The 288,358-nt window shown below is 42.2% G+C and overlaps 3 protein-coding genes across 7 annotated transcripts; 2 read left to right on the top strand and 1 right to left on the bottom strand.

Moving 5' to 3' along the window:
* Positions 1 to 141,857: 141,857 nt before the first annotated feature.
* Positions 141,858 to 155,398, bottom strand: LOC134357294 (uncharacterized). Its single transcript, XM_063068669.1, has 2 exons — positions 154,993 to 155,398; positions 141,858 to 142,564 (listed from the first exon to the last, which is right to left on the bottom strand). The coding sequence occupies exons 1-2, from the start codon at positions 155,396 to 155,398 to the stop codon at positions 141,879 to 141,881; spliced, it is 1,092 nt and encodes a 363-aa protein (XP_062924739.1). The 3' UTR covers positions 141,858 to 141,878.
* Positions 155,399 to 155,469: 71 nt separating this feature from the next.
* Positions 155,470 to 174,834, top strand: LOC134357293 (coiled-coil domain-containing protein 112-like). 5 transcript variants are annotated; one of them, XM_063068664.1, is made up of 10 exons: positions 155,470 to 155,585; positions 156,185 to 156,303; positions 162,728 to 162,846; positions 164,548 to 164,637; positions 166,379 to 166,454; positions 169,450 to 169,822; positions 170,092 to 170,508; positions 171,345 to 171,440; positions 173,706 to 173,824; positions 173,926 to 174,834. In XM_063068664.1, exons 2-10 carry the CDS (start codon positions 156,284 to 156,286, stop codon positions 173,954 to 173,956), a joined length of 1,341 nt encoding a protein of 446 aa, XP_062924734.1. In that variant the 5' UTR covers positions 155,470 to 155,585; positions 156,185 to 156,283; the 3' UTR covers positions 173,957 to 174,834. The 5 variants fall into 5 exon arrangements, with proteins under 5 accessions (XP_062924734.1, XP_062924733.1, XP_062924738.1 ...); XM_063068663.1 differs by lacking the exon at positions 155,470 to 155,585 and adding an exon at positions 155,755 to 155,871; XM_063068665.1 differs by lacking the exon at positions 155,470 to 155,585 and adding an exon at positions 159,740 to 159,835 and having other exon boundaries at positions 156,212 to 156,303.
* A 2,363-nt stretch (positions 174,835 to 177,197) lies between these two features.
* On the top strand, positions 177,198 to 256,130 carry pggt1b (protein geranylgeranyltransferase type I, beta subunit). Its single transcript, XM_063069167.1, has 9 exons — positions 177,198 to 177,337; positions 198,781 to 198,899; positions 219,380 to 219,447; positions 220,267 to 220,418; positions 223,211 to 223,343; positions 245,605 to 245,650; positions 249,902 to 250,086; positions 254,864 to 254,972; positions 255,230 to 256,130. The coding sequence occupies exons 1-9, from the start codon at positions 177,219 to 177,221 to the stop codon at positions 255,409 to 255,411; spliced, it is 1,113 nt and encodes a 370-aa protein (XP_062925237.1). The 5' UTR covers positions 177,198 to 177,218; the 3' UTR covers positions 255,412 to 256,130.
* The last annotated feature ends 32,228 nt before the right edge of the window (positions 256,131 to 288,358 follow it).

Genomic DNA, 288,358 nt, shown 5'->3' with positions numbered 1-288,358 from the left:
TCCCCGATCCTTCCATGCCCTGACCAATCAAAAATCTATCAAACTCAGCCTTAAGTAAACATAAAGACTTGGTCACCCTGGCTGCCTGTGGCCGTTAACTCCGCAGATTCACTACTCTCTGGCTAAAGAAATTCCTCCTCATATCTGTTCCAGAAGGATGCTGCTCTGTTCTGAGGATATGCCCTCCAGTGCTAGATTCGTGCACATGGGAAGATCACATAAACTTTCTTATGGAGGATGGCGGAATTGAAGTCTGAACTCCGATGCCCAGAGCTGTGATAGTCCTGCTAGCCACTATGCTACTTGGATATGCTACTTAGCAGTTGTAATGTGTGATTTAAATATTTTAATCTTAAATTTGCTCCTTGTACATGGCATCATAGAGCTATACAGCATAGAAACAGATCCATCCACATGACTTGTCCCTGCCAGCTAAAATGTTTTTCTCAGCTTGTCTGTTTTGCCATCTTATGGCCCATTTTTCTCTAAACCTTTCCTAACCATGTACCTGTTATAAACATTGCAATTGGACCTGCCTCTATCACTCCTCTAGCAGCAGGAGGGATAGACATGAAGGAAGGGGAGGTGGGGTGGCGTTGCTGGTTAAAGGAGAGATTAACGCAATAGAAGGGAAGGACATAAGCCGGGAAGATGTGGAATCGATATGGGTAGAGCTGCGTAACACTAAGGGGCAGAAGACGCTGGTGGGAGTTGTGTACAGGCCACCTAACAGTAGTAGTGAGGTCGGAGATGGTATTAAACAGGAAATTAGAAATGTGTGCAATAAAGGAACAGCAGTTATAATGGGTGACTTCAATCTACATGTAGATTGGGTGAACCAAATTGATAAAGGTGCTGAGGAAGAGGATTTCTTGGAATGTATGCGAGATGGTTTTTTGAACCAACATGTCGAGGAACCAACGAGAGAGCAGGCTATTCTGGACTGGGTTTTGAGCAATGAGGAAGGGTTAATTAGAAATCTTGTCGTGAGAGGCCCCTTGGGTAAGAGTGACCATAATATGGTGGAATTCTTCATTAAGATGGAGAGTGACATAGTTAATTCAGAAACAAAGGTTCTGAACTTAAAGAGGGGTAACTTTGAAGGTATGAGACGTGAATTAGCTAAAATAGACTGGCAAATGACACTTAAAGGATTGACGGTAGATATGCAATGGCAAGCATTTAAAGGTTGCATGGATGAACTACAACAATTGTTCATCCCAGTTTGGCAAAAGAATAAATCAAGGAAGGTAGTGCACCCGTGGCTGACAAGAGAAATTAGGGATAGTATCAATTCCAAAGAAGAAGCATACAAATTAGCCAGAGAAAGTGGCTCACCTGAGGACTGGGAGAAATTCAGAGTTCAGCAGAGGAGGACAAAGGGCTTAATTAGGAAGGGGAAAAAAGATTATGAGAGAAAACTGGCAGGGAACATAAAAACGGACTGTAAAAGCTTATATAGATATGTAAAAAGGAAAAGACTGGTAAAGACAAATGTAGGTCCCCTGCAGACAGAAACAGGTGAATTGATTATGGGGAGCAAGGACATGGCAGACCAATTGAATAGTTACTTTGGTTCTGTCTTCACTAAGGAGGACATAAATAATCTTCCAGAAATAGTAGGGAACAGAGGGTCCAGTGAGATGGAGGAACTGAGCGAAATACATGTTAGTAGGGAAGTGGTGTTAGGTAAATTGAAGGGATTGAAGGCAGATAAATCCCCAGGGCCAGATGGTCTGCATCCTAGAGTGCTTAAGGAAGTAGCCCAAGAAATAGTGGATGCACTAGTGATAATTTTTCAAAACTCGTTAGATTCTGGACTAGTTCCTGAGGATTGGAGGGTGGCTAATGTAACTCCACTTTTTAAAAAAGGAGGGAGAGAGAAACCGAGGAATTATAGACCGGTTAGCCTAACGTCGGTGGTGGGGAAACTGCTGGAGTCAGTTATCAAGGATGTGATAACAGTACATTTGGAAAGCGATGAAATGATCGGACAAAGTCAGCATGGATTTGTGAAAGGAAAATCATGTCTGACGAATCTCATAGAATTTTTTGAGGATGTAACTAGTAGAGTGGATAGGGGAGAACCAGTGGATGTGGTATATTTGGATTTTCAAAAGGCTTTTGACAAGGACCCACACAGGAGATTAGTGTGCAAACTTAAGGCACACGGTATTGGGGGTAAGGTATTGGTGTGGGTGGAGAATTGGTTAGCAGACAGGAAGCAAAGAGTGGGAATAAACGGGACCTCTTCAGAATGGCAGGCGGTGACGAGTGGGGTACCGCAAGGCTCAGTGCTGGGATCCCAGTTGTTTACAATATATATTAATGACTTGGATGAGGGAATTAAATGCAGCATCTCCAAGTTTGCGGATGACACGAAGCTGGGTGGCAGTGTTAGCTGTGAGGAGGATGCTAAGAGGATGCAGGGTGACTTGGATAGGTTGGGTGAGTGGGCAAATTCATGGCAGATGCAATTTAATGTGGATAAATGTGAAGTTATCCACTTTGGTGGCAAAAATAGGAAAACAGATTATTATCTAAATGGTGGCCGATTAGGAAAAGGGGAGGTGCAACGAGACCTGGGTGTCATTGTACACCAGTCATTGAAAGTGGGCATGCAGGTACAGCAGGTGGTGAAAAAGGCGAATGGTATGCTGGCATCCATAGCAAGAAGATTCGAGTACAGGAGCAGGAAGGTACTACTGCAGTTGTACAAGGCCTTGGTGAGACCACACCTGGAGTATTGTGTGCAGTTTTGGTCCCCTAATCTGAGGAAAGACATCCTTGCCATAGAGGGAGTACAAAGAAGGTTCACCAGATTGATTCCTGGGATGGCAGGAGTTTCATATGAAGAAAGACTGGATGAACTGGGCTTGTACTCGTTGGAATTTAGAAGATTGAGCGGGGATCTGATTGAAACATATAAGATCCTAAAGGGATTGGACAGGCTAGATGCAGGAAGGTTGTTCCCGATGTTGGGGAAGTCCAGAATGAGGGGCCACAGTTTGAGGATAGAGGGGAAGCCTTTTAGGACCGAGATTAGGAAAAATTTCTTCACACAGAGAGTGGTGAATCTGGGGAATTCTCTGCCACAGGAAGCAGTTGAGGCCAGTTCATTAGCTATATTTAAGAGTGAGTTAGATATGTCCCTTGTGGCTATGGGGGTCAGGGGGTATGGAGGGAAGGCTGGTGCAGGGTTCTGAGTTGGATGATCAGCCATGATCCTAATAAATGGCGGTGCAGGCTCGAAGGGCCGAATGGCCTACTCCTGCACCTATTTTCTATGTTTCTATGATCCATATGTCCATTGCCCTCAGATGGAAAAACTTGCCTGTCTGATCTCCTTTGAATCTTTCTCCTCTCACATTAAACCTATGCCCTCTGTTTTAGAGACCCCTACACTGGGAAAAAGCCTGTGATCATGAGCATTATAGGGGATGTATAATCCTGAAGAAGAGTCTTGGCCTGAAATGTCGACTGTTAATTTATTTCCATAAATGCTGCCTGACTTACTCAGTTCTTCCAACAATTTGTGTGTGTTGCCACATAATATAATTCTTAAATCCCCCACATAGATGAAAATTCAGTCACCCCTTCACTCCAGTCTCTCGTTTAACTCAAGCTCTCGTGAATTATTTCTGCAGCCTCACTAGGTTAATCAACCCTTTCCATTAGCCTGATGGCAGAACAGAACACCATACACTCGGTGTGGTCTCACCAATGTAATATCACCCAGTTCTGGTACTCATTGCTCCATCTGATGAAGGTTAACATGCCATAAACCTTCTTCACCACCTAGCTTACCTGTGTCACCGCTTTCAGGGAACTATGTACTTGTACACCTACAACACTCTCCAGTACCCTGTCAGTTACTGTGTAAGTACTCCTTTGGTTTAACTTCCCAAAACACTTTTCAGAGTTAAATTTCACCTGTCATCTTTGTGCCCACTTTCCCAGTGTTTCCCGTCACAGCCTTAGATACTCTTCTTCATTGTCAACGACACCACCAATTTTGTTATCATCTGCAAATTCACCAACTCATCAAAATAATCAACTTATTAATCAAGCAAATTCCAAAACATTAATATATATGACAAATAGCACAACGCAGCGGTGCTCACAGTAACAAGTCTGAACAGCAACCCTCCACTACCACTGTCTGACTCTTTTTACCAAGAATTTGGATCCAGTTGGATAGATTACTCTGATATAACCTTCCAGAATAGCCTACCATGCAGGACCTTGTCAAAAGCTTTGCTGAAGTCTATGTAGACAACATTTACCACCCTGCCCTCATCAGTCCTCCTGGTCACCTCTTCAAATGAACTCAATTCAATTTGCAAGGCGTGATTTCCCAGGCACAAATCCATGCTGACTATCGCCAATCAATCCTTGCCTTTCCAAATGCAGTGAGAAACAGTACTGTGCAAAAGTCTAAGGCACTCATATATAGCTGGAGTGCTTAAGACTTTTGCACAGTATTGTAGTAATCTTATGTATTGCACTGCACTGCTGCCGCAACAAAAAAAGCAAATTCCATGACATATGTGAGTGACGATACACCTGATTCTGATATGGGTCTCTATTGTGGACTGAGAGTGGGAAGGGGGCAGGGAGAGGGGAATCGTGGTTGGGGAAAAGGGGAAGGGAGAGGGGAGGGAGCAGGAAGCACCAGAGAGAAATTCTGCAATGATCAATAAACCAATTGTTTGGAATCAAATGACCTTGCCTGGTATCTCAGGGCTGGGTGTGTCTGCTTCCGCAACACTCTGCACCGCTGGCACGCCTTCTCCGCCACCTGTCCCACACCTCTCCCATGGCACTTCACCCTCACCATTCCCAACATCCCCTACTCCCACTCGATTAGGCACATATGTATAGCTAGGGTGCCTTAGACTTTTGCACAATACCCAGGTTTCCCCCGCCATCCGAAGGTAGAGCGTTCCCATGAAACGGTTCGTAAGCCGAAATGTCGTAAAGCGAAGAAGCAATTATCATTTATTTATATGGGAAAATTTTGTGAGCATTCGCAGACCCAAAAATAACCTACCAAATCATGCCAAATAACACATAAAACATAAAATAACAGTAACATATAGTAAAAGCAGGAATGATATGATAAATACACAGCCTATATAAAATAGAAATACTTTTCCACAATCATTACTGAACTGTTCTCCGGAGCGAAAATCTCATGCAAGCGCTGTTGGCAAGAACACTCTCTCCAGTAACCTTTAAGCTATGAAGCTGCCAAATCATACCAAATAACATGTAAAAATACACAGCCGATATAAAGTAGAAATAATGTATGTACAGTGTAGTATCACTTACCGGAATTGGGAAGACAGCTTGCTGAACACACTGATGATGGTGTGTTATTCTGAGCCGGAGTTTGGGTGGTGCAGTGGCCCCCACCCTCCAGGCCGCTGAGCGATACATTGCCCCGAAGAACGCAGGGGTCCAGCGGTAGCCGGGAGGCATACTGCACATCTTTAAGAAAAAAGCCGAAATAAACAAGCTAACTAATTAGGTGACACCCGACACATAATTGTCAGCCCAGATCAGTGCCGATTTCCGATTGCGTCGTCTCTGATCTGGGCTGACAATTATGTGTCGGCGGCACCTAATTAATTAGCATGTTTATTTCGGCTTTTTTCTTAAAGGTGTGCTGTGTGTGTCCCGGCTACCGCTGCATTCTCCGCGAATCGGTATCTGTCCGCGGCCTGGGGGTTGGGGTGGTGGGATACTGGGGTGTCATCTCATCGTCTCTTTCCATTAGAGCAGGCAGCTTATTATCTTCTATCTCTGCCCACCTCGATATCGAAGGTCGAGGTTCGTCGTCTGCTGTGGCTGATGTGGAAGGCTTGCTTGACTGCTGAGCCTCGCACATTTTTCTATCACACAGTTCTTTAATAAGGACTCAAACCGTCCTGTAAATATCTCCTAAACCGACGTACCCTTTCAAAATTGAAGTCGTACTTTATCATTACTCATTCGGTTTCGATTGTTATCCTTTTTTCTTCCAATTGCATCAGCTCTTCATCTGTCAGTTCTTGGTGATGGGATGCCAAAACCTCTTCAACATCATCTTCGTCAGCTTCCACAAGCCAAACTCACGTTGTCCTTACTTCGTTCACCACGATCGAAACGTTTAATTATGTCTAGTTTTACCGTAAGTGTAACACCCTTACGAGCTCTTTCAGGCTTTTCCGATACGTTAGAACTCATCTTGCAAACGGCTGCTCACAGGCACGTGTTTCAGCAATGCCGGTGGGAATGCCGTTCCAAATCTGGGGGAGAGTGGCTGCTTGGGGTGCGCTCTGCCTTTTATCGCGCGCTGATTTTTTTTTGTAACAGTGAAAACACCTTCTGAAAGCGAAAACAGGGTACTAATGTAGGACTTTCGTAACAGTGAGGTTTCGTAAGGCGAACGTTCGAAAAGTGGGGGACACCTGTACTGTATGTCTCTCAGAATCCCTTCCAGTAACTTCCCCACACTTCTTTGTAATTCCGGGATTTGTATGTTCTTTATTGAAATAGTAGCTTTTGAATGTGGCCTGAAACTTGCAAATGATCTGCTGTAAAAACTGACTAAGCCATTGTAATATAGGGATTTGTGATATATTGTCTGTAATGCGCAGCTTATCTGCTGTAGTGAGGGATTGGCAACATAATATTGTAGAGAATGTGTAAAAATTTTCTATTTCATTTTCAAAACATAGCACGTAAAACATGCTGGATACCCCCTGCACACTCCTGTCCTCTGTTAAGTACATACAGTAGTCCACCATGGTGTTGGCTCTGGGGTATTTGAGGGGAAATTCTCATGGCATATTCTCAGAGTGACGTGAGCTTTCTTCATGGATGTTTGAAACATTCCCACGGACACTTTGTGTGTTGAATGGTGCCACAAGCCACAGGAAGAGGCCTTTCATGCAGATATTTATAAATTCTGAAAGAAGATGTTAACCTGATATGGAGATTTCTGTCATTTACAAATCTGTCTTGTGCAACCAGGGAACAAACAGGTTGATTGCTGAATACATGATTATCTAAAGACACTAGCCAAAGCTTTCCAGCCTTTACAGAGCCTTTTGGGACTCAAATCATTTGGTGAGCAGGCTGGTAAATTCTGACAGGTATTCTGAACCTTCCGAAGAGGAAGCGAGCCAGAACAAAGGTCAGTACATGCTACGGTTGCGTGCTTTAAAGGCCAGAAGGTCAAATGATAAAGAGTCAAGTGCTGGGTTGAAAATGGGTATCAACAAAGAATATGGTTTTTGAGTCAGAAAGGGAGTATCAACTTGGCAGCAGGGTAGCATAATGCTTTACAGCACCATCAATCAGCGATTGGGGTTTATTTACCGCTGCTTGTGTAAAGAACTTGCATGTTTTCTCCGTGTCCGAATGGGTTTCCTTCAGGTCCTCCGGTTTTTCCCTTATTCTGAAGACATACGGTTAGGTTCAGTAAATCGTGGGCATGCTATGTGGGTGCCAGGAGCAATGCCCTGCTTGCAAGCTGTCCCTAACACACATGCTGACCGAGTTAGTCGTCGACGCATTTCACCGTGTGTTTTGATGTTCATGCAACAAATAAAGCTAACCTTTAATCTGTAGCTCATTGAAGCCCACAGATTTATAGTGTTGGCCTTTATTTGTTCACAGGTTTTCTACGTCACTAACAAGGACAAGATGTCTTGCACGCCTGAGTTCAGCAGACAGCTGAGGATCATTAGTGGCTCTTGACTGTTCAGGTACCTGCCAGAGAAAGGGTTGCTCATGTTTACTTTGCTGGAGGGCAGCAGGCATTAGAGAGGGTGGAAGATCCCTTGCGCAAGAGTCCCTGGAGGCCACTGCACGGCTACAAGCAGGCCTTTGGAGAGAAGTAACAAGCAGGCTAGAGAAGCAAATCAGGATGAGATTTCACAGTCTACGGGAAAAAAAAACAAGCATTCACCCAGAGAGGGATGGATCTTTGTGATACTCTTGCAATGGGGTTTGCGAAGGCCCGGTCACTGAGTTCGTTCAAGGCAAAGATCAATAAAGTTCAACATATTTAAGGAGGTCAATGGATATGAGGTTAGTGAAGGGAAGTGGAGCTGAAATCAGAGAGCAGCATGAGCCCCTTGATATTGGACATAGAACAGTACTACACACAAACAATCCTTTCAGGCCACGGTGTCTGTGCCAACCATACGTAGGAGTAGGTACAAAAGACTGACTGGCCCGGTCCTGCTATTTTGAGTCATAGAATCCTGGAGCACTGCAGCTCAGAAACAGGCCCTTCATCCCATCTAGTCCATACTGGACTATTATTCTACCTAGTCCCATCAACCTGCACCTAGACCATTGCGCCCCATACCTCTTCCATCCATGTACTTATCCAAACTTCTCTCAAATGTTGAAACTGAACCCACGTCCACCACCTCCACTCGCAGCTCATTCCCAACAGGGCAAAGAAGTTCTGGCTCAAGTTCCCCTTAAATATTTCACTTTTCACCCTTAATTCTTATTAAACTTTAACATAATCCTTGTGTTCTTTTGTCCTGGAGTGGTGAACGTGCCTTACGTGAGCGTTCCAATTTGAATCACAGGTAGGGATGGATGCTACGAGTCTTTGTTTCCCAGAGAAACGGGAATACATATTGTTCTTAGCAGCAAGGAGCTTGAAGGAGGAGTCTCTGGTTTATTTGGACAACAGGAGTTTCTCTGAGGTGTTGGATGCATCAGGACTAGGACTGCTAGACTGAGTAACAGCTTCTACCCTCTGCCGGTGGGACTAATGAATACCCTGCCACCACTGAATTCTTGTCACTAGGACAGCGAGCTATTTACTGTTCACTGTTCACTACAAGCATTTGGAATTATATTATATTAACTTATTTGTGGTAAATAGTGTTTTATGTGCTGTGTGTGACTTATGCTTTGTGGGTGCACTATGGTCCGACGAAACATTGTTTCACTTGGTTGCATATATATGTACATTCAGATGACAATAAACTTGAACGTGGCTTGACTAAAGTGGAAGACGAGAAGGTTGGAAAAGAGTAAGTGGTAAAGCCATTTTCATCCACTGCACAAGTTGCACAAGTTTTGAGAATGTGTGTCGTTGATAAAAATTATATTGTTTGCAGTGTTGCTCAAAGTTCTAAGTTCAAGGTAAGTTCATTGTCAAAGTACATATAAGTTACTATATACCACCGTGATATTTGCTTTCTGGCAGGCATTCATGGTAGAACAAAGAAGTACAACAAGATGTGGGGGTTTTGATGAAGGTTGTTGCTTTCTTGTGGCAGCACTTTTGTAGATGTGCTCAGTGGTAGGCAGCGCTTTGCCTGTGATGGACTGGGCTGTATCCAGCACCCTTTTGTAGGCTTCTCCATTCTGAATGAAGCTCAGAAGCAACCAGGTGCTTCGTGGAAGGATAGTGTTATGACGTGGAGGAGATTCACAGAATAACGAAGATGCCATGTCCCCTAACCCTAACCCCAGGATAACTGATGTCAGATCAATGAAGCATGGGCTAACGTGTGTGAGGAGAGGCTGAATACAGTTCTGACCAAAGGACCTACAATGGAAATACACCAGTGAGGAAAAGTCATAGATGATGAAAAGCCAAAATCTGCAGATGCAGGGTATCTGAAATAAAAACAATGCTGGACTTAATTGGGAGAGCAGTAAAGATCAGTGGAGAGAGAAACAGTTAATATTACAGTTCAATACTCTTTCTACAAGATTCAGAGGCACTGGCCTACTAACTCAAGAAGGATGGTAGAGAAACAAAAATGATGCAGGGTCTACGGGAAGCCCAAGTGAAAGTAAGTGTGTGAGTCAGGGAGAGCACAGAGGTTGGAAGGCATTTGAAGGAATTAAATTAGGATTATTATTATTCAACTATAATAATTAGGAAGATACTGAAAACAGTATATAACTATTGCAATGATTGCATAATGCATAGTGTTACAGCTGTTTGTTGGAAAGTATGTTAGACAATCTGATGATTTTCTGCGGACAAGGTAACAATTACTGTACAGGATAACGCAAACATGAGGAAATCTGCAGATGCTGGAAATTCAAGCAACACACATCAACGTTGCTGGTGAACGCAGCAGGCCAGGCAGCAAGACTTCCTTCAGTTAGTCCTGACGAAGGGTCTCGGCCCGAAATGTTGACTGTACCTCTTCCTAGAGATGCTGCCTGGCTTGCTGTGTCCACCAGCAACTTTGATTGTACAGGATGTATGGTTTTCCATGAATGAATCTTGGAAAAGTGTTTCTTTGGTATTATCAGAACTAGCAACGAATACTCTGGAGATGTTAAGTATAGATATGAGGTAAATGTTGCAGTCAGGAGGATGAAACACTGAGTAAATTTATGACTGTATGTATATTTATGTGCATTTGTAAATAATTTGATTGTATAAATCACAAGTATGTAAATACTTAATTGCTGGAATAACATCATATATGCGGATGGCTGCTGGTTTGCATGGGCTTGTTTTTATATGGAACCAGTGTGGTGCAAATGAATGTGTGAGTACCCTACAGAGCTGTGTGTACCATGTGGTATGGGTTTTTGATATGATACTGCTGAGTGCTGATTGCCTTCCATAAAGAATGCTTTGTTGGTAGATCTTTCTTTGCTACTTGCCTCAATGGATAACAACACAAAAGACACGACGGCTATTATCAAAATCAAAAGCAAGTCTAGCACACGACAATCGGCTTGTTCTGGATTTGCCTGAGAGCGCTGTTCTGATGATTGACTCCACCAGTTCTCTTCTTGAAGAACCTCCAGGATGAGGCCTGCTTGTGAGGAATATTAGTGCAGTGGACAAAAGATCTCATGAACCATATATTTATTTAAAATGCCATTTCTTCACCACAGAGCAAGCAAAGTGTTAACTAGCCAAAGCTAACTGCATACAGAAACTTACAACAAACAATGATAATGACCACATCATCTACTCTATATTAGAAATGCAGGTGGCATTTCATTGCAATATTAGTTGGAGAATTCTCTCCCTTGAGCATTGTGATGAAATCTTATAAAGACAAAGATAAACATTAGCTTTATTTTGTCACATATACTCTAAGATATTGAAACATACAGTGAAATGTGCCACTTGTGTCAACGACTAACACAATCCAAGTCACTAAGATTCCAGTGCCAACATAATAATAATAATAATAATGATAATAATAAAAACTTTATTGATTTTGAGTGGGAAATTCTTTTGTTACAGCAGAAATATTTAAAAACACACTTAGCAGTGTGCAGACCCAACTGATGGAAAAAGTACAGAATAATAATGTACAAAATAATAAACAGAGACTGTTGTCCTATGATGTGTGTTCTCCTGTTGTTCAGAGATGAACTGTTGTATATTCATATTGCATTTTCTGTGATGATCTTGGTGACAGCAGAGCTGAATGAGCCTGTTTGAAAGGTTGCTTCAGTCAGTTATGGAGAGGATGTGCCAGATTGTCCATAATGGATAACAGCTTGTTTAGTATCCTCATCTCCACCACTAACTCAAGAGAGTCTGGGTTGTAGCCAAGGATAGATCCAGGCTTTTTGATGAGCTAACTTAGTCCTTTTGCATCACTAGTTCCAAAGCTGCTTCCCCAACATAAAGCCACAAAGAAGACTGCAGTCACTACAACAGACTGGTAGAAGATCTCCAGCATCCTTCTGCACACATTGAAGGATCTCAGCTTCCTTAGAAAATAGAGTCTGTTCATTCCCTTCTCGTAAGCAGCCTTGGTATTGGTTTTCCAGTCAAGCCTGTTGTCGAGGTGAACACTCCTCTATCACTGCAACTTCTTCTCCCAGAATATAGCATGCCCACAACTTATGAACCCCGACTGAACTGCACATCTTTAGAATGTGGAGCAAACTGGAGCATCTAGAGGAGATCCACGCCATCACAGGAGACACCACACGTCACTCCTGAAAAATGGATTACCAGTGACAAAAGTTCTGAGATAACCAATTGAGTCAGTATAATGGGAAGTAAATTCAGTCTTTATTTTTACTTGTTATTCTAGTAAGTAAATTATTGGTGTATGAAAAGCCAACAAAAGCATATTCCTGTTGAATTCAAGAGCTCATTTTGAGCAAGGATTTGCCATACTCTGTGAAGGAAATTCCAGTTTTACTAGTTCATTCCACAAGCAGGGGCAGTGAAAATTCACCTCAAGCTTTCTAGAAATGCTACCAGTTCAAATGTTGATTCTTTTATGTTTTTCTTCATCATTTGGGCCGGTCAAATCCGGATGCCGGGTGCACACTGACAACACAATCGAATGTAACTAAGGCAGAAACGAGAAAGGGAATGCATGTGATGCCATGTCTGCACCTCCTGATTTACATTTACATTTTATTCAGTCACAACAGGCTCTTCCAGCTCAACAAGTCCTCACCACCCAATTACACCCATGTGGCCAATTAACCTGGATAACCCGTACGTCTTTGGAATGTAGGAGAAAACTGGAACGGCCAGAGAAAACCAATGTAGTCACAGGGAAATGTACAATCTCCTGACAGGCAGCTGTGGGAATTGAACCTGGGTCGCTGGTACTGTAAAGCACCACCCACTAAGCTCCCATGCTGTCTGATTGCTTAGGAATTTAGCTCTTCCATGGCCCTGGAAATGGTATCAGAAAGTTAAGTGGAACAGAAGCTCCTTCCAATTATCTGTGGATTATTTCCTGATTTCCTCTCCTGCCGCGGTTTTCTTAAATGACAGCAGGATTTTTTTTCCCTTTGCGGTATCGCGTCTGAATTGAGCAGAGTGTAATTCAGGCAGGTATCTGTAATTTAAAGACAAGAAAATCTGCAGATGCTGGAAATCCAAATGTAACACACACAAAATGCTGGAGGAAATCAGCAGGCCAGCCCGCAACCCTGGAAAAGAGTAAACAGTCGCCATTTTGGACCGAGACCCTTCATCGGGACTGGGGGAGAAAAGATGAGAAGTCAGAGTAAGAAGGTGGAGGGAGGGGAGGAAGAAAGGTGATAGGTGAAACCGGGGGAAGGGTGAAGTAAAGAGCTTGAAAGTTGATTGGTGAAAGAGGTAAAGGGCTGGAGAAGGAGGAATCTGATAGAAGAGTGTAGAAGGCCTTGGCAGAAAGGGAGAGCGGGAGGAGCACCAGAGGGAGGTGATGGGCAGGTAAGGAGGTAAGGTGAGAGAGGGAAATGGGAATGGGGGAATGGAGATGTGGGGGGGCGTGGGCAGTTACCTGAAGTTCGAGAAGTCGATGTTCATGCTATCAAGTCGGTGGCTACCCAGTTGGAATATAAGGTGTTGCTTCTTCCAACCTGAGTGTGGCCTCATCACGGCAGTAGAGGAGGCCACGGACTGACATGTTGGAATGGGAATGGGAAGTAGAATTGAACTGGAAGACCACTGGGAGATCCGACTTTATCTGGCAGATGGAGTGTAGGTGCTCAGCGAAGTGGTCTTCCAATCTGCATTAGGTGTCAACGATATACAGGAGGCCACACCGGGAACACCGAACACAGTAGATGACCCCAAAAGGCTCACAGGTGAAGTGTCACCTCACCTGGAAAGACGTTTTGGGGCTCTGAATGGTAGTGAGGGAGGAGGTGTAGGGGCAGGTGTAGCACTTGTTCTGCTTGCATGGATAAGTACCAGGAGGGAGATCAGTGGGGAGGGACGAATGGACAAGGGGAAAGCAGAAAGCAGGAAGAGGGTATCTGTAATTGCAGACTTTCTGCCTTGTGCCATGAAGCAGCTCAATTTTTAAACTGAGAAACATCCAAAAACTTCTACTTTTTCACATTTCTCTTACTACAATCCGAAGTTTTTGTCACTACTGATACATATTGGTTCTTTCAGTCAGAAAAAAATGGTCATTCCTAAATATACCTTGTACTAACTCAATAACTAATGCATTTGTTTGGCAGCTTTAATGTAGGAGAATGTCCTCTTGTTTTATATATCAATCTGCGTAATTTACCCTAACAGTTTCTGTATTTCAAAGTAATATTCCAGATTTATTTTCTATTTCTGAATGTACTTTGCACACAACTGAGAATTTGGGTTAATTGTAAGTGCCTTGTAACTCAGTGGCAATATTAGAATGTGGCTGGACTCAAAATGGCTCAAAGTCTGCTTAATGATAGGATAGATCTTAGTTCAAAAACTTCATTGATTCCTCTTTGCCAATGAACAGAGGGAGATTATATAGAAAATTGTGAGAAATGTGTGCTGATATTTTTTTGAAACAGGAAGCTAGGAAATCTGAAAAATATTTTACTGAGGCAAAGAGGTTAGAACAGTTGGAAGCTGTCCTGTTTATATCAAGTAAGATAACTCATGGATGTGGGCTTGAATGGAATGTTTTTCATTGTTGGTTATTGTCAAAAGGAAAGTTAATGAATTGGATGATTGTTTGTGGGTCTCCTCATGATGCTTGTTCTTAGGTTCACCTTTGTGTGAACCAAAGCTGTTTAATGAGTCATTCATCTCACCATATCTTTGTCTTCAACAAGACTGAAGGACAGGCAAAAATAGCATTCATCCCGATTCTCTGTAACACAAGTTTTCATTGTAACTGTGGTTCCCAATGCTTATTTGACAAAACAAGAATGAAATCTTATGAATAAATGACAAGTGTTTAATCATTACCCATCAGTGCTTCCATTTGAACAAACGCGGTTACTTCAAAAAAGAAGGAATAAGAATTGATTCAAGTGTATCAGAAAGCTGCACTATACCATAATCAGGGAATGTTCAAATGACATCTTAAAGCAAACTTCCTGAGGTCGTCTATTGTATCCGGTGCTCCCAATGTGGCCATTTCTACTTTGGAGAGACCAGACATAAATCGTGGGACTGCTTTGTCGAGAGCCTCCACTCCATCCGCCAAAAGCAGAGTTTCCCTGAGGCCAACCTTTTTAATTCCTGTCCCCGTTCCCATTCTGACATGTCAGTCCATGGTCTCCTCTTTTGCCATGATGTGGTTACGCTCAGGGTGGAGGGACAACACCTTATATTTCACCTAGGTAGCCTCCAACTTGCTAGCATGAACATTGATTTCTTCTTCTGGTAATTTATTCCCTTCCCTCTTTTTGTTCCCCATTCTAGCCTCTTAACTTTTCTCTTCATCTGCCTATCATCTCCCTCCTTCTTTCCTTTCTCCCATGATCTACTCTCCTCTCCAATCAAGATTCCTTCTTCTCCAGCCCTTTACCTTTTCCTGGCTTCACCTACCTTCTTCTAACTGTCCTCCTTCCCCTCCCCACACCTTTTTATTCTGGCATCTTCCGACTTCCTTTCCAGTCCTGAAGAAAGGCCTTGGCCTGAAACTTTGACTGCTTATTCATTTCCATAGATGCTGCCTGACCTGCTGCATTCCTCCAGCATTTTGTGTGCAAAGCTTCTCTCATGGCAGAGCTCGGGATACAATATCTGTTCTGGGAGTCTGATCCTGGGCAAGTGAACAAATTAACCTCCCCAGTGGATCAGGCCATGTGTAATTATGGCTTCAGGGTTGGGGATGAAGGCTTGGTGAGGAATAATGTTGATTTACTTATCCTTCCCATTGATTTCTCACCATTTGCACTACTTTGTTAATTTAATTATCTATAGTTTGTCTTTATCTATTGTACTGTACTGCGGTCACAAAAGAACAAATTTCATAACATCTGTTGGTGATATTAAACCTAATTCTGATTCTGATTCTAGAGGATTTTTGCAGGGACGATGTGGTGATATTTTTCCATTGCCTTGAGGTATCAGCTTAGGTCTTAGAAACCTTTATCACCTGGTAGACTTTGAAGTTTGAGTCTGTGTGGTTGAGGTTGTGCCTTTTTTCAGCACTGAGCAGGAATTGTGTTGCTTAATTGAAAACGAAAGCAAGATTCCTCATCAATGTCTGCCTTTGCTGTGAGGTGGCTCCCAAGGTAGGTTGTGTGGTCCATTTTCCCAGGGTTGAGCTTTCAACCCCTTTTGTTATACTGCAGGGGCAGGTTGGTAAAGGACCTGTTCTTACACACGTCAAGAGTAAGGCCCACCTCCTCACGCACTTCACTGAATGTCTGGGTGATGACTCGGATCTCGGCCAACTGCACTCCGCAGCTTGAAGATTGAAGTCCAGTGACTTCAGTCAGAGATTGTAGTCATTGTAGGATGGAGAGTTCCCCCTTTCATTCCGAAGATCATCCCCGCTCCCAGAGGAATTTTTTTTTCCAGAAGTGCGATGTAGCCCTGAGGCATCACAATCCTGTTTGAGGTCAGTCTTCATTCTCATTGGCTCTGAAGCTACAGCATATAAGGTATTGGTCAGAGCAAACTTGGAGTGTTGTGAGCAGTTTTGTGCCTGTTATCTAAGAAAGGATGTGCTGTCATTGGAGAAGGTTCATGAGATGATCCCGGGATTTAAGGGTTAACATATGATGAGCACTTGCTGCCGCTGGGCCTGGACTCACTGTAGTTTAGAAGAATGAAGGGGAATTTAATTGAAACCCATTGAATATTGAAAGGCCTAGATAGAGTAGAATGTGGAGAGGATGTTTCCTATAGTGAGGGAGTCAAGGGCCAGAGGGCACAGCCTCAAAATAGAAGGATGTCCCTTTAGAGAAGAGATGAGCAGGAATTTCTTTAGCCAGAGAGTGGTAAATCTGTGGAGGTCATTTGCACAGATGATTGTGGAGACCAAGTCAGTGGGTATATTATTCAGATTATTTAGATTATGAAGACACACAGTCCTCTTTTATTGTCATTTAGTAATGCATGCATTAAGAAATGATACAATATTTCCTCCGGTGTGATATCACAAAACACAGGACAGACCAAGCCTGAAAAAAATTAACAAAACCACATAATTATAACATATAGTTACAACAGTGCAACAATACCATAACTTGATGAAGTCCATGAGCACAGTAAAAAGTTCAAAGTCTCTCAAACGTCCCACATCTCACGCAGATGGGAGAGGGAAGAAAAACTCTCCCTGCCATATCCGACCACGGTCCGACTCTAAGTCATCCGAAAACTTCGAGCTCTGATCAGCTCTCCGACGCCAAGTACTGAGCGCCATCTCTATCCGAACGATTTGACCTCCATCTGAGTCGCCAACAGCAGGCAAAGCCTGGGATTTTGAGGCCTTACCTCCGAAAGATTCCCAACCGCGCAGTAACGACAGCAGCGAACGAGCGTTTCAGAAATTTTCCCGGATGTTCCTCTGTGCTTTCATGTCCGTCTCCATCAAATCAGAATTGTCTATGGCCCCTATTTAACGGATACGATATCATTTTTCACCAGAGGGCTGCGCACGCGGGGCGCACTGCTCTCTCTCCTCCCGCCGCTTTTACACTTTATTTAAGGTGGAGGTTGATAGTTCCTTGATTAGTCAAGGTGTTAAGCGTTAGGGGGAGAAGGCAGGAGAAAGGGGTTGAGAGGGTAATAAATCAGTCATGATGGAATGGCGGGGCAGACACAAGAGGCTGAATGGCTTAATTCTGCTCCCGTGCCTTATGGTCTTATGGTCTGAGTTCTATGCACCACAGAGCACACGTCACCAGCAATGAAGTCACTTAAAGCGATGCAATTACAGTAAGGTTGTATTTACAAAAAATACAGAGCCTTACAGCACAAAGAATTAGTGATCATCTCTGCCAGATATTGTTACAAAACTTTGCCTGTCCCACAGATATGGCCATAAATACATCTTACTTGGCTGTAAACTACGTCTCCAAATCGGCTTTCTATATTTAACTGTGAGGAATGTTACAGCTTCTTGCAGCTGCCTCTGTTCTATGTGGCATGTTGATCCTATACAATTAGAGTACGTTCAATATTAAAAAAAAACAAAGTTGCTCAGAGCATAGTGGCTTATTTACAGCACAAGATGCAAACACAAGAATGTAATCCTGTGTTTGGTTACTATGTTCACTGTAATGGATCCTGATTCTAAACCTATTGATTGCACCAGATATAGAACAGAATTATTGATGGATATGTTATTTGGTTGGCTTGAGGCACAGGGCTGTAAAATTTCTTTCTATCCCATCTGTTGGAACAAATGAATCTTTCATTTTCCACCGGGCTATTTTGTGCAAAGGACTCTTCTCAATAACAATACTGTGCTGTAAAAGGGAGCTCAGAAGTGGAATCTGAAGAGAAAATTGAAAATCTTGAAAGAAAGTCAAATTTTGTAGAAAATAGATTTGAATGGAACTTCTGTCAGATAAATTCTTTGCAGATAATTGGAACATACGTATAAAGGACAATGTAGGGGCACAACGTCACAATCAATAAAAGCCTTGGATATCAGTGACTTGATGGCCAATATGTTGAGTTTCTGTGAAGCAGCAATCGGCAATGAAAGTAAAATGGCGAACTGCACAGCACAACTCGAAGTCACGATAAAATAGTACAGTGCTGTAATCAGGTCACGCCTGAGTACTGAGATTATATTTTTGTGTGACCGGGGCACAGGGGAGATATTCCACTTCTGGGGAAGAGACACTCCTGTTAGATTACCTTGGATTATAACATAAAACTGAAGCAATCTGGGATATCCAAACCCGATAGAAGCACCTGCATGGTGCTCTTGCTGGAGAATATTGGACAGTAAATGGTGAAGGTAAAGTTTAAGCCTTAAGAAAGTATTGCAGGTCTAGTGCCCTGAAAACTGAGCAGCAATGATGCCTTCAGATCTTCTGGGACCTGCCTAATGATTTACTTCATATGAATTTGAAGCCATTGGGATCTTGCTCTCTCAGTTTGAGGCCGGAAAATTAGGTGCAGCTTTGGCTTTATAAAGCAGTTCGATTTGTCATTAAGATGAAGTTCACTTTTATGACATTAGACTGATAATGAGCAGCAGGACAATTAAAGAACCCTTGTCTATTCTGTCAGCTGAATGTAAACAATATTGGAAGAGGAGCAGAACGTTCTCCCCAGTGAGCCGACAAACAATGACGGTACTGTGCAGAAGCCTTAGGCATGTATATATAGCTGGGGTGCCTAAGACTTTTGCACAGTACTGTGGTAATTGTATGCATTGTACTGTACTACTGCTGCAAGAAAAAACAAATTTCATGACATATGTGAGTGATGACTGATACGGGTCTCTACTATGGAATGAGAGTGGGAAGGGGGCAGGGAGAGGGGAATCATGGTTGGGAAAGGGGGAAGGGAAAGGAGAGGGAGCTGAAAGCACCAGAGAGACATTCTATAATGATCAATAAGCCAATTGTTTGGAATCAAATGACCTTGCCTGGTGTTCAGGCTGGGTGTGTCTGCACTTGTGCCAGTCTCTGCCCTGGCACTCCTCTGCCACCTGTCCCATATCCCTCCCACGGCACTCCACATTAACAAATACAGTACTGTGTCAAAGTCTTAGGCACACTAGCTATATATGTGTGCTCAAGATTTTTGCATAGTACTGTATATCTTAACCGACTACATCGTAAGATACCTCATATACCAACATTGGTGGGCAAGTTATATGACAGTAATCTCAATGTGACTTAGTTTGCCTATTGCTTTTCCTTATAACAGTTAGTAAATTTTAAAAAAGGCTGGAAAATCATTTGCAATAGCTCGAGCTTTGAAAAGATAATGTAAATACATTCCAGATTATTACAATTTCCTGACTTTGCATTCAGTCATTCAGTTTACAGTACAACCCTGATTTATTTATAAATGCACTGTACAATTAAGTATGAACAAGAATCAATTTGTACTATTTCATTTGTGGTTTAATGCCATATTAACTTCAAGCTTTCTTGCAAATAATTGCACGTAGCTGTGTCTAAACTGAATTTTTACTGCCATTTTGAAGATTTATTTGAAGATGACGGTATTCATCTCCAACCCTATTTCATTGACATCACTGTCATGACAAATACGCCCCGAATCGCGAGTGCTGTGTAACACTGAACTGTAACTGCTCTGATTTAATCAATAGTGCTGAATAATTTATTTGCTGCTTAGCTACGAAGGGAATATTCAAAGGCCAAAGATAATTGATTTCCATTTCTTTCGTCGATTGTAAAATGATCCTACAAATTGATAGAGTAGATGGAAACAAGTTATTTCCTTGAAGGAAGAGTCCTTTACAAGGGAGAATAATCTAAAGTTTTATAGCCATTTCTAGGTGATGCTCGGAAAGCAAATGAACACACAAAGAAAGCCAGTAATTCTTTCCTCCAAATGCACTTGAGATTGTTAATTGGGCATTACTAATCTGAAATTAGTTTACTTTTAAGGATTCTGAAATTAATGAGAATAGATGAAAGTGAATGCTGGAATGGGCTTGACGAGCTGATTGGTCAGTCCCTCCCCCTATGTCATTATTCAGAGGCAGCTTGGAAAGATAGATCCGGAAAAGGTTAAAGATCGGCTTTATTTGTGATGTGTACATCGAAACATCAAAGCGTACTGTGAACTCTAAGGCTGTGCTGGGGTCAGCCCGCAAGTGTTGCCATGCTTCCTGCACCAACATAGCATGCCCATAAGCAGAGTGGCTTTACTTGTCACATGTGCAGTGAAACATTAAAACATACGGTGAATTACATTATTTGACGCAAATAAAATCAGCAAGTATTGTGTTGGAGGCAGCTCTCCATGCTTCTAACGCTAACCTACCAACTCTGATTATACTATAGCTGTGCTAAAAATACTGAAGTCTCTCAATCTTGCCCTGACTCAACTGCAGTTAGGACAAACAATATATTTTAAACTAATACTTTTATGCTTAACAGGACTAATCTTTTGATTGTGAGTGATTATTGAAAGCAAAATCCTACCAGTTTTCACGCTATATTACTGTTTTTAGTCCAAAAGTAAAGCTCTGAGGGTTTTTCTCATGCAAGGAGCCAGGAAATGAGAGTAAGAACGACTGATGTCGTAACAAAGTTCAGAAACGGTGGGGGTGGGGAGGGGGAAAGACAAAGCAGGTCATTGTAGATTAAATTATTGCAACTGAAAGAATATACAATGCCAGGGTCTCATGGAGACAGGACAACAGAGACTGTGCAGCCTCTGGCAGTCTGACCAAGCTTTGCCATTAATCCAGCGGATAAATGTCAGAGTCTGTTCCAGGGCATTCCGGCTCTCTGTACCGGTCATGAGGGAAAGATGTATAGGGGCCAACATATCACATTGTTCTTACATGAGGTTGGAAGCAGGGCTCGCTCTGCCAATAAGTCCTGATGCCAGTATTAGTAAGATCAGTAGCACTTGTGTCCACCCATCGCACTTTAGTCACCAAATTTGACTCCCACTGACAGCAATATGTTGCATTGAATCAGGAGCAGGTGCGAAGTTATACCACACATCCTCACCGCTATCCGTATGTTCTTATCCTTTATACTTCTGCTCTCGTTGTTAAATGTCAGCAGTAATTTCAGGTTTTCAGCTAAGCATAAATGAGATGTTAAAAAACATGTAAAAATATAGAAGTTTCTTTGTTCTTTTCCCCTGGGGGTACAATATCAGTTTGTCTGAATATGAAAAAACATACATAGCAACAGAAAGGAAACCATGGCCTCCTCTTGTGACATTTTAATTCCCATTCCCATTCCCAATCCGACATGTCCATCCATGTCCTCCTCTTCTGCCAAGATGAGGCCACCCTCAGGGTGGAGGGGTAACACCTTATATTCCATCTGGGGGTAGCCTCCAACCTGATGACATGAATATTGATTTCTCCTTCCGGTTAACAAAAAAATTCCCTCCCCTCTTGTACTATTCCCCACTCCAGCCTCTTACCTTTTATCACCTTCTCCAGGTCTCCTCCTTCCCGTTCTCCTATGGTCCACTCTCCTCTCCTTTCAGATACCTTCCTCTGCAGCTCGCACCCACCTGGCTTCACCTATCACCTTCTAGCTGTCCTCTTTCCCCTCCCCCACCCCGCCTTTTCATTCTGTCATCTTCCCCCTTCATTTCCAGTTCCGAAGAAAGGTCTTGGCCCAAAACATCGACAGTTTATTCATTTTCACAGATGTTGCCTGACCTGCTGAGTTCCTCCAGCATTTTGCGTGTGTTGCATTAGAAAAGAAAGATTATTCCTGCATTTGTATAACATTCAAAATTCTGATGACATGCTGTAGAATCAGACAAGTCCATTGGCTTGTACTTTTCCAAGTGCAATGGCCTTTTAAATTCCCATTTGAATCATGGCCTTTTTGACAGAAAATTAAAGCAAGCACAGAAACACTTCTGAAACTGCATTAGAATCAAAGGGCTAGGGATTGCCTCTCATTAACACTCAGCCTTCCTATGTGTCCAAAAATTCATGTATGGGCAAAGGCCACATTACAGGAATGAACACCCATGTACTAAAATTTAGTTTTAGTTTTATTAATGAAAGAACTTCACTTGAAAGAACTTCCTGAGAAACAGGGCAGCATATCAACTGTGTGCTAATTTCAAGGAATTAGGCAGATTTCCAGAAACTTCTGCACTAAATATTATTGCTGCATACAGTGGGGGAGCAGTTAGACTCATGAAGCAATCCTCAAAGCGGTGCAAATCAATATTGTGAATAGCAAGTATGTCACAGCCCTTTTTAACGCCGCAAAACAAAACGGGAGACCAAACATCGAGAACGATTCCCTGGTCTCTGTGTTACTCTGGTGTAAAGTCCCCTAGATGCCTGTGTCGTAGATAGTTCCTCCCCAATTGTCCATTCTCTGGGCGTTGTGAAGAGGTAGAGTTCCACGTCTACAACGTCAGTGTCGCATCCCCTCATATCTCCACAGCTGCATACATCAAGTAGCCTCCAGAGTGATCTCCCTGAGACAGCATCTGTCTCTTCCATTTAGGAACACCAGTTAGGAAGAGGTTTTAGGTTTTATGAACCCATGAACAGAACCTCACTATTTTGTTCTTTTTTATACTAATTGTTTATTTTTATACGCTTAGTGGCCACTTTATTGGAGGAGGTAACCTCCTGCATCTACTAAAGTAGCCACAGAGTGTATTTTCATGGTCTTCTGCTGTTGAAGCCCATGCACTTCAAGGTTTGACATGTGCGTTCAGTAGAACTCTTTTCACACCACTGCTGTAATGTGTGGTTAGTTGAATTACTGTCACCTTCCTGTCAGCTAGAAACAGTCAGGCCATTCTCCTCTGATCTCTCTCGTTAAAAGTTGGGTTCCCCCACAGAACTGCCTCTCGCTGAATGTTTTTTTGTTTCACACACCATTCTCTATAAACTCCAGAAATTGTTGTGCATGAAAATCCCAGGAGATCAGCAGTTTCTGAGATACTCAGACCACCCCATCCAGCACCAGCAATCACTCCATGGTCAAAGTCACTTGAATCACATTTCTTCCTCATTCTGATGTTTGCTTTGGACAACAATTGAACCTCTTGACCATGTCTGCATGCTTTTATGTATTGAGTTGCTGCCACATAATTGGCTGATTCGACGTTTGCAGTAATGACCATGTGTACAGATGTACCTAATAAAGTGGCAACTGAGTGAATATTCATATTGTAATTTATAGTAATTTTTATGTATTCCATTGTAACTTCACAGTCCTGATTGAGAAGTTGCAGAACCTGGGCCTCTGTACCTCCCTCTGCAATTGGATCCTCAACTTCCTAACCGGAAGACCACAATCTGTGCGGATTGGTGATAACATCTCCTCCTCACTGACGATCAACACTAGTGCACCTCAGGGGTGTGTGCTTAGCCCACTGCTCAACTCTCTATGTACACATGACTGTGTGGCTAGGCATAGCTCAAATACCATCTATAAATTTGCTGACGATACAACCGTTGTGGTAGAATCTCAGGTGGTGACGAGAGGGCGTACAGGAGTGAGATATGCCAATAGTGGAGTGGTGCCCCAGCAACAACCTGGCACTCAACGTCAGTAAGATAAAAGAACTGATTGAGGACTTCAGGAAAGATAAGATGAAGGAACACATACCAATCCTCATAGAGGGATCCGAAGTGGAGAGAGTGAGTAGTTTCAAGTTTCTGGGTGTCAAAATCTCTGCGGATCTAACCTGGTCCCAACATATTGATGCATTTATAAAGAAGGCAAGACAGCGGCTATATTTTATTTGGAGTTTGAAGTCATTTGGCATGTCAACAAATATACTCTAAAACTTCTATAGTTGTACCGTGGAGAGCATTCTGACAGGCTGCATCACTGTCTGGTATGTGGGGAGGGGGCTACTGCACAGGACCGAAAGAAGCTGCAGAAGGTTGTAAATCTAGTCAGCTCCATCTTGGGTACTTAGCCTATAGAGTACCCAGGATATCTTCAGGGAGCGGAGTCTCAGAAAGGCAGCGTCCATTATTAAGGACCTCCAGCACCCAGGGCATGCCCTTTTCTCACTGTTACCCTCGGGTAGGAGTTACAGAAGCCCAAAGGCACACACTCAGCAATTCAGGAACAGCTTCTTCCCCTCTGCCATCCGATTCCTAAATGGACATTGAATCATTGGACACCACCCCACTATTTTATTTAATATACAGTATTTCTGTTTTTGCATGTTTTTAAAAATCTATTCAATATATGTAATTGATTTACTTGTTTATTGATTATTAATATTATTTTTTCTCTCTGCTGGAACTGCTGCTGCTAAATTAACAAATTTCATGTCACATGCTGGTGATAATAAACCTGATTCTGTATTGTGCTGCAAAATAAAAACTTCGCCGCTGTAATACATTGAAGGCCCTCATTGCCGTAATGTCCTGTCTGGTGTGTTTTTACTATCCTCACAATGAAGTCCAAATCCATGGCACTTCAGTTGTAGCAAAGTGCCTGCCTTCGAAGGGCCTTCTGCACTCCTATTCCTGCACCTTGCCCTGCAGATCGAGTCTCCTTTCTGTTATTAGTGTAGACCTCGGTGAATCTACCCATGTCACAGCAAAGGGCAGTTCAACAGCGCTCGGACTGGGTATTGTGTAAGGCTAAGATGCTCAAGGAGGGGTAAGGCAGTGTCGACTTAACTGTTGTCGGCAGTAACATGAGTAATATGGCCCCCATCTGCCTTCCGATTAGGAAGATGAGGTGATGTTGTCCTTTGAGAACCTCAACAAAGTTGTCTTCTGTGAACTTGGACTTATCGTGATGCTCATCTCCTTGGGAATGTCATATCCATCAACAGGTCCTGTGTGCTTCTGAGAGTCTGTCAGTTAGCAGATGTTTTCAAAGAAGTCTGACTCATGGACATTTGGAAACTATCAACTGCCGTCAGATGTATTTCCCCAATCTGGCCCAAAATCACCCAGTGTCTGAATGGGATTTGATGAATCCCAGTAGTTCCCTTAGTAGGCTCCTGTCTAAAGATATTCAGGTCGTGATTTGTATTGGTTGATTAGTATTATTAATATTAGTTTATTATTTTATTTTTATTTCAAGATCATCATCATCATCATCAGGTGCCATGCCCAGTTTGAGCTTTAACTGCCATGGCCCACACCCTCCTGTTTCAGGTCAAGTGGATCAATTCATTGGTATTTATTTCCAGTTCTCTGGCTGCTGTCTCCATCATCATTTGCCTTTGTCTTCCTCTTGCTTTCTTCCCTTCAATCTTTCCCATAATTACCGTGCATTCTAACTCCTCTTTCCTAATCACATGTCCAATGAAGTCACGTTGCCTTTTCAGGATCTCATACATTATTTCTCTTTTTGTGTTTGTTCTGTTCATGACATCTTCATTAGATATTCATTTCGTCCATGATATTCTTTGCATTCTCCTTAAAAACCACATCTCTGCTGCTTCAATTCATTTCCTCATGTTACTAGATATTGTCCAGCATTCTGAGCCATATAACATAACTGGGTAAACGTAACATTTCAGTACTCTGAGGCAGGTAGTCATGCCTAGTTTAGTATTGGTCAGTATTTTGAGATACAGCACGCATTCCACGGGGAAGACAGAAAAACTCCTTCCATCGGGATTGAACTCTGAACTCCAATGCCCTCAGCTGTAATAGCTTTGCACTATCTGCTACACTACCATGGTGCCCTTACTGTTGCCCTGTCGTTGCCACATTCGCCAAGATTCAGGGAAAAGCTCATCTTTCATACTGTTTATGAAGGTCAAGTCATTACACAGAGCACCGAGGTAGAAAAGGGTGAAACAATAACTATGCAGAATAAAGTGTAAAAGCTACAACGGAAGTAGAGTGCAGGCAGATAATAAAATGCAACATCTTCTGAGGTCAAGAGTCCATCTTATTGTACAAGAGATCCAGGGGGGAGGTGAAGAAGAGAGAACGTCCGGGGAGGGTGGGGTCTTTGACTATGCTGGCTGTTTTCATGAGGCAGTAAGGAGTTTAGGCAGAGTCCACAGAGAGGAAGCGACTAGTTTCCATGATGTGCTGAGCTGTGTCCACAAACGGGGTCTGAACTCCTCAACCAGCCCTCACTTCTTTCAGAGTGCAGGCAAACCTTTACTCCCAGATGTGACAAGTGAAGGCATTTTATGATGCCTTTCCTGAGCAGCTTAGAAACAATTACCTTTTTGTCTTTAAGCAGAAGGCCGCCTACACGGAGATACACTCTGTGTGCTGAGCCATTCTCAATCCCATCTGACTTATTTGCTTTAAGCACTGCATCACATCATCTGTCTGGTAGCTTCCTCGTCTTTCTAGGTCAGAGACAGAGAATTTCACAATCAGCTTTGCATCATTTGTATTTCTTATGCTCTTGAGACAGGCTTAGTTAAGTGTGTCAGTCATCTCCATGCATACCTCTGCCTGCGGAGTGGCGAATCTTTATGCTGTATGCCTGCATCCTCATCAACTCAAAATCGAATGCATCGACACGTGCACAAGTACGTGGATGCGGAGCTGCAAGGAGAAACTTACTTGCAGCACTATCGCAGTCACATTGCATTAGATGCACGTTAACAAGAACAGCAAAAATTATACATAGATGATACAAAATTACACAAGAAGCCAGTTTCCTAAAGACAAAGATTAGCTTTATTTGTCACATGTACTGCGAAACATTGAAACATACAGTGAAATATTGTATGCCATTTGTGCCAATGACCAGCACAGTCCGGATACGTGCTGGCGGCAGCCCACAAGTGTCGCTGTGCTTCTGGCATCAGCACAGCATTCCAATGACTTACAAACCCTGTGTGTATTTAGAACATGGGAGGAAATCAAAGCGCCAGGAGGAAACCTACGCGGTCACGGGGAGAACGTACAAACTCCTTACGAGCAGTGGTGGGAATTGGACCCCGATTACTTCACACTAACCACTATGCTACCATGTCTCTTGGTCCTCTGTGGAGGTGCTTAGCTACAACGATTTCAAGTGGTCTGTGATTTCTGAGCCCACATGTATTTCTCCCACTCAGTCCTAATATCATGGCCAGTAATACGTCTCAGAGTTCTGCCCGTGTACGCTGCTGGCTCACTCTCCTGCAGGATCACATCTGAAAAACTCTTCCCCAAGAAGAGTGCATCAGCTGCTTCTTATCATCAAAGTGACACAACACAGGCTTGGCTGCGATTCTGCCCTTGGTTCATTCGATTATTTGTTCACACGTGTTCAAACAACAGCATGCCACATCGTTCTTGGCCTGCTGTCTGAGCAGTTTGCGTGACCCAGTCAAGAACTCACTCAGAAGGTGATGATCCACCAGAAGTGTTCAGTTCCAGCCACATCCTCTGGGCTTGGCACCTTGACGATGGCTGGCTCAGGCACAAAGAACTGCCTCGACTCCAGGTTACGTGTGAGAACTGGCAATACTCAATTACCATCATCAGCCACTTTATTAGGTACACCTGTACACCTGCTCATTAATGCCAATATCTAATCAGCCAATCATGCGTCAGCAACTCAATGCATAAAAGCATGCAGACATGGTCAAGAGGTTCAGTTTGTTGTTCAGACTGAACATCAGAATGGGGAAGAAATGTGATTTAATGACTTTGTCTGTGGATTGATTTGTTGGTGCCAGATAGGGTGGTTTGAGTATCTCAGAAGCTACTGATCTCCTGGGATTTTCACATACAACAGACTGTAAAGTTTACAGGTGAAAAGCAAAAGAAAAAAACAATCCGGTGAGTGGCAGTTCTATGGTCAAAAATAACTTGTTAATGAGTGTGGTTGGAGGAGGATGGCCAGACTGGTTCAAGCCGACAGGAACTCAAACAACCACACAGTATATCAGTGGTGTGCAGAAGAACATCTCTGAATGCACAACACGTAGAACCTTGAAATGGATGGGCTACAGCAGCAGAAGACCACGGACATACACTGGAGGCCACTTTATGAAGTATAGGAGGTACCGAATAAAGTAAGCACTGAACGCTTTCCATTTCTAGATGCTGCAATGTACTTTGGCATTGAGTTCACTTGAGACTTCAGACGAGCTGCAGTTCACTGCCTTTCTGAACACATGGCGCTCCTCGTCGACAGGTCAGCAGTGCAAAGGAAAGAGCGAGCAGCTTCAAGTTCCTTCAGCATCTCAGAAGGCCTATCCAGGGCCAACATATTGATGCAATTACAAAGAAGACATTTCAGCAGCAATATTTTATTCGGGGGTGGGGGGTATGTCAAATCTCTGGCAGATTCTGGCAAATTTCTACAGATAGTGGAGAGCATTCTAACTGGCTGGATCAGAATCAGGTTTAATATCACCAGCATATGTGGTGAAATTTGTTGTTTTGCAGCAGCAGTACAATGCAATACAGAATAAAAACCTATAAATTAGAATAAGAAGTATATGCTGTATTAAAACATTAAATAATTAGTGCAAAAATAGAGGGAAAACTACTGACGAAGTATTCATGGATTCATTGTCTATTTGGAAATCTGATAGCAGAGGGGAGGCAGCTCTTACTTGAAATGTTGAGTGTATGTCTTTGGGCTCCAGTACCTCCTCTTTGATGCTAGAAATGAGGAGAGGGCAAGTCCTGGGTGATGAGGGTCCTTAATGATGGATGCTGTCATTTTGAGGCATCACCTTTTGCTGGGGATGCTGGAGCCCTTGACGGAGCTGGCTGAGTTCACAACTTTTAGCAGATTTTCCTAATGCTGTGCAGTGGTCCCTCCACACCAGACAGTGATCCAACCAGTTAGGATGCTCTCCACGGCGTATCTGTGGAAATTTGCGAGTTTCTGTGGTAACACACCAATTGACTCAAACTCCTAATGAAGTATAGCTGCTGTCGTGCCTTCTTTGTAATTGCGACAACACATTGGGCACAGGAGACCGTAGATCCTCAAGATGTTGATACTCAGGAGCTTGAAGCTGCTCTTCCTTTCCAGTTCTGACCCCTTGATGAGGACTGGTGTGTGTTCCCTCGATTTACTCTTCCTGAAGTCCACAACCAATTCCATGGCCTTACTGACGTGCGGTTGCTATACCACTCATCCAGCTGATCTATCTCACTCCTATACGCCTCCTCATTGCCATCTGAAATTCTGCCAACGATAGTTATATCGTTGACAAATTTATAGATGGCTTTTGAGCTGTGCCTCACTACACCATTGGGGGTATAGAGAGAGTAGAGCAATGGGCTAAACATGAATCCTTGAGGTGCACCAGTGGTGATTGTCAGCGAGGAGGAGATATCATCGCTGATCTGCACAGACTATGAAGAATTCAAGGTTTCGGTTGCAGAGGGAGGTACAGAGGCCCAGGCTTTGGAGCTTTTAGATTAGAATGAGGGATTGATTGTGCTGAACACTGAGCTGTAGTCAATAAACAGCAGCCTGACGTAAATACTACTATTGTCCAGGAGATCCACGGCTGAGTGGACAGTCAGTGAGACTGTGTGACCTATAGACCTATTGTGGCTAGAGGCAAATTACGATGGGTCCAGGTCCTTGCTTAGGCAGGAGTTGATTCTGGCCATGACCACCTTCTCAAAGAACTTCATCACAGTAGATGTGAGTGCCAAGGGGTGATAATCATTGAGGCTCTTCTTGTGTATTGGTATGATTATTGCCCTTTTGAAGCAGGTGGAGACCTTTGTCAGCAGCAGTGAGAGACTGAAGATGTCCTTGAACACTCCCGACAGTTGGTTGGCACAGGTTTTCAATGTCCTTCTAGGTATACAGTCAGTACCTGATGCCTCATGAGGGTTCACCCTCTTGAAAGATGTTCCGACCTCAGCCTCTGAGACAGAGATCACAGGGTCACCAGATGGTGCATGGATTCACACAGCTATAGTTTTATTCTCCCTTTCAAAGTGAGCATGAAAGGCGTTGAGAGCACCTGGGAGGGAGGTATCGCTGCCATTCATGGTGTTAGGTCTCAGTTTGTAGGACGTAATTGCCTGCAGACCCTGCCAGAGCTGACGTGCATCCAATTCAGTCTCTAACCTCAATTAGAATTGTTTTTTCACTCTCAGGATAGTCTTCTGTAAGTTGTACCTGGACTTCATGTGTGGTTCTGGTCCACTGGTATTGAACGCCACAGATCTAGCCATCAGCAGACTCACAGATTTCTTTGTTCATCCATGGCTTTTGGTTTGGGTATGTGTGGCGTGTTCTCAAAGGCCCACACTCATCCACACAGGTTTTGATGAAGTCAGTCACAACTGTGGCGTATTCATTCAGACTCGAAGATGAATTCCTGAATATTGTCCAGCCCACCAACTGAAAGCAGTCCTGTAAACGCTCCTCCACCTCCCTTGACCATACTCTCTTGGTCCTCACCACTGGTGCTGGGATCTAGTCCCTGCCGATATGCTGGAAGTAGAACTGCAGCTAGGTATCAGATTCTGCAAAGCGTGGCTGTGGGAAGGAATGGTCAGAGTTCTTGATGGTGGTATAGCAGTGGTCAAATGTGTTGGTTCCTTTGGTTCCACAGGTGATATGTTGTTCAGAGACTTCTTCAAACTGGCCTGGTTGAAATCTCCCGCGAAGATAGGTAGCGCTGTTCCGTTCCTCCTGATTATGATGCTCAGCTCCTCCAGTGCCTGCCTGATGTTGGCCTGAGGTGGAATGTACACCGCTACCAGGGAGATGGTGGACTCTGGTGCCTAAATGTTCCAGCTCAGGTGAGCAGGACTGAGACAGGACCGCCCCGCTTGTCCACCACGATGAGTTAATCATAAGACTACAAGACCATAAGGTCATAAGTCACAGGAGCAGAATTAGCCCCATCAAGTCTGCTCTGCCATTCAATCATGGCTGATCCCTTCTCCCCCTGCTCAGCCACACTCCCCATAACCTTTGATGCCATGTCCAATTAAGAACTGGTCAAACTCTGCCTTAAAAACACCCAACGACCTGGTCTCCACTGCTGCCTGTGGTAATAAATTCCATAAATTCAACCACCCCTGGCTAAAGAAATTTCTCCGCTCTCTTGCCCATTCTCCTAAAGCATACGTCACCTCCTCTGCCTGTAACAGACTGAGCTGCCCAGTCTTTGTGGAAAATGGTGGAGCACTGCATCTGAAATGGTGGCTGTGAGCCATGTTTACATCAGCATCTGGTACGAAGGTTCTAGTGCACAGGATCAGAAAACGCTGCAGGGGGCTGTAGTCTCAGCAGCCCCATCATGGGCACCAGTTTCCGCACAGTTGAGGACACTTTCAAAAGGTGATGGCTCAAGAAGGCATCGAGAAGGACCATCACCATCCAGGACCTGCCCTCTTCTCATTGCTAGCATCGGGGAGGAGGTACAGGAGTTTGAAGGTTTGCACTCAATGTTTTAGGGACAGCTCTGCCAATCAGTTTTCTGAACCGACTGTGAACCCATAAACACTGCCTTATTATTTTGCTCTCTTCTTGCCCCATTTACTTATTTTTTGTACATTCTTGTTGTAACTTATAATATTTTTGTTACTTATTGCACTCTTGCTGCTGCAAAACAACAAATGTCAGTGATAACAAACCTAATTCTGATTCTGGTTGCCAGCTGGCAGCCCAAGAGCCATTTTCTGTGTCGAGCACCTCTGTGATTCTGTGACAGTATGAGCTGCCCTCACATGGCTCCAGTCCCACAAGACCACTTCCCCTCTTCTTCCCTGTTCCTATCTGAGACTTGGCCACAAGGAATTCTCTCGATGACTAACTTACTGGATGAAAACCTGAAGATCCATTCTGGCAAGTTTCCCAATAAGATAAATTAACATGAAGCTGTAGTTGAAAACCAGCAGTATATTCGATCATCCACTTTCATCAGGTAAACCTTGAGAGGTAGATTGAAATTGATTCAGTACAGGTGTCAATAAATAGTTCACGTCAAAGGCTTCTGAACAGGTTGAGAACCCATAAACACTGCCCTATTATTTTGATCTCTTTTTGCCCCATTTACATGGTTTTAACTGTCACTCAACGGACATAGTCAAAAGTCGGAGCCCCTAATGGTCTCAGCCCAAAACGTCGACTGCGCTCTTTTCCATAGATGCTGCCTGGCCTGCTGTGTATTGCTTAAGTTTCCAAAACACTGTCAGGAAGTGAAAAATTGCACAGATTGTGTGAATAATTAACAATTACAAGTCTAGTCCAAATCTGAAATCTGCCTTTTTTGAAGAACCACCCTTGCGAGTGAAAATAAGAAGGCCTCAGTTTTGTTTGAGTCTGTGCCAGTTGTCAAGTGCAGACAGAAGTGTTAAGGGCTTTTGAAAAGGTCAGCGCAAATCAACAGATTAGAAGCACTACAAACACAAAGCAAAAACCACTTCAATCCACATAGAAATTACTTTCTGGTATTAAACTAAAGTATGAGTGGATTAGCAATATTTTATTAAAAGCAACCTGCCACATATGGGTAATGTTGACATTTAGCGAGAGTGTGAGGTACCTGATATTGTCTCAGCTGCTTATTAAACATCACTACTGATTTCTGTTTCCACTGTGCAAATCCGTATGGCGTTGTACAAATGCTGAGAGATTGTTAGGCTTAGAAATTTAAGTTTAAAACCCAACGGGCAAGGACTTTATATCTTTAATTATGTAAATAATGTCTGTCATCTGACAATTACATGTTTCCCTTTCTGCAATGTCATCCTCTGAACTGCTACAGGAGGTAGAGAATCATAGTAAGATAAACTAACAAGAAGCTGTATCTGAAAAACAGCAGTAATTTTGATCTTCAACTTTCATCAGGTAAGCATTGAGAGGTAGATCTAATCTGATTCAGTACAGGTGTCAATAAATAGTTCACGACAAAGGCCTCACCTTCAATCACATGGTTTTAACTGTCAGTCAACACGCATGGTTCAAATTAGGAACCCCCTAATCATTCAGTATTGCTAAATGCCTGGTGAACTAAACTAGTGGTTACCATGTTTTCAAAATGCCCATTCTGGATTTTTTTTTAGAAAAAGTATCTTGTACATGGATTATATTTTTCAGGCCAAAGTTCTGGATGTATAATTAAATCTGCCAATTGCTTTAATTTTGCTATTTGATACTTCGGAATGTCTCCTGCTTGCAAGTTTGCCTAACTGTTTCAGTTTTCCAGAAAGTACAAAGTATTCTAATGAGAAACATTGGTATGAAATTCACCATCATCTTTAATGTACCATGACAACCTGTGGTCAAAAGTGGAAAATAGCGCTCCAAGATCAAGATCTATCCTCGGCCCAACGTATTGATACAGGTTCAAAGAAGACACCGCAGTGGCTATACTTCATGGGGAGTTTGAGGAAATTTGGTATGCTACCACAGATTCTAGCAAACTTCTACAGACGCATCTTGGAGAGAATTCTAGCTGGGAGGAAGGGAGGAAGGAACGGGGCTTGCTTGGTTGGTGTTGCTTTATATGTTCTGTGTTGTGCTGAACACGGTGGACATGCTGTGTTGGTGCTGGAATATCTGGCAGCACTTGTACATCCTTCGGTTGTGTTGGCTGTTAATGCAAACGACACATTTCACTCTATGTTTTGAAGTACATGTGATGAATAAATCTAAATCTGTACCCGAGTCTGAACCTGTACCATATCACATGCAACAGTGCAAGGAAAGCATCCTGCGCTGCATCAGGCACCATGACGTGAAAGACACGATGAACAAATTATATTATTTATTCAGATCGTTACTTTCTGGAAGGAGTTAAGTAACTTCTGTGCAACTGAACTAAAAGAAGTTTGCAGGAAGATTGATGTTAAATGTCTGGTGGTGAAGATAGGTGACATTAACAACATTGAAATATATATATATAAATATATATATATATGTGTGCTGGATTCATGCATAATTTATTTATTAATTATTTGCTTGTTATCTTCATGGAGAGTGATAGAAATATTACATTGTTATATCCTTCAGTGTTCTAGTGTTCTATCTAATATTAATGTCAATATAAATGATGTATTGAGCACTCTAGCGACAGAGAAGAATGGGTATTTTCTTTGTATGACCGCATCATTTTTTCATTGAATTAAACTCCAGGTTTCATGTATGACAACTTTTGCCTTTTGAGTGGGGAAAAAGAATGCCAGGCAAAGGTGATTGGGACTGTCTTGAATACAATTAAAAATATTTATAAACATTTATATTTAAAGCTATGGTAACATTGTTGTCTGGATCGAAATGCTGAAATCCATGGGAATAGAGCAGGAAACATTAATCTCAATCTTATGGGACTGAATACCCCAGATCCCGCTGAAAATAAAGCTCACGATGTCAAAATAAAGTTGCACTTTAGTATACTTCTGCAATTTTTCCCTTTTGCATTTGTGATTGAATGCTGGTGATTTACTGTAGCTAACACCATGTGTTTTTCTGAACACTAAAGCTAAAAGTAGCAGAATACTGTTTCTATAGGAAAACTAACATTCAAAGGAATCCCGTAACCCAAGGTGATAAAGTGGAATACAAAAGGTCACCAACCATGACAAAGTAGACTTGGCCACAGATTTCATTTTACAAGTATTTTTCAGTTTTATATTGTTTGTTGAATTGCATTGTACTGCTGCCGCAAAACAACAAATTTCATGACATATGCCAGTGATATTAAACCTGATTCCCGATTGCTACTTTTTTCAGTAGCGTTGTATTTGTTTTGGAATTGTCAGTAATATTGAGTTTTATACACTGGAATTCAGAAGAATGAGGGGTGACCTCGTTGAAACTTATCGAGTGGTGAAAGGCCTCAACAGAGTGGATGAGGAGAGGATGTTTCCTGTGGTGGGGGAGTCCAAGACCGGGGGTGGGGGGGGGAAGCACAGCCTCAAAATAGAGGGACGTCCATTTAGAATGGAGATGAGAAAGAATTTCTTTAGTCAGAGTGTGGTGAATCTGAGGAATCTGTTGCCACAGTCATTCGGTATATTTAAGGCAGAGGTTAATAGATTCTTGGTTAGTCAGGGCATGAAGGGACGCAGGGAGACTGGGACTGAGAGGAAAGGTATCAGCCATGGTGAAATGGTGGGAAGACTCGATGGGCCAAATGGCCTAATTCTGCTCCTGTATCTTATGGTCTCATGGTCTGCGATCACTCAGACAGTTCAGTTCTGAAGTAACATATGCTCAGATTAAGTGTTTGCTGAGAGGGTATGTTCATATTGAACTGAGCCCATATCCACCGTTCCATTAGTGAAATATGCTCACTCCAAGTGACCATTAATTTTATTTGAGAGCAGGTCACTGAGGTCCTGTGTGATAATGGTCAATACCTTTGGCTGTTGTATTCTCTTTTCTATGGGTCTTTTTTTTCCAATGTGGCACATGGACATTCAGCCAGAAACAGACTCTGATCCACCAAGTCTGTCATGAACACTTAATCCTACACTAGTCCTATCTTAGCCTCCCCACACACACAGCAACGATACCCTCCTCCCACCCCCCCCCACACACACACACACACACACACAGTTTCGACCATTTACCAAAACGAAAGGGGCAATTTACAGTGACAATTAATCTACTAACCCGCACATTTTTGGGATGTGTGAGGAAAGCTCCTGGAGGATGCCCATTCACTTGGTCATGGGAAGATCATGCAAACTCCACATAGGCAGCGACAGAGGCCAGGACTGTGCCATTGTCTTCCATGACCTTCCATGAAGCACTTTAGCTTTCAATCCAACCTTTCTGGGTCTCTGTCGCAGATCTTGTGGGTCGGGATGGACAATAGCGAATCCATCAGATCCACCCTCATCTGTCACTTTGTGGGTTACAGCCAGCCTTCGGAGGCAAATCCCTTTCCTCATGTATCGCTGGCAACTCCTTTATCCACTTGTGCACAAGGTGGACAGCCTGGCCCCTGTTCAAATGCCTTCTCATTGGGGAAAAAACTACAAGTGAGAATTACTGCAGTTTTCTGTGAAAGCCAGCTATCAGCACCCAGGAGCATGTACCGAGCAATAGATTCATTAAAGGGAATTTTCACTCGCTGGGCAGGAAAGGGTCTAATATCAGAATCAGAATCAAGTTTATTTTCACTGTCTTATGACATAAAATTTGCCATTTTGTGGCAGCATTAAAGTAAGCCATTGTGGAAGCTGCCATAAAGCAAAGGTTAAGGTAATGCCCAGACAAGGATAGCTTACAGAACAACACACACAAAATGCTGGAGGAGCTCAGCAGGCCAGGCAGCATCTAGGTAAAGAGTACAGTCAATGTCTCGGGCTGAAATCCTTCTTCAGGACTGGATAGCTAACACAAAATAAACTGCAGATGCCGGGATCAAAGCAATACTGGATCTGTCCTGACAAAGGGTTCCGGCTCGAAACGTCGACTCATCGTTTCCACTGATGCTGCCTGACCTGCTGATTTCCTCCAGCGTACTGTAAGGACTGGATAGTTTACAAGTAGTTTGCTGCCAACCCAGTCACCCCTTTAAAGAGAGAGTCTTTGAAGAGCTTAGCCTTCCTTTGCAGAGCGGGGGACAAGAGTCATTAGGCTTACCAAGACAAGATAAGGATGTAAATGAAGAAACTAGGGCGGCATTTACTACTGGTAAGTTACTTCAATAATTCTGAAGTAATAGAAATGCTAATATAATTATTATTAACATATAGATTCTATAGGCTGTATTAACTTAGTGTGATTGCTGATTGATTATGCAAATAAGGAACTTAAGCATACACAAGGTTACCGATTGGTCAATGTCTCTATTCAGCTAGTATACTTATCTGTATAAAAATGCCATTTCTTTGTTCAAACTTTAGAACAGTTTGCTGTTCCTGTGCACAAGTGAATAAAGTGGGATTGAGGGATGGGTGCAAGTTTTCAGAGTCTCCAGTAAACTGATGGTGACACCACCACTGGGTAATAAAAGCTGTGCTGAAACCAGTAAAAATGTCGAACTTGATCTCAGTACACTGTGGAGACACCTTCTTCCACTATAACTACAACGAAATTCAGGCAGCGTCCACACCGTCTCCTCATTCCTCATCAGGGAGGAGGTGCAGGAGCCGGAAGAGACACACTCAACATTTTAAGAACAGCTTCTTTCCCTCCGCCATCAGATTCCCAAATATCCATGAACACATGAACACTAACTCATTATTCCCCTTTTGCACTATTTAGTTAAATTTTATTGTAACTTATAACAATTCTTATGTCTTGGTCTGTAGTGCTGCCACAAAATAATACAGTTCAGGACATACACTCAGTGGCCATTTTATTAGGTACCTCCTGTGTGTGTGTATGTCTATATATACACATAGACACACATGATGATAATAATAATAATAATGGCTTGTTCTTTGCTTGCAAAGATCAGTCATCTGCATAAAGTAGCTTTGGTTCGGGGAGAAGGTGGCAGAGGTTGAAGATATTTCCATCAGTGTGTAACCAAATATGGTCTCTTTCACTTCCCGTAGCATCATGCTTAAAAAGTTGGCAAGGAGTGTTGGTGTCAGAACACAGGCTTGTTTCACGCTGGTACTGATGGGGAAAGGGTCAGACAGGTCACCGTTGTGTTTAACCTGGTCACTTTGGCCTCATGGAGCTTCTGCTGGAAGGTGAGGAACTTTGGGGGACAGCTGAGGCTCGACAAAATCTTCCAGAGACCATTATTGGCCTTGGTCAGGTCAATGAACACCATGTACAGTCCCAAGTTCTGTTCACAACACATCTCCTGTATCTGGTGCGGGACGGAGATCATGTCAGATGTTCCCCTGTTCACTCTGAATCCACCCCGACTCCCTAAGGTTGCCTTCGGCAATGGTAGGGATGATTCTGTCCAAGAGAATTCTGGTAAGAATCTTCCTGGTGGTGGACAGCAGGGTAATGCCTCTGTCGTTTGAGCAATCCGATTTCTCTCCTGTGTTCTTGTACAGGGAGACAATTACAGCGTCGTGTTGGTGATTTGGGACTGAACCCTTCTCCCAATGGAGTGTGAACAGGTTTGGGAGTTTGCTCAGGAGGATGTCTCCCCCATTTTGTACACTTCTGCCGGGATCCTTTCAATGCCTGGGGCTTCATGTCATTTCAGTTTAGAAATTGCAGCTTTGACCTCATCCAGGGTTGGTGGCTTAAGCCAACGTACACACACACACACACACACACACACACACACGCACGCACACACACACACACACACACACACACACACACACGCACACGCGCGCACACACACACACACACACACACACACACACACACACACACACACACACAGAACTTTCCGGTTAATTGGGCCATTGCTTCATTGCTCAGTCACTTACTTGGGACAGCTATGAAAGAACAATTTCTGACTAGTGTCAGTCATGTGCACTTCTGTGGTCACTAGACACTATGGAGCAAACAGTTTTTAAATGGCGTCGGTAGTGTGTGCTTGTATTATGTTATCCATTTGGGTCAACGGACCGATTTAAAAAGCTGTGCTTTTCGATCATTTTGCTTTTTATTTTGGAAGGCAATGAAGGCAGTCCATTATCTGCACTCGGTGTCTGCACTGATTTTGTTCATTTACAGTCAATCAAAATAATAGGCAATCCTACATCGGATCAATTAATCACTCGATAGCTATTCAGAACTAACACACAGTTTTATAATAGTTTGGTAGCATTTGTCATGTTCTGATTTAAATTTTTTATATTTTAAAACTTTTTTTAACTCGCTGCTGCCATCAGGTAGAAGATACAGGCACCCTATCACTCCCACCACCAGGTTCAAGAACAGTTACTACCCATCAACCATCAGGCTCTTGAACAAAAGGGGAAAACTACGCTCATTCTATTTCTGGTGTTCCCACAACTGATCGTCTCACTTTAAGGACTCTTTATCTTGTTATTTATTGCTGTTTATTTATATTTGCGTTTGCACAGTTTGTTGTTCCATGATGCTGTTTACAGTCACTGTTCTATAGATTTGCTAAGTATGCCCACAGGTTGTATGTACTCTGATATTAAACTTTACTTTGAACTTTCCAGGTCTAAGTCTGCTTTCCTACACAGATTGATCTGATATGATGCCATAACTTTCATTGCTGGGGACACAGGTTTGCGTAGAGAAGTGCTTTGGAATTGAAAATACAAGTAATAGATAGATACTTTATTCACCCCAAGGGAAATTACAGTGTCACAGTAATATTACAACTGCACAGATATACAAATATTAGAAGAGAAGTTAGAAAGAATAAAAAATAAGTTACCTCAAGCAGTCTAACAGGAGGGGGTCAACACTTCTGCAACTATAGGTTGACTCATTATAGAGCCTAATGGCCGAGAGTAAGAATCTAGCTCTCTTTGGAGCAGTACAGTTGTCTTAGCCTATGACTAAAAGTGCTCTTCTGTTCAGCCAATGTGGCATGCAGAGGGCGAGAAACATTGTCCAGAATGGCCAGGATTTTCCGTAGGGTCCTTTGTTCTACCACAGCCTCCAGTGTGTCTAGTTTGACTCCTATAACAGAGCCAGCCTTTCTGATCAATTTATTAAGCCTGTTGGCATCACCCGTGTTGATGCCATTGCTCCAACAGACCACTGCATAGAAGATTGTTTTGGCAACAACAGACTGGTAGGACATGTGAAGGAGAGGCCTGCAACTCCAAAGGACCTCGGTCTCCTCAGGAAGTAGAGGCAACTCTGACCCTTCTTGTACACAGTCTCTGTGTTGGTGCTCTACTCAAGTCTGTTGTCCAGGTGCACCCCCATGTACTTCACCACATCCATGTCCTCACCACATCAACAGTAACAGGGAGCAGTGCATCACCAGCTCCTTTGTCTTACCAATGTTGAGCTGCAGATGATTCAGCTTGCACTAAGTCCTCCACCAGGGCCCTGTATTCATCTTCCCATCATGCATCCAACTATTGCTGAGTCAGGGAACTTCTGCAAATGACATGACTCTGTGTTATATCTAAAGTCTGAGGTGTACAGGGTAAACAGGACAGGAGCCAATACAGTCCCCTGTCGGGCCCCAGTGCTGCTAATAGCCATGTCTGACACACAGCTCTGAAGCCGGACAAACTGTAGTCTGCCAGTCAGGTAGTCCATTAACCAGGATACAATGGAGGTGCCAACCTGCATTGAACAGAGCTTTTCCCCAGTAATGAGGGCTGTATGCTATAGGTGGCACTTGAGAAATCAAAAAACCTGATCCTCACAGTGCTGTCCTGCTTATCCAAATGGGAGTAGGCTCTGTTCAGCAGGTAGATGACAGCAACATCGACTCTAACGTGCCCCTGGTAGGCAAACTGCAGGGGATCGAGGGCTGATCTGACCAAGGGTCAGAGGTGAACCAGGACCAGCCTCGCTAGGGTCTTCATGATGTGTGCATTTCCATAGATGCTGCCTGACCTGCTGAGTTCCTCCAGCGTTTTGTGTGTCACTCTGGATTTCCAGCATCTGCAGAACCTCTTGTGTTAGTAATATTGCATTAGCAAGCTGTCAAACAATCAGTCCAGATTTTCTTCACTCTGCTCTAACTAACAAAAAGAAGATGAATTTTACCTCAAATATGCTTTGTTTACTCACTCAAACTTTTAGGAATTTCCAAATATAAATTAGCTGATCTAGTCTAAATTTTCTGGTCACCATATTTGTAATTATTTTCTTTCTGTACTTCTCTAGCAGTTGAGTTGACAAGTGACCAGTAAATATGCAACTATTTTATTTACCAGTGTGTAGAATGGGCAAAGTTGACTTGCAATGGCTTGGTGAAGATGGTGAGAAAAGTGAGGAGAACCATTCACAAAATCTTCACCAATCTATTACAATTCAGTTCTGCAACAGGTACATAAATGGTTGTATTATACTAGACAGTGACACCAAATACCACTTATTCAGTTTGGTGTCATATCCACTTGGAAACCTTGGCAATAAATTCACAGGCTGTATGATGTTGTGCTCCCAATTCTTCTCATTTGTAACTACCTTGTGAGTACAATGAATAATAATATGATTATTTCTGTGTGCTGCAAGTCATGTTTAATACGTCTTCATAAAAATTCTAGGCAAACTGCCAACAGACAGAACTGGCTCCTAAGCAAGAGAGAGTGACAATTTTATATCTGTTCGTAATGAACAGATTTTGTTGTCTAATGAACAGCAATTGACTGTAAATCCAGCTATGTGATAGTTGTGTCCTGGTACCATTGCAGTGCACAGAAGCTGCACTGAAACACCAGAAAGACTGAAAGGCCCAGCTGAATGTCAGATGTAAGAAGATTGAGCGGGATCTCATTGAAACCTACCAAGTACTGAAAGGTCCAGAGGCCGTGGATGTGGAGAGGATGTTTCAAATCAGGGGAGAGTTTAGCACCAGAGGGCAGAGCCTCAGACTAGTAGAACACATTATAAGAACATACACATACCATACCAGGAGCAGAATTATAGCACTCGGCTCCGCCATTCAATCATGGCTGATTTATTATCCCTCTCAACACCATTCTCCTGCCTTCTCCCAGTAACTTTTGACACCCTTACTCAGACATCCTGCCCTGCAAAAACTCATTTCAGGGAGGTAGCATCCCCGCCCCCTGCAACCCCATATCCCCCGCCCCCCGGTTGATCTCCAAGGGTGTATGTAATACTTTGTTTAGTGATTTTGTCTAATCTGTAAACCAAGTTGGATATATGCAGAAAATGTGGCAATTTAAATATGTACATATATTATCATGTTTATTCTATTACAACTTTAAGCATGTCTACAGGGAGTTTGATGTCATTACGGAGAACATCAATAGAGTAGCTCCTTAGCAGCTAGCCAGCCAGTTTAAATAACGTTAGCTACGCTAATGAACGAATGACACCTGTTAAACTCACCTCAACATGTCTTTTACAGTCTTAACCCATCATGGGCAATAGCAAAGTCACTGTTGCAAACAGTGCAGCGAGCAACACTGTCATTATTGTTGAGGTCGACTGTAAAGTCCGCCCACAGAGAAAACTGATAGGTCTACTTAGCACAAAGAGAGACCAATCAGGATGCTCGCTCTCGCTCTCCCTCCCCCTCTCAAAAAATCAATTTGTGGGATATTGTATATAATTTCCGGGCATCAGGGAGCCACTATCAATATGCGGGAGACTCCCAGAACTTCCGGAAGAGGTGGGATGTCTGCTTACTAATGAAGAGCCTATCAATCTTCGCTTTAAATATACCCAGTAACTTGGTCTCCACAGCTGTCTGTGGCAATGAATTCCACAGAATCACCACCCTCTGGCTAAAGAAATTCCTCCTCATCTCTGTTCTAAAGGAATCTCCTTCTATTCTAAGGCTGTACCTTCTGGTCCTAGGCTCCTTGACTATAGGAAACATCGTCCCCACATCCAGTCTATCCAGACCTTTCAATATTCAATAGATTCCATGAGATTTCCTCTCATTCTTCTAAATTCCTATGAGTACAGACCCAGAGTCATCAAACACCCCTCAAATGTTAGCCCTTTCATTTCCAGTATCATTCTCATGAACGTCCCCTGGACCCTCTCCAACTCCAGCATAACCTTTCTGAGAAAACTGTTCACAATACTCCAAACAACAGGAATTCTGCAGATACTGGAAATTCAAGCAACACACATAAAAGTTGCTGGTGAACGCAGCAGGCCAGGCAGCATCTCTAGGAAGAGGTGCAGTCGACGTTTCAGGCCGAGATCCTTCATCAGTCCTGACGAAGGGTCTCGGCCTGAAACGTCAACTGCACCTCTTCCTAGAGATGCTGCCTGGCCTGCTGCGTTCACCAGCAACTTTTATGTGTGTTGCCACAATACTCCAAGTGTGGTCTGACCAATGCCTAATGAAACCACAGCATTACATCCTTCCATTTACGTTGTGGTTCCAGAAGATCATTAGTCGGGATTGTGTTCTATACCCTTGTGAGTAGGAGAGTTTATAAGTTCATGCACAGTTCATGTACCTGCACAGTTTCTCTTCTTTTGCACACTGATTGTCCGTCTTTGTGTGTAATTTTTCATTGATTCCATGTGTGTTTCTTTGTATCTACTGTGAATGCCCACAAGAAAACGAACCTCAGGATAGTATATGGTGACTTATCTGTTCGTTGATAATAAACTCACTTTGAAGTTTAAACTTTGAACTTTGAACTAAACCTCTGAAAAACTATGAAGCAGGCGGTTTTAGTTTTTCAAAGGTGTTCTGCATCTGAACTGTAACGAAAGACTTCCCTGTCGCTGTCACTATCACCGTTCACCATGAGCCACATAGAGATCTTGGAGTGTGGTGAGGGGGCAGGTCACTGGGATATTTCTCAGCTTTGTGGTGATGACGTGATATGGGGCACTTTGCGTAGGGCCTGATTATCACAAAGAACAATGGGCCGTTATGATGAGATAGTGGATAGAGGTGATGCCGGTAATGCTGTAAATGTGGTGTACAGGACTTCGGTAACCCCAAGATATTGATCGTGGAGACTTCAGTGATGGTGATGCCATGGAATATCAGGGGCCGATCGCCAGATTCTCTCCTGTTCCATATCGTCATTGCCCAATACGTGTGGCATGTGGTGTGAATGTTACTTGCCATCCATAAGTCCCAGCCTGGATATTGTCCAGGTCTTACCATAGAAACCATAGAAACCATAGAAACTACAGCACAGAAACAGGCCTTTTGGCCCTTCTTGGCTGTGCCGAACCATTTTCTGCCTAGTCCCACTGACCTGCACACGGACCATATCCCTCCACACACCTCCCATCCATGTATCTGTCCAATTTATTCTTAAATGTTAAAAAAGAACCCGCAATTACCACCTCGTCTGGCAGCTCATTCCATACTCCCACCACTCTCTGTGTGAAGAAGCCCCCTCTAATGTTCCCTTTAAACTTTTCCCCCCTCACCCTTAACCCATGTCCTCTGGTTTTTTTCTCCCCTTGCCTCAGTGGAAAAAGCCTGCTTGCATTCACTCTATCTATACCCATCATAATTTTATACACCTCTATCAAATCTCCCCTCATTCTTCTACGCTCCAGGGAATAAAGTCCTAACCTATTCAACCTTTCTCTGTAACTGAGTTTCTCAAGTCCCGGCAACATCCTTGTAAGCCTTCTCTACACTCTTTCAACCTTATTTATGTCCTTCCTGTAATTTGATGACCAAAACTGAACACAATATTCCAGATTCGGCCTCACCAATGCCTTATACAACCTCATCATAACGTTCCAGCTCTTATACTCAATATTTTGATTAATAAAGGCCAATGTACCAAAAGCTCTCTTTATAACCCTATTTACCTGTGATGCTACTTTTAGGGAATTTTGTATCTGTATTCCCAGATCCCTCTGTTCCACTGCACTCCTCAGTGCCTTACCATTAACCCTGTATGTTCTACCTTGGTTTGTCTTGCTGCAATTGGTTATGGACTGCTTCATTATCTGAGGAACCACAAGTGATGCTGAACTTGGTACAACCAGCAGTGAAACACCTCAACTCTTGACCTTATGATTGAATGATAGTCATTGATGAATATGTTTGGATGAGCACACTACACTGAGGAACTCATGCAGAGATGTCTCAAGATTCAACCTAGGATTGCTAGCAAACAAGAACATGACATCAAGATAATAGGACTAGGTCGGAGAAGTTTAGTGAGGGAACTCCAGAGCTGAAATCTTCAGCAACTGACAAAAATGGAAACATCAAATTCTGTGTTGAACAAGATCATCAGGAGGATTGGAATATCTTTCATGAAGAGTTTTGGGCATGTTATAAATGTTAAAATTCACATTAAAGTAGGTATTGCTGCTAATGTATCTCAGATTTCTGGTGAATTTCTGTAAAGTTCAGTAGTAGGACATAACTTGCCTTCAATTACAGTCTGTTGATCTTCACTGCTTATCTTCCCAAGTCTGTTAAGTGCAGCTCCTTAGCAAATGTTTCTAACTCTGGTCTTCTGGCCCTTGTCTTTGATCCTTCCATTCCATACTCTCTGCTAACTTTTTTTTACAATGTTGTATTGTTCATAATGCATTTACCCTGTTGCTCCTGAGTATACACTGGGAGCAATGCCAAACATGATGCACAATACTGTCAGCCTTGACTCTAAATTGTTGGGCAATATTGGAAACAAGGCTCTAGATGGAGAACTTGATCCACGGGAAGTATGCACTGAAAATTTATGTTTGTTCTTCCACAAGTTTATAAAATGTCTCAGTGACCTCTATTGGAATTATGTGCAAGGAGATACTCACTTGGTTGGGTGCGGATGAACCAGCCAAATAAAGAGAGAATTATTGTGACTCCAAGTACCTATTAAACGGATCAGATGCTTACGAAGTTAAATTGTGTTCATTTGATTTCATTAATGATTTTTCTTTCCCTTGTTAGATAGATTAAGCTCCACCATGGACAGTCCCAAGCCCAGCTGCAAAAGTAGGAGAGTTGGGCACAGGGCTGGAAACCCTAACCCAGAAAAACCCAGAGCTACGGAAACACCAACAGAAGCTCCAAAGACCCCATCCCTGGGAGAGGAAGGTCCTCACCTGGAAGCAGTATGAAGTCGTGTGATGAAAGCCTTAAGTCTGTGGAAGCCACAGGGCCAATCATTCAGATGAAAGACTGGCCCAGGACAGAGGACCGTGGTGAGCTGCCGTCAGCGGCCTACGCTTCAGTCAGGGCAACAGGCTTAAGTAAGTAGGTAGATAAGTTTCATTTCAGGCATTGCAGCTGAGTTAACTAAAACAAGTGAATGGTGGGAACACAGATGAAGTAGGATAATCACAAAGAACTACTTGATACCAAGCCTTATGAGAAGAATTTAGTGAGGTGATGTTAAGGAGAGAGGACTACTCAGCTTGGAGAGGGAAATCCAGAGCCAGGTATCTGAATGCATTATTGCCAGTGGCGGAGTGCACAGATGGGAAGGGCGTGATATCGTCAGAGAGACGTAAGAGATTACAGGCTGTGGAAGAAAATGGACCATGGAGAGACTGGACAATCAAGTTGTCCAATTTAGAGGTTCAACACCTAGACCCCATGTAGGTTACTGATCTCATTTGTGATGGGTTATCAGTACAGAGAATGAATTCAGAAGCAGACTGTAAAGTTTGGATGAAATCAGGTTTACAGAGAATGGGAGAAACGGGAGGAGAGCTTTGGAAGTGAAAGACTACATTGAAATATTCTTTCACAATAACCTTTCACTTCTTATCAAGAATCTATCTTTAAAAAAGTTTCTTTCATCACCCTTCAAGCAAGAGATATCTTAAGGATCTTGACACACTGAGAGAAAACATTTTATCTGATCTCTGCCTTAAGTGGACAAGCCCAAATCTTGAGGCAACGATTTATCTAAGTCCAGTATCTCCAACAAGAAGATGTTTCCATTTTTTCAGTGCCTTGTATGTTTCCCTTGGTGAGTTTCCCATATTTAGAAATGTAAATATGTTTTCATTATGATAATTAAGACTACATTGTTAATAAAACAGTATTTTACTATATCAGATACTGACACTGGAGTATTTCATGTATTTATGCTTCTTTTCTACTGAAATACTAGAGCTCTGAAATGCAACTAAAGTATCACGATGTGCGTGGGCAATATCGGAACCCCAGTGCCACGGAAAGAGACGGTGATGAGAGTTTATTCATAATAATTCCAAAAGAATATCAATGGCTTGGCCAAGTCACATTCACAAAATTGGGACCCTGTGATTGGTGCAAATCAGGCATCCGCTTAAATAATGCAAGTAACACAGAATCCCTAACCGTATCGAAATGTAAATAGAAGGCACCAGGAGACCACATTACAAAGAGCGAGTCGCTCACAAAAAACACAAGGAATTCTAGGCAATTGCAAACTATCATTGAACAAAAATTAACTGCTTCAGATGCTCTAAAAACTTTGGAGCTCAATGCTCTCTGGCGCCTCACACAGGCCTGAAGAACTCATTACACAAAGGCTTTGTATTGAAACTAATGGGAAGCACTTCTTTCAGTTACAAACTTTGGCTCAATAAACCATTTTGTCAGAATATAACCTTTCATAAACCAGGGGATGACATTACTACTTTACAGCTAATACTTTGGGGTAAAGTATACTTATATATATCAAGGCCATCTGCTGCATAAAGAAAGCAGAGAAACTAAAAAAATCCATACATGGAAGTGAGCTCATTCACCAGCTGATCATGTCGCTTCACAGTTGGAAAATAATTATTTTAAATACTGATTTTTTATGTTACCATTTCTCTAAAATGATAACATAAAAATTCAGAATTTAAAATAATTACAGCTTCAGTTTTTAGTTTGCAAGATTTAATTAATTAAAAAAAAGTTTTGATATTAGACACACTTGATCTAAAATGACCATTTTCCTCTCATTCTGAAACTTCTTATTTTCTATGGTGACCTACTTTATTTTAGCATTTATAAATATCTAACACACTTTTGCTTAACTAAATAGAGAAGCAGTATCTAGGTGGAAACTAAGTTGACATCATTCTTTAATTAATGGATCTCATCTCATTTCAATCACGCTGGTTATCAAGAGAAATGTCACATTGATGAATTCCTACACTGAAATCAGCAGCTTTCTGCATCAGGTTGTTAAGCAGTCATTTCTTTTACTTAATACCCAGTTGCACTATACCACATATCTTCATGCTCCCAGATAAATGTCAGAACAAAATAGTACTCAGAACAAATAGAGCAAAACGTACATTACCTGGGTGTCAGAAACAGGTAGACAAATCAAAGTTCTCTTCCTATTCCCATGTAATTGCACATTACAATGTGACAGAGCCATTTCAATGTGTAGTATTTCTGGGAACAGAGTATGTCACCATGTTATGAATAGAACATAATGGTCAGCTAAAAATGCTGTCGAAGGCTGTATCATTCAATGCTTTTTTAAAACTTTCCACAGTACAATTACTGCCATTTGTATGGAGCCTACATGAATTCAGATTGAGACAGAATATAAATAACCTGTTCAACTGACTTGTGCTCTTCACAAAATGTCAGCAGCAATTATCAAGACCCAGTTATCACTCCATTAAGGAAATGAGTAAGCAATGATACTGTTGTGTGTCCCATGCCAACTCGGAGAGAAATATTAACTCTGTGCACAGCAGACACTGGTATGACAGGAATAAAAATCAAACTGTATCTCTGCATTCCTGCTTTGCAGGATGTCTTTTTCACAGATGGTTGTCTTATCAGTGCACATAATTCAGGCTGGTTTGTGACGGTCAGGATAATATAGCAGCACCATGGATTGTTAGTCAGAACTAGGGTCTTCAAGGTTATACTTATGATCCATAAATAGGAATGGTTCAGGTCACCAAACTGAGGTTTCAATTCCCAACCAAATTCCATTGATTGTAACCCATCAGCCCCTCTACTCCCTTACAATTGCAATTATGAAGGCACGCCAGTGGCTATGTTTGATTAGGAGACTGAGGAGATTTGGTATGTCACCAAAGACTCTAGCAACTTTCCAAAGATGTTCCTCGGAGAGTATTCTGATTGATGGCATCACTGTTTTGTCTGGGGGAGGGCCACTGCACAGGATCAGAAAAAGCTGCAGAGGGTTACAAACTCAGCTGGCTTCAGCAAGGGCACTAGCCTCGAGGACATCTTCAAAATGCAATGCCCCAAAAAGTGGTGTCCACCATTAAGGACCCCCATCACCGAGGACATGCCCTTTTTCTCATTGCTATCATCAGCGAGGAGATACTGGAGCCTGAAGACACACACTCAACATTTTAGGATCAGCTTCTTTGCCTCCACCATCAGACTTTTGAAGAGATGAAGAACCAGCTCATGAATGTCATTCACTATTTTAGATCTGTTTAATTAAAAAATATATTAAATATATTTCTTATTGTAACTTATAGTATTTTGATGCACTGCTGCCACAAAGCAACACATTTGATGATCCCTGTCAGTGCTATTAAACCTGATTCTGATTCAGGTTCCCAGCCAGTGTGTACCTTGCGTTGGGCTGCAGCCTGAATCCACATGCGGCAGCCGCAGGGCGGGTTAGCAGTTCTGCAGTAAGTGAGGTCCGGCCCAAAAGAACGCTCTGGACCTCCTGTTACACGCCACGTTCTGAGGCGGTCAGCTGACATGCCCCATCAGTGTGTGCTGCAAAGATAAAATACCCTCTTCTGTCTCTTTTAAACAGGTCAGCCTGTTCTTTTGCAAGCTCTGGGATGCGAGATCCTGTTCACTTTGAACTGGTTTTGTTTATGTCTCCCGATAACACGATTATCCCAAGACTTACAGAATGTCTTTATCATATAACCACCAAGTATAATTATACCACTAATTACTTATGTTGGAGAGTTTGGTTAATATAAGCCTCTTTTAGCCAATAATGGAAACATTATAATGACTGAATGTATTTCTTTATTCTAAATAAGTTTATGATATCCCATTTCTTCCCATTTTGTGTAAAAAGAATTGAAGATGTTGTTTCTCAATGGAACCATGGTCTGGAATAATGAAATGATTCTTACAGTATCTTTCTGTTTTAAGAACAGCGCATGCATTCTAGTCTTTCTCCTAAAACGAGACTGTAGAAAATGCCATACGAATTTCAAATGTGGTCCCTGCTTCAATTTTTAAAATCGACAGACAGATAACAGGGGTCCATCTCCTGGTTAAATCAAACACTCAGACAACTCATCATATAGGACATAGTAGTTAACTATTTAACCACGATCTAAGTTAGAACTAACCCTGTTAAAGAGAAGGAGTATTGTATAAATGTAGGAGTCTTATTTTCAACTTAATTTCAAATAATCAGCCACCTCTCTGTATTTTAGTTCATAGTTGAGGCTGATGCAAAGAAATTCTAGGAACGGGGCTGGGAAAGGGTCACTAATTCATAAACAGAAATTCTGCAGATGTTAGAAATCCAAAGCAATGCACTCGAAATGCAGAAAGAGCTCAGCAGGTCAGCCAGCATCTGTGGAAATGAATAAACATCGATGTTTCTTCAAGGCAGGAAAGGTAGGGGTGGGGGAGATGCTAGAATAAAAAAAAAGAGGGAGGAGGAGAGGGAAGATAGCTAGGAGGTGATAGATGATGACAGGTAGGTAGGAGACCTACCTGGCTAGGTAGGAATCAGGGCTGGAGGAAAAGGAATCTTATAGGAGAGGAGAATGGACCATAGGAGAAAGGGAAGGAGGATGGGCCACAGGGGGAGGTGATAGGCAGGTGAGAAAAGGCAAGAGGCCAGAGTGGGGAATAGAAGGAGGGGCGGTGGGAGGGAAATTTTTTTAACCGGAAGGAGAAATAGATATTCTTGCCATCAAGTTGGAGGCTACCCAGACGGAATATAAGGTATTGCTGCTCCATCTTGATTGTCTGATTGGCTCATCCCATCATTTTGATTTGCGATGGTGGTGATGTATTCCAGCATCCTGGCAAAGAGATTTTGTGCAGAGAGAATCTGAGAAATTCTTTGTTTAAACCTAATGCCATAATAGCAATGGCAATGATCAGTACAGCACCTCAATGTGTAGAATGCATGTACTGTTGTTACAATAGAAAGATACTGTAAGAATCACTTCATTTTTTCAAACCATTATTCCATTGAGAAACAACCTCTTCAATGTATTTTGGAAGAGCAGATTTCACTCACAGTTGTCAGCCTCTGAGTGCCATCAAAAATACTTATCCTCCTTCAAATCACTGGGGGATCCCTGTCCATGATGCCCACAGAACCAAGCTCTATTTTTAAAAAGTGCAAGATTCCCCTCTAAGCCTGTCCCTATTTGCCCACATTTGGCCCATATCTCTTCAGACAAGAGATTCCCTACCATTAACTGAGGAGCCCATGGATCCCAGCTTGAGATCCCCTGCTCTAAACCTCTCCTTACCATCTATCTTTTTAAATGTCGTCAATGTCCCTGCCTCATCCACTTACCTGGCAGCTCGTTCCAGAAAATGAGCATCCTCTGGGTGAAAAAGCAGCCCTTTGGGTTTCCCGTTCAATCTCTCCCTCTCAAACGGGGGCTGGGAGGAGAGAAGATGGTGAGCTCAAGAACCAAAGGAAGTCTGGATGGCTGGCGGGTAGGGAGAGAGCTCTGGTGGAGAGAATGTGGGAAATAATGGCAGTGAGCATCAACAGTTGCAAGGGGCTTGTTGGAAACAGACTGCTTAATTGAAGATGAATTAAATATGTGTCAGATTTTTAAGAAGCTGTGATAAGAGAATTCAATTTGAAAGCCAATTACAGCACTCAGGCATAATGAAGTTATAGCAAAAAATGCATCAACAAAAATCTGCAGAAAGCGTTCTAGCACTCTCTGCACCATGTGGTGATATGGTAGCACAGATCCAGAGAGCTGGGTTTAATCTGTAAGATGGGCTGGGGGGTTAATTTGCTATTTTTGGTAGGAAAGTGGCAAAGTAATGATGGGCGTGAGAGAATGATAAGCTGCAGGGGTACAGGGAAATGTGACGAGGAAGAATGAGTGATTGGATCGTTTTGCAGAGAGCGACGTGGAACTGATGGGGTGTAAAGGCCTCTGGCTATGTTGCCGTTAGTATGCAAGCAAAGCCTCTGCCTGAAGGTTCAGCAAAAGACTAAAAAAACTGCTGCAGAGATCAGCTCAGAAACTAATTAGCCAGCCATCTCAGTGGACATTTGATGGAAGGCTGCCCCTGGGCAGCATGTGGAAAGTTGTGTGCCCGTGAATCCTCAAATTAAAAACAAAACCATTCTGTATTTTAAGACTGGTCTTCATAGTGTGCTATATCTTGGAAATAGTGTTCCTATCATTTGAAAAATGCGTCAAAAGCTTTATATAATTCTCAGGCAGCAGATGAAACTATTACTGCCTGCATTAATGATCCAGTATTCATCTTCAAGTAAAGAAAGAACTTGTGCTGGACCTCATCAATCAAGTCACATTATTTTTCAAGCTGAGATGAAAGAATTCTTTATAATATCCAGTGATGTGATCTCACTCATGCTTCTCCCCATTTTCTGAGTACAATCTTGATCTGGGTCCTACCCTGAAATGGTAGGGATATAACAGAATTCCATTGAGCAGTGTACCTTGGATTTATATTAAGCCACAAAAAAAAACACTATATCTATTCTCTGACCCATTTTCAGGCAATTCAGTAACAGTGGCAACAGTCTCATGCGTTTGCAATGAACATCACAAATGAAATCTATTCAACCCAATAATTGTCTTAATTCTGAAGCATCAGTTGATGGCCATACAGTTCGATTGCAGTTAATGCATTGAGAATTTTGCACCCGGGGAAAAAAATAACATGACTTTCCAAAGAAAGGTTTCACAGAAGCATTTCTGCGATACAGTAATTTGTGAGAAAACACATCAGTGAATTAGAAATGAAGGAGAAAATTCTGAAAATATTCAGCCGGTCAGCTGGTATCCATGGAGAGAGAACAGGAGAGAACACGAACAACCTTTCAACAGAACTGGAAAATTATTATTGATTTTATTCAATTCAAATTCATTTTAATCTGTGATGGAATGTGTTTATTAAAACTATTATTAAAATTGAGGCTGCATGATTGTATTGCCTCTCACAGCAATAAAGTTCATCGCGATGATCTCAAGCAAATTATGCTGTCAAACACACAAAAGTATCTGTCATAATGATAGCTCTACTCTAAACAAGGAGCCATCATTAGCTGTTGACTTTGGATAAAAACCTGAATAAAAACTCAACAAATTAACAAACTTGACGATTTGTGTCTTCATATACGTGACTAAAAATGTCAGTATCTGTTTGGATATGGTGAAATGAAAAACTGTTTTATGATAAAAAAAACACTCAGAAATGATATAACTCACCATTTAGTCCTCCCTGCAAGAACTTGTTGGAAATAAGAAAAAATGAAGAGAACTGATGAAATTTGTGGTAAAGTTTTGTTGTTGTTGTTTGGTCATTTGAAATTGCAGTTTTTTAAAATTCTAATCCTTGTAAGCCAACTAGTTGTACCAAGTTGTTACATGCAGAGTTCCAGGAATTCCAATAAATTGTTTCTCATGCTACACAAGAAAGGAAAATAATTATTTGTAGAATCACACACTTGAAGTTAGGAGGAATATTTCTATGTCTTATTTCCTGTGTTTGCTGAATCTGGATTTTTGCCCAAGAGGAAAAGGGTAGAACACAGGAACAGCTAGTGGAGCTGCTGCCTCTCTGACCACAGAGACATGGGTCAGCGGTTCAGTGCTGACCTGCGGACTTGTCAATGTGGAGTTTACTCTGTTCTCACTGTGACTCAGTGTTTTCCTCCCACCCCCAGCCTTTAGATTAATTGGTCACAGGAAATTTCCTCTAATATGTATGTGAGTGGTAGAGTCTGTCGTCAGAGTGTGTGGTTTGATGGAAATGTGGAGTGTACGTTATGGGATTAGAATAACATCAATGTAAAAATGGGTAGTTGATGGTCTGTTCAGACTTGAAGGGCTGAATACCCTGCTTCCATGCTGGACTCTACAACTGACTAAAGTAAATTGATCTACAGCTGATGCATGATGACTTAGCCAGAGAGCGTTGCCACCGGCAGCTGTGGAGGCCAAGTCATTGGTTATATTTAAGGCAGAGGCTGATAAACTCCTGATTGGTCAGGGCATGAAGGGATACAGGGAGAAGGCAGGAGACTGGAGCTGAGAGGGAAAATGGATCAGCCATGATGAAATCTTGGAGCAGACTCGATGGGCCAAATGGCCTATTTTGCTCCTACTGTATATCTTATGATCTTACGGTTATTGAAAAAGGGAATCATCAGAATATGGTTGTGTGAGTCATGCATTCTTCTATTACTACTGTCAGGGAGAAAGTACAGGGCTAGTGGTTTAGGAACAGCTTCTTCTCCTCCACCATCAGATTTCCGTACAGTCCATGAACACATGACCATTACCTCACTATTCCTCATTTGCACTAGTTGATTTTATTTTTTATTGTAGCTTATAGAAACATAGATACCTGGAAAACCTACAGCACAATACAGGCCTTTCAGCTCACAAAGCTGTGCCGAACATGTCCTTACCTTGGGTTACCCATAGCCCTCTATTATTTTAAGCAAGCACATAGTAATTTTTTTAATACCTTGCACTGTACTGCTCTCACAAAACAACTAATTTCATGACACGTGTCAGTGATAGTAAACCTGATTCTGGTTCAGATTCTGACATACCAAGAACTGGGTGTAAATTACGCATCTTAATTTTCGGCAGTTGTGGAAACAAGTCGTCCTCAAGTCATGCTGTACAGCAGACCTGGTTCTGTGGTTACCCATCAACCCACCTATTTGCTATGCAGCTATGAGATTGTCCTGAATGTAAAAAGGGTTCCTTAAATCTGAAACTGCTGTTGTTGTGAGAATCATCTAGATTTCCAACAATCTCTCCAACAATTCCTTTATTATGAACTCTGCCACCTTCTGGAAACTGTAGAAAGATATTGTACAAAGCATAAAAAGGGGATCACAGAATTACTCAATCTCAGTTCGTAAGAATTAATAAGTAAGAACTAGAATTAAGGTGGAATACAGAACAGATCAAGTGAGATTATTTTATTGTGATGCATACTGTAGATCAAATCTACGTGAATTCCCACCACGTGAAAGGGTACGTAAGAATTAGAAGTAACTGCAATAGACAAGTTATTTGATAGTAATCATTTGATGGGAAAGTCACAGGAAAAGCCACGTCACAGGAAGATGCACCAAAATCTTTACTTTCTGTGGAAGTTAAGAAGGTTCAGCACGTCACTGAACTCTGTAACGAACTTCTGCAGATGTGCAGTTGAACGTATCCTGACTGAATACACAATGGTCTGAACTGGCAATTCGAACGTGCAGGGGCATAAGTAAGGAGTGGCAGAGCAGGGGAGTCAGCTGGTGTCACTGGCACCCTCCCCACCTCCTCACGTCAGTACTATCTGCAAGGAAGCAGAGTCTGTTTTCAAAGATCCCCATTATCGGCACCATGCCATCTCCTTGCAGCTACCATCAGGACCAGAGATCTGGAAGCCTGAAGTCCCTCACCACCAGGTTCAAGAACAGCTACTTCCCCTCTGCCACTCGGCTCTCGAACCAACCCGCACAAATCGGGGTACCGCAGGGTTCAGTGCTGGGACCGCAGCTGTTTACAATGTATATTAATGATTTAGATGAGGGAACTAAAAGTAACATTAGCAAATTTGCCGATGACACAAAGCTGGCTGGCAGTGTGAATTGTGAGGAGGATGGTATGAGAATGCAGGGTGACTTGGACAGGCTGGGTGAGTGGGCAGATGCAGTTTAGTGTGGATAAATGTGAGGTTATCCACTTTGGTGGTAAGAACGGGAAGGCAGATTATTATCTAAATGGAGTCAAGTTAGGAAAAGGGGAAGCACAACGAGATCTAGGTGTTCTTGTACATCAGTCACTGAAAGCAAGCATACAAGTACAGCAGGCAGTGAAGAAAGCTAATGGCATGCTGGCCTTCATAACAAGGGGAATTGAGTATAAGAGCAAAGAGGTCCTTCTGCAGCTGTACAGGGCCCTGATGAGACCACACCTGGAGTACTGTGTGCAGTTTTGGTCTCCAAATTTGAGGAAGGACATTCTTGCTATTAAGGGAGTGCAGCGTAGGTTCACAAGGTTAATTCCTGGGATGGCGGGACAGTCATATGTCGAAAGATTGGAGCGAATGGGCTTGTATACTCTGGAATTTAGAAGGCTGAGAAGGGATCTTATTGAAACATATAAGATTATTAAGGGATTAGACACGCTGCAGGCAGGAAGCATGTTCCCGCTGATGGGTGAGTCCAGAACCAGAGGCCACAGTTTAAGAATTAGGGGTAGGTCATTTAGAACGGAGTTGAGGAAAAACTTTTTCACCCAGAGAGTGGTGGATATATGGAATGCTCTGCCCCAGAAGGCTGTGGAGGCCAAGTCTCTGGATGTTTTCAAAAAAGAGATGGATAGAGCTCTTAAAGATAGTGGAATCAAAGGTTAAGGGGATAAGGCAGGAACTGGATACTGATTGTGGATGATCAGCCATGATCACAGTGAATGGCGGTGCTGGCTCGAAGGACCAAATGGCCTACTCCTGCATCTATTGTCTATTGTCTATTAAACAAAGCTATCTCACAATAGCACACTACGACCACTTTGCACCTCAATAGGCTTTCTCTTTGTTTTAATCATGTTCTTTCTTGTAATATTTGTATAGCTGATGTTTAATTTATGTTTCTCCTTGTGAACATTGTGTACGTGTGATTCTGCTGCAGATAATTGTCTCTTTGTACCTCTGCATACATGTACACATGGACATGATCAGTAAACTCTATTTTGACTTTGAATCTGTTGCCCGTCCCTTATTTTCCTTAAGAAGGTGAAAATCAACTAATGTTTTGAATCTCTGCATGGCGAAGCTACCCCACCTTACCATGATCTTTCAAAGAGACAGAAATATTTGAAAGGTTTCTGAGTGCCTACAGCTCGACTGACCATAAAAACTAGATTATTTAACCATAGTGAGCCAAACATAGTGCTTATTCATTGATGTTAAACCAGCTTCATAGTGTCATGCAGCTTGGATCAGGCACTTCTACCCAATTCGTCCACTTTGACCAAAATGCCCACCGGAGCTAGTGCTATTTGCCCACTTTCGACCCATATCCCCTCTCAATCTCTAATCATGTTTGCTTGCAACGTAGAGGGAGACCATTTCAAGCCACTGAGTCCACAGTGCCTCAGGGAATAATCCAGTTTCACTTCTAATTTTCACTGTAACCTGTTCTCCCTATATTTTTACACAGGGCAGTGAATTTCTAGAATTTGCTACTTGGGTGGGCTGTGGAGATGAGATCACTGGGGGGACTTAAGGAAGAGGCAGATAATTATTTCAAGCATCAAGGTATTGAAGGCTAGGGGGGGTCCAAGAACAGAAGAACATGTAAGGGCTTGCAGATTGTATTGAATTGCAGGGCAGCTTTGAGGGGACAGGTGACCTATTTGAGCTCCTATTTTTTATGTTCTAATCTCTCAAATTCTACCTCACTTACAGGCTAAAAATATAATGTGCTACATGGGGAATCATAGGTTTATGTTAAACCTTCTGTGCTACAGTTAGTTTTTGAGACAGCTTCAGTTCCAGATGCAAGTTCCTGAAGCTCTTTCCTCAAGGGACATGGCCCAATTTGTTGAAGCTGGTTTAAAGTCAACAGATATACAGTATATTACGTGGCCTGCATCCTGTGGCCAAATAATCCAACTTCTTGCAATTAATTCACTAACCAGCACAGTTTTTAAATGTAGGAGGAAACCAAAGATCCTGGAGAAACCCACACAGTCACAAGGAGAATGTGCAAACTCCCACACACAGCCCCTTAAAGTCAGGTTTGGACCTGGGCCACTGGAGCTGGGAGACAGTGACTGAGTCACTGTGACACCCACTGTATGTGACAGGAGAAAAGTTAGCGTTTGCTGGTAGTGGGGAAGAACATCTGCTAGATTGCTACCACGACTAAGACACATGGGCTATAAGACCATAAGACAGAGGAGCAGAATCAGGCCATTCGGCCCATCAAGTCTGCTCTACCATTCAATCATGGCTGGTTTATTCTCCCTCCCAACCCCCTTCTCCTACCTTCTCCCCGTAACCATTGATGCTCTTGCTAATCAAGACCCTAACAACCCCAGCTTTAAGTATACTCAATGACTTGGCCTGCACAGCCTTCTGCAGCAATAAGTTCCACAGATTCTGGCTAAAAAAAAATTCTTCCTCATCTCTGTTCTAAAGGGATGTCCCTGTATTCTGAGACTTAGACTCCCCACTATAGGAAACATTCTCATCATGTCCACTCTAGCTAGGCCTTTCAATATTTAATATGCTTCAATGAGATCCCCCCTCATTCTTCTAAACACCAGAGCGTACAGGCTCAGAGCCATTAAACACTCCTCGTATGTTAACCCGTTCATCTCCAGGTTCATTCTTGAGAACTTCGGGACCCTCTCCCATGCCAGCGCATACTTTCTTAAGTAAGTGGCCCAAACCTCTTCACAATACCCCAAGTGTGGTCTGACCAATGCCTTACAATGCATCAGCTTTATAAGTGATAGTTCATAATGTTATGTGGGGTAACAGGCACTGTCCCCCTTGGAGCAAATGTTAAGGCAAGGATTAATTAGATATTCCGAATAGGAGTGGGGGAGGGGGTCAGTAAATATAGAAACCAGACTTAAAATAATTGGAAAAGAACCTATGGGAGAAAGAGCAGATTTTATTCACTTCATCCATCATTACAATCTGGAAAGGAAAATTGGGCAATGAATTGAGTCAACAGGGGATGGACAATGCAGATAGAAAATAGAGGAGTAAGGCTACTTTGGTAATTCTTGTATAAATGTAGTACAGATATAATGGGAGGGATGGCCCCTCTCTGTGGTATAGAATTCTGTGAATTGCCAAATGAGAAACTGCTATGCACTAGGAATTGAAATGAATTGAATTGAATTGACTTTATGACTTACATCCTTCATATACATGAGGAGTAAAAGTCTTTATGTTACGTCTCCGACTAAATGTGCAATGTGCAATTTATAGTGACTTATAATAAATAGTATGTACAACAGGATAGTCAATATAACATAGAAATACAGTTGTGTCAGCATGAGTTAATCAGTCTGATGGCCCAGTGGAGGAAGCTGTCCCGGAGCCTGTTGGTCCTGGCTTTTATGCTGCAGTGCCATTTCCCGGATGGTAGCAACTGGAACAGTTTGTGATTGGGGTGACTTGGGTCTCCAGTGATCCTTCGGGCCCTTTTTACACACCTGTCTTTGTAAACATCCTGAATAGTGGAAAGTTGCGCTGGGCTGTCTGCCCCACTCTCTGCAGGGTCCTGTGATTAAGGGAGGTACAGTTCCCATACCAGGCAGTGATGCAGCCAGTCAGGATGCTCTCAGTTGTGCCCCTGTAGAAAGTTCTTTGGATTTGGGGGCCCATACCAAACTTCAACTGTCTGAGGTGAAAGAGGTGTTGTTGTGAAATACCCAAAGGAGACACTTTCACATTTCCATTCATCATTGGAACAAACTGACCTCAGATGAGATAAAACTAGAAAATTCTGGAAAGTCTATGCAGGTCAGGCAGCATCTACAAAGAGAGAACCCCATTCAGGTAGATGGTCTTTCACCAGAGCAGAGGCTTTGCTGATCCCTGATGATGTTAGTTACACGTGAGAAAAAAGATAAGGTTTGAAAACATGAGAGCCATAAATCTTCACTTTCAGCATCATGCAGCAAAGTTTTAAATTATGTTTTTATTTGAACTGTGGCTAGTGATCTCTGGAAGCTAACACTGCCTGATGCTAAAAGTGAAGGCTCTCCTCTGCGATTTAGCCTAAGAAAAACTCTTCTCACGTTTCCATTTGTTAGGAAGTAAGTTGCAGTTCATTTTGTCCAATCAATGCTCTAGCATCAGGCGGGAGGTTGCAACAAAAGGATGGCAGAATAAATTCCTGGCTTCCTCCAGACATCTCCAATGGCGTCAAGATTCCTATGTCACTTCTAGAAAGCTGCTGCATTTGGTCACTTTGGATTGGTATCTTCTAGGATTGACCAAATAAATGGAGCCACAGAGTCAGAGAGTCATACAGAATAGCAACTGGCCCCTTGGCTCAGCGTGCCCAAACCAACCAAGCTAGTCCCATCTGCCTGCATTCATCCCATAGTCCCTAAATCTTTCATGAGAGGTTGAAGTATGTATCAAGGCAGTATATACAATAATATTCAATAATATGCAAGTTTTACAATAATGAAGTAGCTGAAACATTAAGCTTTTAATAGCCCTAGAAAAACTGGCACGTATCAAATAATCCAGCGTTTGATTATTAGGTACAGAGGAGATGTCAGGGGTAAGTTTTTTACGCAGAGAGTGGTGAGTGCATGGAATAAGCTGCCAGCGGTGGTGGTGGAGGCGGAAATGATAGGATCTTTTAAGAGACTCCCGGATGGGTACATGGTGCTTAGAAAAATAGAGGGCTATGGGTAAGCCTAGGTAGTTCTAAGGTAGGGACATGTTCAGCACAGCTTTGTGGGCCGAAGGGCCTGTATTGTGCTGTAGGTTTTCTATGTTTCTATGTTTTTGATAGATAGGTGGCTGAAGATTTTGCGTGTGCTAATTTTAGTATTTAATTTCTGTGCTCACTAATTTAACAAAATCATCTGATCTAATTAACCTTGGAATTAAAAATAACATGTGGAATATGTTTAACCACAGGGTGATAATGCTCAGAAGAAAGATTACAACTGTGGTGAAAAAAAATTGATTGAAAAGTTGGCTAAACTCTGAAAAAAAAAACAGTAATAATTATCAGATTTTGGGAAGTGAATGGGTAGGGATAGGTAAGATGTTGGCCTTAAGTATTTGGTGATTTTGGTTCAAGAGATGAACGATGACAAAGATAGTTAGTTGCCATGAGATAGGAAGTGTGGCTGAGCTACTGAAGAACCTGTGGGTCATGACCACAGTCTGGGGTGGGTGGGGGGTCACATTTGTCCCATTGCATTATCTTTTGGAACCAGCTGTTGCAAGTTCTCAGCCACCGCTGTCTACGATCACACTGCATTTAGACTGAAGTTTACTGCTGAATGGCCTGTGTTAATTCTGAGGCATAGAGTGCCTTACCACCTGCCAGCCATGGAAAATGATGATGGCTGTCAATGATTTCTGATACCCTGTTAGCAAGAGCTCCTGGGAAAGAGAAAGAGTGAATCGGGGATATACGGTACCATGCACATGCCTTAGGCACATATATATAAAACTAGGGTGCCCAAGACTTTTGAACAGTACTATATTTGTCAACGTGGAACGGAGAGCAGGTTTGTAGATCTGGCCGGAGCAACGGAGATAGGGAATGGCAAGTGTGGAACTCCGTGGGAGGGGTGTGGGGCGGGTGGCAGTGCCAGGGGCAGGGGGTGGCACTGGCACAGACACACACATTCCTGAGACACTAGGCTCAGGAATTTGGTTCCAAACAATTGGTTTATTAATTATTACTGAATGTCTCTCTGGTGCCTTACACTCCCCCCCCCCGCCCTCCCATCGCCCTTTCCTAACCATGACTGCCCTCTCCCTGCCCCCTTCCCACTCTCAGTCCCAGATCAAAGTCAGGTTTATCATCACTCACACATGTCATGAAATTTGTTTCTTTTTCTTTTGCGGCAGCAGTACAGTGCAATGCATAAAATTACTCCGGTACTGTGCAAGAATCTCAGGCTCCCTAGCTATATACATGTGCCTAAGACTTTTGCACAGGATTGTAAAAGGAGACAAATGGAGAGAGAGGAAGAGAACAAAATGGGAGAGTGAACAGGAGAAAGAGGGAAGGGCTAAAAAGAGAGAGGGAAAGAAAAAGTTTGTGAAGGAGTAAAAAGACAGAATGAAGGACTTTCTACTTCTCCTGCTGGGCAGCAAAAACCTCTGTGAACGAAAAACAGAAGGTGTCCCTGAACTGCCTCCATGTTTTGCCTGATGGCAGGGAGACTGTCATACCATTGGAGGGAGATATGTGAAAATCCTAGAGAAACAGCTTAAAAAGTCATCCACCAACTAGAGAGCAGGCCATTCTGGACTGGGTTTTGAGCAAATGAGGAAGGGTTAGTTAGCAATCTTGTCGTGCGAGGCCCCTTGGGTAACAGTGACCATAATATGGTGGAATTCTTCATTAAGATGGAGAGTGATGTAGTTAATTCAGTAACAAAGGTTCTGAACTTAAAGAAGGGTAACTTTGAAGGTATGAGACGTGAATTAGCTAAGATAGACTGGCAAATGACACTTAAAGGGTTGACGGTGGATATGCAATGGCAAGCATTTAAAGGTTGCATGGATGAACTACAACAATTGTTCATCCCAGTTTGACAAAAGAATAAATCAAGGAAGGTAGTGCACCCGTGGCTGACAAGGGAAAATAGGGATAGTATCAATTCCAAAGAAGAAACACACAAATTAGCCAGAAAAAGCGGTACACCTGAGGACTGGGAGAAATTCAGAGTCCAGCAGAGGAGGATAAAGGGCTTAATTAGGAAAGGGAAAAAAGATTATGAGAGAAAGCTGGCAGGGAACATAAAAACTGACTGTAAAAGCTTTTATAGATATGTGAAAAGAAAAAGATTGGTTAAGACAAATATAGGTCCCTTACAGTCAGAAACAGGTGAATTGATCATGGGGAACAAGGACATGGCAGACCAATTGAATAACTACTTTGGTTCTGTCTTCACTAAGGAGGGCACAAATAATCTTCCGGAAATCGTAGGGGACCGAGGGTCTAGTGAGATGGAGGATCTGAGGGAAATACATGTTAGTGGGGAAGTGGTGTTAGGTAAATTGAAGGGATTGAAGGCAGATAAATCCCTAGGTCCAGATGGTCTGCATCCCAGAGTGCTTAAGGAAGTAGCCCAAGAAATAGTGGATGCATTAGTGATAATTTTTCAAAACTCTTTAGAATCTGGATTAGTTCCTGAGGATTGGAGGGTGGTTAATGTAACCCCACTATTTAAAAAAGGAGGGAGAGAGAAACCGGGGAATTATAGACCGGTAAGCCTGACATCAGTGGTGGGGAAAATGCTAGAGTCAGTTATCAAAGATGTGATAACAGCACATTTGGAAAGCGGTGAAATCATCGGACAAAGTCAGCATGGATTTGTGAAAGGAAAATCATGTCTGACGAATCTCATAGAATTTTTTGAGGATGTAACTAGTAGAGTGGATAGGGGAGAACCAGTGGATGTGGTATATTTGGATTTTCAAAAGGCTTTTGACAAGGTCCCACACAGGAGATTAGTGTGCAAACTTAAAGCACACGGTATTGGGGGTAAGGTATTGATGTGGATAGAGAATTGGTTGGCAGACAGGAAGCAAAGAGTGGGAATAAATGGGACCTTTTCAGAATAGCAGGCAGTGACGAGTGGGGTACCGCAAGGCTCAGTGCTGGGACCCCAGTTGTTTACAATATATATTAATGACTTAGACGAGGGAATTAAATGCAGCATCTCCAAGTTTGCGGATGACACGAAGCTGGGCGGCAGTGTTAGCTATGAGGAGGATGCTAAGAGGATGCAGGGTGACTTGGATAGGTTAGGTGAGTAAGTAAATTCATGGCAGATGCAATTTAATGTGGATAAGTGTGAGGTTATCCACTTTGGTGGCAAGAACAGGAAAACAGATTATTATCTGAATGGTGGCCGATTAGGAAAAGGGGAGGTGCAACGAGACCTGGGTGTCATTGTACATCAGTCATTGAAAGTGGGCATGCTGGTACAGCAGGCGGTGAAAAAGGCGAATGGTATGCTGGCATTCATAGCAAGAGGATTCGAGTACAGGAGCAGGGAGTTACTACTGCAGTTGTACAAGGCCTTGGTGAGACCACACCTGGAGTATTGTGTGCAGTTTTGGTCTCCTAATCTGAGGAAAGACATTCTTGCCATAGAGGGAGTACAAAGAAGGTTCACCAGATTGATTCCTGGGATGGCAGGACTTTCATATGATGAAAGACTGGATTGGCTAGGCTTATACTCTCTGGAATTTAGAAGATTGAGGGGGGATCTGATTGAAACGTATAAAATTCTAAAGGGATTGGACAGGCTAGATGCAGGAAGATTGTTCCCGATGTTGGGGAAGTCCAGAATGAGGGGTGACAATTTGAGGATAAAGGGGAAGCCTTTTAGGACCAAGATGAGGAAAAACTTCTTCACACAGAGAGTGGTGAATCTGTGGAATTCTCTGCCCCAGGAAACAGTTGAGGCCAGTTCATTGGCTATATTTAAGAGGGAGTTAGATATGGCCCTTGTGGCTAAAGGGATCAGGGGGTATGGAGAGAAGGCAGGTGCAGGGTTCTGAGTTGGATGATCAGCCATGATCGTACTGAATGGCGGTGCAGACTCGAAGGGCCGAATAGCCTACTCCTGCACCTATTTTCTATGTTTCTATGTTTCTATTCCACTTCGGCCTGCTTTGTGCTGACGTACGCACAAAGGTTAGATGTGCGTTTTTATATGGATATTCCGCCTTGTGGTTGTAATGTTGCCGCAGGGAATTCATGGGCCAAAACACCACAATGGGTAAGCTGAATGCCCAGTTCCTGTGCTGTAATATTCCAGGAATGAGATGAAATCTGTGAGAAAGCAACAATATGGAAGGTACATGAAAACATGAACGCAGGTGATTCTGCAGATGCTGGAAATCCAGAGTAACACACACAAAATGCTGGACGATCTCAGCAGGTCAGACAGCATCTATGGCAAGGAATAAATAATTAAAGTTTCGAGCTGAGTTCCTTCATCAGGACATAAGAACATATGATACTGTCCGTTCTGATAATAATGGACAGATGTGTTGTCAGGTCGTTACTAAAGTTGGAGAAAGGTGAACCAGCTCAAAGAGTTAAGTCCAAGTTCAAAGTGCATTTATACAACCTTGAGGTTCGTCTCCTTCCAGGCAGCCACAAAACAAAGAAACCCAATAGAATCCATTAAAAAAGACTGTCAAAAACCAACGTGCATTAAAAAAAAATAAATCACGCAATAAAATAAGTAAATAACATTCAGAACTGAAGTTCTCGAAAGTGAGTTCGCGGCCATGAAGCCAGTCATCACTACAGCCGGCCCCGGAGCCCATTAGTTGCAGGCCACAGCCTCAGTTCAGCGCAGGGATGAGTAAACTTCACCAAGCAGCGAGCTGAAATTGGCTCGTGCCTCAGCTCTGGCCCAGACACCCTGATATTGTATTTTCAATCTGGCCCGGCGCTTAATTTGGCCAAACATTGACTTGTTCCTAACCCTCAGACCCAGGCCCTCCTACTTTGATATGCTCTTGGTCCCAGACCCTGCTGCCTTGATTTGGCCCATATCCAAGTTTTCCAATTCAGCCCGGTCAAACATCGGTACACTTGGTGTTGGGCCCTACCGCCTCCACTTTGCCTCAGTTCGGCTCTGATAAAACCGTAATCAGTGGAAAGGATTACATATTTTCACTCTGACTAATGAAATTGCCATCAGAAACTGGTCAGAAACATAAACACATGAGATTCAGATTCAGATTCATCAAAACATGCAGTGAAATGCATCATTTGCATTTGCATTCACAACTCAGCCAACCTATGGACGTGCTGGGGCAGCCCTCAAGAGTGGCCACTCTTCCCGGCACCAGCATAGCAAGCCCACCGTGTTTACAGAACAACATAAACAGAAACAACATAGCAAGCCCACCGTGTTTACAGAACAATATGAACAAAAACAACAATAGAGCAACAGCAAAACAAGTCCCTTATTCCCTCACACCCACCCATCCATACACACTCTCTCACACACACACACTCACACACACACATACACACACTCACATACACACACACACATACTCACATATGCACACACACACTCACACACATACACACACACACACGCACACACACACTCACATACACACACACATACACACTCACATATACACACACACATACACGCACACACACATACACATACTCACATATGCACACACACTCTCACACACATACGCACACACTCTCACACACACTCACACATGCACACACACACACACTCACTCACATACACACACACAAACACACATGCACACACGCACTCACACATACACACACTCACACACATATACACACTCACATATACACACACACTCACACACATACACACACACACAGAGACACTCACAGACACATACACACACACACACACACACACACACTCACACACCACCTGAGAAATAGAACCAATAGGTTCTCTAACATACCCTGCGGTCTTTGTATCTTCCTTTGTGAAGATGAGGAAGATTTGTGTTTAATTTGTGTTCCACTTTTTCTTAGTTTCCCATTATAATGCCCCGTTTCTGATGTAACAAATCTATACTTTTCTCCACTACCTTTTATTCTTCACATATTTATTGATGTTTTCACAATCAGTTTTTATGATCTCCACAAGTTTACTCTGTTATTTCATCTTACCCGTGTTATTAAAAAAAAATTTTTTGGTGTTCTTTGTTAAATTCTAAACTGCTTCTTTTTCTCAGGTTTGCTGACTTTCTGGCATTTTTTAATACCCTGTTTTTGGAATGAATACTATCCCAAAATAACTTTATAGCACATGTCTCTAATATCTGATTTAAATCACAAAAACAAATAAAAGTTTTCCCCAATCAGAAACCATGGATGAACAGAGAAGTTCGCCTCCTGCTCAAAGCCAGAGATTCAGCCTTCATGTCTGGAGACCGGGGTGCTTACAGCTCAGCCAGGGCCAACTTGAGGAGGGGAATCTCTCAGGCTAAATACATATACAAACAGAGAATCGAGGAGCATTTCAACTCCTCAGACTCCCGGCGCACGTAGCATGGCATACAGGTCATTACAGACTTCAAACCACTTAGTACTGTGCCCCCTTCCAGCTCTGCTTCTCTCCCTGATGAGCTCAATTACTTCTACGCTCGCTTTGACCGAGAGAACAAGGAGGTTACCCTCAAAGTGGATCTCCCACCTGGTGAACTGCCTCTCTCACTTTCCACCTCCGATGTTTTACACCACCCTGAGCAGGGTGAATGTACGGCAGGCAGCTGGTCTGGATGGAATGCCCGGCCATGTGCTCAGAGTCTGTGCAGGGCAGTTGGCCGGGGTCTTCACGGACATTTTTAATCTGCCCCTGGCCCAGGCAGTTGTCCCCACAAGCTTCAAGATCGCCACCATCGTGCCAGCGCCGAAGCATTCCACTGCCACGGGCCTGAATGACTTCTGCCCAGTTGCACTCACACCCATCATTGCAAAGTGCTTTGAGAGTCTGGTTCTATCACAACTGAAATCCTGTCTTCTCACTACCCTGGACCCCCATCAATTTGCCTATCGCACCAACAGGTCAACAGAGGACACCATCTCCACGGCACTTCACTCTGCCCTGACCCACCTGGACAGCCCCAACTCTTACGTCAGAATGCTGTTCATTGACTTTAGTTCGGCATTCAATACTGTGGTCCCCTCCAAGCTGATCGCCAAACTTCACCAGCTTGGTATCAGCTCATCCCTCTGCAATTGGACTTTGAACTTTCTGACTAACAGACCCCAATCAGTTAAGTTAGACAACGTCTCCTCCTCCACTCTCACCCTGAACACCAGCGTGCCTCAAGGCTGTGTGCTGAACCCTCTTCTGTACTCCCTTTTTACCTATGACTGCGTTCCTGTACATGGTTCTAACTCCATAATCAAGTTTGCAGATGCCACCACGGTGGTTGGCCTGATCAGAGGGGATGATGAGACGGCCTACAGGGACGAGGTCCAGCACCTGGCCGCGTGGTGTGCCGACAACAACCTTGCCCTTAACACCCAGAAGACCAAGGAGGTCATTGTGGACTTCAGGCATGCTAGGAACCACACTCACGTCCGCATCTACATCAACGGAGCTGTAGTGGAGTGTGTATCAAGCTTCAAATTCCTTGGTGCCCACATTTCCGAGGATCTTACCTGGTCCCTGAACTCCTCCATCCTGATCAAAAAGACGCAACAGTGCCTTTATTTCCTGCGGAGCATGAAGAAAGCTCACCTCTGTCCCAGGATACTGATGGACTTTTACCGCTGTACCATTGAGAGCATACTCACCAACTGCATCTCAGTGTGGTATGGCAATTGTCCCATATCGGACCGCAAAGCACTCCAGCGTGTGCTGAAAACTGCCCAGTGGATTATCAGCACCCAATTGTCCACCATTGAGAACATCTACCATAAACGCTGCCTGGGCAGGGCGAAAAGCATTATTGAGGATGCATCTCACCCTAACCATGGGCTTTTTACTCTCCTCCCATCCGGTAGGCGCTACAGGAGCCTCCGCTCCCACACCAGCAGGCACAGGAAGAGCTTCTTCCCTGAGGCTGTGACCCTGCTGAACCTCACATCACAGCGCTAAGCAATATTGCACCCATATTGTGCTGTCTCAGTACTTTTATATTTGTGTGTAGTTATTTTGTAAATAACACTATTCTTTGCATTTCTGTTTAGGTGCTAACTGCATTTCATTAGCTTTGTATCTGTACTTGGTACAATGACAATAAAGTTGAGTCTAATCTAATCTAATCTAAATACACCCCTACGTCACCGCGTAAACACGAGGAATTCTACAGATGCTAGAAATTCAAGCAACACACATCAAAGTTGCTGGTGAACGCAGCAGGCCAGGCAGCATCTCTAGGAAGAGGTACAGTCGACGTTTCGGACCGAGACCCTTCATCAGGACTGTCCTGACGAAGGGTCTCGGCCCAAAACGTTGACCGTACCTACGTCACTACTACTGCCAACCCTCACCAAGGGTTTTTGTATTTCTTAGCTCCACCATCATGATCTTCTGATCAAATATCTTTCCCCAACGTCATACTTATTTCCTCTTTTACCACCGCCACCCAGCACCTTTCCTCATTTGACTGCCCTCCCTAAGTAGTGAGTACACATTAGCATCATAAATGCTTACATCTCATTAATTCATACATCCATCTGCCCTGTGTATCAAAGTACAATGCTTCTTTGTTTAACATTATTTGCACACATGGGTTTTTAATGCACTGTGGCACTTTTCACTTCTCACATTTGTTTACACAGCCTCCACATTTGCTTGGAGACACAAGAGACTGCAGGTGGTGAAATCTGCCGTGACAAAATAGATACTGACCTCTGGCACATTCCCCTGCAACTGCAGAAGGCACATCTCCCTCACCGCTACCATGAACCTGAAAAGCCCTTCTAGGTGAGGCAAAGATTCACGTGTATCTCCTCCATCCTTATCTACAGCACTTTGTGCTCCCAGCATGTCCTCGTCTGCGTCAGGATGCCATGCACAGGCAGGTAAACCATTTGCAGATCCACCTATACTTGGTCCTCATCAGCCACCCCAAACTTACCATTTCAATTTCCCTTTTCATTCCTATAATGGCTTCTCCATCCTCGGTCTTCTCCACTGCCAGGGTGTGGTCCAATCCAAGTTTGAGGAACATCATCTCCTATTCCACCTGGGTAGTCTCCAAACTGATGGCTCTAACTTCCAGTAATTTCTCCCCCACCCCTCCCACTTTCTCTCTTTTTCATCCCCCATTCCGATGACTCATTCACCCCTTGTCTTCTCTGCATCTTCTCATCACATCAGTTTGGTTCCTCCTTTTCTTTATTCCATGGTCCACTGTCCTCTCCCGTCAGATTCCTTCTTCTTCAGCCCTGTACCTCTTCCACCTGTCCCCTCCCAGCTCCTCACATCACACCACCTCCCCCCACCCATCCACCTCCCCCCTCACCTGGTCTCACCTATACCCTACCAATTTGTACTCCTTCCCCTCCTCCCACCTTCTTATTCTGACTTCTGTTCCCTTTTCTTCCAGTCCTGATGAAGTGCCTTGGCCTGGATCGCTGACAGTCTATTCCCCCTCCATTGATGCTGCCTGACTTATTGAGTCTTTCCAGTACTTTGTGCATGTTACTCATATCCCACCTGGGTAGTTTACAACCCAATGGCATGAAGGTTGAGTTTTAAGTAATCTTCTCTCTGCTGGGTCCTCTACTTCTTTCCCTCCCATCCCCAGTTCTCCCTCTCTCCTTCTGGTCCTTTCCAATTCTCTTGTATTTGTCCTTCATTCAACAATCCTTCCCTCTGTTCCTCATCATCCACCTTCACCCCTTTCCCCTTTCCCCCTCCTGGTTCCATACATCCAATATACTTACTACACCCTCTGATCAGACACAGGCCCTAACCCCCTCCATCTCTACATCTGCTTCTGTTTCAATCTGCCATTTGCTTCCTTTACTCATCAGAATCCAGTACAGGTATGCTTTTATATTGCTTATTATCTCCCTTCAGCAGCTGTCTCCCTGCACCGCATTTTTAAAAATCTCTTTGTCTGCCTCCATCTCCCATTCAACCACCAGTGTATCAACTCTGACCTCCCCCCTCCCCTCTCCGACCGGCCAGCAATCTTACATCCCTCTTCAGCCCACCAAACAACTTGGACTCCTGCCTCACCTCTCCCCTTCTCCTCCGTACACCAGCCATCACAGTCCTGATGCAAACTGGAATATCGACAATTCCTTTCCTCTGGCAGGTGTTTCCTTGACCCACCGTGTTGCTCCAGCAGATTGTTTATTTGCTTCTTTGCTCTCCTGTATTTCACCTTTACCTCTTTGGTTGCTCTCCCCCTGCCAGGCCGCACTGTTATTGACCTCTGCACCCTGAGGACATCACTCCCTGTCTAGCCCTGGTCTCAGCCTATAATGTGCTCTGAGACTACACTCCTCTGAAGTCACAAGTTCAAAGATAAAGATTAGCTTTATTTGTTGCATGTACATCGAAACATCGAGAAACACGGTAAAATGCAATGTTTTCCACCAACGACCATGACAGTCCGAGGATTGTGCTGGAGGCAGCCCCCAAGTGTGGCCAGGCCCAGTGTAGTATGTCCACAATTCACTTGCCCTATCGACACGTTTTTGGAATGTGGGAGGAAACCAGAGCATCTAGAGGAAATCCACACGGTCACGGGGAGAATGTACAAACAGCCTATGGATAGCGGTGGGAATTGATCCCTGACGGGCGATCATATTCATAGTCATACTTTATTGATCCCGGGGGAAATTGGTTTTCGTTACAGTTGCACCATAAATAATAAATAGTAATAAAACCATCAATAGTTAAATAGTAATATGTAAATTATGCCAGGAAATAAGTCCAGGACCAGCCTATTGGCGCAGGGTGTCTGACCCTCCAAGGGAGGAGTTGTAAAGTTTGATGGCCACAGGCAGGAATGGCTTCCTATGACGCTCTGTGTTGCATCTTGGTGGAATGAGTCTCTGGCTGAATGTACTCCTGTGCCCAACCAGTACATTATGTAGTGGATGGGAGACATTGTCCAAGATGGTACGCAACTTGGACAGCATTCTCTTTTCAGACACCACCGTCAGAGAGTCCAGTTCCATCCCCACAACATCACTGGCCTTACGAATGAGTTTGTTGATTCTGTTGGTGTCTGCTACCCTCAGCCTGCTGCCCCAGCACACAACAGCAAACATGATAGCACTGGCCACCACAGACTCGTAGAACATCCTCAGCATCATCTGGCATGATGAAGTGATGCCATAACTGCCATGTCTGTGTGAAGGAATTCCCTCTCTTCTCCTTCATGGTTTGCTGACCCTCATTTTGAGACTCCGGCCCTGGGGTTCCTGATCTCCCAGCCTGCAGAGACACCACCTGTCCTGCCGGCCACTTAAGAATTTTGCACACTTTTGTGAAAACGGCCCCCTCATTCTTCTAAACCCAAGAGGGTTCAGGCCGCGTCTGCTTAGTCTCTCCTCATGCGATAAACCCACCTTCACGAATCACAAAAGGACGCCCAAGAATCAGTCCGGCCTACCTTCACTGCACCGTGTCCTACTGACATACACTATCAAAACAAAACCAAAATGCGACAACACAAGACATACTGGATTAGCTTGAGTCAAATAAATGCATGTAAGGTCAGTCACGACCACAAGTCTCAAGTATCACGACTTAAATGTGTGGTAAAACACTAATGTGCTTGTATGCATCTGTGTTGCCAAGCAACAAAAATAATAGAAATATTGAGTGCTCTCTCAATGCTGTCTTGAAAGATTTCAGATCTTTGATAATAAACCTGCCCACTGCTTCAAAAGAATACCCTCCGCACCAGTTTATAGAATAAGGTATCTATCCTAAGATAAATAAGCTCTTGTATACTTATTTATAGTAGAAACTGACTCATAGTGGAGCTGAGGGTGGATATCGTGTTCCAAGGTGCACGGGGACGGTGCGTGTCGGGTGGAGAATACTTCAAGGCTTCGTTTATTGTGGCCTCTCACGCTCAATACTTTCTACAAGTAATGAGGTCGAATTTTGTTGTGATCAGAATTGTGAGCCAAACGACTGAAAAGAAGTTTGACTTTGAAGAGACAAAATAGGATTGGTTGAATTAATTAGAGTTTGTTCTGTTGTTACTAATTTAGCAGATTTTTACTACCTGAATCACAGGTGTGACTATACCTGGAGTTTCAAGCTCTGGAGTCAGTACTGTTGAATGTAAAATCCGAAAGATTGACCGAGCTTGCAGTTATTAATGCTCAGACGGTGATCGTGAAGAAAAATATCACTCCCACTGCATTGGAGGTTCATGTGAATGGACATCAGGTGAAAGGAAGACGTACATACTTGTGATGCTCCACGGTTGGTAAATTTGTCAATGCACTTTGCTCAAGCACACAAATAAGGAATGGCCAGTGCAATGTTTTGTCTTTACTGGAAGCTGACGTGCTCAGTGGCCATTTTATTACATACCTCCTGTTCCTAATAAAGTAGCCACTGAGTGTATGCTCTTGACTTTTTGCTGCTGTAGTCCACCCACTTCAATGTTTGATGTGTTATGTGTTCAGAGATGCTCTTCTGCACCCCGCTGTGGTCATTTGAGTTAGTTTCGCCTTCCTATCAGCTTGAACCAGTCTGGCCATTCTACTCTGATCTCTCTCAATAACAAAGCATCTTACCCACGGAACCACCGCCCACTGGATGATTTTTGTTTCTTGCACCTTTGTCTGTAAACTTTAGAGTCAGTTGTGCATGAAAATCCCAGGAGATCATCAGTTTCTGAGATACTCAAACCTCCCCATGTGGAACCACCAATTATTCCACGGTCGAAGTCACTTAGATCACATTTCTTCTGCTGGTGTTTGGTCTGAACATCAGCTGAACCTCTTGACTATGTCTTCATGCTTTTATGCATTGAGTTGCTGCCACATGATTGATTGATTAGATATTTGCGTTAACGAGCAGGTGTACTGGTGTACCTAATAAAGTGGCCACTGAGTGTAATTTGAAAGTATAATATGGCTGATTTAAAAGAGACTCAAGAGATTCTGGAAGTGCTGGAAACCTTAAGTGACAAACACAAAATGGTGGAGGAACTTGACAGGTCAGGACGCATCATGGAGGGAAATTACTTAATAGAGACTTGATCTGGTTCTTAAAAGTAGGTTAAAGATTTACGTTCATATTTCCTTGGAACAGAGAAGTAGGCCATTTGGCCCACTTAGCTAAAGGAACAAAAACTATGAAATTTTGTATCAAAAGAATATGATGCACAGGAGAAAAATATGAGCATGAATAAATACTACTCAGAATAAATTGATTCTTAGGCAGCAAACTGTACCTTCGAACTGATTATGAATATCCAGAGATTTTGACTGTTCCATTTGCTGTGGTAAATTTTGCCTCCTGTTATTAATTTTAAGAAGGTTCTCTTTCATATTAGGTATTTTCTAAAAGGAGAATAAAATCCTTCCATTTCGTTAGTTAAAAATAAATTTTAAACCACTAAATAAATGCTAAAATGATTTAGTGGGTAGCTGCATTGAATGATGAGACACAGTTCACAAAACTACTTGTTAGATTGAGTTAGTAGATATTATTCAGGGCCGTACAGAGACGGGAAATTGTACATGGTGGATAGAAAATCCCTTGGAACCAATAGATTACCTGGCTCGTGTACAATGAATTCACAATTTAATGTTATGTATATATTTTTTTTCTGTAATTTTTAGTTTTTTATGTATTGCACCGTACTGCTGCTGAAAAACAGTGATATTAAACCAGATTTTGATTCAGAATCTGACGCTCATAAATCTGGGGTCATAATGATGGTGAATAAATTGGTCTGATTTTCCTAATGTCCATTCACAGAGTACAAAGTTCAAAGTAAAATTTATTATCAGAGTACATACATGTCACCACATACAACATGAGATTTGTTTTCCTGTGGGCATACTTAGCAAATCTATAGAACAGTAACTGTAAACAGGATCACGGAACAACAAACTGAGCAAATGCAAATATAAATAAACAGAGTAAGAAAACAAAGTAAAGAGTCCTTAAAGTGAGCTCACTGGTTGTGGGAACACTAGAAATAGAATGTGTAGTTATCCTCTTTTCTTCAAGAGCCTGATGGTTAAGGGGTTGTAACTGTTCTTTAACCTGGTGGTGTGAGTCCTGAGGCTCTTGTACCTTCTACCTGATGGCAGCAGTGAGAAAAGAGAGGTGAGGATCTTTGATGATGGATGCTGCTTTTCTACAGTAATGGTTCATGTAGATGTGCTCAATAGTTTGGAGGGTTTTACCTGTTATGTACTAGGTTGAATCCACTACCTTTTGTAGGATTTTCCACTCATTCCTATTCCGGGCTGTAATGCAGCTAGTCAATACACTTTCCACTGCACATCTATAGGAGTTTGCCAAGGTTTTTGATGGACATGCGGAACCTCCACAGACTCCTGAGGAAATAGAGCCACTGTTGTGCTTACTGGTTAATTACATTTACGTTTGTATATGATGGGTCCAGGATGGGTCCTCTGAGATAGTGACACCCAGGAATTTAAAGTTACTGACCCTCTCCACCTCTGATCATCCGATGAGTACTACCTTATGCAGAGTTTGGAAAGACCAGGGGACCAATAGTTGAGTGGAAGTAGGAAAAAAGTATACCGTCATCATGCCCAACAGAATCATATAGTAAATGATTTTATAAATATAACGAATTAGAAGATTTCACATGGCATTAAGATATTTCCAAATGACCGTTAGAAATGTGTATGGAGATGTGAGATACGCCATCAGGCAGAGGAGATCAAATCAAAACCTGTCATTCATTATAGAACTAAGAAATCAAAAATCAAGTCAGATTGATTCAAGTGTTTTCCCGAGGAGGATATTGCTGAGACCTCTAGAAGTGCCATTGGAAGAGTTTGGACAAGTAACTGCAGTGCATTTTATAGATTGTACCTGCATTGGAAAGAATGAATGAATGATAAAGGTGGGGGTGGGTAACCAATTAAATGGACAGCTTTGATTTCAATGGTGGCAAGCTTTTTAAGCCTTACACATAGCCATCAGACTCCTGATTGTCGATGGTGGAATGGCTTTTGGGTATTAAAATGTGAGCACTTCTCTAGCCTCATGTGGCCCCCATTTTAATATGATTGGCTCGGTTGAGCTTGTAGTCAATATCAACCCTACGATGTTAATGGTGGGAGATCTGAAAATGGTATTACCATGGAATATCAAGGAGAAGGCTCCTCCTTGCTGGAAATGGTGTTCGGCTGGTATGAATATTCTGTGCCATTTATCAACACATGCTGTCTGAATCTTGCTGCATGTGGGGATGGACTGCTTTATTTACTGCATGCCGGCTGTGACAGAGTAGTAGTGAATGGTGCCATTAGGTATATTTAAAGTTGACATTGATAGGTTTTTGATGAGTAAGGGCGCCAAAGGTTATGAAGAGAAGGCAGGAGAATGGGGTTGAGAAAGAAAATAAATCAGACATGATTGAACGACGAAGGAGACTCAATGTATTATATCTAGACCATAAGCCCATAAGACAAAGGAGCAGAAGTCAGCCATTCGGCCCATCGAGTCTGCTCTGCCATTTTATCATGAGCTGATCCATTCTCCCAATTAGTCCCACTCCCCCCCCTTCTCACCATAACCTTTGATGCCCTGGCTACTCAGATACCTACCAATCTCTACCTTAAATATACCCAATGACTTGGCCTCCACTGCTGCCCGTGGCAACAAATTCCATAGATTCACCACCCTCTGACTAAAAAAATTTCTTCACATTTCTGTTCTGAATGGGTGCCCTTCAATCCTTAAGTCATGCCCTCTCGTACTAGACTCCCCCATCATGGGAAACAGCTTTGCCACATCCACTCTGTCCATGCCTTTCAACATTCGAAATGTTTCTATGAGGTCTCCCCTCATTCTTCTAAACTCCAAGGAATACAATCCAAGGGCGGACAAACGTTCCTCATATGTTAACCCTCTCATTCCCGGAATCATTCTAGTGAATCTTCTCTGTACCCTCTCCAACGTCAGCACATCCTTTCTTAAATAAAGAGACCAAAACTGCCCACAGTACTCTAAGTGAGGTCTCACCAGCGCCTTATAGAGCCTCAACATCACATCCCTGCTCCTATACTCTATTCCTCTAGAAAGGAATGCCAACATTGTATTTGCCTTCTTCACCACCGACTCAAATTGGAGGTTAACCTTAAGGGTATCCTGTGCGAGGACTCCCAAGTCCCATTGCATCTCAGAACTTTGAATTCTTTCTCTATTTAAATAATAGTATGCCCATTTATTTCTTCTGCCAAAGTGCATAACCATACACTTTCCAACATTGTACTTCATTTGCCACTTCTTTGCCCATTCTTCCAATCTATCCAAGTCTCTCTACAGACTCTCCATTTCCTCAGCCCTACCGGCCCCTCCACCTATCTTCGTATTGTCAGCAAACTCAGCCACAAAGCCATCTATTCTATAATTCAAATGGTTGATGTACAATGTAAAAAGAAGCGGCTCCAACACGGTCCCCTGTGGAACACCACTGGTAACCGGCAGTCAACCAGAATAGGATCCCTTTATTCCCACTCTCTGTTTCTTGCCAATCAGCCAACACTCTATCCACGTATGTAACTTTCCCGTAATTCTATGGGCTCTTATCTTCTTAAGTAGCCTCATGTGTGGCACCTTGTCAAAGGCCTTCCGAAAATCCAAATATACAACATCCACTGCATCTCCCTTGTCTAGCCTACTTGTAATTTCCTCAAAAAATTGTAATAGGTTTGTCAGGCAGGATTTTCCTTTAAGTCGTCCATGCTGAGTTCTGCCTATCTTGTTATATGCCTCCAGGTACTCTGTAACCTCATCCTTGACAATCGACTCCAACAACTTCCCAACCACCGATGTCAAGCTAACAGGTCTATAATTTCCTTTTTGCTTTCTTACCCCCCTTCTTAAATAGCAGAGTAACATTTGCAATCTTCCAGTCCTCTGGAACCATGCCAGAATCTATCGACTTTTGAAAGATCATCGCTAATGCCTCCGCAATCTCCACAGCTTCAGAACATGAGGGTGTATTCCATCTGGTCCAGGAGATTTATCTACCTTTAGACTATTCAGCTTCCTGAGTACTTTCTCTGTCGTAATTGTGACTGCGCACACTTCTCTTCCCTGCCACCCTTGAGTGTCTGGTATACTGCTGATGTCTTCCTCAGTGAAGACTGATGCAAAATACTCGTTCAGTTCCTCCGCCATCTCCTTATCTCCCATTACAATTTCTCCAGCATCATTTTCTATCGGTCCTATATCTACTGTCACCTGTCTTTTACTCTTTATATACTTGAAAAAGCTTTTAGTATCCTCTTTGATATTATTTGCTAGTTTCCTTTCATAGTTAATCTCTTCCCTCTTACTGACCTTCTTAGTTTCCTTTTGTAAGGTTTTAAAAACTTTCCAATCCTCTGTCTTCCCACTATTTTTTGCTTCCTTGTATGCCCTCTCCTTTGCTTTAACTTTGGCTTTGACTTCTCTTGTCAACCATGGTTGCATCCTTTCTCCTTTAGAAAATTTCTTCTTTTTTGGAATATACCTGTCTTGCACCTTCCTTACTTCTCGCATAAACTCCAGCCACTGCTGCTCTGCCGTCTTTCCCGCCAGCATCCCTTTTGAGTCAACTTTGGCCAGTTCCTCTCTCATGCCACTGTAATTTCCTTTACTCCACTGAAATACTGACACATCAGATTTCGGTTTCTCTTCTTCAAATTTCACAGTGAACTCAATCATGTTATGATCACTGCCTCCTGAGGGTTCCTTCACCTCAATCTCTCTAATCACCTCCGGTTCATTACACAATACGCAATCCAGTACAGCCGATCCCCTAGTAGGCTCAACAACAAGCTGTTCTAAAAAGCCATCTCACAGACATTCTACAAATTCTCTCTCTTGAGATCCAGTGCCGACCTAATTTTCCCAATCCACTCGCACGTTAAAATCCCCCACAATTATCATAACACTGCCTTTCTGACAAGCTTTTTCTATTTCCTGTTGTAATTTGTAGTCCACATCCCTGCAGTTGTTTGGAGGCCTTTAAATAACTGCCATCAGGGTCCTTTTACCCCTGCGATTTCTTAGCTCAACCCATAAAGATTCTGCACCTTCTGATCCTATATCACCTCTTTCTAATGATTTAATATCATTTCTTTCCAATAAAGCCACGCCTCCCCCTCTGCCTACCTTTCCATCCTTCTGATACACCTTGTATCCTTGAACGTTCAGCTCCCAGAGACATGCATCCTCTAGCCACGTCTCAGTGATGGCCACAATATCATACCTGCCAATCTGTAGCTGTATGACAAGATCATCCACCTTATTCCTTATGCTGCGTGCATTTAAGAATAACACCTTAAGACCAGTATTTGGTACTTTTCGCTTTGATTTCACTGCAACTCATCCCAATGGCTACAAATTTGCCCCATCACCTGCCTGTCTTTCCTGACATCTTTACTGCTCATTATTTTAGATTTATTTCTGTTTTCCCCTTCCTCGGCTCTATCATTCCGGTTCCCATCCCCCTGCTAAATTAGTTTAAACCCTCCCTAACAGCTCTATTAAACTTTCCTGCCAGGATATTGGCCCCCTTCGGGTTCAGGTGTAACCTGTCCTTTTTGAACAGGTCATACTTCCCCCAGAAGGGATCCCAATTATCCAAGAATCTGAAGCCCTTCCCCCTGTACCAGTCTCTCAGCCACGCATTCATCTGCCTGATTCTACTATTCTTGCCCTCGCTAGCACGTGGCACAGGTAGCAATCCCGAGATTACTACCCTGGAGGTCCTGCTTCTCAGCTTCCTTCCTAACTCTCAGAAATCTCTCTTCAGGACCTCCTCCCTTGTCCTATCTATGTCATTGGTACCAACATGTATCAAGACAACTGGCTGCTCACCCTCCCCCTTCAGAATATTCTAGACCTGATCCGAGACATCCCGTACCCTGGCATCTGGGAGGCAACACACCATGCGAGTATCTCTATCAGGCTCACAGAATCTCCTGTCCATTCCCCTGACTATGGAATCCCCTAGGACTACCGCATTCCTCTTCTCCCTCCTTCTCTCCTGCACAAGAGCACCAGGCTCAGTGCCAGAGACCCAGTCACCGTGGGCGTCCCCTGTCAGGTCATCCCGCTCAACAGCATCCAGAACAAGGCATTTGTTGCTGAGGGGGACAGCCACAGGTGTGCTCTCCACTATCCGGGCATTTCCCTTCCCTCTCTTGACAGTGACCCAGTTTTCTGACCCCTGTAGCCTAGGGATGACTACCTCCCTGTAGCTCCTGTCTATCACCTCTTCACTTTCCCTGATAAGCAGTAGGTCATCAAGCTGCAGCTCCAGATCCCTAACACGGTCTCTGAGGAGCTGCATCTCGGTGTACCTGGTGCAGATGTGGCCATCAGGGAGGCTGGAGGTCTCCTAGGATTCCCACATCTGACACCCTGAACAAAGCACTAGCCCTGCAGGCATGCTATCTAATTCTACAGGAATGAAACAGGAAAAATAAGTCTACTCACCCACTTACCTCACCAAACAGACGAACTTTTTAAACCATTAGCTTGTACCATTAGCTGTGTGAGCCCTGCTGTTCCTGTCTGTCTGGGCCGCTTCACGAAGGGCGGGGGAGAAAAAAAAAAGAGTTGGTGCTTCGCTTTTGCCTCTTCCCGTTTACTGCTGAAGCCCGTTGAAGCCAAAGCCCTACACTCTGCTACCACTCACTCCGCTGCCCGCTGTATGGGGTGGTCTCCTTTTTAAACTCTCCGTGCTGTCCTGTTACGTCACATGCCTGCGCAGTCTCATCCTTCTTGCACTCGAAGAGGTTTTTAAAAAAACTGCCTTCCTTCAGAATTCAGCTCCCACGCCGCTCTGTAGTCCCGATCCAAAAGAGAGCCATTAGTAGCAACCTTCCTTTGGTAGATCTGCTCCTAGGTCTTATGGTAGGGGCTGCAGTCCTTCTGCCTGGGATTAAAAGAGGATATGAACTGTATCGTTGAGCCTCGAATGATGCTCATGCCGTCCAGTCAGTGTTGTATTCTGTATTTTGACATTATCTACCTCTTTTCCATTATTACACAGAATATCACCATTAATGCCACCCACACAGAAACACACACAATCTATGCTCCAAAATTGTGCTCAGTATATTTTGGGTAATGAGTCTGCATACATACAGCTTTAAGGGTAACAATGGTGCCTAAAACACAGATGCTACAAAGTTCAGTTTCTCCTCTACAGTCTTGTTCAGGTCTTATTTGCTTTTATTTCATTTGCTGTGTAGCTATCAGATTCATAATCAATGAAAGAGATACCGACGAGGGATCTTGGCCCAAAACATCGACTGTTTATTCTTCTTCATAGATGCTGTCTGACCTGCATGTTACTGACCTGCGTGTTACTCTGGATTTCTGGCATCTGCAGAACCTCTTGTGCTTAGAGATGCTAATATGCAATTTCATTACAATGTCAAGATTAAACAAAGTGATCCAAATTGAGTCAAACGATTTTGCAAAGAAAGTATTGCTGAGACTTCTATCCACAGTCTTACAAATGAAAATAATTTCCCTGCCTCACAGTATAAGAGAACATGAGCAGCCTATCTCTAGTCTTGTATGCCCACTTAAGTTTTGGTTTCAGCTAGTTTAAGACCTGGAATAAGTACATTCAATTTGCATTAAATCCCTGTAGTGATAGCCTAGATTTCTGTTCAATCCTCTCCGATAAACATCGCCATAGTTGAGATTGACCTTTTGTAAATGTTATGTAGTTGTTCCAAAAATACCCATCTTTCTGAAATGACACCACGGGAGTGGTTTCATCAAAATCTTCAACCTGTTTTTCCTTTGAATATTGTCAAAATAAATTAATGATTGGTAGATATAATTTCAATCAGTAAGTGCCATCTTGTTTTAAACATAGTGTTGAATTAGCAGTCAAGGCAATGACATTCCAAATCTTTCAATAGCACTATGCTATTAAATTATTATTTATACATTAATGTATTTTATTCATATATCACCAGTGTTCAGTTTGTTTTGATGAAAACCTGTAATTGGCTAATGTAATGTGAATGGTGCAATTGACTTGTTACATAAAGCTTCCTTGGCAGCAACAGAATTTTTGCTTGTTAAATGCATTTTAAGTGACAAATGATGCGTATATTCTTGATTACTTCATTCTCATCACAAGATCAATTTCTTTCACTTTCACTTGCACATAAGAACCGAGTGATTTGAGTTGGGCGTATTTATAGGGAGAGGCTCTGGTGAACATAGAACATTAAACACCATACAGCACAGTACAGGCCCTTCAGCCCACAATGTTGTGCCAACCTTTTAATCTACTCCAAAATCCACCTAATGCTTTCCTCCCACGTAGACCTCCATTTTACCTTCATCCATGTGCCTATCCAAGGGTCTCATTGAAACCTTTTGAATGTTGAAAGGCCTAGACAGAGTAGATGTGGAAAGGATGTTTCCCATGCTGGGGCAGTCTAGGACAAGAGGCCACAGCCACAGGATAGAGGTGCGCCCTTTCAAAACAGAGATGCGGAGAAATTTCTTTTGCGAAATTTGTGGAATTTGTTGCCACTTGCAGCTGTGGAGACCAGGTCATTGGGTATACTTAAGGCAGTGATTGATAGGTACTTGATTGGACATGGCATCAAAGGTATGAGGAGAAGGCCGGGAATGGGGTTGAGGAGGAGATGGAAAAAAAGGATCAGCCATGATTGAATGGCGGAGCAGGCTTGATGGGCCAGATGGCCTAATTCTGCTCCTATGTCTAATGGTCTTATGGTCTCATAAACGTCCCTCATGTATCTCCCTCTAACACCACCCTTGGCAGCATGTTCCACACACCCATTATTCTCTCTTTAAAAATGTTAGATATTCTGAGGAGGAGTAGTGCATCTCCTAGGAAAGGTTATGCAATGGAGGTAGGTTTTCATTACCCAACAACAGCCACAAGCTGTGATGAAAGTCACTGAGCTGAAACCAGGGCATGAAGGAATACTGGGAGAAGGCAGGAGATTGGGACTGAGAGGAACATTGGATCAGCCATGATGAAATGGTGGAGCAGACTTGATGGGCCTAGTGGTTTAATTCTGCTCCTATATCGTATTATGGTCTTATAAAACGTTAATCTTTTTTCTGTCCACAGGCGCTGTCTGTCATACTGAGTATTCCCAAAAACCTTTGCTTTGATTTCAACACTGGTACTATATTGCTCATGAATGCACTCATTCGTTGAATATTCATTGGCCTTGAGAGAAGATTTACACCACCAGAATGGGAAGACATTTCCTCATTTTGCCCATATTTCTCTTGGTCACTGTCATGCTGATATCAGCTGAAGGTCATTGTCTCTGACTGAGACACAGGAGAGGAAGAGAAAGACACCAGTGATGAAAATAAGCACTGTTGGTCAAAATGACCTAATATACTTGACAGACAGTTCAGACTTTAGAAGAATGGTCATCGTTCTTACAAAGACTTTAGAGCAAATCCAGAATCAGCTAGTTAAAAACCTGAAGCAACATCTGTGGAAAGAGAAACGGGGGACGCACCGAAACGCCCAAACGATCGCCAAACTGCAAAGCACGGGCTCCAGCAGTTCCAGAATCACATTCAATACGAAAAAGAAACGTGAAAGACATCAATGAAGTGAAAGATATGGTTTCATGATCTATACAGAGCATGTTGAGTGAAGGAGAACTGTATGCAGGTGCCATCTTGACAGGACAATTTACAATGACCCATTAATCTACTAACTGGTACGTCTTTGGACTGTGGGAGAAAACCGGAGAAACTGGAGGAAACCCACATGGTGACGGAAGGAACGTACAAGCTCCTTATGGACGGTCCTGGACTTGAATTCGAGACAATGGAACTGAGCTGTAATGGTGGAATGTATGTGGGAGGAAACCCATGTGGTCACGGGGAGACAGCCACCGGCAGGAATTGAACCCTGATCGCTAACGTTGTAAAACGTTACACTGACTGCTATGCTACCGTGCTGACTAGCTGACCACTACACTAAGATGCCACACTCCACACTATTGTGCTGCGATTTAGGTAAGGGAAGACTTTTAGTAGATGGTTTGCTATCTTAACCACTCTGTATTGGCTTTCTGTTTTTTCAGAATTGATTTTAAAGTTCTCTTACTTGTTTTTAAAGCTCTCAGTAGTCTGGGACAGGAGTACATCACAGAATCGCTTTTGTTTTATAATCCTGCTCAAGCTCGCAGGCCTTATTCCACCAGACTCTTAGAGTCTCCCTCAAAAGATAATTGGCAGGTCAGTTTTTTTTAACTACACTGCTGAACAGTGGAATTCAATATCTAAAACCATAAGGGATATCGATTCGGTTGTCAACAGCTCAAAACCTATTTATTTAACCTTGCTTTTAACTAACAGTATTTTGTCTTTTATTATTATGTTTGCACTTTATCCCATTGTAAAGCACTTTGAACTACATCATTTGTATGAAATGTATTCTACAACTAAGTTGTTATATACAACTTAGTTGTATACAGTTATATACAACTGAGCTGGTAAAACCTAAGGTATGGGCATAGCCAAGCACACTCATTTCTCAATTTCTAGGAACTTTCCAAATGATTTTAGCGGTGTTTTGTATTGTAGCTTTCTGGAGATTTACATAAATATTGCTATGTAGTCCTAATTGTTTAATGCTATTGTGTGGAGACTTTTGAAATGATACCCATTGTAGATGCATACCCTGTTCATAGACCATAGTCTTACAATCTCCTCTTTTAATTCAGCATTTCTCATGTTTTCTACCTATTGATTTCTATATGTTATGTGTGTTTGGGATGGCTATAGCTATTAAATAATCTGTTCTTGCTTGCTTATCCTGTAATATTATATCCAAATGGATAAAATGCATTGCCCTTTCTGTAATAGTCGATTGACGCTAATATAATTTCAAGGACTCTGACTCTTAAACGAGATCAAGCTTGTATTTTTGTAGTAAAGTGTGCTGTCTTTTATGAGTTTGTATTTTAAAGCAAGATTCTGGAGAATGGAGTTTGTCACTCGACTGTGCCTTGTAAGTAATCAGATTGAGTTAAACCACTGCAGGATCCTGTAATGTGTTGGATTGTTTCTGTTTTCTCTCGGCATTTTCTGCATTTATCATCTTGAATTTGTTGGTCTTTTATTGTGCATTTTTGGTCATTCACTGTGTAAATCACCCAGTCCTGTATTGCCACGAGGAACTATTCTGATCTGGGAAGAGGTCTCCAACTCTGAGCCAGACATTCAGAACTTCCTTGTTGATATCTAGTCTGCTCAGATCATGGGGATGTCTTCTAAGGAGGGTCATGCTCTTCCATTGGTTAACTTTTTCTTCAAAAATAATAATTTCTTCATTTTTCTGTGCTGTGCTTTCATTTAAATTTAGTGGTATGTACTTTTTATCAGAATTGCATAGAATAGAGTGCTGGATCCTGTTTTGTTTGATGAAAATATATCCTTAGAAGTTTTATCTGACAGTGGCCTATGTCTGTTATTTCTCCTTCTCCTGCTGTCCTCGGTAGTGTTAATCATTTCAGTGTACGCAGTGTTTACTAAAATTTGTCATTTGAATTCTTGCCTTTCTTTGTAAATGTTCCAGATCGGTTTGTTATTATTATTAGAAGGAAATTTCCTGTAGTTTTCCATCTGGTGTAATGTGGCAGATCGTGATGCTGAGGGTAGGGAAGATCATGGTTTATAGGCCAAAGATGATAGCTTCATTTGTGCTGACATTTAGCTGGAAGAAGGACTGACTCACCCAAGCAAATGGAATGAATGGTGACAGCTGTGGGACTGATTCCAGGAACTGAGAAGGGGAGCTAAATATTATCAGTATGCACAGTAAAGCTGGAAACCTGCCTGTGGCATCATTAAGGGATAACCAAAATAAATAATGAGTACAGAGGGAGCTCTGTGATACACCACGCACATAGAGCAGGACGGATCAGAGGTAAAATATTGTCACGTTGTCATGGAAAAGTCAGGGCAGAAGAAGTGATAGGGAACCCTAGTAACAATCGCTTAGCTTTGACATTTTGCTACTAAATGAACCGGGAACATGGTGAAGGTCTGACTAAAGAGTATCAATAAAAAGGGGAAAGGGCAAAAGGTTTCAAAGAGGGCAATCCTAATTTGGACGAGAAGAAGGTCAAGAGCTCAAACTTACCAAAGATGAGGGTGGAGGGTGTGGTCAGAGAAGTCCTGGAGATGTGGCTTGAAGAAGAGGCATTTGAATTTTTTCCACTTTAGCATGGGTTGTTAGATCTAATAAGGGAAAGTGTCTTTGGGAATGTTTGTTGGAGGAGGTACTCTGAAATTCACTTGCCAAGTAATTATTTGGCCACGGAAGAAGAGAAATGATGGAACATCACACAAAATGCTGGAGGAACTCAGCAGCCCAGGCAGCATCTATGGAAAAGAGTCAACAGTCGAGGTATCGGGACGAGACCCTCTCGTGTTAATGGAAGAACTTGATGGAGCTGAGTTGTCTATGAGAAAACCTCCACTCAACTTACAGACTGTGGACAATTGATAAGGTTTGTGCTGGAGTAGGGAGGTGGTAATTAAGATTCAGATACATTTATTTGTCACATATACACACAGTGGCCTCTTTGTTAGGTACCTCCTGTACCTAATAAAGTTGCCACTGAGTTTATGTTCATGGTCTTCTGCTGTTGTCACCCATCCACTTCACAGTTCAACTTGATGTGCATTCAGAGATGTTCTTCTGCACACCTCTGTTTTATTGCATAGTTATTTGAGTTACTGTCACCTTCCTGTCAGCTTGTGCCAGTCTGGCCATAATCCTCTGACCTCTCTCATTAAGGAGTTTTCACCCACAAAACTACCGGTCACTGGATGTATTTTGCTTTATGCACCATTTGCTGCAAACTTTAGAGACCGTTGTGTGTGAAAGTTGCAGCAGATCAGCAGTTTCCGAGATACTCAAACCACCCCGTCTGGCAGCAACAAGCATTCCATGGTCAAAGTCACTTAGATCATATCTCTTCCAAATTCTGATGTTTGGTCAGAACAACAGTTGAATGTCTTGACTATGTCTGCATGCTTTTATGCATTGAGTTGTTCCTGCATGATTGACTCAAATGTTCAAAGGTTCATTTATTATCAAAGCATGTATCCATATACAACTCTGAAATTTGTCTTCTCCAGATAGCCATGAAACAAAGAAAGAACATGAAAGTCAGAGAGGAGTATCAAACCCATAGCCCCTCCACACAAAAAAGAAATGGCATCCCGATCATCATCCCCCAAAACCCCCTCCCCCCACATAAAACAGAAGAGGAATATCAGCCTCCAAAAAATAACTAACAGTACTTCAACTCCCAAACACATTCCCTTTGCACAGTACAATGGAAAAGGAACAGAAGACTAGAAAACATTGAGTATAAAAACCATAAGTCTGAAAAAGTCCACAGTCCATAAACGCAATAGTCCAATCCATAAACGCAGAAACACGATACCATGCTCTGATATGACCGACATTCACCAAAAGAGAGGGACACCACATGAGTGGTGTCGCAGAAAGCCACACACTGATAGGCTGCTCACAGACTCCTTCTTTGCCAGCGGTCAAAAGGAACGCAGTTAGCACTGAAACTTGCCATCTGCATTTGCCTTGACGTCTCAATCTTGTGCAATGCTTTTAATGGATGCTTTACCCTGCAAAATGGAGTCGAACTACAGCTCATGTCCCATCCCCACCTGGAAGTTTCTTCACATCGAGACCATCCCAGTGTGTGCTTGCTTCCTTCTCGGAGACAGCAAAGTGCTGGGTCACTCAAACGATCTCCAAATTGTAGATCACAAGTTCTTAACAGCCCCAGAAGCACATATAAGGTGGAAAACAGCTCATGTATACATTTCTCTGACATTAAATGAACCTTTGAACCTTTGAAGAGTAGTAAAAAAGACAACTTTGCAAGCTATCCGGAAGATGTTGACCGAGAGAGCATTGTACACTGGCACCATCTTCACCGGAAGATGGCTGATTAGATCACTGCATTACCAAGCAGGTGTACAGGTGTTACAGGTGCACCTTATAAAGCGGACACTGAGTGTACATCAGAAAATGCATCATTTACATTAACAACCAACACACCTGGGAATGTGTGGGGGCAGCCCGCAGGTGTTGCCACACATCCTGGCACCAACATGGCATGCCCACAATGTGCAACAGAACAATGCAGAGGCCAACAAGCAACTAAACAATAACTTCAGAACAAGCCCCCATCCTCCCTCCCGGCCACCTCCACACACCAACAGTCCTCCAACTCCGGGCCTCTGGGCCTCCGTTCTCCAGTCTCCTATCTCAAGGCCTCAGCAGGACATTAGACAAGCTCGGAGGAAAGTGACACCAGTGTCACTGTCACCACAGGTGGGAAATGGGAGTCGGAGAGCTATGTGTGGGGCCTCATGATCAATTATATCAAAAGAAGGATCATTTGTGATGAAAGCCCCCAAAACCAGTGGCTTGTTTATTTCCTCAAAGGGGACACTTTTCTCCAAATAGTGTGCTCGCTGCTTTCGATCTTCCATCTCCCACGGCACACCAGTTTCCTGCTGAGGCACTGACCTCAAGTCCGCCCGCCTCCAGGGCCATGAAATCCCGGAACCCTGAAGACGTGCTACTCTTCTAGACTGCGCCTTTGGTATATAGAATAGCAGCCAGTCGTGAGACCCCGAGAGCGGGACCCATTCCCGCAAAGAACCGAAGTCAGCGTGTAACTCCAGGTCAGCGTCTTCAAAAGAACCCTGAAAGGGAAAAATAGAGATATTGAAGATAGAAATAGAGCTGTTTCCGAAGATGCAAGCAAAGGAGTCGCCATTAGGCATCATCGTCCTTCCTTGTAGCTGAACCTTCCCATGCTTGCTTGTATTTATTTACGTGTAATCACCTATATACATTTAATTGTTCACTGAATTTTTCACTAATTGTGGTACAGTTGTTTCTGTATTTTTCCAGAAACTACTTAGTCTTCAGTGGTAGGTATCACGCCTCTCAAACTGGTTATTTTATAAGGCAATTGTTATCACTGGAATTTTGTTATCTCTGGTCTGAGTATCAGACAACCTCAATTGCTTTTTCTTTTGCCTTTTCTTTGTTCTCTCAGTTCCTCTTTCTATTTTCTACTCTTGTAACACTTAATAAAACAATCACAAGCAATAAGTTTTATGCCTCATTCTTGAATACTGAAGAACCTTTGAATCACAGAAGTGAGGAGAAGATGGTGGCGCGACACAGCTTGCACGGGCACTCTGGTGGTGATATCTGTTATCTGTCAAGTAGGGTGCCGTGCACAATCCTGATCTGATGGAGACAGAAGTGAGAGAACGGAGGAACATCTGGTGAAACTTCTGAAATGCCCGCTTCGCTGCCGCTGTTACTGTGTGATCCAGGATCTTTGGAGGGGAAGGCCCCAAGTCCTCGGCTTTGCTTGTTGCTCGGTGGCCGGAGTGCTCGGCAGAGGATGATGCTCAGTGCTCGGTGTCAGAGGGCTGGTCGGAGGCTCAAAGTTTTCGGACGGACTCAGAGTCAGCTGCGATCGGGTGCTTCCAATACATGGGCAAGCTTGCGGCGCTTGGAGATTCATGGCAGGGAGAGTTTCTCCCTTCTACCGTCTGCCTGAGATGATGGGGCTATCGGGACATGAGACTTTTTTTTACCCTGCCCATGGTCTGCTCTTTATCAAATTATGGTATTGCTTTGCACTGTTGTAACTATATGTTATAATTATACAGTTTTGTCAGTTTTAGTCTTGGTTTGTCCTGTGTTTCTGTGATATCTTTCTGGAGGAACATTGTATCATTTTTTAATGCATGCATTTCTAAATGACAATAAACAAGGACTGAGTGTCCTCATAAACAATCAGTCCAACTCCTCTTAGTCAGATTGCCCGAGGCTGCCTCACACTCTGCTGCTGCACAGCCCCCAAAGTTCTGCCGAGCTCAGTGCTGTAGTTCTTCCACGAGGCTGTATGATTCCCAAGTGGCAGGAACCAGGAGGTACAATGCACTGCAGACTGCAGTGAAAGGACAGGCCCCAAAATTTTCCTGATGGCCTTCAGGTGGTTCAAATTGTATGTGATTAACTTTTGATTTGGTTTTACGTATACTGATGACACCAAATGTCACTGTAGTTTAGTTCTCTTTTCTTTTTAACTCCATGGAATCTGCCTGCTTTATCCTGCAAACTTCTCCAGCCAGTTCCCCAAATCTGAAATGCTTTTCGTCTTTTCCTCTTTCATTAGAAGCTGAAGTCATTACACCCCTACACTTGATATTTTCATCCAAAGCCTCTTCGTCTAGTTGACTCATTTTTATCTTGTTTTATAAAAGCCTTTAAAATTTTTTCCTCTTTCAACATTCTTGCAGCTATTTCCTCCTAATCATTTCTTATCTCCTAGACAGCATACCATTTTTCTAAACAAGTTTTTTGAAGTCTTCAAAATTTCAAAGTGTTTTTGATGTTGTTGGTAGCAATCTGGCCATTATCATGAACGGACTGAAAAATAACGAAGATATCAATTCTCATTTACGCAGGTGAGTCAGCAGCCCATTAACATCTCTCTTCATCTTTATATCCGTCACATTGGGATATATGAATGGGCAGCTATCTTGTGATTAGCACATTTACAACATTGTACAGTGACAAAATTACTTTCCTTGCCATATCAGTATCTATCAGTAAAACACAAATGAATCTTCTTAAAATGCTACGTTTTTCCTGAGAAAATATCTTACAGTTTTTATGTTTAAATCCATTTTTTCCCAGGGATTTTATTTTACATAAGAAAAGAGCGAGTTAAATATTAAACATTCTCTATTTTAATTTTTCATGTTTATGTGACACTTGGGAATTCTTAGCCATTCAAATGTTTCATTTCAAGTTGTGGTGGGATATGACTGAAGCCAAAACCAATTTGTAAAATGTAACATTTCATAAAGTACACAATTATGGTCTTCATACATAAAGTGAAAGGGGAGGCTTATCCAGAAGTCCCTATAAAACGATATTAAAGAAGCCAATATTTTTATCTTTCCCTGATACTGGCAGCTTTATGGAGGCAGCAGTGATGTGTTTAAGATTAATTCCTACAATGTGCTCCATCTTTAATGGAGAATCTATTCAAGAGTTCATTTGACGTATTGTCTAACAAAAAAAGCAAGGCAGAACTTGCAATACCAAACAAGGTCAAAAGGCACAGCTCTGGAAAATTCCAGGAAAACAGATAAGCACTATTTTTCTTAGTCTTTCCATGGCCTCCCTTGAATATCATGTATTTTCTATCACGCACAGCTATTCAATTGCTCACAGATAAAACCCAAGTGCTCTAATGGCTTCAAGAAAAAGTGGTGTATGTTAAATGTTTTCAATGAATATCATTTAAAATAATCAATGATTATTTTAAACAACATTCACTGAGAGGATACTGGCTGTAGGATCAGACTATTAATTCTCCCATTTTGAGTGTTGTGGGTGTGGATTTGGCAGCAGTTATACAACATTGCACATGTAGATTTATTTTTTAGTTTGACTCATGTCACCCACCATGGCTGGAAGGCAGCTGTACATGTGTGAAGTATGCACAACAGGCAGAACATGACATCAGTCCAACTGTAATGTTGTTGGATGCCAATCGTCCCAAAATGGAAAGACAATCCACTCTATCCCATATTTTAGGAACACATTAGGCCCCAGCATTTAGCAGGAGGAAGATACACCGCGTCGACACAACCTCGCCACCTTTACAACCCCACTCTAAGGGGTCAGCAATAATATGCAGTTGTAGAATATACAATGTCGAATAGCACAGCACAGTACAGGCCCTTCAGCTCACAATGTTGTGCTGACCTTTTAACCTATTCCAATATCAAGCTAACCCTGCCCTCTCACAGACCCTTTGTTTTTTCATCCATGTACCTGTCTAAGAGTCTCTTAAATGTCCAAAATATGTTTGCCCCATCACCATCTCTGGCAGCATGTTCCACGCACTCACCACATTCTCTGACACTCCCCGCATATATTCCTCCAATCGCCCTCAAAGTTATGCCCTCTAGTGTTGGCTTTTGCTGCCCTGGGAACAAAGGTGCTGGCTGTCCACCCTGTCAGTGCCTTTGATCATCTTATACACCTATCAAGTCACCTCTCATCCTCCTTCACTCTAACTCGCTCAACTTTTCCTCTCTCTAATCGGGACAGCATCCCGGCAAATCTCCTCTGCACACTCGCTGAAGCTTTCGCATCCTTCCTGGAATGAGTCGACCAGAGTTGAACACAAAAACCCAAGTGTGGTCTAACCCTGGGTTTTGTGAAGCTGCAACGTTACCTCACGGCTCTTGAACTCTGAGTTTGATTGGAAGGAGATTTGGTGAGGTTAGCTTTCTGCTTCATTTCAGGATGCCTTCATTTTAGTCACATTCTTTAGCATTTGGTTGTCTCCTCTTACTGCCACTTGTCCTTAGACTTCTTGACCCCCTTTAAGTGAGGAGACTCTCTCCTCCATTTCAGCTCCTCTGTGAAGGCACTTGGAGCAATCAAGAAACGGAAGTACCTGTTAGTGCTTCGATTCCTCCACCTCTTCCAGCAAGGTCCCTAAGGCCTCTAGAAATCATACACCACCTGTTGCAGACACAGCACTCCTCTCTCGAGAGATACAGGCCCGATTAATCTTGTTTGTAGATTGAATGGGTGTTAACTATTCATGGAAATATTTCCCATGCTTTGCGATTTTGAAAAGTGTGCTTCACCCTTGCTGATTGATAAAATCTCACTTAGTGAGGTTTCACACATTATTTTGTGCACACTGCGTTCAGTCAGAGGGGCATTCATTTCATCACACTACTCAAATCCAGTGCCATCCAATTTAGGGTCACTCAGACAGTCACTAAAGTCCAGAAGGAAACAATTCAGTCAAAATTCAAAATTCAAAGTAGGTTTATTATCAAAGAACCTGAGGTTCATCTTCTTGTGGGCATTCACAATACAAGAAACACGATCCAATCAATGAAAGCCCGGCCCCAACAGGATGGACAATCAATGCACAAAAATCAACAAAAGATGCAATTGCAAAAAGAAAAAGAAGAAATAGTAATAATTTTTAAATAAGCAATAAATATCAAGAGCATGAGATGAAGTCATCTGAAATGAGTCCATAGGTTTCTGGTTCATTGGGTCCACACTGTTTGTCTGTTAAAGAAACTATTCACTCTTTCTCAATAACCCTGTGAGTTTATTTTCCTCAGGTACTGATCCATTTCCTTTCTGAAATCATTGATTGTCTCCACTTCCACCACCCATGAAGCCACTCAGTTCCAGGTGACTAAAGGCACGGCGTAAGGTTCTTCCTTACAACCTCTCTGTTTTTGTTGCCTAAAATTTTAAGTCTGTATTACTTAATCTTTGCACTCTCATTAGTGAGAACAGATTTTAATTATTTACATTGTCTAAACCTGTCCTAAACTTGTACAATGCATTCAAAGTTTAAAGTAAATTTATTATCAAAGGACATTTATGTCACTATATACAACACTAAGATTCATTTTCTTGTGTGCATACTCAATAAATCTATAGTAGAGTCAATGAGAGACTGCACCAACCTGAGTGTTCAACAGTGTGCAAAAGACACAAACTGTGCAAATATATAAAAAAGAATATTAAACAATAAATAAGCAATAGTTACCAAGAACGTGAGATGAAGAGTCCTTGAAAGTGAGCCCATAGGTTATGGGAACATTTCAGTGATGGAGGACATGAAGTTGAGTGATGTTATCACCTTTGGTTCAAAAGCCCGATGGTTGAGGGGTAATAACTGTTCCTGAACCTGGTGGTATGAGGCCTGTGGCTCCTGTACCCCACATGTCCTGGGTGGTAGGGGTCCTTGCTTTCCTGAGATAAAGCTTCATGTAGCTATGCTCAGTGGTGGGGAGAGCTTTACCTGTGATGGATCTGGGCTGTATCCACTACTTCTAGTAGGATTTTCTGTTTCCATACCAGGCTGTGATGCAGCTAGTTAATATACTCTTCACTAAACATCTACAGAGGTTTGTCAAAATTTTAGATGTCACGCCAAACCTTTGTAAATTTCTAAGGAAATAGAGGTGCTCATATTTGTACTTCATTTATTTATTGAGATGCAGTGTGCAGTCAGCCCCTCCAGACCTTTGAGCGGCACCACCCAGTAATCCCCCAATTTAACCCTAGCCTAATCACAGGACAATTTACAATGACCAATTAATCTGCCAACCAGTTCTTCCTTGGATTGTGAGAGAAAGTCGGAGCATCCAGAGGAAACACACAAGGTCACAGGGAGAATATACAAAGTCCTTAGAAGCAGACGCAGGACATGAACCCAGGTTGCCTGTATTGTAAAGCATTGTGCTAACTACTACACTACCATGCCGTGTCTGGGGCCAGGACATATTCTTCAAAATAATAACACTGAGGAATTTTAAGTTGCTAACCCTCTCCACCTCTGATGTTCATGGACCTCTGGTTTCCTCCTCCTGAGCTCAATGATCGGCTCCTTGTTTTTCTTGCCATTAAGTAAGAGGTTATTGTTATGGCACCACTCAGCCATATTCTCAATCTCCCTCCTATATGCTGATTCGTCACCATCCTTGATCCAGCCTATGACAGTGTTGTCGGCAAACTTAGATTAGATTATGAAGACACGTAGCCCCTTTTATTGTCATTTAGTAATGCATGCATTAAGAAATGATACATTATTTCCTCCGGTGTGATATCACAAAAGACAGGACAAACCAAGACTGAAAAAACTGACAAAACTGACAAAACCACATAATTATACATATAGTTACAACAGTGCACAATACCATAACTTGATGAAGAAAGTCCATCAGCACAGTAAAAGTTCAAAGTTTCTCAAATGTCCCACATCTCATGCAGACGGGAGAAGGAAGAAAAACTCTCCCTGCCATGCCGACCACAATCCGACTCTGAGTCATCTGAAAACTTCGAGCTCTGATCAGCTCTCCAACACCAAGTACTGAGCGCTATCTCTGTCTGAGCGATTCGACCTCTTTCTCGGTCGCCAAAAGCAGGCCAGGCCAGGGATTTTGAGGCCTACCCTCCAAAAGATTCCCGACCACAAAGGAACGACAGCAGCGGACGGGCATTTCAGAAATTTCTCCAGATGTTCCTCTGTGATTTCACATCCATTCTCCATCAAATCAGAGTTGTCCATGGCCCCTATTTAACTTGAATACAGCATCGGAGCTGTGCTTAGCTACACAGTCATAAGCATAAAGTGAGCAGAACAGGGGGCTAAGCACACAGCCTTGTGGTGCACCTGTGCTGATGGAGATCGTGGAGGAGGTGTTGTTGCCAATCTGAACTGACTGGGGTCTGTAAGTGAGGAAATCAAGGATCCAATTGCACAAGGAGATAACGAGGAGGTGTAGAACTTAATCAAATGTATTGGAGTATTGTGAGCAGTTTTTGGCCCCTTACCTGAAAAAAAGATGTGTTAGCATTGGAAAATGTCTGGAGGAGACTCATGAGAATGATGCTGGGAATGAAAGGGTTAATGTATTTGAAGCATTTGTTAGTTTTGGGCTTGCACTCACTGGAGTTTAGAAGAATGATGCTGGGAATGAAAGGGTTAGTGTATTTGAAGCATTTGTTAGTTTTGGGCTTGCACTCACTGGAGTTTAGAAGCATGATGCAGGGAGGAATCTCACTGAAATCTATCGAACATTGAAAGTGCGAGATAGACTGGATGTGGGGAGGCTGTTTCCTATACTGGGGGAGTCTGGGGCCAGAGGACACAGCCACAGAATAGAGGGACATCCATTTAGAACAGAGATGAGGAGGAATTTCTTTAGCAGAGGGTGGTGATTCTGTGGAATTCATTGCCACAGACAGCCAAGGAGTCCATGTCATTAGATATATTTAAAGTGGAGGTTGATAGGTTCTTGATTAGTAAGGGTGTCAAAGGTTATGGGGGGAGGGTGGGAAGGTGGGAGAATGAGTTTGTGCGGGTTAATAAATCAGCCATGATTGAATGGTAGAACAGATATGATGACCTAATTATTCTCCTCTGTCTACAGTCTGCAAGCCCCTCTGTTGCGGCTTGGAATGAGACACACAGGATCTGGGATAGCTCATTATTCAGCTAACATACCGTTCAACTCTGGTGGGAGACTCTCACGACAGAATTTCTCTGAACTAAAAGTTCATCGAGTTCTCATACTTGTTAAGCAAAAACATACAGCGAATGATTGAATAAAATTTCAATAGTTAGTTGCATCGCTCACTTCAATATTTTGGGTGTAGTTAAGTTTTTCTATACTCTTAAACATTTACACTCAGTGGCCACTTAAGTACCTCCTGTACCTAATAAAGTGGCCACTGAGTGTATATTTGTGGTCTTTTGCTGCGGTAGTCCATACATTTCAAGTTTTCACACGCTCTTCTGTACACCACTATTTTAACGCGTGGTTATTTGAGTTACTGTTGCCTTCAAGTCGGATTGAACCAGTCCAGTCAATCTCCTCTGACCTCTTTCATTAAGAAGGTGTTTTCATCCACAGAACTGGCACTCACTGAACTGTTTTTGCTTTTTGCACCATTCTCTGTAAACTCTAGAGAGTGTGGTGTGTCTCGATCGCAGGAGACCAGCAGTTTCTGAAATAGTCAAACCTCCAACAAACACTTCATTGCCAAAGTCACTTAGGTCACATTTCTTCCCCATTCTTATGTTTAGCCTGAACAGCTGACCCTCATGAGCATGACCGCACGCTTTTATGCAGTGAATTGCTGACACATGATTGGCTAATTAGATATTTGCATTGATGAGCTGGTGTGCAGGTGTACCTAATAAAGTGGCCACTGGGTGTATATTTTCATTGACACCAGCTTTGCTGAAAAAAGGCTGTTCATATCAACATTCCACAACCATCTAGGTCTTTGTTCATCGCTGTACTATAAGTGCTCACTTTCTGACTATGCAAACGCCTCATATTGATTGACAGGACAAAGCTCACCCTGGACACATCGATGTGCTAAGTGGCAGAACAGTCTTTCTGGAACATTCTGTCACTGTAGTGCAAAATAACTGAGCAGGGATTGTAAATGCCTGGCTCAATGCAGGCCACTTAGCATTGCCCTACAGTCTGATCCCATGAGAATGTCTCCTGGTCGTGCCACTTTCCAACCCATATCCCTGAGAGACCACCCCCTGTGAGCCTGCTCTCTCTTCACGTTTACACAGCTCACCTTGTGTTTCAGGACCAGTCAAATTTCCAGATTACATTTGAAAACAGTTTGAAGGCTGGTTCTTTTTTCTATTAAATGGCTTCTGTATCGTACACTTTATACATCTGGACTACGCTTGCTTCTCCTTACCCATCCCTCCGTCCAGGGAGAGTAAGCTTTCAACTTTTTCTAGAGATCACTCTTTATCCAAACGATCCAGGAATAGATTTAATTGGTTCATTATGAAATGGAAATTATTATAATTATCATAGTTGAATAATTCTAATTTATGAATTTAACTGGGTATAATGTCGTGCTCACAGTGAATTGGTCAGTCAAACAGTAAATAGCAAATTGCCGCAGCTGCACTATCCTTATTAGTTTTCTCCTTTTTAGTCCTCCGCTCTTCTACTAATCAGTATGTAAAGTCAAGGGAAGCTAAGAATAGTTACCTAACTTTTATTCTTCATACACAAACCTAATTACCCATTTCAAGATATTGGTAAATACTTCTGTTCATCACCATCCTAATTACATTAGCTATTAATGAACCAACCACAAACAGGTATCCTGAATAAATCCTTCCCAATTAGTGAAATAATTATGATCCTCCATCTTCTCCAACCCTTCTCAAGTGGTCTTAGTTCTGCTAAGTAGCTCCTTCTGCTCAGACACCCTGTGCTCATGTGCTCAGGGGGGTATGTTCATAGTCTTCTTCCACTGTAGCCTATCTACTTCAATGTTCCATATGTTGTGTGTTCATAGATGCTCTTCTGTAATGTGAAGTTATTTGAGTAACTATCACATTCCTGTCAGCTTGAGCTAGTCTGGCCATTCTCCTCTGATCTCTCTCATTGACAAGGAGATTTCACCCACAAAACTACCACTCACTGGATGTGTTTTGTTTCTCTGTAAACGCTATAGTGTCATAGAGCCATAGAACATTACAGTACAGAAATAAGACCCTCAGCTAAACCATTAATTTACCTAGTTTCAATAACCTGCACCCAGACCATAGCCCTCCAGACCTCTCCCATCCATGTACCTATCCAAATTTCTCTTAAGTGTTGAAATGAAACCTAAATCCACCACTTCCACTGGCAGTTTGTTCTGCATTCTCCCCGCCTTCTGAGCGAAGAGGTCCCCCTTCATGTTCCCCTTAATTCATGACCTCTAGTTCTAGTCTCACCCAATCTTGGTGGAAAAAGCCTGTTTGCATTTACCCTCTCTATATTCCTTGTAATTTTGTCTACCTCTGTCAAATCACCAATGATTCTCCTATGCTCTTGTGGAAAAAAGTCCTGACCATTTCAACCTTTTCCTATAACACAGGTCCTCAAGTCCAGGCAACATCTTTGTAAATTTTCTCTGCACTCTTTCAATAGTATTGCTATCTTTCCTGTAGGTAGGTGACCATAACAGCACACAATACTCCTATAAAAAAACCTATACCCCTTGTCCGTCCTCTGGGTTTTTCCCCCCTCTCCCTTTTCCTTCTCCCTAGGCCTCCTGTCCCATGATCCTCTCGTACTCCTTTTGCCTATCAACTGTCCAGCTCTTGGCTCCATCCCTCCCCCTCCTGTCTTCTCCTATCATTTTGGATCTCCCCCTCTCCGTCCCACTTTCAAATCTCTTACTAGCTCTTCTTTCAGTTAGTTCTGACGAAGGGTCTTGGCCCGAAACGTCAACTGTACCTCTTCCTAGAGATGCTGCCTGGCCTGCTGCGTTCACCAGCAACTTTGATGTGTGTTACTCACTACTGATATATGGCTCACTGACCCACAATTTCCTGGCTTATTCTTGGAGCCTTTCTTAAAGAACAGAACAAGATTAGCTGTCCTTCAATCCTCCAGCACCTCATCCATCGCTAAATATCTCTGCTGCAACCCCTAAACCAGCCTTCCCGAAGGTCCAAGGGACCACCTTGTCAGGCCCTGGGGATTTATCCACCCTAATTTATGCCTGAAGACACCAAACACCTCCTCCTCTGTAATCTGTATACAGTTCACGACCTCACTGCTGCTTTGCCTCACTTCTATAGACTCTGTGTCCATCTCCCAAGTAAATGCAGAAGCAAAAAATCTACTTATGATCTCCCACATCTCTTTCAGCTCCATGTATACATGACCACTCTATCTTCACAAGTACCAATTCTATCCTCCCCACCCCCGCTATCCTTTTGCTCTTAATATATCTGCAGAAGCCCTTGGGATTCTCCTTCACCTTGTCTGCTAGAGCAACCTCTTGCCTTCTTTTAGCCCTCCTGATTTTCTTCTCAAGTGTTCTCTTGTATTTCTTATACTCCTCAAGTACCTCATTTGTTCCTTCCTGCTGTGTAACTCCTTTCTTCTTCTTCTTAACCAGAGCCTCAGCATCTCTCAAAGTATCCCAGGAGATCAACAGTTTCTGAACTACTCAAACCACCCCATCTGGCACCAACAATTATTCATAGTCAAAGTCCTGTAGGTCACATTTCCTCCTCCATTCTGATATTTGATTTGAACAAACAACTGCACCCGGAGGAAACCCAAGTGGTCACAGGGAGAACGTACGAATTCCTTACAGACAGCAGTGCAACTGAACCCAGGCCAACGGCACTGTAATGGCATCATGCTGACCACTACATTATCCTGCCATTACACTGTGCATTTGATATTTTTGTGCGGTAAGTATGTAAGCCATTTTAACAAAATAACACCAACTCGTCAAAGGCTCAACTTTTAACATATTAACAATGCACCCAAAATTCTACAGAACAACCCCAGCTTTTTCAGGCCATGATGGCGGCACAGTGGTAAGTTCAAAGTGCAAACACACATAAAAGAGATCATCTTGTCACCATCTTGTGTCATTCAGTTTCTGTTCAGGACAACTGCTCTCACTGTCACTACACTTCTCTCCTCTCTGTCCTATGGAGAACATGACTATACTACGCTGACATATTAGAGCCTAAGGTAAGTTTGATTTCGAAGCTCTCTCAGTTTTTGACATCTTCATTCAATCTGCTTAATGATTTTCTTCTTCTTATATATTTAACGATTGGAATTCAAGCCAAACAACTACTTCTAAACAAGAGGGGAAAATCACTGCTACACTCAACACCTAATCATCTCTTAGGTTTTAAGTTCCATCAAAAGTTTTTTTTTCCCATTTTTGTCTTTTTGCCCTATTTAATTTTTGTAACTTATAGCAATTCTATGTCTTGCACTGTGCTGCTGCTGCAGGATTATGACAAATTTAGACCATTACACCTTTGACCCATCTGATCTGTGCTTCACAACCTTATACAGATTCCACAACATACACTCAGTGGCCACATTATTTGGCACCTCCTGTAAAGTGGCCATTGTGTGCATGTTTGTGGTCTTCTGCTACTGTAGCCCATCCACTTCAAAGTTCAATGTGTGCATTCAGAGATGCTTATCTCCACACCACTATGGTAATACACGATTATTCGAATTATTGTGACCTTCCTGTCAGCTTGAACCAGTCTGGCCATTCTCCTCTGACCCGTATAACTAACAAGGCATTTTCACCAACAGAACTGCTACTCACTGGATTTTTTTTTTTTGTTTTTCACCCCATTCTCTGTAAACTCTACAGCCTGTTGTGTGTGAGAGTCTCAGGAGATCAGCAGTTTCTGAGATACTCAAACTACCCCGTCTGGCACCAACAACCATCCCATGATCAAAGGCACTTAGCTCACATTTCTTCCCTCATTCTGATGTTTGGTCTGAACAATAACTGAACCTCTTGACCATGTCTGCAGGCTTTTATGCATTGAGTTGCTGCCACATGATTGGCTGATTAAAGTTTTGCATTAATGAACAGGGATACAGGAGCACCTAAAAAAGCAGCCATCAAGTGTGTATCAGTGATGGTAAACTTGATTCTGATTCTCGAGACATCAGCTTAGTTCCTTCCTACCGTCCTAATTTCCTCTCAGGTCCACTCTTGCTCCAGCTACCCCGGCAGTCCCGTTTAGCAAGTTTCCATAAAGTGAGCTCTATGTGTTTTCTCTTACTGAGACATTAGACTTTCTGAAAATTTAATTATCAATTCCCACCCACAACCCTCCAATTTCTGGCCCCGGTGACTTTTGTTTTGCTGAGGTTTCATTCACTTGGATGAGTTCCAGTGGGCATCGCACAAACAGAGAGAACAGGTGTGGCTTGTTAGTGACAGGAGCAATGAAAAATTGCAATGTGAGCAGCCTCTTTCAGAACTGACATTGAACAAGTATATCACATATAGGGGTCACAGTCAGAAATAAAATATGATTAAGTCTGCTTGGGACCATTTTAACAATGTCCCTGAATGAAATGTGTTCCTAATTGATGACTCACACTCCTTCCATTAGCAGTATAATCTTGATGGATGTCTGCTCCCAAGTTTTTACTCATGTTTCTAATGCCAGCTGGCCGTCACAGGTACATGAAATAAGGAGAACCTTGTGGAAGATGTTCCTTCAACAGAGCACGGATCTCAAGTAGAGTTTTCAGCACATATTGGGAAGGTTGCAATTTACACCTGATGTGAATGTTGGTTTCTTTAGATTGCTTACGTCCTTGGATTGATTTTTTTAAAAGTAAGTTGCCTCCTGTTTTGATTTCCCTCGATACTTTAGCAGATTTGGAAGGCATCCCCTTCTTGGGCTCAGTTAATGGCACAAATACAGCAACAACTTTTATTTATAGACGGTCTTCGTCACCGCAAAAAAACTTCAAAAAGAGTTTTGCGACCTGTTAAAAAATGAAAAGAATGGTGCCTAGCCTCAAAGCGGGGCTGAAGACTAAAGCCTTTGTCAAGGAGGTAGGTTCCACAGGAAGGTAATGAGGAGGTAAAATAATTTTGGGAAGGAATTCCAGAACTCAGAGCTTTGATTCCTGAATGGAGCCACCAGGAATGAAGCAATTAAATTTATGAATGAGTGAAACAAGAGGGGACTGCATATATCTCATTAGGTTACAGAGATGTCAGAGTTTACAAACTTAAGGGGAAAGAAAACCACAAGGAAAACAAGCCTACTGACTCCCAAGATGTTTTTGACGATCCCCCTTCCCACCCAGTCTCCTGTAAAAAATGTCATTCCCTTTTCTCAGTTCCTTTATCTCTGCTACATCTGCTCCCAGAATGAGGCCTTCCTTTCCACAACATCAGAGGTGTCCTCCTTCTTCAAAGGACATCATTTCTCTTCCTCCACCATTGATCTGCTGTCATTACATTTTCCTGTCACCTTGACAGGGATAGAGCTCCTCTCGTCCTCATCTACCAACCTTCAAGCCTCCATATCCAGAACATCATTCTGCACAACTTCCACCATCTACAAAGGGATCCTACCACCAAGCACAAATCCTTCCCCCCACTCTCTACTTTCCACAGTGATCCTCTTGATTCCCTTGTCCATTCATCCCTCCCCACTAATCTCCCTCCTGGCACTTACCCCTGTTGTCTACCATATCCGGTGCGTATGGTCTTAGGACCCTTTCAATTTTCTATCAATGCACCATAAAAAGTGTTTGGATGCAAAATGGCTTGGTATGGTAATTTCTCTGCACATGACCACAAGAAGCTATGGAAGGTTGTGGACATAGCTCAGCACATCACTGTAACCAGACCCCTCTTCATTGACTCTATGAGTATACTTCTTGCTGTCTCAATAAAGGAGCCAGCGCAATCGAAGACCCAAATTCTCCCCCTTTCCATTGGGCAGAAGATATAGAAGTCTGAAAGCATGTCCCACCAGGTTCTAGGACAGTTTGTACTTCATGTTTATAAAACTTTTAAGAATCCCCAAAAAGATGGGCTTTTGACCCCTCAATCTATCTCGTTATGATCTTGCACCTATTGTTTATCTGCCCTGCACTTTCCCTGTAGCGGTTACACTTTATTCTGTATTTTTATTGTTTTACTTTGTTCTACTTCACTGCACTGTGTAATGATTTGATTTGTAATACACAGCATACAAAACAAACTTTTCACTGTATCTTGGTACATGTGACAGTAACAAACTAGTTCCAATACCTCATTGTTCTTTCCAAATAAGCTCAAGGCATAGTCTCTTTGTGACTATGTGGGATTTTCCCGAGTGCTCAGGTCTCACCACACACTCCAAATATCATTGAAGGCCATGCTCGTTTGATGCATCATTATTTCTTTGTAACTTAATCTTCTCCATGTGATTATCAGTTCCACCTCATTCTTCCTGTTCCCCTTCATGTTGGTGGGTGACTGGAAGAACAGGGTGGAGCTGGTGGTCCTGTGAGAAACGTTACAGAGGAATGTGGGGGAATAAGATTGGGAGACCCACTCTGGGAACTAGAATTGAAGGGCTCAATGGCCTTGTTCCCCATGGTAAGAGAATACCTGCTGAATACTGTGGGCTTGATGTTGCTGCTGTAACGTGTGGTAACACTTGCGGACTGCACATATCTTTAGGTTGTGCTGCTTTTTTACGTAAATGACAGATTTCACTGTATGCTTTGGTGTAAAGTACATGTGATAATTAAATGCATCTGAATATGAATCTTGTTATGAAACAATATAGTATTCATTTTCAATATATTACAGAGATCCATTCAATACAGTTTCTTTCCTGTTTATGGTCTCTTCATTTGGGATAATTTGGCACCTTTTGTTAATCTCAATTCCTTTTCTTTCTTTATCTGTGACATCAGGGCAACTAAATTCAGCTCATCAATGTGACCTGACAAGGGAATTAGACTAATCCTGGATTGTCTGAATCAAATGACTCAAATGAGGTGCCACACACCCATCTGGATTTTAACTAATTACCCTGATTCAAATCAACCTCTTTAATTTTAGAACGGGGTCATTCCATTTTTCATTCATTCAGAATCGGTCTTTGGATTGTTACAAAAGATCATGTTATGCCAGTTCATGACGTAGCTCCCACAGGCAGAGGAAGAAATTATGTGCAGAGTTATAGGTACCTGTTCTACCTGCTCTCCCTGCTCTCCAACAACCAAAATAACTTCCATAATTTCCTGCTTATTTCCCAATGCAGTGGATTCTAGTTATTTGGGCCATTTGGTAATCAGAGCAACTGCTTACTTGGGACAACTCTTAAAGAACACAACTAATCGAGAAAATAGCCAGGATTCCCTTCATCTACTTGGGACACTGTGCAGCTTAATTGGAGCAGGAGACTGTTGTCGAACAGTTCCAAACTATCGTCAGGTATGTGCACTTCAGCAGCTGTTAGACACTACACAGTGCTTAGAGCAAATAGTATTTAAATAGCCAGCAGGAGAAAATCTGCAGATGCTGGAAATCCGAGCAACACACACAAAATGCTGGAGGAACTCAGCAGGCCAGGCATCATCGAAGAAAAGAGTACAGTCGATGATTTGGGCTGAAACCCTTTGGCAGTATTTAAATTGCGTCAGTTGTGTGTTTGTGTTTGAAAACCAATGAGGTTTGTCAGTGATAGTTGGCGAGAAATAAGCAGTAAGACCATTCAAAACTGTTTTGCTCACTGTCGTTTCAAGTTCCTTATTTGCATTATTGATTTGAGAGTTGCCAGAAACAGCCGGGAGTGAAAATGAAACAATTTCACTACCTCAACAAGTTAGGCTCTACAAAGAACTTGAAGGTATTTACAACCATCTCGAATGTTACCATGAAAATGAAGACTTGGGGAATGCAACTGTTGATAGCTTTATATGAAGGCGGCCCATTATTTACACTAGGTGTCTGTGCTAATTTTGTTCATTTACAATCAATCCGAAGAACACGGCAGCATACATGTACATTGGATAAATTCCTCTGTCTAAAACAATTTGGAATTAATACACAATCTTATAGTACTGTAGTCGTAATGATAGTGTTATAATTTGTTCTGTGTTTCATTTAAATACCTGATTTGTTACTCAGTTAAATGGTAATTTGTTTTTATATACCTTTTTAACTATTTCTATAAAACTTCAGTATATTAGGGCAGCCTAAATCTACTGGCCTCGATGTGTCCCAATTAACATCCTTATCTAAGGCAGAATCAGGTTCATTATCACTGCTTTATATGATATGAAATTTATTATTTTCTGGCAGCAGTATGGTGCAAAAACATAACATTGCTATAAAATACAAAGTAAATTAACAGTGTAAATAAGCAATAATTGATGGGTTCATGGACTGATCAGGAATCTAAAGACGGAGGGGAAGAAGCTGTTCCTGAATCATTGAATGCGGATCTTCAATTCTTTTCTAACAAGCTATTTTACTTTAAAGTGGCTGGTGCATTTCGGACACACATATTGGAAAGGGCACTTAAATATTATAAGCCCTAAATGTTGTGAACACATTTTTCAAAGTATTTCTATTGTCCAAGAGTCTGCTAACTGTGTTATTGTTACCATGGTACCTTAGGATGGATGTATTGCAGAGTTCTGTGGCCGCCTGCGGCCCCCAGTTGCCTAGAAAGCCATGGTGGACAGCAATCCCAGGGTCTATAGCAGAGACCTGTTCAGTTGTTGCTGTAAATTACCCACGTGAAAGCTGATTTTCAGCAGAAAATGAACGTGCCAACCAGCAAACCTTGGGACATAAAACATGTAGCGGCTTGCTACAACAGAAATCTATGATGTTCCTCATCTTTCTGCCAAGGATCGTGTCCATTGAGCAATCATTGGTCAAGATCCTACGATCAGCACCAGAGTTCCATTAGCTACTATGGTGTCCACTAGACTACTGCAGTATCCTGTAGCCTCTAGCGGGATCCGTTCCTACATTAGGCCCAAAGCAGTCATGTTAGATGGCCTAGAGCCCACTATCTACATCAGGGATCTGTGATCTACAGGAAGTGTAAGTCTATAAGCAGTCTGCTTAGCCTAATGTTGACTCTTTGACTGATTAGCTTGCATCAGGAACCCTTGGGTATACACCAACTCAATGCACTTCTACCCATCGTAAAAGGGGGAGAACCCCTCAACCAAACTGAAATAATTACCACCCTGGGGTACTGGTTGGAATACAGATTGCAGTCAGGAGACACTACAATGCAGAAGCTGCAACGTTATCTGGCCATTGCCTTGAGGTAGACTTGAGGGCCTCAACCGTACAAAATAGCAACTGGATTTTCTACATTGCAATGGAAGACATTTCCAAAGACAAAGTCCTGCAGGTGCTACATGCCTGAAATATAAAGCACTCAGTAGCTCTGCATCATCAATGACAGAGACACAGAGCATTTGGAAGGACGTCAACCTGACGCAATAATGGATGCTATTTGACCTTCTGAATAATTCCAGCATACTCTATTTTATTACAAAGAGCAGTGCCTTTGCTTTAAAATGATTTAAGACATCATGAAGTTGTGAAAAGTGCTGTATAAACCCAAATACCTATTTCTTTTATTTCTTCAGAGCAATCAACTCCATTTATTTTAGAACATCTTGTTCCTCGTGTAAGCAACTGTCAAACATTTGTGAAAGCATCAAATGGGCAGTGAAGTACAGTCCATTTTGATCTGAAATGTATTTTAAGCAAAATTTAAAAAGCTTCCAGTTTGTGTGAGCCACGAGCAGCTTGAGCCATACGACTAACAAGCTAATCCAAAAATTAGTAATGCTAATTTAATCTGAGACTGCTATAAGCAGCTGAGGGAGATTTTCATCCCATCAGGGGCAGATTCAAATCTGGATTCAATGAGACCAAAAGCAGTGGGTTGCCGCACAACTCCTGTTGGGTACAAATTTCATTACTGCTATCACCTGCCAATCATTTGAAACAACTTTGTTGTTTTCTACACAGAAGTTTGGTCACTAACAGTAGTGGTGCACCTACTTCTGGTCTTCTAAGCAACTGTGAGGGCTGACATTAGCCTCTTGCTGTTTAGATCAGGTGCAGATAATGTAACCATGAGATTATAGGAGCAGAACTAGGCCAATCAGCCCATCGTGTCTGCCATTTCATTATGACAAATTTATTAAACCTCTCAACCCCATTCTGCTGTCTTCCTGTAACTTTTGATGCCCTTGCTAATCAAGAACCTATCAACCTCTGCTTTAAATATACCCAATGACTTGACCTGCACAGCCATCTGTGGCAATGAATTCCACAGATTCACCACCTCCAGCTAAAGAAATTCCTCCTATTCTGAGTCTCTGCCCTCTAGTCCTAGACTCTCCCACTATAGAAAATATGCTCCCCAAGTCCACTCTTCCGAGGCCTTTCAATGTTTGTTAGGTTACAGCCTTGCATTATGGACCAGGCTACATACCATTCTAGAAATAATCTGAACAGCACTCAAAACCCACCTGTTTTCAGCAGGTTCACATGTAGAAAGAGTTTTTAAACTAAATTGTGGAGGGAGGGTTCAAGTAAGGGGAAATTTATAAAGTCAAGCAGAAAGGAGAAGGAGACAATGCAGAGGAGTGAGGTGGGTAATGATAACCAGGTATCAGATGGATCAGATTATTCAAATATCCCTCTGATTAGTTAAATCAAATAAAAATTGTAAAATGTTAACTTTGAGAATAATATGATAAAGGATAAAAATGCAGAAAGTTAATGGCACGCAGGAATGGCAACAAGACAGATTATTGTCACACAGAAATAAATGGGTCTGATCAATCACCGTGATTGGAAATTGGTCTGATCAATCACCGTGGTTGGAAATTGGTCTGATCAATTACTGTGGCTGGAAATTGGTCTGACAAATCACAGTGGCTGGAAATTGGTCTGATCAATCACTGTGGTTGGAAATTGGTCTGATCAATCACAGCGGTTGGAAATTGGTCTGATCAATCACAGCGGTTGGAAATTGGTCTGATCAATTACTGTGGTTGGAAATTGGTCTGATTAATTATTGTGGTTGGGAATTGTTGGCATTAAATAGTCTAGGGAAGTTAACCATTGGAAGAGTCAAAATGCAAAAGGAGGAAAAAGCATAGGAAATTCAAATTGGCCAAATCAGTCTTCTCTCATCATCAGAAAAATAATTGATTCGTTTCCCCTAGCTTTATCAAGTGATAGTTATTCTCCAGTAAATTACTCACTGATGATCTGTTTCGATTTCACCAGGTTTACGCAGTTCCAAGCTTCAGCACAGACTTGGACCAACAATGGACCAAAGAGCTGAATCCTACAGGAAGGACTGTGGTGGCCAAGAAGATGGTGATTCATAGCTGAGCAAAAGTGCCATCCTTGCCAACATTGTCCATGACCCATAAAATAAATAAAGCTAATAACCACTGGCCAGCCGCAAGATAATGCATTTGACCTATTTCTCATAGTGTTAGGCACATGGCCAAGTGGTTAAGGGTTAAGTGGTCTAGTGATCTGAAGGTCACTAGTTCAAGCCTCAGCTGTGGCAGCGTGCTTGTGTCCTTGAGCAAGGGACTTAATCACACATTGCTCTAGTCTGTGCGAGGAGTGGTGCCCCACACAGACTTCCAATCTGCACCTTGTAAGGCATGAAGATGCCCGACACAGGCCTCTCATAGTCTGTCAACGCTCCCCCCTCCCCCCTCCCTCCCTCATCTCTGTGGTATTTGTACTTTTGAAATGTGTTCTATTGTTTTTAGATTTCATTTTTATTATTGCCTCCTGAGACTGAATTCACATGAGCATGACCACTTCAACCTCATTTCACATAAGACCATTAGACCATAAGATAATAGGAGCAGAATTAGGCCATTTGGCCTATCGAGTTTGATCTGCCATTTCATCATGACTGATCCATTTTCCCTCTCAGCCACAATTTCCTGCCTTCTCCCTGTATCCTTTTGTGCCTTGACTAATCACGAATCAATCTAACTCTTCCTTAAGTATATATAAGTACTTTTCCTCCACAGCCACCTGTGGCAATAAATTTAACAGATTCACCATTCTCTGACTAAAGAAATTCTTCCTCAACTCCGTTCAAAACGGACGTCCCTCTATTCTGAGGCTGTATCATTTTCCAGCAGTCCAATATCTACTCTTGCCTCTCTTTTACACTTTATATATTTTATACACTTCCACTCCCCTGGCTAAGAGGCAGTCTCCTTAACAGGCCTCTCCTGGTCTGGCTTTGAACCTGTGCAGTGTGACAGCAGGCCTGCTCTCCTTCCCTCCCCGTACAGATACTGGGAACAACCAAACTATGGCGTTCTTTCTCAAATTATTCCAAGTTTTTTCCGAAGTTGGAAAATAATCAAACTTCCTCTACAGTCTCCATGCTGGAATGTTTCTCCTTCAATAGTGTAATCAATGATGTACTAGGAAAATGGATCAGATTATTCAAATATACCTCTAGTAATAACTGTGAGCTGGTGCCATGAGTCAGATTCAGGTGTACCACCATGATATATGAAAGCCAGTTGCGTTAAAGTTAATTTAAAACCTGAATATTGCTACCACTTAACCTCAAACTTCTTCCAGCCAGGATCTTAATTCATACTTGGGTCTTGACCTTTCAGTTACTTTGCACTGTGTGTAATGAACTTGCCAAGCCACAGCAGTAACCGTTTCATTATTCACAGGATGAGTATCTCACTAGCAATGCTAACATTTCTGATCCATCCCCAATTGCCCCACATAAACAAGACCATGTAGAACATAGAAATATACAGCTCATTACAGGCCCTTCAGCCCACAATGTTGTGCCAACCATGTAACCTAGTCAAGAAACTGCCTAGAGTTACCCTACCGCAAAGCCCTCTGTTTTCCTAAGCTCCATGTACCTAAGAGTCCCTTAAAAGACCCTATGGACCTGCCTCCACCACATTCACTGGCAGAGCATTCCTTGCACCCACCACTCTCTGTATGAAAAACCCCTGATATCCCCCTTGTACCTACTTCCAAGTACTTTAAAACTCTGCCCCCTTGTGTTAGCCATTTCAGCCCTGGGAAAAAAGTCTCCGACTATCTACATGATCAGCGTAAACTACATTTGTGGTATAGAGTATAATGCAGGACAGATAAGGAAAGAATGAAAAGTTACTTCCCTTGATGATATTAATGATGATAAGATTTCTATGACAGTCTGGGGGTTTCATGGTCATTGTCAATTGGATTGTTTTTTTAAATCAAGATTTATCTAAATTAATTTTTTAGCTTTATTTGTCACACGTGCATCAGAACATCGAAAAAATACAGTGAAGTACATCGCTTGTGTCAAATCAAATTAGCGAGGATTGTACTGGCAGAACGCAAGTGTGGCCATGCTTCCTGAACCCACATAACATGCCCACAACTCACCAACCTTATCTCGTATGCCTTTGGAATGTGGTAAGAAACCGGAGCACCTGGAGGAAATTCATGAGGTCATGGGAAAACATACAAACTCATTACAGGCAGCGGCAAACAACCCTGATCAGGAATCGCTCGCACCGTAAAGCTCCACTATCATGCTGATCTCCAGTTGCCATTATAAGATTTAAACTCGTCTCTGATCAACAGCTCAGAAATCTGACTACTAGTCCAATAAGTTAACTGATAAATTTACTCTGCCTTTAGGCTTTTAATTGTTCTTTTACATTTGATATAATTAAGTTTCATAGAAGCTGGTGATAGCTGTGGAGTTTGACTGTCAAAAGAAAGGAAAAAGGACATAGGTTCTAACTGTGAAGATAAACATTATATATCTCTGTGCAATCATTGCATGCCTCTCCAGGCGTGGGTGGAAAGTGTGAGTGGGAGATCTGGCACATCAGGTGAAAAAACACCTGAGAGTCTCAGCAGAATGAAATGAAAAACACATCTAAGCACTTCTTAAAAACTGAAAACCTTACAAAAAAGAATGCAAGGAGCAGAATACAATATAATGAGAGCCTGGGTAATTAATAAAAAATATCCTGCCCACGTCTTTTAGCAATGTTGTTTTGGAATAAAATTTTTTCATTTCTGTGAGCAGTCAGCATTGTACCAAAAGGATCAAAATGTCTACCCTCCTTCCAGTTTTTCACCCTCATTTTCTCCCCCCTTGCCCAGTATTCTTGCCTACTTCTGAGTGGAAATGGAAATGATGGAGAAGGTGAGTAGCTTTAAATTCTTCAGGGTTATTATTTCGCAGGTCCTGTCCTGGGCCCAGCACTAAAGTGCAATTAAGAAAGCACGGCAGCACCTCTACTTCCTTGGAAGTTTGCAAAGACGAGGCATGACATGTAAAACTTTGACAAACTTCTACAGATGTGTGGTGGAGAGTGTATTCACTGCCTGCATCACAGCCAGGTATGGAAACACCAATGCCCTTGAAAGGAAAATCCTACAAAAGGTAGTGGTTGTGGGCCAGACCATCATGGGTAAAGCCCTCCCCACCAATGAACATATCTACATGAATTGCTGTCGCAGGAAAGCTGCATCCATCATCAGGGATCCTTACCACCCAGGGCATGCTTGCTCTCTTTATACTGCTGTCAACTGGTAGAAGGAACAGGAGCCTTAGGACTCAAACCACCAGGTTCAGGAACAGTTATTACCCCTCAACCATCAGGCTCTTGAACTAAAGGGGATAACTTCATTTGCCCCATTATTGAAGTGTTCCCACAACTTATGGACTTACTTTCAAAGACTCTTCATCTCATGTTCTTGATATATTTGGTTATTTATCTTTAATTACTATTTCTTTCTTTTTGCATTTGCACAGTTCCAAAGCTGCAGAAGATCATAAACACAGCCCAGCACATCACACAAACCAATCTTCCGTCCTTGGACTCACTTTACACTGCACGCTGTCAGAGCAGTGCTGCCAGGATAATCAAGGACACGACTCACCCAGCCAACACACTTTTCGTCCCTCTTCCCTCCGTGAGAAGGCTCAGGAGCTTGAAGACTCATAAGGCCAGATTTGGGAACAGCTTCTTTCCAACTGTGATAAGACTGCTGAATGGATCCTGACCCGGATCTGGGTCGTACCCTCCAAATATCCGGACCTGCCTCTCGGCTTTTTTGCACTATCTTACTTTCCCTTTTCTATTTTCTATTTATGATTTATAATTTAAATTTTTAATATTTACTATCGATTTGTACTCCAGCGAGCACAAAGAGCAGAATCAAATATTGCTGTGATGATTGTACGCTCTAGTATCAATTGTTTGGCGACAATAAAAGTATAAAGTATAAAGTTCATTGTCGTTTGCACAATGGTTGAACACCCAAGTTGGTGCAGTTATTCACTGATTCTGCTATGGCTATTATTCTAAGGACTTATTGAATATGCCCACAAGAAAATGAATCTCAGGTCTGTATATGGTGACATATATGTACTTTGATAATAAATTTACTTTGAACTTTGAAATGTGTGAATCGAGAAGTCCAAATGAGCATGTCCCACCAAAAACACAAGATTCTGCAGATGCTAGAAATCTTGCGCAACAAAACGTTGGAGGAACTCAGCAAGTCAGGCAGCATCTGTGGTGGGGAGTAAACAATCAATGTTTCAGGCCATGATCCTTCAGCTGAACTGGAAAGGAAGGGAGCAGAAGAGCAGAGATCACACCGGTGGAGCAGTGAGAGGGGCTCTCACCAAGATCCTGTCAAAGAAAAGGTTGAAACTTCCTCAGGGAAGGCATATTTCGAAGAGGCTTTGCAGTGGAGCAGCAAATCATAAACTCAGGGATTCTGCAGATGCACCAAAACCCACTCTCCGTACAGAGGACTGGAATTTTCTCTATAATGGATAATCACAAGGGGTCAGATTACTAGATTACCACCCTCTCTCCGCTCCTAATTCTATTTATCTGTCTCTTCCAGAGTTACAAATGGCAGTCTAACCCTACCTGTGGTACATATAGACCAGAAGGGAAACAGAATCTAGCTGCCCTTGAGATTTATTGTACAGTCATCTTTCTTCCTGTTGCTAGTATTTGGGACTTTCTGGTAGATAGAAGACACTTTCTGTATTTATACAGACATTTTAATAGAAAATCATCTCAAGATGCTCCCAGTGAAAGTTGTCTGACAAAATCTGGTAACAAGCAGTAGAGAAATTATTAAGATATTAATCAAAAAGGTGGATTTTGAGGAGGATCTTAAAGGAGATAAGTGAATTGGGCTGAAGCTTTAGGGATACAATTCCAGAGGTTGGAATCTCACCAGTTATATGATATGATGGCCTTCAATGCAAGTCGATTTGACAACAAGAGGAGGGAAACAGTTATGTAAGACTTGAATGACATCACACCTGGAGTACTGTGTACAAATGTGGTCTCAGAGCTGTACTGGGAATGCAGCAAAGGTTCATTTAATTGGTTCCTGAGATGGTAGGTCTGACATAAGAGGAGAAATGGATAAGCAGGACTCTACTTTCAAGGCTTAGAGGATTGAGAAGTACTTTAGTTGAGAATCACAAATTCCTACAGGATTTGACAGGGTGTGCTGATGAAGGGTCTCAAGTTGAAACATCAACTCCTTATTCCTTTCCATAGATAGTGCCAGACCTGCTGAGTTCCTCCAGTATTTTATGTGTGTTGTTCTGGTTTTCCAGCATCTGCAGAATCTTTCGTGTTTGACAGGGGAAATACAAGGGATGCATCCTCTGGTTGTGGATGCTAGAATGAGATCTCCATTTCAAAGTAAGGAGCAGGTCATTTAGGAGTGAGATGAGAACTAACTTTACCATTTTTTGAATGGTGAATCTTTGGAATTCTCCACCCAAGGGACTTCCTTTCCAGTCGACTGACTGTTTACTCCCTTCCACAGATTCTGCCTGACTTGCAGAATTCCTCCAGTATTTTGTGTATGTTGCTGAATATTTCCAGCACCTACAGAATTTCATTTGTCTAATTTTTTCTTATTAACCTTTGGCATAAAAAAATCACCAGGAGAATGGAAGTGGGAGGAGCAATTAGCCAATAAAAAACTGGGGTAAATCTTATTCCAGGGAAATTACCAGAAAGATTTTAGAGCAAATTCTGTTAAGGATATGTGATTTACCTAATATGATCAAGATCAAGAATAAATTTATTCTTGTATCAGGAATAAGTTCACTGCTTCTACAGTAAATTCAGATTCGGGTTTATTTATCATATGCATATTGAAACATCCAGAGTGTTCAGCACAGCACCACAAGCAACAATAGATTCAGATTCATTCATTTATCACGTGTACTTTGAAACATTTGGTGAACTATGTCATTTGCTTAACAACCAACACGACCGAAAGATGTGCTGGGGGCAGCCTGCAAGTGTTGCCACAGATCGCGGCGCCAACACAGCATGCCCACAATGGTCGCCAAATAACAGCAAAACAAGCTCCTTTCCTCCTCCCACCCCCCCCCCGCCCCACCCACACGCATAGACAGTCCTCCAGCTGCAGGACTGTATCGCTTTTGGGGGATGTCTATTAACTAAATACAAGGGTCCCTTTTATTAGTGGCACAGATGTCGAGAAGCCTACCAGTGGATTAATGGAGCCAAATTTACCTGTGTAAATGCTGGTAGCTGGATTACAGATTTATTCATCCCTGAATCTTAATTAAAGCAGATTTAGTGTTAAGATGAGAGAAAGAACTCAGCAGCAAAATAAAAGTGTGAAATTTAAATACTTGTCGAAACACTAAATAAAACCTAACAGAAGGCAACTTTCTTATTTTTAACAATGCATAATATCATGATTCCGAGTCTCCAGATATTAGGCGTGAAGTAGTTTGAGAACGTGGCAACAATAGATGAGGAGGCAAATGGAATTACAAAGAGATGTAGATGTAATTGTAAGGTACTGAGTTATAAATTGATAATGAGCTGCCAAATATCAGTTAAAAACGCAAAGTGATGGACGATGGACACGGGCAGTATGAAATGCAAACAAGATGATTCACACGCTGTCAGCTGGAATGGTGGATGGAGAGACAGCTGGGTGCTCAGCAATATGCTGAGAGCCATGTCATGCAAATGTTCCTCAACACAGTCAAAGCCATCTATTGATGTTGGTTTATTGGCTTGTTATTATCGTCTGCAGCAAGAAAATTTTGTTTGCATGTCATTCAGGGAGATCATTCCAAATGTAATTACAGTGAGGCAGTAAAAGAAAACAGAATGTTCAAGTTTAAGGTAATTTTATTATCAAAGTACAAACAGTATAGGTCGCCATTTATCTACCCTGAGTTTCATTTTCGTGCGAGCATTCACAGTAAAGCTAAAGAAACACAATAGAATCAAGGAAAAGCCGCACACATCAAAGATGTACTGACAGGGATGGGCGAGTGAGGACACCAAGGACCCAGTTATTCTAGGAGGTACTGAGGCCTAGGTCTTGGAGCTTATTGATTAATATTGAGGGAATGATAATGTTGAATGCAGAGCTGTACTGATGTATGCATCTTCACTGTCCAGGTATTATGGGGTTGAGTGAAGAACCAAAGGAATGGAATCTGTTGTGATGGTAGGCAAATTGGAATGGTTCCAAGTCATTTTTCAGGCAAGAGTTGATATGCTTCATCACCAACCTCTCAAGACATTTCTTCACTGTGGATATAAGTGTCATTGACTGATAGTTATTGAGGCAGGTTATCACGTTCTTCTAGAGCACCGATGTAATGGAAACCTGCTTGAAGCAGGTGGGTGTCTCAGACTGCCAGGGCGAGGGGTTAAAGATATCAGTGAACACTCCAGCACAGGTCACCAGTACACAGCTAGTTACCCCACTGGGCCAGATGCTTCCCACGGGTCCATTCCCCTGAAGGATGCCCTCACGTCAGCCGAGAGTGCGAAATCACAGGGTCATTGGGAGTTGTTGCAGTTTCTGAAGCTGCTTCCATGTTTTGTTGGTCAAAGCGAGCATAAAAGGCGTTGAGCTCATTTGGGAGTGAAACCTTGTTGTCACATACGTCATTTGTTTCACTTTATAGGAGGTGATGGCATTCAGGCCCTGTCACAGCTACCTAGCGTCCTTCAGTGATTCCAGTTTGGTTCAGAATTGCCACTTCACATGTGAGATGGCTTTCCAGAGGTTGTGTTTGGACTTCTGCACTTTACTTGACCGGAACGCCACTGATCAGACTCTCAGCAGATTGCGAATCTCTTGGTAGAATAGTGTTGCAGCTACAGAGAAAGTGCAGTGGGATTGGATAGGATGTAACACTCACCACACGCTGGAGGAACTCTGCAGGTCAGGCAGCATCCGTGGAAACGATCAGTCAACGTTTCGGGCCGGAACCCTTTGTCGGGACTGTAGAGGGAAGGGGCAGAGGCCCTATAAAGAAGGTGGGGGGAGGGTGGGAAGGAGAAGGCTGGTAGGTTCCAGGTGAAAAACCAGTAAGGGGAAAGATAAAGGGGTGGGGGAGGGGAAGCAGGGAGGTGATAGGCAGGAAAGGTGAAAAAGAAATAGGGGAAAGCACAATGGGTAGTAGAAGGAGGCGGAACCATGAGGGAGGTGATAGGCAGCTGGGGGAGGGGGCAGAGTGAAACTGGGATGGGGGAAGGGAGGGGGAGGGAATTACCAGAAATTGGAGAATTCAATCTTCATACCAAGGGGCTGGAGACTACCCAGACGGTATATGAGGTATTGTTCCTCCAACCTGAGTTTAGCCTCATCATGGCAGTAGAGGAGGCCATGTATGGACATATCCGAATGGGAATGTGAAGCAGAGTTGAAGTGGGTGGCAACCGAGAGATCCTGTCTGTTGTGGCGGACAGAGCGGAGGTGAGTGGATAGGATGTTTTCTTTGGTGCTTCTAAGCGTCATTAGCAATATGCCAAACTTTGAGGAATTAGAGGCACTGGGATGAACCTTTGGCCATGGCATATAGTATGTGACTGGAACAAATTTGTTTCGGATATTTACACCTAAGAACTTGAAGTTCACAACCATCTACACCTCAGCACCAGTGAAACATACAGGGACATCTGCTCCATCCCTCTTCCTGAAGTCAGCCATCGTTGTTTTGCAGAAGTTTTGCAAAACATCACACTCACCCATGTTAAACTCTATTTTTCAGTCTTTTGTCCACTCACTCAGTCAATCTATATCCCACTACGGAAGCACACAGCGTGCCCTTCTCCCTTTTTCATTCCTTCCTCCAGGTTATTAATGTAAGTAGCAAACAACTGTAGGCTGAGAACTATTTCCTGGCTGCTCCACTGGTTTCCTCCCTCAGGACTGGAAAAAAAACTTTTCCTGTTGTCAATCCAGTCTGACACACCTCCTCTGAAACCCTTTCACATTTAACTTACACAGCAGCCTTGGTGATATGTAAAGTACGTGAGAATGGGAGAAGGGAGAAGGGAAAACAGTTGGAACCAGTTGGAAGGTGGGGATGGCAGGGGAGGGGGCCTGTGAGTGAAGTTGTAGGATGGAGGAGGGGAAAGGGGACAAAAGTGGGTGAAGAGCTAGGAAGAGGGTGGGAAGAGGGACAGAAAGTGGGAGGATCAGAAGGAGAAGTGGATAGGAAGACCATAAGACATAGGAGCAGAATTAGGCCATTCAGCCCATTGAGTCCTCTCCACCAATCCATCATGGCTGATCCCAGATCCTACTCAACTCCATGCACTGGCCTTTTCACCATATCCTTTGATGCCCTGGCTGGTCAGGAAACAATCAACTTCCGCTTTAAATATACCCATGGATTTGGCCTCTACTGCAGCCTGTGGTGGAGCATTCCACAGATTTACTACTCTCTGGCCAAAAAAAATCCTCCTTACCTCTGTTCTAAAAGGGGACCCCTCAATTTTGAGGCTGTGCCCTCTAGTACTGTTTACCACCACTGTAGGAAACATCCTCTCCACATCCACTCTATCTTGTCCTTTCAACATTTGGTAGGTTTCACTGTCCCACGTTCTTCTAAGTTCCAGTGACTACAGGCCCAAAGCTGCCAAACGCTCCTCATATGTTAACCCCTTCATTCCCAGAATCATCCTCCTGAACTTCCTCCGGACTCTCTCCAATGACAACATGGGAGGAGAGGTAAATAAAAGGGGAGTGAGTGTGTCTGCCTAAAATTGGAAGACTCAGTATTAATGCCAATGAGTTGTTGTAGACCATCCAACCCAAGCAGAATATAAGGTGCTGTTCTTCCAGTGTTTGTGTTGGCCTTCATGTTGGTAGTAGAGAAGGTAGAGAATGGACAGGTCAATGTGGGAATGAGGAGGGGAGTTGACATGGGACCTTGGGATGGCAATGGTGAACTGAGCGTAGATGCTCTGTAAAATGGTCACGAAACCTGCACTTGGTCTCTCTGATGTAGAGGAGGCCACATCAAGAACATTGAACGTAGTAGACAAGGTTAGAGGAGATGCATGTGAACCTGGAAGGGCTGGAAGGTTGTGAGAGAGAAGGAATAAGGACCAGTGTTACATCTACTGCAAAGGCAGGGGAAAGTGCCGGGGGGGGGGGGTTTGTTATGGAGAGATGGGTGGGAGGGGTGAGTGGACCATGGAGTCATGGACCAGTGGCCCCTGCGGAAGGCAGAAAGGGGTGGAAAGGAGGAGATGTGGCTGGCGGTGGGAATCACATTGCATCCGGCAGAACTGAAGAAGGATGTTATGCTGGAGGTGGAATCTCAAAGGGTGAAGGGCAAGTATCTGGGGATCTCTGTCTCTATTCTGTCTCGGAGGAGTGAAACAGAGAACATGCAAGATTGGGCTCCAGCAACCACAGCAGAAGGAGAGCCACACTTCCAGAAAAGACAGGACATTTCAGATGACCTGGTGTATGAAGCCTCATCTTGAGAGCAGGAGATGGAGAAACCGGGAGAAAAGAAATAGCATCCTTACCGGAAACAGGATAGAAAGGGGTGTAGTCAAAGTGGCTGTGTACCCGTGGGCTTATAGTAAATATTAATGGATAGCTTGTCTCCTGAGATGGAGACACAGATCCAGAAAAGGGAGAGAAGTGTCAGAAATGGCTCATGTGAATTTGAGGGCAGGGTGGAAGTCGGAGGTGAAGGTAATAAAAATGAGCTCTGTATTGGTGCAAGGAGCAGCACCAGTAACAGAGACAGAGATGGAGAATGGGACCAGAGAAAGCTTGGAACAGGGACTGCTCCACATGGCCAACAAAAAGGCAGGCATAGCTGGGGCCCACACGGGTGTTCACTTGTAGAAAGTGAGAGGAGTAAAAACAGAACTTACTTAAAGTTCACCCAGGCAGGTGAGAGTGTTGGAGGAGTGAAACTGATTGCATCTTTGATGGAAAAAGAAGTGCAGAGTTTTAAAACCTTCCTGATGGGCGGTGGAGGCGAAGGCATGCCACTGTTTACAAGTTTTATTCTGTTAAACACAATCTTACGTTGGAAATATATCAGTTTCTTTGTCAGCAGGTTAATATTTAATGACTCTTAAACCAGCAATGCTGTGAAATGGTGGTTTTTAACCAACCCCCCCCCCCCCCAGGGGTCCATGGACAGATTCCAGAGGGTCTGTGAACTTGGATGGGAAAAAAATTTATATCTTCATATTCACAAACCTCAAACTGAAATTTAGCATTTTCTTAATTACTGTATGAAAGTAGGCAACAAACCACATATCTCACAAAGCTGTTTTTTTAATATTTTGATGACTGTATTTCAATACAATTGGTTTCTTTTGTAATCCTGTGTACTTTATTTATTTAAATACATTATTTTGAGAAGGGGTCCATATACCACCGGACTGCCAAAGGGGTCCGTGGCATAAAAAAAGCAAGACCCAGAACTGGCTTGCCCACAGAAGGCAAAGAGTGGCTGTAGACGGGTCATATTCTACATGGAGGTCGGTCACCAGTGGTGTGCCTCAACGACCTGTTATGGGACCCCTACTCTTCATAATTTTTATAAGTGACCTGGATGAGGAAGTGAGGGGATGGGTTAGTAAATTTGCAGATGACACAAAAGTTGGAGTTGCTGTGGATAGTGTGGAGGGCTGTCAGAGGTTACAGCAGGACATTGATAGGATGCAAAACTGGGCTGAGAAGTGGCAGATGGAGTTCAACCCAGGTAAGTGTGAGGTGGTTCATTTTGGTAGATCAAATATGATGACAGAATATCGTATTAATGGTTAAGACTCTTGGCAGTGTGGAGGATCAGAGGGATCTTGGGGTCCGAGTCCATAGGACACTCAAAGCAGCTGCGTAGGTTGACTCTGTGTTTAAGAAACCATATGGTGCACTGGTCTTCATCAACCATGGGATTGAGTTTAGGAGCCGAGAGGTAATGTTGCAGCTATATAGGACCCTGGTCAGACCCCACTTGGAGTATTGTGCTCAGTTCTGGTCGCCTCACTATAGGAAGGATGTGGAAACCATTGAAAGGGTGCAGAGGATTGGGGAGCATGCCTTATGAGAATAGGTTGAGTGAACTCAACCATTTTTCCTTGGAGTGACGGAGGATGAGAGGTGACCTAACAGAGGTGTATAAGATGATGAGAGGTATTGATCGTGTGGATAGTCAGAGGCTTTTTCCCAGGGCTGAAATGGCTAGCACAAGAGGGCACTGTTTTAAGGTGCTTGGAAGTAGGTACAGAGGAGATATCAGGGGTAAGCTTTTTACGCAGAGAGTGGTGAGTGTGTGGAATGGGCTGCCGGTGACGGTGGTTGAGGCAGCTATGATAGGGTCTTTTAAGAGACTCCTGGAGAGGTATAAAGAGCTCAGAAAAATAGAGAGATATGGGTAACCCTAGGTAATTTCTCAGGTAAGGACATGCTCAACACAGCTTTGTGGGCCGAAGGGCCTGTATTGTGCTGTAGGCTTTCTATGTTTCTGTGTTTCTAACCCCTGCTGTAGAAGAGACTTACCAGGATAGCAGTAAATCAAGATCATGGCATGTTTTTATCTTTTCAACCATATTTAGGATTGGCTAATCAATAAGCAAACGAGAAAATCTGCACATGCTGGAAATCCAAGCAACACACACAAAATGCTGGAGCAACTCAGCAAGCCAGGCAGCATCAATGGGAAAAAGTAGAGTTGATGTTTTGGGCTGACACCTTCTGGCCAAAGGGTCTCAGCCCAAAACGTCAACTGTGCATTTTGTGTGTGTTGCTTGGCTAATCAATACTAGTCTTAGTCAATACCCTATCAAGATCAACCCACAGCCTTGGAATCATTCAGTACATTTCCTTGCAACCCCAATGAAGCTAGAAGAATTAACATTCAGATCTAATATTTGTCATATACTTATGTACTGTATATTCCTTGGAACTGAGACAAAAAAGTGCTGAATTGTAAACATTACAATGTAACTTATGCTGTGTTGTCCTCTAGTAGCAATAATGTCAAACTATTTATCATCTTGAAGTAAATTCCTGCACTCCAAGTCGCTTCAACAGTTGTTTTGCTATTTTTTAAAAGGACGCTTCCGTTTATCTTCTGATCTTTGGAACACACACAACGCAAGTAAATAACGTCACTGGGATATGAGAAGTATTTCTCTGATAAGCAGAAGTAGAGTTAATTTAGTATCATTAATGGGCAATGAATAATTTAAAATATTTCACTGATTTTCTAACATGATTACGTCACTTGTAGGAAAAATTATTTGTTTTTTCTCTGTTGATGTGTAGAGACAAAGCTGGACTTCTTATCAATCCAGAATAGGGGCAAAGTGCCACAGCAAGCTCAAGCTGCCTAAATCCTGCTAGGTGCTGAGAAGGGAGCACTGGGGTCAATATTAGCAGCACAGTGCATGTTAGAGAAAACAGCTACTCTCTAGGGTCGTTGGCATGAAACATTAACTCTGTCCTCGGATGCTGCTTGACGCGCTGATTGCCTCCAGCATTCTCTATTTTCATTACAATTTCAATCACATTGGTTACTTATTTGGAACAAAAAACATCTGTAAAGTAGCTGACAAAGGTGGTTGTTGTTTTCAAACGTTGACTGGAAAATTAGACTTCTTATGACTACTATAAAGGCCTGGATTTTATAGGGAAATCTTGGTATTCTCATATATCTGCCAACAATAACTTGCATTAGCAACAGCAAATGTCAGAACTAACTGGTAAGCGCGGAAGTCTTAAAATTGCAGGTACCCACCCAAGTTAGCCTTCCCATCTGCGCTCTACCCTGGATCCTATTTTGTACTGAAGTACAGCACAAACTTGCTCTCTAATCCACATACTGTGCAAATGTCTTAAGCGCCCCAGCTACGTATGCTGAATATGCCGGACTTTTGCTCGGTGCTGTAGGTTTCCCATCTGCACTCCACTGCGGACAGTTCAGGGGCCAATGTGAGAAGCTGAAATTACAGAGATTCCCAGTACTCACAATGGGACATCCATTTCAACCACCTGAAACAGGTCACTCTTCAATTATTGAACAGACATGAGGGACTATTAGTACTTTTTGATTCATTTTGATTAAACAGTTCACTGTTACAACTGATGTCATTTTTCATTTCTTTTAAAAACAAATTTGTGTCCATCATGTACTGTTTTTGAATGTCAAGGATATTCAGAGTCACTTTGACAGCAGGCTAAATCAGATGCATGAGCTAGCTGAGGTGTGGCAGTGCTTCCGTTCCCAGCTTCTGCCATATTTTTCTGGCCTTGACATGGACGTGGAATGAGACTAACAGAACTGAAGCCCATGCCTGCATGTGGTGACTCAGTGCCTTTACCAAAGCAAGCTAAGTTTGAAGTTGTCATGTGTGTCAGCTATACACAAGGTTGCTGGCTGCAAATTCCGGGTCAACATCGGAACTACAGAATTAACACGTGCTTTGTCACAGGTGACAGCCTCCTATGAATTAATAAAATAACATAATTCACAGACTGAAAGTATACTTGAAAATACTGCATTTCTGCTTTGTGGGACTTTGATTTCTAAACCAATTTGTTGTAACTGATTTCCACTCAGCTGGTGTTTTGCTATCAGTCAATGCACCGGGCTCTTTTTACAGTAAATAAGTTAAGTAATGTTCCTAAATCAGGAAACCATTATTTAACCACATCTTCCAACACGTGGATCAATTAGTTATGACAATGACTGTCCTTATGTCCTAAAGGTCAGCATTTCCTTTTCTACACAAAATAATCGATTTGCTTGTGGTGATACTGTCGACAAACAGGTGACCATTCATCCACCAAACATCAAAGGAGAGGGAGAAAAATTGCTCTCAAATGTTTCCCTTACATTTTTGTAAACAATCTGTGATCTCTGCTGAACACTGACATTTTACTTGAGTGAATGAATGGAAAATGGCATCATGACAAGAAGGGGGATTTTTTTTAAAAATGAAGTAACACACACAAAATGCTGGAGGAACTCAGCAGGTCACATAGCATGTTTGGGGAGGAATAAGCAAAGACCATTCATTAGGACTGCAAAGGAAAGGGGAAGGAACCGGGATAAGGAAGTAAGGGAGTGGGAGGTGTACAAGCTGGAATGTGATAGGTGAAGCCAGGTGATGGGGAAGGTGGGTGGGTGGTGGAGATTGGATGAAGTGAAAAGTCAGGAGGTGATTGGTGGAAAAGGTAAAGGACTGAAGAAGAAGGAATCTGATAGGAGAGGAGAGTGGACCATGGGAAAAGGGGAGGGGTGACCAGAGTGAGGTGACAGGTAGGTGAGGCAAAGGGAAAGGGTAAGAGGGGAGCGTAGAATAGGGAACGGAAAAAGAGAGAAGGGGAAGGGGAAGGGGAGAGGAATTACCGGAAGTTAGATAAATCGATATTCGTACCATCTGGTTGGAGGCTACCAAGATGGAATATGAATCCAAGTTTAGGCATGAAAACACTACGCAAAACCTGGAGAGCCCTGCGCACCTGTATAATTCTAACCTGCTTCTTAAGTTAAATCGAATTCACTCTGATAGCAGTCATCATATGATATTAATAATATCTTCCTAGTCACCTTTGTGGTTTGAGTTTGCATCTAACACAAATTAATGGGATTAAGTTTGCTTGTGATTGCTGACTTATATCATTCCACCAGAAAATGTTTGAGCTTTTTTTTATCCCTGTCTTCAGTGGGTATAATGTTCCCACAAAGAACACATCACCACTTATTTGACATTAAGCAGGAATCAGTGGTAGAGTCTGCAAAAGGAAATAAAGAAATGTTGTGAAGACTTACTACGCCTCACACCAGTCCTCATCAAGTTATCAGCAGTGGAAAGGGGGAGCAGTTTATAACTGGTTGCATCACCATCTGGTATGCAGGGGCCACTGCACAGTATCGGGAACAAGCTGCAGAGCGTCATAAACTCTACGAGCCCCATCATGGGTACTAGCCTACCCTCCATCGAGGAAATCTTCAAAATGCAATGCCTCAAAAAGCAGCATCCATCACTAAGGACCCCCACTTCCCAGGAGAGAGTCTCATTTCATTACTACCATCAGGAAGGAGGTACAGGAGCCTGAAGACATGCACTCAACATTTTAACAAACAGATTCTTGTCTCCCCCCACCACCAACCCACTATCAGATTTCTGAATGGTCCATGAACCCTTAAACACCATCTCAGTATTTTTGCTCTCTTTTTGCACTACTTACATAGTTCAAATATAAATTTCTTCTTGTAATTTATAGTATATTTTGTGCATTGCTGCTGCAAAACAACGTATTTCATAACTTATGTCAGTGAAAATAAACCTGATTCTAATACTGATTCTGATTCTGAAGTGTTTAATGCAGAACATTTTCCACTTAAGCCTCAACTAATAAGCAGAAACATATTCAACAAAATCAAAATTAAACGTGTTCCTTTCTAACATTTTAGTTGTAAAGTATAGAAATCAGGTATGAGGGCGAAAATGTGCTCACACAACAGAACATAAAGCTAACACAGAACTACTGTAAAAATACTCTTTAAGTTGGCCTATTGGAGTTTGTGTATGGTGAGTTTGCTGTGAAAAATTTAACCCTTTCTGCCTGCATTGACTATTCTCATTTGGTATCAGTGCATCACCTGAAGAGGTCTGAGTAATAGTGTAGAAAATTAAAAAGATATGCTTGAACCAGATGACGTATAGGATAATCATGGCTCCTCAGATCACAGGCTAGAGAAGCCAATTACACATTTAAAATTATTTCTGACCATAATCCCCTCTGAGAGGGTGCAGAAGGCTAGTGTTACATCTAGAAAGAAAGCAAATAATATTGTAACTTGTACATAATAGAATGTGTGTGCGTGTGCGTGTATGAGTGTATGTGAACATGTGTGCGTGTATGAGTGTGTGTGTGTATGAGTAGGTGTGTATGTGTATGTGTGTGTGCATGTGTGTGTGTGTATGAGTGTGTGTGTGTGTGTGTGTGTGTGTGTGTGTGTGTGTGTGTGTGTGAGAGAGTGTGTGTGTATGAACGAGTGTGTGAGTGTGAGAGTCATCATCTGAAAGCCAACCACAGATGGAAAATTTACGCTTGAAATGTTCACCCATCATTGATTTATTCGTGAATTTTCAGGGTTATTTTGTATTTTGAATTTGAAATTGAATATATATAGTGGAAAGAAAATAAACTTTAGTCTTCAGCTGAAGTGTGGTAGTGAGCAACTTGATTAGTTATTGAAAGAAATCCACGACTAGAAACTATCCTGATTCTGTGGCCTAATTTCTTCTCGTGTCATGTGTCATTGTACAGCAGTGGACTCCTGCCTCTTACTGAGCTTGAAGCAGTGGCTTTAAAATCATGAGTCAAAATTTTGAGTCAACATCTTCAGACTGATTATAAAAGTGTCTCAATGGCATGGACTGCAGTTATTTGAGAAAGCAGCATAATGTCATCTTCTCAAGGCTCAGCAGCATGGGTAATAACATTGGCCTTGTCAGCAACACCCACATCCCTGGGATGAATAAGAAAATAGCATTCAGGTTGCATGAGTGAATAATACTAAATGGAAAAAGTCAAACCAAATAAAATGTTTCAAAAATAAGTCTTTGGAAATGTACTATAAATATATTGTTCTTTCTTCTCACCATGCACAACCTTCCTTAACACCATCTTATTTATAGAATTCCAAGGGTATTTCTTTTAAGTAAAACATTATACCATTTCTCTTGTCTCAGCAGCTTTGAGCATGTGTAAAAGTCCTTTTTTATAAGGGGGCTTCTTCCCCCTTCCTTTTTGCATAGTAGGGGAATTAAGGGTTATGGGGAAAAGGCAGGTGGGTGGAGATGAGTCCACGATCAGATCAGCCATGATCTTACTGAATGGCGGAGCAGGCTCGACGTGCCAGATGGCCGACTCCTGCTCCTATTTCTTATGTTCTTTCCAGTCTCGATGAAGGGTCTCAGCCTGAAAGGTTGACTGTTTATTCCTCTCCATAGATTCTGGCTGACCTGTTAGGTTCCTCCAGCATTTTGTGTGTATTACTCTAGATCTGCAGCATTTGCAGAATCTCTCATGCTAATACTTTTTTATACTGGTTCATTGAGGGTGAAGCTGAAGTTTGTTGTGACTTGGCTGTGAAATTTCTGCTGTGCTGATTTTCTTTCTCATTAACTTCAGCTGATGAAAATCAACTTCAACGCTATTGTGACTCCTGAGAGAAATTTCATCATAATCCTAAAGCACAAAAACTATTTGTCTGATTCAGTTCAATGACCTTAAAATGTCAGCAGAGTTTCTCATTCATTATGTCATGTCATAAAGTTACATGGCAGGCAATACAGTCCAACTGGTCCATGCTGACCATGGTGTCCAACAAGCTAGTCTCATTTGTCCACCCATGGCCCTCCAATCCATGTACAAACGTACTTGGACAAATGCTTTGTGGATGTTGTTGTTGTATCTGCCTCAACTATGGACACTACCTCACTGTTCTACTCTCATTTAACACTACTTACTTATTTTTAATATACTTATTATACTAATAGTCATATTTGAATCTATTGCAATGCATTGCTGCCGCAAACCAATACATTTTGCGAGATAAGTCAGTGATAATAAGCCTGATTCTGATTGTGAGACAGGAAAGGTAACCTACATTTTCAAGGTGCTGCTGATAAATTGGAGGCCCTCCACTGGTTGGGGTTGAGCATGGTTGCTGTGACCTAGCTGTTAATGCCAGCCACGGGCAGTACGATATGGAGAGCAAGAGTTTGCCCATACATTGGTCTCCCCCTCTTCACACAGCCGATGAATTCAAAGGATTGCCAGAGGCCAATACAGTTTGGCACCAGCGGCATTGCAGTCAGCATTGAACTCAACATAGGACTGCCTTGGAAGCTCTAGCTCCAGACTTTCCCTCGGGGTTTACTCTGCAAGCGCTCCCCATGAATGGGTATGGATGCAAGGCAGTGGGAGTTTAAGATCACAATTTTACTGCTCACAGATGAGCTGCCAACCACGGCCGACGAGCTCCATCTGTTTGGAGTGACCTGGTTAAGGCGCCAGTAAGCCGCCTCTGCCCCGTCTCCTGCCAGTGGAAACGGTTCTACCAGGTTGAGTAACTAAGCCACACGTGAAGGCCTGGAGCCTTGGTTGTCAGAGGCTATTTGAGATGCACGCCACTGAGAGCATTTAATAGGTAGCAGGAACTCATCCCCACTCCCTTGGCTATGACAGCCTTCAGGAAACTGCTGATAAATGAAATCTAGATTTACAATGTTTCATTTAAATTAGAATTTAAGAGAATTTAAGATTTGCCGAGGGAAGTCTGAGCTGGGGGACTTTACTTATCTCTGTGTGTTGATTTATCTTTAATGGAATTCCACGACAGTACTAGTATTTCAGTGACATGACTTTAGGATAATATTGCACCATCTTTACCTTGGTTATCTTTTAATGACGCATGCAGACAGCTGCTTGTCATACAATCTATCACATATCTCCACAGTTGCATGAAGCAGTCAGTAAGTTGCATATAGACCATAGAAAAATAGAGAACAGAAGCAATAAGCCATTTAGCCCTTTGAGTCTTCATAAGACAGAGGAGTAGAAAAAGGCCATTTGGCTCATCGAGTCTGCTTTGCTATTCAATCATGGCTCATTTATTATCCATCTCAACCACATTCTCCTGCCTTCACCCTGTAACTTTTGACACCCTTATTAATCAAGAACTTATCAACCTCCGCTTTAAATATACCTAATGACTTGGTCTCCAGAGCCATCTTTGGCAATGAGTTCCAGAGATTCACCACCCATTGGTTAAAGAAATTCCTTCTCACCTCTCATTTTCTTTGACACTTCTTCAGAACCGGCCAAATTTTGTGTGTGTTGCTTTGATTTCCAGCATCTGCAGATGTTCTCTTGTTTGTGAGCCAAATTCTCTGTCTTGTTCCTGCTTTCTCCGTGTATCTTTGTTTTTAGTCCTAAGGATTATATCTAACTCCCTCCTGGGTATATTTAATCATTTGGCTTCAGCTGCTTTCTATGTGGAGCGTTCCAATGCTTCACCATCTTTGGGGGAAGAAATAATCTCCTCACTTCAGTCCTCTGCGGCTTGCTCCTCAGAGCAGCGGTTCCCAACATTTCTATGCCATGGACCCCTGCCATTAACTGAGGGGTCTGTAGCCCCCAGGTCAGGAACCCTTGACTCAGAGATTGGGAACAACTGTCGAACAATTATTTTGTCCAGTACTGTTAGGATTTTATAGGCTTCTATACAATCCCTTCTCATTCTTCTAAAGTAATAATAGATGTCTATTTGATCTAATAATCCCATCTGTTTCTTAAAACACCATTTCTTTAACACTGGTTTCATTCAGTCCCTCTAGATATGAAGCGAAGTGCAGAAATAACCCCGGCACTTTTGGAACAGATGTCGAGAGATTAACCAAGCTGAAAAAAAAGAAAGCAGAGGGAGAATAATGTGGGAAATGGCCACCTTTTTTTGGAAAAAAAATAGGAAGGGGTAATACTTTTTAACAAATCCTATAAAGTTAATATACAAAGATGGAAGCAATTTGAATGCCAGGGTTTTGACCTGAAACATTGATAATTCCTTCTCCCCCGCCCCCCCGATATCTGTCCCAGGGATGCTGCTCGATAATCTGAGTCCCTCCAGCAGATTGTTTCATCCTCCAGATTCCAGTTTCTTATGTCTCCATATTGATATTGGCTTATTATTATCGGATTTACAGCCAAAAACTTCTCTTTGTATGTCATCTGGACAGACCATTCTGTTCCTTTAGGCCCACAAAGAACCTTCAGGTCAGGGGTTCCCAACCTCGAGTCCAAGGACCCCTTGGTTAATGGTAGGGTTTCACCACATAAAAGAAGTTGGGAAGTCCTGCTTTGAGAACATTCTTTAAACTTTTCTTCTCTTTACCCTGGTCTCTTCCCAATTAAGGTGGGTAAACACTGGGTAAAGAATAACTGACAACATGGTTAACCTTACCATGGCTGTAAATTGAATTGTTTAGTAACTGTGCTGCAGTACTATATGTTCCTGGCTCTTAATCTAACTCAAGTAAAGTGCCAGTGATTTTACAATGACTGGGCCACACTTTGAAGGTATTTACAGTATTGCATTTAAATACTGCATCTCCTCTTGAGATACTTATCTTAGCTGGGGAGTTTTTGAGTTCTTGAGGACTCTCATATTTTGGTGTTTACATTGTGTTAAGTTAGCTAAGTGCTTTTATCTACCCACCTGTTCATTCATCTTAATTAAATGAGCGCAATTTTGATATAAGCACTCTTTTTAAAAATGAGCTTTATTTGTCATATGTATATTTAAACATAGTAAAACACATCATTTGTGTCAACAACCAACAGAGTCCAAATATGTGCTGGGGGGAGCCCGCACATGTCATTGTGCTTCTAGTGCCAACATAGCATGTCCACAATTTACTAATCCTAACCCTATGTCTTTGGGATGTGGGAGGAGATCGGAGCACCCAGAGGAATCTCAGGCAGTCACAGTCAGAACGTACAAACTCTTTGATTACAGCACCAGGAACTGAACGCCAATCTCAAATTGTTGGAACCGTAATAGTGTTACTCTAACTCTGTACTGCGCCACCCCATAAAGCCTCTGTCAGCAGAACCCTGAGTCATGTTTACCAAAAATATTGATTTTCAACAAGCTGCACCAGCTCAACACCCTCACCAGCCCTGCTCGACACCCTCAATGTACATGTTCGAATGCTACATGCCCTTTGCTGCCACATGCTTTGATGAAGCAGGTACTTTAGGCAGGGCAGCTTTAATTTCTTGTGAATGGCCTGGTAGAGTTGATCCAATTGCTCAAGTTGGCCAAGACAGCAGCTCCATTTTTTTATAAAATGGTCTTTTTCATTGTTTATCAGAAAAAGCATTATAGCTTATCAAGTAATTGCCAATATTCCAATCTCACATAGCTCAACTTTGTTACATCATGCCTTAGATGTGGATCATTACTGAGTGAATATGAACTTTCATGTTGGGAGTCCACGTCAGTGACTGATAAGGTGTTGCCATGCACTGGAAGCTACTTGCAATGGAAATTTTCTTTGTAACAACATTGCGGAATAAAAATTGAACATGGGACATAAAAGGATACTGCAGTTAGCTCCGTGACTATTGAGAGACCTAGAAAAAAGGTTTTCAGAGACCACGGGTAGCTAGTTGTTACTACTATTGGGGAGAGGGTACACGATCCTGAAAAGACATACCCCATGATTCAGGTACAGCTTCTTCCTCTCTGCCATTTCCAAATGGTCCAGGAACATATGAACACATCCTCATTATTCCTTTCTTTTACTAATTGTTGTAATTTACACCAATTTTGTGTCTTTTGTATTGTTCTGCTGCTGCAAAGCATCAAATTCCATGACTTACCTGTATGTCAGTGATAAGACATGAGTCTGATTCTGCAGCTGTGAAATTCAGATTTCACATTGTATAAATCACTGACCATAAAATCTAATTCTGATTCTGAGCTGATGGAGATTATGATTAGCTTCAGCATTAGGCCATCATGGGTAAAGCCCTCCCCACCATTGATCACATCTACATGAGGGCAGCATCCATTGTCTAAGATCTCCTCCATCCAAGACATGTTCTCTTCTCACTGCTGCCATCAGGAAGAAAGTACAGGAGCCTCAGGACTCACACTACCAGGTTCAGGAAGAATTATTACAACTCGACCATCAGGCTTTTGAACCAAAAGGGATGACTTCACTCAACTTCACTTCCCCCATCACTGAAATCTGTTAAAAAAGGGCCGTGGACAATTCTGATTTGATGGAGACGGACATGAAAGCACAGAGGAACATCTGGAAAAATTTCTGAAACGCTCGTTCGCTGCTGTCGTTACTGTGCGGTCGGGAATCTTTCGGAGGGAAGGCCTCAAAATCCCCGGCCTTGCCTGCTTTTGGCAACCGAGAAGGAGGTCGAATCGTTCGGATAGAGATGGCGCTCAGTACTTGGTGTCGGAGAGCTGATCAGAGCTCGAAGTTTTTGAATGACTCAGAGTCGGACCGTGGTCGGGTATGGCAGGGAGAGTTTTCCTTCCTTCTCTCCGTCTGCGTGAGATGTGGGACATTTGAGAGACTTTGAACTTTTACTGTGCTCATGGACTTCTTCAGCAAGTTATGGTACTGTTGCACTGTTGTAACTATATGTTATAATTATGTGGTTTTGTTAGTTTTTTTCAGTCTTGGTCTGCCCTGTGTTTTGTGATATCACACCGGAGGAAATATTGTATCATTTCTTAATGCACGCATCACTAAATGACAATAAAAGAGGACTGTGTGTCTTCATAATCTAAAAATCTTCCCACAACCTGTGGACTCACTTTCAGGGACTCTTCATCTTATGTTTTCTCAATATTTATTGGTTACTTGTTTATTATCATTCTTTCTTTCTTTTTGTATTTGCACAGCTTGTGCCTTTTGCACACTGGTTGAATGGCCATTGGTGCAGTCTTTTATTGATTCTACTATGGTTATTATTCCGTAGATTTATTGAGAATACCCGCAAGGTTGTAAATAGTGATAATAAATTTACTTTGACCTTTGACTATGCAGTTAGCTTCTGAGCAACCTGGTTTGCTTCAGGTATCCATGGTTAGCTACAAGATCATGAAATGCTCCAGGAGACAGTAATTCTTGTAGCTGTAGGAATCCATGGTCTTCTCCAGAATATGCTCATTAGATCCACAATGCTGTCATCTCCAGCAGACTATGGCTGTTTTGCTGGACAGCAGTACACGCCATGAAGCTTTAGTTAGCTTCAGGATACTGTGGTTAGCTTTAGGGCATCATACTTATAATTAGCTTTGTTCTAGTTAGCTGGTTAGGTAGTTCTAGTTATGGCCAATGCCAGGATGCTGAGTTTGTCTCCAGTGTTTAGCTCCAGCAGACACAGTTTGGCCCCAGGAGACATTGTTTTGTTTCTGGGAGCTGTACTTGGTTTCACAAGAGAGTATTTTTCTATCGGAAACTGTTTACTATTTATTTATGCATTTATATATTACAATATATAAATCTGTAGAGATATATATCTGCAGAGAGATAGCAGGCAACTGCAGGGAAACATAAAGCTGTGGTGGTAGGGGATTTTAATTTTCCATATATTGATTGGGACTCCCATACTGTTAGGGGTCTAGATGGTTTATAGAGTTTGTAAAACGTGTTCAGGAAAGTTTTCTAAATCAATATATAGAGGTACCAACTAGAGGGGATGCAATATTGGATCTCCTGTTAGGAAACGAGTTAGGACAAGCGACGGAAGTGTGTGTAGGGGAGCAATTTGGTTCCAGTGATCATAACATGATTAGTTTCAACTTGATCATGGACAAGGATAGATCTGGTCCTAGGGTTGAGGTTCTGAACTGGAAGAAGGCCAAATTTGAAGAAATGAGAAAGGATCTAAGAAGCGTGGATTGGGACAGGTTGTTCTCTGGCAAGGATGTGATCGGTAAGTGGGAAGCCTTCAAAGGAGAAATTTTGAGAGTGCAGAGTTTGTATGTTCCTGTCATGATTTAAGGCAAAGTGAATAGGATCAAGGAACCTTGGTTCTCAAGGGATATTGCAACTCTGATAAAGAAGAAGAAAGAGTTGTATGACATGTATAGGAAACAGGGAATAAATAAGGTGCTTGAGGAGTATAAAAGTGCAAGAACGTACTTAAGAAAGAAATCAGGAGGGCTAGAAGAAAACATGAGGTTGCCTTGGCAGTCAAAGTGAAGGATAATCCAAAGAGCTTTTATATGAAGAGTAAAAGGATTGTAAGGAATAAAATTGGTCCTCTTGAAGATCAGAGTGGTTGGCTATGTGCAGAACCAAAAAAAATGGGGGAGATCTTAAGTGTTTTTTTTGCATCTGTATTTACTAAGGAAACTGGCAGGAAGTCTATGAAATTAAGGGAAACAAATAGTGAGATTATGGAAACTGTACAGATTGAAAAGGAGGAGATGCTTGCTATCTTGAGGCAAATTAAAGTGGATAAATCCCCAGGACCTGACAGGGTATTCCCTCGGATCTTGAAGGAGACTAGTGTTGAAATTGCAGGGGCCCTGGCAGAAATATTTAAAATGTCGCTGTCTACGGGTGAGGTGCCGGAGGATTGGAGAGTGGCTCATGTTGTTCCGTTGTTTAAAAAAGGATCGAAGAGTAACCTGGGAAATTATAGGCCAGTAAGTTTGACGTCGGTAGTGGGTAAGTTATTGGAGGGAGTACTAAGAGACAGAATCTACAAGCATTTGGATAGACAGGGACTTATTAGGCAGAGTCAACATGGCTTTGTGCGTGGTAGGTCATGTTTGACCAATCTATTGGAGTTTTTCGAGGAGGTTACCAGGAAAGTGGATGAAGGGGAGGCAGTGGATGTTGTCTACATGGACTTCAGTAAGGCCTTTGACAAGGTCCCGCATGGGAGGTTAGTTAGGAAAATTCAGTCGCTAGGTATACATGGAGCGGTGGTAAATTGGATTGGACATTGGCTCGATGGAAGAAGCCAAAGAGTGGTAGTAGAGAATTGCTTCTCAGAGTGGAGACCTGTGACTAGTGGTGTGCCACAGGGATCAGTGCTGGGTCCATTGTTATCTGTCATCTATATCAATGATCTGGGTGATAATGTGGTAAATTGGATCAGCAAATTTGCTGATGATACAAAGATTGGAGGTGTAGTGGACAGTGAGGAAGGTTTTCAGAGCCTGCAGAGGGACATGGACCAGCTGGAAAAATGGGCTGAAAAATGGCAGGTGGAGTTTAATACTGACAAATGCAAGGTATTGCACTTTGGAAGGACAAGCCAAGGTAGAACATACAGGGTTAATGGTAAGGCACTGAGGAGTGCAGTAGAACAGAGGGATCTGGGAATACAGATACAAAATTCCCTAAAAGTAGCATCACAGGTAGATAGGGTCGTAAAGAGAGCTTTTGGTACATTGGCCTTTATTAAACAAAGTATTGAGTATAAGAGCTGGAATGTTATGATGAGGTTGTATAAGGCATTGGTGAGGCTGAATCTGGAGTATTGTGTTCAGTTTTGGTCACCAATTTACAGGAAGGATATTAATAAGGTTGAAAGAGTGCAGAGAAGGTTTACAAGGATGTTGCTGGGACTTGAGAAACTCAGTTACAGAGAAAGGTTGAATAGGTCAGGACTTTATTCCCTGGAGCGTAGAAGAATGAGGGGAGATTTGATAGAGGTATATAAAATTATGATGGGTATAGATAGAGTGAATTTAAGCAGGCTTTTTCCACTGAGGCAAGGGGAGAAAAAAACCAGAGGACATGGGTTAAGGGTGAGGGGGGAAAAGTTTAAAGGGAACATTGGGGGGGCTTCTTCACACAGAGAGTGGTGGGAGTATGGAATGAGCTGCCAGACGAGGTGGTAAATGCGGGTTCTTTTTTAACATTTAAGAATAAATTGGACAGATACATGGATGGGAGGTGTATGGAGGGATATGGTCCATGTGCAGGTCAGTGGGACTAGGCAGAAAATGGTTCGGCACAGCCAAGAAGGGCCAAAAGGCCTGTTTCTGTGCTGTAGTTTTTCTATGGTTTCTAATTCTGGATGAGGTCATTTGGCCCATCAGGTGCATGCTGACTGCCTAAAGGACAATTCCATCAGTCCCATCCCTCCCATCATATTTCTTGGATTCCTGCAGCTCATTTGCTCTTATATATACAACACCACTCCTTTGACATCTTTTGCACTTTGCAACACTATTGAGAAGTCTCAATTAATTCACCAGTTGGTCTTCGGGATGTGGGAGGGAACTAGGGAATGTAGCAGAAACCCATGGCATCAAAGGGAGAGCTTGCAGGCTCCTCAGAGACAGAGACCATGATTGAAACCGGGCTCCAGGGGACATGGACAATCCAATATTAACAATAATTCCATGAAACAGGATTTTACTCTGTGGAATTTTCCCCAGTAAATACGTATGGCCTTAGGAAATACAATTATCTCCGGGAAACAATGTTAGGTTCCACTTATTCTCTCCCACACACTAATTAACTCTGTTTTGATTCTTTTCCACTTCTCTAAGGGATAATTTACAGTAGTCAATTCATACGCCAGCATGTGTTTGGAATGTGGGAGGAAACTGGAGCCACCAGATAGCAAAGAGTATACACCCTCCACAAATATAGCACCTAGGGTCAGGATTGAACAACCATCTCTGGTGATGTGTTTGTTAAGCTACAGGAGACATTATTTAGCATGCAGAAACCGCATTTGACTTCAGAAAACAGTACGTGACCCAGGAAAAAAGATTGTGGCTCTTAGGAAAAGTGATAGGCACCAGGAAAGGCACTGGGAAATACTGTGGTCCTACTGCAGGCAAATGAGATTAGTGTAGGTGATCAAAAAGGGATTGTGGGCTGAAGGACTTGTTACTGTGCTGTAGCAGTTTATATATGACTCAATGTAACAGTGTTTGGCTTATGAAAACAAAATTCAGGTAAAGGTATTTGTCTCCAGAAAAAAAAATTGTTGCTTGAAGCACTGTTGGACTCCGAGAATGAAGGCAATTCCAGGTGACAAAGTTCAAAGTTTGAAGTAAACTTACTGTCAAAGTACATATTCTGTATGTCACCATATACAACCTTGAGATTAATTTTCCTGCGGCCATACACAATAAATCCAAGAGTTAACTCACAGCGATTACAATTGGTACTCAAAGTGTGGCTATCTCCAGAGAGCTTTGTTATCTCCAGAGCACTTTGACTGATTTGCAGATTTTGATTGTATTTAGTGGGGTTGTGAACATGAATAAAAACTTTCAGATTATTCCCATAAAGGCCCACGATTGAACGGTGTCATATATATGTTCATGTGTATTAGTCATATAAATAGCCCTGTGTAGAGGAGTGCGGAGCACGATCAAAGAGATTGCTGACATGTAAGTGCTTTTGGATGAATCACGACAGCACATTTTGAGACCTTTTTTAAATAATGCTGCATGAGATGTTTAGCTGAATCACGAAACACACAATAGGCAATTATATTCTTCAGAAAAGTTGCTGCTTGGGTGTTAACCCACATATTCCCTAAAATTCACTGAAAATGACTAGAAAATTATTTACTACAGCACCACAAGCATTATAATTTTTAGAACAATACTTTTAGTTGCATAACTTTACAAAAAGTGGTCAGATGTAGAATTAGACAGCACAGTAAAGCTCTTTCAGGCTGGTTCGTCCATCAGCCGTTACCCACCTGAGCTAGCCGGCATTTGCTCCATTTCCTTGCTGATCGAAGCAGCTCTTTAAAAGCCTCTTAATTTCATCGTTTTTATCATTGCTTTGTCATGTTAAGAAGTCAAGTTTCATTTTTATTGCCATCTCCATTTATTTTCCATTAATTTAATTTTAATTCTGTACGTAGTCATTCATGTGTGCCTTACTAATAATAAATATACACACGGTGGCCATTTTATTAGGTACAGGAGTGTCTACCGAGTGTACTTTTGTGGTTGTCTGCTGCTGTCTCCCATCCACATCAAGGTTCAACGTAATGTGCATTCAGAGATGCTTTTTGCACAGCACTATTGTAACGTGCGGTTATTTGAGTTACTGTCACTTTCCTGTTAGATTGAACCAGTCCGACCAATCTCCTCTGACTTCTCTCATTAACAAGTTGTTTTCACCCACATAACTGCTACTCACTGCAGCACACACAAAATGCTGGAGGAACTCAGCAGGTCAGGCAGCATCTATGGATGAGGTTTCGGGCTAATCAGAGGATCTCTCCTGGGTTTAGCTTCACCTATCACCTTCTATCTATCATCCTTCCTCTCCCCCCCCCCACACCTTTTTATTCTGTTGTTTTCCCCCTTCCTTTCTTGTCCTGAAGAAGGGTCAAGAACTCTAGGCCTGAAACGTCCATAGATGCTGCCTAACCTGCTGAGTTCCTCCAGCATTTTGTGTGTGTTGCTTTGGATTTCCAGCATCTGCAGACTTCCTCGTGTTTATAATGTGCTACTCACTGGATGTTTTTTTTTGTTTGTGCACCATTCTCTGTAAACTCTAGAGACTGTCCTGCTGGAAGGTCCAAGGCGATGAGTGGTTTTTGAGATATTCGAACCACCCCGTCTGGCACCAATGGTCCACAGTCAAAGTAACTTCAATCACATTTCTTCCCCATTCTGACGTTTGGTCTGAACAACAAATGAACCTCTTGACCACGACTGAATGTTTTTATGCATTAAGTTACTGCCACATGATTGGCTGATTAGATATCTGCATTAATCAGCAGGTGTACCTAATAAAGTGACCACTGAGTATAAAATCCAATAATAGTCTGTAAAAACCTGCAAGAGGTGAAGTTAAATGCATGAGTTTAGCAGCAATTCTTTATGTTAAACTTCATTTCAAATTTCCCATTGTCTTAACTCTACTAATCTTCTTTAGTTCCATAAATCTTCAATTTGTTCATCCCTTCATTTTAATCATTCCACTATTGGCTAGATTACCTTCAGCTGCAGAACTGCAGGCTCTGAAATGTCCTTTCTGAAACAACCTTTCCTCTCCATCTCGCTCTTCCTTCTTTAAAGACATTACACAAAAAAAAAATTCTGATCAACTTTTGAACAACTGTTTTGATCATTCCTGCTATTAGGATAGATTTGGATAGAGACCTCTCACCTGAATCTGCAAGCCTGATTAGAACTTTCGCCTGCTTTCTATTCCTGCTGTGAACCAGCTCAGATACGAGCAGGTTGAATATTGATATCCTGGGTTGTTGCCTGCTGGTAACCACAATAGGCCTGTTTCACCCATGAGAGAACACCATTGTACTCTTAACCTGAATATATAAAAAAGAATGCTCTGCAAATTCATGGTTTAATTTTTATCAACTAAAATAGAATTTATTTTGAGACAGTGTATGTTCAAAAGCATCCCTTTGAAACCCTACTTCTAATTAAAAATAAAACAATACTCCCTTTATCTGAATGCTGTTTGCAGTGTGACAAAAGACCTAATTGACAATTAATTATACACATAAGGTCAGGAACCACAATGGAACCACAACCCACAGAATAAATTAAAGATAACCCACTTTAGGATAAATATTTAACTTTCTGCACTATATTTTATTTATTTCACAAATACACATATTTTAGAGTTGGGATATAATTTGCAGCAACTATTTTAGTCATTTCATCTCCCTCGCTGTGGATATTTTAATATGCCAAGCAATTTTAATGGCATTGAAATCGTGCAAATGCCACTATTGTGAGATGCTTGTTGTGCAAAGGACAAACTTTAATATACTTAGAATTCACTGTTATCTGAGGGATAACGCAGGCTAAATCTGGTTCATGTGAGGCAATTACACCAGGTTTTTAGACATTTTTGGGAGGTTATGATGTCACTGCCAAGGACTCCACTTATGTTTTTTCCTATTTGGAGAAATTTGTGGTAAGCCAGCTCACAAAGTGCTGCATCTCTCTTTCTAGTGATGGTGCATCAATGATGCTGTTGGATAGAATGCTTCAGGATTTAGACCCCGAGACCAAAGCAGTAACAATATAGTTACAAATCAGAATGGTTAAGACCTGAAGGGGAAATCTACACACAGTGCTTGCTGGCCTTGTCCTTTCCAGTGGCAAGTGGCGTGAATTTTGGAAGTGCTGGCGTAACAGTCCTGGTTAGTAACTACAGTGTATTTCCCCAGTGGTATGCAGTATATATCATAGGCACTGTACTCCAATGGTGGGCAGAATGAATGTTTAAGATGTTACGATATCCATCAAATAGACCACCCCCTACAGTATGATGCCAATAGTGATATCAGAGCTGGAGTTTTCCCTACAAGTATATTGCCTTGTAGATAGTGGAAAGGCTTTGGGAATCAGGAATTGAATTCCTCTCTGAAAGATACTCAGCCTCTGATCTGTTTTATATACTATGGTATTTATGTAGTTGCTCAGTTGAATCATTGGTTACTCCCCCTCCCATCCTACCACTAGGTCGGGACTGGATTTGGCTATTGAATTTCAATGGTAGATAAATGCTCCGTGTTGGGAATAGTTGTTGCCTGGTAATGAATGTTACTTGCGACTTCAGCCCATGTCTACGGGTTGTCTAGGTTGTACTGCATGCAAGGGTGGGCTGAAGGCATATTCTGAGAAGTCACACTCAACAGTGAACAATCCCACTCTCAACCTTATGATAACAGCCATGCCTAGGAGATGTCCTTGAGTAATTACTGCAGTAAAATCCAAGGGATAATTGACCTCCAGCGATCACAACCACTTTCTTTTGTGTGAGGTGTGACTCCAAACATTGGAATGGTTCCTCTTTGATGCTCAGTAACTTCAGTTTTACCAGAACTCCTTGATGCCACATTCAGTCAAATGCTGCCTTAATTTGAAGGCCAGCTGCTCTCATCTCACAGCTGAAATTTAGCTTTTGGGTTCACTTTCAGATTATGGCTGTGATGAGATATGGAGATGAGTGGCCTTGGCAATATTCTGAGTGGGTCCCACTTAGCAGGTCATTGATAAGTGAATACAACCTGGTAGCAATTTCAGCAGCACCTTCCATCATATTGATGACGACTGACAGTAAACTGGTTGGGCAGTGATCACCTACAATGTATTTGCCCTGTTTTCTGTGGTTCCAATAATCTTAAATGTTCCCTTATGTTGTATGGTATTCCTTCATTGCTGTTTTGTCATATTCATATGGTCTGTATCTACAACTTAGTTTAAATGTAAATTTGCTTAAAATCAATGTGATTCTACATCTCGTATCACCATCACAGTGGTGAAAATTTTGGACTGGTTGATAACAACGATGTTATTTTATTCATGAAAATGCATCCAAGTGTTCCATCTAGTGTACAGTCATATTAATGCACAAGTGATTGACCTTTCCCACTTTACCTCTTCTACTGTGAAATTCAAGGCAGCAGAGCATCCTCATTTTGAATGGTTTGTAAATGGATTAAGTAATGATATCATACAACTAACCTAGAGGTTTTAATTTCAAACTTCGCTGTGTCAAGTTATGAAATTAGATTTGATAGACCAAGTAATTTGTGCCTCAGTTCAAGGAAAATCGACAATGAAAACTGCTGGATTGTCAAAAAATTCTGGCTTTTTCCCAGTCAACTTACTGAATGTCCTTTCAACTTGCCTAGGAGGTCTGTTAGTTGTAAAAACTCCTGGCAGCAAAGGTAGTTCAATCACCTGTACAAAACATCTAATAATGGACAGGAGTCAAGAATGATAAGACTTCTCTGGGGATTTGGACCCAAGGACTCAATTTGGTTATTGTTGCCCACTTCTATTGTTTGCATGATTCGTTTTTCTTCTCTTTCTCTGTGGGTACTGCGGGTTGATCTTAATTTTTTAAAATTGGGTCATTTCCGAATTCTTGCTTTGCAACTGCCTGTAAGCAAACAAGTCTCAAGGTTGTATAATTTATATATCTATCGATAATAAATAGACTTTAAATCTTCGAATGATAAACCACAGATGCTGGAAATCTGAATTAGATACAGAAAATTATGGAGGCATTCAGCAAGTCAGGAGAAAACACCAACTTTGTTTCTCTCTCAACCAAAGTATTTTCCGGCATTTTCTGTTTTATTTTAGTTTAGCAATGTGAACATTGTTGTAATCTGACACCAAATATAAAAAAGTGGAGCTTAAAATGAGTGAATATACAAAAATAATACCTGTATTATCATTCATATAAAACCAATTTGTAAGTTATTTGCCGGTGATATTAAACCTGATTCTGAATTCAGAGCTAGTCAGAAGTTATACTTCCTCTTCTACCTAGTATTGTGTGAATAGTTTTGCTCTGTGATTCGCCAAGGGGCAAATCTGTTGTGTGATGGAACACTCTCCACTTGCAAAGAGGTTAAGGGCTGTAATGAAGCAAGTAGCTCAAAAATAATCAGAGCAAAATAACCTGCTCGATGACCACCTTATTCACACTGCAGAAGTAATTTTACAAATATGTTCACGTAAATGCAGTACACTGAGCACTCTGCAACAAATTGCCTGGACTTCTGCAGATAAACTTTCCCAAGCATGAAGGGTAGCAACAACATGCATGTCAAAGGTTATCCAAACTTTGATTAATATTTCCAATACTTTATGTAAGATTCTTCACTCTCTTACTTTGGAGGATCTGACATACATAGCAAGTTCCTAATATCTCTGGTAGAAAATTCACTGGTTTCATTCCAAGGAAAAGAAGGAATAATACAGCTGCTATAGAGTGGAATTTCCACAGTCTCTTCCAAGACGAGGAATACGATAGACAAGGAGCTAGCTTAGTTCTTGTCTTTTTCATGTTATGAAATGCAGGAGACAATCTACATAAAGTAGGCTCCCACATATGGCAGTAATATAAATAACCATATTATCTGTCTATGTTGAGGAATAAGTAGTGGCTGTAAGAATTCATTTTTCTTATTCTAATACTGCCACAGGGCCTTTTACATGTGCACGAAATATTGGCTTCTCATCCAAAGTTGAAGAATCACTGCCGGTTGCACTGAACAGAGTGCCATCCTCTGTTCCTTAAAGGCAGTGAGACAGTGACATCAACTTGGCTGAAGGCTATCATGCAGATATATTCCAAATTACTTCCCATTTCAATTTAATCTGCTGAGTGGAACTTCTGCAGCCTTTTAGTTGTCTGGCAGCCCTACCCTCATTTGTGGGAGCCTCCCAAATTTACAACACTCTTATGTTGGAAATCTCTGGGGGGAAAAAGAAATTAACCCTTCAGGTTAGTGACCCTTCACCAAAAGTGATGCACTGTTGACAGGTCAGTGACTGAAATGTGGACCCTCTCTCTCAACCCCCACCCCTGTGTGCGTGCGTGTACACACACACACACACACACACACACACACACACACACACGCACACACACTTGCTGAGCATCTCTGGCACTTTCTAAGTTTGGTTTCAGATTTCCAGCACATACAGTTTTATTTTGCTTCAAAGTGGAAAATTGGCAAGATATATTGTTTTCGCAAAAAGGAAGACAAATCCAAACTAGCTACTTTTTACCAAATTTTTTTTTGAAAATAAAGTTAAAATAAAATTAACTAATGGGCTTATAGTTTTGTATCTTTTTTAATATTCCAAAAATAATTTAAAAAATTAACATTTTGGATTTAAACATTAAAGTTAAAATATACAATCAAGAATTAAATATCTTCATTTATGATGTCTCAGTGTACTTCAGGAGCAAGATCCCTAAACTAATCGTCTTTTCTTTCCTAAGGTCCTGGGGTTGTTCTTTATCTGTGTCAGTCCAGGTATTTCATGCTGCTGTACCTCGGTAGACTCCGGACTCTTTGCCTGTGGGTGATGTATCGGAGAGTGGCTCAGTAAACTTGCTGTGTGCACTGGCTGTTCCACCACAGACTTTGTGAGCCTTAGTGGCTCCAGTGAAGTTTGGGAAAGGCGCTGCTGCATGAACAGACGTATCTCTGAGATGTTTTGAGCCATTTCCTGGGTGTGAAGGACCAACCGTTGATTCTGCAACACCAGCTCTCTGGTGCTGTCCGCCACTCCCTTCGTCTGCTGGGCCACCTGATGGGTCTGCTCAGCAACCAAGTGAGTTTCATGAGCTAGCTCCCGGGTTGCCTGTATGAGGTCCTGCATGAGAGGTTGGAATCCTTCCCAAAAATCTCTCAAGAGTGCAGTCTGCTGATTCTGAGAAGCCAGCAGTTGCCTATCGAACTCATTCATTGAGCTGTCGTTGGGTGGTGGGCAGGAATCCCTATGAGAGGGGAATGGCTCTGGCAATGAGGATGGCACGTGAGGGGATGAGGGAGATTCTGAGGGAGACGTCCAACTTCTTGCTCCATCCTCGTGGGAAATGACATGCATTCCTGATGGTCCGGCCTCCGCTGCAGTGCATCCTCTTTCCTCCTTTACTGTGAAAAAATCATTTGTTTCCCTGTTAAATCACTTGAAATCTAATCGACCATTAAGATCTAAATTGTTTAATATTAATTTTTAAAAGTCAAGCTTCATTATAGCTTAAGATACTAACAAACTTAAAAAAAAATGCTTTTAAGTGAATCTTTCAGCAGGCCAATTCAATGGAATGCATGCTGTGAAACATTCTCTAAGATCATTATGTAAGCCATCTGCAGAGTTTTTAGTGTTTATTTTTTCTTAAGCATTTCATTAACACTTAAATTAAAAATCCTCACCTTTCAGGCCCTAGGTGCAATTAAAAACATGTTGAAATACTGCAGTTTCCTCTAATTATAAACACTGCAAATTGTCAAGAAAGATTATTTCAGAACAACATTATCCTTTTAATTTGAAAAACAAATCAATTTATAATTACAATAGACACTAATTAACTTTTACAGTCATTTAGAACACGATCGGCTTTTAGCTCCGAAGTTTATGAACTCAGATAATCCTTTTAAGACCCAAGAAAATATCTTCCCATGAAATGGGCAGCACTGGTGTAGAGGTTAGCTTAATGCTTGACAGTGCCAGAGATCACCGATAGGGTTTGGTTACTCCCTGTGACCGCGTGGGATTCCTCTGGGTACACGAGTTTCTTCCCACATCCCAAAGGCATACACAACATCCCAAAATCCAAGTATACGACATCAATCAATTCTCCTTTGTCTATTCTGCTTGACATTTTCTCAAAGAATTCCAAACAGATTTGTCAAGCAAGATTTTCCCTTGAGGAATCCATGCTGGCTACGGCCTATTTTATCATGTGGCTCTAAGTATCCTACGACCTCATCCTTATTAACTGACTCCTACATCTTCCCAACCACTGAGGTCAGACTAATTAACTGGCCTCTAGGTTTCTTTCTTCTGCCTCTCTCCCTTCTTAAAGAGTGGAGTGGCATTTGCAATTTTCCAGACTTCCAGAACCATCCTAGAATCTAGTGATTCTGGAACAATCATTATTAATGCCTCCATGATCTCTTCAGCCATCTCTTTCAGAACTCTGGAGTGTAGACCAACTGGTCCAGGTGACTTAATGTGGTGCTAAAAAGTTTGTGAATCCTGTAGAATTTTCTCTATTTCTGCATAAATATGACCTAAAATGTAATCAGATCTTCACGTATTCTTAAAGCTAGATAAAGAGAACTGAATTAAATAAATAACACAAGAAGCATTATTCTTGTTCATTTATTTATTGAGAAAAATGATTCAGTAATACATGTATTTGTTGGAAAAAGTATGTGAACCTTTGCTTTCAGTATCTGGTGTGACCCCACCCCCCCCCCATACAGCAATAACTTCAAGCAAACGTTTTCCCGTAACTGTTCATCTGTCCCGTACATTGACTTGGAGGAATCTTACGCCATTCCTCCTTACAAATCTGCTTCATTTCTGGGATGTTGGTGGGCGTCCTTGCATGAACTGCTTGCTTCAGGTCCTTCCACATTTCTATAGCATTAAGGTCAGTACTTTGACTCAGCCATTCCAAAACACAAATTTTCATCTTTTTAGACCATTCTGTTGTTGATTTACTCTTGTCTTTCGGATCATTGTCTTGTTGCATCATCCAACTTCTATTAAGCTTCAGGTGACAGACCGCTAACCTGACATTTTCCTACAAAATGTCTTGATACAATTTTGAATTCATTGTTCCCTCAATGATCACAAGCTGTCCAGGCCCTGAGGCAGCAAAGCAGCCCCAAACCATGATGCTCCTTCCACCACGTCTCACAGCTGGGATTAGGTTTTGGTGTTGGTGTGCACTGCCCTTTTTCTTCCAAACATAGCAATGTGCATTTCAGCCAAAAAGTTCAACTTTTGTCTCAACTGTCCATAGAACATTGTCCCAAAGGGTTGTAGAACATCCAGGTGGTCTTTTGCAAACTTGATGTGTGCAGCAATGTTTGTTGTTTTGGAGAGCAGTGGCTTCCTCCATGGCAGCCTTCCACGAACACCATTCTTGTTCAGTGTTTTTCTTAGAGAGAGATTTCTGCAGGTCTTTTGCTGTTACCATTGGGTTCTTTTACACCTCCTCCAGCACTACACATTGTGCTCTTGGTGTGATCTTTGCAGAATGCCCACTCATAGGGAGAGTAGCAACAGTATCAGTTCCCTCCATTTGAAGAAAATTTCTCCTACTGTGGACTGATGAACACTCAGGTGTTTAGAAATGCTTTTGTAGGCCATTCCAGCTTCATGCATCTCTACAATTCTTCTTCTAAGGCCCTCAGAAAGTTGTTTTCATCGAGGCATAGTGCACATAACCAGATCATTCTTGAGAAGAGCAGGCTCTGTCAGTAATCTGACTTTGTCTTTTTTATAGGGCAGACACCTCTACAACCCACACGTCCAATCTCATCTCATTGATTGGAACACCTGACTCCAAATAGCTCTTGCAGAAGGCATTAGCCCAGAGGTTCACAAGCTTTTTCCGACAAATACATGTAATATTGGATCATTTTTCTCAATAAATAAATGAACAAGTATAATGTTTTTTGTATTATTTATTTAAGTGGGTTCTCTTTATCTAGTTTTAGAACATGTTTTAGGGAGGAGAGGAGAAGATGGTGGCACGAACGCAGCACGCGCGGCCGCTCCGAATTGATATTGTATTTGTGAAGTAGGATGCCGTGCGCAATCCTGATTTGATGGAGACAGCCGTGAGAAGCATGGAGGAACATCTGGAGAAACTTCTGAAATGCCTGCTTCGCTGCCGCTGCTACTGTGCAATCGAGAATCTCCAGAGGGGAAGGCCCCACATCCCCGGCTTTGCCTATTGCCGGGGCCGGGGTCGAAGCGCTCGGCAGAGATGGTGCTCGGTGTCGGAGAGCTGGTCGGAGGCTCGAAGTTTTCGAACAGACTCAGAGTCGGACTGTGGTCGGGTGCTTCCAGGATGCTGCATCAGCAAGTTTGAGGCGCTGGAAGCTCCTGGCAGGAAGAGTTTTCTTCCTTCAACCGTCTGCGTGAGATGATGGGACTTTCGAAAGACTTTGAGATTTTTTTTTTACCATGCCCATGGTCTGTTCTTCTATCAAATTACGGTATTGCTTGCACTGTTGTAACTATATGTTATAATTAGTCTTGGTTTGTCTTGTTTCTGTGATATCATTCTGGAGGAACAAACTGTATCATTTCTTAATGCATGCATTACTAAATGACGATAAAAGAGGACTGCATGTCCTCACAATCTAATCTAATCTAGTGTGATTTTCTGATCACATTTTAGGTCATATTTATGCAGAAATAGAGAAAATTCTACAGGGCTCACAAACTTTCTGGCACCATTGTATCTAACTTTAGACCTTTCAGTTTCCCAAGAACCTTCTCTCTAGTTATGGTAATTTCACAAACGTTATGCCCCTGACACCTGAAACTTCCACCATACCGCTAATGTCTTCCTCCAGGAAGGAAGACGAACTTATTCAGTTCATCTGCCATTTCGTTGTCCGCTATTACTACTTCTTTTCCAGCAGTGTGATATCCACTCTCGCCTCTCTTTCACACTTCATGTATCTGAAGAAACTTTTGGTATCCTCCTTAATATTATTGGCTAGCTTACTTTCATATCCCATCTTTACCTTCTTAATTACTTTTTTAGTTGCCTCCTGTAGGTATCTGAAAACTTTCCAGTCCTCTAACATCCCATTAATTTTTGTTCTATGATATGCCCTCTCTTTGGCTTTTATGTTGGCTTTGACTTCTCTTGAATACGTCTTCCTCTTTGGGATATATCCTGTGCCTTCTGAATTGCTTCCAGAAATTCTAGACGTTGCTGCTCTGCCGTCATCCCTGCTAGTGTTCTTTTCCAATCAATTCCGGTCAGCTCCTCTCTCATGCCTCTGTAATTCCCTTTACTCCACTGTAATATACAACTGACTTTAGCTTCTCCTCAAACTTCAAGGTGAATTCCATCATATTATGATCACTTTATCCTAAGGGTTCTTTTACCTTAAGCTCTCCAATCAGTTCTAGGTCACTGCACAACACCCAATCCAGAATGTCTGATCCTCTAGCGGGCTCAACCACAAGCTGTTCCAAGAAGCCATCTCATAAGCATTCTAGAAATTTCCCCTCCTGTAATCCAGCACCAACCAGATTTTCCCAATTTATCTGCATATTGAAGTCCCCCAGGACTACTGTAACATTGCCCTTTTAGATGTATTTTCTATTTCCCATTGCAATTTGTAGGGCACATCCTTACTGCTGTTTGGGGGTCTGTACACAACTCCCATCAGGGTCTTTTTACCCTTGTAGTTCCCTAGCTCTATCCATACTGATTCAGCAGCTTCTGACCCTACATCACCTCTTTCAAATAATTTGATTTTTTACCAACAGAGCAACACTGTCCCCTCTGCCTTCCTGCCTGTCCTTTCAATACAATGTGTATCCTTGGACATCAAGTTCCCTGCTATAACCTTTCAACCATGACTCAGTAATGCCTACAAGATCAGACCTGCCGATCTGCAATTGTGCTACAAGTTCACCTACCTTACTCCCTCTACTGCTCACATCCAGATTCAGCACCTTCAGTTCTGTATTTACCCTCTGCAATTTTGTCTGCCTTTCGCACTGCAACTCAAACTGCTGACTGCAATTTTCCCCATCAATATCCTCTCCTCTCTACACATTGCCTCTGTAAACCAGTTACCTCATCTTCAGCACTATCATCCGCCTTTCCTATGACACTTCAACTGAAATATACGCAGCTCGGGACATTCGGTGCACCTTGCTCAAACTTTTGATTCCTAACTTTGTCTGAGGTCTTACCAACATCTGCCTCCACAACCCCTCCACTATCTGCTCTCTCTGGTTCCCATCGCCCTGCAACTTTAGTTTAAATCTCACTGTGTGGCATTAACAAACCTTCCTGCTCGGATATCTGGCCCCCTCCAGTTCAGGTCCAAACCATCCCTTCTGTACAGGTCCCACCTTCCCTGCAAAGGAGCCATCGATCTAAAAATCTTATGCCCTCCCTCCTACATCAACTCCTTAGCCACATAATAAACTGTATAATCTTCCTAGTTCTGGCCTCACTAGCACGTAGCACGGGTAGCAATCCTGTCCTTTAACTTAGCACCTAACTCCTTGAACTCCCTAGCAGAACCTCGCTACTCATCCTAACCATGCCATTGGTACATAAATGGACCGCAACTTCTGGCTGTTCACCCTCCCACTTAAGAACGTTGAGGACTCGATCCAAGATATCCCGGACCCTGGCACCTGGGAGACGACATACAAACCGGGAATCTCGTTCTCGACCACAGAACCTTCTGTCCGTTCCTTTAACTAACGAATCCCCTGGCACACAGCATGACTCTGCTCCCCCACTTCTTTCTGAGTCTCAGAGGCAGACTCAATGCCAGAGACCCGGCCACTGTGACTTTCCTCATTCCCCCGACAGTATCCAAAGTGATATACCTGATGAGAGGGGTACTCTGCACTGGCTCCGTGACCCCTATTCCCTTCCTGACTGTCATCTATTTTCCTGCGTCCTGCACCTTGAGTGTAACTACCTCTCTATATGTCCTGTCTATCACTCCTTCAACCTCCCAAATAATCAAGAGTTCATCCAGCCCCAGCCCCAGCCCCAACCCCAGCCCCAGCCCCAGCCCCAACCCCAGCCCCAGCCCCAGCCCCAGCCCCAGCCCCAACCCCAGCCCCAGCCCCAGCCCCAGCCCCAACCACTTAATGCGGTTTGTTAGAAGCTTCAACTGGATGTTCTTCTCGGAGTTGTAGTTGTCAGGGACACCGGAGATCTCCCTGCCTTCCCACATCCTGCAAGAGGAGCATTTCACTGTTCTGCCTGGCATCCCTACAGTCCCTAGCTGAGCAGATATAAAGAGAATGAAAAAAAAAACTTGAGCTTTCTTTCCTTTCTCTGCGTGAAGCTCTTCGTTGCTGAAGCCTTGAAGAGCTAAGGCCTCAAGATCACCACCCAGACAAGGTGCCACAGATCAGACTGCTTGACAAGCTACAAGCCCGTGTTATTACAGGAAAGGTTCTCGTGTGGATCAAGCAGCGGCTGATGAAGAAATGAAAGGGTTGACTATTTTGTAAATGGGGAGAAAATACAAAAATTTGAAGTGCAAAGGGAGTTGGGAGTCCTTTGCAGGATTCTCTAAATTTTAATTTGCAGGTTGAGTCTGTGGTGAGGAAGGCACTCATTTCAAGAGGACAAGTATATAAAAGCAAGGATGTAATATTGAATGAAACTTTATAAAGCACTGGTGAGCCTCACTTGGAGTATTGTGAGCAAGTTTGGGCCCCTTACCTTAGAAAGGATGTGCTGAAACTGCAGATGGTTCAAAGGAGGTTGACAAAAATTATTCCGGGATTGAACGGCTTATTGTATGAATAGTGTTTGATGGTTCTGGGCCTGTATTCACTAGAATCCAGAAGAATGAGGGGTGACCTCATTGAAACCTATCAAATGGCAGGGTGGATGTGGAGAGGATGTTTTCTATGGTAGGGGAGTCTAAGACCAGAGTATGCAGCCTCAGAATAGAAGGGCATCCTTTCAGAATGGAGATGGGAAGGAATTTCTTTAGCCAGCGAGTGATGAATCTGTGGAATTCTTTGCCACAGGCAGCTGTGGAGGCCAAGTCTTTATGTACATTTAAGGCAGAGATTGATAGATTATAGATTGGTCAGGGCATGAAGGGATACAGGGAGATGGCAGGAGATTGGGGCTGAGAGGAAAAAAATTGGATCAGACATGATGAAATGGCGGAGCAGACTCAATGGGCCAAGTGGCCTAATTCTGCTCCTATATCTTATGGTCATACGGTTAGGGTGAGGGTTAGGGTTGGTGGGTTGTGACATGTGATGTTGGCACGAGAAGAAGCACAGCAACACGTGCAGGCTCACCCCACACAACCGACATATGATTCCTCCAGATTATGAGCTCAAAGTTTCTCTCTATTAATTGTGAAAATCATTTGAGAAGTGGGCTAAGAAAGTGTAGGTGTCTAAATTCAACCACTACCAAAATAACAAAGCTCAGAATTCGGAAGCAGACTAAAAAAAAATCACAAAATAACCCAGCTGTTTAATGCTGCATGAACAACTTATCATCAGTTTTGAGATAAATAATTCATTACTAATTGGTAAACTCATTCAGAATCCATGGTTGGCTTGGGAAATGGAAACAATTTTTATTATATGCATCTTTTGACAAGTGTTATCAAAATAAAAACTGATATCAAGTCAAATGTGGAGATGGCAGGCAGAAGTCCAAGCACTTGGGTTGGAGAACTAGATTTTCATGAAGGGAAGAAATGGGCCAAAGTGCAGCAATTCAGGAAAGAGATTCCGAAGTTCAGAGCTTTGGGAGCTAAAGTCAAACCCGCTCATTTTGCACCAACTAAATTGGGGGTGACCAGGTGGCTGTATTTGAAGAAGTGCGGCTCTCCATGAAGGTTGTAGGCTGGAAGAGCTTAGAGAGAATGAAGGGGGCAAGCAAGCGGTAGGATCTGAAAACAAGGATGAGATTTTAAAACCGAGCTATTGTTTAACTGGAAGGTCTCCAGCATCGGGATGATGTAGAGCAATGTTTCCTGTTGCTGAAAATACCTGTAGAAAGGTTAAGAAGTTTACCGATGGAGTGATAGGGGAAAATATGAGGATATCCACTTTCAAAGAACTACTACTACTACTACGAAGTCGACTCAGGCTTAGGGGGCCGGCGTCAGGCAAGACTTTCAAAGAAAGAGAAAGCAAATTATGATCTAAGTATAGGGAAATTCCACAATTTTGTGGTCCTAGTATATAGAACACAATGGGTTAACAGGCAGGTCCATCTAGTATTTAGGAATATGAAGGGTACCCTGGCCTTCATTGAAAGAGCATGGGATAGAAAAATAAGAAAAAAAAATCAACACAACTTTACAAAGACCAAACCCGGAGTTCTGTATACAGACAACAGGAATTCTGCAGATGCTGGAAATTCAAGCAACACACATCAAAGTTGCTGGTGAACGCAGCAGGCCAGGCAGCATCTCTAGGAAGAGGTACAGTCGACGTTTCAGGCCGAGACCCTATCATTTTGGATAGTTCTTGGCTCTATCCCTCCCCATCCTGTCTTCTCCTATCATTTTGGATCTCCCCCTCCCCCTCCAACTTTCAAATCTCTTACTCACTCTTCCTTCAGTTAGTCCTGACGAAGGGTCTCGGCCTGAAACGTCGACTGTACCTCTTCCTAGAGATGCTGCCTGGCCCGCTGCGTTCACCAGCAACCTTGATGTGTGTTGTTCTGTATGCAGTTTTTGTTTCGACATTTAAGGAACAATGTGCCTGTACAGGAGGCAGAGGAGATTCACCAAGTGGATTTCTGGGATGTAGATTGACATTCGGTGAGCAGCTTTAGGCAATACTAAGAAAACACAGAAGAATGAGAGGTGATCTTTCTAAAATTTATAAGATTTTCTTATGATCTTATAAGAATTATAATAGGATTATAATAAAATTATAAAAAGTAAGAAAACTACAAGCAACATACACAAAATGCCGGGGGACTCAGCAGGTCAGGCAGCACCTACGGAAATGAATAAACAGTTGATGCTTCAGGCCGAGACCGTTCTTCAGTACTGGAAAGGAAGAGGGAAGATGCCAGAAAGAGCCCAAGTTTCTTTAAGCATACAAGAGATTTGTTTCAGAGTCTGGTAACAGTGTGATAGAAGCTGGCACACTGTCTGGGACAGGGGACAAGAGCGAAAGGTTGGAGTGGAAGAGACTCTTGATTATGTTAGCTGGGTAGATGCTGAGAGAGTGTTTCCCCTCCTGATATTAACTCAAATTAGAGGGTATCCTTTCAGCAAGAGATGAGGTAGAGAGCATTCTGACTGGTTGCATCACTGCCTGATATGGAGGCTCCAGTGCACGGGATCGCAAGAGGCTGCAGAGAGTTGTACACTCAGCCAACTTCATCACAGGAACGACCTTCCCACAATCAAGGAGATCTTCAAAAGGCGGTGCCTCAAGGAGGCGGCATCCAACATTAAGGACCTCACCATCTAGAACATGCCCTCTTCTCTCTAGTACCATCGGGGGCAGGATGTACAGGAGCCTGAAGATGCACATTCAATGTTTTAGGAACAGCTTCTTCTCCTCCACCATCAGATCTCCGAAAGGTCCACGAACCATGAACCTACCTGCTTTTGTACCATTTATTTATGTTAACTTACAACAACTTTCATGTCTTGCACTGTACCACTGCCACAAAACATCAAATTTCACAACTTATGTCAGTGATAATAAACCTGATTCTGCATTTCTCCTCTCAGAGGGCCATGAATTTTTAATGAATTCTCAACCCCTGAGAGCTGAAGAGACAAAATAATTGAACAGAGAATGATAAACAGAAAAGGAGAATGAGAAGAGAGTGGGAAAGAGGTGATGAGATCTACCAAATGTCAGTGAGGTGCAGTATGCAGACGATGAAGGCTGTAGCACTGACTACAAGGGTTGGGACATCATATTGCATTTGTACAAAATGTTGGTCAGACTGTTCTTGGAGTACTGTGCACATTTCTGGTTACCATGCTGAAAGAAGGATTGGTTAACCTTGAGTGGACGCAGAAAAGATTCACAAAGGTGTTGGCAGGACTAGTGAACTTGAGTTATAAGGAAAGACTGTTTTCCCTGGTGTGTAATCAACTGACCTTAGAGAAGTTGTATGAAGTTATGAGGAGTTTTAAGAGTTTTAGGAATCTAAAACTAGAGGCTATAGGTTTAAGGTGTCAGAGGAATTATTTAAAGAAGATTTGAAGGGTAAACTTCTCACACAGAGGGCAGTGGCAATATGGAAAGAGCTGCCAGAGGCGGGTACAATTACAACTTTCGGACAGGTATAGGCATGGAAAATGTTTAGAGGTATTTGGGCAAAATACAAGCCAATAAGACTAGCTTAGGAAGGCACAACGGTTGGCATGGACAAACTGGACCAAAGGGCCCGTCTGCATGCCATACAATTCTACAACAATGCTTGAACTTGCACACACTCCAAGGATTAGGCACTGAATTACTGTCAACTCATTCACCAAACCATATGATCTTGCACTCTACATTTGGATGAGCAACCTGTAGCACACTGGGAAATGCAGCCCACTTTTCATATCTTAATGTCAGCTCTTGGCAAAGGCAGACTTTGCTGATGAAATTCACCGCTGGCGTCAATGCAAACCACCACAAACTTTAGTCAATGGAGGAAAAGAAGTACTTGAGGATCAAGACTGGTACAAAGCTTATGGTCAAACGAGGCAGCACTAATCCCTGTCCTCCCTTATGATTCAAAGGCCTAAAATATCGACATCAGGTACATCAAAACACTAGAATAATACCAATAATGCTGTTTCTACAAAATGCTCAATGCACTGGAAGAACAAGTGAACCAATGTCAGCATCTGGTCCTAGGCTAATATCCCAAGCTACAGCAAGCAGGCTGTAACATTTGCATACCCAATATCATATTCCCAAAATGGATATTCTATTTCAGTCTGTCATGGGAGGGGATTGCCAGATGGAAGAAGATTCAAGGGGTCTTCTCAAAGCTTCCTTGAAGAAGTGCAGCATCCCCTCTGACTCCTGGAAGCCTCTAGCCCATGCCCAGGAGCACTTGGGATAGTATAATGAGGGCCTGTGTGAGCAGTGTAAAGAATGCACTGCCTCACAATCTAACAGCCCACCTACCCGCCCATCGGTCATCCCCTGTCCAGTCTTCAGTTCCCACATCTGTCTCATTAGGCACCTCGGAACCCACCAAACTGGAGTGAAAGCAAGTTATCCTTCATCCTCCAGGGACCGCTCAAGAAGATCAGCCATGGTCTTTTTAATGGCAGAGCAAAGACAATGGCCTACTATCCTAAACTGTAACTGTTACCTAAGTTTTCATATTATAATATATATCCCTAGCTGTGTACATACATCTACTGATGCTTCTGGACAGATCTTCAGTGATGTTCCTGGAATCATCGGGTGTTTTGGATCTCTCAACATCATACAACCTCCTCCAGGTGACCCAGCCAGGGCTGATCAGACCCCAGCTTGTGTCCAGATGACCAGCTACTTATGACTCCATAGTTCCCCTCTTTTGAGCCACAGCCATCTTGAGGCCCTCTCTGCCGCATCGGTGGTACTGCGGATGGCTCTCCTCTTCCTCTCTCCCTCGATGCCCAAATGCTGAAGGCTTTAACTAAGGAACGGGCTGCGAATCCCCTACAACCAACCTCCACTGGGAGACACCTTGCTGACAGTTGCTGACCAGTCCCGCGTACTTGGAGAGCTTCCTTTCAAAGGCCTCTTCCCTACAATTATCAAACTGAAGACATAGAGACATATCTGTCCATGGCCACTTGTGTCCATGGCAACACTTCATATTCTGTCTGGGTAGAGTCTAAACTAATGGCATGAATATTATTATCCCCAACTTTTATGAAGAAAGGGAAGCAGGATGGGTTTCTGCCCTTCCTTTACTTCCACGTTCCACTATCCTCACTTATAAGATCCACCTTCAGCATCTCTTCCACCTATCCCCTTTTAACTTCTTACTTCATCCCCCATTCCACCACCCACTCACCTCCCTCACCCCTGATCTTCCATATCACCTGCCCAGCTTGTACTCCTTCCACTCCCAGTACTTTCTTACTCTGGCTTCTGTTCCCTCCATTTCAGCCCTGGTGAAGGATCATGGCCCAAAATGTCAACTGTTTAACCCCCTCTGTAGACACTGCCTTGCTTGCTAAATTCCTCTAGTATTTTGTGTATATTGCTGGAGATTTCCCGCATCTGCAGAATCTCTTGTTTTGACATTGAGTTTGATTTGATGTGAGTTGTGTACAGTCCAGGTGAGATCCTCGGCGACGTGTATACCAAGGCAGTGAACCTTAAGCTTCCAACAAAAGTTAAGCTAGGGATATTTCCGTTGCCAATATAAGAAAAATAATATTTCCTAGTTTTGTTTCAGAAAGTATTATTTCAATAAGACTGGAATCAGTCAATTGAAATCTGAACGGCAACTTAAACATTGAAGTAGGCTTTTTGGGCTAATGAACCTATGAATTACTGTATTCCTATCAATGAAAATCACTTTGCTTTTACATGGAACTCAAGGGTGAACCAAGCACTTTAATAAATTAGTTTGAGAATGTCAAAATCGAGGTCAAAGAAAACACGCAGAATTACTGATTTGCGATGAGCAGTCTAGAATGAAATATTAACAGTAAAATATGATCTTTCAGGGTACACAAATATCGACATTTGTGAAACTAACACATTACTGCATTCTGAAGTAATCTTGTCTTCATTTAATGTATATCACACAGAAATGAGCAGAAAGAGTAATGTCAGATTTAGTGCTGCCACACATTAATTGAAGGGAAACACTTACTTGACCTCCAGTATGGAAAGTCTGCAGGATCTGGGCCACCCATGCAAATTATAGATTGAGGGTGCATGACCTGATGGACTCTCCATTCCTCTGTGGTCAGGTCTTCTGGTCTGCAGGGTCCAACTTGAATTTGGTGTGCTGCCCTCGCCAAATTGGCTACCTCTTTGGTACGCCGCATTAGGTCATCCCAACGAGTCTTGATGGCCTTCACAGACCTTTTGACCTGTGAGACTGCATTGACCTTGGCAGTGATATCCTGCCATATTTTATCCCGCTCTCCCTGTGACAGTCTGTGGGCACGACTGAAAAGTTGGTCTCTATGGGTAGTCACCTCTGTAATCAGCACCTCCAGCTCATCTGAGCTAAATTTGGGCAGCCTCTGTCTCCTCTGCTGTTGTTCTGCCATTTTGCTGAAATCTGCAAACTACTTGCACCACGTGGCCACCTCCCAACAGACTATTCATTTGCATGTTGTCAACATGCCCGAAAAGCAATGTGGCCTGTTTTGCGGATTCGGCAGACTTAACAACAATCCTCTCTTACTCATGGATACTACGAACCTCGGGGAGTTCCGCAAAATCTCCGCAATATAGGTGAATTAAGACAGCGGAAAGCCTTTAGATTTTGTGTGTATGCGCGCTAAAGGACAGAGGGAAGAGTAAAGAGTGGGGGTTCAGACTGGCTAGGATCGCCAGCAATCCGCAGCAACAGCGGCACATCTGCACATTTGCGCCGCTGTTTGCAGCGCCGGCTCGCCGGCTCTCCGGCGCCGCCCGCTGGCCGCAGCCGCCTCCAGCAGCTCGCGGTCGCGGCGGCACCCCGCCGCTTCAGCCCGGTGAGATGGCGGCCCTAGCAACGGCGGCGGCCCCCGCTCAGCGGGTACGGGTTCCTCGGCCGGAGCTTCTGTCTGGGTCGGGGGCGGTGGGTAGGTCCCGGGTGTCGTCGGGGCGCATTTCGGGGACTGCGCGTAGACACTCAGCTGGGTTGGATTGGGGGGGAAGGCCCCTCGTTCCCGGGGTTGGGGAATCTCTCCTCGGTTGTGGGCCAGTGATGTTGGGGGCAATGGGGTTGACCCTGGTGTTTGCCCCCTGGGTGTTTTGAGGAGCATAGTGGGGTCCGGGCTCCCCTCCCTTCGTTGCTTTGCGGTCTGTGGATAAGCTGCTGTCTTCTCCCCCTCCTCACTGTCCGGCAGGTGGACGCCTGTGCGTGGAAGTCGGAGGCAGCGCCGAGACATTGGGCCCCCGTGCCGGCTCTGAGGGACTCGGACAACCCGGCGGCATTCTTCCAGGAGATGCGGAGGCTGAGGCTCCAGTGAGTTTAACACGCCCTTATAGAGGGGAATAGGCTAATGATGCAGGGAGCTCCAACCATAAGAAGAGGGGTTTAACATACTGGAGTAGATAAATATTAGACTCTCATGGTTAGTGGATATTCCAGTTATGTCTTTCACCCTTTGGCATCAATCTTTCCCATCTCGGTAGTACCAAAACCAAATCTGCGAGAACACATATAAAAGATAGGAATAGGTCTCTAAATCCATTTGCAACTCCTTCTGTACCCATTCATGTCTTTGTGTATCTCCTTATACTTTTATTAAAGTACGTTTAAACTATCTCTTCAAACCAATGATGGCTTTCTTTGTTATTTTCTTCCAAGTACCCCTGCTACTGGGATGGTTGAACTATAGTATGGTAATTATAATTTTAATAACTTTCTACATGGAATTGTTTCATTTTTTTAAACACACACTTATACTGTGAAGTGTAAATAGGGCAAAATATGTCAAAATAAATTTAGTTTGTTTTCAACAAAAAAGTCACATGAAAGTGCATGCACTATTTGAAGAAAGGGAGTAATAATATTTTAATATTTAACAGAACAGAAATAGAACCTGGAGAAGGCCATTTGACTTTTGAGTTTTTTTGTCATTTAGTAAGATTGTGCCTGATCCTTTGTCTTGACCAGTTTTTCTTCTACCAAATCTGAATGTATTGATCATAATCTTGAATTATACTGTATAGTTAGTGGCTATGTTCATTTTGGGGCTATGGGTAAAATTTAACAACACTATCAAGGTGGTATTGGATCAAAGGAAAAGTCTTATAGTGTTGCCTAAAAAAGGAAATAGACTGAGAATGGGGAAACTTTCAGAGTTCAGCACAGTAGAAACAAAGCATTGCAAAGAAAGGGGAAGTAGAATCTGGAAATAATCTGATGTAAAACACAAGAACAGACTCAAGAATTGCTATAAATTTGTAAAGAAAATATAAGGTTATAGTTTGTCTCTTTTAAACTGTAATAAGATAAATTATATCAAGGCATGAAGTAAATACAGAAAAAATAAGCAACACACATCAAAGTTGCTAGTGAACGCAGCAGACCAGGCAGCATCTCTAGGAAGAGGTACAGTTGACGTTTCAGGCTGAGACCCTTCGTCAGGACTAACTGAAGGAAGAGCTAGTAAGAGATTTGAAAGTCGGAGGGGGAGGGGGAGATCCAAAATGATAGGAGAAGACAGGAGGGGGAGGGATGGAGCCAAGAGCTGGATGGGTGATTGGCAAAAGGGATATGAGAGAATCATGGGACAGGAGGCCTAGGGAGAAAGACAAGGTGGAGGGGGGGGAGAACCCAGAGGATAGGCAAGGGGTATAGTCAGAGGGACAGAGGGAGAAAAAGGAGAGAGAGAGAAAGAATGTGTGTATATAAATAAATAATGGATGGGGTACAAGGGGGAGGTGGGGCATTAGTGGAAGTTAGAGAAGTCAATGTTCATGCTATCATGTTGGAGGCTACCCAGACGGAATATAAGGTGTTGTTCCTCCAACCTGAGTGTGGCTTCATCTTTATAGTAGAGGAGGCCGTGGATAGACATGTCAGAATGGGAATGGGATGTGGAATTAAAATGTGTGGCCACTGGGAGATCCTGCTTTCTCTGGCATCTTCCGTCTGGGTAGCCTCCAACCTGATGGCATGAACATTGACTTCTCTGACTTCTACTAATGCCCCACCTCCCCCTTGTAACCCATCCGTTATTTATTTATATACACACATTCTTTCTCTCTCTCTCCCCCTCCCACTTTCAAATCTCTTACTAACTCTTCCTTCAGTTAGTCCTGACGAAGGGTCTCGGCCTGAAACGTCGACTGTACCTCTTCCTAGAGATGCTGCCTGGCCTTCTGCGTTCACCAGCAACTTTGATGTGTGTTGCTTGAATTTCCAGCATCTGCAGAATTCCTGTTGTTTGCACAGAAAAAATAAATCACTTCATGTAAAAAAAAATCTTCCAGAAGTAATGAAGAATTGCTTAAGTTATTTGTATTTTGAGATAGAGCACAGAATAAGCCCCTCTGGCCCTTCAAGCCTTGCCAACCAGCAACCTTCAGTTTAACTCTAGCCTAACCTTGGGACAATTTACATTGACCAATTAACCTACTGTCTTTAGACTGTGGGAGGAAACAGGAGCATCCAGAGAAAACCTATGCATTCCACAGGGAGGACATACGGGCTCCTTACAGAAGATGCCGGAAGTGAACTCCGAACTCTGATGCCCCAAGCTGTAATAGCGTTGCACTTAACCCCTACGCTACCATGGTGCCAAGTGAATGAGGAGCTGGAAGAAATTAACATCAGTTTAGAAAAAACATTGGTATTGGAGTAACTATTGGCAAGAAGCTGGTTCTTCCTTGATAATTGAAATGGAAACCCTAGTACTGTTCCTCAGTTATATTTCTGGTGTAGGAGTTCAAGTATGAGGTTGTCTCCTACCCAGAAAACAATGTGGGGGAGAAAACGTTGCTCACCTGCGAAGTGAAGGAAGTAATATAATCAACCCTTATGTGTGCTGACCCTGTGACCGACTGATTGGGATGCTGAAATCTGTTAGCATTGCACCAGACACATTGAAAAAATGCCAACTGACGTATGTTGCTCTGCAATTTGGCAATGATAGGCAAATGATTCCTAAGGAATTTGTCGGTCATTCAGCAATAGAAGTGGCTCATTTGGCTTCTTGTGCTTAGTCATAGTCATACTTTATTGATCCCGGGGGAAATTGGTTTTCATTACAGTTGCACATAAATAATAAATAGTAATAAAACCATAAATAGCTAAATAGTAATATGTAAATTATGCCAGAAAATATGTCCAGGACTAGCCTATTGGCTCAGGGTGTCTGACCCTCTGAGGGAGGAGTTGTAAAGTTTGATGGTCACAGGCAGGAATGACTTCCTATGACGCTCTGTGTTGCATCTTGGTGGAATGAGTCTCTGGCTGAATGTACTCCTGTGCCCACCCAGTACATTATGTAGTGGATGGGAGACATTGTCCAAGATGGCATGCAACTTAGACAGCATCCTCTTTTCGGACACCACCGTCAGAGAGTCCAGTTCCATCCCCACAACATCACTGGCCTTACGAATGAGTTTGTTGATTCTGTTGGTGTCTGCTACCCTCAGCCTGCTGCCCCAGCACACAACAGCAAACATGATAGCACTGGCCACCACAGACTCGTAGAACATCCTCAGCATCGTCCGGCAGATGTTAAAGGACCTCCATTCTACCCTCTCCATTGAATTAAAGTGCAGCTCATCTCCATCTAAAACACATCAACATGCCTCATCACAAAAATCCAATCAATCTTATTTTTAAAATGTTTCAATTAAGCAGGCCTCTGCAGTTTAGGGAAGATATTTTCAAATTACTTCTCCTCTGTGCTCATTTTAGACTTGATTGTTCATATGCACTCTAGATTTGCCAAGAGTAGAACAAGGAAGACATCTTCCAAATCTGCTGCACTGAATTCTGTCCATCCATTATAGTGCTTGCTGACTGATATTGGATGCAGGTAATGTAATGTCTGAATTTTAAGTTTCATGAATCCCTGTATAATTTTTTTCCTTTACATCTCTGTAATCTCTAGCTCTATAATACTCAGAGATAGCTGAATGTAACTAGTACTCCCCTTCCTCCAAAAATCATGCCCTTGACCAAAGTTTTGATCATCTGCTTATAATCCACTGTGTTTGACAGATTTTATTTGATAATGTTCTTATAAAGCACAAAATTATAGTGGATGGACAGAAGTCAAAGCAAGTTGGGAAGGGGGCAGCAGAGATTTGGATAACAGCTACATTAGTGATGATGTATAAATTGTAGTGATGATGTATAAATTGAGGTGGTTTCTGTTTACATAAAGTTTTCTGATATCAGCCCGGAATCTCATAGTTTTAATTGTACATTAATGATCTCACCTCATGTTCTACTCTCCCAAAGAAAATATTCTTATGCAATTAATATTCTTTAATCATTAAACACCTCAATTATGTCTTGTACATTCAAATGAATACAAGGCTAATTTATGCAGAATATCATATTTAAAGCTTCTATTTATGCATTTATTCCAGTGACTGCACAGCTGTTTAAAATTATGAGATACATAGATAAGGTCGATAGTAACAGTCATTTCTCCAGGGCAGGAGAGTCCAAAGCTAGGGGTTATAGACTTAGGGTGAGAGGGGAAAGATTTAAAGGGGACCCGAGGGTGACATTTTCAGTGCTAGAGGAAGTGGTTGAGGCAGGTACAATAGCATCATTTAAGAAGCACTTGGGTGGGTAGGTGGAGAGACGGGGCTTGGAGGGATATGGGCCTAATGCAGAAAATTGGGATTAGCTGGGTGGGCTCCATGGCCAGAACAAACTGGTTGGGCTGAAAGGCTTGTATTATTACTCAATGATTTATTTTTATAATTTAGTTTTGAGGTGCTGTATCTAGAAAAAAATGCACCATTCTAAAATGAGGTCTAACCAAAAATTAATATATCTGCAGGTCAGTTGCCAGCCTTTTATCTTCTAGCCTTAAGTTAACCCTTTCAAATTTTGTCGCTCATTATTATATTTGGGTCAGTGTTTTCCTAGCTTTTTACTGATTTAAAAAAAAGATCATACTGATAATTATACCTGAAGTGGTGACCTCACATTTTCCTTCATTGAATTCCATTGCAACAGTTTGCTCAGTCACTTACCATTGACTCTCGAACTTTGTTGGTACATCTGTACTATTTACTATATATAAGGCCATGAGACAGAGGAGCAGAATTAGGCTAATTGACCCATCGAGCCTGCTCCGCCATTCCATCATGGCTGATTTGTTATCCCTTTCAGTCCCAATTTCCTGCCTTCTCCTCATAATCTTTGACACCCTCGCTAATCAAGAACCTATCAACCTTCGCTTTAAGTATACCCAACAACTTGGCCTGCACAGATGTCTGTGGCAATGAATTCTACAGAATCGCCACCCTCTAGCTAAAGAAATTCCTCCTCATCTATGTTCTAAATGGAAATCCTTGTATTCTAAGGCTGCACCCTGTGATTCTACACTACAACAGGAAACACCCTCTTCACGTCTACTCTGACTGTTCGATAGGTTTAAATGAGATTTCCCCCTCTCATTCTTCTAAACTCTTGATAGTGCAGGCCCAGAGACATCAAGTGCTCCTAATACCTTAATCCTTTCATTCTTAGGACGATTCTCATGAACCTCCTCTGGATCCTTTCACATTTGTTCTTAGATAAGGGGCTCTAAACTGCTCATAATACACCAAGTACCATCTGAACAATACCTTATGAAGTCTCTGCGTTAATGTAAGAGCAAAGGTGTAAAGTTCTTTCAAATAAACACTAATATTGCATTTGCCTTCCTTACTACCTACTCAACCAGCAAGTTAACCCTTAGCGAATCCTGCAAAAGAGCTCCCAAGTTCATTTGCACCAATAATTTCTAGATTTTTTCTCAGTTTAGAAAATGTTCTACGTCTTTATTCCTTCTACCAAAGTGCATGGCCATACACACCCCGACACTGTATTTCATCTGCCACTTCTTTGCCTGTTCTCCTAATCTGTTTAAGCCCTTCTTAAGACTCACTGCTTCCTCATCACTACTCCACCTATCTTTGTACTGTCTGCAAACATGGCCACAAAGCCATCAATTCTGTCATCCAAATCATTGACATATAATGTGAAAGTGGTCCCAACACTGACCCCACTAGTCACCAGCGGTCAACCAGAAAAGTCTGTCTTTATTCCCACACTTTGCCTCCTGCCAGTCAACCAATCTTTTGTCTATGCTAGTATCTTTCCTGTAATACCATGGACTCTTATCTAGTTAATCAGCCTCATGTGTGGCACCTTGTCAAAGGCCTTCTGAAAATCTAAGAAGACAGCATCCACTGACATTCTTTTGTCTATCCTTCCTGTTATTTCCTCAAAGAATTCCAACAGATTTGTCAGACGAGATTTCCCCTTAAGAAAACAATGCTAATTTTCACCTGTTTTTGTCATGTACCTCTAAGTACTCTGAAAACTTATCCTTAATAATGGACTCTAATTTATTTCACCCTGATGCTTACCTGATCTGCAAGAGTGTAGTTTCCATTTATTTTCTGGATGTTAAGAGATAACTGGTCATGATTGCAATGTAAGGGAAATCTAATAACCAACAACTGTCCACTCTCAAGATGAAGAACAAGGTACCATGGAATTATTTCAAAAGATGTGTTTATTACTAGCATTTTGCAGTAAAATCATTACACTTGCACAAAACAAAAAAGTATATCAGGTTATGTGTTTGAAGCTCAGTTCTGAAATAGAGTAATTTTATATGCTTTTAACAGGGAAGTTGCTTTTGCATATGTAAAAAGATTAAAAATTCTAATTTATTGTATTTTCTTTCTTAATCCAGAATAGCCAGTTTAGAAAAGGATAAGAATACTTATCTTTTCAGTAAAAAGAATGAGAGAGCAGAATATAGCACTTTTGAAGAGCTGGATCTGAAGATGGCAAATAACAGGAAAACAGAACGTAGGAATTTAACAATTTATTAGGGGTGATGGTGGGAGCTTTGATGTTCTTCCATTTATATTGAGAAATTTTTCAATCTTGTCTTGGACATGTACTTTTCTCTCAAATGTATATATCAGATTGGAGTACATCTTGATTGTAATGTCTGTACTTTGCTTGCTATTGCTGTATGCTTATGCCATGTCAATTTTGTAATATTTGCCTTTGAGGAAAGATTCTGGATTCAAAGTGTAAGCTAGATTGTTTCTTTGATCTGTGCTGATGTTACTGCTGCATTATTATATCGTATATTTGAGATATTACACAGACACTTCATAACCCTTCGACTAAGGAGCTATAAATGAATTATAAACTCCTTAGTTCTCACAAGAGATGGTGACCGGATCGACGAAGACTTTCCTAGGTTTTTTTTTTGTTTTATTGTGGATCTTTGGTGATGAGATGATTGAACTTGGCAAGGGCAATCCATTAACCCGCAGGCACTTACTTGCCTTCTTCAGTAAATTGAGTAGCTGCAGAAGACTCACCATTTCAACAAGGGCAATTTTTCGCTAGTGATCCTTCTCAAACCAACATAGTATACCAATTAACTGGCCATTCACTTCTCTGCACTTTGCGGGATCGTGTTTTGCACAAATGAATTACTAACAATAGCCTACACTGTAAAGTGCTAGGATTTGCAAGGCCAGTCAAGCCCTCGGGCACTTGCATTCACGTGTATTGAACTCGCATGACATCTGAAAAGCCATGAAACTCAAGGTCTACAAAGCAGTCGTCCTTAGCAGATAATTATATGGCTGTGAAGCCTGGACCATATACAGAAGGCACCTTAAAAATGCTGAAACCCTTGCATACACATAGCCTGAGATCAATCCTGGGCATCCGCTGGCAGGATTGTGTCACCAACCAGGGGGTCCTAAAAAGAGTAGAGAGCACAAGCAAAGAAGCAATGATGCTGCAAGCCCAGCTTCTCTGGACAGCTCATGTTATACACATGGAGGATTCCAGAGTACCCAAACAATTGCTATAGAGAGTCGTCGCAAGGAAGAAGAGACTTAGTAACAGGTTTGCCAAGTGTGTGAAATCAACTTCATGTATGCTGACATCACACCTAAGCAGCTTGAGTAGAGTGCTCAGGACTGGACTGGATGCCATGCCCTGGTAAGATGAGCTTCCAACAACTTTGAGAATAGTCGCCGTGCAGATCTGGTCACAGCTCGAGAGAGGAGAAAAATGGCCACATCTGTTGCTCCAATGGCGGCCGGACAGTTTACCTGCCCTTACTGGTGATGTTCATACATTTCTAGAATCGGACTGCAGAGCCGTCTCAGAACGCGCAATTGATGAGCTGCATAGACAAATGTCATCATTAGAAATGATAGAAAATCAACACACTGTAAAAGAAAGTATTGAATGGGAAATATTTTGAAATGCTTCTGAGGCAGTGGAATGATCCTTTTAAGTATGTCTTTTGAAGGGTAGTATTGAATCAGGTATTCAGATTTATAACATTTTAAGGTAAAGCTTTAGACTGGCATTTTTCAAAATGTATTAAGATGTGAATTAATTGCCTAATTTACTTAAGAACTAAATGGCCACAATTTCATTATGATAAAGGAAGAACGTAGAATGTTTTGACTCAGGCAATCTAAATATGGTGTTTTCAACATTAACTTAGAATTTCTTGAATGAAATTTTTAGAGATGAAAATTCAACAGCAACTTGCAAAAATACATCATAATGTGAAGAGATTCCAGGGACAGCTAAAAGACGTCAAACCTACTCCAGAATGTAGGTACAACATTCAAGCAATGTGTGAACTGTTATTTTGATCAGAAGCTTTATCATGCATCCATATTGTATATTATATTACACTCTGTGGTCTTCGGCAAGCACTTCTGTGACAAAAATGTTATTTCTCATTGATCAGACTATGCTTGAAAGTTGTGTAGGATTTCTGGCATGCAGTCATTTTCTGTGGTATGAATATGACGCAGTCATCAGCAAGTGTTCCAGGTGATTGGAGCTAGATTACTGCCCTGAGGATCTATTGCTGTGATGTTCTGGTAGCAGACCTCCATAACTTCAAATCATCTTTTCTGTGGAAGGTATGGCCCTGTCGGAATACATTCCCATTAATACTCATTGAATGCAGTTTTATCAGAGTCCCTGGATGTCACAATTATGCAACAGTTGCCTTGGTGTGAATTGGATTCACCGTCACCCTATATTTGGAATTTGTCCTGGAACTTGAAGCTTCAGTTGGTATATTATCTGGTCCCATAGTTTTTGTGGTATCTCATGCTCTCATCTTGATAAAATGGAAACTGATTGAATTGCTTCAACATTACTTCTGTGATAGTTTTCAAGAGGAAACTTAATATGTTGCCGAATATTGTAATTTACAGGAACTTTATCAAACCAAATTAGACAAAGGACAACATATGTAAATGTTAGACCAGATGATCAAAAATTTGGTTGAAAATCTGTGTTTTAAGAAACCTTTAGAGAAGAGGGGAGATGCAGAGGTTTAAAGGGGAAAATTTAAGAACTTGTTAACTGGTAACTTTGGATAGGTGGTCAGGAGATATAAACCAAATGTAGGGTTTTAGGGCTGGAGGAGATTAAAGATGCACCTGGAAGTGATTATCATTTTCGTGTTTCTTAACCAGGAGGCAAAAGATCACAGAACTAGCAGTTAATGGGATTTAGATGAAACACTTCACATTTGTGATTTTTGGGAAAAAAATGATCTGTCTTTGATCTTCCAAAGACATCAATTTTTTTCTAAAATCATAAACGGATGAAGGAAAAAAGGACACTGAGGGCAGTTAGCTCTTGGTAATGAAGTTGCAAAAGGCCTCAGGCAGACAAGGTTGAAGGCAGAAAGTCTTCAGTTAAGAACTTCTACAGTGTGAAGCTCATCTGTTGTGGGCTGCAGGCATAGAGAAATGATAAACTGACCAGGTGCAATGTTGCATGATATGAAATAAAATAGTTTAAATATATACAGCAAGCTTTGATTTGGTCAAATGCTCATTGTCTATCTTGTTAAATGTTCATTGTAATCAAATATTTGCTTTCATTAACACAATTAGATATGGGACAGCTACGTCAAAAGCTACAAAAAGAGACAGACATGTTCCATAAGTGATTATACTAAAACTAGGTTGATAAGTATTGCAGACCTGAATTTATAATAAATGCATAGCACACTTAAAAACCTCATGTTTTGTAAAATTTGGAAATCTAGCTTATTCCTGAAGTTTAATTTTATTTCTTCTGCTATTATTCACAAACTTGTAGCATTTTGAAAGTGAATGATGACACCCTTTTCTTTCTCTTTGTGACCGAGATGCTCAGCATCATCTTGAAATTTCTAGTACACAATCACTTTTCGTAACCTGTTACGTTTGTTTAAGTTGCTACAAATTTGTTTATTTTCAATTATTTATTTTATTAATTCAGTTATTAATGATGCTACTTGTGTGTTTGCTTACATTCATTTCATTAGATTGATGTGTGTTTTCAGTTATAGAAAAATTAAGGGAGATAATGGAAGAAGTTGAAGATTCAATTAATGTCTTCAAAGAAGCTCAACGACAGATGTAGGTGCTGACTGCTTTCACTATATGTTTCAATTTTCATGTGACAAATGAAGTTAATCTTTTCAAAAATAGATTCATATAAGCATAATTCACAAGAAAAATATAAACATTTTTGTACAAAGAAAGAACACAGTAAGAGCAAAGAAACCAAAATGGTCCTAATGTTGCTAAGCTGTCGTGATTAGGGTTGTCAATGGTTATGCCCATAATATTCAACAACAGTAATACTGCAGAATTTCAAGAATAAATAGTTAGATATGTTAGAGGTAATCATTGCCTTGCACCAGTGCAGTGTGAATGTCTTTTGCCACTTACAAACTCAAGCCTGAATACTGTCCAGGTCTTACTTTTTCTATTTCTATGGATGCTCAAATGGAAAAAACACTGTGCAATTATAAGCTAATATCTCCACACCCTGATCCCACTTTGTGGAACGAAGGTCATCGACAGAGCAGCTGAAGGCACTGACTTGAATTGTTCCTGTGAGGTATTCAACAATTGCAACTGCCTTCTTTTGTACAGGAGGTACAGAGCTCCTTGATATCAGGTTTGGTAAAATTCTGTCTTGATACGAAGCATAATTATCCTTATCTTTCTTCTGTAATTCAGATCTTTTGTCCAAGTTCAAATGAAAGTTATGTTGAGGTGTGGACATGATTGGTCCTGACAAAACTTAAATTGTGCATCAGTGATAAAGTTATTGATGAGGAAAAATATGATAAAATTCTGGCTTTGAAATTTATTTTGTTAAATTTTACGCCATATTTCATGCCACAAACTGAAGTGAATGTCTAGCTACTGGAAAAACAGAAAATGGCAGATGCTGGGCATCTGAAATAACAACAGAAAATACGAGATCAGGTAGCATTTGCAAGGAGAAATCTTCAGAAATGGGATTTTTAAATTGTATTTTTTACAATATAATTGCCTGAAATCATTTGTACATGTTTTGAATTTGGGTCTCTATAAATGATATTCAAGGTTTTCAATTCAACCAGCAGCTTATTTTTTATGTTAAAATATTCATTCTTTTGCAGATTAAATTGAATTAATACAATACTACTTTAACAGTAGCTATGAAAGGTCAACTGAAAACAATTTTGCTTCTGTCTTCGTAAAAACTGCTGAGTGATTTCTGCATTTTCTGAAGTTATGAGCACTGGTTTCTGTCCTCTGCAGCAACAATTATTGTGGGAGCATAAGCACTGCAGATGTGTAGATTTGTAATCCTGTCAGGATCTGTAATGAAATAGTCGAGAAATTTCGAATAACTGATTTATTATGGTTTGCAAATTATTTAAATGAATAGAGATCTAAAACTGATCAGCTTTTGAATGTGTAATAAGTTTGGGTCTGACGAAAGGAAAAGATAAACATTTCTTGTGTGGGTTGTTATTCACAATTTTTTGAAAAATGGCATCTTTCATGTGTATTGCTTTGGCTTTTGTATAAAGAGGCAAATTATAAGACCATTAGACATAGGAGCAGAATCAGGCCATTCGACCCATCAAGTCTGCTCCGTCATTCCATCATAGCTGATTTATTATTCCACTCAATCTCATTCTTTTGCCTTCTCCCCATAACCTTTGATTAATCAAGAACATAACAACCTCTGCCTTAAATATACCTAATGACTTGGCCTGCGCAGCTGATGTGGCAATGAATTCCACAGATTCACCACCCTCTGGCTAAAGACATTTTTCCTCATCTCTGTTCTAAATGGATGTCCCTTTATTTTGAGGCTGTGCCCTCTGGTCCTAGACTCCCCCACTATAGGAAATGTTCTCTCCATATCCACTCTATCTAGGCCTTTCAATATTTGATAGGTTTCAAAGAGGACCCCCCCCGCCCCCAAGCTCCATTGAGTACAGGCCTAGATCATTCTAGTGAACCTCTTCTTGACTCACCAATGCCAGCACATCTTTTCTTAAATAGGGGGTCCAAAACTGCTCACAATACTCCCAGGTGTGGTGTTACTCAACCTGCATGTTAACCTTCAGGGAATCCTGCATGAAGACTCCCAAGTCCCTTTGCACCTCTGATTTTTAAATTTTTCTTCCCATTTAGAAAATAGTCCATGCCTTTATTCCTCTGCCAAAGTGTATGACCACTATATTCCATCTGCTATTTCTTTGCCTATTCTTCCAATCTAAGTCCTTCTGCAAACACCCTGCTTCCTCAATATTACCTGCCCCTCCACTTATCAATGTATCTTCTTTCCATGCTAGTATCTTTTCTGTAATACAGTAAGCCTTGTTAAGCAGCCTCATGTGCGATACCTTCTGAAAATCCAAGTAAACCACATCCACTGACTCTTTTGTCTATCCTATATGTTATTTCCTCAAAGAATTCCATCAAATTTGTCAGGAAAGATCTCCTCTTTAGAAAACCATGCTGTCTTTGGCCTATTTTGTCATGTACCTCCAAGTACTGTGAAGCCTTTTCATTAATAACAGACTCCAACATCCTTTCAACCACAGAAGTCAGACTAACTGGCATATAATTATTTTTCTTCTGCTTCCCTCCTTTCTTAAAGAGTGGAGTGACACTTGCAATTTTCCAGTCCTCCAGAACCATTCCAAAATCTTGTGATTATTGAAAGATCATTACTAATGCCTCTGCAGTCTCTTCAGCTACCTCTTTCAGAACCCTGAGGTGTAGTCCATCTGGTCCAGGTGATATCTACCTTCAAACTTCTGAGCTTCCTAAGCACCTTTTACTAAGTAAAAACAACAACAATCACTTCTGGCCCCTACTCTTTTGCATTTCTGGCATTCTGCTAGTGTCTTCCACAACGAAGACTGACATAAAATACTTATTAAGTTCATCTGCTATTTCTTTGTCCCACATTACTATCTCTCCAGTATCATTTTCCAGCGGTCTGATTTCCACTCTAGTCTCCCTTTTACTCTTTATATATCTGGAAAAAAAACTTACTGTGAAGCTCTTTATATTTGCAGATGTAATTATAAAGTGGTTTAATGTATCTTTTTAGATATGAAAACCTTTTGAAAGAAGAAAAAGTTGCTACTCAAGAAGTTTTAGCTGTGGAGAAGAAAATAGAAATATGGGCCCGTAATCCGACTGTGATTTCTAAGACTGCCTTAGCAAAGGGATCATCAATTAAACCAGGCAATGTGCTGGTGGAAGTTGCAGACTTTGAAAAGTTCCTTCAGCAGACTGGACACCAAGGTGGCTGGGATGATTTTGATCATAAGAACTTTCTCAAGGTATGGACAAAACACAAAGGGAAGCCTTCTTTTATTGAAGAGGCTCTACAGTATTTGGTTGGAAGGACTCGAGAGGATATAATTCAGCATGAACAATGGTATCAAGAGTTTCTCTTTCTTGAAAAAAGGCGGAAAGAGGTAGGGAAGATATTTGGAATATTTTTAAATATTGAATAATTTCTAGAAATCAAAACCTTCTTAAATGTATTTCCTACTAATTAAAATAATCTGTTGATATATATAAAATGTATTGTTCCAACTGAAAAAAAAGTCAGCAAATCTTGCAATTTGGTTTGAGTGGAATAAAATGATATATAATTGTTACAAGATCAGAAACTGTAACTCAAGGAAATAAGATCATCAGCATTCAATCAATCATTTTTGTTGTTATTGAAATTACCTGACAGGCTATTCAGAGGTGGAAAACAGAGAAGCAACAAGAAAAAGAAAAGCTGATGAGGTTGCAGGCACAGAATGGAGCTGAGTTAGATGCAGAGCAACAGGCAAAAGAAGAGGCTAAACGACTCAGGGCTGAGAAGGAGAGAAGAGAAAGAGCTATCAAGCTCCAGTTGTGGAAGAAAGAAAAGGAATTGGAGTTTGCTCAAGAGAAAGAAAAACAAATGAAGGAAGAAACAGAGAAAATAAAAAGGGAAAAAAAGGAAAGTTTAAGGCGGCTCAAAGTGAAAAAAGTTCTTGAAGATTATGCTAAGCAAAAGAAGGAGGAGGAGGAGTTTCAGCAGCTGGAAACCCAAATGAGGGAGCAAGCTGAAAAAGAAGAAAAACAATGGCTTGTGGCAAAAGAAATTTCCAGGTTTCAAGAGAGAGTAAGTCTTTTAGAAAATAGCTTGTTTATCAAATGCCTGAATAAGAGAAATTGCAGGTAAAATGTAAATAATTTGCCATTGCAGAGTTTGGATATCTTGAGGGTTTAGCATTTAGTTCACTGAGTGTTTCCCACATTTCTGTTAAACTCAGAGGCCCTGTTTCCCATGCTCCCTTTAAACCTGTCCAGTTCATTGGAAAATTATTTTTTTAAAAACTGAAAGGTGAATTAAAATATGTTTTGTATTAATAGGAATAACATTGAATAGTGCATAAATTCTGCCAGTCTAGCATCACCAAAGTCATAAGGTTGCCAGATTATTAAAGTTATAATATATCTTTCTTTGTAACAGTCAAATGTATAGAACTAGCCCTGGTATATTTGTATTTTTGCCTTATTTCGGTAACACTTTGCATTTTTTAATTTTAAAAATTTTGGGATATAATTTTAAATTATAAAATAAAATATGTTCTCCCCATGACTGCGTGGGTTTCCTTCCACAGTCCAAAGACGTTCGGTTGGTAGGTTAATTGGTTATTGTAAATTGTCCCGTGATTAGGCTAGGGTTAAATTGGGAATTGCTGGATGGCGCAATGCGAAGGGCTGTAAGGGCCTGTTCCGCGCTGTATCTCAATAAATAAATAAAAATTTACTTACATCAGAATCAGATTTATCATTTATGACAATTGTCATGAAATGTGTCTTGCGGTAACATTTTAAAGACTTTCAGTTTGGGAATGCTTTCACCTGTTTCAGGGAAAAAGAATAAAAACCATTATTTTCTGTCATTATTGGTTGAATTAAACAATTACTTATTACATCTTTTATACTACACAGGATTTTAACAAATTGGAGTTCAAATTATTGGAGAAGCGAATGCAGAAGGAGATGGAGGATGAGCGAGAAAAGAGATTTTCCAAGCTTAAAGAGAAGGTTTTGTGTTTTTTTTCAAAAGATCAAGAGCCATTGCCTCAATGTGATAATTAGTCATGCTCGTCAAGAGTAAATTTCCTGGGGGGAATAACACTGTAGCAGATCAGTCAGATTTGTTTTCAGCCAGTCAGTCAAAATTCAATCTTGGGATCTCAAATCTTCGCCCTTCTCTGTCTGTTTCCCCAGCTCATTTGGTCTTTGTTATGTTTCTTTTAAAAAAAAGCTTTCTACTCATGGTTACAAGTTGGTCTTATAAAATTATACATTTTCAAATCACTCAGACCTTTGCTTTATATATGTGAATTCTAGATCTGTCACATACACCCACCAAAGAAGCTACATTGAGACTGATAGTAAACCATATCTGAAGCCTGAACTTATGATTCAAAGATACTAGAACATTAAAAAAAATGAGTAGACTACATGAAATATTTAACCTGCTTCTGCATTTAGTTTCATGGTAGCCTTGTCCAGCCTTCTCCCCATATACCTTGATTCCTCTGGTTTCTAAAAACAAATTGATCTAGTTCAAAATACACAGCTAAGCATTCACAGTTCTCGAGGGTTTTTTCTCACAGTCCCTTAATCACTGATTTGTTTTCTTTCACACCATGCTTGCTAGTTCTAGAAGTAAAAGTCAGAGGAAACAATCTCTTCACCCTCAAACACGGGAACATCTGCAGATGCTGGAAATCCAAGGCAACACACACAAAATGCTGGCAGCATCTATGGAAAAGAATAAGCAGTCGACACTTCATCCAAGACCCTTCACTAAGACTGATGAAACATCTACTGTTTATTCCTTCCCATAGATGCTGCCTGACCTGCTGAGTTCCTCCAGCTTTCTGTGTGTGTTACCCCAATCTCATTACCCTGTTAATTCCCTTCTGAAATTCCTCTTTCAACAATTGATTTAATGAATCGACATTGCACTACATTAATTATTCTGATATATCCATGGAAAGATAGAAACATTAATGATGTACCAGTATGAAGTATATCCTAGGCTGTTAAAGGAAATGGTACAGCTAGTATATAACTGCCTAACAACCTCAATATCTTGGGTTCAGTCCTGATCTCTGGTGCTGTCTATGTTGAGTTTTGATATTCTCCATGTTATTGCATAGGATTCCCCTAGCTGCCTTGGTTTTCTCCCACAACCCAAAGATCTGCAAGTTAGTAGCTTGATTGGCTAGTATGAGTTGCCCCTACTGTAGGTGGGTGATAAGAAAATCAGGGTGTAGATGATGAGCATGTGACAGGAAATAGGTTGCAGGGAAGTAAGTTGGAGAATGAGATTGCTCTGAGACGTAGATCTGGTGGGCTAAATAGCCTCTTTCTATGTTGCCAAGAAATACAAAACATGAAACGAGAGAAAATTGCAGAGGCTCTTTACACACCCTTTCAATGATCTGTGGCTACAGTAGTGCTGTTAAGGAACTGTTAGTTTTTCTTTAAAAAGGGAGGTAAGGAAGGCCTAGGTAATTATAAGCCAGTTTGGTTAATCTAGTAATGAGCAAATCACTGGAATGTTTTAAGAAACATTTCATTTATGAAGGCACAGGTTAGGCGAGAACTGTTGGCACGAATTTGTAAGGTAAGGTCATGTTTGACTGATTTTTGATTTCATACTTGGAGAAGGTGAAAAGGAAGGTTACTGAGGGCAATGCCTTTGTAATAGTACTTTCCAGATAATATTTTAATTGAAAAATGGGAATTATGTAGTCCAGTTATTTAGACTTGTTAGAAATAGTGATTCCGATACTGTAGAAAAATAGAAAATGAGTTTCATCATTTGCATTTAGTAATAAAAGCTGGATATTCAGTCTTTATTGCTGAGTAAAATGTTGAGTGAATTTTTGATTATAGCATTCCAAAGAAAATAGAATCTCTGACTTAATGGCTAAATTCTGCATCTAATGTGATGTTGAACTATGCAAATTAGAGAAGCCAGTTTCTGTCGTTGTCTTGTGATGAGTGAATTGATGCATATGAAGGGTTAAAATTTACTGGGTTTTTGATTCTAGTCATTTGATAGAAATCTTTGTTGGAACATGACATGCACAAATGTGCCTAACATGGGCTTAGTTCTACTGTAGCCTTTCAGACAAGTTACTCTAAAATTAAATATCTGAGGAAACAAAACTGCTCTTGAGTTATCTTCTTTAGAAGATGTGAAGTAAGATTAATATCAGATTACATTTGATAATTTACTTTTGGGAAGAGGTTTAACACCAACATTTGTACTGCTGTAAATGTACTCAGGTCGAAGCTCAAATACAACGTGATCCATCTAGACTATTCAAACTGACCAAAGGTTGGGAGGAACACACAAAAAATATCGGGAAACGTGATGGTGGGCCTGTGCTGTATCTCCCTCACAGGTAGGTGATTAGCATGTTTAAAAGGCTAGAGATTGAAATACACTCACTTTTTAAAAAGTACTTTATTTAGTTTTATTTAAATTATTTTTTATGTTTTTCAGGGCTGTTCCTAGTTGGCGGAAGGGGATATAACAGTGTTGGAATTGGACTGTTTAGTAGTAATTGTATGTTATCTATATTATTTAATAAATTGATAAATAATTGAAGACAATTAGTTAATGATTAGGTGGAAGATGGAAAGGAGGCGAGGTACATTTAAAAAAAAATCAAGATGTATGTTTAAGATGAACTGGTGAATCTCAACAAATTCTGGCTGGTGCCCAATTAAACAAAGGAAGCAATTAAACTTTGTTGATCACTTTTTTGGTAGACAATCATTGCAAACACTAGCATGTAACTTCCCTTTGGACTTGGAGGCAATTTAATGTGGCAGAACCGAAGTGAGGCAGCATGTCTGTTGCTGAGAGCAAGGAAGACACGAGATTCAATGGATTTAAGCACCGAGCTGAATCGGAAAGGTCAGGTACATCCCACCCTGCAAAAACTCATTTCAGGGAGGTCGCACCCCCCCCCACCCCCGGTCGACCTCCAAGAGTGTACGTAACAGTTTGTTTAGTGATTTTTGTCTAATCTGTAAACCAAGTTGGGTATATGCAGAAAATGTGACATTAAAATATGTACTTTTATTATTATGTTTATTCTATTACAACTTTAAGCATGGTGAAGAGTTTGGCCTCATCACGTAGGACATCAATAGCATAGCTCCTTAGCAGCCAGCCAGCTAGGTTAAATAACGTTAGCTATACTAATGAATGAATGACACCTGTTAAACTCACCTCAACATGTCTTTTACATTTTAACCCACCATGGGCAACAGAAATATCAACTGTTGCAAACAGTGCAGTGAGCAACACTGTCATTATTTTTGAGGTCGACTGTAAACTGATAGGTCTACTTAGCAGGGGTCCCCAACCTTTTTTGCACCGTGGACTGGTTTAATATTGACAATATTCTTGCGGACCGGCCGACCGGGGGGGGGGGGCGTGCGGGTGGTGTTAATCACGACCGGAATATAGGTGATAAGTCAACTATAAGTCACTTATAAGTGGCTAATACACTCAATTTCATTTCTAAAAGGGTTTATCTAATGAATTTAATACTAAACACATATTTTACAAATATTAAACAAATATGCGAGCATATTTTCCTCGCATGAATATAGTGATAAGTCAATTGTAAGTCAATAGCATCATAACTATTTAAATAATGTTTGGATATTAAACACACAGCGCATATTTTCCTCGCATGAGCATATAAAATCTTTGTAACACACCAATATCGCTGAATCAGTGGGAGCCCTGGGCTTGTTTTCCTGCAACAAGACGGTCCCATCGAGGGGTGATGGGAGACAGTGATACTCAAAGGGGGTTCCTTATGTCCAGTCTATTCTGCGATTTTGTTTTCGTTGCATTCATTGCAGAAAACCCCGCTTCGCAGAGATATGTTGGAAATGGAAGCAACGTTTTCAGTGCTTCCGTGGCTATCTCAGGATATTCAGCCTTGACTTTGATCCAGAATGCTGGCAGAGATGTTATGTCAAACATACTTTTCAGCCCGTCGTCATTTGCAAGCTTGAGGAGTTGATCTTCCCGCGCTGACATGGATGATGCGTGCGTTCAAGTTGAACAGTGCGTGACAGGGAATGAGGAAAGGTGCAACTGACTCATATCGTTTCATATTGCCAAATTATATTGTTTCCTCGCGTCCCACTGGGGACTACTCTTAGCACGAGGAGAGACCAATTAGGATGCTCGCTTTCCCTCTCCCTCTCTTTCTCAAAAAAATCGATTTCCGGGATATTGTATATAATTTCTGGGTGTCAGGGAGCCACTATCAATATGTGGAAGACTCCCGGAACTTCCGGGAGAGGTGGGATGTCTGGGTACAGGCCAAATTGAGGTGGTGGAGTCCAGGCCCCAAAGCATGTTGAAGCAACGGAACCCGATGACTTAAGCGCTGGGCTGAATCAGTAAGGTCGGGTATAGACCGAATTGACTGGCGGGGTCCAGGTCCCAGAGCGTATTAAAGCGACTGAGCCAGATGTTTGAACAATATAAGTGCCAGGCCAGATTGAAAAGCTCAGAGTGCTGGGACCCGAGGCGAGGGATGGGCTGGTTCAGTTTGCTGCTCCGCTCTGCGCTGAACTAGGAGTCTATGTGGACTTCAGTTCAAAACTCTATTTGCCTGTGTTTATTGTTTGCATGGCTACCTGTTAGGTGATGTATATTAAAGTTTTATAATGTTTATGTACTTTGATAATAAATATACTTTGAACTTTTGAATAAAAATTGAATCATGATTGAGTTGCATGTTTATAAAAACAAATTTATTTATATAAATTATTGATAACAAGATTAAACCCGACGCAGATTGGGGGACCACTTCGTCGAGCACCTCCACTCCATCCGCCACAAGAGACAGGATCTCCCAGTAGCCATCCACTTCAACTCTGCTTCCCACTCCCATTCAGATATGTCCATACATGGCCTCCTCTACTGCCATGATGAGCCTAAACTCAGGTTGGAGGAGCAACACCTCATATACTGTCTAGGTAGTCTCCAGCCCCTGGTATGAACATAGAATTCTCCAACTTCCGGTCATTCCCTTCCCCTATCCCTTTCTCACTCTGCCCCCTCCCCCAGCTGCCTCCTTCTTCTACTACCCATTGTTTTCAGGGCTATGACGTCAATGCTTCCCCTCCCCCACCCCTTTGTCTTTCAAATTACTGGTCTTTCAACTGACGCTACAATCATTCTTCAAATCCTTCCCGATCTTCCATTCTTCAGTCCTGACGAAGGGTTCCGGCCCGAAACGTCGACTCATCGTTTCTGACTGATGCTGCCCGACCTGCTGAGTTCATCCAGCGTACTGAAAGTGTTGCTAAAGATACATAATGTTTACTAATTGCCATTTGCCTCTGGTATGGTGAACTTTGCTTACATGCTCATCAACATTTATTCATTAGAACTAACCTGTCACGTAGCAAATATATTTTATCCACGAACATTTCTATTTATCAAATAGAAGTGTTTCACTAGGTATTTTTTAACAAAAGTTAACATGCGCGTGTACAATACAAAATATTTTTATCTATACAAAGGGAATATTTATTTATTAAATCCGATACTCCCAGTTTGTTTGTTTGCTTTACCGAAGTTAACATTAGGAATGTGACTGCAAGCTGCAAGTTCAGCATCATCAGAGGAAATGCGGGCGCCGCTTTGCCGAGTGGCTGTGACTCGCGCCAGCGGCGGCGGCGGCGCTCGCGCTCTCGCTCTCGCTGGTTGGTCGGTTGTAGCCGGGAGGGGGCGGGGCGTGTCCATGGCGATCTAACATGGCCGAAGAGACGGCGGCTGGAGAGCATTTGGAGTTTCTCAGGGACAGGCACGTCGGCTTCTTCGAGCGATGCCTGAAGATCTTACCCGAGAGGTACTGCTCGCTGGAGACCAGCAGGTATGGCAGGGCCCTGATGCACGATGGCGGGAGCCACTGGTGGAGGTAGATTGAAGCGAGGGCCCAGATGATCCTCGAGTTTCGCCCCACCCACTCTGCTGCAGCCCCGCGTCCGGGCTGCTTCAGACGGGTCGGGACGGGCAGGGGACACGGTGTAGCGGGAGTGGGAGATCCCTCTATCCTACTGCCACCGCTAGTAAGCAGTTGTCCCTCAGGCTGAGATTTGGGTGATGATGAACACATGGAGCATTTGCAGGCAGTTAGCGGGCTGTCATCTGCTGGGTTGGGCAATTGCAGAGGGAAGCTGCTGGGCGTGGACCATACAGTAATAGTACCCTTCCTGTAATTCATAATTTTGAATTTAAAATTATACAGAAAACAAAACATGATTTTAAATAAACGGGGTTTGCCTTTCACACAAGTGAAACCTCAGTCAACTGTTCGTGCATTTACTGTATATGCAGAAATATCACGATATCGCGTAAATTTCAGTTCAAGTCTGTGAAATTGCTACATATCAGCGCTGTAATTTAACAAAATTGCGATTCGCCAGATTATTTTGTAATAATAAAAATACCCGGCATATACCTTTCGGTAGACCCATCCATTTCCGTTCTTGGAAATGATTAGTGACTCTGCTACAATCATCGTTTAGAGTAGCGTGCTAGAGTCGATTGCAATAGCGTACTTTTTTTTTACTTTTAACACAAAATACTGTGCAGATGCTGAGGTAAAAGCAACACGCACAACACGCTGGAGGAACTCAGCAGGTCGGGCAGCATCCGTGGAAACAACTGTTCCTCCAGCGTGTTGTACGTGTTTTTTTTTTCACTTTTTCTTGAAGCCTTTGGTTCTTTGGCCAGTTCGTAGATTTGTCCTCTGACACTTGTACCACTACGTGATCACAGATACACAAGTATTTATATGCTGTAAGTTTTATTCACTTTTTATAGATGTTGAGTAAAAGCAGACATAGAGAATATTGCTCCTTGTCTGCTCCATCATCGCTAAGATGGCAGCTCACTTTCTCTGCTGTAAAGATGGCACCTCTACTGTAAAGATGAAGCCACACTCAGGTTGGAGGAACAACACCTTATATTCCGTCTGAGTCGCCTCCAACCTGATGGCATGAACATTGACTTCTCTAACTTCCGCTAATGCCCCACCTCCCCCTCATACCCCATCCGTTATTTATTTATATACACACATTCTTTCTCTCTCTCTCCTTTTTCTCTCTCTGCCCCTCTGACTATACCCCTTGCCCATCCTCTGGGTTTTTCCCCCCTCCCCCTTTTCCTTCTCCCTGGGCCTCCTGTCCCATGATCCTCTCATATCCCTTTTGCCAATCACCGGTCCAGCTCTTGGCTCCATCCCTCCCCCTCCTGTCTTCTCCTCTATCATTTTGGATCTCTCCCCCTCCCCCTTTCAAATCTCTTACTAACTCTTCCTTCAGTTAGTCCTGACGAAGGGTCTCGGCCCGAAACGTCAACTGTACCTGTTCCTAGAGATGCTGCCTGGCCTGCTGCGTTCACCAGCAACTTTGATGTGTGTTACTTGAATTTCCAGCATCTGCAGAATTCCTTGTGTTTAAGCTCACTTTCTATATACAGTGGAATCTGGTTAATTGGGCCATCGGTTAATCAGGGCAGCTGCTTATTTGGGTTATTTTGTAAAGATCCAAAACTAATCGAGAAAATATCCAGATTCCCTTCATTTATTTGGGATACATTGATTGCTCGGAGAGAACGGTTTTTAATAGCGTTGGTTGCGTGTGTTTGTGTTCTTTTAAAAAAAACAGTGATTTTTGTCATAGTGATGGAAAAGTACAGCTCAGAAACAGACCTTTTGGCCCATCTACCATTGACCTGCACCTGGATAAATGACCTCCATACCCCTGCCATCTATGAACCTATCCAAGCTTATTATGTTGAAAGTAAGCTTGCATGCATCACTTGGACTAGCAGCTCATTTCACACTCTCTCAACGCTCTGGATGAAGAATTTTCCTTTCGTGTTTCCCTTAAACTTTTCATCTTTCACCCTTAACCCATGATCTCTAATTCTACCCAACCTCAGTGGAAAAAGCGTGGTGCATTGGCGCTATTTATACACCTCATAATTTTGTACACCTTTATCAAATTTCCCCTCAATCTTCTTTGTTCCAAAAAATGAGGTCCTAAACTATTCAATCTTTCCCTATAACTCAGGTCCTCCAGTCCCAGCAACATCCTTGCACATTTTCTCTGTACTCTTTCAATCTTTTTTTAGATTAGATTATGAGGACACTCAGTTCTCGTTTATTGTCATTTAGAAATGCATGCATTAAAAAATGATACAATGTTCCTCCAGAGTGATATCACAGAAACACAGGACAAACCAAGACTAAAACTGACAAAACTACATAATTATAACATATAGTTACAACAGTGCAAAGCCATACCGTAATTTGATAAAGAGCAGACCATGGGCACGGTAAAAAAAAAGTCTCAGGTCCTGATAGCCCCATCATTTCACGCAGAGGGTAGAAGGGAGAAACTCTCCCCACCATGAACCTCCAAGCGCCACAAACTTGCCGATGCCGCACCATTGGAAGCACCTGACCGCAGCGGACTCTGAGTCCGTCCAAAAACTTCCAGCCTCTGACACCGAGCACCGTCCTTTGCTGAGCACTTTGACCCCGCCCCAGCCGCCGAGCAACAAGCAAAGCCGAGGACTCGGCCTTCCCCTCCAGAGATTCTGGATCACACAGCAGCAGCGGCAGCGAAGCAGGCATTTCAGAAGTTTCACCAGATGTTCCTCCGTGCTCTCACATCTGTCTCCATCAAATCAGGATTGTGCATGGCACCCTACTTGGCAGATAACAGATATCGCCACCGGAGTGGCCACTGTGAGCTGAGCTGCGTCGCGCCGCCATCTTCTCCTCCGGACTTTTTACCTATTTCCTGTAGGTAAGTGGCTAAAACTGCATACAATACTCCAAATTAGGCTTCACCAATGTGTTGTACAACTTCAACATGACATCCCATCTCCTGTACTTAGTGTTTTGATTTATGAAGGTCAATGTGCCAAAAGCTTTCTTTACAACCCTATCTCCCTGTGATGCTACTTTCAATGAATTATGGACCTGTATTCCCAGATTGTTTTGTTCACCCACACTCCTCAGTGCCCTTCCTTACACTATGTAAGACGTACCTTGGTTGTTCCTGTTGAGTTGCAACACCTTGCACTTGTTTGCATTGAATTCCATCTGCTATTTTTTAATCAGTATTTCCAGCTGGTCCAGATCCCGTTGTAAGTTCTGATCGTCTTCTTTGCTGTCCACTATACCAGTGGTCCCCAACCACCGGGCCGCAAACCACGTGCTACTGGGCTGTGAGGAAACAAAATGAGTCAACTGCACCTTTCCTCATTCCCTGTCACGCACCGTTGAACTTGAACGCATGCGAGGTCGTTACCCATGAGAAGACATAAGTCGGTCATTAACCTACAACTACTCGATGAGTAAAAATCAAACATCACTTGAGAGTTTCTTTGTAAGAGGTGGTAGGGGACATCAAAGGCCTAACGATGATGATAACACAGAGACAGCTGAGGCTGAGACTGCAAAAAAAGAAAGCTTCCTTCAACAGAAAATACAACAAATCATACATAAAATATGGCTTTATTGTGACTCGCACACTCCAAGCCCCCTGTGTGTGTGATAATGTGGAGACAAGCTGTCTAATGAGGCAATGAAGCCCTCAAATCTGCTTCGGCACCTTGATTCCAAGCACCCTGCACTAAAGACAAACCGGCTGTGTTTTTTGAGCGGAAAAAACGTGAGTAAGCGGGACAGAAGCAAGTGCTGAGAGCCAGCACCTCCACAAATGCTGCTGCTCTGAGAGTGTCGTACTTAGTGGCTGGCCGTGTTGCTAAGGCTAAGAAGCCTTTCACTGTTGGTGAAGAATTGATTCTGCCTGCTGCCAAGGACATGTGCCATGAACTGTTGGGAGAAGCTGCAGCTAACAAGATGGCACAGGTTTCTCTTTCAGCTACCACAGTTGCAAGGAGAATCAATGACATAGCGGAGGACATCGAAGCACAGCTGTTGGAACGGCTTAATGAGTCTGATTTCACTACCCGAGTCAGAGAGGTTGCTCCTGAATGCCAGTCTACACGCTGTGTCACACACAGGGAAATGCTGGCTAGCCGAAAAATGTCACCTGATCTTAACGGTGTATTGAGTGACGTTGTTGATGTTATCAATCACATCAAAGCAAAAGCCCTTAACTCACGTCTGTTTGAGCAGCTTTGCGAGGAAACGGATTCAGAGCACAAATGCCTTCTCTTACACACTGAAGTCAGGTGGCTATCAAGGGGGAGAGGCCTAGCCAGGGTTTTTGAGTTAAGAGAGCAGCTACAGAGATTTCTTTCAGGAAAAAAGTCACCACTGGCAGCACACTTCAGTGACGAGGAGTGGATACCAAAACTCGCTTATCTGTGTGACACCTTCAACCTGCTCAGTGAACTCAATTTGTCACTTCAGGGGAGAATGACAACTGTCTTCAAGTTGGCAGATAAAGTGTCTGCTTTCACAGCCAAACTGGAACTGTGGGGACGGAGAGTGGACAGGCATATTTGACATGTTCCCAACATTAGCTGGGAATTTGGGAAAGACTGAGGCTCACAGATGGTGCGCAAACACCTGTCTTCGCTGTCGACAGAATTTGAGCGTTACTTCCCAACCACAAATGACCCAAGATGTGCAAAGCAATGGGTCCGTGACCCATTTGCGACTGTCCCCAGTGAATCATCCATGTCAGCGCGGAAAGAAGATCAACTCCTCAAGCTTGAAAATGACAGTGAGCTGAAAAGTATGTTTGACATAACATCTCTGCCGGCATTCTGGATCAAAGTCAAGGCTGAATATCCTGAGATAGCCACGAAAGCACTGAAAACGTTGCTTCCATTTCCAACATCATATCGCTGTGAAGCAGAGTTTTCTACAATGAATGCAACAAAAACTAAATTGCGGAATAGACTGGACATAAGGAACCCCCTTATGACTTATAATTGACTTATCACTATATTCATGCGAGGAAAATACGTGCTGTGTGTTTAATATTAAATTCGTTAGATAAACCCTTTGAGAAACAAAATTGAGTGTATTAGTCACTGATAAGTGACTTACAGTTGACTTATCACCTGTATTCTAGTTGTGATTATCACCCCTCCACGCCCCCCCCCCCAGTCGGCCTGTCCGCAAGAATATTGTCGCCATGCAAAAAAGGTTGGGGACCCCTGCACTGTATTCCAATCTTGGTGTCATCCGTAAATTTGCTGATCCAGTTAATCACATTATCATCCAGATCATTGATATAGACGGCAAATAATAACAGACCCAGCACCAATCCCTGTATCCCTGTGGCACTCCACTAGTCAGCTATCTGCTAGCACTCTTTGGCTTCTCCCACAAAGCCGATGTGTAATCCAGTTACATATCCCAAGTGACTGAACTTACTTGACCAACCTCCCATGCAGGACCTTGTCAAATACCTTGCTAAAGTCCATGCAGACAACATCCACTGCCTTGCCTTCATCGATTTTCCTGGTAACTTCCTCGAAAAACTGTGTAAGATTGGTTAGATATGACCTACTACACACAAAGTTATGCTGACTATCCCTAATCAGTCCTTGTCTATCCAAATACTCATATCCAGTCCCTTACAATACTTTCCCATAACTTTCACACTACTGATGTAAGGCCCACAGGCCTATAATTTTCTGCTTTATTTTTAAAACCTTTTAAACAGAGGAACATTAGTTTCCTCCATTCCTCTGGTACCTCACTTTTTAAAAAAGGAGGGAGAGAGAAACCGGGGAATTATAGACCGGTTAGCCTAACGTCGGTGGTGGGGAAACTGCTGGAGTCAGTTATCAAGGATGTGATAACAGCACATTTGGAAAGCGGTGAAATGATCGGACAAAGTCAGCATGGATTTGTGAAAGGAAAATCATGTCTGACGAATCTCATGGAATTTTATGAGGATGTAACTAGTAGAGTGGATAGGGGAGAACCAGTGGATGTGGTATATTTGGATTTTCAAAAGGCTTTTGACAAGGTTCCACACAGGAGATTAGTGTGCAAACTTAAAGCACACGGTATTGGGGGTAAGGTATTGGTGTGGGTGGAGAATTGGTTAGCAGACAGGAAGCAAAGAGTGGGAATAAAAGGGACCTTTTCAGAATGGCAGGCGGTGACTAGTGGGGTACCGCAAGGCTCAGTGCTGGGACCCCAGTTGTTTACAATATATATTAATGACTTGGATGAGGGAATTAAATGCAGCATCTCCAAGTTTGCGGATGACACGAAGCTGGGTGGCAGTGTTAGTTGTCAGGAGGATGCTAAGAGGATGCAGAGTGACTTGGATAGGTTGGGTGAGTGGGCAAATTCATGGCAGATGCAATTTAATGTGGATAAATGTGAAGTTATCCACTTTGGTGGCAAAAATAGGAAAACAGATTATTATCTGAATGGTGGCCGATTAGGAAAAGGGGAGGTGCAACAAGACCTGGGTGTCATTATACACCAGTCATTGAAAGTGGGCATGCAGATACAGCAGGTGGTGAAAAAGGCGAATGGTATGCTGGCATTTATAGCGAGAGGATTCGAGTACAGGAGCAGGGAGGTACTACTGCAGTTGTACAAGGCCTTGGTGAGACCACACCTGGAGTATTGTGTGCAGTTTTGGTCCCCTAATCTGAGGAAAGACATCTTTGCCATAGAGGGAGTACAAAGAAGGTTCACCAGATTGATTCCTGGGATGGCAGGACTTTCATATGAAGAAAGACTGGATGAATTGGGCTTGTACTCGTTGGAATTTAGAAGATTGAGGGGGGATCTGATTGAAACGTATAAGATCCTAAAGGGATTGGACAGGCTAGATGCAGGAAGATTGTTCCCGATGTTGGGGAAGTCCAGAACGAGGGGTCACAGTTTGAGGATAGAGGGGAAGCCTTTTAGGACCGAGATTAGGAAAAACTTCTTCACACAGAGAGTGGTGAATCTGTGGAATTCTCTGCCACAGGAAACTGTTGAGGCCAGTTCATTGGCTATATTTAAGAGGGAGTTAGATATGGCCCTTGTGGCTACGGGGGTCAGGGGGTATGGAGGGAAGGCTGGGGCGGGGTTCTGAGTTGGATGATCAGCCATGATCATAATAAATGGCGGTGCAGGCTCAAAGGGCCGAATGGCCTACTGCACCTATTTTCTATGTTTCTTGCCTGTCACTAAGGAAGATTTAAATATCTCTGCTAGAGCCCCTGCAATTTCTGCACTTGCCTCCCACAGGTTCTGAGGGAACACCTTGTCCGGTCCTGGGCTTTTATCCATCCAATTTGCCTCAAGACGGCAAACATCTCCACCTTTTCCTCTGTAATCTGTATAGAGTCCATGAAACTGATGCCGTTTTACCTTACTTCTAATCTCAGTAACCATCTCCTGAGCAAATACAGATGCAAAAATCCATTTAAGATCTCCCTCATCTCATTTAGCTCCATGCATAGATTACCACTCTGATCTTCCAGAGGACCAATCTTGTCCCTTGCAATCTTTTGTTCTTAACGCGTCTATAGAATCCCTTGGGGTTCTCCTTCACCTTGTCTGCGAGGGTAATCTCCTGCCTTTTTTAGCCCTCCTGATTCCATTCTTAAGTGTTCTCTTGGATTTTTTATACTCTGTCAGTACCTCATTTGTTCCTACCTGCCTATACCTGCTTTGCACCTCCTGCTTTTCCTTAACCAGAGCCTCAATATTTCTTGAAAACCCAGGCTTCCTAACTCTGTTATCTTTACCCTTTATTCTGACAGGCACATTCAATCTTTGTGTTCTCAAAAATTCACTTTTGAAGGCCTCCAACTTGCCAAGTACACCTTTGTCAAAAAAACAGCCTGTCCTTAACCACACTTGCCAGATCCTTTCTGACACCATCAAAATTGGCCTGCCTTCAATTTAGAATCTCACCCTGCGGAGTAGTCCTATCTCTTTCCATATTTACTTTTGAAACTAATGGCATTATGATCACTGGATGAAAATGCTCCCCTACATAAACTTCAGTCACCTGCCCTGTCTCATTCCTTAATAGAGATAAAGTATTGCACCCTCTCTCTTGTTGGGACTTCTACGTACTGTTTAAGGAAACTTTGCTGAACGTGTTTGAGAAACTCTACCCCATCTAGTCCTTTTATAGTAAGGGAGTCGCAGTCAATATGTGGAAAGTTAAAATCATCCACTATAACAACTTTTGTTTCTTACAACAATCTGTGACCTCTCTGCAAATTGGTTCCTCTAAATCCTGTGGACTGTAGGGTGGTCTATAATATAGCCCCATTAACCTGGTTGTATCTTTTTATTCCTCAGTTACACCCATGAAGCATCACTATATGAGTTCTCCAGTCTGTCTTGACTGACCGCTGCCTGATATTTTCCAACTAATAACGCCATCACTCCCTCTTTAATCCTTCCTGCTCTGTCATGTGTGTAAGGGGGTTTCGACTTCTATGTTACTGCAGAGGCTAATTAAAATGGCATCTTTGTTATGTTAATCTGGGGAATACGGCTTTGTTGTGTTAAACGCTGAGAAAGTTTGCGCTAGCAGCTTGTTTTGGTTTTGAGTGTGATAAGAGGGTGCTATTAACCAATTGGGATAGTTGTTATGGTTTTGGTGTATTTGAAGATACTGTATGTGTGGGGTTTTGGGGCAGAACCATGTCTGGTCCCTACCAGACACTCAGCTATCATGTGTGGCTCCAAGTAGCTGTTTGCATGCACACTGGTGCAGCGCTATGACAGGCCAGCTAAACCAGCTGAAGATAGCCGGCAGGTCTCGTATGCCCAGTGAGACAGGGACATGCCTGTCCTAGCATGCGAAGTCAGCTCTGCTGGACTGGCGGGTGAGATCCCATGGCCAGGAAAGCGTTTTTGCAACACTGTGGAGAGCAAAGGGCATGATGAGGCACAAAAGGATTCACGGTCATCCACTGCAACCAGGGAAGACTCCAGTTGTGACGCCTACTCGTACCACTGGACCTCGATTTCCAAGGTCGAGAGAATGAAACTGCCCCAACTTTTCTACTTTATAGACTCTCACGCAGCTTTCCTGTCCTTGTAGGACAGGGGTCCCCAACCTTTTTCGCACTGCGGACTGGTTTCACATTGACAATATTCTTGCGGACCGGCCAACCTGGTGGGGGGGGGGGTGCGTAGGGTTGTCAACGGACAAGAGTAGCAGTCAGATACGCTGGGGTTTCCCCGAAAAGACTACAATGACCATGAAGCCTTGTGCGGGCACCAGTGCACATGCGTAACTTGCGTGTACGATTTCTTTCTACAAACCGTTTTTGGTAATTCTGTTCGGGGATGGGGTGTTAATCACGACCGGAATATAGATGATAATTAGCTAATACACTCAATTCCGTTTCTAAAAGGGTTTACCTAACGAATTTAATATTGAACACACACAGCGCATATTTTTCTCACATGAATATAGTGATAAGTCAATTATCAGGGGAGCTTGAAGTAAAAGTTGAACGAACTTCCAGCAGAAGTGGTAGAGGCAGGTTCGATATTATCATTTAAAGAAAAATTGGATAGGTATATGGACAGGAAAGGAATGGAGGGTTATGGGCTGAGTGCAGGTCGGTGGGACGAGGTGAGAGTAGCGTTCAGCATGGACTAGAAGGGCAGAGATGGCCTGTTTTCGTGCTGTAATTGTTATATAGTTATATAAGTCAATAGCATCATAAAATTTTAAGTATCGTGTGGATATTAAACACGCAGCACATATTTTCCCCATACGAACATATAAAATCATTGCAACACACCAATATTGCTGAAGCAGAGGGAGCCCTGGGCTTGTTTTCCTGCAACAAGACGGTCCTATCGAAGGGTGACGAGAGACAGTGATACTCGAACGGGATTCTTAATGTCCAGTCTATTCCGCAATTTAGTTTTCGTTGCATTCATTGCAGGGATACATTGGAAATGGAAGCAACGTTTTCAGTGCTTTCGTGGCTATCTCAGGATATTTAACCTTGACTTTGATCCATAATGCCAGCAGAGATGTTATGTCAAATGTACTTTTCAGCCCGCCGTCATTTGCAGGCTCGAGGAGTTGATCTTCTTCCCGCGCTGAAGTGGATGAGGCGCGGGTAATGACCTCGCATGCGTAATGGCTGATCAGTGGCCGTGACCGGGAATGAGGAAAGGTGCAACTGCCTCCAAATCATATCGTTTCCTCGCGGCCTGGTAGATCATGCTCTGCAGCCCGGTGGTTGGGGACCGCTGTCGTAGGATATGAATGTAGTGTTCTAATTTGTTCTGTATTCCATTTAAATGCATAATTTGTTACTCCGTTAAGCAGTAGCTGAAGGGTCTTGGCCGGAAACGTCGACTGTTTACTCTTTCCGATAGATGTTGCCTGGCTTGCTGAGTTCCTCTGGCATTTTGTGTGTGTTGCTTGTCTTTAATACCTTGTTAACTATTTCCATGAAACTTTAATATATTAGGGCAGCCGCTTAATTGGGTCAAAATGTACTGGTCCCAGAGTGCCCCAATTAATCAGAATCCACAGTATTTTAATTTGGATCTTATTGTCATTATGTTAGTTTCTGCTAACTTTTATTAGTTTATTTTTGAAACTTGAATACTATTGATGAGGCCAGCAAATGCCCTGTTTTTTGTTTTGACTAAGGTAGGTCATTTCAAGGCATCACCTACACTGGTAGATCTGGAATCACAAAAGGCTATACCAAGTAAGGGTGCCAGCTTTTTCTCTGCTGAAGAACATTAGTGGGCCAGATGAATAACGATGACTGAGAATTTTTAGTTGTCTTTAACTATATTCTTCTATATGACCCTTAGCTAGTTTTCTTTGGTTTTATCCATTGTTAACATTTCCATATGATTCAGGAGGCAACTCAGATATGTGTTGGCTGTCAGTAATTCCATTTTCCAACCTATTTCCTTCTACCTGTTCTACCTTGAATTCCATTATCACCCTCCAGGTTTGCAACAGCCATTTAACAACAAGCAATGCGTATTTGGGATAGGGGAGCAGTTGGGCAATATCTATGCAGATATGGGGAGAAAGATGTAAACGCTGCATAGCGCTGGAGCTCAGGCTCCAGCCCATGTTTCTAGAGCTGAGCAGCTGCACACCTGCACCTCAAGTGTCTCACTGCTGTTTCCTTAATCTCAAGGGCTTTAATTTTGCAAACAAGTTTGTGTTCTGCTTGCCAAGACCTGGCCAGATGGAAAAAAAAAAATCCCCCTTGGTGTAAACTGCAAAACTAAGACTATTATTTTGATTAGCCTTCAGTTCATGCAATTCAAGCCATAACTGGTGAATTTCCCCATGGTTCAAGAGAGGAGGTGTGACAGCTTGGCCTGAACCGAGACCTGCTGATTCTGTTTTGTTCCGTGATATGAGAAATGACACTTCTATGTTTTCAGCCCTCTGTTACCCCTGAAAGCCTTGTTCATACCTCATCCCCTTGAGGCTCCACTTCTCCAACAATTTCTCAGCTGAGATTCTTACATTCAAAACTAAGATCACTTTATTTCTGATGTAAACGAAATGACGATTTGCCCAAGCTGTTGTGTGACTGCTAATAAAGCTGACCCATCCTTGATTGATGTTAAACACAAATAAAACACAATTTTTACAAGAAAAAACACAAATAGAACAAAAAAGTCTAAACTGAAATGATTAGTTAGGGTTGTGCCAGTTGGTTTAAGAACGGAGTGACTGAAGGGAAATAAGGTGTCCTGAACCCAGTAGGACTATTGGGCCTCTGTACCCTGATGGTAGGTGCAAGAAGATGGCGGAGGTACCAGTGGTGGGCAAGGTTCTGCTGTGATGTATGGGGCAGAGTCCACTGCCCTCTGCAGCTTCTTGCATTCCTGCACATTCGGATTGTTTAGACTGTGATGCAACCTGTAAGGATACTTTCAACAGTACATGTGTAGACGTTTGTTTGAGTGTTTGGTGACAATCCAAATCTCCTTAACCTTCTCAAAAAGCAATGCTGGCACGTCTTCCTTGTGATTAACTGAGGCCAGGGCAGGTCATCTGAGACATTAACGCCTAGGAATTTAAAACTGCTGATTCTCCACTGTCAATTTCTCCCCCCTTCCTTCCCCCTGCCCCAGTATAGATTGGTTGGTGCTAAGCACCACTCAACCAGGTGTCCTGTCTTGCTTCAGTAAGGTGATTTCATCACCGCATGTGGTTTGTCCAACAACAGTGGCATTGTTGGTGAATTTGCATATGGCACTGGAGCTCTGCATGGCCACAGTCATTTATGTAGAGTGCAGAGCAGGCGTTAAGCCTGCAGCCTTGAGTTGCACCCATGTTGATTGTCAGTGAGGTGGAAATATTGTTACCAATCCTTGCTGAGGTCTGCTGATGAGAACGTAGAGTATACAGTTGCAGACGGAGGTACAAAGCCCCACATCTGGAAACTTGGAGATGAGTTTGGAAGGAATAATTATGTTGAATGCCGAGCTGCAGTCGCTGAGCAGCAGCTTGACGTATGAGTTGCTGTTGTCTAGACGGTCCAGAGCAGAGTGAAGAGCCAAAGATGTTACATTTGCTGTTGGCCTGTTGTGACAGTAGGCACATTGAAGCATGACCAGGTCATGTATGGGGCAGGAGTTAATTCATACCATAACCAGCCTCTCGAAGCACTTCATTGCAGTTGATATAAGCGCTACCAGGCAGTAATCATTGAGGCAGGCCATTATGATCTTGGGCACCCATACAGTTGATACATTTTTAAGAAGGTGGGAATTATTGTATGTACTGCTTGCAGTTTGATACAACAGTATAACTCTGAAAGGTGCTGTTCTTCGTAGTCATAGAGTAAGACAGCACAGAAACAGGTTTTTGTGACCCAAGTTGTCCATGGTGGCCAAACTGCTAAGCTAGGTTTTACACGCTTAGCTGATTGCTAAATTAGACGTCCCATTTGTCCATGTTTGGCCCATATCACTTGTAGCTGTCCAAGTGTCTTTTAAATGTTATTGTGCATTTTCCAACCTCTTCCTTTGGTAACTTGTCCCATATGCGTGAAGAAGCTACCTTTCAGATTCCCTTTTAAACCTTTTTCTTCTTGCCGTAATCCTAAGCCCTCCAGTGTTTGATACCCTCTTTCTGGGGACGAAGACTATGTATTCACCCTATCTATGCTTCTCCTGATTGTATACACCTCTATAAGGCCACCCGTCAGTTACCTACACTTCAATGAATAGCATAGTCTATTCAATCTGTCCCTGTAAACTCACACCCTCAAGTCATGACAACATTTGGATATACATTCTCCCGTGGAACTGGAGTTGTATGTAAGGGCAGATGGAATAGTCCAGTCTTCACTGGTAATTGTCGGCTTTGGTCAATAGTAGTTCTGCTGTTTCCGAGTCATAAAGTTACAGGTTCAAGCCCCATTTGTGGAAATAAAACAAGTAATCTGTTAATACAGTATATTAGTGCAGCAGTGACTTATAATTGGAATATTAGAAATACACTTGAATTGACTTTATTTCTTTTTTATAAATTTTATTTTTATTTGGATAAGGGGTTCACAATTATCATGTACTTTTTTTCACACATATAACCTTTTCCATTTTTTTATATGTATAAAACTACAATTATTTATACATTCTTAAGTTCACATTGAGATGATATAAAAGCAAAATAAACATTTAAATAGATAATTATGTACTGTGGTAAATCTAACCTATTAGGCTAAGTAATGAAATTAGTTGTTAAGAAAAATGGTAATAATAGTTTCCATACAATCCTTCTGGACCATTTCCACTGGTCCAAAATGTTGCATACAAGCCTATATACCAACCATTGTAGGTGTTTATATCCCAATTTGTTCGTGCTTGTTCCTGCCCGCAGACATAATTATCCAATCCCTATGTACTTATTTACTTAATTTTTTCATTTTTTTTATCCCTTTCCCAAATCTTTCCCTTTACTTGTGTTAATTCTCTATTTTCCAAAAAAAAACAACAACAAACATTTAGACTAGGGGTGCTTACGTTAGCAATATTACTGTGTTGATGAGAAGAGCAATATAAATCATTAGGAGAGTCATCTAAAGTCTGCTCGCATTGGGGTTATATATTCAATCCATTTATTCCAGATTCGATAAAATGTTTCTTTTTGAGTTCTCAGGGAGTAGGTCAACTTTTCCATTTTAAATATTTCCAAGATAATTTCGTACCAATCTTCTAACGTAGGTGGTATTGGATTTAGCCATTTTCTAGTGATTGATTTCTTACTTGCCGCTAACAGGGCCTGCAGCAACTTTATATCTTCCTTCTGTTCAAGGAACAATACATGCCCCAAATAGAGCGTCTCAAAGTTCACAGGTATCTGGGACCTAAGTACCTTAACTAATGTTCTATGAATACCTTCCCAAAATAGACTTAATTTAGGGCAATCCCAGAAAATATGAAAATGATTTGCCTCCTTAGAGCCGCACCTTCTCCAACACATCACATTTGTATCTTTATATTTTTCCTGATATGGGGTCTTGAAGTATCTTATAATGTTTTTCCAACAATGTTCTCTCCAAGTCAAAGAATTAGCCGAGGACCATTGAAAGCTGCAGATTTTCCCCCAAGCCTCCTCTGAAAGTACCAACCCTGCTTCTTTCTCCCACTTCTCTTTAATATACAGTGTATTTACATTTTTAGCATGGGAGAGTGCATTATATAGGCGAGAAACTGATTTACTAGGTATTGAACTGCAAGCCGAATTCAGAATCTTGAAAAATTCTAATTCTACTGTTGATAGGTCTGTATATCTACAACTCTGGTTAACATAGTTTCGTATTTGAAGGTACCTAAAAAAGTCATTATGTTCTAGGCCATGTTTGTCCTGCAGGATTTGGAAACTTTGTAATACTCTTTTATCTATAAATGAGAGGTAGGTTGTAAGACCTTTCTTTATCCATAGCTCAAATCTTTTATCTCCTCTGTTGGGAAGGAATTCGGTATCATATGCACACCATCTAAAGAGTTTTAGCATGTTATTAATTCCACATGAATTAACCACCTTCTGCCATACTTTTAATGTAAGATTTATCCAAGCATTATTAAATTTTTCCAACTGGGCCATCAATCCTTTGTCAGCTATTGAGGCCTGAAGAGGAAAACTGTCAACTAATCCAAATTCTATTTCCTTCCATCTAGCCTTATATTCCCTATTACACCAATAGAACAGAGGGGTTATCTGTGAGGCATAAAAATAATTTCTCAGGCAAGGAAGAACCATACCTCCTCTTTCCTTCCCTAACTGTAAAGTGTTATATCGAATTCTAGGTTTCCTTCCTTGCCAAATGAAGCGGGAAATCCATTTGTCCCATTCCCTGAATTGATTATCATCCACCTCCACTGGTAAAGTACGGAAAAGATATAATAACTGAGGAAGAATATTCATTTTTATAGTATTTATCCTTGAATTTAAACTTAAAAAGGGGATAAGATTCCATCTATGCATATCTGCTTTTATCTCTGAGATTAATGGCCCATAATTTACCTGTGACAGTGTTGAAAGATCCTTCGGCAGGGTTATTCCTAAATATTTTAATGATTTAGCTTCCCACTTAAGATGGTATGTATCCTGCAATTTTTTGGATGGTATATAATTTAGGGACATAACCTGCGTTTTCTTTACATTTATTTTATAACCTGATATTTTCCCAAAGTCATCCAACAGTGTAAACAATCCTATAAATGATTTTTCTGGTTCACTCAGATAGACCAAAACATCATCTGCGAATAACGCCACTTTCTGTTCAATCCCTGCCACCTTGATACCTTTTACGATTTCGCTCTGTCTTATTAGTTGGGCAAGTGGTTCAATATATAGCGCAAAAAGGAGAGGAGAAATTGGGCATCCCTGTCTAGTGCCTCTCTCTAAAATGAAGGAGTCAGAGAGGTCCCCATTTATCTTAATTCGGGCTGTTGGGCTGTCATACAGAGTCTGAATTACTTTAACAAACCTTTCTTGAAAGCCGAATCTTCCTAACACTCTGTATAGGAATGCCCAACTAACCGAATCAAAAGCTTTCTCAGCATCCAATCCTACTACCATTGTCTCTGTCTCGTTCTTATTAACCTGTTCTAATATGTGCAGAGTTCTCCTTATGTTGTCCTGTGTTTGTCTTTGTTGAATAAATCCAGTCTGGTCTAAATGGATTAGGCCAGGTAAAAGCTTTTCCAATCTGCGCGTTAATATAGATGTAAATAGTTTGTAATCTAAATTAAGAACACTAATTGGCCGATAATTGCCACATTCTAGTTTATCTTTACCCTCTTTAGGAATAACTGAAATAATCGCTTCTCTCCAGGAAGGTGGAGTTTCTCCTCTCTGCAAGATCCAATTAAAGGTGTTAAGTAGTAATGGGGCTAACTGTGTCTTCAGGGACTTGTACCACTCTGAGGTAAACCCATCAGAACCCGGGGACTTTCCAGCCTTTAACCTAGAGATGGCCACGTTCAGTTCTTTGACAGTTACTGGTTCTAATAAACTTCCATTTTGTAAATCTGTAAGTTTAGGTAGATCTAAAAAATTCAATACACTGTCTATATAGGGCTCATTGGGGGCCCGGGGTTGGGAGTACAGCTCTCGATAATATGTTTCAAGACTCTCTTGAATTTTCCCTATTGTACTCTCCACAAGCTTTGTCTTTGGATTCTTTATTTTATGAATTGTATTGTCTGCTTGTTGTTTTCGTAATTTATATGCTAATAATGTAGCTGATTTACCTCCTACTTCATAATTCTTTTGTCTCAGGTAAAGAAAATTTCTTTGAGTTTCCAACGTATAAATATCATCAATTTCACTTTGCAATTTCCTAATTTCCTGTTTTCGATTTGAATTACTTTTGTTGCTATCTCCAACTTGAAGTTGTTTTAATTTTCCTTGAAGGTCTGCTAATTTTTGTGCATTGATTTTTTTCATGTGAGTAGTAATGGAAATAATTTTCCCTCTCAGTACAGCTTTCAATGTATCCCATGAAATCACTGGTGATGTTTCTCCCGTGTCATTAAGGTCTAGATATTCTTTGATTTCTCCCCTTAATCTCTCCAGTACTTTTGGGTTATTAAGTATATGTGAGTTTAGCCTCCATAGTGTTTTCCTCATTTTCCTTTCCAGGATTAGAGACATAGAGACTGGGCTATGATCCGACAGATCAATTGTTGCAATATTACAGTTTTTTATCCTGAGTCTATCTGTATTAAAGATAAAGAAATAGTCTATCCTTGAATAGGCTGAATGAGGGAAAGAGTAATATGTATAATCTTTACTAGTAGGGTGTAATTCCCTCCAGACATCTATAATTCCCAACTCCTCCATCAATGAATTCACTTTCCGAGTCAGAGGTTTATTCTGAGTAACTATTCTTGAAGAATCTAATATAGGATTTAATCTAATATTAAAATCCCCTCCACAAATTACTACCCCTCGAGAACTGACCATTAGGTCAAAAATGTGTCTATAAAATGACCATTCACTACCTGGAGGAGCATAAACATTCAGCAATGTTATTTCTGTACCTTCTATTCTTCCTGTGATTTTTACAAACCGTCCTTCTTTGTCTCTAGTCTCTGAAATATGTTCATAATTAAGAGTACTTGATATTAAAGTAGCTACCCCTCTTTTGTGACTCAATTTATATGATGAATAAAATACATGCTTAAAGCCCATTCTTTTTAATTTTCCATGTTCAGATTGGCTCATATGTGTTTCCTGGAGGAAAGCTATTTGTGCCCTCTCTTTTTTCAATTTAGACATAATCTTATTTCTTTTAATTGGATTCAAAACTCCATTAACATTATAGGAAATTATTTTTACCAATTCAGTTTGCATTTTTCTCTAGTAGAAAAAAAGCACTCTTCTAACCAAACAGTAAGCAATCCCTTCTCAACAGTAAACCAAGACATATAACCACACCCTAGACATTTCTGAACGTATAACATTTGAAAATTTTCCCCGACTTCCCACAGTGAGGCCTGAGCACCGACCCGCCTCAGTTCAGAGGGATAACCTCTATCTTCACCCTGTGTTAGAGGGCCCTCAGCAGTTTGAATAATCATAGAGAATTTTCTCCTATTTATGTCTCGACCATATTGCTATCATTCAAGTTATTCCGCCTAGATTATTTTCAATTACCAGTTTTCATTTTACTTTTAAGTCCGATTTACTCTTTTCAGTCATTTCTCTTAATTAATCTGTATCCTCTGTACATTCGCGTCTGAATATTTGCAGCTTTTCCTTGTAGTTTGACACTCTGTTTCGAGTGGAGCGTCCTCGCCCCACTAACTGCCATGACTTCTGCCGAATCCTCTCCAGTAGCGACTCCGGTTGGGTGATAACTTTAATAGGTAGTCCCCGGTCCGCCAGGTCCGACGTTGCCTCCTCCACCGTAGCGTAAGTTTTTGTCCCTTCGTCGTAAAAGACTCTCAGCCGAGCTGGATACAGGGTCTGGAATCTGATGTTGTTTTCCTTCAGGACTCTCCGTGTTTCCGTATATTCCTTCCGTCTGGCAAGAATCCCCGGTGCGTAGTCGTGGTCTAAACTGATTTTACAGTTGTTCCACATGAAACCTTTCTTTTGCCATGCTCTTTTAAGCACCTCTTCCTTCGTTCTGTAACTGAGAAATCTGATCAGAATCGATCTGGGCTGGGCGCCTGCCAGAGGCTGTGGTGCCAACGCGCGGTGAGCCGTTTCTATCTGTAGGTCTTTTGCGGCCGGCATATCAAGGTTCTCTCTAAGCAGCTTCTCCACGAAGGGAATCATCAATCCGGGTTTACCTTCGGTTCCTTCGGGAACTCCGTAGATCCTCACATTTTCCCTTCTCGAGCGGCCGCCTTGATCTATTAGTTTCCACTGGAGTTGGTCTTGTAGCTTCAGCATTTCTGCTATCACCTCCTCTGCATTTTGTAGCTTCTCTTCAATTCCAACAATCCTCGCTTCGGCTTCATCTATCCGCGAGTTAGTTTTTACTATTTCTCCTTTAATATCTTCCAGCTGTTTGCTGTTATCTTGTCGGAGCTCGCGAATCTCTCCGAGAATCAAAGACAGAGTCACCGATTCCCCCTCATTATCTCCGTCCTGGCTTGCCGTGGGAGAGCTAGGCCCTTCGCCTTGCTGCATCTCTTTATGTTTATCAGCCTTCGAAGCGGACTTTTTATTCTTGTTCTTAGACATCATCCTTGCCCCTTTTATTAATATAGTTATGCAATATTAAGTATTTGTCTAAATTCGATTTTGGGGCAGTTTACCTTCTTTTTTGTCGAGAGACCTTTTCCTTACGCCGCCATTCCCTTGATGACCCGGAAGTCCCCCTGACCTTATTTCTTACATTCTTCACATGGTGGTGGCATCTGTTAGTCTTGCGAGACCATGGATCTGCGCCTGGAAGGTTTCCAGGGCGCGGGCCTGGGCAAGGTTTTATGGAAGATCGGCAGTTGCCCATGCAACAAGTCTCCCCTCTCCATGCCACCGATGTTGTCCAAGGGAAGGGCAAGGGCTGATACAACTTGGCACCGGTGTCATCACAGGAGTTGCCAGAATGAGGTTGAAGGCAATATCGTACTGCCTTAGGGACTCCAGCTCCAGATTTGTCCTCAGGGTTTACTCCAGAAGCCTTTCCCGTGAGTGGGTATGGCGGCAAGACAGCGGAGGTTTGAAATCAGAGTTTTCCCACTCTTAGATGGACTACCTTCCCAGGCTGACGAGCTCCATCTACCCGAAGCACTGGTTTTAAGGTGCCAGAACCGGCCTTCGCCCCTTCTCCTGTCAGTAGAAACAGTTCCACCAGGCTTAGAGGCTAAGCTACACGAGAAGGCCAGTAGTTGGACTTGGCTGTCAGAGGCTATTTGAGTCGCATACCGTGAGGAGCACAAGCTTGTCCCCACTACCACTCCTCGCCTTGACAACCTTCCAGGAGTAAAAATCTTTTACGTTACGTCTCTGAATGTGCAATGTGCAAATTGTAGTAATTTGTAATAAAAAGTATGTACAGTAAGACATACAACAGAACGGTCAATGTAGCTTAGAGATACAATTGTGTCAGCGTGAATTAATCAGTCTGAAGGGCTGGTGAAAGAAGCTGTCCTGGAGCCTATTGGTCCTGGCTTTAATGTTACGGTACAGCTTTCCAGATGGTAGTGGCTGGAACAGTTTGTAATTGGGGTGACTCGGGTCCCAAATGATCTTTCTGACCCTTTTTACGCACCTGTCACTGTAAAAGTCTCGAATAGTGGGAAGTTCACATCCACAGATGTGCTAGGCTGTCTGCACCACTCTCTGCAGAGTCCTGCGATTGAGGGAAGTACAGTTGCCATACCAGGCAGTAATACGGCTAGTCAGGATGTTCTCAGTTGTGCTCCTGTAGGAAGTTCTTGGGGTTTGGGAACTCATGCCAAACTACTTCAACCATCTGAGGTGAAAGAGGCACTATTGTGCTTTTCTTCAACATGCAGCCAATATGTACAGACTAAGTGAGATCCTCGGTGATGTGTATTTCGAAGAACTTGAAGCTGTTCACCCTCTCAACCCCAGATCCATTGATGTCAATAGGGGTGAGCCTGTCTCCGTTCCTCCTGTAGTTCACAACTAGTTCCTTTGTTTTTGCAACATTGAGGGAGAGGTTGTTTTCTTGACACCACTGTGTCAGGGTGATGACTTCTTCTCTGTAGGCTGCCTTGTTATTATTAAAACCAATCAATGTAGTATCATCTGCCGATTTAATTAGATTGGAGCTGCGGGTGGCTCCATTGTCTGCTTTTTCATATGGTTATAAAGTAACATACAGTATTCAAAATCAAGTCAAGCAGTGATCAGGGTTGTGCTGGCTGTTTCCAGAGCCAGATGTTTGCTGGGAAGTAACTGTTCTTGAACTTGGTGGTGTAGGACTTAAGGCTGCTGTACCTCCTGTTCCTTCTGTTCAATGGTGGGGTGCTTTTAGAGAAAAACAGGACAGTTGAACTTTCAAGTTGTTCTTTCAACTTCAGCTTGCAAGTTTGATGTAATTTGCAACTGAATATTTCAAAAAGTGAGTTGCACAAGACGGCAACTGAGCTGCAAGTTTTGGGCTCAGATTTTACTGAATGAGTTGTAAACCTGGAAATAAGTTGAAAAATTATTAGCTCAAACTTTTTCCCTTTAATGCATGTATTACAAGAGTACCGCAGAGGACATCTTCTAGGGTGCCATATGTTGTTTACAATGAAAGAACTTCACACATAGCTAAATGTTTTGTGTATGTCTTGTAGAGATTCTGCAAATGCTGGAAATCTTGAGGAACACACAAAAGGTGCTGGAGGAACTCAGCAGGTGATATCCGTGGGATGAATTGATGATTTATCTGTTGTATTTGCAGATTGACCATTGCTTTCTTTGCATTGTCTGGTCTGGATATGCTGAGTGCCTTGCATCTGGTGGATAAAGCCAGCATTATTGAATGGATTTATTCCCTGCAGGTCCTTCCTACTGAAGACAGTGAGTGAGTTTTTGTTTTTGATCTTGTAGTCAGTGCTTTGTTGAAGATGTGTTTGCATTTTGTGCCTTTGCACTTTGCCTAATCTTAGCAATTTTGATACATGTTCTAATGTAGGATTTTTCATTAACATTTTCAAATACATGATGCTGTTAATTGGTGGTGGGAGAAAAGGTTTGCTTACTAGATGTGAGGTGCATGACATGTATAAACGTCAATCTGTGAATTGTACAGATTATGAAGTTGCCAGAAATTTCAACAAATAAATGTTTTTGGGTTAATTCTTCTGATATTAAATTTAGTTTTGTCCCATTCTGGAGTGTAGAATTCTCGAATCATCACTGTTTCAAATGCTTTTAAAATAAAGACTATGTGACCTTTTAATGAAGGTTTTGGGCATATTTGGATTGAGAGGATATTCACCTGGATATTGCCTAGATTGGAAGAATTCGGTGATAGGGGGCAGATTGGATAAGATGGGTATGTTTTCCCTCGAGTTACAGAGGCTAAAGGGTGCTGTGGCAACCCACTTTCTAACACACGCGAACCAGCTCACGAAACAGCGCGCACAGGCAGAGAGGCCGGCCCCAAAAAGGGCTCCAGGCCATCTTCACCAGCAGGAAAGGGTCTGGAAATATGCTTTCCCCACAGCAGTCCCGCCCAGGGAGGGCGGGAACGGGAAGGCTTTAAAGCAGGCCGCGAAGTTTGAATTAATCCTTTTTCATCGCATCTCTAACTCACTGACTACGTGTGGTTATTTTAGCGCTGTGTGTAGCACACCGCTACAATTGGTGACCCCGATGGCCCATACGATATTTGGACCAGAGATGACCGACGCCGCATCCGTTCACGCAGATTCGTTAAAACTGCCAAGCTTTTGGCCGCTGCGACTCTGTCTGTGGTTCAAACAAGCAGAAGCTCAATTCCACATTCAGCAGATTACCTCCGATTGCACTCGCTACTACTACGTGCTGAGCTCCCTCGACCAGGAGACAGCTGCACAAGTTGAGGAGTTTATACAGTCGCCCTCGGAGGACGGCAAATACACAGCATTCAAAGCCCTGCTCATAGGGACTTTCGGACTCTCACGGCGTGAACGAGCACGCTGCTTAATGCACCTGGATGGTTCGGTTGACAGGCCGCTGTCGGCATTAATGAATGAAATGCTGGCCCTGGCTGAAGGACACAAACCCTGCCTCATCTTTGAGCAGGCGTTCCTAGAGCAACTGCCCGAGGACATATGCCTGCTGCTGTCCGACGCAGATTTCAGCAACCCCCGGGAGGTGGCGGCCCAGGCAGATGCGCTGTGGAATGCCACGAAAGAGAGAGGGGCGTCCGTCGTGCAGATCACTAAGCTGCGTGCCCAACGGCAGACCAGACCAGGCCCGGCAGCAGAGCCTACAAAACTCGGTGACGTGAGTGAGGAGCCCAACGAACAATGGTGCTTCTACCACCAGCGGTGGGGCACAGAGGCCCGCTGCTGCAGACCACCCTGCAAATTCCCGGGAAATGCCAGGGCCAGCCGCCACTGATGGCTACGGCGGTTGGCCATCAGGACAGCCTTCTGTATGTCTGGGACAAGCAGTCGGGACCACACGTTTTGGTCGACACCAGAGCGGAGATCAGCGTCTTACCTCCAACGAGTTACGACACCCGCAACAGAGAACCCGGACCCACCCTGAGGGCTGCAAATGGCAGCACAATACGGACCTATGGCACCCGCACGGTGTGGCTACAGTTCAGCTCCAGCCGGTTCACGTGGGATTTCACACTGACCGCCGTGGCCCAACCACTCCTGGGGGTGGATTTTCTGCAAGCCCACAGCCTGCTGGTCGACCTGCAAGGGAAGCGATTGGTCCACACCAAGACTTTTCAAATGTTCTCCCTGGGTGAAGCAAAGTTGCCAGCCCCACACCTGGACTCCATCACACTGTCCAACAACGAATTCACCAGGGTCCTGGCAGATTTCCCATCAGTACTGACACCGCAGTTCACGGCAGCCATACCCAGACACGGAGTACAGCACCACATCCCGAGCCAGGGACCACCCCTCAACGCCCAGGCTCAAAGGCTTCCCCCGGATAAGCTCCAACTGGCGAAAGAGGAGTTCAAAAAGATAGAGGAATTGGGGATCATACGACGGTCCGACAGCCCATGGGCCTCCCCCCTGCACATGGTGCCCAAGGCAACGGGGGGGGGGGGCTGGAGACCATGCGGTGACTACCACAGACTGAACGAGGCTACAATGCCAGACCGCTACCCTGTGCCGCACTTCAAGACTTTGCAGCAAACCTACACGGCGCAAGGATCTTTTCCAAGGTAGACCTCGTCTGGGGATACCATCAAATCCTGGCACATCCGGACGACATCCCCAAAACATCACTCATCACCCCGTTTGGACTTTTTGAATTCCTCCGAATGCCGTTTGGTCTAAAGAATGCCGCACAGACGTTCCAGCGGCTAATGGACGCGGTGGGATGCGACCTGGACTCTGCATTCATCTATTAGGACGACATCCTCATAGCCAGCAGTAGTCGTCAGGAGCATCTGTCCCACCTCTGCCAGCTCTACTCCCGCCTGAGGGAATTCAGTCTTACAATCAACCCAGCCAAATGCCAGTTCAGACTCGACACCATCGACTTCCCGGGCCACAGGATGACTAAAGGCGGGGCAACCCCGCTGCCCGCCAAGGTAGACGCGATCCGCCACTTCCCCCAACCCAACACAATCAAAGGCCTGCAAGAATTCGTGGGTATGGTGAATTTCTACCACTGTTTCCTCCCCTCAGCAGCCCGAACCATGCGACCCCTGTTCACTCTGATGTCGGGTAAGAGCAAGGACATTACCTGGGACGAAGAGGCCGCAGCCGCTTTCGTTAAAACCAAAGAAGCCTTGGCAAACGCCGCGATGCTAGTGTACCCCAGAACGGACGTTCCTACTGCCCTCACGGTGGACGCATCCAACACAGCAGTCAGTGGAGTGCTGGAACAACTCATCGAGGGTCGCTGGCAACCCCTGGCGTTCTTCAGCAAGCACCTACGACCACCCGAACTCAAATACAGTGCTTTCGACTGGGAGCTATTGGCACTATACCTGGCAATCCGGCATTTCAGGTACTTCTTAGAAGGTAGGCCCTTCACCGCGTTCACAGACCACAAACCCCTTATCTTTGCGTTCACGAAGGTGTCCGACCCCTGGTCGTCCCGCCAGCAGCGACATCTGCCCTACATCTCCGAGTACACGACGGACATCCGGCATGTCTCGGGAAAGGACAACATCGTGGCGGACACACTTTCCAGACCTACCATACAGGCCCTGTCCCAGGGGGTGGACTATGCAGCGCTGGCAGAGGCACAGCAGGCAGACAATGAGATCCCTAGTTACAGGACTGCAGTCTCCGGTTTGCAACTTCAAGCCCTCCCCATAGGCTCAGGTGAGAGGACCCTACTGCGTGACATAGCTACCGGCCAACCCCGCCCCGTCGTCCCGGCAGCCTGGCGCCAGCGAGTTTTTGAATCCATTCACAACTTAGTGCACCCTTCCATCAGGACAACTGTCCGGCTGGTCGCCAACAGGTTCGTGTGGCATGGGCTTCGTAAACAGGTCAGTGAATGGGCCAAAACGTGCATGCAGTGCCAAACAGCCAAGGTGCAGTGGCACACCAAGGCTCCGCCGCAGCAGTTCGAACCCACCCACCGGAGGTTCAACCACATTCATGTGGATATCGTGGGGCCCCTGCCAGTGTCACGAGGAGCACGGTACCTCCTAACTATGATAGACCGGTTCACCAGATGGCCAGAGGCGGTCCCGCTCACCTACACCACCTCCGATTCCTGCGCCCGAGCACTGATCGCAACCTGGGTAGCACGCTTCGGGTTTCCAGCCCACATTACCTCCGACAGGGGCGCCCAGTTCACCTCCAGCCTGTGGTCAGCTATGGCCAGCCTTTTAGGATCTCAGCTACACCACACAACTGCCTACCACCCACAGTCGAACGGGCTAGTGGAGCGTTTCCACCGACACCTGAAGTCGGCTCTCATGGCCTGCCTGGAGGGGCCTAACTGGGTGGATGAACTTCGCTGGGTCCTGCTCGGAATCCGCACGGCACCCAAGGAAGATCTGCACACCTCGTCGGCCGAGTTGGTGTACGGTGCACCCCTGGTCGTCCCAGGAGAGTTCATACCAGCCCCAAGGGGGCAAGAGGAATAACCCGCAGCAGACCTGGACAGACTACGTGAGAGGCTCGGTAACCTGGCCCCCATACCCACTTCACAGCATGGACAGAGCCCAACCTGCGTACCCAAAGACTTGCAGAACTGTTAAGTTTCTTTTTGTACGACGGGGCGGACACCGGGCACCGCTACAGCGGCCCTACGAGGGGCCGTTTAAGGTGATCAGGAACAATGGGTCCACGTTCGTGCTGGACATTGGGGGGAGAGAGGAGGTTTTCACGGTGGACCGACTCAAACCGGCCCTTGTGGACGGCGCAGCCAGTCCGGGCTCAGGCACTGTGGTGCAGGGGCAGACCTCCCAAACAGAGGCCGATCCAGACTGTGGACACTGGGGGAGGTATCGCCGGTTCTGGGGGTGGGGGGGGTTATGTGGCGACCCACTTTCTAGCACACACGAACCTGCTCAGAAAACCGTGCGCAGGCAAAGAGGCCGGCCCCAAAAAGGGCGCCAGGCCATCTTCACCAGCAGGGGGAAAATCCCGCGCGCGGAAAGGGTCTGGAAATATGCTCTCCCCACAGCAGTCCCGCCCAGGGAGGGCGGGAACGGGAAGGCTTTAAAGCAGGCCGTGAAGTTTGAATAAACCTTTTTCGTCGCAACTCTAACTCACCAACTACATGTGGTTATTTTAGCGCTGTGTGTAGCACACCGCTACAGTGCCCTGATTTAAAAAGTCTTTAAAATTATAAGAGGCGTAGATAGTCATAATCTTTTAACCCCATGTTGTTGCCTCAATAACCAGAGGACATAGTTTAAGATAAAGGGAAGTTCTAAATAGGAATTACATGGGAAGTGCTATTTTTAAACATAGTGGTTGATATCTAGAACTCAGTTGCAGAGTAGTTGGTAAAAGTCAGTGGCTATGTTTAAGAGACATTTAGGCAGACACTTAAAAAGATACAGACCTAATGTAAATCAGAATCAGGTTTATTATCACTTAGAAATATCATGAAATTAGTTGTTTTGCGGGAGCAATAAGTTGCAATACATAAAATTTATTATAAGTTATGATAAGAATTATTTTTAGATAGTCCAAAAAGAGAGCAAAATAGAGTGTGTTCATAAACAGTTCAGAAATCTGACGGCGGATGGCGTTTCTAAAATGTTGAGCGTGTCTCTTCAGGCTCTTGCACCTCCTCCTTTATGGTAATAATTTAGAAGAGGGCATATCCTGAATGGTGAGAGTCCTTAATGACGAATGTGGCCTTTTTGAAGATGTCCATGTTCCTGGGGAGACTGGTGCCCAAAATGGAACTGTGTGAGTCTATAACACTCTGCAGGTTTTTATGATCCTGTGCATTAAAGCCTTCATACCAGGCAGTGAGGCAACCAGTTGGTTTCTTCTCCCTGGTACTTCTGTAGAAATTTGCTAGAATTTCTGACAACACATAAAATCTACTCAATCTCCTAATAAAGTATAGCCACTGGCGTGCCATCTTCATGATTGCAGTATGATGCACTCAGGATAGATCCACAGAGATTTTGATGTCCAGGAGCTTGAAGTTGCTCACTCTTTCCACTGCTGATCCCCTGATGAGGACTGGTGTGTGTTCTTCCAACTTCCCCTTCCTTAAATCAAGAAGTCCATGATCTCAGTGATGTTGAGTGTGAGGTTGTCGTTGTGACACTACTTAACAAGCTGATCTGTTTCTTTCATTTTCACCTCATCACCATCTAAAATTTTGCCAACAATTGTATCATCGGTGAAATTATAGATGACAGTTGAGTTGCGCCTAGCTACACAGTCATGAGTATAGAGAGAGCAAGGCAAGTACGATTAGTGTAGACGACAAATGATTATAAACCACGTGGGCCAAAGGGCTCATTTCTGTGCTGTACAACTCTGTCTCTATGATTATTACTTCCAGGATTTTGATGAGTTATTTCTAGACTTGCTGCAGTCATTTTGGTGAAGATACTTTTATCATGCTGTTGTAAAAGGAACACCAAGATTTAGATCCAATGGTGGTACATTTACAAGTCAAAATATTGTGCCATTTGGAAGGCAGTCTGCCTGTAGTTGTGTTTCAATGTATTGTATCTATTGCCATGTGCCTCTTGGTGGAAGGCATTATGAGTTTTGGAAGTGCTGTCAGAGTAACTTCGGCAGATGTTTTCTAGATAATGTGTACAGAAGTAGTAATATGATAGTGAAGAGACTATTTAAAGTGGTGTGTAGGATACTGATCAAGCAGGAGACTTCAACGCAAATGCTGTTGTCCATCTTGAAGGTTGTTAAATTTGTGAGTGGAGAGTAGTCACTATGCACCTAGCCTGTACCTTGTAGAAAATGTCACAGGTGAATCACGCGCTGCAGCACTCCATGTTTCTAATCTTTTCTTGGGGTCTTGGTGTTTATGTAAGTGTTTCCAGTTGAGTTTCTAATCAGTGGTAACCTTCTCGCGCATAGAATGGTGATGGTTGGTCACTACGTGATGGAATGCTTTTAACTGTTTAGGATGGGTGGTTAGATTCACTTATTAGAGATGGTCATTTTATATTGGTTTGTTGGCAAGGGAAGTTTCTTGCCACTTCTCAGGTCCTGCAGGTAACAGTTTCATTATTGAGGAAGCTACTTTCAAATGAAAGTTTTGCGATAATTAGTAAACTTATTTGCCCTGCCTTTGTGATGGAAGGGAGGTCATTGTTGAAGCTGAAAATGGACTTGTGACTCTGTCCCAGGAAATTCCTGCTACGGTATCCTGACGTTGGGTTGACGTCCAATAATTGTAACAATTTTCCTTTTTGCAAAGTGTTGTCTTCAAGAATGATGTGCCATCAAATTCTTTTGTTTTCCTTCTCTGCTTGTGTTTTTATTAGAGTGCCTCATGTATTTATATGCCTCATGTTTTTAATATTAAAGTTGCCTCATTGAAGTGATAAAATGTGTAATATTCTAGCCCAGTAGCCTGAGAGCTGCTTAAACTTGTGATGCTACCATTTATTTGTATTTGGTGTAATAAACATCATTGAGTTGTACAGCACAGAAAAAGATCCTTTGGCCCATACTTGCCCATACTGACCTAGATATTGTATATGTTTAAGCTAATCATATTTTCCTTTCAATGCTTGTCATACCTGTGTATATGCAGTGGATTCCAGTTAATTGGAACACATCAGGACCAGTACATTTTGGCCCAATTAAGCAGCTGTCCCAATTATCTAAGGTTTCATGGAAATCATTAAAAAGGTACGAAAAATACAAACTACTGTTTAACTGAGTAACGAATTATGTATTTCAATGAAATGCAGAACAAATTGGAACACTATCAATATTACTACAGTAATATAAAACTGTGTATCAGTTTGTAATGGTTACCAATAGAGGAATTCATTGAGTGTATGTGGGCATTGTACTTGATTGGTAAACTCTCCATTCCTAGCCCCTTAAAGCATCAAGGTTTAACAACTTTCCCAATACACAACAATTTCTTTTTATCAGTTCCTGACATTTTGAACAACATAACATAGTTATGTGATCCATTGTTTTCTTTGAACCTGATAGCGTTGCATTTTGTAGCAAAGGGAACTGTCTGGCATGGCACGATTTTGAAGATAAAGGCCTGTTTCATCAACATTGTAGGTATCACCTGAATAAAATTTTTGAAGTAAGTTTGGGAGATTTGTAGGTTTCCATGCTTCTGCACTTACAATATCAACACTATCTTTCTCGCAGTGTGCTTTCTTGAATTTAGTGTGGTGCCTACATTTCCATCGAGACAACCAACCATCTGTTCCTTTAAGATCTTCGTGAACCAGCTTTTTAGCTAGCTCCTCTGACTTGTTTTTTTTTAAAACATTGGTCCACTAACACGCACACTTCGTCCAGTTGCAATAGAAAACTATTGATTAAGGATTGATTGAGAAAACCTCTTGAGCATCCGGATCCTTATCTTCATGCTTTTGTTAGTGGGATGTTCCCTGTTGTCCCTCATGTAATGCCCATTCTTCTGGTGGTTTATCTTGCAGATGTATCAAGCGTGTAATTGAAGATTTCGGCATCCCAGTTATCTCTGCCAGCTGACAATGAGTGATGTTAGGCGGATGGTTTTTAATTTGATTGTATAGGCTAATCTTTTTGGCTAGTGTTGAATTTTTTCATGGCAGAGATCTCAATTTTTTTTAATTCAGAAATTTAAAAAAAACAATTATCAGATATCACTGCTTTGAATCGGCTTCTGTTGGTCCAAATGGATAACGTTACAACTGTTCACCCTAAGCATGGTGTAGTGTCTAAGGTCCACACAAGTTCACATGACTGACTGTCTCCTTCCCCAATTAAGTGGCACTGTGTCCTAAATAAACAAAAGCAATCCTGACTATTTCCTCTATTTTTGTTTTTTGAGTTATCCCAAATAAGCAGCGTCCCGATAACTGATGGCCCAATTAACCAGAATCAACTGTACTCCTCAAATGTATCCAATGTACCTACTTCAGCTGGTTCCATATACCTACTACCCACTCTGTGTTTCAAAGGTTTCAAAGGTACATTTAATGTCAGAGAAATGTATACAATATACATCCTGAAATGCTTTTTCTTCGCAACCATCCACAAAAACAGAAGAGTGCCCCCAAAGAATGAATGACAGTTAATTATTAGAACCCCAAAGTCTCCCTCAGCTTCCCTCCCTCCCACACATAAGCAGCAGCAAACAACGATCCCCCCTCTCCCCACCGGCAAAAGAAAGCATTTGCATCCGCCACCAAGCACTCAAGCGTGAGCAAAACAACAGCAAAGACAGACTTGCAGTACCCCAAAGACTGCTCATTCACCCGGTATTCGACATACCACAGGCTCTCTCTCCCTAATAAGGGAGAAAGAGGTATCTGCATTTCCCAGCGAGAGGGGAGACATAACAAACAACTCGCTGGTTTACGATGTTAAAAGTCCGTTGCATCCCTTTTTCCAGGCTCTGTGCCCAAAGATCTCGGGTCTCTGGGCACACAGTCTTAGATCTTCCATCTCCCACGACACACCAATCTCCTGCCCCGACGCTGACCTCTGATCCCTCCCCGTCTCCAGAGCCATGAAATATCGAACCTCCAAAGGCAAGCGAGGCTCTTGGGCTGCGCCTTTGGCGTGCCAGTTGTGAAACCCTGAGAGCGGGTCCCATTCCTGCAAGAACCATAGTCAGTGTGTAACTCCAGGTCAGGGTCTTCAAAAGAACCCTGTGTAAGTTGCTTCTCAGGTTCTTATTAAATCTTTCACTTCTAATCTTATTCACCATCCTTGCAAGAATGATCGCTCACCCTATCTATACTCTTCAAGATCTTGTGTACTTCTATTAGAATAATAATCCTTAAGTTCAACAATCTGAAGAATTGCATGGAAGTTGAAAGTTTATTTTTGACAGGACAAGTTGGTTTCCATGTTATATGAATTTAAAGTAACAATGTAACTTTAAATTGAACATTCTGAAGTTGGTTTTAAAGGTGTTAATAATAGAATCTGTAAAATAGTGACTCGCAAAATACAGAAAAAAAGCTGAAAAAAGGCTATATATTTTTAGAGACGCTACCTGTGGCTGTGCAAAATGTTTATACAGAATGGCATTAGATGACACCACTGGGGTGGTGTCTTTACAGCATGATGGAAGAGCAAATCATTAAACTGGCGATGATGAACTATTTCTGCAGTTTGCTCAAACTAGCAAAAATAACATTTGAGATCAAGGAAAATAGTTTTAAGTTTCATTAAACGTTTAGCAATGCTGGCTGTGATATACCCAAAAATGTCAAATATGTTGAAATACTTTAATACTTAAACACATGCAGTTGGTAGTTGTACAGAGAGGATACATAATTATTTATGGTCAATAGTAACCTGTATTCTTAATATGCAATGCATTATTACGGAACATTCTGCATAATGAGTCGTCATTTTTTATTTTTGAGCAACGTAGCTGCATTGACGTTTCATAATGCTAAACTACAAAGTTTATTAGATTTCTGTTGTACTCTGCAAAATCTGATCCAGAATCATGCTGGCTAAGCACAACTCCAATGTAATAATTTTAGTTTGGTGATAACACTGCTATTGTTGGTGGAATCAAAGAATCAGCGTATAGGAGGGAGATTGAAAATCTGGCTCAGTGCTGCCGCAACATCTCTTCACAATGTCAGCAAGACCAAGGAGCTAAATACTGACTTTGGTAGGTGGAAACCAGAGCTCCATGAACCAGTCCTTATCAGGGAATCAAAGATAGAGAGGGTCAGCAACTTTAAATTACTTGGTGTTATCCTTTCAGAGAACCTGCCCTGGACCCAGTTCGTAAGTGCAGTTACCAAGAAAGCACAGCAGCATCTCCACTTCTCTGAAGTTAGCAAAACTTCAGCATGACATTTAATACTTCGACAAACTTTCATAGATGTGTGGTGGAGAATATATTCACTGTTTGCATCACAGCCTGGTATGGAAACACCAATGGCCTTGAACAGAAAGTCCTACAAAAAGTAGTGGATGCGGCGCTGCCCATTACAGGTACAGCCCTCCCCCACCAGTGAGCACATATACATGGAGTGTTGTTGCAGGAAACCAGCATCTATCAGAAAGGACCCCTACCAGCCAGATCGTGCTCTCTTCTCAGTGCTGCCATCAGGAAGAAGATACAGGAGTCTCAGGATTCTCACTGCCAGCTTCAGGAAGGGTTACAACCTCTCAACCTTCAGGCTCTTGAACCATTGGGGATAACTTCATTCAACTTCACTTGCCTCATCATTGAACTGTTCCCCAACCTATAGATTAACTTTCAAGCACTCGCATCTCATGTTCTCAATATTTACTACTTATTTATGAATTATTTTTCTCTTTTGTATTTGAACGGTTTATCTTGGATTCACTGAGTATGCTTGTGAAAAAAAACTGAATTTCACGGTTGGATATGGTGGCATATATGCACTTTGATAATAAATTTACTTTGAACTTGAATGCAAAAGTAACTCCCTCAAGGTTCATAGTTCTATGGGTTTCACTGTATGTTTCAATATACTCAGAATCTCCTTTTCCAATAAAGTCCATCATATTAACCCTCCCTTCAACCTTACCCTTGGCAAATTCAATGTGCTCATAGATTTGGCATGAAGATTAAAACTATCTGTATACCATACTTAATAATAAACACTCGATTTTGTATTTATTATTAAATCAACAGGCCAGGCACCATCGATAGAAATGAATAAGCAGTCAACAGTTCAGGCTGAGACTTAGCTGGTTTCTTCTTCCCTTGGCCATGGGGCTAAATTACCCTAATGCTCCTCACTGCCCTAACTAGGAACCTTTATCTAAAGCAGCCTTTCTGGACCTTTTTGCCATGGAGGAACCTTTGAAATAATTTTCAGGTCTCAGGGAACCCTGTGTAAAAATTATTATATCTACAGCTCACAATATGTTAGCGTGATCAGCTCCTCTCCCCCTCCCTCTCCCCCTCCCTCTCCCCCTCCCTCTCCCCCTCCCTCTCCCCCTCCCTCTCCCCCTCCCTCTCCCCCTCCCCCTCCCCCTCCCCCTCCCCCTCCCCCTCCCCCTCCCCCTCCCCCTCGTTGTCCATCGAAATCTGATGACAACGTCCACTCCTTTACCGGTGAGATCTTTGATGACTATGCAGTCCTATCCTGGACCCACAAGCTCTATTGCAGGTGGGACATGTATATGTAGTAGTGGTGGCAACCATGGCTGCATTTCTCCTGGCTCTCTTCTGCTGTCTTCTGGTTGTTCTTTCCATCTTCGGAATACGAACCCCTTCCCTACACAGCTGTCGCCAAGCGGTACGGTCGGCAGCAACCTCCTCCAGGTCATCTGGTCTGATCTTGCACTTCCTTAAAGCATTCTTCATCTGATCCTTATAGCGCTTCTTCGGCCCTCCAGCTGAGCGTCGACCATGATGTAGTTGGACGTATAACACTCTGCGTGGTAGCCAACATGGGGGCATCCTTATCACATGCCCCAGCCACTGCAGCTGACGCTGGGTGATCATGGCCTCAATACTCCTGCAGTTGGTCTTTACAAGTATTTCAGTGCGAGGCACCCGCTCACGCCAGGTAATTCCCAGGATGCGCTGGAGGCAGCTTATGTGGAAGTGCTCCAAGTACTTGATGTTACGGCTTTAGGTTACCCAAGCTTCACAGCTATAAAGGAGGGTGGTGACACAGACCGTTTGGTATACAGCGACCTTTGTGGAGGGACGAAAGCTCCTGTTCTGAAAGACTCTACGCCGAAGTCTCCCAAAGGCAGCTGATGCCTGTTTAATGCAGCTCTGGATATCGTTGTCAATGCCGCTATCCTCAGAGAGAATGTTGCCCAGGTATTTGAAAGATGGCACTACTGACAGCTTTTCATCAACAGTGAAGGCAGGTAGAGTGGGTGGGAGACTGGTACTCCATTGGTAAACCACTTCTGTCTTGGTGGTATCGACAGTCAGTCCCATCCTGCTGTATGCTCTCACCACCACAGCAAGAACAGTCTGAAGATCCTCCACAGTATGGGCCACAAGAGCACAGTCATCTGCATACTGCAGCTCCAGGACCCGCTCTCTACGGAGTTTGGTGGTTGCGTAGAGCCTCCTGATGTCAAAGAGGTTGCCATCTAATCTGATGTCCACTGCCACACCGCTGCTGTTTTCAATCTCGCTGTGGAGAAGCTTGGTAACACACAAGAGGAAAATGTTAAAGAGCACTGGCGCTAGCACACACCCCTGCCTCACCTCTGTGCGTACAAAGAAGGGCTTGGACTCTTGTTCTCCTAAGGTCAGCCGAGCAGTCATCCCATCCTGGAACTGGTGGAGGATGTTAACAAATTTATTGGGTCAGCCAAACCTACGGAGGACATCCCATAAGAGCTCTCTTTGCACAGTGTCGAATACTTTGGAGAGGTCAACAAAGGGCATAAATAGGTCCTGATGTTGCTGCCGGGCTGTAAAGATCATGTCGATCGTGCTCCTGTTCTTCCTAAATCCACACTGCGATTCTGGTGATGTTGCTAATGAGTCTTTGAAGCATCACCTTAGCCAGGACCTTTCCAGCAACAGAAAGGAGTAATATGCCCCTACTATTGTCGCAGATGGCCTTGTCATCCTTGTTCTTATAAATGACAATGATGTTTGCATTTCTCCATTGCTGTGGGATGTTCTCATCAGTCCAGGCCTTGGTGATGTACTGGTAGAGAGTGTGCATACACATGTACCCTCCGTTCTTCAGTAACTCAGCTGGGATATTGTCAGTGCCAGGGGACTTCTTGTTCTTAAGGGAATGGACAGCTGATAGAACCTCCTGGAAGGTTGGTGGTAGACTGAGGTCGTGGATAGGAGGAAGTTTAGGCAGTTCGTCCAGGATGGTGGGGTCTGCGTCAGAGTCCTGATTAAGTAGGGTGTTAAAATGCTCAGCCCACCTCTGCAGAATGGTATTCTGATTCTTCAGAAGTGTTAGACCATCTGCTGTTTTCAGAGGAGTAACACATCGATTTATTGGGCCGTAGATGGTTTTGACAGCATTGTAAAAATTATGCATGTCGTTATTATCGGCAAAGGACTGGATTTTATGTGCCTTTTCAGTCCACCACTCATTTTGTATGGCCTGTATTACCTTTGGCACTTTCCTCCAAGCTGCCTGCCAATGCTGCCTGATGCTGGTGGATGAAGGGTTGTCTAAAGTTGCCTGGTGTACTTTGTGCATGTCCTTAAGCAAGTTGTGGATGGTGTCTGAGTTATCGTCAAACCAATCTTTGTGGTTCCTGCTCTCATGGCCGATGGATTGGGCTGCTGTCTCATAGAGCGCAGAGCTGATATAGGTCCACTGTTGTTCCATGGTATTTTCTGAGCTCAGACAAGGTTCCAACTCCCTTAGTTTCTCAGCTAGGATGTGTCGAAACTCACTTCTTGCTTCTGTGTTTCTCAGGCAGTTGCAATTTAGCCGCTTTTTATTGGGTTTTTGCAGCCGCAAGGGGGGACGCACTTTCATATGGAGCTTGGCCACAATCATACGGTGGTCAGTCCAGCACTCTGCACCTCTCATGGCACGGGTGATGAGAACATCCTTGATGTCACTATGTCTCACAATGATGAAGTCGATCATGTGCCAATGTTTAGAGCGAGGGTGCATCCACAAGGTCTTATATTTTGTCTTCTGCTGGAAGATGGTGTTGGTTATGCTAATACCTTGCCAATACCATGCCTACCGAGCACTCCACTCCATATCCTGTTGTTCTGTCCCACCCTAGCGTTGAAGTTCCCAAGCAAAAGGATCTTATCATTCTTAGGGATCTGACAAAGAGCTTCATCCAGTGTCTGATAAAAAGCCTTCCTTGGCCTCATTCTCAGATGGCAAAGTTGATGCATAGGCACTGAGAAGCTTGGCATAATGTTTCTTTGCCAGGGGGATATGGAGGGTCATTAGTCTTTCACTAATGCCAACAGGTATTTCTGTCAGACTTGGTAGAAAGGTGTTCTTGATGGCCAAGCCTACTCCGTGGAGATGTTGTCCACCTGGGGGGAAAACCTTTCCAGAAGAATGTGTAATCCATCCGTTCCTCTGTTAAAGAGCATTCATCCAGAAGCCTGGTCTCACTCAGGGCAGCAATGTTGATATTGTAGTGCCTCAGCTCAGCAGCGATCAACGCTCCGGTGAGGTCTGTCAGAGATGCCTACAAGTCCAGGAGAGTCCTTACATTCCATGTTGCCAGTTTTAGGTTGTATTGTTTCTTATTTTGACCGCCATAGTGGAATAACCCGATAGGCGCGGTAACCTATCCAGGTGAGTGATCGAATGGGCAATTTTTAGGCCACCTTTTCTAGACCCTTCCCCAATTGGGGTGAGCAGTGCGGTCCCTAAATAGGGCTGCTCAGTCGCACAGGGTCTGCTGAAAACAGCTGCCACTCAGTCCCATCTGCTAGCAACCAAATACCCTGTGCCGCTGCCGTGCAGGGTTCTGACTAGGAGCTCCAGTCTATTAGTACCTGCTCCCATTGCCAGACACCCCATTGCCGTCAGACTTCAACCATATATAAGATCCGGGTATTGTTCACCATGGTCAGAGGTGGAGACCTGCGTAAGGAAGATTTTAAAGTGCCACAGGGGATGTGCCATCCCCAGTAGCACTATCTTCACCATGATGAGGTAAATCCCAGTGGCAAGGGTGATCCCAGGACAACCGGTCCCTCATCTTGGCGGCAGGAGGCTGCCGGGTCCTTTATCTGTTAAGGCCCGCCTACTACGAGCCGCCAGCACATTGCTTTTCTGTCAGGGTGTGCACCCTTAGACTTGTCTCGACCGTCTTACCACAAGGCAGTGGGGCTATTTGTCCATAGCTGGGACAGTGGTTGACGGGCACCAGGGCGTGTCCACACAGTGGTGGGCCTGCACGCCACGTCTCTGGGGCCCACTGCTGCTCCGAGATCCCCTGTAGTTTAGCCTGGGACCGTAAGATACCCAGTTTCCATGTGTGGCCCCGAGGAGGCACTGCAGGAGTCTTGGTGGTGGAGAGGCTCTGTACTGGCAGGAGGAGGCTTACACACTCGGCTCCTCTTTTCACCCTCTATTAAGAAGGCTAGCCAGCGGCAATAGCTGTAAGCAGAGAGCACCATGCAGCATGCTCTAACTACAGGCACTACTACACTACTGCACTAGAGGCTTCACACACAACCTGTGAACAAATACTCCCACCCACACACAGTGCGATCAGCAGGTTGTAGATATAATAGTCAAGTCACTTTTTATTGTCATTTCAACCATAACTGCTGGTACAGTACCCAGTAAAAATGAGACAATGTTTTTCAGGACCATGGTGCTACATGAACAACACAAAAACTAAACTGAACTGCGTAAAACAACACAAACTACACTAGACTACAGACCTACCCAGGACTGCATAAAGTGCAGGCATTACAATAAATAATAAACAAGACAATAGGCACAGTAGAGGGCAGTAGGTTAGTGTCAGTCCTTGCTCTGGGTATTGAGGAGTCTGATGGCTTGAGGGAAGAAACTGTTACGTAGTCTGGTCGTGAGAGCCCGAATACTTTGGTGTCTTTTGTCGGATGGCAGGAGGGAGAAGAGTTTGTATGAGGGGTGCATGGGGTCCTTCATAATGCTGTTTGCTTTACGGATGCAGCGTGTGGTGTAAATGTCTGTAATGGCGGGAAGAGAGACCTCAATGATCTTCTCAGCTGACCTCCGTATCTGCTGCAGGGTCTTGCGATCCGAGATGGTGCAATTTCCGAACCAGGCAGTGATGCAGCTGCTCAGGATGCTCTCAATACAACTTCTGTAGAATGTGGTGAGGATGGGTGGTGGGTGATGGATTTTTCTCAGCCTTCGCAGAAAGTAGAGATGCTGCTGGGCTTTCTTTGCTATGGAGCTGGTGTTGAGGGACCAGGTGAGATTCTGCAAAAATAATTGTCAATGCTCTTTCGAGTAGCGAATAAATTTGGAGGAACAACACCTCATATTTCGTCTGGGTAGCCTCCAACCTGATGGCATGAACTTTGACTTCTCATACTTACGCTAATGCCCCACCTCCCCCTCGTACCCCATCCGTTATTTATTTATATACACACATTCTTTCTCTCTCCTTTTTCTCCCTCTGTCCCTCTGACTATACCCCTTGCCCATCCTCTGGGCTTTCCCCCCCCCACCCCTTTTCTTTCTCCCTAGGCCTCCTGTCCCATGATCCTCTCATATCCCTTTTGCCAATCAATTTGTCCAGCTCTTGGCTCCATCCCTCCCCCTCCTGTCTTCTCCTATCATTTCGGATCTCCCCCTCCCCCTCCCACTTTCAAATCTCTTACTAGCTCTTCTTTCAGTTAGTCCTGACAAAGGGTCTCGGCCCGAAACGTTGACTGTACCTCTTCCTAGTGATGCGGCCTGGCCTGCTGCATTCACCAGCAACTTTTATGTGTTTTGCAATAAATTTTTAGCCAATCTTTCTTTAAAAAATCAGGTAGTTAAGTTTAGCTTAGCTTACCTTGCCGTTCTTGTAATTAATCTCCTTTCCCTTCATAAATTTCTAAAACTCGTAAGGCAATTATAATAAATTTCTGTTAAATAATTGTCTTAAGCCAAAATGGGATTTATTTTTTCTAAAGGTAGACTCAGTAGATTTAATTTAAATTGATTTTAATTAATGCTATTTACAACATGAACATTTATTGACAATGCTGATTGGTAAAGTGGTAAAGACACAATTTTATAAAATATAAAAAAGAACAGCATAATAAATAATTAAATGAGAAAACTGCAAGAAATATGAAAACTTCACGATAAAATTCACTTCTGCCTATGCAATCCACCTTTTGCAATGTTGCAACAATAGCAAAGCGACAGGCCAGCAGCTGAATCACGGCGCATAAAAAAATACCACCTTTAGAATGAAAATTTCCCTCCAATTTTCTACTACACTGGTAGTTTTTTCGCTCCCATAAGTCAGTTGGCAAGTTGGATATAATTTGGGAGGGAGAAACTGACGTCACAGTCCAAGTTGGGCGAGTCCATTCAATGGTCAGAAAACACACTTCACACTCCTCATCAGCCTGCTGTTCTCCCCTCTGTACAATACAGCAGTCACCAATTATCAGCCTACCGTCCACCCCTCTGTACAATACAGCACTCACCAATTATCAGCCTACCGCCCACCCCTCTGTACAATACAGCACTCACCAATTATCAGCCTACCGTCCACCCCTCTGTACAATACAGCACTCACCAATTATCAGCCTACCGTCCACCCCTCTGTACAATACAGCACTCACCAATTATCAGCCTACCGTCCACCCCTCTGTACAATACAGCACTCACCTATTATCAGCCTACCGTCCTCCCCTCCGTGCAGTACAGCACTCACCAATTATCAACGGCCTCCCCTATCTTGCATCAAAAATTAAGAATGGACTCAAGCAAATAAGCACAGTCCCACTGTGCACTGCCACACTGGGCTGAGAGACCTCTAACGAGATTGCCAACAGGCTGCTTGGTTACTGCCCACCACTGCAAGCGCTAGCATCAGGCATTGTGCAAAGTTCAAAAATGATGTTTATTTTTTAAATTGACAGAACCTCTAGCAACCCCAGTTGAGAAACCCTGATCTAAAGGATCTTTCCTGTTATGTCACAAGCTCTGCAAGAGTCTACCTATGGCTGCCTTCTATGTTTGATCATAATACTTCCTCTTCTTTCAATGTTTATTGAATGTCTATCTCACAACCACTATTCTCAACACTTCAAGTCTCCAAATTGCTAGATTTTTTGTCCAATACATGTTGGATGTTTGTGTTTGTTTTGTCCAGTGCGTGTTGTGGAGAGAATTCAAAAATCAGAGGGTTAGGTTCAAATTGGAGATGCAAAGGTACTTGGGAGATCTTGTGCAGAATCCCTAAACGTTAACTTGCAGGTTGAGTTGATGATAGGAACGCAAATGCAATATTGGTATTCCTTTCGAGCGGACAAGAATATATAAAAGCAAAGGTGTAATGCTGAGGTTTTATAAGTCATTAGTCAGACCGCAGTTGGGGGTTTTGGACCCCTTAACTAAGAAGTGCTGACATTGGAGGGAGTATAGAGGAGGTTTGCAAGAATGGTTCCAGGAATGAGAGGGTTAACGTATGAGGAGCATTTGTTGGCTCTTGGCCAGTACTTGATAAAGTTTAGAAGAATGAGGGGAATGAGGAGTCTCATTGAAACCTATTGAATATTGAAAAGTCTGGAAAGAGGGAATGCTTCCCTATAGTGGGAGAGTTTAGGACCAGAAGGCACAGCCTCAGAATAGAGAAATGTTTATTTAGAACAGAGATGAGGAGGAATTTCTTTAGCCTGACGGTGGTGAATCTGGAATTCATTGCCACAGATGTCTCTGGAGGCCAAATCATTGGATATATTTAAAGCGGAGGTTGATAGGTTCTTGGTTAATCATCTATCAAAGGTAAGGGGGAGAAGGCAGGAGAATGGGGTTGAGGGGGATAATAAATTTGCCATGATTGAATGGCAGAGCAGACTCAATGTGCCAAATGGCCTAATTTTGCTTCTAATGGTCTTATGGACAAGAAATGCCTATCAACTAGATGGGAAAGCCAAAACCATTGTGTTCTGTCCCTACCATAAGCTGTAAAATTTAGCTCTTTCCCAGGATTAAAGAGACTTTTGACCATCTAGTTAAATTCACAAATTGCCATTCCATCATTGCTCTGCTGGCTCTGGTTAATCTATAGACCACACTTCATCAATGTTAAGCGAAGATGGTCACTGATCCAGAAATTGAAATTAGCAGGAATTTGCAGCTCTTGTATTTCGTCCATTACAACTTCCTGTATTCTCATAGAAAATGTATTAACTCAGTAAGAGGCCAAGTAGCTTTGTTACAGGTTGCATGCAGACTATATCATGAGTTCAGCTATAGGCACAATAGAAACTTATTTTGTTAAAAGTGTTTATAAAGTCAGCCCTCCTTATCCATGAGTTCCGCATGTGCGAATTCAACCAGCCGCGAATCTGGAAAACTCGGAAGTTCTCTCTCCAGCACTCATTGTTCGAGCATTGTTTGCCTTGCGTCTTGTTCGTTCGCTACTTTGTTTCTGTGAAAAAATGGCTCCTAAAAAGTAATTATGTGGTCAAAGCAATTCCTCAAAGGCTAAGAGTGCTATCTCTCGCCGAGAAATTAGAAATATTAGATCTTTTGAAAAGTGGCATGTTGCATTCCGGAGTGGGCTGTAAGGTCGGTAAGAACGAATCGAGCATTCGCACAATAAAGCAGAAAGAAGCTGAAATTCGTGGAAGTGTTAGTGCTAGGGATGGCTGGCTGGCTATGTAAAGCGCTGCAGCCTCAAGAACTAAAAGGTCACGGGAGAATCGGGATCGGCTGATGCCGAGGCAGCATCAGCGTTCCCAGAAGAGCTACGATGGTTGCGTCTGTACTGAACATGTGCAGACTTTTTTTCTTGTCATTATTCCCTAAACAATACAGTATAACAACTACTTACATAGCATTTACATTGTATTAGATATTATAAATCAATGGAACAGAAACACTGTGGGCAGCGGGTCCTGTGCTGCCCTGGGTCCTAAAGTCCACCCACACTGAGATTAAATAAGGGACTTGAGCATCCGCGTTTTTTTGGTATCTGTCGGGGGGTCTCGGAATCAATCCTTCGCAGATAAGGAGGGCCAACTGTATTTCATTGAAGTTTTAACTGCTGTCCTTTAGTAGTAAGTTCTGAAAAAATACTATTTAAAATGTTCAGACTGCATTAATTTGACATTACCATTCTGATTTTTTTCAGAATCTAATCTGCAGCGCTGTGGTTTCAGGGGTTCATCACATCTGGGAATCCCATATAGTCAATCAAAGGTTAGTGGAAACTGAAGAGCATCTCAAATAGAACCCAATGTTTTATTTAATTGTGACGAAACTGAAGGTCGAAATTGAAGCCTTGGGTATCTTCCTTTATTGGAACTATTACCAATTTTGAGTTAAATCAGTATACTTCGGGATTTGGTTCTCATTTTTTGATGTGTTTGTAGTCTTAACCATATACACAGCTATACGTTTTAGTAAACCATTTAATATTTGTGAAATTAGGAAATATTTTCTTCGATATCACTGGGTGGCTGGAAGAATTTAATGCCACTTTTCATATTCTGAGAGTGTTAAAATTAAGACTTAAAGCATTAGATCCTTTTTGTTTAAGACTTAAAATGTTCATATTATCGTAGACTGTTTATGAAAAGATTGAAGTAGAGACTTCTAATCTAAATGACTATTGAATTTCCTATATCTCAACTGAAGCTGGATAAAGCAGCATGAACCATCTTCAATAATTCTTTTAAAATTTTTATTTTAAAGAGCAATGATTTTGGACATGCAGAAATTAATTTCAAACATTGATTTTTAATGTGCAGGATTCTGTTATTCTCCCAGTCTGATTTCTTCCTGATCCCCATATCACAGACAAGATAAAATCATTAATATGTCTGTCCTGATGAAGGGTCTCAGCCCAAAGCATTGTCTATTTATTCCTCTCCGTAGATGTTGCTTCCCCTGCTGAGTTCCTCCAGCATTTTGTGTGTGTTGCTCATTGATTTATTTAATCTATTCTTAATCTGAGTTTAAGTGAAATGCTTATATTTACACTATTTTCCCTAATGCATGATTATTGACATATTTTAGAGTCATGGTACGCATCATTTGTATGACAGTGGTCATATAGCAATGACTTATACTGGCCTAGCTAGCCTGGTGATTCTTGGAGATGATCTGAAACGGGTAAATAAAGAAGCATGTTTAGCAGGACTTGGAGCCCTACAACTTGAAGATGGCAGGTATGGTAAAATCATTACTACTCTAGCATAAATCATGTTAATACCTCACAGCACTACATTTATGTAGTAGTGATATATTAAATTGGATCGCTATAATCTGGTTTATTTTTGACCTGATCAAAAGAGCCTGAGCTGTGCTCTCTTGATTCCTGTGAGAAAAATCCATCTCTTTTTATAACAATGAAGTGCTAATGTTCTAATTAGCATTTGGGATTTTGTTTAGTTACACTACTGTGCAAAACTGGAAGGCACATATACATAGCTAAGGTGCTGAAGAATTTTGCACTGTACCATAGTAATTTCATATATTGCACTTCATTGCTACTGCAATAAAAGAACAAATTTCATGATGTACGTAAGTGATGATAAAACTGATTCTGATATGGGTCTCTATTGTGGACTGAGAGTGGGGAGAGAGGGAGCGGGAAGCACCAGAGGACCATTCTGTAATGATCAATAATTCAATTGTTTGGAATCAAATGACCTTGCCTGGTTTCTCAGGGTTGTGTGTGTCTGTACCCCTGCCAACCCTGCTCCTGTCAGTCCTTTGCCACCTGTCCTACACCTTTTTCGCGATGCTCCACCCTTGCCATTCCCAACATCCTTTGCTCCCGCCAGATTTACAAACTCGCTCTCTGCTCCACATTGACAAATATAGTACTATAGTACTATGCACAAGTCTTAGGCACCCTAGAGATAGATATATATCTAAGACTTCTGCACGGTAACGTACATTGTCATCTTCCTTCAATACCTAAACACCAGAAGTTCCAGCCTTCTCTCTTAAATTTTGCCTTAGACTTGTGGAGCAGTCTTTCAAAAATATGATTTTCTGTAAGCCTGCATAGTTATAACCATACTTGTACCCGTTAAGCATTAACTAGACTTCATGGCTTTCCAGACAAGTCTGCCAATAGTGATTATTGAATGCTAATTGGAGGAAATAGTTTTGCTATTTTTCTTCACCACATAAGACCCTACAAAAGAAAACCACCTTGCATGGAAGCAAATTGATATACCTAAATAGAAATTTTTACAAAACTCTTTTGTACATTAAAAAAAACATTGATTAGGTAGTTTTGTGACTCCTGATGAAAATTAGTTGCTTCCTTCTTCTGTTATCAGCTATTTTTGTTGAGATAGGATTAATGAGTTAGCACTGATATGGAGGATAGGAAGCCCTCCCCATCACAGATTGTTTTTGCAGGAAAGCAGCATCCATCACCAGGAACCCTCACCGCCTAGCTCATGCTCTGTTATCGCTGCCATCAGGAAGAAGCCTCAGGACTCATATCACCAGGTTCAGGAGCAGTTATTGCCCTCAACCATCAGGCTCTTGAACCAAGGAGGATAACTTCACTCAGTTTCACTTGCCCTATCATTGAAATGTTCCAAAAACTTATGGACTCACTTTCAGGGACTCTTCATCTCATTTTCTCGATATTTATTGTTTGTTTATGTGTTGTTACGTCTTTTTGTATTTGCACAGTTTGTTATATTTTGCACGCTGGTTGTACATTGGTGTGGCCTTTCATTAATTCTATTATGGTTATTGGATTTGAGTATGCTCGCAAGAAAATGAATCTCGAGGTTGTATATGGTGACATATATGTACTTTGATAATAAACTTACTTTGAAGGAATTAGCACTGGTATGGAGAAAGGACTGTGTTGCTTTCTTTCAAATGTGAGCTTGATAATTCTGCTCAGTCACCCCTGGGAGCAGAGCCACCAGCCTGCTGACTAGCCCTCAATGGTAAGATGACCTGACTCCACAGAACTTCTGTTTGGGATTATTCTGATGTTATAAAGTTATGTCAAAGTAGCAGATAAACTATCCCAACTACTCATTGATCAGTATACCTCTGATCATGTTTGGTGTGCTAAATCATTCCGGTCTGCAAGCTTCCTTGAACTCAGTTATAATGGTGCTAATAATTTACCCTGATAAATGGTTTCAGCCTTAAGCATTGACTCATTATTCCTCTTCATAGATGCTGCTTGACCTCTGAGTTCCTCTGGCATTTGGTTTGATGCATAACCCAATTGTCTTACATATTTGGCTGATGCAGGCAAGAACATCTTGAACATTAAGAATTGAAGATTGATTCTCACGTGAATTAATATTTGCTACATTCACATGATTTCATAACTCGAAAATAATCTGTAACGGCTTCAGTGGACAATCTACCAAGTCCATTACTTTTCCCCTTTGCCTGATGGTTCCTGATTCCCATGCCGTTTTTTTTCTTGCCACATTCCCTGCATGCCTCTGCTGTTTCTATGTTGTCTCATTGCCAGAGTGGAGCTGGGAGCACAGTCAGTTGGCTACTAGCAAGTGGAGTGGCAGCTGGCACTGACGGCTGGGCCAAAAAAATAGTGGTACAGGTCTAAAATTGTAGAATCTGCAACATCATAGTTTGATTAGCGCCTTGCATTCCAGCTATCATGACAATCATTTTGCCTCTTAAAATTTTAATATACTCACAAATACACAATTCATGTTAAAGTGGATTGGTGTGAAATTTTCATTCTTTTGATGTAACATCTATTTTGCTATTTAACCAGATTGGACAAAATATTTGTATTGTAAATGGAAACTTGTTCTGATCACATTGAATTTAAGATCTTTCATCAGATACATTTGAAAAATGGACAAACTCTATTTTCAGACTTTCAAACTTTATGATATATTTCATGCTAAAGTCAAAAGAACGTTTTGGTCACTTCAGATGTATTAGTTACTTCCAAATAGTTACAATCGCATCTTTTCCCTCTTTGTCTGTTCTGCAGCTTTTACGCCGTGCCAGAAGGAAGTGAAAATGACATGAGGTTTGTCTACTGTGCCTCTTGTATCTGCTACATGCTTAATGATTGGTCAGGAATGAACACACAGAAAGCCATAGAATACATCAGGAAGAGCATGGTGAGTAAAGTAAATTTAGATTTGTATTGTGATTAGACATTGAGGTAGTTGAATTTCAGATTTTGGTTGCAGGATATTGGGAATAATCAGCAAGTTCATTCCTATTAAAATTAAATAGGATGTGTTAATGTTGCTCATTTGTAAGGAAAGTTTGTTAATTAAATAGTAACGTTTATCTCCACAGATGAATACTGGTGTGAAAATTTTAACAATTAATGAAGTTTGTTTTGCACGGCATGGTTCATATTTTTAGTTAACTCAAGCAGCCTACTTTCACGTAAAACTGTATTTCGGTGGAAAGCCATTTTATGAGGGGTGATTGATAAATTTGTGGCCTAAGGAAGGAGTCAATTTTTAAAAAAACCTAGCACATTTATTTTTCAGCATAGTCCCCTCCTACATTTACGCACTTAGTCCAGCAGTTGTGGAGCATACAGATCCCTTCTTTGTAGAAGTCGGCGTCTTGGACCTTCAGAAGTGGTCCACAGCAGGGGTGATTGATAAGTTCGTGGTCTAAGGTAGAAGGAGATGCGTGCGTGTGTCTTTTTTTCAATTATTTATTCAGCTTTTGGGATATATTGGCTAGCATATTTTGTCCATCCCTAATTGTCCAGTTGAAGGTGGCTGCTGCTATGAACCCTTGCATTCCTCTGGTGTTGAGTAGGAAATTCCACATTTAGATCCAGTAATCGAGAAAGAATAACAGTATATTTCCAGGTCAAGATGGTATGCAACTTGGGGAACTTGCAGTTGGTGGTGTCCCCAAGATGATCCTAGTAATAGTAGAGGTCAAGAGTTTGGGAAGTTGCATAACCAAGGTGAGGAACTGCAGCCACTGCAGGTATTTTTATTGATGATATACACAGCAGCCACTGTGTATGCTGGTGACAGGGAATTAATGTTTCATTTAAGTGAGTCTACTTTGAGGTTTGTTGGAACTGCACTCATTGAAGTAAGTGAATGTTGAAAATTCCTGTTTAAAATTGTTGACATAAATTAATCACCAGCAGTTAAACAGTAGGTAGTTAATATACAGCCTTAATAGTTCTTCAGTCAAAATAATTATTTATGACACAGAAGGACGCCACTGGGTCTGTCCTGGCTCCCAGCAGAGCAATCCCATCTGTCCTTTTCTTTCTCCTTACTTTCCATGTATTTTTTTATTAGCTTAATGTAAAGGAACCCCAAGGAGGCACTGATCATATTACGATTGAATTCATACTCGATTTGAGAGGGAGAAACAAAAGTCACGTATTTTAGTCTCACAGTGGAATAAAGGGAATTACAGAGGCACGAAAGAGGAGCTTGCCCAGGTGGGTTGGAGGGTGATACTAGCGGGGATGACGGCAGAACAGAGGTGACTGAAGTTTCTGGGAATCATTCACAAGGTGCAGGATAGATATGTCCCATGGAAGAGGTAGTTCTCAGATAGCAATGGTAGGGAACCGTGTCTGACAAGGGAAGTTAGGGACTGCATAAAAGCCGAGGAAAGGGCATATAAGGTTGCAAAAGTGAGTGGCAAGTTGGATGATTGGAAAGCTTTTAAGTCCAGCAAAAAGCAACTTTAAAAAAAAGCTATAAGAAGGGTAAAGATGAAATATGAGGGCAAACTAGCCAATAATATAAAGTGGTACTAAAAGTTTTTTCAGGCATATAAAGATGAAAGGGAGGTAAGAGTTGATATTGGACCACTGGAAAATGATGCTGGTGAGGCAGTATTGGGGGACAAAGAAATGGCAGATGAACTTAATGGGTACTTTGTTTCGGTCTTTACTGTGGAAGACACTAGCTGTATGCCAGAGGTCCATGGAGTGTCGGGGAGCAGGGGTGAGTGCCATTGCTATTACAAAGGAAAAAGTGCAAACTGAAAGGTCTTAAGATGGCTAAGTCAACTGGACCAGGTAGTCTACATCCCAGAGTCCTGAAAGGGGTTGCTGAAGAGAGAACAGATGCATTCGTCATGATCTTTCAAGAATCACTTGATTCTGGCAAGGTCTTGGAGGACTGGAAAATTGCAAATGTCACTCCACTCTAAGAAGGGAGAAAGACTAAAGAGAGGAAATTATAGCCCAGTTAGCCTAACCTCAGTAGTTGGAAAAGTGCTGGAGTCCATTATTAAGGACGAGGTCGGGGTACTCGGAGACTAATAATAAAATAAGTTAAAATCAGCATGGTGTCTGTGAATGGAAATCCTGCCAGACAAATCTGTTAGAATTCTTTGAGGAAGTAACAAGCAGGGTGGACAGAGGAGAGGCCATGGATATCATTTACTTAGATTTTCAGAAACCATTTGAAAAGGTTCCTCAGATAAGGCTGCTTAACAAGATAAAATCCTATGGTGTTACAGGAAATATACTGATATGGATAGAGGAATGGCTGACAGGCAGGAGGCAGCAAGTGGGAATAAAGGGGGCTTTTACTAGTTGGTTGCCAGTGACTAGTTATATTCCTCAGGGGTCAGTATTGCGACCGCTACTTTTCACATTGTTTGTCAGTGATTTAGTTAGTGGAATTTATGGCTTTGTGGCAAAGTTTTGCAGATGATATGAAGATGGGTGGAGGGGTAGGTAGTGCTGAGGAAGCAATGCGATTGCAGTAGGACTTCGACAAATTGAAGGAATGGGCAAAAATGTGGCAGATGGAATTCAGTGTTGAGAAACGTATAATGATGCATTTTGGTAAAAGGAACAATAGTGCAGACTATTATCTAAATGGGAGAAAATTTCAACTTCAGAGGTGCAAGAAAACTTGGGAGTCTTCATGCAGGACTTCCAGAAAGTTAATTCACAGGTTGAGTCTGTGGTAAAGAAGGCATATGTGATGTTGGCATTCATTTTAAAGGAAATAGAAAATAAAACCAATGAGATAATGCTCACCAGTGAGACTGCACTTGATGTATTATCAACAGTTTGGGGCCCATTATCTCAGAAAAGATATTGTGTCATTGGAGAAAATGCAGAGGAGGTTCACAAGGATGATTTCAGGAATGAAGGGGTTAATATATGAGGAGTGTTTGGCAGCTTTGGGCCTGTACTCAGTGGAATTTAGAAGAATGCATGGGGATCTCATTGAAACCTGCCAAATGTTGAAAAGAGTAGATAATGTAGATGTGGAGAGGATGTTTCCTGTGGTGGGGGTATCCAGAACTAGAGGGCATAGCCTCAGAACTGAGGGGTGACTTTTTAGAACAGAAGTAAGGAGAATTTTTTTTTTTAACCAAAGAGTGATGAATCTGTGGAATGCTCTGGCACAGACTCTGGTGGAGGCCAAGTCCGTGGGTATATTTAAAGTGGAGGTTAATAGATGCCTGATTGGTTGGGGCATCAAAGGATATGGTGAGAGGGCAGGTATATTGGGTTGAATGGGATCTGGGATCAGCCATGATGAAATGGTGGAGCAACTCAAGGGGCTGAATGGCCCAGTCCTGCTCTATGTCTCATGGATTTGTGGTCTTATTGCAGCAACTAATTCTGCGCTCTTCGACACCCTTTGATTCTCTTACCATTCATCCACACTAAGGAACAGTGGCATATCTAAGGTATGGCAGGTATGGCACGTGCCCTGGGTGCCACTGAGCAGTTTCTATTAAAGTCAGACAAGCCATCCTCGGATAGTGAAAAAAGAATTTTCTTCAGATGTATGATCTGTCTTTGATTATCATGGGTGAGAAGCACTAGGATGGCCTTATTTCAGAACATTGTGTAAGAAGACCATGAAACGTTTCTTCATGAAGAAGAAGGAAAGCTAAGAAGTCGAGCAAGTTCTTCATGCCCTTCTTTGAAAAGCCTGGAACAAGTAGTAGTTCGACACGTTCCATGGAGTCGCCTGCACCTGCTACAAGTTTGTTAGAATTCGAAGGTGGATCAAGTACAAATGCGTCACAAGCCGAGGAGGAAGTCAAGTCAGGTAAGTCCGAGTATGACGAGACTAAGAGTGAGGCTGCCACAGAGAACATGGACATGACAGGAGGGGAAGACGATGGTGGTGGTGGTGATGTTGAGTTTATTGACGAGATTGAACCTGACGACACTGAACCTGGTGAACTGGATGGTGTCAAAGAGCTATGAACAGCATGATATTGGACTTCTGAAGTTCGACAAGAATACTGAAAAAGCAATTCTGCCTGACACGTTGAGAACAGAAATAATAAAGCTGGGTTCGAAGTATTTCCAGAACAGTGAGGGGCCTTTCCTACCAACATAAACCACTCGATGAACAAAACTTGATTCAAGAGGAAATTGGGAAACGGACGTGGTGAGGAAGTAACCTGCTCATGGCTGGTCTATTCCCTTTCTAAAAAGTCTGCATTTTGTATCTGTTGCCTTTTCTATTCCCGGTCAGACCATCAATCCTCATTGGAGCAGGAAAGTGGATTCAACCAGCAGAAAGCACTTGAAAGGATGAGTGTTCATGAAAATGCCAAGAATCATCGGGAATGCTTCACACTGTGGAAAGAATGGAAAAAAATTTAGCTGGAAACAGAGGAGTTATTGATGCGGTATTTCAGCCACCGATTGAGAAGGAAAAGCAGAAGTGGCGTGATATCTTGATGAGAATCCTTCACTACATAAAATTCCTTGCAATTCAGAACCTGGCTTTGCGAGGACACAGGGAGTCACTTCAGTTGACGATGACTTCAATGTGGGAAATTTCCTTGGCTTACTGAAACTACTGACCATCTTTGACCCTGTCATAAAAGAACACTTCACTCATGTGGAAAGTCATGTGGAAACACTTCACTCATGTGGATCCACGTCTTATCTTTCACCGGGTGTCCAGAACGAATTCATCCACATGATGGCATCCACTGTTCACCAGAGCTTACTGAGAAGCATTCGTAAAGCCAAGTACTATGGTCTCATGTTCGACTCGACTCCTGATCAGGCACACTGTGAGCAGGTGTCAGGAGTAGTGAGGTATGTGGAAGTTGATTTTGAGAGGAAAACAGTCCGTTTTAGAGAGTCCTTCCTTGGTTTTATCCAGATAAGCCAAAAGGATGCTGAGAGCTTGGTTGAAGACATCTTGAAACAGCTAGAGAAGGTCGAAATGGAGCTACAAGATTGTCGGTTACAGTGCTATGACAACGCTGCTGTGATGGCTGGACACACAAGTGGTGTTCATCAAAGAATAAGTGAGAAAAACAACCTAGCAGTGTTTGTGAATTGCAACAATCACTCACTCAACTTGGTGGGTGTACATGCAGCCAAGCAGGATACAATGATGGTCACATTTTTTTTGGAGCCATTGAAGCTCTCTACGTGTTTTTCTCTTGTTCGACACAGCGCTGGGAAAAACTCAAGAACACTGTGCCTGTGGTTAAGTCGGAGTCCAAAACCAGTTGGAGTGCAAGGACAGAGGCTGTGAAGCCTGTCAACAAGTTCCTTGAGGAGATACTTCAAGTTCTCCAAGACATGATAGACAATGAAAACGAGACCAGTGAAACAAGGAGTGACGCAAGGCAGCTGTACAACCGCATGTTGATTTACGATTTTCTGATTTTGCTAGGATTTTGGAACATAGTACTCATTCGCATTGACCATATTCAAAAGAGGCTGCAGGATCCTAGCATGAACTTCCATGATGTCGCCCTGGATTTGAAAGCTCTCTGAGATCATTTTTATGATGAAAGAGAAGTGTTGGTCAGTGCAAACACGAGGAATTCTGCAGATGCTGGAAATTCAAGCAACACACATCAAAGTTGCTGGTGAACGCAGCAGGCCAGGCAACATCTCTAGGAAGAGGTACAGTCGACATTTTGGGCCGAGACCCTTCGTCAGGACAGTGAGTCACTTGAAGAAGGAGTCGGTCTCTGTCAAGAATGGAGTATTGAAGTTGAAAGACGTCAGAGACGAAAGAAACGAATGGGTTAACAGCTAAGGAGGAAATGGAAAGAGTCATGAAGAGAACACGACCATCATCACAGAGAAATGGATGAAAGGTTTGCTCATTTGCACAACACTGATGCCAGGTTTGGGGTCCTTCTCGATGCAGAGGTACTGTGTTACGGTGCCGACAGTAACGACCTAAAGAAGAAGTGCGAAAATTTGGGCAAATTGTGCAGCTCTGTTGATGGACAGCAGCTATATGAAGAAATTTTGGATTGCAGAATGTTGCTATCAAGGTGGGTCAACAGGAAAATATTCAAGACCTGAAGAGCTTCTTGAACTTATTGTTCAGTATGGAGATGAGAGCGTTTTCCCCAGTCTTCGCATTGCTATTCAGATAATGCTAACCATCGCATTTTCCATCATCAGCTGTGAGAGATCATTCAGCAAGTTAAAACTAATACTTCCATATTTGAGAGCCTCCATAGGTCAAGGCAGACTCTGTGATCTTGCTCTGCTGAGTGTAGAAAGAGAAGAAACCGAAAAAAACTGATTTTGATCACATCATAGACCAATTTGAATCAGTGAAAGCAGGGAAGGTGCAGTTATAATTTTCATGTAGTGCCATAACTTGTTAATTTAAAGATTGATGAGCTTGACTTGTATTTTTGAGCTGATATTATGGTAAAGTTATTTAAAAGGTGGGTGTCAGATGTTTGGACAGGGGTGCAATTTCAGTGCTTGCCATAGGTGCTATTTTCCATGGATGCACCCCTGCTAAGGAATAACTTAAATCATCAGTTATCCTATCAGTCATCTTTGGAATGTGGGAAGACATTAAAGCACCTAACAAAAATTCATGTGGCCAGCGAGAGAGCATGTAGACTCCACACAAAACATCCGTGAATGCGAAGTTCAAAGTAAATGTATTATCAAAGTACATATATGTCACTGTATACTACCCTGAGGTTCATTTTCTTGTATGCATTCACAGTAAATAAAAAGAAACACAGTAGAATCATTGAAAAATTACACACCAACAAAAACAGAAAAACAACCAATGTGCAAAAGACAACAGATTGTGCAAATGCAAAAAAAAAAAATTAATAATAAATAATATTGAGAACATGAAGTTGTAGAGTCCTTGAAAATGAGTTCATAGGTTGTGGAATCAGTTCGGTATTGGTTGGCATGAGTGAAGTTCTCCACTCTGGTTCAGGATCCTGATGGTTGAAGGGTTAAGGGGATTCTTTAGCTGTGAAGCAATGTACTGTTCCACCACCCTGCCTGCCTAATTGAATGGTTGCTAATTATACTCTTGATAAATTTTAACTGAACTCATGGGATAAAAACGAATTGATCCTTTGCAAATATATTATCCATAGTGATATTTGAGGTTAAATTGGGAACTCAATAGAAGAGATGTATTTACAGGTTATAAGTGTAAAGTGACTGGAAACAGGGACTTGAATGTACGTTTGAATAAATCTTTGAAGCTTTTAGGTGGGTGAAGAAAATTGAATCAAATAATAGAGGCGTTGAATGCAAAAGTGAGTATGTAATAATATACTGTTAAAATGTACCAAGGCTGTAATGAAGTACTTCCCATTCAGTTCTAGTTACTGCAGTGTTAAAAATTTACAACTCAGAAATAAGCAATTCAACACATCAAGCAACACACATAAAAGTTGCTGGTGAACACAGCAGGCCAGGCAGCATCTCTAGGAAGAGGTACAGTCGACGTTTCAGGCCGAGACCCTTCGTCAGGACCAACTGAAAGAAGAGCTAGTAAGAGATTTGGAAGTGGGAGGGGGAAGGGGAGATCCGAAATGATAGGAGAAGACAGGAGGAGGAGGGATGGAGCCAAGAGCTGAACAGGTGATTGGTAAAAGGGATATGAGAGGATCATGGGACAGGAGGCCTAGGGAGAAGGAAAAGGGTGGGGGGGGGGGAGCCCAGAGGATGGGCAAGGGGTATAGTGAGAGAGACAGAGGGAGAAAAAGGAGAGAGAGAGAGAAAGAATGTGTGTATATAAATAAATAACGGATTGGGTACAAGGGGGAGGTGGGGCATTAGCAGAAGTTTGAGAAGTTAGTGTTCATGCCATCAGGTTGGAGGCTACCCAGATGGAATATAAGACGTTGTTCCTCCAACCTGAGTGTGGCTTCATCTTTACAGTAGAAGAGGCTGTGGATAGACATATCAGAATGGGAATGGGATGTGGAATTAAAATGTGTGGCCACTGGGAGATCCTGCTTCCTCTGGCGGACAGAGCCTAGGTGTTCAGCGAAACGATCTCCCAGTCTGCGTCGGGTCTCGTCAATATATAGAAGGCCACATCGGGAGCACCAGACACAGTATATCACCCCAGCCGACTCACAAGTGAAGTGTCGCCTCACCTGGAAGGATTGTCTGGGGCCCTGAATGGTGGTGAGGGAGGAAGTGTAAGGGCATGTGTAGCACTTGTTCCGCTTACAAGGATAAGTGCCAGGAGGGAGATTGGTGGGGAGCGATGGGGGGGGAACGAATGAACAAGGGAGTTGCGTAGGGAGCAATCCCTGCGGAAAGCAGAGAGAGGGGGGAGAGAAAGATATGCTTAGTGGTGGGATCCCGTTGGAGGTGGCAGAAGTTATGGAGAATTATATGTTGGACCCGGAGGCTGGTGGGGTGGTGGATGAGGACAAGGGGAACCCTATTCCTAGTGGGGTGGTGGGAGGATGGAGTGAGAGCAGATGTGCGTGAAATGGGGGAGATGCGTTTGAGAGCAGAGTTGATGGTGGAGGAAGGGAAGCCCCTCTTTTTAAAAAAAAAAGGACATCTCCCTCATCCTGGAATGAAAACCCTCATCCTGAGAGCAGATGCAGCGGAGATGGAGGAATTGCGAGAAGGGGTTGGCATTTTTGCAAGAGACAGGGTGAGAAGAGGAATAGTCCAGATAGCTGTGAGAGTCCGTAGGCTTATAGTAGACATCAGTAGATAAACTGTCTCCAGGGATAGAGACAGAAAGATCAAGAAAGGGGAGGGAGGTGTCAGAAATGGACCAGGTAAACTTGATGGCAGGGTGAAAGTTGGAGGCAAAGTTAATGAAGTCAACGAGCTCAGCATGCGTGTTGGAAGCAACGCCAATGCAGTCGTCAATGTAGCGAAGGAAAAGTGGGGGACAGATACCAGAATAGGTTTGGAACATAGCTTGTTCCACAAAGCCAACAAAAAGGCAGACATAGCTAGGACCCATACAGGTGCAGTTGGTAGCAGTGGATGGGAGATCCCCTGAGCGGATGAAGTCAGTGATGGTGTGGGAGACAACGGCCTGCTGCTCCTTAGTGGGGTCACGATCGAGGAGTAAATAAGAGGAGGTATCCACGAGTTGTCGCTGTGCCTCGGCAAGGTAGAGGTCAGTACGCCAGACTACAACAGCACCCCCCTTATCAGCGGGTTTTATAGTAAGGTTAGGATTAGTGCGGAGGGAATGGAGAGCAGAGCGTTCGGAAGGAGTGAGGTTGGAATGGGAACAAGGTGCGGTGAAGTGGAGACGGTTGATGTCCTGTCAGCAGTTAGCAGTAAGGAGATCCAGAGCAGGCAGACGACCAAAGCGGGGTGTCCATGAACAGGAGGGGGGTTGAAAACGGGAGAAGGCGTCATTGGTGGGGGTGGGAGAGTCCTTGCCAAAGAAGTAGGCTCGGAGACGGAGCCGGCGGAAGAAGAGTTCACCAGCAACTTTTATGTGTTTTGCTTGAATTTCCAGCATCTGCAGATTTCCTCGTGTTTGCGTTTTTAAATTCAACACATCATGTTTGTGAAATTGAGTTTTGTTACAGCTGCACCAACCAAGAATAGAGCATAAATGTAGAAATACAAAAACCACAAACAATCAAACAACAATATGCAAACTATGCCAGATGGAAATAAGTCCAGGACCAGCCTATTGGCTCAGGGTGTCTGACCCTCCACGGGAGGAGCTGCAAAGTTCGATGGCCACAGGCAGGAACAACTTCCCATGATACCCAGTGTGGTGTCTCAGTAAACGTGATGAGGGTTTCTGCTTCTGCTGCCCACTAATGCAGTAAGCTGCATACCACTATCAGATTTCATGTAGGGAATAGAATATTTCCTCATTTCTCCACCAGTTGCATTAACTGTTTTCTGGCTTTTGACCCCATTGCCAAAGAAGATGGTTCCTCCCAATTTACTGTATCTGGACCCATTGTAATTAAATATCCCTCATTCAGGGCTGCCCGGTCTTCTTCCCTTTTTACTCCTCCACCAACAGATTTTTGAGTGGCCAATGAACATTATTTCATTATTCCTTTTCTTTGGCACTTCTTATTTATTTTGTAGTTTATTGTCATTTTGTCTGTGCACCATACCTCTGCCACAAAAACAACAAATTTCATGTCTTATAAGACAGTGATAATAAATTTAATTCTTTCCAAAACTGAATTTGAATCAGAACCTAAAAGAAAAATTATTTTGCAATGATGAAGAAACTTGGGGAATCCTTTTAAATGTGTTCCATGTGGAGAATTAGAATGGACTTGGCTGAGTTTCCACTTATTTTGCTTTTGAATTCTATGATTAAAATCACTTCATATAAAGTACTGTAAGTCACATTTCTATTTTAATAAGTAGCTTAGATTAACCAGTATTGTTTACAGTATGTGTTTACCACTTGAAACTCTCAATTCAGTGAATTCAGATATTGCAAATATAAATTTTATCTATAGCTACCTTTTTTTTACATTTTATTTTGTTGTAGAACTTTCTAGATGTGTTGTGTGTTATTGATTGGATACAGATTGCATTGCTGTCTGAGAAATCATACCTTTTGATGGTTTGAGAAAAATTGGTGCAAGTCAGCATTAAAATTAATAAATTCCGCTTGCCTGCAACTATAATTGATTAATAATAACTACCTTTAGTTTCGTATTTCCTCTTTTTTCCCCCAGCACACACCTAATAACTCCCCTCCCCATCTTCCTTTTCCGCTGTCCACCCAACTCTCCACCAGCCCCTGAAATCTCATCGGTGATCATTTTATTAAAATTGCCCAATGCACATTTTCTGTTAAACAAGGTTTAGTATTTTTAATTCTGAAATGTACTTGGTAATTAGATTAGTGATTCAAAAATCTCTCATGCTTTTGAAGTATTGTATAACAAAACAGTAAAAATGAATCCCAAAATAGATAGTTGAACACTGCTGTGTATTTAATGCAATTTCTATTCTCACCTGATGACTTGCTTTAATATTTGCAAACTGGTTCATTCATTGTAACATTGTTATCCTTAATTATTTATTTCTAAATAATAAAAAGCAGCAGTTCATGATTGGCATTCTATATATAGATCATGTCTAGCTACCTTGGTAATCTTTTGGCTCAATCTGGTCAGGCTTAAGCAGCTTTGTGGATGTAACATTCGCAGATAGTATCTTGCATTAGTATTGGTAACCGGGGCATGGCGTTCCCTTGGAATTTTAATGGTTGTTACTTAAACCTCATTTACCTTGTTAGAGGTGGGGTGGGGAAATTGTTCTTTGAGGCACTATCCACAGATTTCTTTGAAAGGATCAAATTGTTCTGGTGTAGATATTGCATGCCCTTTTAACATTTGATTTGCTGCAGTAATCCTTGTTTAAAAAAATTATTTCAGAGGCATGTCATATTTGTGCTGATTTTTGAATCCCTATCTCCCTTGGTAATGTTGCCGTTGTTGTGATGTATATTCGAGAGCAATATTACTGAAATCTGACTTGTCTAAAAGACCATTTGTTCATGTTGCATTTGCTACCTGTATAAGATAACTTCAACAAAACCTTTGGACCTTTGCTAGTTTCAATGCATACCTGGGCATGCAGAATAAAATATCCAAATTTGTGATACAAAGTTCGTAAAGTGGGTTATTGTACGGTAAACCTAAAAACAAAAGGGCAGTCTGATGGAGTGGACAGACACATGGGTGATAAGTAATTGCAAGAGCAATTGAAATAATGAAAGCTAATATAAACTCAGTGGTCAAGCAACATACATCAAAGTTGCTGGTGAACGCAGCAGGCCAAGCAGCATCTATAGGAAGAGGTGCAGTCGACGTTTCAGGCCGACACCCTTCGTCAGGACTCAGTGGTTTCATTTTAAAAGGGGTGCATGACTAGAAGTTTGCTTATATACAGACATAAATTTGAAAGTGACAGTAAGTTGGGGAAAGATGCATATGGTATCCTGGGATTCATAATTAAAAATGTAAAGTTTAAAGGATAATATTGCAGAATTAATTGTGCTTTGTAAAATGTTTGAAAGTGTAAAGGTACTTTGCAAAGCTATGTGAAATGTTGCTTTCTTGATTACTGAGTAAATAACTGAGCAAACTCTGTAGACTACATAGATTCCTACAATGCTGCAGTGGTTTTGAGATTGCAGAAAATACAGTGAACAAAAATTATTTTTAAAAAACAGAGAGTGCACTAAACATTAAAGACCATCTGCTAGTTCTGATGCACATGTTATAAATAAGTGATTGTTTCAGATTTACTTCCCACCAATAGCACAACTAATTGTTTTCATTAACTCATCAAATGGGTGTGTTTGTTTATAGCCTGTTCCTTCAGCAATCTTGGCTTCGCAGCATTCCCTTTGTCCTATGCAATTTACCTTCCTATTCATTTATAAGCTATTTCTTTTCCCAGTTCTGACAGAGTTTAACCCTGGAAGGCCTTCTTAATTTCAACTATCTTTCCAATTAGAGACATTTAGTGTTCGAAACAAAAGGCCTTAGTCATCATAGAAATTTTAAAAATTAGTAAAATAAGATGACAATTAATATTGAGATAAATTATTATATGTAATGAAGGATTGTGAATGGGTGGTTGACAATCGGCATGGACTTGATAGGCTGATAGGCCTGTTTTTATGTTGTATCTCTGTGATTCTATTGTGTGAGATCTTTGCAGTTAACAAAACTATTGAAGCCCTTCTGAGATAATAGGGAATGTGCATGTACATCACTTATGGATTCTGTGCTGTTATATTTTGTTATATTTGCATTTATGACAAAATATGCTAATGTAGTCTAGAGATTGACTCAAAATAGTTGGGTTTATCAGTCAAAGCTCCAAAAATTTATCTATTCTTTGAAAATGATTTACCATTTGAATTGTGATTCAAATTTGACCTTCTGATTATGTCTCTTCTTTTTCTCCTGTTGTTCTGTAACTTTTCCCTCAACTGAATAATAATAATAATAAAGCTGAATCCAAAATTTTTTAAGTGGATTCCTTAGGTCAATGATGGTGTTGAATATAAGCCAACTCGAGCATTTTACTGTTGTCCTGATGTTCAAGTTGATGTGGAATGTGTATACTCTAGTTTGTGATGAAAACTAACTTAAAATTGGCATGGACTACATTGGTTGTTCGTCCATCATTGACGTCAATGAGAACCTTGACACCATTATGATGGTGTCAAGACTAGCGCGTGATTTGGATTTAAGTGAGGGAGAGTTGCGCAGCGTCAGCCTCACTCTCTCTTCCCAATTCCCATCTGGATCCAATGGCAAGACAGAGTCTAGACGGCTGGAGATGGGACTAGGCACAGTGGATGACCAGGATGTCTTCTGTGTCTTGTCCTGCTCTACCCGTTCCACGACGCTTGCAGAGACCGCCTTCTTGACCGTTGGACCTCCTATTGGTCTCGTCCGCTCAATCCGCCGGAGTCTGTCTTCACATGCTGGGATAGACAACTCCCTATCTCACCGAGGGTTTGAGACCCGTCGGCTACCCTCACCTGGTTTAGCCGGCGTGTCGAAGCCGTTGCCCGGGGTGTGGCCGCCATCACATGCAAACAGCTACGGGGAGCCACAGGTGAGAGCTGAGTGCCAGGTGGGGACCAAAGGTGGATTAACCGACATGTTCCCCCACCAGAGGTGCTACCCCTCCCTGACACCCCATACACCCCATACATGGACTACATAGTATCAATAAGGAAACAAATGAGGGTGCCCTTCATATACCTGTATCTCTGAAGTGGAATAAATCTTGTTCTGAAGTCTTACGTAGAAGAGGGCAGTGACACATTAATATTGGGATATTTAAGCATGTCTCAACAGAGCTATGACACAATCTCTAAGATGTAGCAGTCTTCCATGGCCCAGTACTACATTACGTCTACGTTTGCTAATTTAGTGCAAGGTCCTTATATTCATGTAGGACAGGCACAGGGGTACCTGCATTTGAACTATGTACATGTTCACCTTGATTGGCACTTGGACATTTCCTTGTTGTTATCTTTCTGCTTTCATCAGTGTGTTTGCCAGCTGACTTTAAACTAAGCATCTGCACTGACAGGAGTAGGCCAACAACTGTGAGTATATTTAGCAAATAATGAGATTAAAAACAGCAGGAAATTGGCAGAAATGGTCACTGGAGGGAATATCTAATAGTTTGCAGCAAAATATCCCGACATGCTGGAGGTTACAAAAAAATTAACCAAACTTTAATTATTTCAGTGACATGGTTTGTTTTAACATTTTTTTTAGATCTTGTAAAATGCCTAATTTATTTTTTCTTTGTATGAAGTCCTCTGGTAAAGGCATTTTTAACCATGGGACTGTTGCTTAGCTAGTACATCTAGACTTTTTTTAATCAAAATATTCTATCTAAATCTAACCAAATTACTAGCTGTGAAATAGCTGGTGATAAGCTGGTGACAGAGTCCCAAGACTTTCATTTAATGTTTCATTATCAGTGCTGCTGTCATGCAAAGTAGGTGCCCTGTGAAACTATCCAGTTATAATTTAAGAGGTGGGTCAGGTATTGAAAAACATCAGCTGGGTAACTACAACTATAAAGATTTTAATGACCTTGTCATAAAAGAATAACTTGGTCCAAAGATGTCATCTGCATGTTTTTCCACATGCAGCATCCTTTTTAGTAATGTTGAACTGCTGTAAAAATAAATCTTAAAGGTCCAGTAGAGTTTATCAAACTCTGTCCTCAGGTTGTACCACAAGTATTTACAGTTATGCATGAATGAACATCATTAAATTTTGTTTGATTGAAGCAAATATTGTCCCTTTTGTCTTCTGATTTCTGTGTTTCACTGCCATGTAGTTATTAAGTTTGTTTGGTTTCAACACATGCAGTCTAGTGATTATTCTCCCTGTTAGTTAAATTTATCGCCTTATATAAAAGGAAACTTGCTTTAATTAAGTGAAAAAGAGATCTTTAAAGAAACAATTAAAGACGACAAAATAATGTCACATGAAAGGATAGGACTGTGCTTAATTGCAGAGCAATATTGGGTCATAGTCATAAAATACTACAGCTCAGAAATAGGCCCTTTGGCCCTTCCAGTCCATACTAAACTGTTTATCTGCCTAGTCCCATCAAACTGCATCTGGACCATAGCCCTCCATACCCCTGCCACCTACCTACTTATCCAAATGCTGAAATAGAGCCCAGACCCACCACTTCTCTGGCACACTTACTCATTCCACATTCTCACCAAACACTTAAGAGAAGAAGTTCCTCATATTCCCCTTAAGCATTTCATGTTTCACCCTTAACCTATGATCTTTAGTTAGCATCTCACCCAACTTCAGTGGAAAAAGCCTGCTTGCATTTACCTTATCTGTACTCCCCCCTCCCCCCCCCGCATAATTTTGTATATCTCTATCACATCTCCCCTCATTCTTCTACATTCAAAGGAATAAAGTCCTAACCTGATCAACCTTTCCCCATAATTCAGGTCCACGAGTCCTTGCAACATCCTTATAAGTTTTCTCTGCATTCTTTCAATCTTATTGACGTCTTTACTGTAGGTAGGTGAATAAAACTGCACACAATGCTTCAAATTGAGCCTTACCAACTTCTTGCACAACTTCAATATTTTATCCCAACTCCTATACTTAGTACTTTGATTTATAAAGGCCTGTGTGCCAAAAGCTTTCTTTGCAATCTTATCTACCTTTGACATCACTTTCGTAAAAGTATGGATCTGTATTCCCAGATCCCTCGTTCTGCCTTCCTCAGTGCCCTACAACTCACCGTGTAAATCCTACCCTATTTGTTCTCCCAAAGTAAAACACCTCATACTTACCTGCATTAAATACCATTTGTCACTTTTCAGCCCATTTTTCTAGCTGGTTCAGATCTTGATGCAAGCTTGCCACTACACCCCCAATCTTGGTGTCATCACGAATTTACTGATCCAGTTTACCACATCATCGTCCAGATCATTGATATTGATGACAAACAATAACTACCCAGCACTGATCCCTGTGGCACACCATTAGTCACAGGCCTTCAGTCACAGAAGCAACCTTCTACTACCGTTCTCTGGCTTCTCCCATGGAACTAATGCCTAATCCAATTTAATACCTCATCTTGAATACCAAGAGACTAAACCTTCTTGACCGATCTCCCATACCCGACCTTGTCAGGTGCTTTGCTAAAGTCTATGTAGACAACATCCACTGCCTTACCTTCATCAACTTTCCTGGTAACTTCCTTGAAAAACTCTTAAGATTGGTTAGACATGACCTACCATACACAAAGCCATGTTGTCTATCCCTAATCAGTCCTTGTCTGACCAAATACTTAACTATCCAGTCGCTTAGAATACCTTTCAATAACTTACCTACAACTGATGTCAAGCTCGCTGTCCTATAATTTCCTGGCTTATTCTTAAAGCCTTCCTTTAACAATGGAACAGCATTAGCTATAATTCAACCCTGCAGCACCTCACCGTGGCTAAGGACATCTTAAATATCTCTGCTAGGGCCCCTACAATTTCTGCACTTGCCTCCCACTGGGTCCAAGGTAACACCTTATCAGGCCCTAGAGATTTATCCACCCTAATTTACCTTAAGACAGCAAACTCCACCTCCTCTGTAATCTGCATATAGTTCATGACCTCTCTGTGTTTTGCCTCACTTCTATAGATTTTGTGTCTGTCTCCTGACTAAATACAGATGCAAAAAATCCATTTAAGATCTCCACCATCTCTTTTGCTTCATGCATAGATTACCATTCTGATCTTCCAGTCGGCCAATTTTGTCCCTTGCTATCCTTTTGCTTTTGATATACTGTATCTGTAGGAGCCCTTGGGATTCTCCTTCACCTTGTCTGCTAGAGCAACCACATGCCTTCTTTTTGCCCTCCTGATTTGTTCGTATTCTTTTGTGTTTATTGCCTTCCTGCCTATACCTACTATGCACCTCCTTTTTTTTTCTTAATCAGCATCTCAACATCTCGAAAACCTAGGTTTCCTAAACCTGGTATCCTTTCATTCTGACAAGAACATACAAACTCTGTACTCAGAATTCCACTTTTGAAGGCCTCCCACTTACTAAGCACATTTTTGTTAGAAAGCAACCTGCTCCAATCTACACTTGCCAGATCCTTTCTGATACCATCAAAATTGACTTTTCTCCAATTTAGAATCTCAACCCAAGGACCAGAGCTAATCCTTCTCCATAATTATCTTGTAACTACTGATATTATGATCACTAGATGCAAGTGTTCCTACACGAACTTCTGTCATCTGCCATCTCATTCGCTAATAGCAGAGCAAATCTCGCACAGTCTCTTGTTGCGACATCTATGTACTGATTAGAAAACTTCCATTAGCACCTTTGACAAAATCTAACCCATCCAGTCCTTTTACAGTATCGGACTCCCAGTCAATATGTGGAAGCTAAAATCACCGACAATCACAACCTAACGTTCCTTGCAACAGTCTGCGTGCGATCTCTACAAATTTGGTGTTCTAAATCCCACTGACTGTTGGGTGGTCTATAATATAATCCCATCAATGTGGTCCTTTGTTATTCCTCACTTTCCACCCATATAGCTTCAGTAGACGAGCTCTCCAGTCCTGTTTGAACACTGCAGTGACATTTTCCCTGACTAGTAATGCCATCCCTCCTCCTTAACCCCTCTTGCTCTATCTATCATGTTTAAAACATGGAGCCCTGGAACATTGAGCTGCCAGTCCAGCGTCTTCTGCAACCAAGTCTCACAAATGGCTACAACGTCATAATTCCACGTGCTGATCCATGTCTTAAGCTCATCTGCCTTTCCTATAGTACATAGAAATATGCACAGCTCAGAATATTAGTCCCACCATACTCACCCGTTCGATTCCTAAATTTATATGTAGGTGTAAGAATAACTTTCCCCACAACCACTCCATTAAGAGGGTCTACTTAAATTTGAACAGTTGTCAAGAATTTCAAAATAGCTCAAAGTAACAGCTTGCCTTTGCTTAGCCAATGAAAGGAGTCTTATCTCCTAATCTCTGCTATATAGAAAACACATTCTGTCATACATTATTGAAAATAAAGCATGAAGGCCAATGAGAGGAAAATGTGAAATAATGTTTATGGCTATGGTATTGTTGATGAGGAAGCAAAATGAACTTGTGCTGGTATTCGTTAACCTGAAATCAGGTTTATCTAAATGTCCTCTAAATCTTTAAGTTGCCTAGCCAATCAGCTACACAGTAAACTTCGTAACAACATTAGTGAGGTTTCTGTTGAGATGAAAGCTTCAGTTTAACTATTAATCTGGATTGAAGGCATTTTGTCTTGAAAATTTTTATTTCTTAATAAACTTTTCCAGAACAGTGCTATGATGAATTGCCCTGGTTGCTGTGACGTCTCTCTTGAAGCTCGTCATAGTTATTAGGCAATTTGACCCTAGGGTATTTGGATTTAAATAAATAATTTGAAATCACTTCTGTTTCATACTATTATTACATTGTTAATTAGTGCTTTGTTGGGGACGGGTGATGATGAGATGGCTGGTAAATGGATTAGCAGTCACTGCTGTTGGATTTGATATAACAACAGTTCAGATTATGTTTTGTTTTAGGCTACGTCCACACTACACCGGATAATTTTGAAAACGAAGCTTTTTCTCTTCGTTTTGACCTTCCGTCCACATTGAAACGGCATTTTCATCCCCCAAAAACACAGCTTTTCTAAAACACTCTCCAGAGTGTATAAATTTGAAAACAATTGTTGCGCATTGTAGTGTGGATGGAGTAATTGGAGATATTTTAAAACGCTGTCATGACAACACCGCAACAACAATGCTTTTTCTGCTTCTGCTTGGTACTGCGCAAGCACTGCCGGGTGGCTGTTATAACGCGCAGTCGGTGTGAACAGCGTGAGAATTAAATTGTAAAGTGAGCTTTGTTGACTATTTAAAAACACTGTCATGACGTGCCGGAACAGATGACGGCAGTGCGGCATTTCGTTGTTTTCTTGAACGCACTCCCCCACATAACCTAACAATTTCAGAACAGACGGCAACGAGACTGAAGCCAGAAGAGTTAGAAATGTACTCACCAAATACTTTGACCCATAGCTTACTGAATAAATAAGTATACTCATTTTGCCCTGTTTTCTGTCCTCGCTTGTATGAAGGTGGTTTACCTATTTATGCAAGTACTTCTCTGACAATAGATATGTAACAGCCTAATGTAACATTGTATGGAAATACAAGGTAACACTGATGCAGACATGTTTTATACATTTAACAAGGTACTTTATTAATGCAACAGAGTTAGTCAGTTTTTCACTGTTCGTCGTCAGCCAGGTCATACTGTCCGTGAATTCCCTGTCGGTTGCCTCCATACATTCTAGTATTTATTGTTTTTTTAGTTTTAAGTCCTTCTGTGCGAGAGCCAACAACAATTCCTTTAAAGTTTTTCTAGTCTGTAACTGGACAAGTGCGCACCAAGTATACTGTTTCCTCTTCGCTTGTTTTCTGTGTGTCTTGCGCATGCCCAGTAGGAGGAGATTCGCCCAAATATCCATTCCAATGTGGAAGGAGATATTTTGAAAAGTGCTTGGTGTGGACGCCTGTTGTTTTTTACTCAAAACCGGCGTTTTCAATATTATCCGGTCTAGTGTGGACGTAGCCTTAGTTTCTTCAGTTCTGCCACTAGCACTGGTTTACGTTTCCCATAGTATGCTTGTTTTATGACTCTCCCTATCATTTACTGATCTGTCTCCCAACTCCATTCCACACCCCCCCCCCGCCCGCCTCTTCTCTTCCTGGCTACATCTGCCTATCATTCTTGCTCCACCAAATAGTTTTTTAAAAAGCATTTCAGCATACCAGTGATTTGCTCAGTGGTTTATCTGCTGCATGCAGCTTTTATTGTACAGCAAAATACTGCAATATAAATGACTATTCCCAATTGCATTGATCCAAGAATTTAATATTTGATTGTGTAGCTAAAAATACATACTAGATAGAAAAGCAGAATTTTTATTGCAATTCCTTTTAAATATCACACATCCACTAACAGGCAAGTTTCATCGAGAGGATCAGTATAATTTGTCAGTTCTTATTTTAATTCCTTTAATTCCAACACTGATGATAATCATCTCCAAAGTATACTTCTAGTGCTCAGTGCTGATTGTAAAATCGTGCACAACACATTTTAATAATACAGACGAGTATGATTTTAAAATTGCTCAAAAAAGGGCCTTGATGACTCCCCTCAAACTGGTAATGATTTTGTAAATGAAAATGAGCTAATAGTGGGCATATTGATTTAAAAACAAAGCTACTCTGTATGAGCAGAGGAAGAGGCTAGCATGGTAAACAAACCAGGAAATCTGTAGTGGAGTTAGAGGTTTGCCCACATTACCATGAGTAAAATAAAATTGATTGTGTCAGCTTGACATCCCCCCCACCCCAGCAAAGTTATTTCTGTTCAGGTTTTAAAATAAGTCAGTGAGAACATTGAATATGCCTTAAGTCTTTTAAAAACTGGCCTGAGATTGGATCTTTTAGATACTGTAATTGTACTCTCTTCTGCCATTTATTTAGCAGCTTTTCCATGTAGCCATCACCCTCTCACTGGGGAAAAACTTGCCCCTCAAGTCCCTTTTAAATCTTTCCCTCTTACTTTAAACTTAAGCCCTCTGGTTTTCGACTCCTCTACCTTGGAGAATAAAAGAAAACTAACAGTCCATCTTAAAATAAGACATCATGATTTTATAAACCTTTTATAAGGTTACCCCTTAGACTTCAGGCAAAACAGTTTCTGATTATCCAGTCGCTTCTTATAATTCACCAGACCTAGTAATATCCTTGTGAATCTTGATGTACCCTCTCTAGCTTAACTTTTATATTGGAGACGTGGTTGCTTTCTACAGACCTTTGATGCTAGGTCAGTTAACTTTTAAGTTTGAAAATTGTAATGCCTAATAATCACAGACCTAATCTCATTTAATGGCAAAATGTTTCTGTATGAAAAATTATACAAATGTAACTGTTCTGGAGCACTGGAATAGAACAGGACAGAAGTGCACTGACTGAATTAAACAAAACTAATTTGTGGATAGCAGTCATTGGGTCATAGAAAAGTACAGTACAGAAACAGACACTTCGGCCTATCCAGTCCGTGCTGAACCATTTGAACTGCTTAGTCCCTTTTCAGGGATCCCCACCACCCAGGCCTTGCTGAGTTTTAAGTCCCATGCCACCAAGTTCAGGAACAATTATTACCTCTCAGCCACCAGACTCCTGAACCAAATTGGATTACTTCATTCACCCCATCTCTGAACTGATCCCACAACCTATGAGCCCACTTTTGAGGAATCTATTTATGAATATAATTTTATTAATATGTATTATTATTTTGGGGGTTTGTATTTGCATAATTTGTCTTTTGCACACTGATCTTTGGAGTTTTTCATTGATTCTATTGGTTTCTTAGTGTTTAATGTGAATGCCTGCAAGTAAATGAATTTCGGGGTATTGTTTGGTGACATACAGTACTTTGATAATAAATTTACTTTGAACTTTTGAGCTTTGTGTTCATGGAACTACAGTAAACAATACATTTTCATGTTAAAGTTCATCTTTTGATATACTACTGATTCAGGATTCAAGAAACTAGCCATTTCATTGAAAAAAAAATGGCCACGATATTTTTGTTTTTAGGCAAGCACTAGGTTGTTTCTCTCTTAAAAATTTATGGTCATTGTTCGTACAGTGTTCTTTTGTTCATTCTTGGTCTCTTTCATTTTTCCTCCTCCACTGGTCTCCTCATACCTTTTATGCAGTTTCTCATTTCGCATTATTTACATTTCTGAAAACGATGTATGAAAATACAACATGAAATTATGGTGCTTGTGAATACCACTGAAAACTGGGTGGAGATGCATGAATGCGAGATGAAATTGGTAGTAATGAGCACTGTTTTCAGTATGTGAGAAGCTGATTATAACCTTGGGTTTCTTTTGATCAGAGAGACGAGTAAACTGATCAAAATTATTACTAAAAGTATTCGCAGTATCACTTTGAGGTTCAATCTGTAAGTATGTTACTGCCTTTAATTCCCATGTTGTAGTTTATTTGGTGCATGTTGCTGTGTTTAGGAAATACATTTTTATCTTTTTTTTTCCCCCTCCTTTTAGTCATATGACAATGGACTTGCCCAAGGAGCAGGACTGGAATCACATGGTAAGGACGTATTCATTGTAAAATTTTGCCCTCTTGTTAAACACATCTTTCATCAAGTAAATTGTATTTTTTATATTTTTTCATGTACTTGGATTGGTTTTCAAAACGGTTGCCTTTATTAGAAATATTGCCAGACCTGCTCTTGATGCTTCAGAACAAAATATGGCTTGTATGTATCAAATTCTTTGCATACAAGTTTTGTAGCTTAAATTTTCTTGAAGTATATATTAAGTATTCATGAACTCAGGAAGCAAAATCAAATTGCTCATAATATCTGTTGATGTGATTTACTATGAGGATCAATGACTTTACCTAGTTTCACATTAGGCAGAACAATTCATCCATATTTTGTAGTAGCAATAAAACCCTTGGTGCTTGCAGTCATCATTTAATGGAGCTAATGGCAACTTTGAGATTTTTGCACATATATAATAACTTGTTTAGAGATCCCAGTGTATCTTAACAAGCAGCACTCTTTGCAGCCTTATTTACTGTATTCAAGTTGAAATTTATTATACTTATGTGAATTAAAGCTTTTACAATAGAAAAAAACATAATAAGTTTCTATATGTGCTGTACTTACATGAATATGTTAAAATGTAATTTTAAAATTTTGTTATCGCAGCTCCTGTTTCAATTGTGTTTCGGTAGTGATTATACAATATGAAAGAATCATTTTGGCTTAGGAGGTGGCCTATTGGAGAACAACTTTATCACTACCATTTTAATGTTTATCCCTTAGCCCTGCAAAACATTTTTCTTTATGCCCATCAGATTCCTTTTTGAAAGCACTGATCAACTGTTTTTTACCACCCTTACCAGCAGTGTTCCAGGTTATAACTACCCTTATAATTTTCTACATACATCCTTTATATTGTACTCTGGTCTTCAAAACATTTTAAAAATGGAACAGCATTTACCTTCCCAAAATCTGTCATGATCGTGTATAGAAGAGAGAATATCCGGGGTGGGAGGGATCTTTAATTATGCTGTCTGCTTTAGTGAGGCAACGAACAATAAAGAGAAAGTCCATAGAGATGAGCCTGCTGTTTCTTGCAGCCACGTGCAGAACAGTTGCCATACCAAGCCATTATGAATCCAGGCAGAATGCAATCTATGATGCATTGATAAAAATTGGTAGGTCAATGGGGGAATGTGAAATTTCTTTAGCCTCCTGAGTCAATAGAGGCTTTTGTGAACTTTCTTCTCTATGACAACAATGTGCTTGGACAAGGACAGGGTACTGGCTAGAAATGAGAAGATCATACAGTTCAATGTGTGGCAAAGGAGTTGGTGTAGGAAGGAGAGCATCAGATATTTGGATCATTGGGCTCCCTTCCAGGAAAGGAGGGAGCTGTACAGAAAAGCTGGTTTGCACTTGAACTGGTGGTGAACTACTATCCTAGCGGGAAGGTTTGCTAGTGCTGCATGGGTGGGGTGGGGGGGGGGAGAGAAGGGGTTAAACTAGAGCTGTAGGGGAATGGGAACCAAAGTGCCGGAACAGATAGTGGAGAGGTTATGGAGACAGATGTTAGTGAGAGTTCAGACAAAGTCAGGAATCAAAAGGTTGATCATGGTGCGACTAATGTTCTGAGCAGTGCATATTTCAGTGCGTATTTCTAATATATTCAATGACTAAGCCTTCCAGCACTCCTTGGATAGAGAATCCCACTGATTCATTCCCCTCTGAGGTTTCTTCTCATCTTGCGCATCTCCCAGTCAGGAAATACTAACTCTGCAGTAACCCAGTCAATTTTCACTAGAGCTTTTAATGAGACCACCCATCATTTTTCTGAACTTGAGTGTCTAGTCACAGTTTACTTAATCTCATCTTGCCTGTCTTCCCCCATGATAGAAATCAATCTGTTGAATCTTTGAACTTCCTATTTCTAGGATATCATGTGTTATATCATTTCATACTAGACCTGTATAAAGTATTCCAAGTGCAATGTCACTTGAACCTTATAGTAATTCCGCTTGCAGCAAAAGCCAAATTACTATTTGACCTTCTAATTGCTTGCTGTACCTGCACATTAACCTGTAGTATACAAGGGGAGCTAGGTCCCTCTCAACTCCCAACACCCTTTCATTCTCTCATTATTTAATAAATAATTCCACCTCCTCATTGTTCCACTGAAGTGAATGACCTTGCCTAGTTCCACATCATATTTCATTGAAGAATACAATGACAAGACAGTGGTTAAATTTCTAAATTAATAACCTAGATTCCTGTCCTAATAATAGAGAGCAGAGTTCAGATTCATCATGGCAGCTGTGGAGTTTATATTGGTTAACAATGTGGAATTTAGAAAGTTTGAAAAATATAGAGCATATAATTATTAGTAGTTGTTGTATTGAGTGCAGAAACCTCCAGACTGTTCTCATTTCATTAAAGTTCCTTAGGAGAAAATTTACCATGTTTACCTGGTGTATCCTATATATAAAACACTAGACCTACCTAACTCTTTAATGTTCTAACCACCCACTCAGTTCAAGGGGCGATTGCTGCCCTTACCTGTAACACCTGTAAGATTCCGTAACATGACATTGACATCTGCTACCTACATTGTTGGTAGCAGACACCAACAGAATCAACAAACTTATTTGTAAGGCCAGTGATGTTGTGGGGATGGAACTGGACTCTCTGACGGTGGTGTCTGAAAAGAGGATGCTGTCTAAGTTGCATGCCATCTTGGTCAATGTCTCCCATCCACTACATAATGTACTGGGTGGGCACAGGAGTACATTCAGCCAGAGATTCATTCCACCGAGATGCAACACAGAGCGTCATAGGAAGTCATTCCTGCCTGTGGCCATCAAACTTTACAACTCCTCCCTTGGAGGGTCAGACACCCTGAGCCAATAGGCTGGTCCTGGACTTATTTCATAATTTACTGGCATAATTTACATATTACTATTTAACTATTTATGGTTCTATGACTATTTATTATTTATGGTGCAACTGTAACGAAAACCAATTTCCCCCTGGGATCAATAAAGTATGACTATGACCATTCGCCTAATCTATATCTTGTGAAGGCTTTCTGCATCCTCCTCAAACCTCCTTACTACCCAGCCTGATGTCATCTGCAGGCCTGAATATGTAACATTTGTTCCCTTAATCTAAATCATTGATGCAGATTTTGAACAGCTGGGGGCACCAGTGCCAACTTCTGTGATGTCCCTCTATCTGCAGTTTCCCAGCATGAAAATTAACTGTTTGTTTCCATTGTTTTCTGGCCTTTCACCAATCTTCAATAAACACCATTATTGTATTCCTAGTACCGTGTGCTTTAATTTTATTTAGCAACCTCTTGTATGGCAAGTTACCAAAACCTGTGAAACTCCAAATGATACCCACTGGTTCATCTTCATTTTTTCTGTTGATCAGTATCGTAAAAGAACATAAGAGCACAACCTCTGTCTCAAATGAGATTTCCCTTATTCATGGTGGGTTTGCCTAATTCTGTAGGTCTTCTTTCATCACTTTATTAAAGAGCTTAAATCCTAGATTCTAGCATTTTCTTGTCAGGGATATCAGGCCAACTATTTTGTACTTCTGTCTTTATCTGTTTCTTTCTCTCCTCTTCTTCACCCACCAACCCAGCAATACTCTGGTATTATTCTGAAATATTGTGCACAATTGGTGCATGCATTATGCCCTGGCCATTTCTTTCAGTACCTTGGGATTTGATTTTTGCCTTTCAATTGCATTAATTTCTCCATTCCTCTTGCTGTAAAAGTTCTTTAAATGAGAGCCATTGCTTTTTTTCTTAAATGCTTTTACCTTGCCCTTGCTGCTGTTTGCCCTTTTAAATTTATTCTACTTGATTTGCTGAGTTGTAATGCTTCCTCTTTACCTTATTATCAGGAAATCCCTACATTTTGACATATTTTCCCCCTGGAAATGTAGTATTCTAAACCATCCTGTGTAATTCATCTATCTAGTTGGGTGCTGTGTTCATTCCTTCAGGAGACTTTCTATCACTATCACATGCCCTTCTTCACTTTCTCTATCCAAGGGCCATTTTACAGCATTCTGTTTAATCCCAAGAGATTTGATTCATATGGGCACATAACCATAAATTGGAATCCATTTCCTTAGTCTGTTACTCCCTCTTCTCCCAAAAGTGGATCTGGCAATACTATGTCTAGTTTATGTCATTATATTTTGTGAAATGAAAAGTCAGCAGTGTCTGCATTAATCTACATTTTTAAACAATCTGTGCTTTTTGTTTTTGTCATTAACAGGTGGATCTACTTTTTGTGCCATTGCTTCGCTTTGTCTGATGGGGAAATTGAATGAAGTATTTTCTGAGAAAGAACTAAATAGAATAAGACGGTGGTGTATAATGAGACAACAGAATGGTTTTCATGGGCGACCTAACAAACCTGTAGACACCTGCTACTCTTTCTGGGTTGGTGCAACTCTAAAGGTAATTAAAAACCTGAAATGTTCTTGTACTGAAATATTTTCTATAAGATTTCTTAGTTTTGTTTATATTCTATTACTGGATTCCTAGTCTGGAAAGCACATAGACATGAAGGATTTGTATGGATCAAGCTGATGGTGAAAACTTGGTTCCTGTAAAAATTCGATGTTGGTTCTTGCTTTCAGACCCATCTTCCAAGTAAAGGCAGTGTTTCCCTGTGCGATTTTCGGCCAGCTACCACCCTGCTAACTCTCTCCCCACCTCATCATCAGGACTTCTGCTTCTACTTTATATATCCTCAAACAATAGGGACTGATGCTCCAGATGCGTCTGATCCCAAATATGGAGGGCATCCCTAACCTTGGACTTGGCCACGTGAGAACTTTGGCCCTTTATTGTGGCAGAGGTTAAAACAGGAATTTCAGGTGATTGATTGATGAAAGTGACCCATTACAGGTAGATCAGATAAGTATAAATGAACTGAAACAGTTTATTGCTGCAGCTGCTCTGTGCCTACATTCTTGAGCACTTGATTATGATATACTGAACTTGTGTTGCACCTGAACGTGACACCCCTGTAAACAATGGCATAACTCTGTTTGTTAAAAAAATGAAATCAAATCCTTAGAAAGTGGTGACATCAGATCAGAAATTGTAGAATCATTGTGGGTCAGGGTAAAGAGCTGCAAGGGTAAAAAGCCCATGCTGGGAGTTGTATACAGGCCTCTGAACAGTAGCCAGGCTTTGTGCTACAAATTACAACAGAAGATAGAAAATGCATGTCAAAAAAGCAATGATCCAATCGTCATGGAGGATTTCAGTGTGCAGGTAGACTGGGAAAATCAGGTTGATGCTGATTTTGGATCTCAAGAGAGAGAATTTGTAAGATGCCTACAAGATGGGTTTTTAGAGCTGCTTGTGGTTCAGCCCATAAGGGGATCAGCTATTCTGGATTGGGTGTTGTGTATTGAACCAGATTTGATTAGGGAACTTAAGGTAAAGGAATGCTTAGGAACCAGAGATAGAATTCACTCTGCAATTTGAGAGGGAGTAGCTAAAGTCAAATGTATTAGTATTACAGTGGAATAAAGGGAATTACAGAGACATGAGAGAGGAGCTGGCTAAAGATGATTGAAGAGAACATTAGCAGGGATGATGGCTGGAGTTTCTGGGAGCAGTTCGGAAGGTGCAGGATAGATACATCCCAAAGAAGTAGTATTCTAAAGGCAGGATGATACAATTGTGGCTGCAAGGGAAGTCAAAGCCAACATAAAAGCAAAAGAAGACATATAATAGAGCAAAAATTAGTATGAAGGTAGAGGATTGGGAAGCTTTCAAGCCAATAATATCAAAGAGGATATCAAAAGTATTTTCAGATAGATAAAGGGTAAAAGAGAGGCAGGAGTAGATATTGGACCACTGGAAAATGATGGAGCGTTAGTAATCGGGGGGCAAGGAAATGGCGGATGAACTGAATAAATATTTTGTGTCAGTCTTTACTGTGTGTTACTTACCCCGTAACTGGGTTGCCAAACCAGCAGAAATGGATCACTCAGTTGGAGTCTGGAGTACTAGAACTAAGAAAGTTTTATTAAGGAAACAAGCAACACAGTAATCGAAAGGATAATAAATGCAACAGTTCAGTGATGATAAACACACATGTGCACAGAATTAAGGTAACAGCATCAATCAAGCTCTATCGTTGTCTAGGGGTAAATGACCAAATTTCAAAATGACTCAAAGTTCAGTTCGCAGTAATCGTTTCCATGGCGATGGACAACGTGGGGGAAGAGAGACAGAGAGAACAGGAACAACTCATCATTCAGAACGGCTTCACTCACAGACCAGCAAGATGGCTCACAGACCAGCGAGATGGCTCACAAACAGCTTTTGGGCAGGTCCTTGGTGATGTCACCTGAGGTCACCGACTGTGACCCCTCCTCCAGATGCGGTCGATCCTCTGCAGTGAACCCGGCACCCAGGCAAGGGCGGACACACACCGGGTTCCCGCTGATCGTACCTTTCCACCCTTGTCGTTGTCCGGTACTTCTCACCCACTCGTGAGAAGCGCACCGCTTCCAGGGTCTCGTTACCTCGGGTGGCGTGTGTGTGTGTCTTAGCGAACCTGTCCCTTTTTATCCCCCTGCTGGGGTATCGCCTGTCCATCACTTCAAACAGTTCAGGGTTCAAAGGGGGGAGCCGCTCCAGACAGCTCTTCCTCCCACATCCCTTCATTACACATCTCCAGACGCTGCTCCATTGTTCCTTATCTCTCCTTCCCCTGAGGGCAGGTGGCAGACCAACTGCTGATGCCACTGATGCTAGCCCAGGCCAGCAAACATCTTAATTTTATGTGTATTCTCGTAACATGTGGTAGACGCTAACAGTATGGCAGAACTTCACGAGTGTCAGAGGGCCAAAGTGAATGCAGTTGCTATTTCTAGGGAGAAGCTGGAAGGTCTGAAGGTAGATAAATCTCCTGGACCAGATAGACAACATCCTGGAGTTCAGTAAGTAGTAGGTGAAGAGATTGTAGATCTTTCAAGAATTATCTTCCAAGAATCACTAGATTCTGGCATGATTCTGGAGGAATGGAAGATTGCAAGTATCACCCCACTCTTCAAGATGGGAGGAAGGCAGAAGAAAGGAAATTACAGGCCAGTTCGCTTGACCTCCGTGGTTGGGATGATGTTGGAGGCGATTATTAAGGATGGGGTGTCACTTGGAAGCACATGATAAGATAGACTGTAGTCAACATGGTTTCCTTAAGGGAAAATCTTGCCTGACAAATCTGTTGGAATTCTTTGGGGAAATAACAAACAGGATAGACAAATGAGAATTGTGGATGTTGCATATTTGGTTTTGCAGAAGGCCTTTGACAAGGTGCTGCACATAAAGCTAAATAGCAAGGTAAATATTACAGGAAAGATACTAGTATGGATAGAGCATTGCTGATTGGCAGGAGGTAAAGAGTGGGAGTAAAAGTAGCCTTTTCCAGTTGGCTGCCAATTACTAGTGGTGTTAGCATTCATTTTGAGAGGACTAGAATATAAAAATAAGGATGTAATACTGAGGCTTTATAAGTGAAGCATCACTTGGAGTATTGTGAGTAGTTTTGGACATCTTATCTGAGAAAGGATATGCTGATGTTGGAGAGTATTCAAAGAAGATTCACGAAAATGATTTTGGGAATGAAAGGCTTATCCTCTGAGGAGTGTTTGATGGCTCTGGGCCTGTATTCACTGGAACTTAGAAGAATGGTGTCATTGAAAACTATCGAATATTGAAAGTCCTAGATAGTGTAGATGTGGAGAGGATGTTTCCTATCGTGGAAAAATTTAGAATGGAAGGATGTCCGTCCATTTAGAATGGTGATAAAGTGGTATTTCTTTAGCTAGAGAGTGGTGAATCTGTGGAATTTGTTGCTACAGGCAGCTGTGAAGGCCAGGTCATTGGGTGTATTTAAGGCAGAGGTTGATAGGTTCCTGATAACACAGGGTGTGAAAGGTTATGGGAGAAGACAGGAGAGTGAAGTTGAGAGGGAAATAGATCTGAGATAATCAAATGGTGGAACAGACTCGATGGGCCAACTGGCCTAATTCTGTTCCTATGTCTTATGGTAGAATAGTACAACATAGGAATAGGCCCTTCAGCCCATGATATCTGTGCCAGCTGTGAAGTCAATTTAAACTACACATTTGCCTGCACTTAGTCTATATCCCTCCATTCCCTGTCTGTACGTGTGACTGTCTAAATATTTAAATTGACTATCACCACCTCCTCTAAGAGCACAATGCACGCACCTACAACTCTCTTTAAAAACAATTTGTCTTGTTAACTCCTTTAATCATTCCTCCTTTTACCTTACAGCCCTAGTATTTGACATTTACACTGTGGGAATGGGAATAGGACTCTGACTACCTTCCCAATCTATGCTTCTCATAATTATATATACCTATTTATCAAGCCACCCTTGAGCTTCTGACACTCCATTTAAACAGTTCCCTCCTGTAGCTAATGCTCCCTAATCCAGACACTGTCCTGCTGAACCTCTTTTGCACCTCGTTCAAAACCTTCATGTCGTATAATGTGGCACCCTGAACTGCGCACAGTACTCCAAATGTGGCCTTACCAAAGTTTTATATAGCTACAATTCTACATTACTGCAATTCTGTAAAATATTTTATTTTTGTGTACTTATTTTCATTTCCGGTTTGAAAAAAATCTCATTTTGCTTTACTTTTCTCCATTCAATAGCATCCTGTTTGCTAGTTTGAGGGCAGCCAGATTTGGCTGCTGGTCATCATTTTTGTGCTCGGAATGACTGGGACAAATCAAACTGATAGGCAGTCAACAGTAGTGCTTACTTGTCCCTTGGGTGTGGAGGCTCACGTGAATCAGCTCTTCGCATCCGGAAAAAACACGTGTGGGCACGTGATTAATGTGGGTGGCAAGTCCATGGTGTTGCTTGAGCTGCTGGTAGCGTGGTTCAGTCCAAAGTTAGGTGAAGTATTGGAGATTAGTGAGTGAGTATAGGAATATGATTACAAAGGAATTATATGGTTTACAGTACATTGTATTGAATACCCTTAAGTAATTCTACATGGAAATATTTTAGATATTTTGTCATGCAGAAAGTGAAACATTAGTTTTACAGAGGCAGTTTGCAAGCAACAACAATGTTTTTACACTCACAGCAGTAATTGTTTTATAGTGCAATGAGTATGTTGGCTCTATGGAAATAGTAGCTCATAAAACAGTTGTTAAACTCTTTTTGCAGCTTTTGCAGATATTTCAGTATACTAACTTTGAGAAAAATAGAAATTACATTTTGTCGACCCAGGATCGCATTGTTGGAGGATTTGCAAAATGGCCGGATAGTCATCCAGGTAAAATTGAAATTTAGTATTTTGGGGTATAAATAGATGTAAACAAAGCAGCAGTTCCTTTTTGAAGAGTTCATCTTTTTATGTACACATCTTTTTTAAGAGAGAGGAAAAGTTAAAATTAGAAAATAAATCTTTCTAAGACAAATGTGATTAGATTTGTTATTATTGGATTAACGTGTTTTCATCCAGTTTTAAATCCTGTGTTATGTTTTCCTTCAAACTTTCTCCTAACGCTAAATATTATTTGTCTGTTTCAGATGCTTTGCATGCATACTTTGGAGTGTGTGGTCTTTCTTTAATTGGAGAGGCTGGTGTTTGCAAAGTACATCCTGCTTTGAATATGAGCATAAGGGCTTTTAAGCACCTTCAGCACCTGCACCAGACAGCAGAGACTCAGGAGCTGGAGCAGCATTCAGAATCTGTGCCTGACTACACATGACAAACATGGTAGCAAAAAAATTGAAACTGGATTGAATCTTTTTGCCCAAGGAAAAAGCCATCATCTTATGAAAAAATCTTGTTTGAATGCTGAGATTCCATATTAAAAAGACAGCTGTACAGAATGTTCCTTTTAAACAATTATCATTGGTCGCTAAATAGACCAATTGCTATTTGCTCTGAATTCTGATAATGCATTGAGTATGTTTTGAGTGAGTGGAGGTTTGTCTATATTCTGTAAGAAATCATTTATACTAATTTTCTAAAGAATTTTGAGCATTTAATAAATAATAAGTAATAATACATCTGCTCCCTGATTTTTGTGTTCACATTAAATACTTGTTTTGTTCCAAATTTCTATGCTTAATACAGTGAAACCCTGATTTTACGCGCCCCAATTTAACGCGTATTGGTATATTACGTGATGAGTCATTGGACTCCATGTCCATATCAATCCATACTCCCCCTTCTCCAGCCTTGTATCCCTTTTGCCAATCAACTTCCCAGCTCTTGGCTTCATCCCTCCCCCTCCTGTCTTCTCCTATCATTTTGGGTCTCCCCCTCCCCCTCCCACTTTCAAATCTCTTACTATCTCTTTTTTCCGTTAGTCCTGATGAAGGGTCTTGACCAGATGCTGCCTGGCCCACTGTGTTCCAAGCAAGGAACACTGAATCACTTTTTAAAAAAATAAACAGTAAATGATAATTGCTAATATTCTTGAATGTTTTTATTGTTTGGTGTATTAAAAAGCTTTACTAAAAATTAATTTGTGTTTTAATTTCTACAGTAACAACAACCCTGATTTAGCGCGACCCCGCTTTTTTCGCGATGACATTTTATGGACCCAAGCGATTGCATTATAACGGGGTTTCACTGTATTTCAGGACTTCTGTAATCATTTTTTTAAATTCTTTAGCTAAAATAGATTGACTTTGTAGAAATTTATTGCTATATGGAAAGCTATCAATTTTACTTCCAAGTACAGTGAAAGCGCACTATACTGAGTAGGTTTAACAGCATAATGTTTGAAGGATGAACCCAGAATCCCATTCACCTGTCAGGAGGGTTTTTTTCCAGACCTGCTTTTGCAATCCTTTCTAACTTTCAAATTCTAAAACCCCAAAATCCTTTATGGTAAAGTTTGCCTGAGCAGATCATTACAATGAGGATAACAAAGCTGCTGAAACCTCTTACTAAAAGTCCTTCAATTATTTGTACCAAGTTATATTAAGTATAGGAACTCTTCTTACAAACAGAAAAATTCTGGATCCACATCTCTCTTAACCACCAAAGATCAAAGTACATATATGTCTCAATATACAACCCTGAGATTCATTATCTTGTGGACAAACTCAGTAAGTCCATAATAGAATAATAGCCATAATAGAGCAATGAAAGACCACATGGGTGTTCAAGCAGTGTGCAAAAGACAACAAACTGTGCAAATACAAAAATAAATAATATAGAGAACATGAGATGAAGAGTCCTTGAAAGTGAGTCCATATGCGGTGGGAACATTTCAATGATGGGGCGAGTAAAGTTAGCCCCTTTGGTTCAAGAGCTTGATGGTTGAAGTGTAATAACTGTTCCTGAACCTGGTGTTGTGAGTCCTGGGTCCTGTATCGCCTTTCCAAAGGCAGCAGTAAGAAGAGAGCGTGACTGTGACGACGCTTCTTGTAGATGTGCTCAATGGTGGAGTGGGCTGCTTTACCCTTGATGGACTGGGCCACATCCACTACTTTTTGTAGGATTTTCCGTTAAAGGGTGTTGGTGTTTCCATACCAGGCTGTGATGCAGCCAGCCAATATACTTTCCACTACACACCTAGAGCAGTTTGTCAGTTTTAGATGTCATGCCAAATCTTTGCAAACTCCTAAGGAAGTAGAGGCACTGCCATACCTACTTAGTAATTGCACTTGCACGCTGGGCTCATGTCATTGTCATTGCCATGCTGAACTGACTAGGGTCTGCAAGTGAGGAAACAAAGAATCTAATTGACCAAGGATGTATTGAGGACAGAACTCACTTTCCAGGTCTAACATATTTAACAATGTGTCAGTGAATTGAAAAACCTTAGCCTCAATAAATGACATCTTTCTTATTTGGTGAAGGTGAAAGGATACTGAAAATCATATTCTGGCACTGCATGCCTTGGGATTGTGGAGGGGAAAATGTTAAAAGTCAGCAAACATACAGTTCATTGATTTTGTGGATTTTTTAAAACATTTTTTATTTGCTCTTGGTGTTGAAGCCTAAACAAATAAACAAATTTCCTTGAGCCATGCCTCTGAATGTGGTCAAGCTTTTAATTGGAACTGAATCAGAATCAGGTTTGTTGTCACTGGCACATGAAATTTATTGTTTAATGGCAATAGTGGGATAGTGTGCGTGGGTTGGTGGACAGTTCAGAAATCTGATGGCAGAGAAGGAGAAGCTGTTCCTAAAACATTGAGTGTGGGTCTTCAGGCTTCTGTACTTCCTCCCTAATGGTAGTAATGAGATTAGGGTATACCTTGTATATTTATTTATTTACTGATTCAGATATGGCTTGGAGAAGACCCTTCATGCTACACTGCTCAGCAGGCCCCAGTTTAATGCTAGCCTAATCACAGGACAATTTACAATAACCAATTAACCTATCATCCAGTTCATCTTTGAACTGTCATAGAAAACTGGAGGAATTCCACGTGGTCACAGGGAGAAAGGTACAAACTCCTTACAGTCAGTGGCGGGAATTGAACCCGGGCCGCTTCTGTACCGGTTGCGCTACCCACTACACTGTCGTGCTGGATATAAGGGTCCTTAATGATGTATGTGTTTTCTTGAAGTATCACCTTTCAAAGATGTTCTCAGTGGTGAGAGGCTTGTGCCCGTGATGTAGCTAACCGTCCACATCCTTATGCAGCCTCTTACAATCCTATGCAATAGGCTCCAGACCAATGCATCCAGATGGTCATGCAACCAGTCAGAATGATCTCTACCGTACATCTTTAGCAATATGCTAGGGTCTAACATACCAAATCTCCCCAAATTTCTAATGAACTCTAGTCACTGCCATGCTTCTGTCGTGATTGTGTCAACATGTTGGGCCCAGGATAGATCCTCTGAGATGCTGATGTCCCAGGAACTTGAAACTACTCACCCTTTCCACTGCAAATCCTCAAATGAGGATTGGTGTCAACCAGAGGTCAAAGTCCTGTCTGAGTTGCTGTCTGTGTATGTGGATGGGTGGGTGGGTGGGAGGAAAGGGGCTTGTGTTGCTGTTGTCATTTGGGTGCTTGATGTGTTTTGTGTTATCCTGCCAAGCATTGTGGGAATGCTAAATTGACGCCGGAATATGTGGCAACACTTCCGGGCTGCCCCAGCACATCTGTAGGTGTGGTGGTTGTTAACACAAACGACGTACTTCACTGTATGTTAAAATTACATGTGATAAATCTGAATCAAAAGCTATAACCCTAGCTCATGTGATCATTCCCCACAGTTCCACTTTTACAGACCTAACCATATCTTTGAAAATCTCCTCTACACCTTCTCTAGAGCAACCACATACTTCCTGTAAAGTGGTGACCAGAACTCTATATGGCAGTCAAGCTGTGGCCTAACCAGGTCTTTACAATCCAGCATAATCCACCTGCTCTTATATTCCATGTTGTGACTAAAAAATCAAAACTTATTCTTTTAGCTGCTTTATTTTCTGCAAGAAACTTGCCAAAGGTTTTAAGTTTAATGCTTAGGAACCCCAGTGGGAAGTATTCCTTTACTTCGGTTTAAATACACACTAAAGAAAATACTTCATCTTGTAGTAATGTGATACTGCATATCACTTGTCTTTTTACAGAATATTTCTTAGCATTGTAATGATATTACCTTGTTTTTGATCACTGCCAGTATGTAGATACTTGTTTTGCTTCACCACTGTTGCTTTCAGATATTTCATTCTACATTATGAATTTTGAAAATGCCAGTGTGAGTAACCATTTAATGTTGGTGTAATTGACTAACCAGAGTCCAGATTCGTGGCATGACGGTATGGATCAGAATCAGGAGGCAGGGATCAGGTAATAAGTCAAAGTTCTCATTTATTAACGCAATAACGTCAGACTTCGGATGTAAGAAATCTGAAATGAAGACAAAGTACGGGGAAATACTCTGTAAATCGAGCAACCTCTGGAGGGCGCAACAAGGTTAATATCTCAAACTGGGTGAAGTTTTGGAAAATTACTGAAAGGAAGTCTGCGAATGGACAGAAAGTAAGATATATTATGAAAAGATGGTGAGAATTCAAGGCAAAGATGCATGGTAATGGGCCAAGATGCTGATGCAGAATCATCACCTTAAATCGTTGAACTTGTTGAATCAGAGAGGCTACAATGTCCTTAAATGGAAAATTTATGTTGGTCTCAAGCTTCTACTGAAAGCTTCAAATAATGTTGGAGGAAGATGGCAAGGTAAAAGTGGGAGTAAGTCAAGAGTTGGATGCATCAGTAAGGGAGATGAGGCTGAGTACAGGGCTACGGTAGGAAATTTTGTCACATGGTGTGAGCAGAATTATCTGCAGCTTAATGTGAAAAAGTCTAAGGAGCTGGTGGTAGACCTGAGGAGAGCTAAGGTGCCGGTGACCCCTGTTTCCATCCAGGGAGTCAGTGTGGACATGGTGGAGGATTACAAATACCTGGGGATACGAATTGACAATAAACTGGACTGGTCAAAGAACACTGAGGCTGTCTACAAGAAGGGTCAGAGCCGTCTCTATTTCCTGAGGAGACTGAGGTCCTTTAACATCTGCCGGATGATGCTGAGGATGTTCTATGAGTCTGTGGTGGCCAGTGCTATCATGTTTGCTGTTGTGTGCTGGGGCAGCAGGCTGACGGTAGCAGACACCAACAGAATCAACAAACTCATTCATAAGGCCAGTGATGTTGTGGGGATGGAACTGGACTCTCTGATGATGATGTCTGAAAAGAGGATGCTGTCCAAGTTGCATGCCATCTTGGTCAATGTCTCCCATCCACTACATAATGTATTGGGTGGGCACAAGAGTACATTCAGCCAGAGACTCATTCCACCGAGATGCAACACAGAGCGTCATAGGAAGTCATTCCTGCCTGTGGCCATCAAACTTTACAACTCCTCCCTTGGAGGGTCAGACACCCTGAGCCAAAAGGCTGGTCCTGGACTTATTTCCTGGCATAATTTACATATTACTATTTAACTATTTATGGTTTTATTACTATTTATTATTTATGGTGCAACTGTAAGGAAAACCAATTTCCCCCGGGATCAATGAAGTATGACTATGACTATGAAAGTAAAATCATAGGTGAAGATCACACTTTGCTGAATAGAGAGGTTCTGCATAATAGATACAATCTGTGTTTGGCAAAGCCACATCATGAGACATCAATGCAATGATGATTTTGTTAGAAGTCAATTGATTATCTTCTGGTTTCTTCCTTTCCAGTCCTGAAGAAGGGTCTCTGCTCAAAATGTCGACTGTTTATTCATTTCCTTAAATTCTGCCTGACCTGATGAGCTCCCCCAGCATTTTGTGTGTTGCTCTGGAATTCCAGCATCTGCAGAATCTCTTTGATGATTATCTTTATTTTTCATATGTATATTGAATCATAAGACCATAAGACAAAGGAGCAGAAGTCGGCCATTTTATCATGAGCTGATCCATTCTCCCATTTAGTCCCACTCCCCCACCTTCTCACCATAACCTTCGATGCCCTGGCTACTCAGATACCTATCAATCTCAATACCCAATGACTTGGCCTCCACTGCCACCCGTGGCAACAAATTCCATAGATTCACCACCCTCTGACTAAAAAAATGTCTTTGCATCTCAGTTCTGAATGGGCGCCCTTCAATCCTTAAGTCATGCCCTGTCGTACTGGACTCCCCCACCATGGGAAACAATTTTGCCACATCCACTCTGTCCATGCCTTTCAACATTCGAAATGTTTCTATGAGGTCCCCTCTCATAGTCACCTCACTATAGGAAGGATGTGGAAGCATTGGAAAGGGTACAGAGATTTACCAGGATGCTGCCTGGTTTAGAAAGTATGCATTATGATCAGAGATTAAGGGAGCTAGGGCTTTACTCTTTGGAGAGAAGGAGGATGAGAGGAGACATGATAGATGTGTACAAGATAATATGAGGAATAGATAGAGTGGATAGCCAGCGCCTCTTCCCCAGGGCACCACTGCTCAATGCAAGAGGACATGGCTTTAAGGTAAGGGGTGGGAAGTTCAAGTGGAATATCAGAAGAAGGTTTTTTACTCAGAGAGTGGTTGGTGCGTGGAATGCACTGCCTGAGTCAGTGGTGGAGGCAGCTACACTAGTGAAGTTTAAGAGACTACTAGACAGGTATATGGAGGAATTTAAGGTGGGGGCTTATATGGGAGGCAGGGTTTGAGGGTCGGCACAACATTGTGGGCCGAAGGGCCTGTGCTGTGCTGTGCTATTCTATGTTTTATGTTCATTCTTCTAAACTCCAAGGAATAAAGTCCGAGAGCAGACAAATGTTCCTCATATGTTAACCCTCTCATTCCCGGAATCATTCCAGTGAATCTTCTCTGAACCCTCTCCAACGTCAGCACATCCTTTCTTAGATAAGGAGACTAAAACTACCCACAGTACTCTAAGTGAGGTCTTACCAGTGCCTTATAGAGGCTCAACATCACATTCTTGCTCCTATACTCTATTCCTCTAGAAAGGAATGCCAACATTGCATTCACCTTCTTCAACACCGACTCAACCTGGAGGTTAACCTTAAGAGTATCCTGCATGAGGACTCCCAAGTCCCGTTGCATCTCAGAACTTTGAATTCTCTCCCCACTTAAATAATAGTCTGCCCGTTTATTTCTTCTGCCAAAGTGCATAACCATACACTTTCCAACATTGTGTTTCATTTGCCACTTCTTTGCCCATTCTCCCAATCTATCCAAGTCTCTCTGCAGACTCTTTGTTTCCTCAGCACTACCGGCCCCTCCACCTATCTTTGTATCATCAGCAAACTTAGCCACAAAGCCATCTATTCCATAATCCAAATTGTTGATGTACAACGTAAAAAGAAGCGGCCCCAACACGGACCCCTGTAGAACATCACTGGTAACCGGCAGCCAACCAGAATAGGATCCCTTTATTCCAGCTCTCTGTTTCCTGCCAATCAGCCAACACTCTATCCACGTATGTAACTGTTCCATAATTCCATGGGATCTTATCTTGTTAAGCAGCCTCATGTGTGGCACCTTGTCAAAGGCCTTCTGAAAATCCAAATATACAATATCCACTGCATCTCCCTTGTCTAGCCTACTTGTAATTTCCTCAAAAAATTGTAATAGGTTTGTCAGGCAGGATTTTCCTTTAAGGAAACCATGCTGAGTTCTGCCTATCTTGTCATATGCCTCCAGGTACTCCGTAACCTCATCCTTGACAACCGACTCCAACAACTTCCCAACCACCGATGTCAAGCTAACAGGTCTATCATTTCATTTTTGCTTCCTTTCCCCCTTCTTAAATAGCGCAGTGACATTTGCAACCTTCCAGTCCACCAGAATCATGCCAGAATCTATTGACTTTTGAAAGATCATTGCTAATGCTTCCGCAATCTCCACAACTACTTCCTTCAGAACATGAGGGTGCATTCCATCTGGTACAGGAGATTTATCTACCTTTAGACTATTCAGCTTCCCGAGTACTTTCTCTGTGGTAATTGTGACTGCGCACACTTCTCTTCCCTGACACCCTTGAGCGTCCGGTATACTGCTGATGTCCTCCTCAGTGAAGACTGATGCAAAATACTCGTTCAGTTCCTCCGTCATCTCCTTATCTCCCATTACAATTTCTCCGGCATCATTTTCTATTGGTCCTATATCTATTCTCACCTGTCTTTTACTCTTTATATACTTGAAAAAGCTTTTAGTATCCTCTTTGATATTACTTACTAGTTTCCTTTCATAGTTCATCTTTTCCCTCCTAATGACCTTCTTAGTTTCCTTCTGTAAGCTTTTAAAAACTTCCCAATCCTCTGTCTTCCCACTATTTTTTGCTTCCTTGTATGCCCTCTCCTTTGCTTTAACTTTGGCTTTGACTTCTCTTGCCAGCCTCGGTTGCATCCTTTTTCCATTTGAAAATTTCTTCTTTTTTGGAATATATCTGTCTTGAACCTTCCTCATTTCTCGCATAAACTCCAGCCACTGCTGCTCTGCTGTCCTTCCTGCTAGTATCCCTTTCCAGTCAGTTCTGGCCAGTTCCTCTCTCATACCACTGTAATTTACTCCACTGAAGTACCGACACATCGGATTTCGGCTTCTCTTTTTCAAATTTCACAGTGAACTCAATCATGTTATGATCACTGCCTCCTATGGGTTCCTTCACCTCAATCTCTCTAGTCACCTCTAGTTCATTACACAACACCCAATCCAGTACAGCCGATCCCCTAGTGGGCTCAACAACAAGCTGTTCTAAAAAGCCATCTCGCAGACATTCTACAAATTCTCTCTCTTGAGATCCAGTGCCGACCTGATTTTCCCAATCCACTCGCATGTTAAAATCCCCCACAATTATCATAACACTGCCCTTCTGACAAGCCTTTTCTATTTCCTGTTGTAATTTGTAGTCCACATCCCTGCAGCTGTTAGGAGGCCTATAAATAACTGCCATCAGGGTCCCTTTACCCCTGCGATTTCTTATCATGCAGTGACGTGTGTCATTTTGTGTCAATGAATGACACATTCTGAGGATGTACTGGTGTCGCCATGCTTCTAACACCAAGGTAGTATGTCCACACTTACTAACCTTAAGCTGTACCTATTTTAAATGTGGGAGGTATCTGGAGAAGCTTCTCCGTGGATTGTCACCTTGTCGTGGTGGAGAAGCTTGTGTGGTCCTGAGATCCCGAGAGCGATGCCGTCTGGAGCTATGCTCCTGGTAGGGTCACCCATGGCGGTAAAGTCGAGGGTGAGGTCCCTGACAAAGAACAATCCAACCAAGACTTCAGTGATGGAACAGGCGGACGAAGTTACTTCGAACTCAATGGCTGTGAAGGCGGATGAAGGCTGCAACAAATCCATCAGCTCCAATCGTCGTGGTTTCCATGCCATTGGAATCAGATGGTTGATTTGTGCAGTATCGTGTGCTTCTTGAAGTGCAACATCAAGTGCACGTTAAACAAATACACGCACAGGCGTCTTCACTCCGTAGGCCAGTTCTTCAGAATGAAGACTATCATCCTCGACCTCGAGGGATAGCCACGACGACGACGTATCTAGAGAAGCTGCGCTCACGGGGAGAATGTATAAACTGCTCCAGGCAGCAGCGAGAATTGAACCTCAGCTACTGCTGCTGTAAAGCTTTGCGCTAACTGCTGTGCCGCCGTGCAATGCATTAAATTGAAAGAAAGCTAGGCTAATTCTCATTTCACTTGAAGGATAATTTGAGGGCCTGGACAATGGGTAAGAAGGTGATACAAAGGCAGATTTCACACCTCGCCCCTATCAATACATGTTACAGGATGGGCGGGAGTATTGTGAGTAATTGAAGGTTGAATCAAGCTGTTGTAACCTTTCACCTGAGAATGCTGAAATGGAAGGGAAATCTCTGTTTGGTGATGAAATTGTGCAGACAATGTAAAGGCTAGTGGTGGTTCTGGTTCTGAAAGAGAAAGGAAGGGGTAAAAACAAAGATTTGGAATGGAACAAGTAAAGTAATGCAAAGCATCCTCCTATACACAATGTATGGCTCCACGCCATACCCAATTAGCATCTTGTAACATGACATTTTGGGAGTGACCTATTGGACGGGATCGACCACACACTATTATAGAAGGTGCCTAAATTCATTATGTGGAATTGAAGACTGGCCTTGAGGCTCTGGCTTCTATATTTGGATCTGTAATCTATCCCACCAGATCACAAATGCAGTGAAAAATAAATTTCACCTCCATAAAGATTTTACCCTCTCATCATACATTGTTGTCCTACAGTGCAGAGTGCCTAAATCTTCTACCTGTGTTGTGGTAATCTCAACTGGGGCAATTTAGCAGGAACTGAGAATATCTATTTCCAGGAGGGGATGATTGATTAACATTACAATATTAGAGTTACGTGATTTAAATTCCATTTCAAAGAGTCTATGGCTGCTTGATGTTAACAAGGCTTCAAGGTTTAAGAGAACTTTAACAGAAATTTCTTGTTAGTGAGGTGGTTCAAATCTTCAGTGTTTTGGAAAAATAATCTATTTGCGCATAAATGTCTGTTGTGTTAGAAATTAATGTAATTAATGAATTCTCCCATACTAGTTGTAGAGCCGGAGTGATAAATGGTGTGTGGAAATCAGAGTGGGGGGGAGGGAGGGAATGAAGGCAATTAATGAATTGTTAGAATGATTTTGTTTAAAAGTTTCTACACCAGAAGAAAGTGTAAACTGGTTTTACAATAAGTGGTTCACATGCTCTGTGACTAGAAGAAGATCAGTAAACTCCAGAAGAAGATTCAGGCAAACTCCACCAGAGTACAGTTGACGATTACACCAATACGATATAAAACCACCATGAACTGCACATTGCTCTCTGCAGACAATTATAGATAGTAGCAGTCATTTTGTGAAGTAGCAAAGTTAGATGAAGCAACAGTTCTTTAATATTGATTTGTCGTTGACCAAAACGAGATCCAGAGTTATGTTCCCAAATTCAATCTGATGATGTCCTCAACAAACCTACACAAGTGTATTTGCTCAGATGATGCTGGATGGCAGCCAGTATGGAGAAATTTGACAGTTTTCCTCCCCCCTTTTTAAAGGAGCTAAGGTCAGCTGTTGGCATCTCTCTGCTGCACCATCTGAGATTTATTACCTCAGGGCAGACCACATGCCCAGCCCATGACTCTTGATCTGCATAACTCAGTTACTCGCTAACTCAGCAGCGTCTGAGTTGTTGCGAAAACACAGACTGACTCTTGGCCTCATCCATAAGGTAACGACTTTACTACCTCAACGTATTTGTTTTAAAGTGTGCATTGTTTTCAAAAGACAGAATATATTTGCATTCCCTTTATCTTTACTAACCTGAAGCAAAATATCTAGGATGTGTGTCAGGTTATATAAGCAGCACAGTGGTGATTATTATCAAATAAATACATTAGTGATCTCATTATAGGAGAGATATGCCAACCAGAATGTGGTAAATGTTTTCCATGGAGATGGTTCTCCAGATCAACTATGCGCTACTGACAATTCAACTTCAATCAACTCGGTGAAAGACGCTCTTTGGTCGGCCCGAAACTTGATGATCTACCAGCACATGGAGATGTCCGTGGGAGAATGCTGCCGACTGGCACATTCTCAGCTGCAGGAGTACGTGCTGAGGGACGCACTGAAACTTGGTGCAGCCCCCGCAAGGGCCCGGTGGGGAAGGACCACGGTATAGGTTTCTTCACCCGCGGGAGTGGGAGGGGTTGGGTGGTGGGGAGTATACCCCTCAACAATGGTGTGATAAGGTGAACAACTGGAGTGCCACGTGGGTGGCCATAAGTATGGATAGGTACAGACCATAATGGAAACGTATGTAAAGGATGGAAAGTTATTGAATGGTTTATTGTATGTAATTTTATTTTTATTTTTGAATAAAGTATATATTGAAATAAAAAAAATACAGCATAGAAATGTGCTGTTTGGTCCACCTCATCTATTCAGACCATCATGACTACCTACACCAACCACTTGCCCACATTAACCCCATATCCTTCTATGTTTTGCTCATTCAAGTGCCTCTTCAATGTTATTATCATTCCTGCCTCCAGCACCATCTCTGGCAACTCATTCTAGTCATTCTAAGTCCAAAGTTTAAAAAGTTCAAAGTAAAATTTATAATTAGAGTACATACATGTCACCACATACAACCCTGAGATTCTTTTCTCTGCGGGCATAATTAGCAAATCTATAGAATATTAACTGTAAGCAGGATCAGTGAACAACTGTCAAATGCAAATATAAATGAACAGCAATAAATAATGAGTATGAAATGAAAGAGCATGAAATCACCCAGATAAAGAGACCTTAAAGTGAGACCATCGGTTTTATGAACACTGGAAATAGATTGAATGTGGTTGTCCTCTTTTGTTCAAGAGCCTGATGGTTGAGGGGTAGTAACTGTTATTAAACCTGGTGGTGTGAGACCTGAGGCTCCTGTACCTTCTGCCTGATGACAGCAGCGAGAAAAGAGCGTGGCCTGGGAGGTGAGGATCTTTGATTATGGATGCTGCTTTTCTACGGCAATGTTTCATGTAGAGATGTGCTCTATGTGCACAATACCAATGCTCCTTGGAGTTGTGGTCTGAAATTTTTCAACTTATTCTCATAGGCTTGATGTGTTAGTTTTTGAGTTGCTTGGTTTATTGCTGTATTTACAGTGTTCAATGGCAATGCTAATCATCTCTATAAATTACATAGCCTTGCCAGAAAGAGGTCATACAGGGTGTGCATAATGGAGGATTTGACTGTTTTCCCTTCCTTTACACTTTGTACCTAAAAACTGAGTACATTCCCTCAGTTGCAAGCACCTTCCAACTGCGTTCCCACGCAGTGTTTTTCTAAATAGTTGCTTCTTGTATCCAGAGGAGAAAAGTTCTCGCCAGGATATACAGTCACATATTCATCTTCCCACTGAAGGCACCACCCAATGCAGCCTGAATAGTTATAAGACCAGAGCAGAATTAGGCCTATTGAGTCTTCTCCACCATTATATCATGGTTAATTCATTTCCCTCTCAACTCCATTCTCCTGCCTTCTCCATGTAACCTTTGTCCACCTTACTAATCAAGACCTATCCACCTCTACTTTAAATATACCAATAACTTGACCTCCACGACTATTGCTGGCAATGACTTCCACAGATTCATCGCCCTCTGGCGAACAATATTGCTCCTTATCTCTCTCCTAAAGTGGCATCTTCTATACTGAGTTTGTGTCCTCTGGGTCCAAGACTCTCTTACTGCTGGACACATTCTCTCCGCATACACTCTGTCTAGGCCTTTCAATAATGGATAGTTTTCAAAGAGGTTCCACCCCCCCCCCATTCTAAACTCCAGTGAGAACAGGCCCAGAGGCATCACGTGCTCATACATTAACCCCTTCATTCCTGGAATCATTTAATAAATTTCCTCGGGACTCTGTCCAATGCACATCCTTTCTTAGTTATGGAGCCCAATATGTTCTAATGATCTAACTGTTTGCTGCTTTTGCTTACTCGGTGTGCTTGGGTTAACTGCCATGTACCGATAATGCTGGAGGAGACCTCAAGCAGCCTGTGTGGTTTTCCAGTATTAACGTGTTGTCAACCATGGAATATGAGATCACCTCAAAGGAGTTTGCAGTTAGGCCCTTCCTGAGGAATGTGTGCTTAACTGTTTCGTTAGAAAAAATTAGAAAACTAGAATATTGTTTAAAAGGAGGGAGACCATACTGATGTACAAAGGAGTCTAGGTGAACTCATGTGGGAAGCAATGAAAATTAAGCGTAGGTTAATTAGGATGTCAAGTAGAATAATGGCCCTTTTTATTCAAATGCATTGACTAAAATACAGCAGAATATGTATACTGCAGATTTGTATTCTACAGGTATACCGCAGAATTTGTATCTCCTTAATGAAGGTGGAATATAGCTGCATTGGAGAGTACTTAAAAGAAAATGTATTAGTTTGACTCATTTGCAGAAAGAATGAACAATTTTCATGCCATCTGCATATCTACGAATCTGTTTTAATTTATCATCCGTGTGTCATCCGTGTATCATCCACCCCTCGTCGTCCCCTACCTGGATCCATCTGCTCAGTATCAAATGCAGTCTCTTTATTTTAGGTTTCCAGTATCTGCAGATGTTTTTTTTGCAGATTTTAATCTACTGTAACATTCTGACTGATTACAACTTCCAATCATTCGCATGCTCAAGGATACATGCCACGTCTCCTTCAGAGAAAGGTCACAAGAAAAGGCTGAATGAGTGACAGGAGAATATCTTTTATTCATAGCTTCATTGCCTGGCATGAAGCAGCCACTGATAGCTTAGCTTAAAAAAAAATTCAATGACTCCCATCTTGCTGTCTACCTCAAAACTATCTTCAAGGCCCTTTTCCAGACAAAGCCCACATGTTGTCCCCATTACGGAGTTGTGCAAAGTTGATCAGGCTGATCAAACCAATGACCTCCGGACAGTTTAAACATTTATTCACCTGTTAGATGAGGATTCTAGTCAACACGTAGATAAGAATGTGCACAGTTCTGCTGACAAGAACAAAAGGACTAATAAACCAATGGATTAGGTGAGAGCTCCTAACCAAAGCTTGGAGGTTCTCGTTCTCATTGATGAATAGACCAATGCAAGATAAAAAAAAATCATTATGACATTTGCCAAGAGAGTAAGAATGGACCTGCATAATGTTCTAGAATTATCCAGCATAGAAAAAGGCTCTTAAGCTCAATCCATCCATACCAACCAATGGTCACCCTTCCATAACAACCCCATCTCCCAGCACTTGGTCTATAGCACTCTATGCATAATTGCTTATCTGTAATAATAATAGTAATAATAATAATAATTGCTTATCTATAAGTTCATCTTAACACTTCTTAGGGGCGGCATAGTAGCACAGTGGGTAGCATTGGCGCTCTGGGTTCAATTCTGCCGCTCTCCGTAAGAAGTTCGTACGTTCTTCCCCGTGACTGCATGAGTTTCCTCCAGGTGCTCCAGTTTTTTCCCACATTCCAAGAACATCTGGGTTCATTGTTTAACTGGTCACATGGATGTAATTGGACGGTGTGGGCTCATTGGGCCAAAAGGGCCTGTTACCACCCTGTATCTCTAAACAAAATAAAAATAAATGTTTGTAGCAACCCAGCGTCAAATACTCTCTCCTGGGCTGCATTCCACTCTCTGGGTGAAGAAGGTTCCCCTCATATCCCCTCTGAATCTTTTTCTCTTCCCCAAAACCTACGTCCTCTAGTTTTATCTAGCTCGGATATTTGGAGAAGTTTCATTCAGGTATCCCAACTGTACCCCTCATCATTTTATCTAGTGACCCCCCTTGCTCCATTGCAGCTTTTCCAGTCTCCCCTTGTAACTGAACTGCTCCAACCCAGGCAACATCCTGGTATATCTCCTCTGCAACTCCTCCAAGGCCATCATATCTGTCCCGTACCTTGATCACCAGAACTGCAGCTGAGGCCTGGCCAATGTTTCAATGTTTTATAAAGTTGAAGGATAGTCTCCTTACTTTCTTGATTTGATTAGATTAGATTAGCTTTAATTGTCACATGTATGTCGAAAAATACGGTGAAATGTGTTGTTTGCATCAAATCAAATCAGCGAGGATTGTGCTGGGCAGTCTGCAAGTGCTGTCATGCTTTTGGCGCCAACGTAGCATGCACGTAACTTACTAACCCAAACAGGGAGTCTTTGGAATGTGGGAGGAAACCAGAGCACCCGGAGGAAACCCACACAGTCACAGGGAGAATATACAAACTCCTTACAGACAGCGGTGGAAATTGAAACTTGATCTTACAGCTGGCACTATAATCGTGTTGTGCTGATCACTATGTTATCGTGCAGTGTATTCGGTGCACCAGTTAATGAAGGCTAGTATTGTGATGCCTTCCTAACTACGTTATCTATTAGCATTTTCACCTTCAACGATCTATGGACTTGTACTCTAAGGTCCCCACCCTCCATTCCCAATACTCCTTAAGACCCTACTATTCATGATATATTTCCTTTCCTCATTAGTGCTTCCAAAATGCATCACTTCACACTGGATGAAACTCCATCTGCCTTTAACAAAGCGTCTGAAGACCAAGACCACCTTCCATACCACCTACAACTCTGCCTATCTCCATGCCACCCATGAATTTATTGGCCTTGCACCCCTCACCCATATCCAAATAAAGCACAGATATTACCAACAAGGATCCTTTCAGGACACCAGTAATCACAGACATACAATTACGAAAGCAACCTTCTCCCATCGCTTTCTATCTCCTATCCAGTTTGCCAATTGATCCAAGGGCCCTAACCTTTCAAACCAGGCTCCCATGTGGGACCTTGTCAATGGCTTTACTTAAGTCCGAATCACATCGACTGCCCTGTCCTCTTCGATATACTTTATTACCTCTTCATGGATTTTATTCAAATTAATCAGACAGGATCTTTCCTTGAGTAAACCATATTGGCTGTCTCTGATTAATCCCTGCCTTTCCAAATAATAACCTATCCTCTCCCTTTAATTTTTTTCCTCGTATCTTTCCTGTCACTGATGTGCAATATATAGTTACCAGCTACCTTTCTTGAAAAGGGGGACAGTGTTTGCTGTCTGGTACCTCACTTTCTATGAATCTGTGGTGGCCAGTGCTATCATGTTTGCTGTTGTGTGCTGGGGCAGCAGGCTGAGGGTAGCAGACACCAACAGAATCAACAAACTCATTCATAAGGCCAGTGATGTTGTGGGGATGGAACTGGACTCTCTGACAGTGGTGTCTGAAAAGACGATGCTGTCCAAGTTGCATGCCATCTTGGTCAATGTCTCCCATCCACTACATAATGTACTGGGTGGGCACAGGAGTACATTCAGCCAGAGACTCATTCCACCGAGATGCAGCACTGAGTGTCATAGGAAGTCATTCCTGCCTGTGGCCATCAAACTTTACAACTCCTCCCTTGGAGGGTCAGACACCCTGAGCCAATAGGCTGGTCCTGGACTTATTTCATAATTTACTGGCATAATTTACATATTACTATTTAACTATTTATGGTGTTATTATTATTTATTATTTATGGTGCAACTGCAACGAAAACCAATTTCCCCTGGGATCAATAAAGTATGACTATGACTATGACTTGTATCCCATGAAGATTTAAAAATCTGATGCAGAGTCCCTGCAATCTCTATCCTAGCTTCCTGCGGTGGACTAGGAGAAAGGTGCAGTCCTAGGCATTTATTACAGCCCACCCCTAATGTCTGCCAATTCTTCAAGTGCTTCCTCTTATTTTTATGGATATCTGCACTGGGCTGTACCTAAACCTTCACTGAATTCTCAAACTACATGCTTCTTTTATGAATACCTGTGAATAGCATTCATTTACGACCTTAGCCATACCTCTTGGCCTCAGTTGTTCTTTAACAGCTGGCAGATTTTGTGGGCTCAGTGCAAGTCACATTCAGTTGGACTTGGACTTGAAGGAAGCCTCCAAACCACAGAGCTCCATCCTGCTCTATCTAGTTGTCTATGGCGAATAATCTGACATTGCTTAGCTTGACATGAACTGTTGACGGACTGACTGACTGCAGCTACGATTCACATTATGTCTGGAAAACAGCCAGCGGTGAAAAACCCGAGGGCCACAACGATCTCTACTGCATTAGAGTTGACAGTGGCAGCTGAGGCAACGAGTTGCATATTTGCTCATGAGGAGCATTCTCCCTGGGGAAGAGCAGCCTCTTGATCCACTACTCTTCCGATAAAGCTTTGCAGCTCCGAGCCTCTGCAGCCTACAACGATTCTCTCACGCTCCAAGTAGCTCTGTTTGCTTTCTTCATTTATTGGTGCTGCTCCTCTTCCATTGGCACAAGATTCAAAGGTTCAAAGGTCTGTTTATTATCAAAATATACAACTCTGGAATTCCCCTGTTCTCCAGGTAGCCATGGTACCAAGAAAGAAAAGAAATGCATAGATGCATTTCCAAAGATATCTCCACCTCCAGAAAAACAGCGTTGTCGATACACCATGAAATTTGCTAGGTCATGCAAATTAAGAAATTATTTTGCAACCAGATGAAATTTGCCTGACATTTGAAGTAAATTAAAAGATAAACCTTGTTAAGTTCCAAGTGAGCCTCAGACAAGTTGGTCTTCTGCAGTGTTTCTAAGCTGGGATATAGAGTCAGTATGGTAAGGCTGACAGAATATCACCTTATAAGTTGCTAATTTGAATGTATTTTTTCATTCCTGGCCATGTCTAATGGGGAAATTTGTCATTTAAATTGCCACCTGTTCAGAAGTTTGAGGGATAAATCTCCAGCAGAAACAATAATATTTTACCCAATCATATTCACCCTGACAAAACGAGTAGAGGGTGGGTTAATATCAGAATCCTTCACAAAAAAAGCAGCTCAATTTAGCTTCCCTGCTGTTTACATTTTTATCAGGATTCTAATCTTAACCCTGACACAGCGAATCCTTCACATCAAACCTGGCATTAACATCACGTGCAACAAATAAAGACCAGATCTGGCTTTGACTTGGAATGAGGTTTCCTCTGCGGATGACTTTTCCTGAGCTCCAGTAATCTCTTTCCAAAGAAAAGGGACAGGAATGTAACCAAAAGAAAAGTAGCATCAACAGGAAGTCTTTGGGTCTTTCCCAGTTGGTCCACTGTAGCTCCACCAGGAGACGGGCAGATAAGGTTTATTCGTCTATCCAGAGTTTTCACCAATTTGTTACCAAAGTCAACACCAGCCAAGAACTTGAAAGCACGTTTGTGGTGCCCTAAAAATTTTCATATGTCATTTTTGACCTTTTATCCCTAGAGACTAACAACTATTCTGAAGGTGGAATACCATGTTTGTTACTGTTATGTTATTTGTATACTTAAAGCGGAAAGAGACTGAAGAAGGCCACTGTTCATCAATAAATAAAACGTGTTTACATTCTTTATCAGTGGTGTGTTCGTTCTGTAAGGTCCTCGTTTATAGTACCTTCTGCCTTGTGCATTTTATTTAAGATTATACTTTGTGGTTTACTTATCATGCTGTGATTTAATTTAGAGCGCTCCACATCAGAAGGGGAATAGCTGCAACCTTACAAACTAGAATAGCGTGAGAATTCTTGGCGGTAACTTTGTAAGGAAATGTGGCATCATCCACCACAGAAAGAAGCCTTTCAGTTCAGGGTGACGCAGAAGGGTCCTTGAAAGAGCTGTTCATTTAATGCTACCTTCTGGCTGCCTTGATATCTCAGCTAATATTTAACGTACAACCATATGTCCAGTTATTTTTTTTAAATGTTAGTATTGAAACCACTTACACCGCTCTTTAGGATGTTCTTTCCAGATCATACATTGCCAAAATACTCGTTTTCTTGCTGTTTCTTTTTGCATTTATTTAAACCTGCACCCTAGGATCAACAGTTGTTCTGTCCGCAGAAACAGTTTATCCTTGGGAGGGAGGGAACATTGACTTAGACCATGAGAGGCCTGCGTCGGGCATTTTCATGCCTTACAAGGCGCAGATTGGAAGTCTGTGTGGGGCGCCACTCCTCACACAGACTAGAGCAATGTGTGATTAAGTGCCTTGCTCAAGGACACAAACACGCTGCCACAGCTGCGGCTCGAACTAGCAACCTTGAGGTAACTAGATGAACGCCTTAACCACTTGGCCATGTGCCCAACACGTTTATCCTTATTTTATCAAAATATTTCATAATTGTCCCTAGTTTTATTAAATCTCCCCCTTGAAATTCTGTTTTAAGATGAATAAAACTAACTTATTTCCACCTAATGAATTTGGATGATAGAATTGATGGCCAAGTTTGCAGATGATCCGAAGATAGGTGGAGGGACAGGTAGTGTTGAGGAAGCGGGGAGGCTGCAGAAGAACTTAGACAGGTTGGGAGAATGGGCAATGAAGTGGCAGATGAAAAACAGTGCCAGGAAGTGAATAGTCATGCACTTTGGCAGAAGGAATAAAAGCATAGACTATTTCCTAAATGGGGAGGAAATTCTAAAATCCAAGGTGCAAAGGGACTTGGAAGCCCTTGTGCAGAATTTCCTATAGGTTAATTTGCAGGTTGAGTCGGTAATGAGGAAAGCAAGTGCAATGTCGGCATCCATTTCGAGAGGACTAGAATATAAAGCAAGAACATAATGCTGAGGTTTTATGAAGTACTGGTGAGGTCTCTCCTGTAGTACTGTGAGCAGTTTTAGGCCCTTTATTTAAGAAAGGATGTGCTGACATTGGAAAGGGTTCAGAGGAGGTTCACGAGAATGATTTCGGGAATGAACAGGTTATCATACGATGAGCATTTGATGGCTCTGAGGCTGTACTCATTTGATTTTAGAAGAATGAGGGAGGATCTCATTTAAACCTATTGAATGTTGAAAGGTCTAGATAAAGTGGTTGAGGAAAGGATTTTACGATGGCGGGGGAGTCTAGGACAAGAGGGCACAGCCTCAGAATAGATAGATGTCCATTTAGAATGGAGATGAGATGAAATTTCTTAAGCCAGAGTGGAATTCATTGCCTCAGGCAGCTGTGGAGGCCAGTTCATTGAACGTACTTAAGGTAGAGGTTGATAGGTTCTTGAATAGTCAGGGCATGAAAGGATATGGGGAGAAGACAGGAGAATGGGATTAAAAGGGAAAATGATCAGCCAAGATGAAATGGTGGAGCAGACACAATGGGACGAGTGGGCTAATTCTGCTCCTATGTGTTATGGTCTTACACTCTCCTGAAAGTCAGTAAATCATCTCTGCACTCTCTCTAAGACCTGACAATATTCTAAGGATTTGGTGCGAAGGATAGGCGATAATATTCCAACTGAGACTATCCAATGTGTAGTAAAGGTTTACCATTAAATTCCATTCTGTGTCTCTGATGGGGGCGCTTGGATATTTTGTACATTCCCTACATTTTGTGTTTTCTGAGCCCCCTTTTTTCTGCTAGTCCAACTAGGCTCATGTCTTCCAAACACTATTTATTTCCTCTAGCTTCTATCAGAAGCATTCTCCTGCACTTATCTGCGTTGAAATTCGCTTGTCAATTTCCGTCTCTTTCTTTGTCACTCCATTCACTAAGTGTGGGCCTGTCACCAGGCCTACTCAACACAATCAATGTAACTTTTATTTTTAACAGTTACAACAGTAAGCTAATACATTGCCTATTACTTCTCATCTTCAGAGAAAAAAATGTCACTGTCTAGCCCATTAAAATTCTACACATTTCTGTTGCATTAAAACTGTAACTGGCTTCTTTCCCCTTCCTTTCCAGTCCTGATAGAACATCTCAGCCTATAACGTTGACTGTTTATCCCTCTCCATAGATTCTGCCTGACCTGTTGAGTTCCTCCAGCATCTTGTGTGCGTTAGCAAGCCCTGTCCACTCCCACTGCCCACTCTAGATTTACCCCCAGTCAGCATTCTTTGTCTCTGATGAAGTATGATGCCCATTTAGGTACAAGGTTGCAGGCAAAACACTATGGCCAAGAAAGCTCACCAATATCTCAACTTCCTCAATAGGCTAAGGAAATTTAGCATGTCCTGTCAACCCTCACCAATTTTTATCAATGCACCACAGAAAACATCCTATCCAAGGAAAGCATTCTAACCAAGCATCACAGCTTGGTGTGGCAATTGCTCTGCCTGAGACTGCAAGAAATTGCAGAGAGTTGTGGACACAGCTCAACACATCATGAAACCTGCCTCCCCTCCATGTCTACACTTCTTGCTGCCTCAGTAAAGCAGCCAGCATAATCAAAGATCCTACCCAGCCTGGACTTCCTCTCTTCTCCTCTCTCCCATCAGGCAGAAGATACAAAAGCCTGAAAGCACATACCCCTAGGCTCAAGGATAGCCTCTACATCACTGTTATAAGACTATTGAATGTTTTTTTTTTGCGTGTCGCACCAGACAGTCAGCCATTCTTGTCTGGCACGTGGTGCCACGATTGGTCTCCTTTCGGATTTACCGGGTCACGATAGGAACGTTCCTGGCTCGACCCTTTTTTTTTTACGAGGCCGAGTGGCTAGCTCGAGGCTCAACCCGGCACGGATGGAAAGCATGCCTGGGAGGTGGCCCGACTTGGATTCGAACTCGGGAGCCTTCACTCCAGGGTCCGGCACTGATGCCACTGCACCACCAGCCGACCCAGTGAACGGTTCTTTGGTATGATAAGATGGACTCTTGACCTCACAAACCACCTTGTTACGACTTGCAACTTATTGTCTATCTGCGCTGCACTTTCTCTGCAGCTGTTGCACTTTATTCTGCATTCTGTTATTGTTTTACCTCGTAAAACCTCAATACACTGTCTAATGATTTGATTTTTTAAAATTTTACAGCAAGGTAACAGGCCCTTTCGGCTCAATGAGCTGTGCTGTCCAATTACACCCATGTGACCAAATAACGTACTAATCTGTACTTCTTTGGAATGTAGGAGAAAAACGGAGCACCCGGAGGAATCTCATGTGGATATGGGGAGAGCGTACAACCTCCTTACAGACAGTGGCAGAAGTAGACATGGGATCCTGGTGCTTTAGTAGTATTGCACTATCACTTTGCTACCATGGCGTTTCAACAACATGCAAGACAAACTTTTCACCGTAACTCGGTACGTGTGACAGTAATAAACCACTTTTCCAATTCCAGTTCCCGTGGAAACCCGCAGCAGCTGATGCATCGCTGATTTGTCCCACAACGTGCTGTTACTGCACCCAACCTCACCACCAGTCGCAGTGCGTGGAATCTCTTGGCAAGGAAACAACGTGACCCTGTGAAAAGGAGGTTAGGGTCCTCGCTAAATGTTTCCAATACAGATATGGAACCTGAACCTTTGACCTTTTGATTTGGCAAGGATTCCAAGTCATTATCGATGGAATAGCTAATACCTTTTGCATTTAAAGACTATAGAAGCACTTATAATTAAAAGGTATGCCACAACAGAATTTTGTGAGGTTTATTTTAATATTTTTTTATTAAGAATATAGGACAGCACAGTACAGGCCTTTTGGTCCACGATATTGTAGTGACTTTTTTACCTACTCTAACATCACTCTAACCTTTCCTCCCACACATAGCACTCCATTTTCCTATCATCCACGTGCCATGTGCCAATCATATTTTAACAATTGTTTTAAATAACTCTGTATGTATTTTAAAAGAAATGATATAATAACCCCTGGGGCTAGAATGTAGAATATCTTCCAACGAAACTGAGGATCAAGAACATTATAAGTGAAAGTCACCACTTGACAAAAAATAAAACCTATTAACTTTCATGATAGCATTCCTGGAAAATAATTTTTACAGCACCCAGTTGACATACGAGTGAAGTCCCAGGCATTTATTTGTTAGGGGAACTTTTTTGTTTGTTTCTGTTCTACTGACTACAAAGAAGTTGTAGATAATTTACATCGAATATAGAACTGTGCAGCACAGGAATAGGCCCTCAGCCTACAACTTCTGTGCCGACCAGAATGATTTAAATCAGTTTTCCAGCAGAGATACCACTCCTGAAGTAAAGTTATAAAACAATTGTGAAATAATCTGAAAAGAAATTCTAGGGATGCTAAGCAAAGTCATCAGCTTTGGGGCGGCTCGGTAGCGTAGTGGTTAGCACAATGCTTTACAGTACCAGCGACCCAAGTTCAATTCCTGCCACTGCCTGTAAGGAGTTTGTATGTTCTCCCCGTGACCACATGTGTTTCCCCTGGGTGCTCCGGTGTCTTTCCACCATCCAGAGTTGTACTGGTCGGCAGGTTAATTGGTCATTGTAAATTGTCCTGTGATTAGTCGAGGGTTAAATCGGGGGTTGCTGGGTGGCGTGGCTCCAAGAGCTGGAACAGCCTATTCTGTCCTGTATCTCAGTAAATAAACAAATAACACAATGCCACACTGGCAAATTGCAACCTATTCAGTATAGTTACATTTGAGAGTGACCACCACAGCTGTGTCACATTGGCACCTTTTTTGCTATAAAGCGTTTTAGAGGAATATTTGATTTCCTTTTCAGAGCCAGCATCAGGATATTTTAACATCAATGAATTGTAACGTCTTAGAAACGAACCAGCAGCAAGAGATTTCACACTGTCAGGTTTTAATGTTAAAACCATTATCTTTATTAGTATCTACTCATGATATAGTAACTTAACGAGATAAACAAAAGTTAACTGTGTTATGTGTGTATATGTGTGTAAATATAGCTCCCAAACTATTGAGCCTGGGGGGAACAAGGCTTAGAGTCTGGAGTTGGTAAAGTAGGAAAGTTCATTCATCCATGTAATAAACGATGGCAGAGATTTTTTTTGTAATCCACGCTGTAATGTACAGAAAAGCTAAGCACGAAGTATTCCACAGGGTCCACGTCAGGTAAACCAAGTAATAGTCGCCGAAGATCTTGTCCGTAGAATCCGTCCATGTACGAATTATCACCAAAAGTGACCTGTCACAGGAATATCGTCTTCGAGTGCTTACCACACAACATACCCAGGCAAGGGTTAACACAAGTGGTCCCCCAGGATATCCCCAAAACCCACTCCTATGGATTATATGAAGTGACAGTCACACATTCGTTGTGCCCAGTGTCATCGATTAACCCAATCTTTTGGGTAATGGGAAAGCTTTAGACTTCACCCATTCTGGAGCAAACTTGCCCCGGCAGTTTGTAGTTCCAAGTCTTGCGAAGATAGCAAGAGTAACTGTTTTCTCCCTCTCCCTGTCCGTGTGATTAAGTCCACAGCAGGCTGCCACAGCTTGCTACTGACGTCAGAGTCCCGCCTCCCTTAGGCACTCTTAAAGAAACAATCTCAGTAAACGACCGCAGGCTCGTAACAGTATAACGGTTATAATAAGAGAAGCAAACTTTGAGAATCCCGCCAATATTTATGTATTTAACTAGCAAGTTAAATCTGCTTCAATTTTTATCCCTGTTAATTTAGGCTCAATGTGAAATGTAACTTTCTCATCTTCTTAGACATTTCCTTAGGGTCAAGGATGACTTTCTTGGTTTCCAGTTCTTTGGTTTCTGAGGTGACCTGACAAGTCGAATGTGGGGCCTATAGATTCCATAAAAGATGGGACAGGAGGTATGTGCGTGTCTATGTGGGTAGACAGGCGTTTTAATGAGGTAGAGCATCCTTCCACCATGTACGCTGGGCTTCCATGCACTGCCAGTTCGTTCACCCAAGCTTCTTAGTATGATCCTGACTGCTCTTTTTTGGCTTTGAATGATTATCAGCCAAGGATTCTCAGGGAATGCTGCATCTTTTCATGATAATCTCAAGAAACATAACCTTTTCCTTTGTCCATTTGTATTCTCTTTCTGTAACAGAGGCATAGACTAGTAGTATTGGGTTTTGCTCTACAGCTAATTTTAAATTAATATACCTTTTGTGGCATTAGACTATAGTTGCCTATAAATTCAACTGACTTTAATGAAATAGAGTGCAAGGCACTGACGCTATTATTTAATGTATTGTTCCATTCTGTCTCAATTAAGCACCTTAGCAGAAGGCGATCTTTTGTAATTGTTCTTCAATGAATCTGATGTTGCTAAGTAGTCCCTGGAGAAAAATTTTTCTTTTCTCACAAACAGTAAAGCAGAGGCAATGTGAATTTATTGCCACCAGATAGTCAGAATGATACATCTATATTGCTCCTGTTCAGAAAACAATGTATAATGTATCTTCTTCTAAGAGCTCACAGTTAGTTCCATGCTTTGAGATTTTTCATAGAAACCTAAAGCCAATTCATCCTCTGAAGATGCTGTGGACTTTTACGACTATAAATGTGAAGCCAAATAGCCTGGTTTCAAATTAAATAGCTTTATGAAGAATTAAATATTATTTATCTTTAGAAAGCAAAATTTATTTTGCACGAATGTATTTGAGGAAACAGCTGACATTGAAATAATTGTTAGGAAGTCCAGTCAATATTTGAAAGGCTTTGGAGTGTTGAGACACTAGAGCCCAGGCAATCTACAGCCAGTGGCCACTTTATTAGGTACACCTGCTAGCCAATGAAAATATCTAATCAGCCAATCATGTGGCAGCAACTCAATGCATAAAAGCATGCAGACATGGTCAAGAGCGTCAGTTGTTGTTCAAACCAAACACCAGAATGTGGAAGAAATGTGACCTAAGTGTCTTTGACCGTGGAATGATTGTTGGTGCCAGATGGGGTGGTTTGAGTATATCAGAAACTGCTGACAGTTCAGAGGAGAATGACCAGACAAGCTTAAGCTGACAGTAACTCAAATAACCATGCATTACAACAATGCAAAAGAACATCTGTGAATGCACAACACAAAGGGTCTCGGCCTGAAACGTCGACTGTACCTCTTCCTAGGGATGCTGCCTGGCCGGCTGTGTTCACCAGCAACTTTGATGGATGTTGAACCTTGACATGGATGGGCTACAGCAGCAGAAGACCATGAACGTATCCACAGTGGTACCTAATAAAATGGCCACTGAGTGTACTTTCTTTTGTGTCTGCTATAAAGCCCTTATCCATGTCTTTGTAAGCTCTGTATTTATTGTAATGTATTTCCATTAATTATCCATCCTCAACCCTCTTCAAGAATCTTTCTGTTCAGAACAATTCTGAGCATGCCATATCATGTCCCATCAGCCTGTGTATTAATCCCATCAAATAATATGCAGTCATAGAGCACTACTACACCAAAACAGGCCCTTCAGCCCATCGAGTATGTACTCAGCTGTTTTTCAGCCTTTTCCCATCGACCCACACCTGACCCACACCACACCTTCCATACCCCTCCCACCCTACATCAGAACCTATTTAAATTTCTCTTAAAGTGTTGCAATCAAACCTGCATCCATCACGTCTACTGGCAGCTCGTTTCACACTCTCACCGTCTTCTGGGTGAGAATTTCCCTCTCGGATTCCCTGTAAATATTTCATCTTTCATGCTTAACCTATGGCCTCTTGTTCTAGTCTTACCCAAGGTCAGAGGAAAAAGCCTGCTTGCATTAACCCTATCTATACTCCTCATAATTTTGTATACCTCTATCAAGTCTCCCTTCATTCTCTTGCACCCCTATTATAATATCTCAGATTTATTTGTCCTGATAGTTAATTCCAGAGTTTCCATTCTTCTCACAAGCCTTCCATTCAACCCTCCTCTGCCTTCCATAACTCCAGCTTTGTAGCACTTACCCTCTAGAATTCCACCTCTTCACTACTCTCTTGCTTTATGACCCCGTGAAAATTTCACTCCTCCATCGTCATAATTTTGATGTTTAAATGCCTCCATCTATAGTTTCACAGAAATACAAGAGACTGCCTTCCTGATGTAAGGTTTCAACCTGAACCACCGGTAATTCCATTCACCCTGCAAATGTTGACCAATGTGCTGATTTCCTCCAGCATATAGTTTGTTGCTCCACCTTTGGTTTGCTGTATATTTGCACTTGATATTAGCTCCATGTAGCATTTTAAGATGTTGATGTCATCCTAAAGACAGTGCAGAAAGAACTCATGAGAAGAATTCAAGAGATAATGGATATTAACTCCAGCTTTTAATTCCGACATCTCCCCGCTTCCTTGTCAGTCCTGAAGAAAGGTCTTGGCCTGAAATGTCGACTGTTATAGTTTTCCATAGACGCTGCCTGACCCGCTGAGTTCTTCCAGCATTCTGTGTGTATTGGTTTGGATTTCAAGCATATGCAGATGTTCTCGTATTTATTACTTATACGCTTACTTACACTACGGTTTTTGTCTAGCTTGGAAAGTTCAAAAGGAGTGTGGATGGATCTGTAAAGGTTCTGAAATCAGGAGCAGTTTTCTGGTTGGTGAACAAGGGAAAACTGTTCCTATTATATATGTTCAAGGACACAGATCTAACATGATGGGCGGGTACCTCTTTATTCTGAGATTAATTCTGATCTGCAAATCATTTCCTGTAAGGATGGTGTCAACAGAATTAAACAGTGCTTTCAGAAGGAATGAATTTAAGAGTTACTGCAGATGCTGGAAATCCAGAGTAACACACACAAAGTGTTCCGAGGAATTCATCAGCACCTATGGAGACTTGGTCCTGTTGAAGGGCCCTCAGCTCATAACATTGACTTTTTATTCCCCTTCACAGATGCTGCCTGTCCTCATGAGTTTCTCCAGAACTCTGTGTGTGTCATGCTTTTAGAAAGCAACTAGTTAGGCATCGGAGTAATTCCAATGAAAGGGTGAGAAAATGGAACTAGGGGACTGCTCTTTAAAGAACAATAGGCTAAATTGCCTTGTGAGCTGTAATAATGTAACTTACTTACTTTTTTACACCGTTTTTCTGTTTCTAAAGCTGTCAGCTTCCTTTAGCTGGTTTAACAACTTCAACGTTTACATTCAAATGAAGATAATGATCATTCACAGAAGGGTCACCTGCAAGAACTGCCTATTTAAACCTTCCTGCCAAGTGGACTGGAAATGATTTTAAAGAATTTTAATACATAATGCTTAATGAACATGAAAATTAAATGGGCATTGACTGATTAAACGCAAACAACAGGAATTCTGCAGATGCTGGAAATTCAAGCAACATACATCAAAGTTGCTGGTGAACGCAGCAGGCCAGGCAGCATCTATAGGAAGAGGCGCAGTCGACGTTTCAGGCCGAGACCCTTCGTCAGGACTAACAGGATTGACTGATTAAACCTAGTCATGTTTGCATAATACCAGAAGATGACCAGGAAGTGTGCCTGATGGTTGTAAAATCCTAACAGGTTCATTAATGGCCTACCATCTTTCATTATGCTGTCTGTTCCTCAAGCTCTTCCCACTTTCACACCACACAATTGATTTTTAATGCCCTGGTGCAACCGGGGACCTATAAAGCTTCATCTATTTGAAGTAATAGTTAACGAGAGGTTTAGAGAGTCTGGAATTATAAAGTATATTTGACAAAATACCAGCTGATTTATTTGTTTGCAGAATTAAAGCACAGGTCACAGTGAAGGTACAAGTATAAAACCAGCTAAATTGAAGAAAGCAGTTCTTTAAACTGGATGGAAATAAATAGTAGTGTCCCTAGTTGTTTTTTGGACCTCTGCTTACCATTCTAGCTTGTCTTTCATTACAAATGATAATGTCTTAACAATTGCAAAAAGGCACAAGATGTACACATTCAGAAAAGTGCTATTTATTTGCAAGTTTGTACACTTATTATGTACACATGTTGAATATTGCACAGTCTAATGTCACTGTCAGTACCACTCGTACCACAGGATATTCCAGAAACAATATTTGTGACAAGCTTCTCTTCATTAATATTTCTGCAGGTGTCCATCACAGAGTGCAGAATTGTTCTGTACTTCAGTCATAACAAAGTAAAACGACTTTGCGTGTTATTTTCTGAATGTCCCTTGCTTCACGAGAGCTTCCCTATCTTTTCTCATCTCTCAGCTAATCCATTTGAAGCTGGTTGATATGAAGAAATAATAGTGTATTTATACCGTTTCTTCTCATAGAAGGTTAGAAATAATAGTTCAACACTAGGAGCTATGGGCAGAAGTGATTTTTATCAGACAATATGATATGAGCGGCATTGATCGTGTGGATAGTCAGAGGATTTTTCCAGGGCTGAAATGGCTAACATGAGAGAGAACAGTTTTAAGGCGCTTGGAAGCAGGTACAGAGAAGATGTCAGGGGTAAGTTTTTATGCAGAGAGTGGTGACTGCATGGAATGGGCTGTTGGTGACTTTGGTGGGGGTGGATACGATAGGGTCTTTTAAGAGACTCCTCGACAGGTGGAGCTTAGAAAAATAGAGGGCTATGGGTAACCCTAGGTAATTTCTAAAGTAAGTACATGTTCGGCACAGCATTGTGGGCTGAAGGGCCTGAATTGTGCTGTAGGTTTTCTGTGTTCTATGTTCTAATCCATTACATGCACATATGGACCTTAACTGGAGCTTTCTGTCGTGTTACATGAACCCATGTATTTCACTTCAAAGTTCACAGTAAATTTATTTTCAAAATACATATAGGTCATCGTATACTACCCTGAGATCCATTTTCTTACAGGCTTTCACGGTAGAACAAAGAAATAATTTGTGAAGGAGGATATGGCATTGTTAGCGGACCAACATGGGTGTTATGTGAACTGGTAGGTGTCCAATGTGGTGGGAAGGCTGGATTTAACACAGTTCATGACCATTCGCTCGAAGCACTTCATTATTAGTGAGGCCAGTACCAACATGAATGTAGTTTTTGAGTCAGCTTCTTGGGCACCGGGATGAGGTGGTGGCCTTGAGGCCTGCGCGGATGGTGAGTCCGATCCAGATGAAGGAGTCAGTGAGAACATCTGTTAGCTGGACTGCACAGTCTCTGAGCACATGGCCAGGTATACTGCCATTTTCATTTCAACGACTCATGTGGGTTTCAGTTCCTTGTGGGCATTTACAGAAAACAAGTAATACAACAGAATCGGTGATAAACTACACACAAAGACTGACAAGCAACCACTGTGCAAAAGACAACAAAGTCTGCAAAAGAAACAAATAATAACAATAAATAAATAATATTGAGAACATGAGTTGCAGAGGCCCATGAATATGCAGGGAATGGAGGGATACAGATCCTGTGTATCAGAGGCAACAGGTTTAGCCTGACATCACATTCTACACAAACATCGTGGGCCCAACTTCAAGCACCATGCTATGTTCTGCACATAGAGACGGACGGAAAATACTGATGTGAATTAATACACCAATTGGAAGATTCCATTGGACAGAAGCCACTAAATTACCCTGAGATTATCGTTGGTAATGAGAGATTCATGCATTCTGTGGTACTTGCTGCTGCCATTTTCAGTAAATGCAATAGGAAAGCAGTTTAACACACCGATTGGAGGTCAGTCCAAAGGACTGTTGAATTTCAATAGACCATCTACTAGCAAGTGTACAATGAATGACTGAATAGAATAAAGGACTTTGAACTTATTAAAGCGTGAGGCAATCGCTGATAGTTTGTCAGATAACCACTCTATATCTAACAATGACATCAGATCCAGCTGTGGCTTGTTCCACACCAATTACATTCCTCCTGATCCAATTAGTTAAAACAATAAAAATATCTTTTACCTTGTGTCCAGTGAGAGTAGTGCTCACTCTACTGTTTAATTTTGCTTAAAGAGATACCAGCCATTGCTGGCCTCTGTCCTTTGACCCTGTCATATCTGTTCTCACAATGAGGCTTTCCACTCCGATGACACCCATGATTACCTCCTTTTGTAGACAATGGGGATCCCCCACCAACACTGCATTTCAATGCAGCCCTCCCCCCAATCTCCCTCACCACTCCCCAGACATCACAGCGATAGAGTTCCCTTTGTCCTCACCTACCGCTCCATAAGCCCACACATCCAACATATCATCCTCTGCAATATTGCTATCCACCATGGGATCCTACCACCAGGCAGATCATCCCGTCCCCTCCCCGTGCACCCCCCCCCACTCTTTGCAGGGATGACTCTCTCCATGTTTCCTTTGTCTGCTCATCCTTCCCCACTGATCCCTCTTCAGGCACTTATCTCTGCAACCATTCTCAGCGTTACTCCAGCCCCTGCACCTGCACCATTCAGACCCCAAAACAGTCCTTCCAGGTGAGGCAGTCCTTCATATGTGAATCCACTGGTGTCAATTATTGGATCTTGTGCTCCCGTTATGGCCTCCTCTGCATTGGCGAGACCTGAGGGAACCACTCTGATTAGCACCTTCGCTCCATCTGCCATGACAGTCTGGATCTCCCAGTGGCCAGTCATTTTAATTCCACTTTCTATTCAACCTGTCTGTCCATGGCCTTGTCAACTCACATCCTACTTGGGTAGTCTCCAACCTGATGACATAAACATTAAACTCTCTACCTTCTGGTAACCATTCCCATCTGTTCTCCCCACCGCTTTGTTCTCCTTATTCCACTGACCCCATCATCCCATCTCTTTCCTCTCCACTGCCCTCTAGATTTGTCAATTATTCACACCTTCCTCCCTCTGGTTCCCCTCCAACTCCTTCCCTATATTCAATGATTCACTGTCCTGATGAATCACTCTAGAACACAGAACAGTATAGTATAGTACAGCCCCTTTGCCCATGACATTGTGTCCATCTTTCCACCTGCTCCAAGGTTAATCTAACACTTCCATCCCACATAGCTCGCCATTTTTTCCCATCCATGTGCCCAAGAGTCTCTTGAACGTCCATAATGTACCTGCTTCTACCACCACCCCTGTTCCATGTTCTGTGTAAAAAGCTACCTCTGACATCCGCCCTGTACTCTCCTCCAATCACCTTGAAGTTATCCTCCTAGTATTAGCCAAATCCACACTGGCTAAAAGCCTCTTGTCTGTCCACTGTATCTAAGCCTCTACCAAGTCACATCTCATCCTCCTTCTCTCTAAAAACTATAGCCCTAGCTTGCTCAATCTGTCCTCACAAGGCACCATCCTGGTAAATCTCCTCTGCACCCTCTCGAAAACTGCCACATCCTTCCTATAATGAGGTGACCTGGACTGAACACAGTACTCCAAGTGTGGTCTAACCAGAGTTTTATAGAGTTGCAACATCACCCTGTGGCTCTTGAACTCAATCCCCCGACTAATCAAGGCCCTCACACCACACACCTTCTTAATCACTTTATCAATTTGCTAGGGAATTTTGATAAATCTATGGAGCTCAATTTCCATTCTTCCTCCACACTGCTGAGAATCCTGCCATTAACTCTGTACTCTGCCTTCAGGGGCAGATCAGCCTTAGGAAAACAACTGTGCCAGCTTGTCCCCTTTCTGTACCCAGGCTCACTTCTAAACTAGCAACACTTGTCTGGGCGGGATAGAGACCATTTTAAAAAGCACATTCACTACCAAAGGTTAGACAGGTGTTCTTCTTACAGTTAAGGAGAAATCAGATGGAGATGTTTAAAAACATATAATACCTCTATATAGGAAATGAGAAGAAACATTTTTAATTGCTTAAAACCAGAGGACACCAGGGAAGGATATTTGTAAAGAGAAATAGAAACAGCGGAAGAATTAGCTTTCATTCGGCAAGTTGCTGCGATCCGGACTGCAAGTAGGTTCAATAATGTTCAAAAGGAAATTGATTAACCACTTTAAAGGACAAAATATGCAGGACGATCAAGGAAGATCATAAAGCAGGGCAGATTGGATAACCCACTTGAG

Source organism: Mobula hypostoma, chromosome 16, assembly GCF_963921235.1.
Source record: "Mobula hypostoma chromosome 16, sMobHyp1.1, whole genome shotgun sequence".
NCBI lineage: Eukaryota > Metazoa > Chordata > Chondrichthyes > Myliobatiformes > Myliobatidae > Mobula > Mobula hypostoma.
Note: the sequence above shows the minus strand (reverse complement) of the source record. Positions and strands in the feature narration are given on the sequence as shown.

Excerpts from the sequence above, each read along its gene's own strand:
- LOC134357293 (XM_063068663.1), top strand. The coding sequence starts at position 155,833 with ATGGCGGCCCTAGCAACGGCGGCGGCCCCCGCTCAGCGG. Across the intron at positions 166,455-169,449 it reads AAAGAAGCTCAACGACAGAT|ATATGAAAACCTTTTGAAAG; the intron begins GTAGGTGCTGAC and ends GTATCTTTTTAG. Across the intron at positions 169,823-170,091 it reads TTGAAAAAAGGCGGAAAGAG|GCTATTCAGAGGTGGAAAAC; the intron begins GTAGGGAAGATA and ends ATTACCTGACAG.
- LOC134357294 (XM_063068669.1), bottom strand. The coding sequence starts at position 155,398 with ATGGCAGAACAACAGCAGAGGAGACAGAGGCTGCCCAAATTTAGCTCA. Across the intron at positions 142,565-154,992 it reads CTTTCCATACTGGAGGTCAA|TAAAGGAGGAAAGAGGATGC; the intron begins GTAAGTGTTTCC and ends ATTTTTTCACAG.
- pggt1b (XM_063069167.1), top strand. The coding sequence starts at position 177,219 with ATGGCCGAAGAGACGGCGGCTGGAGAGCATTTGGAGTTTCTCAGGGAC. Across the intron at positions 177,338-198,780 it reads TGCTCGCTGGAGACCAGCAG|ATTGACCATTGCTTTCTTTG; the intron begins GTATGGCAGGGC and ends TTGTATTTGCAG. Across the intron at positions 250,087-254,863 it reads GGGTTGGTGCAACTCTAAAG|CTTTTGCAGATATTTCAGTA; the intron begins GTAATTAAAAAC and ends CTCTTTTTGCAG.